The 288,358-nt window shown below is 35.9% G+C and overlaps 1 pseudogene across 1 annotated transcript; it reads left to right on the top strand.

Annotated features, from left to right (window-relative positions):
- The first annotated feature begins 124,180 nt into the window (after positions 1-124,180).
- LOC308617914 (calcium-binding mitochondrial carrier protein SCaMC-2-like) lies at positions 124,181-125,792 on the top strand (annotated as a pseudogene). Its single transcript has one exon. The product of its transcript is annotated as a calcium-binding mitochondrial carrier protein SCaMC-2-like (transcript).
- Positions 125,793-288,358: the final 162,566 nt, after the last annotated feature.

Here is a 288,358-nt window from a genome sequence, read left to right on the forward strand (position 1 = left end):
GTTAGCTGTGATTAATGCAAAATAAAACCCCCGCAAAACAAAAACATAAACAAAAACCACACACACACACACCCTCATTCCTACTCAATAAAAACTAGTTATTTAAGATTTTAACTCCTGTAATGATGCAAAGTTGAGCAGAAAATCAGCTTCTAGTAACATTACATAAAGTGATTTTGATAAGGTGTTTGAATTGAGCAGGACCTTTGTTAATATACTTGAACAAAACAAAGAAAATAGAAACAAAGAAAACAATTAAGAAAAGAAAATAAAGAAAAAAGGAAAGAAATAGGAAAAGCAATATTTGTTTGAGCAGCATTTAATATAAATATAGAATATTTTCTTCAAGAGAACTTGTTCAGATTAGTTAGGTCAAAGTCATATACTGGTAGCTTGAACATTTTGTTAGAAGTGGTAAAACTAATTTTCAGTGAACCAAAAATATGGTCAAGCTCTTAGCATGTATTCATTAGATAAATATTTATAGAATGCATTCTTCATATACAAAGATGGAAAAAAAAGATAGTCATAACTCTCAAATAACTTATGCTTTATTATATAAAAGAAACAACATGCACAATATAATGAGAAATACATTAGTAAAAATCTTTTCAGGTGTATTTTTTAATCAGAGTTTTAAAGGATGAATCTAAGAGGATTAATTAAGGAAAATAGCAGAGATATCTCATCCTAATAAAAAGGAAAAGTACAATTGTAAAGAGAGATAAAATTGTGGTGTGTACATGAGTGAAAATGAGTAGTTGTATACAAATAAAGTAGTTGTATGTGATCTCCTGATGGCATTAACACTAGTCTTCCAGTAGTAGTCTGATTTCTCAATCCTACCTTCCAGTTGAAGGGGAATGTCATTCTCTTCTGTCATGACATCTCCTCTCCCAGATCAATGTATGCATCATGAAATATGGCCATTTGGCTCCATTCTCTAATCTCCCAGAGAGAGGCTCATGTTTCAACGTAATGGGTATAGCAAAGATTACACAGAAAATTTCAGCCAATTTCAAGCAGCCCATGGGGGAAGAAGTTTGCTTATATAATTGATCTTTTGTTCTGTGTCTGGTCCCACTCATCCACATATTCTCAGATCCATATGACCTAAATCAAACAATGCAATGCTCTTAAACTTCATGTCAACAATAACTTATGCTTAGTTTTTCTAATTTACATTTTTAAAAACAGTTTACCCATATTTTACATTTTCCAAGTGAACTATTAAAAAGTATTAGAATGTCATTAGTTTTTTCTTTGAATGTTGTTCTCATAAACTATGATGAACAAGGAAACATCTCATAGCTCCAGAATGTTTATGTTTCTTTGCAAGTTTTTATCCATGCTTCATGGTTTAAGAACTCATGTTATGTCCCCCTTTATAGTACTAGATTTCTGAACACTGTTGCAAAAAGAGAATTTTTCTTCTCTTTGATTTACTATCTTAAACCTGTTTAATGTGCAAGTGAAGTAAATATTTCCTATTAATCAAAAGATTGTTAGAATATTGTGTTAACTTTGGGGTTTACAAATAACCCTAGTTTATAGCATATGGTGTTGAACTTTACAAGAAATTCAAGAAGGCAGCACGTGATTAATTTTTAATTGGTTTGTGTGTTTAATGGAGGATGAGATCATCGCAGATAATTTTAAAGGAATGTAATGAAATGAAGTGACGTGAATTGCAGAAAAGTGAAGTGAATTTAGGAGCTCCTATTAGGTAGTTTGGATAAGCAGTGTCTTTATTTCCTCTTGCCTCTGAAATACAATAGAAGCAACTTACTAGCAAATTTAAGATTGAGAGCCATTCATACACCTATGAGGTATAGCTAGGAGGAATAAAATATTGGAAGAAAGTCTCATGTTTTCATGGCTACATGTTAGTAGTAAGTTTTTCAGAGTTAAAAGGTAATTTCTAAGCAGGACCAGCTTCATTCAGGGAGAAATTTATCTAATCATTGTGATCTGAGATAAGTTCTAGACAGTATGTCCTTTCAAAACCCACAACATGTCATTCCACAAGAGATACATACTTCTGCATCTTAAAGGCTTTTATTTTCAAGAATTTCCTATTATAATGCAAATTGTAGCTAACCGACACTGTAGGTTCACTAAATTCTTTTCATAATTAGTTGGCAGCATGTTTTGAGTAAGACTGATGGAAATGAAGCTCAGAATATTTTTTGAGTTAGGGGAAGAGTGAGAGGGGATCTTTGGCAGAAGAGTTTGATGTCATTAAGGTAACCTGAACAGAGGAAGGTTATCCAGTGATCAAACAGAAAACACCAAAATGTTTTGGTCAAAAAGATCACTTAATATGAAAAACTCAAGAAATGTCCTTAAAACAGTTAGAGGATTTCAGCCTGATGGAGAACCTTTTTAAATCCAAAATCTCATTTCATATTGACAAAGCCAGAATAAAACTTTAGCCTACCTACCCTGACACAGCAGATCAAATAGCAGTCTGTAACCAATCATTTTCATAATAAATGACAGTAGTTGGCATAACTAGTGGGTTAAACCCCTGATTTTTGAAGTCCAACCATCTGTATTTCAATTTTTGATCTTTACTACCAAGCTAGGTGGCCTTAGGCAAATTACTTAATCTCTCCAATTGTCAATGTAAATTTGGGATGTTGCTAGGGAGTCAGAGAGGAAACAAACCCCTAATAAACATAATGACTGCTTTGAAAGTAGTAGAAGGGGTAGCACAGAAAAAGAAGCAACTTAGTTTGCCTAGGGGAGTTAGAGAGGCCTTCTCAGAAAAGGTAAATTGAACTAAAATCTAAATAACCTGTAGGAATTTGCTAAGTGTATACATCTGAGCTGTGAAATTCTGGTAATGAAAACATCATGCAAACGCTAGAAGATGTGAGCGAGCATGGAGCCATCAAGGAATTTAATATGGCTGGAGTTTAAGATGCAAGAGAGACATAATAGAAACAAAGAGGCAATGGAGAACTACAAATTATTCAGAGCAGGGGAGTAACACTAGTAGATTTGCTTATTGGAAAGGTCACTTTGGTGACACTCCGAATTAAGTCAAAATAATATTACATAATTTCAACTAAACATTGAGGAGAACCCGAATTGGGGCAAAAGATAGAAAACAACAGACAAATATAGGAAGTAGAAGCAACAAGACTCAAAAATAATTGGTGGAGGAGAGAAGGAGAAGGAAGTTTTCTGTAATGACTTCTGAGTTTCATCTTGAGCATCTGTTGGGTAGTGTTGCCCATCATTAAAACAAGGACCACAGATTCAATGCAGAAGGTAAAGAGGCAGACCACACCAAGCCATGAGAAAACAGGACTGACACCTGCTTCCCTTTTGAAGACCATGAGCAGTTATAGCAAGCATTTCTGTGAGAAAACACTGAAAGAAAGCAAATCTCCAATAATGAAAAGTTAGTACCTAACAAATAGCAACAATAAAAGTTAGAATTATATGAATACAACTGTACTAAAATGTGGATTTTGAGCCAGAACAAATGTGGATTTTGAGTAGAACAAAGGTATGAACATGGATAATAGGAAGTCATTAACCTGGGAAACAAATGATGATTAGGCAAAGAAGAGAATATGGCTCTTGTAAAGACAGAGATATTCCCCTCAGCCTCATCAGATTAAGTTTCAATTCATTGGAGTAAAGGAATTAAAAACTGAGAGCATCCTAGTTCTCAGTGCTATTTGTAGTATGTTATTTGTAACCAAACTCAGTTCATTTTTCAGTAAAATCTATATAATTATTATCCAGTAACGTAAGCTAAAATATTCTCAAAAAAGTTTGTTTTCATTTTGAAAAACACCCACAAACCTATATTAAACAACCTTTCAGACATACTGAAGATAGTTATGTGGCTGGGAATTCAAAGGACAAGTGTTTCCTAAACTAGAGAAACCAGGCTAGTAACTTCTCCCAACAATTTAAAAAGTCATTCTAAATAAGTATATTTCTTCCTTGGAAAGCTAAGATGGATATGGAAAGTTATGAAGAAGAAATTTTTTGGTCCCAATACCTTACCTAGGACTGGTCCTGGACTATATGTCTAGGGTGTTTTTCTGCAAATTTGTGGATAACTCCCAACAGAAATCCAGTATTAGCCTGTTAGTGACCAGAATCATTTTTTTTAATGAGAAAATAATCAAATGGGAAGCAGAGCTTGACAGGATAAATCATTCAGTTAGTTGTAGGGGCTCTAAGGTTACATGAGTAAATTTCAGGAGCCGGTTCTTAGCAGCTCTATGCCTCAGTGTCTCTAGTTACAACATTGTATGTAACGAATGTCTGACTGTCCTCTGTGAGAAAGTAAAAGGAAATGTACCATATAATCCGATGTAGTGTTGTCCCCTTGCTGACATTAATACAGCAATGCAGATACAACTGGAAAAGACCAGTATAATTTGTCTTTAGCCTGGAAAAGACCAGTATAATTTATCTTTAGGCTGGAAATCTCCTGATGATAAGGCACATTTCTATTAGGTCTGCTTTTTGAACTAGTGCCAAAGGATGTCAAACAAATCCAGTAACAAGCAAGATAGCTATTTTTACTTTTGCGATTTCTCCTTTCACTTTGGGTCCTTGTGGTGGGCACACATTTGCTATACCACACACTTGAAAGTGCTGACTCTTCATTTAACAGTTGACCCTTGAACAACTCAGGGGTTAATCTGTGTTTAATTTATAGTGAGCCCTCCATATCCTCTGACTCTCACAACTCAGGACTGTGTAATACTGTAGTATTTACTATTGAAGAATATCCACTTATAACTGGACCCATGCTGTTCAAATCCATGTTTCTCAAGGGTCAATTGCACTTATTTTATACAACTGAACTAAAATGTCTATGTTGAGCCTCCATTTCGTCTGATACAGAAAATCTAGTTGCTTATAGAAAACTGTCAATTTAATGATTATCAGTTATCTCTCTCAGGTTTAAAACTCAGTCACTTTCTGGAATGTTCAACCTCTCTTCTCCAGAACTGGTCCTAAATACCTTGGCTTATTCAGTGGAGTAATCCTCAAACCATCATCTCTCTGCCAGCCAACTTCTACTTTCCTTTCCAAGGGGCACAAGAACATGCAGATGTTCTTCCATATGGCAATAAAGTACTGGAGATGTCAGAGGTTTTGGGGAGGACTTTCATGTTTAGACAAGCCTTGGGGACTGTCTATAAGGCTTATCATTGTCTTGGATGCCATCTCAGAATAACTATATGTGAATAATGCTGCTATGAACGTGGGTGCATGATGAGACCTTTTCAATTCTTTTGAGTATATACTCAGAAGTTGGATTGCTAGATATGGCAATTCTATTTTTAATTTTTTTCAGGAACCACCGTACTGTTTTCCACAGCAGCTGTGTCATTTTACATTCCCACTGACAGTGCAAAAGAGTTCTAATTTCTCCACAACCTAGCCAACATTTGTTTTCTGTTTTTTATTTTTTGATATTAGCCATCCTAATATATATGAAGTGGTATCTCATTGCAGTTTTGATTCAGAATCCCCTAATGATTAGTAATGTTTAACAATTTTTCATGTGCTTATTGGCCATTTGCATATTTTCTTTGGAGAAATGTCTATTGAAATCCTTTGCCCAGTTTTTGATCAGGTGGTTTGTTTTTCTGTTGTGTTTTAGGAGTTCTGTGTATATTCTCGACATTAATCCCTGGTCGGATATGTGATTTGCAATTTATTTTCCTACTCTGTGGGTTGCCTTTTTACTCTGTTCATAGTGTCTTTTGATGTACAAATTTTAAAAGTTTTCATGAAATCCAATTTGTCTGTTTTGTTGTTGTTGTTGCCTGTGTCTTTAGTGTCATGTACAAGAAACTACTGCCAAATAAAATGTCATGAAGCTTTTCACCTATGGTTTCTTCTAAGAGTTTTATATATTTAGGTCATGCATCAATTTTGAGTTAATTTCTGTATATGGTGAAAAGTCAGGATCAAACTTCATTCTTTTGCATGCAAATATCCAGTTTTCCCAAAACTATCTGTTGAAAAGATTGTCCTTTCCCCACTGTATGGTCTTGGTACTCTAGTCAAAAAAACATCTGACTATATATGAAGGTTTATTTCTGGAATCTATTCTATTCCATTGGTCTATATGTCTGTCTGTGTGCCAAACACACAATTTTGATTACTGTAGTTTTGTATAGTAAGTTTAGAAGTCAAGAAATGTGAATCTTCCAGTTTTGTTCTTATTTTTTCAGAATTATTTTGACTCTTCAAGGTCACTAGAGGTTCCATATGAACTTTAGGATGGAGTTTCCTCTTTCCACAAAGAAAATCTCACTGGGATTTTGACAGTGATTATATTAAATCTGGAGATCATTTTGGGTAGTATTAATATCTTAGCAATATTAAATCTTTCAGTCCACGATCATGGGATTACTTACCATTTATTTATGCTTTCTTTAATTTCTTTGGAAATGTCCTGTAAATTTTTTGGTACAAGTCTTTCACCTCCTTAGTTAAGTTAATTCATAAGTATTCAATTCTTCCAGATGCTAATGTAAATGGAATTGTTTTCTTAATTTCCTTTTCAGATTGTTCATCATGACTGAATATAAATTCAACTGATTTTTGTGTGTTGGTTTTGTATTCTGCAAGTTTAATGAATTCTTTTATTAGTTCTAAGAGACTTTTTCTGCATGCTTAAGGTTTTCCACATATAAGATTAACTCATCTGTGAACACAGGTAATTTTATTTCTTCCTTTCCAACTTGAGTATCTTTAATTTCTTTTACTTGTCTGATTGCTCTGACTAGGACTTCCAGTAATATGTTGACTAGAAGTAGAAAAGGCAGACATCCTTGAGGAAGAGCTTTCAGTATTTTACCATTGAGCATGTTGTATGCTGTGGGTTTTCATATATGGCTTTTATTATTTGAGACAGTTTCCTTCTATTTCTAGTTTGTTGAGTGTTTTTATCCTGTTGTGTGTTGAACTTTATTAAATGCTTTTATTGCATCAATTGAGATGATCATGTGGCTTCTTTCTCTATATTCTGTTGGTGTGGTTTATTATATTGATTGATTTTGATATGTTGAACCATCCTTCCATTCCAGGAATAAATGCTACTCTGTCATGGTGTATAACATTTTAATATGCTGCTAAATTAGATAAGCTAGTATTTTTTAGGACTTTTTTCCATGAATGCTCATTAGGGATACTGGTGTGTAGTTTTTTTGTTTTTTGTTTTGTTTTGTTTTTTTCCTGGTAGTATCTCAGTCTTTAGTATGAGGGTAATATGGGCCTCATAAAATGAGTTAGGGAGTTCATTCCTCCTCAGTTTTTGAAAAAGTTTCAGAAAAATAGTTGTTAGTTTTTCTTTAAATATTTGGTAGAATTTACTGGTGAAGCTATCAGATCCAGCTCTTTTCTTTGATGGAAAGTTTTTGACTACTGATTCAATCTCCTTACTAGTTATAGGTCTATTCAGATTTTCCATTTCTTTATTGTTCTTGGTAGGTTTTGTGTTTCTAGGAATTTCTTCAATTCATCTAGGTTATCCAGTTTTTTTGGTGTACAGTTACTCATAATGCTCTCATAATTTTTTTTATTTCTGTAGAATCAGTAGTAATGTTCCCATTTTTACTTCAATTATAATAATTTAGTCTTCTTTCTTTTTTTCCTAGTTTAACTAGCTAAAGGTTTGTCAACTTTGTTGATCTTTACAAAGAATCAACTTTTTAAATTTTTTCACTCATTTTTTTTCTATTCTTTATTTTATATCTCCCTTCTCTAATTTTTATCATTTCTTTTCTTCTACTGCTTTGGTTTTAGTTTGCTCTTCTTTTTCTAATTCCTTAAGTTGTAAAGTTAGGTTGCTGATTTGAGATCTTCCTTTTTTTCTGTTTTATTGAGCTATAATTCACATATAACATTGTGTAGGTTTAAGGTGTACAACATAATGATTTGATACACATATTAACAACTCCATCACTTTACTATACCATTCATTTTTGTGGTGAGCACATTTAAGATGTATTCTCTTGGCAACTTTCAATTATATAAAACAGTATTGTTAACTATAGTCACTATGTTGTCATTAGATCCCCATAACTTATTCTTCTTAAAACTGGTAAGGATAGGTATAAAAAACAGGTATAAGAAAGACATTTTCTCACTTCTTCAGAACATTCCATTATATTCCTCAATAACCATTATCGAGAAAACTATATAATAAATATTCATTATTTTATTGTCAGGAAAATATTTCTCTTGAAGTATCAATATGCTCTCTATGCTCAGAGGAGATATTACACCCTATATTATCTTATTTGTGCATTAGTTGCAAGAAAGCTTGGGGCAGAAATTATTGCATAATTATTTCATGTTTAAGTCACTTTTTTATCACCCCTTTCTTTTATTCTTTTAATGAAATAAAAATATCTTTATTATCTGACTATCAAGACAGGTTTATACTACACTTTAAGCAAGGTCATTTATTCTTTATCTGTTGTGTAATTAATGCCTTTAATTCTTCCTCTGTATTATCCTTCAATCATTGTCAATTTTAAAAATAACCTCTTGGCTGTGCATTTATCTTGGATACAAATTTCGAGATTTTTTTTCAGCTTCACTGAGGAATAATTGACATATAAAATTGTGAGATATTTAAAGTATACAACATGATGATTTTCTCTGTTTGGCTTATTTCACTTAGCATAATGCCCTCCCAGTTTCTGGTTCATCCATGTTGTCTCAAACGACATACATTCTTTTTTTTTATGAATGTATTTATATATACATATATATATCTCTCTCACATTTTCTTTATCCATTGAACCATTAATAGATATTTAGGTTGTTTCTATATATCACCTCTTTCTTCACATGGCATACATTTTTAGGTTTCACCTTTATTTTAAAACACCTAAATTTTTTTTGAAAGACAACCCAAATGCCTCTTGGAATGTAAAAGTTTATAAAAAGAAAACTGATTTTATAGTAATAGGGTTTCCCTGGTGGCACAGTGGTTGAGAGTCCGCCTGCCAATGCAGGGGACATGGGTTCGTGCCCTGGTCCGGGAAGATCCACATGTCGTGGAGCGGCTAGGCCCGTGAGCCATGGCCGCTGAGCCTGTGTGTCTGGAGCCTGTGCTCTGCAACGGGAGAGACCACAACAGTGAGAAGTCCGCGTACCACAAAACAAACAAACAAACAAATAAAAACTGACCTTATAGTAATAAATAATTGTAATAATGAATAGTAATAAATAAGTAATTGTCAGTATATCAGCATTAGCTTTGCAAATGTAAACTTAAATATCTTGGGTAGGATTTATAGCCTATTACAATCATCCTATTACAATGCATTGAGTATTATTTTTATTTTAAGTTACTCTCAAAATTTAAATTGCAGTAAAAATTTAATTCATTGGTGAGCCTATTTGAGAGCTGATTGTTAGTATACTGCATTAGCAACAGCATCATGCTTGTTCATTTAATCCCTAACTGCTAAGCTTGAATGTATTCCCTTGTTTGTATCCTCCATTAATTCAGAGTTTCTATTACTTACCTATACTTCTCAGGAAGACAGCCTCTTTTTTATTATACAAATGTTGCTTTACTTTATATAATAATGGGTTTCTGAAACTTCAGGTACAGGCAAGTCTTTTAAGATTCAATTATATTTTAAATACATAAATTCCATATTTTAAAAGCATTAATCAGAAGTACCTGTGTGTGTAAACTGAATCATCATTTTACGTTTTCTTAATTTACTGGTTTGTAATGAAGTTCAGGAATTTTCAATTATATCTGTACTTTTAATTTAAGTTAGGTTTTTATTATTTCCAACGTTGTTGCATTTGTTTCAAACCTAAAATATTCATTATCCTGATGGTTTAATTCTAAGAAACCCTAATAGATGGTCTGTGTTCCATGATTATCTCCAGAAGTTCAGAAGTAAACTTGAGAAGTTTGAATTAAGGTTGACCTTAAATAGTAACATCTAGCTGAGCATGTCAGAACAAGCAATTTGGAATTCATTAAGTGGGTGATGTTGGAAGGAAAAATATGGATAAAGAGAATTCGTTATTTATTAAAGAACTAAAATGTAGCTTTAGAGTTTGAAAAGAGATTAGAAAGAGGAATCTGAGATGTTTTGCCATATGTTGGTGTTGGCTGGCATCAATCTCAACAGCTAAGAAAAAAATTAGTGAGAGTTAGGAAGTAGGCTATAAAATCATTCCATGAATATATACCAGAATCATAACATCATAGGATATTAAATTTGGAAGGAATATTGGAGAATATTTAATAGAACACTTCCATATTTCATATTAAAAATGACAGACATAGAAATGTAGTGATCTCCCCAGGGATAAGTATATTTGTAGTAGTTTGAATTTCACCTAACTTCATCCAAGTATCAAATATCTCTTTTTTAAACTCAAAACGGAAAGCTTTGCTCCAACTCCTCCTATTTAACCTCCCACTGTTTCTATACTTCTAGCTATCACAAAGCATCTCAGACAGAATGTCAAAATGATACCAATAAAGATGTCCATGCTCACCATTTCCAAGAAATAAAAACAGTTTCAAGAAAGAAGTTACAATCTTGAGCTTTTATATTCTCTTGGAGTTATTTTTCCTCATATGTTATTTTCAATTATACATTTTTTAAAACATATTTTGCATCCAATCTTCTGAGACAATTTTCCTAGTTTCTTTTTTCTTTATTAGGAGTGTTTTATAATGGTTTAGTTTCTCACAGGCAAGTTTTATAATTATAATTTATTAGTGGGAGAACATATCAACTAGACCTTTGCAACCAAAGTATGTTCCATAGATCAGTAGCATTGACATCATCTGAAACTTGTTAGAAATGTAGATCCTCAGATCCTGTCCCAGACCTCCTGAACCAGAATCTGCATTTTAACAAGATCCCTAAGTGACTCCCATGCACATCAATGTAGTACAATCACTGAACTAGACAAATAATCTATATAGAAACCAACATAAAACTACTCTAAATACCCACAGTAAGACTCTCTTTTATTGCTACTTTTTGGTTAAAAAAATAATAACAACAATAAAATTAATAAGGGATGGTTAAACCTGGGATAGCAGATACAAATGGATTAGGCTCTAAAAAAATTTTTTTATATAGCTACTTCTGTTTTAATTTAGGCAAAACAAAACTCTAGATTTCTCTAAAGCAGAATTATCTATCTTAACAACATCGAGTTTTTATACTTTAATAACCAAATGTTATATAGATTCCCAGAAACAGTGATTATTTAAATTACTGAAAGAATGAAAGATGGTAACTCTAGGATAAGATCATAGATGAGAAGTGGAAAGAAATAATTCAGGAAACTGAAATGTAAGAAAAATACTTTTGAAAATTAATTATTCATAAGATAATAAATACATATGTCATTATCTCATAAATGGAGTATAGTGTAGACCTGTATACTCCCCACTACTGGAGCACGTGCTGCCTCTAGTGGCTTTGTCAACACAACATAGAACATGTTGGTCAAAGGAAATACCCATTCTGCTTTCTACTGTATAGATGTCACCTAATATATATATGTTTTTGATTTGATTGGGTATTTGTAATGGGTCAAAGTGGTAATTCTTCTTTTAGCATGTTTGAGAAGGATAGGGAAATCTGGTGAAAGAGATGTGTTGAGTTGGTCACAGCTTTGTTTATTTTTTAACTGAATTTGCTCTAGAAAACATCAACTTTAGGGAGTTAGCAGGTTATCTGTTCACAGAAACAATAGTCTATTGTAAAAAAAATAGTATATTTTTAAACAATTTCTATATTTGAGTAGTTGCATGGCATATCTTTTCAACTGAGGTAGTCTGTGTGATAAACCAGTGAACAATACTAAGATGATTAATGAAAGTCGTCGTATAATTCCTAGCCAATTGTAAATTAAGACAATGATGTGTCACTGATCTTTGCAGCAGATGCAGGTAAACAAATATCCAGTACTGCAGTAGTGTGGTTGTGACTTGTGGAAAAAATGTTATGAAGAGGAGTTTCATTTCTAGGAAGAAACACATTGTATATATACTTATATCAGCACATGTCACAGTTGAGGAATTACAATTGAAAAGTTTTAATTTAGATGATTGTCTATATTAGATTGCTCTTGTTCCTATATCTAGTCTGTATTGAACTCCAAATAGAATGAAGGCTCTAAACACACAGGTGTAATGGGAGTGGCTGCTACAACAATTATCATTATTTTCCCCTATACAACAAATGTTAGCCATTCAAGAGCAGAGGAGATTATCATTATAATGGCTAGTGGAGACTCAAAGGGCATGAGATAGCATCAATTTCCATGCTGCCTTTTCAAACAAGGCTATAAAAAAAGATAAGGGGAGCTAGCTGTTTTCCTTAACAAAATGAGAAAGCTGAAATATATGTTCCATTAAGAGAAATCATTTGCCTTAATGTGTTATATAATGCCTAGCACATGTTAAAACACTCAACAAGTAAGCGTTGAGATGACAAAAAACAAGTGAATAGGTTTTGCTATTAATAACTTCAAACTTAAAAGAATAACTCTTCATATTTTCTTCTATTTAAATAAAAGTGGTAAATAATTATTTCAAATCTTTGATTAACAGCTGTACCAGTCTGTTAATAAATGCTAGTATTATACTTATTCAGCAAGAAGTTCTCGATCTCCTAGTAAATGCCATCATCATCTTAGGGTCGGAGGGTGTGAAGATTAATAAGTCATATTCTCTGAAAAAAGTTCAGAGTCCAGACTGAGTGCAATAAATGCTATGCCCAGATCCTTCCTTCATGCACAAGGCGTTCATTCCCCCAGCTGCTGGGAGGGTTGATGACTCTCAGCTGGATCCCTCTCTGAGCATTTCCCTTAGCTGAAGAGAACTATTTGATATAATATCATGCCTCTTCCCTAGAGGCAATCCACATCCAATAACTAGTTGCTATGGGCTAATAAAATTCTGGCTCCCGTGCCTCAAGGAGAATAACTGTGAAGCAACATCCCAGGAATTCCAGAGCTTCCTGGTGATTTGGTTGAAGCCTGTTTTGCAACTGATTTGCACTGTGACTCTTCCCTTTTCAAAAACCCATATCTGTCATCCGCAATGGGTATTGTTCCTAGGCTGCCTCTTATACCATTTCTGAATAAAAATCTCCATCTCTGAGTCTGTTTCATGGAAAATACAAACTAAGAGAGTTGATGCCAGGAGGTTGTCAGGACTGAGAAAAGGGATTTTGGAGCCAGCTGTAGGGCAATGAAGATGTCATCACAAGTGAAAATGAAGCAATAATTGCTCTTAGAAACCTAGAGGAGTGCAATTGTTAGAATTTTCACAAGTGGTAACTGGGGTGGGATACTAGTAGAAGGGAATGTATGGGCAAGTACAATAGCTCAGGCTTTTAAGAGGATATACAAAATATTAATTACAAAGTTAATAGGAACCTGGTGGCCCTGTTGAGTGGCCTATGTATATTGAGAAAGATTGAAAAGTTTAGTTTATTGAATCAACAAATGAAGATAAAGTGTGACAATCAGAGTACCTCCTTGGCAGCATAATAAAACTCTTATCTCCTGCAACCATAGGCTAAGAAGCTGAGGACTTAATTACAAGAGTTACTTAGCTCTAGGGAAAGCTGAAGTCCCTGCTCCAGCAAGTATGCTATGTTAAGATCATGGCCCTGGTGTGGAAGGAGTGGAACTCTGAAATTTGGAAATGAGTATATCTATGATGATGCATTCAAAGCACTGGAGCTCTAGAATATCTTGAACTCTCTGAACTTGCATACATGGGAACTCAGATACAAGAAAGCTATGGAGATAAGTAAAATAACACTGTACTCCACGGTCATGATAGATGAGCAATCAAAAAGTATATTGCTCAATGTATAAAATAAAAGTAAACAGTAATAGATGATTAGGATGGTGAGGGTCGCCACTTCCCCAAAAAGCTATACTACCTTGCCAGGTTTCTGATAGCCAATTCTTGGACCTATGATCTACTGATTGAAGGAGAAAAGTATAATTTTTAGGAGTCCAGCACTCCTGGGTATGACAGGACAAAGGAAAGGACAAATTATTGCCACTGTACCTTCTATTACTAAGAAATAAGTATAATGCCTACTATGCCTATTTGCGTCCTGTAGACAATATCTTCCAACTTGGAAATACATTGCTCCAGCACAATTACCAAGTGACACAGAAGGCTGCAAGATTTGAGTGGGAACCAGAGAAAAAAAGGTTCTGTAGCAGGATCAGGGTACAATGCAAGGAGCCCTGCTGCTGCAGATCCTATGGTATAGGAGTACTAGGAAAAATGTTGTACAGAGTTTATGGCAAACTGTAATAGAAAACACAATCTAGGCTCCTAAATCTCTGGATCAAAGTCATGCCATATGGAGCAGATGATCTGCTACGGGGCCTTGATATAAAACACCTGACTGTGAGATGACAATTAACTATGTGTCCTGAACTGCCCGTCAACAGCCAGGTTATATCAGATATATGAAGCCATAATAAGTTCAAAAGCAATCCACTGTATGATGGAAGTGGTACACCAGACGTCCCAAGTAAACTGCAAAAGCAAATGACCTAATCCCCTATACCATCCTTCTCTGTTTAATCTGAGGACTCTTCCTTATCTCACAGATATAGTCATATGTGGGAAGGGAAGATTTTTATGATCTACTGATGGAGAATAAATGTAGTTAAACTTGGTTCATGAGTGGATTGGCTTGGTATGTGAGTATGACCTAAAAGTTTAATATACTGCTGCTAAACCACAGTCTCACCAAGAGTCAGTGTGAAACACATGAATGAAGGAATTCCTCCCAATGGACAGAACTTCAGGCAATATACCTGCTTATCCATTTTTATGTAAATAAAAATGGTTTAGGGAAGATATAGATACATCTCAGCATGATGAACAATAGAAAATGGCTTGGTTGATGATGTAGGAGTGGGGAAGAAAAAAGTTTATGAAATTGAGGACAAGACTTCTAGGGAAGAGGAATGTCAACGGATCGTTGCAAGTAAGAACAAAGTGCAGCAATCATAAAAATTGCATGCTAATGAACACTAGAGAGCATTCACCGGGCAATAAACTACCAGGGAGGCAGAATGATTCATTTCATTGATCATCATATAACCCAGTGTCAGCCAAATAAGACCAAGCTGGCAGTATTGGAGATTATGTGTAGGCCCAAGTGCATATGCTCCCACAAATCAGATCCAGTCTAGCTATTACTACTACCAATTTTCTTACCTGGAAGCAAAAGAGACCAACAATGAGCATATGCTATGGCATTCTTTCTAAAGGATATCAAAAAGCTATTGAGTGTCAAGTTTTTACATTGGATATTTTCTACCTTGGAAGGAGCAACAATTCATCATAACTGGAACTGATCTATATTCTAGGTATGAGACCTTTCCTACTGACAAGATCTTAGCCAGTGTAAATATCTAAAACCTCATGAGTGATTGGGTCTATGGACATGGAATTCCACATAATAGAGCATTAAACTAATAACTCACTTTAGGGCAAGGAAGCTAAATCAAAAGACCCAGGACTATGAAGTCTACTGATTCTATCACATACTATACCACCCAGAAGTTACCCCAAAAAAGGAATGGTCCTTTAAAACTGCAATGAGGCACCAGCTTAGAGATGATACTCTGTAAGAATGGGGCATCATCATCCAGAAAGTAGTATACACTTTAAATCAAATCAATAGTTGTTATGTAGTGCTATTTCCAACAGAGAGAATGTATGGATTCAGGAACCAAGAGATGTGTATAGAAATGGCTCTGCTTATTATTACTTCAAGGGACTATATAAGTTATATGTTCTTCCTGTCCCCACAACTCTGGGTTCTGCCAGTTAAGAAAACCTGATTAGCAAATGGGAAATGCTTACAGCAGAAACCAAGGCAAGAGTTTCACTAAATTTTCCAGTACACCTGCTATTCAATCTGTTTGGACTCCTTATGTCAGGAAGAAGTCAAGGAAAGGAGTCACCATCCTGGCAATGGTAATGGGCTCTGGTCATCAGTAGAAGGTGGAGCTACTGTAACACAGAGGGACAGAAAGAATATGTTTGCAAGTTCTTGGTCCACTGAGAAGCCTTTTGGTATTTGATTTCCTAATTTTGAATGTAAGTGGGTGAGTGAAACAGCCATGGCCAAATAAAAGTATGGTTACCAGGTGTTCAGACCACCTAGGGATAAGGATCCATACCAGTGCTGTACTGGCCAATTCATACTGGCTTTCAAGTATGTACAGTTTTGTACATCTTTCCCAAACTCCATGAAATCATATCAAGCACCTTTTCTAACCACAACTCTATGAGATTAGGAATCAACTACATGAAAAAAAAAAACCTGCAAAAAACACAAACATGTGGAGACTAAACAATATGCTACTAGACAGCCAATGGGTGAGCAAAGGAATCAAAGAAGAAATAAAAAATGCCTTATAACAAATGAAAATGGAAACATAACTTTCCAAAATCTATGGGACATGGGAAAAGAAATTCTAAGTAGAAAGTTCATAGAGTTACAGGCCTACCTTAAGAAACAAGAAAGATTTCAAATAAACAATTTAACTTTACACCTAAAGGAACTAGGTGTAAAGAAAAAAAGAACAAAGTATGCCCAAAATTAGTAGAAGGAAGAAAATAATAAAGATCAGAGCAGAAATAAAGGAAACAGAGACTGAAAAAAATAGATAAATCAAAGAAACAAAGAGCTGCTTCTTGAAAAAATAAAATGACAAACTTATAAAGACACATCAAGGAAAAAAGAGAGGGACCAAATAAATAAAATTAGAATGGAAAGCAAAGTTACAACCAATACCATGAAATGTAAAGGACCATGAGAGATTACTATGAACAATTACACATCAATAAAATAGACAGCCTAGAAGAAATAAATAAATCCCTAAAACATACAATCTCTCAAGATCAAATCAGGAAGAAACATAAAATATGAACAGACCAATTACCAGTAATGAAATTGAATCAGTAATCAAAACACTCCCAACAAAAATCCATGACCAGATTACTTCACAGGGGAATTCTACCAAATATTTTAAAAAGAGTTAACACCTATCCTTCTCAAACTATTCCAAATCATTGAAGAGGAAGGAACGCTTCTGAATTCATTTTGTGAATCTAGCATCAACCTGATGCTAAAACCAGACAAAGACTCCACAAAAAAAGAAAATTACAGGGCAATATCACTGATGAACATAAATGCAAAAACCTCAACAAAATATTAGCAAACTGAATTCAACAATACATTAAAAGGATCATATACTATCAAGTGGGATTTATCCCAGAGAGAAAGGATTGTTCAATATTCACAAATCAGTCAACGTGATACACTATATTAACAAATTAAAGAATAAAAATCATATGATCATCTCAATAGATGAATAAAAAGTTTTTTTTTTTTTTTACAAAATTCAACTTCCATTTGTGATGAAAATTCTCAAGAAAATGGGTATAGAGGGAAGATACCTCAACATAATAATGCCCATCTGTGACAAACCTACAGCCAACACATACTCAGCAGTGAAAAGCTGAAATCATTTCCTCTAAGGTTAGGGACAAGACAAAGATGCCCACTTTCTTCACTGTTTTTCAACATAGTATTGTAAGTCCTAGCCATAAAAATAAGACCAAAAAATAATAATAAATAAAATAAAATAAAAGGAATCTAAATTGGAAAGAAATAAAACTGTCCCTGTTTTGCTATATGGGGTAACATGATACTATATGTAGAAAATCCTAAAAACGCCACCAAAAACTATTACTACCAATAAGTAAATTCAGTAAAGTTATGGGATACAAAAGTAATATACTGAAATCTGTTGCATTTCTTTTTATTTATTTTTATTTATTTATTTATTTATTTATTTTTTGCGTTATGCGGGCCTCTCACCGCTGTGGCCTCTCCCATTGCGGAGCACAGGCTCTGGACGCGCAGGCCCAGCAGCCATGGCTCACAGCCCAGCTGCTCCGCAGCATGTGGGATCCTCCCAGACCGGGGCACGAACCCGCGTCCCCTGCACCGGCAGGCGGACTCCCAACCACTGCGCCACCAGGGAAGCCCTGAAATCTGTTGCATTTCTATATACTAACAACAAAATATCAGAAAGAGAAATTAAGAAAACAATCCCATTTAGAATTGCACCAAAAACAATAAAATACTTAGAAATAAATCTAACCAAGGAGGTAAAGAATTGTACTTAAAAAACTATAAGACATTGATGGCAGGGCAGAGGACTTGAGCAGACAATTTTTCCAAAGAAGACATACAGATAGCCAACAGACAGGAAAAGATGCTCAACATCACAAATCATGAGGATAATGCAAATCAAAACCACAATGAGGTGTTACCTCACTCCTGGCAGAATGACTATTGTCAAAAAAATAACACATAGGGACAAGGAGGAGGAGGAGGGGCAGGAGGGTTTGGTTGAGAGGGATCTGTTTGTCTGTTTGACACAGGCTTGGACTTAACAGGGGAGACAGAGCCCCAGGACTGTTGAAACCTGGATGTCCCCTCCCCTCTTCCCCTCCCTTCAGCCACTTTGTGGCATCCCCCTCCCTTCACCCTTTCCCACTCTGATATCTAGCCATGACTAGCAGAAGCACAGCCAGGCCCAATGGGCAGCCACAGGCCAGCAAAATATGCCAGTTCATATTGGTCCTGCTGGGTGAATCTGCAGTGGGGAAGTCTAGCCTGGTATTATGTTTTGTCTAAAGGCAGTGCCACAATTACCAGGAGAGCAAGTATATTTCTTAAAAAAAATAAATAAATAACAAGTGTTGGAGAGGATGTGGAAAAATGGAAACCCTCGTGCACTCTTTTTGGGAACATAAATTTGTATAGCTGCTATGGAGGTTCCTCACAAAATTAAAGATAGAGATATCATACTCTCCAGAAATTCTAATTCTGGGAATTTATCTGAATAAAACAAAGACACTAATTTCAAAAGATACATCACCCTTATGTTCATTTCAGCATTATTTACAGTAGTCAAGATATGGAAGCAACCTAAATGTCTATGAACAGATGAATGAATAAAGAAGATGTGGTATATATATGTAAAATGGAATATTATTCAGCCATAAAAAAGAATTAAATCTTGTCATTTGCAACAACATGGAAAGACCTAGAGAGTATTATGCTAGGCAAAATAAGTCAGAGAAAAACAAATACCATATGATTTCACTTATATATGGTATCTAAAAAAACAAAACAAATAAACATTTTTAAAAACCAGAAGCAGACCCATAGATATAGAGAACTGGTGGTTGCCAGAGGGAGGGTAATGGTGGGATGAGTGAAATACATAAAGGAGATTAAGCAGTATAAACTTCCAGTTACAAAATAAATAAGTCTGGGGATATAATGTACAGCATTGGAAATATAGTCAATAATATTGTAACAACTTTGGTGACAGATGGTAATGAGACTTATCATGGTAATCATTTTGTAATGTATAAAAATATTGAATCACAATATAGTACACTTGAAATTAATATAAAATTGTAAGTCGATTATACTTCCATTAAAAAAAGAACCAATGGCAGCCTCAAAATCGGTTGCAGCAATGGGGCTGCTTCCCCATACCCCATACTAACTTTTTTCTCTAAGTTTCTACAACAAAGGAGATCACCAGGATTCCGAAGGAGTTATCTGCATAAATTATTAAATGAAGCAAGTGGATCCAAACAGCACAGGCATTGAACTATGGTGGATGCTATAATGTAAGTACTCTCATCATGGCTAATTTAAAGGTACCAATGTAGCTGAACATAAAGTTGGGAAGAGATGGACAAAAATAATTCTCAGCTTGAAAGTCGATTGAGTTTGCAGGTATGCTTTCCAGAGAGCACACTCTGAAAGAGTTTAGTTTGCAGGATATTTATTAGGGCTTGTCTTTATGATCAACATTGGTAGAAGGTAGAAGGAGGAAGTAGGATTGGGTGGGCAGGTGCAGAAGTCAAGCTGTGATGTACACCTGGACAGCCCCAGTCCACTCAAGGGGGAACTCTGGAACTTAAATATCTCATCGGAGTTTTCATGCCTTGGGCCAAAATGGATAGGCCTTTATATTCCACCTTGATCAGTCACTACATGGGGTTCCTTAGAATTCAGTGAAGGCAGTTCTTTGCAGCTGAGCCAAACCATGAAGGCCCTGATGGATGACGACTATCTGGTGACTACGTTCCCAGCAGATAGAAAGCAAGTGCTTTCTTAAAAGGAGTTTGGGCAGAACTTCTCCATGTCTACCACAGTGCACATCTACTTTTCAGGACTGTAGTACTCATTCCTCCAGCAGCTAAAGTGTTAGTAGCTGATGGCTATGAGCTGGAAGTCCCTTTGAGAATTGACCTCAACCAAAGAAAGCATCCCTGCTAAAATTCATGTTCCTTCCCTGAGAAAAGCTCATATCCAAAGATTGGTTGTATACAGGAAAGAGTGAATACAATATTCCAGTCCCCTTGCCTCAACAATATCCATTATGAAGCACTATCCCAGCAGCACACAGCACCCCCCTCCCAGGTTGTCTGAGGCCTTTGTTGTGACTATATCACAGATTAAATCTTCCCTCTTCCCCTGCCCTTTTCCTATAGTCCCCCTTAAATATTGATCTGGAAGATACACTGCAATAAACATCCTCCAAGCAAATCTCTGTCTCATTGTTTTTTTCCCAGGCAACCTGATCTAAGAAGTGATGACAGTCAAACAAACAAGTATAAATCTGTACAACAAAAGATATGACAGAAGTAAGCAACAGCACCACTGTTCAGCACCACTGAAGCATAGTAAGAGCACTCAGCACAGACCTGATAGTTTGTAGAGATGTAAAAAGGAGGGGTTGGGACAGCCTCCTTCATAAGATAACATTATCGGTCTTTCATGTTGCCCAACTAGAATGGAGCCCATAACCCACTCCAATTCTGGTAATACAATCATTAAGTTTTACATGCAGATATATGTAACTAAAACCAAACTATGTTCACTTAAAAGAATAAAGGGTTATTTTCTGTCATCTATCAAAAAATTTTCAGATAGGTAGTCCAAAGTTAGTATGGCAGATCCATATTGTCACCAATGGTCCAGACTTTTCATCTATTTCAGCTCTACCATTCATAGTGTGTGACTGTTTTCCTTAGGCTCACAGCATAATTCCTAAATTTATAGGCATTGTTTTTATTCTTTCATAGAAAGAGTGAGAAAGATTAAGAATGGAGAAAGGCAAAGGGCAAATTGGAATAGGCAGAAGTCAAATAATTTTATCCCCTTGAAAAGGTTTCCCAAACACCTTTCCCAAGAAATTTCTGGTTCTGTCTCATTGACCAGAACAAGTTCCTATGGCACACCTAACTGCTGTCGCCTTGCTCCTTCAGAGGAATTGAAGTTCTGTTAGTGAGGAAACGAGAGGAGTCAGATAATGGGTAAGCAATTCATAGCATCTACAATAGAAGGTTACTCTACAAACAAAACCAAAATAAACAATAAGAATATTTATCATTGTTACTATGGATTATACGTGGCTTAGTAAATTTGAAACTTGCTAATGTTACCTTTTTTTTTAATACATCTTTATTGGAGTACAATTGTTTCAAAAATATCTCCAAGGGCTTCCCTGGTGGCACAGTGGTTGAGAGTCCACCTGCCGATGCAGGGGACATGGGTTCATGCCCCGGTCCAGGAGGATCCCACATGCCCCGGAGCGGCTGGGCCCGTGAGCCATGGCTGCTGAACCTGCACGTCTGGAGCCTGTGCTCCACAACGGGAAAGGCCACAACAGTGAGAGGCCCATGTACCACAAAAAAAAAAAAAAAAAAAAAAAATCTCCAAAATATACAAACAGCTCATGGAGCTCAATATCAAAAAACCAAACAACCCAGTTAAAAAATGGGCAGAAGACCTAAATAGCTTTTCACCAAAGAAGACATAGAGATGGCCAAGAGGCAAATGAAAAGATGCTCAACATCACTAATTATTAGAGAAATGCAAGTCAAAACTACAATGAGGTATCACCTCACACCAGTCAGAATGGCCATCATCAAAAATTCTACAAACAATAAATGCTGGAGAGGGTGTGGAGAAAAGTGAACCATCATACACTGTTGGTGGGAATGTAAATTGATAGATCCACAATGGAGAACAGTATGGAGGTTCATTAAAAAACTAAAAATAGAACTACCATATGACCCACCAATGTTATCTTGTCTATTTATGTAATATAATAACAACCAGTTTCCAAATCATAAAATGTATTGTAGTGTTTAGGGAAACTCACTAAAATAGGGAGGGAGGAGGTTAACTTGTTTAATACAGAATCAATTTTATATGCAAAATAAAAAAGCTTAAGTTGATCACATAGAAGCAATTTTCCTTTCCTGTATCATATTGGTTTAAATTGCAAAAGTAAAGATCAGTAAAGAATCCAACTTATTGGAACTGCTGTTTAAGCAAAACTTTCCATTCAACTCACAAACCCAATTCAATGAATACTTTAGTCACACTGTGACTTACATACACAGAATTTCAAAATGATTTATAAAGTTAAATAATACAATTACACAGTTAAATAACCACAAAGGGAGAAGAAAATTAAGAGAGCTTTAGGCAGACAAGAGACTTTCAAGAATCATGTAAAAAAAAAAAGAAGAGATAGTGTCAGTGATGCAGAGAAATGCAAAAAGTTTCTTCCAGATGCCAAGAGCAATAAAGGAAAAGGCTTTTGATACTGTCTCATGGAAAAGCACCATGGAAAGAAGGGAGAATTAATGTCAGAGAACTGAGGGAATGGGATGAAATGGAGACAAATATTTCTTGAAATACATTCCCTGGCTACAAGCAGATGTAAAATTTTAAAGGATGTCACGTATACAACATTTTTGAGATACAAAAAGCATTTGATAGTATATGTATATGGTTCCAAAATTCCTACCATACACCTAGACACAGTTCTCAAAGCAGGAAATATGAGAACTTATGTATTTCATAGTCAACTAGACCAGCAGTATTGAATTAAATGATCCCTTTCCCTCCCCCCAGTTGTCCTTATACAAAGTGTTTGCTGCATTAGAATAAATCTGTTACATAAACATTCTTTTTCTTTTATGTTAAAAGCAGTCCACACCTCAAAGACCATACGTGCTGCAGGGAGAAATGCAATTTATGTAGTTTGCTGGTTTGATAAGATTTGATATTCAAGGGGACCTTCAAGATGGTGGAGGAGTAAGACATGGAGATCACCCTCCTCCCCACAAATACATCAAAAATACATCTACATGTGGAACAACTCCTACAGAATACCTACAGAATGCTGGCAGAAGACCTAAGACTTCCCCAAAGGCAAGAAAATCCCCACATATCTGGGTAGACAAAAGAAAAAAGAAAAAACAGAGACAAAAGAATAGGGATGGAACCCGCACCTCTGGCAGGGAGCTGTGAAGGAGGAAAAGTTTCCACACCCTAGGAAGCCCCTTCACTGGCAGAGTTGGGGGTGAGAGGGGGTAAATTTCAGAGCCATGGAGGCGAGCGCAGCAACACGGGTGCAGAGGGCAAAGTGGAGAGATTCCCACACAGAGGATCAGTGCTGACCAGCACTCACTAGCCCGAGAGGCTTGTCTGTTCACCCACTGGGGCAGATGGGGAGTGGGAGCTGAGGTTCGGGCTTCGGAGGTCAGGGAGAGAACTGGGGTTGGCGGCATGAACACAGCCTAAAGGGGGCTAGTACACCACAGCTAGCCGGGAGGGAGTCTGGTGCAAGGAGAGGGAATTCCTTCCCTGTCTGCCCACAGAAGGCAGAACACCACCTAAACGAGCTCCAGAGATGGGCACAAGCTGTGGCTGTCAGCTCAGACCACAGAGACAGGTATGAAACACTAACACTACTGCTGCTGCAGCCATCAAGAATCCTGTGTGCAAGCACAGGTCACTTTCCACATCCCACCAGGAGGCTGTGCAGCACACCACTGCCAGGGTCCCCTGATCCAGGGACAAATTCCTCTAGAGAACACACAGCGTGCCTCAGGCTGTTGCAACTTCATGCCGGCCTCTGCAGTCACAGGCTTGCCCTGCATTCCAATTATAACTACCATATCCCTCCCTCTCCCTGGCCTGAGTGAGCCAGAGTCCCCTAATCAGCCACTGTTTTAACCCATCCTGTCTGGGTGGGAACAGAGTGTGAGGGCAACCTACGTGCAGAGGTGGGGCCAAAAGCAAACCTGAACCCCAGGAGCTGTGTGAACAAAGAAGAGAAAGGGAAATCTCTCCCTGCAGCTTCAGAAGCAGTGGATTAAATCCCCACAATCAACTTGACGTACTCTGCATCTGTGGAATACCTGAATAGACAATGTATCAACCAAAAATTGAGGCAGTGGACTTTGGGAGCAACTGTAGACTTGGGGTTTGCTCTCTGAGACTGACTTGTTTCTGATTTTTATCTTTATCTTAGTATAGTTTTTAGCTCTTTTTATCATTGGTGGATTTGTTAATTGGTTTGGTTGTTCTCTTCTTTTTTTTAATTACTTTTTAATTTTTTTATTTTAATATTTTTTAAATTTTATTTTATTTTATTTTATTTTATTAATTATTATTTTTCTTTCTTTTTTTTCTCCCTTTTCTTCTGAACCATGTGGCTGACAGGGTCTTGGTGCTTGGGCCTAGTGTCAAGCCTGAGCCTCTGGAGTGGGAGAGCCGAGTTCAGGATATTGGACCACCAGAGACATCCTGGCCCAACATAAAATCAGTGAGAGCTTTCCCAGAAACCTCCATCTCAACACTAAGACCTAGTTCCACCCAACAGCCAGCAAGCTCCAGTGCTGGATGCCCCAGGCCACACAACTAGCAGGACAGGAACACAACCCTACCTATTAGCAGAGAGGCTGCCTAAAATCATAATAAGTTCACAGACACCCCAAAACACACCACCAGATGCAGCCCTACCCACCAGAAAGATAAAACCCAGCCTCACACACCAGAACACAGATACCAGTCCCCTCCATGAGGAAGCCTACAAAACCCATTGAACCAACTTCACCCACTGGGGGCAGACAACAAAAACAACAGGAACTATGAACCTGCAGCCTATGAAAAGGAGACCACAAACACAGTAAGTTAAGCTAAATGAGAATACAGAGAAATATGCAACAGATGAAGGAGCAAAGTAAAAACATAGCAGACCAAACAAATGAAGAGGATATAGGCAGTGTACCTGAAAAATAATTCAGAGTAATGACAGTAAAGATGATCCAAAATCTTGGAAATACAATGGAAAAAATACAAGAAACAAGCCATGATGAACAACACAATAAATGAAATTAAAAATTCTCTGGAAGGTATCAATAGCAGAATATTTGAGGCAGAAGAATGGATAAGTGACTTGGGAGATAAAATAGTGGAAATAACTACCACAGAGCAGAATAAAGAAAAAAGAATGAAAAGGATAAGGACAGTCTCAGAGACGTCTGGGACAATATTAAAAGCACCAGCATTCGAATTATAGGGATCCCAGAAGAAGAAGAGAAAAAGAAAGGGTCTAAGAAATATTTGAAGAGATTATAGTTGAAAATTTCCCTAACATGGGAAAGGAAATAGTCAGTCAAGTCCAGGAAGAGCAGAGAGTCCCACACAGGATAAATCCAAGGAGAAACATGTCAAGACACATATAAATCAAATTATCAAAAATTAAATGCAAAGAAAAAATATTAAAAGGGGCAAGGGAAAACCAACAAATAACATAAAAGGGAATCCCCATAAGGTTAACACCTGATTTTTGAGCAGAACCTCAGCAAGACAGAAGGGAGTGGAAAGACATATTTAAAGTGATGAAAGGGAAAAACTTAAAACCAAGATTACTCTACCCAGCAAGAACCACATTCACATTTGATGGAGAAATTAAAAACTTTACAGACAAGCAAAAGTTAAAAGAATTCAGCACCACCAAGCCAGCTTTACAACAAATGCTAAAGGAACTGATCTAGGCAGGAAACACCAGAGAAGGAAAAGACCTACAAAAACAAACCCAAAACAATTAAGAAAATGGTAATACAAACATAAATAGAGAGAATTACCTTAAATGTAAATGGATTAAATGCACCAACCAAAAGATATAGACTGGCTGAATGGATACAAAAACAAGACCAGTATATCTGCTGTCTACAAGAGACCCACTTCAGACCTAGGGACACATACAGACTGAAAGAGATGGGATGGGAAAAGATTTTCCATGTAAATGGAAAAACAAAGAAAGCTGCAGTAGCAATTCCCATATCAGACAAAATAGACTTAAAAATAAAGACTACTACAAGAGACAAGGAAGGACTCTACATAAGGATCAAGGGATCAATCCAAGAAGAAGACATAACAATTGTAAATATTTATTCACCCAACATAGGAGTACCTCAATACATAAGGCAAATGCTAGCAGCCATAAAAGGGGAAACTGACAGTAAGACAATAATAGCAGAGGACTTTAACACCTCAGTGACACCAATGGACAGATAATCCAAAATGAAATTAAATAAGGAAACACAAGCTTTATATGACACATTAAACAAGACGGATTTAATTGATATTTATAGGACATTCCATCCACAAACAACAGAATACAGTTTCTTCTCAAGTGCTCATGGAACATTCTCCAGGATAGATCATATCTTTGGTCATAAATCAAGGCTTGGTAAATTTGAGAAAATTGAAATCATATCAAGTATCTTTTCTGATCACAGCACTATGGGACTAGATATCAATTACAGGAAAAAACTGTAAAAAATACAAACACATGGAGGCTAAATAATACACTATTAAATAACCAAGAGACCACTGAAGAAATCCAAGAGGAAACCAAAAAATACCTAGAAGAAAATAAAAATGAAACACGATGACCCAAAACCTACGGGATGCAGCAAAAGCAGTTCTAAGAGGGAAGTTTATAGCAATACAATCCTACCTCAAGAAACAAGAAACATCTCAAATAAAAAGCCTAACCTTACACGTAAGCAATTAAAGAAAGAAGAACAAAAAATCCCCCAAAATTAGCAGAAGGAAAGAAATCATAAAGATCAGATCAGAAATAAATGGAAAAGAAATGATGGAAACAATAGCAAATATCAATAAAACTTAAAACTGGTTCTTTGAGAAAATAAACAAAATTGATAAACCACTAGCCAAAATCATAAGGAAAAAAAGGCAGAAGATGCAAATCAACAGAATTAGAAATGAAAAAGGAGAAGTAACAACTGACACTGCATAAATACAAAGAATCCTGAGAGATTACTACAAGCAACTATATGCCAATAAAATGGACAACATGGAAGAAATGGACAAATTCTTAGAAAAGCACAACCTTCTGAGACTGAACCAGGAAGAAATAGAAAATAAAAACAGATAAATCATAAGCACTGAAATTGAAACTGTGATTAAAAATCTTCCAACAAACAAAAGCCCAGGACCAAATGGTTTCACAGGTGAAATCTATCAAACACTTAGAGAAGAGCTAACACCTACCCTTCTCAAACTCTTCCAAAATATAGCAGAGGGAGGAACACTCCCAAACTCATTTTACGAGACCACCATCACCTTGATACCAAAACCAGACAAAGATGTCACACAAAAAAAGAAAACTACAGGCCAATATCACGGATGAACATAGATGCAAAAATCCTCAACAAAATGCTAGCAAACAGAATCCAACAACACATTAAAAGGATCATACACCATGATCAAGTGGGGCTTCTCCCAGGAATACAAGGATTCTTCAATATATGCAAACCAATCAATGTGATACACCATATTAAAAAAGTGAAGGATAAAAACCATATGATAATCTCAATAGATGCAGAAAAAGCTTTTGACAAAATTCCACACAATTTATGATAAAAACTCTCCAGAAAGTAGGCATAGAGGGAACTTACATCAACATAGTAAAGGCCATATATGACAAACCCACAGTCAACATCATTCGCAATGGTGAAAAATTGAAACCATTTCCTCTAAAATCAGGAAAAAGACAAGGATGCCCACTCTCACTATTATTATTCAATGTAGTTTTGGAAGTTTTCACCACAGCAATCAGAGAAGAAAAAGAAATAAAAGGAATCCAAATCAGAAAAGAAAAAGTAAAGCTGTCACTGTTTGCAGATGACATGATATTATCCACAGAGTATCCTAAAGAGGCTACCAGAAAACTACTAGAGCTAACCAATGAATTTGGTAAAGTAGCAGGATACAAACTTAATGCACAGAAATCTCTTGCATTCCTATACACTAATGATGAAAACTCAGAAAGAGAAATTGAGGAAACACTACCATTCACCATTGCTTTAACAAATAGAATAAAATACTGGGAATAAACCTCTCTAAGGAGACAAAAGACCTGTATGCAGAAAACTGTAAGACACTGATGAAAGAAATTAAAGATGACACAAATAGATGGAGAGATATACCATGTTCTTGGATTGGAAGAATGAACATTGTGAAAATGACTATACTACCCAAAGCAATCTACAGATACAATGCAATCCCTATCAAACTACCAATGGCATTTTTTACAGAACTAGAATAATTTCACAATTTGTATGGAAACACAAAAGACCCCAAATAGCCAAAGCAATCTTGAGAAAGAAAAAAGGAGCTGGAGGAATCAGGTTCCCTGACTTCAGAATATAAGACAAAGCAACAGTAATCAAGACAGTATGGTTCTAGCACAAAAAAAGAAATATAGATCAATAGAACAGGATAGGGAGCTCAGAGAGAAACCCACGCACATACAGTCACCTTATCTTTGATGAAAGAGGCAAGAATATACAATGGAGAGGGCTTCCCTGGTGGCCCAGTGGTTGAGAGTCCACCTGCCGATGCAGGCTATGCGGGTTCGTGCCCTGGTCTGGGAAGATCCCACATCCCGCAGAGTGGCTGGGCCTGCAAGCCATGGTCGCTGAGCCTGTGTGTCTGGAGCCTATGCTCTGCAACGGGAGAGGCCACAACAGTGAGAGACCCGAGACCCACGTACCCCCCAAAAAAAAAAAATACAGTGGAGAAAAGGCAGCGTCTTCAATAAATGGTGCTGGGAAAACTGAACAGCTATATGTAAAAGAATGAAATTAGAACACTTCCTAACACCATACACAAAAATAAACTCAAAATAGATTAAAGACATTAAATGTAAGACCAAACACTATAAAACTCTTAGAGGAAAACATAGGAAGAACACTCTTTGACATAAATCACAGCAAGATCCTTTTTGACCCACCTCCTAGAGAAGTGGAAATAAAAACAAAAATAAACAAATGGGACGTAATGAAATTTAAAAGCTTTTGCACAGCAAAGGAAACCATAAACAAGACGAAAAGGCAACCCTCAGAATGTGAGAAAATATTTGCAAAGGAAGCAACTAACAAAGGATTAATGTCCAAAATTTACAAGCAGCCCATGCAGCTCAATATACAAAAACGAAATAATCCAATCCAGAAATGGGCAGAAGACCTAAACAGACATTTCTCCAAGATATACAGATTGCCACAAACACATGAAAGGATGCTCAACATCACTAATCATTAGAGAAATGCAAATCATAACTACAATAAGGTATCACCTCACACCAGTCAGAATGGCCATCATCAAAAAATCTACAAACAATAAATGCTGGAGAGGGTGTGGAGAAAAGGGAACCCTCTTACACTGTTGGTGGGAATGTAAATTGATACAGCCATTATGGAGAACAGTATGGATGTTCCTGCAAAAACTAAAAATAGAACTACCGTGTGACCCAGCAATCCTACTTCTGGGCATATACCCTAAGAAAACCATAATTCAAAAAGAGTCATGTACCACAATGTTCATTGTAGCCCTATCTACAATAGTCAGGACATGGAAGCAACCTAAGTGTCCTTCGGCAGATGAATGGATAAAGAAGATGTGGCACATATATAGAATGGAATATTACTCAGCCATAAAAAGAAATGAAATTGAGTTATTTGTAGTAAGGTGGATGGACCTAGACTCTGTCATACAGAGTGAAGGAAGTCAGAAAGAGAAAAACAAATACCATATGCTAACACATATATATGGAATCTAAAAACAAAAACAAAAACTGGTTTTGAGGAACCTAGGGGCAGGACAGGAATAAAGACGCAGATGTAGAGAATGGACTTGAGGCCATGCAGAGGGGCAAGGGTAAGGTGGGACGAAGTGAGAGACTGGCATGGACATATATACACTACCAAATGTAAAATAGATAGCTAGTGGGAAACAGCTGTATCGCATGGAGAGATCAGCTCGGTGTTTTTTAACCACCTAGAGGGGTGGGATAGGGAGGGTGGGAGGGAGACACAAGAGGGAGGGGATATGTTATTCAGCATCCCCATCTCTCATACCCATTCTATGAACTGTTAAACCTTCTTTATGTGGAACATTTAACCACAGTCTATTCTCATACTTTATGTCCCAATTGTGCCCTTTTGAATGGGATTCTGAGGTGTAATGAATACCGTACTAGATTTAGAGATAAAAGAAGGGATTTAGTATCTTTGCTTAGCTTTCTAATGTGTATCCATCTCTGTGCCCTTTAACTTTTTTGAGCCTATTGTTCCCATCTATGATAGAGGATAACTGTTCAAGGATCACTGAGATAGAAACAAATGAATTTTATGACAGAGACAGGAAACAGATGAGACATATTTAAACAATGAAATATGGAGTCAGCTAAGGCAAAAAACAGCAGAATGTTATTCCAGTATTGACAAAAGAATTATATAAAATATAGATGAGTGTTTTGTGAATTTTAAATATATATATCTCAACTAATAAACTCAGGAAAGTCTGTTCTAGAGGAAGTAGAATCAATTATTAGGACCATCTTCCTATATGGAAAAGTACTGTAGTCATCTCTTTCACATTAAATAAACCATCCAGAATCCTTAGCAATCCTCTTTCATATGGGTTCTTTCTAGAAATTACATTATCTTATTGTATCCAAGCAATAAGATGTCCTAACACACCATCTTTTTTCTAGCATATAATCTTAAAGTATTGGCCTTTATATTATATTGGCCTTTATCCTATATTGGCCTTTATACTGAATGTCTAATCAGTGTAAAACTGTAGAATACTAATGATAGGCAAAATTACATGTAATAGATACAAAAGTGATGGTATTTGAGTATTCAAAACCCTGTTTAGAGCACTGCGTTTGTGGTGCACTGTGGTTTTCATTAGCAAGCTTCTTTGCCTTTTAGTGCAATGTTTGATGGAGAGAGTTGCAACAAAAAGAGAGGCTGAGTTGAATTGGTTGGCATGTGTACATCAGAATGGGATACAACCCACAATTAGGAGGGAGAAGTGAAAGGAGACAGAAGAACCAGCAGAGACTAGAATAGGGAACACATTGGAAAAGGGAGATTGACAGTTACTTGAGGAGCAGATCCAATGACAAATGAGGTTTAGGGGACTCGTATCAGAAAGGAGAAATTAGGACATTTTGCTATGTGTTATGCAAAACATTTCTCTATTTTTCCTCTTTTGTGTAAGACATACTTTTCAAGCCACTTATTTTTAATGTTTGACTTGCATTTTCATTTATAGATGACACTGCTGAGACAGGTCCTGAGGCAATGAAGGTGAGTGAACCTAGAGTTATCTATATAGAGATATTTAAATTATATTACTACATATATACATGCACACACACAAAGTTTAGCAGTAGTGGAACGTTATGATTTTGGGAAAAAAAAACAGATCTATACTTGAAACAACTTTAGAGGCACCATATATTTTAATTCCACTGAGATCTGCTATGATCTCCAATCAGAGTTCAGCACTGACAGTCTAGGGCAATTATATGAGTGTTTCTAATAAAAATGAAGGGTTAAATGGAACAAATAATACCTTGAGCAAAATAAACCAAATCATAAAAAAGCCCAGCTCCTATGACAATATCATAAAACTTGCATTTAATTTTATTTCTCCTTGTTTTGAAAGAGGGGAGTGTTCATAGGGGAAATTTTTCCCTTTTATGTCTCCCTGGCTACCAATTTGACCCTTCATGTGAACAAATCCTGAGGCCCCGAATGTACCATTTACAATAAATTATAATCCAAAGCTCATAATTTTAGCCACTTTAGGACGATTTCTTTCACTTCAGTTTGTTGTTCTCCTTGGCTTCCACATGATATTTTCCTAAAGTCACCATCCAACAGAGTCCACTTATTAAAAATGTTACAGTGAGAACAAGATAGTGATGGATCTAAAGAGCCAGAGGAGTCAGTCATTGAGAATTGCTTTAGTCGGTACAGTTAAGTGAAAACATATGTTGATAAGCATCATATTTGTCAGTAAAGCATATTCTTGTGGCTTAATTTGTTCTACAAGCCCAACCTCTTCCTCCCACTGTTTCTGTCTAAACACAGTATTACTTTCTCTCTTTAATTATCTTAACAGCAGCCCTGTAAATAAACACAATCACTTAATTGTACTTATTTGTGAGTTATCTGTTTTAGTGTGGTTCTAAATGATTACCTTTTCTAATTATTTTTGCGAAGCTGTTGCTCATAAAAAGAAGATAAAAGCCTGTGGCTACAGCAGCAAAGAGGTGGAGAGTACATTAAGCATAGAATTTCATTGTAAGAGGAATGGAAAGAACTTTAGATACCAGCTAGCCCTACCTAGAAATCATCAACCTCATCAGAGACTGAGGCCCAGTCTAACAAAAGACTGGTAGTAAAAGACTAATGAAAACATTCATTAATTAGAAAACCTCTATTTCTGCCTTGCAAACTAGTTCATCTGTTCCATTTTTCTAGATTCCACATACATGCGTTAATATACTATATTTGTTTTTCTCTTTCTGACTTACTTCACTCTGTATGACAGTCTCTATGTCCATCCACGTCTCTACAAATGACCCAATTTTGTTCCTTTTTATGGCTGAGTAATACTCCATTGTATATATATATATACCAAAAGCCTATGGACACCAAGGGGGAAAGTGGGGGGGCTGATGGTGGTGGGATGAACTGGGAGATTGGGATTGACATATATACACTAATATGTATAAAATAGATAACTAATAAGAACCTGCTGTATAAAAAATAAATAAATAAAATAAAATTAATAATAATAAAAAAAGAAGACCTCTAAGAACTGCAGAGTAAGGGACACTGTGGTCTACTAGCCAGATCTGCCTTCCACAACTAAGGCCCTCATTCCTCCAGCTCCTGGGAGTGTTGGCTGCTGAGGTCACAATTGAGACATCTTTAGGAATTGCCCTTAGAGTAAGGGTACTATCTCACCCAGGATTACACTTCTTCTCAGGAATATCATACATCAAAGGACTGGTCTACTTGGAGGCTTGGCCCCCTTGCCTTAGTTTGAGATATCTCTGAATGCTTATACAAGCTGATACTCTGCTTGAGACTGGCTAACGTCTTGGTGCAATTGTACAAATCAAGTACTCTCTCTACACAGTCTTGTTTCTCTCATTGTTCCCAGGAATTGTTCCCAACAGAATGCTCCAACTAATATTCTGCATACAGATTCCTACCTCAGAGTTTGTTTCCCAGGGAATCCAGTCTATAGCACACAGTTGGGCTAATTTAACAGTTGTCTAATTGCCAACTTCAGAAAATTATAAATATTCTAAAGTGTCTGAATTTTAATAACATTTTAAAGACCATAATATTAAAGAAAATAACAAAGTGAGAAATTTGAAGTCCTAATCAATTATTTCTTAACATTAAACCAAGACATAAGTTTTCTTATTGTTGAAAGTTAGACGAAGACAGGTTTCAGAATACAATCACTTATATTAAAGATTTATTGAGTCTCTACCATATACCATATGCCCCAAATAATGCAAGAAACTAAGAATGTTGAGACAAATATGACACAGCCTGGTCTTTAAGGAACATATATTTAATCAAGTATTTGCAATAAAGTGTGGCAATAAATGAATAGAGGTCTGTACCAGATAAAGAAATGGAACAAAGGAAGAGTGATTATTCTGTTTTGGTGAATCCAAGGAATCCTGATATAAGAGAGGATATTATAGCTGTGACTGCAAAAATTCGTAAAGAGTTCATGAGTTAGAAAAAGAAAGTGACAAGAGTAATACAGGCAACTATATATAATATCATGTACAAAGGCACAGAGGCAGCCAGGAGGACATTCTGTTTGAAGAAATTCAAGTAATTTAAGATGGTTGGCATGGAAGGAAAAAGTGCCAAGACAGAGAATGAAGGTAGGCTGGACTAGAAAGATTCTCTGCCAAACTAAGAAATTCACATACTGTCTAATAATATGAGAATATCTGTGTTTTACAAAGAGCATTCTGGAAATTGCAGAGAGGCTGTATGAAAGGGAGGAAAGACAAGGAACAGGATAACAAGGTAAGATACTCTGGTAATAATACAAATGTGAGATCATGAGAGTAGTGACAGTTGTGATAGAAAAGCATATCCAGAAATAAAAGGAAATACAAATACCAGGAAGCGGTGACCAAATTCCCCTTGATGCAAGCCTCCTCTTTGTTGATATGTATACCCTTTGGCTTCTGGTGGTCTGTAGCTGAGTCTTGCCTCCAGATGTATCCCCCAAAACCATGACATATTAAAATCTATGTATTCCACAGTCACGTCTTTAGGAACATGCTTGTTACTCTAGTAAATTAATTTATTATAGACTTTAATCATTCCATGTTCAATATTTCCCATAGGAGAGATATTGTTTAACTGGAGTCTTAATGGATATGTAACGTCTTAATACTGGGGAATGAACCACTAATGATAAAATTGCAGGCTGTCCTTAAATCTCCCTATGCTTAAGGCCAGTCCCATTTCCTACATATATAATTCTTTCCCATTTGAAAAAAAAATGGAGTATAATGGTGCATGAAAAACCTAACTATAAGAATACTAAAATTTCCCATATGGCAAGTTAAAAAAACTCATTTATTGATTGACATAATTATGCATATTTTACCAGCGCCACACTTAGAAGTACTGAAAAAAAAAAGTCAACCATCACTATGTTACAAACTGTGGATAAAAGGAGACAGCTTAAAATTGGAAGAAAAGAAAGAATTCCAGAACATCCAAATTCATACTTTAAAAGTTTTAAAGAATATTAGGGTGCTTACATTCCAACTTTTGAAATTTATGGATAAATCAACTCATGACATAAAAAATGAAGTAACATGCCCCATGATTAAGTAACTTGCTCACATTAATTCAGGTCACATGTATTCCATATTTCAATTTCGTGTTTTTTTCCCCAATAGTTAATGCATAAAAATCCACCACAATTCTACTACAATCCAGAGGAATGTGAACATATAATGATGACTTGATTGGGATTACAATAGCTAGTTTTAGTCATTTTATTCATTCCACTTTAATAGGGTTTTAAAAAAATTCTCTGGGCTTCCCTGGTGGTGCAGTGGTTGAGAGTCCGCTTGACGATGCAGGGGACACGGGTTCGTGCCCCGGTCCGGGAAGATCCCACATGCCACGGAGCGGCTGGGCCCGTGAGTCATGGCCACTGAGGCTGCGCGTCCGGAGCCTGTGCTCTGCAACGGGAGAGGCCACAACAGTGAGAGCCCGTGTATCGCAAAAAAAAAAACAAAAAAAACCTCCATTAACCCCTTCAGCCCCACTTTTATGAAACCAGAATATGTATTTCATCTTTAATAGACTTCTCCCTAAATTGTGTTTCCTGTCAAAGTTGTTCCCTCTGAGTAGCCTGAGCAGATCTCTCCATCACTAATCTCTTACCACAGAGATGTTTGTTCCTCCGTTCTGGAAATTAGCTCTTCAGAGAGAAGTTACTTTGAGGGCTTGGGCTTTAAATCCTTCTTGGTAGAAGTGGAGTATAAATGGATTTGACTCAATAATACTGAGTTTTTTAGACTGAAAATATATTCCCAACAATTCTGTTTACTTAGAAACACTGAGATCAAATTTTCAAAAGTTCTCGAACTGGAGACTCTCAAGAGACAAGTGGAGGACGCAGATGGAGGCCGGCACGCGAAGAGCGCCATCTTCAGACCTCACATGGAAAAGGGTGGCAGTAAATGAGAGGAGGTAAGCGTGTGTGCTCACACCCATTCTTCAGAGTGTGTGTGCGTGTGTGCATAAAACCTTCAGTTTAGTTTGCAGGCTGTCCTTAAATCTTCCCATGCTTAAGGCCAGTCCCATTTCCTACATATATAACTCTTTCCCATTTAAAAAAACAGGGGATATACATATACCAATTTTGTATATGTATATACATATAGTCATGTTAAAAACTAGTGTTGGTATCATAAACTAAACAGTAACAAATAAATAAACTATCAGAGAGATTTGTGATGAAGATAAGCAGAGGAGAACAGAGAACAATTAGCAAGAAAAGACAATGATGCATTAGCAAGAGATGCCAGGGTCACATCAAAACTTTCTGTTTAATGATTTAAGATTAAAAATATTTGCAAGGGCTTCCCTGGTGGCACAGAGGCTGAGAGTCCGCCTGCCGATGCAGGGGACACGGGTTCGTGCCCTGGTCTGGGAGGATCCCACATGCCGCGGAGTGGCTGGGCCTGTGAGCCATGGCCGCTGAGCCTACGTGTCCGGAGCCTGTGCTCCGCAGCGGGAGAGGCCACAATGGTGAGAGGCCCACATACCGCAAAAAAAAAAAAAAAAAAATTGGCAAGATTTTATTGCAAAACTAAAGTACATTGTAAATTCTATCATAGAGTTTACAGTAGTATTATCTGATTGATGAACAAATTTTGAAATTGTTATTCTTGAGTTTCATATAAAATGCATCCTTGCCTTTACATGACAAGAGTCAGGTTCAAAACCAGACTCACTGAAGAAGAGTTATATATTTTTTATGGATATAAGTGATATATCTATGCTAAGCGAATTACCAAATATCTCAGAGCAAGAGGAAAGTCCCAAGGACTCTATTACAAATTAGCAGTTATAATAAGATTAGCATTAGATAGCACCACTGATATTTTCATATATGATATAATAATTTTATGGTACATAAAACTGTTACAATAATTAAGTCAGTGAAAATATTAACAGAAATTACATTTTTAGTATTAGACATTTACTAAAGCATATTTAATTATTTATAACTATAATTAAATATAAAATAATATTTTTTTACAGAGTGCTAGTGGACATCTATTAACTTAATGAGAGATATTGAGTAAATTTGTAGATAAAAAAGTATGTTGATATTTATGACTTATTTTATTACTACATCACAAAATCTAATAATGAGGTTTGGGTTTGTTGAAAGAGGAGGGAGGGAGGAAGGACATAACATAAATTGCAATGGATCTAAAATGATACAGTGATTTTTAATCAGAAAAAGAGAGTTCAGAGTTGATCACCAGTATTTAGTGTACATCTGTCAATTAGCATTGTCAAGGATATACATGGTTTATTTTGACCTCAAAATGAGAACATTCTCATGGTCTTCTTCACACTCTCAGCTGCTTTAATTCTGAGTCTAATATGCTGGGTAATTTAATTAACATTATACAGAAGTTTTATTAAATTCCTATGAACAATTTTAGTCAAAACTTTAAAATACAATAGGTATCCACTTTTAGTTAGACAATAAGTTTAAGCAATTTTTCTCTAATGTAATGAAGTTAAAAATGCAATACAAGTAGACTATCTGCAATTTTTAAAGAAAAATCTTATTTAAATCTTTTCAGATTATTGGTCATAATGGCTTCAAATTGATCAAATAGCATGTTATTGTTATCAACTAGCAAATAACAAAAATATATGTGTGAAAAATATAGGAAATTTTTAGATGTTAATGATTTTGCCTATATTCTATCACAAGATGGGAATGCAAGAGGAGGATAAAACACACAAATTTTACCATTAAACAGTGATTCAGGCAACAGTTATACAAAATAGAATGGTAGAAATATGTTCTTTTAATGTCCTGCTACAAAACCCAATATCACTTTCCTTAAAACTAAACTCATTTATTTCCTCAAGTGTTCTATTTCCCCGCAACACTAAAAAAAATTGAATGTTAATGGGGAGGTGGGCTGTATGTTCACACCTGTGTGTGTGTATGAGAGAGAGACAGAGAGACAGAGACAAAGACAGAAACATACAAATACACATAGAGAAAGCTAATTATACCTAAACTGCTTATGCAGTTGTTAAAAGCATATACACATCAAATAGACACTAGAGAACACTAAGGAACTCATATCAAAAGCTATTCCAAAAAAGACATAATGGATGTATGCAAATGCCTTCTTTGTAAAGATAGTACATGAGGGAAATAAAAAGGAATCCAAAAGTTCCTTTCAGTTTTACAAAAATTTCTAAACGCGTTTACAAAAATAAGATAGATTTCATCAACAACAACAACAAAAAAAAGGAAGGGAGAGAAACCCAACTTCGATAAAATGGCAAAGGCTGATAAGCTTTGATGTGACAGAATAGGAAATACTAGGGAACATCTAAAAGAGAACTAAAGAAAGGGATCCCATTGCCTCAAACTATTCTAGGTTCTTCCTATTTGGTTCAGAATCTCTGCCTCACAACAATGTTACACATCCAGACATATCTATTAGGAGAAAAGGACATGTGCTCAACTGTGGAACAATTTAAATAATATTTAGAAGCACTCTTTAAATAGTAAAGCAGACAATTAAAAATCGTATGAAAGGTGTTGCAACTGAAGTTTAAAGAAAGTTTCAAATATCCCAAGAAAACAACTAAAAGCAACTAATGAAGTAAAGGAAGTAGATGAGGAAAATGAAGAGGAGGAAAAAGAAAATAATAAAATAAAATAAATAAAATATTTTAATAAAATAAAATCATGTAAAATAATAAAAACACCAATCTCTATGTGCATATCTTAGAATAGGAGAAACACCACAAATCAAGCACTTTAGTTTTGAGATTTCTCTATTGGCCTCATTAAATGTACTTTCAAAATTGGATTATGATTGCATTATAGTTGCTAAAGATGCTTTAGATTGTGTGCTTAGCATACATAAAACAGCCATGCTTCATGAATATTGTGCATATCGTTCTAAACATTTAAAAAAATCAAAAGCTGTTCTGTTTTCCTCATTCTGTGCACTATGCTCTTGGTAAACATGGCATTTTAAATGTTTTGCAATTTTAAAAAAAAGTCTTAGATATCCTAGACAGTAAATTCTCTCATGCAGTTTTTAAAAGCTACAAAATTGTTGGAAACATATTTAGAATTTTGATAAATTTAAAAGGGAAAATTACATACCTTGATGTTTTTAGCTTTTGTAGAGTAACGTTGCCCTTTGAACAAATTAGATGTAATTATGCTGTAGTGTGCATTAATTAATTTTAGAGTCATTATTCTGTACACAGTGAATTAGAATTTTACTTTCATTCTTAGTTTTGGAAAGGGTTTTATCTGGTATGACAATTTCTTTTATTTAGTTAGTTAAGTGCAGTTTTATAACTAAAATGATAGACTTACTTTAACAAATGAAGAGCCGATTCAGCTACTTAAATTCCTATTAAAAATCTGTATTTAAAACAAGACGTACAATGCCAATTTTGTATAATGAAGAATGCTGAAGTGTTTTTGAAGTTAAAAAAGTAGAGTTTTATTAAAAATATCAGTGTGGGTTTTTTTTTTTTTTTTTTTGCCAATATAAGAGCCCGAGAAGCAAGGTATAAAGGAAAACAATCAATGGTTTAAGTTTTAAGATATACTGTAAAAGATAAATGTCTATGAAGATTGTCCGGTTAGAGTAGTGGAATTATAGGCTATTTGTCCATTTTTTTCTTTTCTCTAAGCTTTTCTTTAAAATAATAATAGTGTTTTTGCAAATGTAAAGGAAAAACAAATTTTTTAAAAAAACAGTATGTTTTAACCCTTTACAAGTAGCTCCAAACTTAAGACATAAATGTTAATTTAGACCACAGGTGTAATAACAGCTCAGAAGACTAGGAAATTCAAGTAGCTGGTAAGTGGTCGGTTGAGATTACCTTTGTGATTGATTTTACTCAACAAATATGATTTCTGTTTAGTATTCAAGAAACAGAGTGACTTTCCTTCCTTGTTGTGGCATATGCATGTTCTGCTTTTTTCTCTAAAGTATTATCATAAAACATATGCTTTTTGACACTCAAGCTTAAAACCACTTTCCTTTCTAATTGTGAAAGAAAACTAAAAAGGAGGTCACTCCCACCTGCCACCCACGTTGCAGTGCTGAAAGTATTTCACTATGTACCAAATAAGCCCAGCAGGAAAGAAACGAGATCCTGTCCTCAGTGTGATTCCTTGGACATTTCTGGCAAGTAGAAAGAAATTCAAATACCAGCAGTCTGTTTCTACAAACTTGCTGCATACAAACATTTCTGTTCAGGAACAAAGCTACACCCTCCTGAAGCGGTCTACTTGTGCCAGTTACTTTGTTCAAATGCAATTTATTACTGAGAAAATATTATCCCTGTAATTCTACCCAGTCAGTGAATCCTTAAACGCTCAGTCTTAAAGGTGCAGCTTGTTAAAGTTAAACCATCTGTTTTTCCAGAATATCTTTTGTAATCAGTTCATGGGTCAGAAAAAAATAACTTTTTCTTGTTTGTGTCATTATTTGTTATTCATTGACTCTCAGAAGTAGACACATTGCTCATTGACCCCTTCAGGCATCAATTTAGTCTTTACCCTTAGTTATTGTTTCTTGCTTGTAGAGTGCAAACATCTATTTCACTTGTACTTTCTAAGTAAGTTATAATAATACCCATAGGGGAGCTGCATAGTTTCATATTAATAATAATGTCCTGAGTGAGAAAGAATTTATTTTATGAAGTTAGATTATTTACGTTCTCAGTTGCTACCCACACATTTTTGGGTGTGGGGCATGTTTTATTTATTTATTTATTTATTGGGAAAAAAACTTATTCGTTGAGCTTAAATTGTCCAAAATGTAGAGCTCAGCAGTTTCAGAAGTCATATTTAATACTCATAATTCAAAGATGAAAAACATTTATCTCCCTATGAAACAAAGCAATCTTCTTACTAAAGCATATTTCATCAGCTATAAATGTGTTCATAATCCAGTAATCCTTATCAAAAGCACATTGGCTTCATTGTCAGTTACTATTCTGTTCACCTCTCTCTTCTCTCTCTTCTATGATTAGCACTTTTTTTTTTAAAAAAAGAGCACAGTTTATAGCTGCTGTTCGCGGTTTGCTATGTACTTTTTAACTAAGCAAACAGAGTTCCTGGCACAGCTCCTCAGGCCACTATTCACCTCAGGCCAAGCCCAGGGAATGTTTCCTCAGGGAGGAGGCAGCCGCTCCTTCCCCTGGGAAACATCAAGCTGAGAGTACAAATAAACTAAGGGAACTTCAATCACTTGAGACAACAAATACCAGTGAATCATTTATTTGGTGACTGGGTCTCTTTCACCTCTCACTCTGTGTTCCCTGTAAAATAAGAAAGTCACTGTGGTTTCACAGATCCGAATCGATAGCAACAAAGATAGGCATTGTGACCGAGTGTAACTGGTCCAAAAATAACTGAGAAGAGTCCAGTGAGTTGTCAGATACCACAAGAATGTGGTGGTCCTGTGAGTGAGATCCATGGATTAATAGAGCTTTTGGACTCTAGACACAAAGTACTTCCTTTACTAAGATATTGGTACCTGAAAGCATAACACATGTGGTCCCTGTCTAATAAGAAAGACTGTTTCTGTATGTGTCGAGTGGTCTTTCCATATAAAAGTTAACTTGGACACAGCTTGAACAGAGACAAAGAGAAGTCAGGGATTATGTAAGATGAGAGAAAGTGAAGCAAAGCAAAATAAAACATAACAAAATAAATGTACAAACAAAAATATTAAAGAGAATGGCAAATACACGATTTCCAACAAGAATATGATCCAATATGTCAAATGAATTATTTATAGTACATCACAGAATTCCAAATAGTGAAACATTTGGTATTTTTAAAACAAATATCATTTATTTTTTTGCCATAGCCCACCAGATAAAGTCAAAATATATCCCTTGATAAAATTACATAAGTTCTTCATTATCTGCCCTCACACTATCTTTTCTAATCCCACCACACTATTAACAGTCATATAAAATGATTAGTCAATCTCCAAATAAATCATTCGTTTCAAAATATTGTGCCTTCTGTTTAGAATGCCTTTGCCACTCACCTCCTTGCACATATCTTTTATTTCCCTGCGCAATATACTTCCACATAATATGAACAGTATTTAAATGTTCCTTCCAGGACAAGTTTCTTCTTATGTACTTCTGCAATATATCCTACATAGCTTTATTACAGTCCATGCCACATTGTTAAGTGACTGTTGACATTTCTGTGACAGTGCCTAATCTGTGTAAGGCAGGGATCAGATTTTGTTCGTTTAAGTATTTGTAATATTATACACCATACTGAAAAACAAATTTTTTGACATGTTCTAAGTGATAAAAATGATTGAAGGATATATATGTTTGGATACTTTTTTCTCAGAGTTCAAGTTTGTCAGTAAGAACTATTCTAAGTATGTTATTTTATATTGAAAAGTTCATTGGTTAAGGGAACCCATCTTAAAGCTTTCTTCTGAATAAAACTTACAATTATCCTGCCAAGAGTATTTCTTAATATCAACTCATGTTTCTGACACAATCGTCAAGCCCCAAATTTTTCAAATATACATACTTTTCTATTGGTGATCAAAGCAAAATATAATTCCTTAGGAAACATTACTGTATATATCACTTAACAGTTTTTAATTAGATACTATGGAGACACTGGAGTGCTTTGGAAGGCATTAATAAACCACTTATGAAATAATCTTACATTAGTAAAATTGATGTTGCAGTTAATTCAACAGTGTATATTATTTCATTTTGTCAGGTATAACAAATAGCTATCTTCTTGTTATCAAAAAAAGACAGATTTGAAAATTTATGTCCACACAAAAACCTGCACATACATGTTTATAAGAGCTTTATTCATAATTCCCCAAAACTGGAAGCAATGAAGATGCTCTTCAATAAGTGAATGGATAAAAAAAACTGTGGTAGGTTTATATAATGGCATATAATTCAGCAATAAAAGGCAATGAGATATCAAGTCACAGCTTGATGAATAAATTTTAAAAGCATATTTCTAAGATAAAGAAGCCAGTCTAAAAAGGCTACATACCATATGATTGCATTTATATGAGATCCTGGAAGCAAAATTATAAAAGCAGTAAACAGAGCAGAGGTTTTCAGGAAACCGGGGGAGGAGAATTGAACAGACAATTTTTTTAGTGACCTGTAACTATTCAGAATGGTACTATAATGGTAGATACTCAACACTATGTCTTCTTAAAACCCATAGAACTTTACAGCAAAAATGTAAATCTTAATGTATGCAAAGTTTTCAAAAATCACTTGGGAGGTTGGGAGACTCTGCAGGATGGCATACAGAATGTGACAGAAGAATCAAACTATACTACATATGTAAGAAACAACCGCAATGGACGGGATAGAAAAAAGGTGCTGACCTAGGTAACTATAGAAATGAGTGGAATCTATAAAACTAAGACAAAGGAACTGCATACAAGTACTACACTCTGGTAGAGAAAGTTGTTTTGCATGGGAGTAGAGGTTAATTTTTAAACAAGTGTACATGTGTAGTGTAATTAAACAATTAAGTAGATGAAGAGTCAATGATAGGAACCAGGTTTCTCATTGTGGAAGTAGGAGGTTGCAAATAAGGAAGAGAAGTTAGAATTACCCATGTAGCAATGGAAGAGACTCAGAAGCATCCATATGAACACATGTTTACCATTTAATATGCCTATATACAGGTGGTTACATCCAGAAATATTTATAGATATGTGTATAAACATGTGGTTAGTATACACACATATATGTCATTGCTCTATCAGCCAAGAGGGCCTAGAATTAATGACACCCCAGTGAAAATGAGGACATCTTGTGCTCAGATATTGGTTTCTAATACTATTCTCCAATAAAATAAACTAGTGCTCCTCAGAGAAATGACTGACTCAAAGATTGGGGCAGGAAATATACAAGATGAGCCTGGACCACCTTATATTGCCAGAAAATAAGAAAATACTAAAAAAAAAAGAAAGAAGGAAAGAAAGGAAGGAAGAAAAGAAGAAAAGAAGGAAGAAAGAAGTAAAGAAAGAAAGAAAGAAAGAAAAGAAGAAAAGAAAGGAAAAGAAAATTACAATGTATGTCAAAAGAAGCCAACTGAATGAGCTCCCAATGTCCAAAGCTGGAGCAATTTAAGCAAGAAAAATGAGGTAGTATTAGATTATAATTGAAGTATAAAATAAATATTCATGAGTCCATGCCAATATAAAAAATGATTACATGAATAAATAAATAAATAGGAGAGAATAAATTTCATAAGCAGAAAAATTCCCCCAAAATTTATATACATATTTCACCTCTAAGGAAGTAGAGGAGAACTCCTCATACCCTTAATATGGGCTACACATAGTGACTTAATTCTTAAGAGTATGGAAAAACAAGGGAAAATAACTACATCTAGGTGACTAAAGTTAAAATTAATAGAAATAAGTCATATAGATAGTATATGATGTGATGAGAATGGCTTTTTAATTCTGTGATTTTTCTCCCCAAAACACATAACCACACTGTAACCATAAGGGAAAAAATAAGACAAATCCCAGTTGAGGGACATTTTGCAAAATAATTTATCAATACTCCTCAAACAAGATTATCAAAAACAAGAAAAGTCTGAGAAAATGTCACAGCCAAAAGAAACCTAAGGAAACATGATGATTAAATGTAATATGGTACCCAGGATGTGATCCTGGAACAGAAAAAGGAGAATAGGTTAAAACAAGGGAGTGTGGTATTTAGATTATAATAGTGATCAATATTGAAAAAAAATATTCAGAAGAATCTTGTATTGTTAACCTTGAAATTTCTCATTCTCTTTCTCTGAAGTTCTCTATCTTCTCTCCCTTCCATACTCTCTCTCTCTCTCTCTCTTTCTCTCTCTCTCACACACACACACACACAAAGAGCATACACACACTAGTGACACACATAATACACAGAAACTGACACACTATGCCATCATAACTGTTTGTTTACCTTCAGTAACTCCATACTTACATAACTTCAAGGAAGACACAACCAAGAAGAATAATGTGTTTATCTAACATCTTTTTCCATGATAAATATCACCTCTAAACCACTGCACTTCCAAATGTTTGAATCCTAAATGAAAGACTAAAAATTACCAAAATTTTTTTCCACTTTTTCCATATATTTTATTTTTGATGAGTCTTTTTAAGTGATTGAGATTTTATATGATTTTTAAAAATATGTATAGCAATCAGAAATAAATTTCCTAGTAGTCCCATCCTTTATAGAATAGATTTGAATATTTATTACACTATTCCTTCTAAATCCGTCCCTTTAGTAAATGACTATTTACACATAACTGTATCATCTTAAAGCTTTCTAGAGAAAACACTAAATTATAATATTATTTTTGGTGTCTTCAACCAAAAAGTTTAGGCCACCAACCCAGCTAGTAGATAATAAGCATAGCCTAAGCCTCCAGTTTTTGTAAAAGCTTAATTCTTTGAGACTTGCCTTTGTTACCTAATGTGTTCATTTCAGAAGAGCTCAGTAAAATGGACAGAGTAAGCAGGTAGAGGCCATACATTTGTATTGAAGCTCAGCTAATGTGAAAGTTTCAAAGTTATTGAAAGGCTAGTAAAACCGGTATGTCATCACTAGGGAAGAAACACAATTGAGCTTATATAAAATTAAACTTTGGCTCAAGTTTCCTAAAAACTGGGCTAAAATATTATGGAATTGTAATTTGGTGCTGAGACCCCATTACAGTAGAAAGAAACTCATGATCATTTAATGTATCTAAACTCTATTCAAGTGATGGAGAAAAATTAAATAATTCAATTGATTGCTCAATAGTACATGAGGCATCCTCCACATCTGTAATTAACTAAACATTTTAAAGACCAAATTACTTACACACACATGTGTATGTGTGTGTGCATGTGAGAGAGAGAAAGAAAGAGAGTTCAAGAAAGAGATAGAGACAGACACAGACAGAGAGAGGAAGAGAGAGAGAAACAGAAACAGAGAGCTGGAATATTAACTATCTCAAGAGATTTTTCTTCTTCTCACATTTAAACTGCAGAATTCAGAAATTTTCAAGTAACACCTCTCATGCATTTATTACCCCATTTATTTTTACTATTAACAGAAGGAACTCAGAAGTCTTTCGTATAATTGGAAAATGCAAAGATGTGCCAGGGTAATAGATTAATCTTTGCTGTTTGGTGCCTTTTTAAGTGACAAACTCTAATAGTATTTTTGTAATCATATTTTTGCAAGGATAATGTCACTGTCTTAAAAATCATATGAAGAAGTGTTTATTATCACATTTTTCAAACTGAAAACACTCTTGGTCAAACTGGAAGTTACTTTAAAAATTTGCTTCTGTTTCTTAATATGTTGAGAGCCAATACAACAGTTCTGGTCTTTGGTAGTTGATTAGAGGATGTGATTATTATTCATCATTTTTCATCATTTAATCTATCTAAATTTCAAGAGCAAAGTAAAGTTGCTAATTATTTTATATTTGTCTACTAACACAGATAAACAAAACAGAAGACTACATTGAAAAAGCCATAATGCAAATGAAAAAATTAAATGACATCAAATTATTGGCAATGTAATTATAACTGTATATTATTAAAAATGAAATCGAATGATCTATACTATGGTAAAATTGTTACAAATCTCTAAGGATGCCGATTTTCTCTGTTCTTTATTGATTTTATTTTGGAAAAGTCCAATCTTGTAAAGATTTTATTAATTAAGCATTTATGGAGTAATTCTGATAAGTCAGATATGGCTCCTGTCTCTCAGCATTAATCTCTACTCTGTAAAGCAGAGATTACTAGCCATTTTTTACATTTACATTTAAGCAAACTGGATCTCAGTGATCAGGTAATTCATCCCAATATACTCATATAGAAGTGATGTATCCGGGATTTGCATTCAATTACTCTGGCTCCAGATTCATGTTCTTATCTAAGTTTTTCCAGTTTCTTTAAATTTGTCAATTATACTTCAATAAGATATGTTCTTAACTATTATGTCACACTGCTTCAATTCACCTAGGACCTTATTGATGTTGTAAATAAAATACAATCATTTTATCAAAGCAGATTATTTCTTCATGTTAAAATAAATAACTATAGGGCAAAACACGAAAAATGTATTACTCAGCATAAATAATTAATCTTGAAAATATAAAACGCAGAAGGTATTAAAACCTCAAAACAAGCTCATTCCTATTACACAGAACATGTGAAGTTGTGTTTGAACTGAAAACATGTCAAAATGCTTACTATATCATCTTTCTTTTTCTTATAATTTCAAGCTTAAAAGGTGTCATTTAGTAATAACATGTCATGGCTAATATAAAGTAATTGTGTGTGGCTAACTGAATCCTTGCTGATGCCTGTGGAATTATGATGTCATCTTAAATTTTGCTTTGGGATATATGGTCAATAGTTACACAGTAGGCTCAGTGGGCAATTGTTATTATAAGGAAACCAGTGACCAACTAATTATGTCTACATATCTAAAATAATTATTTCAACAAGTAAATAGATATGTAAAGCAAAAATGACAAAGCCTCACACCTCCATCCTACTTGACAGAGAGATGAAGATAATTTTCCTTTTGTAAATTATTTTGATTTTATCTCAACAAAGATAGTAGAATGGGGGAAATTTTCCAATAGTTTATTTTTCTATTTCCTTTCATTTTGACCTATTCAAAAATTAATTATGGTGATATTAATCAGTACTATTATATAAATATTCAGAACATATGTGCTGCATTTGTAAATACCAAACTGATAAAATCATAATAACCTCATTGAAAGCTGATATTAAAAAATATGCATTTCAACTTTTCATAAATTACCATTTCAAAAATGTATTTTTATCATCAAAATTTCTGAAAATGTGACATCTGTTACCCTGAGTGAAATATCATTATAGAATTCCAAAAATTATTTAATATTGTAGATCATCACTTCCTTTTTCTAACAACCTGATAGACTCTTCATAATATATTTGGTCGTAACACCAGAAGAAAAAGTTAACTGACACCTTATTCCTATTTTCTTTGTAGAATGTGGTTGTAGAAGGAGGTTATTTTAAAAGGTTGGGGAAAAAGGAAATAGGTTTGGGCATATTATACTTGATATTTAGATGAAAAAATCCAGAAAAGATGGGAGAGAGGTAACTGGGAATCACAAGGATAGTAGAGACTGAATGAATAAAAGGTCTTTCTACTCCAGAGTCCAGGTCGAATTTTATGGGGACCGGCACTGCTGTGCCTGCATCTTATAGAGTCAGTGTCCCAAATGAGATTTTTTTTTTTAACCTTTTCCAGCAGAATCAAAATTAATTCTTAAAAAAAATCCAACTGGAGTTGGAGGTGAGGAAAGATGAATAGGTAGAGCACAGTGGATTTTTAGGGCAGTGAAAATACTCTGAATGATACCATAATAATTGATACAAGTCACTATACATATGTCCAAACTGATAGACTGTACAACACCAAAAGTCAACCCTAAGGTAAACTATGGACTCGACAGATTATGATGTTGATGTAGGTTTATCAGTTGTAACAAATGTACCACTCTGGTGGGAGGTGGTGATGATGGGGGATGATATGCATGTGCATGGCAGGGGTTATATGGGAAATCTCTGTACCTTTCCCTCCATTTTGCTATGAACATTAAACTGCTTTTAAAAAATGAAGTCTCAATATTATTAAAGGTAAAAAGAAAAAAGAATCAATCTACTTAGAAGTCTTTCAAATGGAAACAAACCAATGTAAGAGAGTTTTTGTGTCCACTCCAATTTGGACTCCATTGTATAAGATTCAATTAATCTTGGAAAGATCATCAGAGGTAAGTAGGTTCTATTGAAGAGACACCAATAAATTAAGTATTTCTACCTGATTTTCAGTTTTTTCCTATCATGACAATTTTGAAACCTAACATCATTACTCTTGAGACTGAAGGAAAACAACTTCTCACAAATGTTCTTCATACTTCTCCATACTTCACAATTGTCCCTTTACCACATATCTAATTTCCTATAACTTTTGAAATTGAAGAATAAATATTTCCTGGTGGCCAGTAGAAATCAAGGAGGCCCATGCTAAATATTTCAGACAAATGGAGAGTGAAAATTTTTACTCTTTGTTTTATTCTTTGTACTATAATACGGTGATGATATTGGAAAGCAAACAATAGGATTTTTCTTTCAAAAATTCCTTTCTTTACTTCAATTTTTCAAACTCCTCCATATATTCTTTATTTCCTCACAACAAATACCAAAAATAGCAGCCAGGTTGTTCTTAAACAAATGCTCAGTTTAAAAACTGCATACAATTATTTTCCTTTAAACTTCTGACATGGTGAAGGAAGTAGGGCCTCTTTCCAACAAGGCAGTTTACTTTTTTGTCATTCTTAGATGGGAAAGCCTTGGGAACAGGAATAAAAGCAGGCTTCATCTCATTTCTCTTTCCATGGGCACAAGGCCAGAAAGCATGCCTCTAAGTTAAAAAGAGCTGAGAGTGTTATAAAACACGTTTCCACCTTTCTGCCCCTTTGGGTTGAAAACAGGGTAGATTGCCTGATTTTGCAGCTCCCAAAGTTGCTCACAAAAAGATACAAGAAGGCTCATAAAATCCTTGCTATCTAAAATGACATTCTTAGGTATGGGATTGAAAGCGACACTATAGAAAAAGGTAAGATTTAATAGCATAAAGCTCTAAAAACTTCATGGAAATATTCTTTTTGGAAAGGTAAAGGGATAAAATAGGTCTTCACAGATTTTAAGCATACTCCAAAGCAGACGGTAGGAGCTCTGGCTACTCTCTTACACACTGCTGGTTTCCAAAATGAACTTGTTCACCAGACCTAATGAGAGATTCAACAGACTCTATCATTCAATTGAACATAATTCTATTTGTTTGGTTTTATTTCACCAAAAGGTAAATTGACCTCCGCACATGTAAGCAAACTGCAAGGGCATATAATTCACGGGAATTCATTGATACTTTCAGGAGATACATTTCCTTATATAGCAATTTAATATAAAATAAAACCCATTTTTTTGTTAAATTCTGTGCCTTACCAATTTCATAGTCATTTCTGTCTCTGGGAAATTAATGTCTTTATGCTGTAATACAGTAAAAAAAAAAAAAGACACACTAAATTATGCCTGTTCAAATTAGAAAAGCAGGAAATAGAGTTAAGATTTCCAAATCAGAATGACTTTCTTAGTGGACATACTGGTATATATCAAAAGGTAGAGGGGACATAATATAGAGATATGAGTATGATCAAAATTAATTTAAAAATATCTAGATATAAAGGAGAATAAAATATCTTCACATGAGTCAGTGATTCAAAATCTAATGCATTAACACTAAATTTTCTCATCTCATATAAAAATGTTATATACTAAATGTCTTAATGTCACAATCATTAATTCTAGTCCTTATTTTTTGGCCATAAATCACATAATATTGTTCCAACAGCCTATTCTATCATTCTTTCTCAGATGTCTTCTTCTTCTCTCTTATTTTATGGTTATATATCCTTCAAAATTCAGTCATTTCTTAACCTTGCCTCAGGCCTGCCTCTGGCTAAAATTAGCTCAGTCTTGTCTCACCTCAGATCAGGTAAAGGAAGCCTGGTGGGTAAGGTTTATCATTACCACTGAACATGAGGAGAAACTTCATTTAGGCAAAATAGCAGAAAATATTCATGTTCAATTTATCAAATAATATTATTTAACTTCAAAATATTTTTTGGTTTTAATATATTTCTAGATTCTGAAATTATAATTTATTTTCTTTGTTTTAAAATTGTTAGTGTTCACAGTATTAAACAATGGTGTAAGAAAGAGATTTTAAAACTTTGCTTCTGAATTGCCTCTGACCAACTTTCCCAGTTTGTCTGGATTGGAGGATTTTTCAGCAGTGACTTTTAGTAGTGAACCCCAGAAAGTTCCATGCAAACCAGGTGTGTGTGTGTGTGTGTGTGTGTGTGTGTAATGTGAGTATGTGTGTTTGTATGTTCAGTGGGGGAAACTTGCTGGGATATTTTGGGTGGGTTTTGGAGGAATATATCTTGAAGTAGCACAAGGAAAATAAGACATCTCTTAAAAGTGAAAAATATTTGAACCAAAATTAGCTTTCAAAGTCATGCAACCTTGCATTCTATACTATATTTGTGATCGTTTTAATATAAAATCATAGTTTATCTTTAGTGATGAAAATTCTCCCTTTCCATTTCCAAACTTCAAGTAAAAGTGGTATCACATATATAACTTGGCTTCAAACACCCTCTTGTCATACCACCACATACCTTGGCAGATTTAAAGAATTACCATTTATTTCCCAACTCTATTAAAATATAGACTTCTGAACTGTTGAAGTTGATGACATACTTGGATCATTACAAAATCAAAATGGAGTAACCATGGTCCAAAGTGAAGCCAGGTAACCACTGTGGATATGGTTTCAGACACGTTCCTGCATCAGTAAGAACTCGAATTTCCTCTGAACTGTATCAAACTCAAGGGTACCACCAGCCATTTTTCAAAACAATAACTGCTAACAGCTGCTAGCGGCATCCTTGTAGTCCCTAAGTCCCCCCCACCCCCTTGCAACTGTGCAATCATTCCAAACCACAACCAGTTCTTGCTTAACAAGCACCTTTACTTATTGCCGTCTCAAATCCCAGCTCTTGATAAACTATTTTATGTAAACTTGCCATTTTTTTGTCTTTATAAACCTCCCCATTTTGTAGTCTGGCAGAACACAGTTCAAGTTCTTCTTGAATTTGTGTCTCCAGGGCTGCAATCCTAACAAACCCCAAATAAACGCCTCTTTATTTCAATCAGGTCTCTGTTTTGGAAATTTTAGTTTAACAAAATATATAAAACATAACAGAATATATATTAGTCTATTGTGAAATATAACATATATGAAAAGTGCACAAAATATAGATACACAGCTCAAAGGATTATCTTAGTTGTGCTACTGTCATCCTGGCCAAGAAATAAAATCTCATCAGTAACTCATAAATATACCTCATGTTTCCTCCCAAACATTACCCCTTTCCTTCCAAAGTAAACCACTATGCTGATTTTAATGATAACCACCTGTGTGTTTTAGTCATGTCTTTAACCACCAAGTCTATATCCCTGTAAATTTCTAAACACTATTTCTAGTGTTTAGTGTAAATTTCTAGACACTATGTTTCATGTGTCTTGCGTTTTTACAAACCGTGTCAAACATTATTTGTTTTTTATGTGTCTGTCATCTTTTGCTCAATTTTATGTCTGTGATATTTATCATGAGGCTATGTGTAGTTGTTTATTCATTACCACATAGAACAAAAATTTATGTAATCATTTCAAAGATAATAAACTTTTAGATTGTTTCCAATTTGTGGTTAACAGAAAAAATTCTGCAGTGAAAATTCTTGCATGTCTCTTGCTGCCCAAGTTTGCATATTATTGTTGCACTATACTGAATGATAAGTTGCTAGCTTCTAGGTATGTATAATCTTCATTTTTAGTAGATGATACCAACTGTTCCAAAGTGGTTACAAACATTTGCATTCCTTGCAGGGGTGTATGAGAGTTGGCAGTCTTACATTGTTTCCCACTTCTCGTGTTGTCAGTCTTAATATTGGCCCTTATAGAGGGTGCCTAGTAGTACTTTATTGTACCTTTAATTTCCATTTTTCTGATTAGTTATTTTGTCAAATACTTTTTTCATATATTCCATTTGGAAATTATCTTTTGTGAAGTGCTTGTTCAAGTCTCTGGCACATTTCTTTATTAGGTTGTCTGTTTATTTTTCCTGATAGTTTGTAGGAGTTCTTTATATATTCTTTATATGAACCTTTTGTTATTTATACATACATGTTTCCAATATCATCTCCCATACTACAGCATTTTACAAAAAGAATTTTGAATAAATGAACCTTGTCAATCATTTCCCTATGTCACCTGTTGGGGAAATAACCTTATCCTGAAGACATAAAGATATTCTCTAGTACTACGTTATAGAAGTGATTTTAGTCTCCAGTCTACCTGAAATTGATTTTTGCGTATGAAATGATGTAGACTTTCTAAAACATAAACTTTAAAATTTTTCCACAGATCATTTATTGACACGACTACCCTTCCCCCTCTTAATAAAGAAGTGTCTAAAATTTATAGGTCTACATCTAAAATCAGTATTGTCTTGTGTTCCACTGTTTGTCTAATCTGGAGCCAGTGTCACACTGGCTATATAATTGTACCTTTAAAACAGGTCTTGAAATCTGGTTCAGCAAGTTCTACCTCCTGCTTACTTTCCTATAAGAATATCTTGCTTATTTTTAGAATTTTTGTATAAATTTTAGCATTAGCTTGAACAGTTCTACAGACATGTATACAGACTCACATGCACATTCACATGCACAAAGCAATTAGGATTGATTTGAAACTATAGATCAAGTTCACAATAACTGACTTCCTTATAGGACTGATGTCTCAAATCTATAAATATTGTATGTCTCTCCAATTGGTTAGGTTTTTATTTCATTATTCTCTATTATGTTATAGAAACATAATAAAATAATTAATTTTTCCATATAAAGACCTTGAATATCTTTGGTTAGGATAGTTTATAGGTGTGTCATATTTTATGCTGTTAGGTGACATATTTATATTTTATTTTCTGTTTACTTCTGCTCGTAGAAATATACTAGTTGAGTTTTGTATATTGACTTAGTATCCAGCAGCCTTGTAAAATTATTATTAATTCTAATAATGTATCCATATATTCTCCTATATTTTCTATACACACAATCATATTGTTTAAGTTTTCTCAAAATTTTTACCTTTCTAATACTTATAACTTTAATCTAACTGATATATCCTGATATATAATTACTGATATATTTGGGTTTAAACCTACTATATTATAATTTCCTTTCAATTTGTCCTACCTTTATTTATTTCTCTTTCTTTCCTTCCTTGTATTCCTGGGTGATTTCTCTTTCTTGTTAAAGAAATCTTTGCCTAACTCAATATTACAAATATTTTTCTATGTTTTCTACTAGAAGTTTCTTAATTCTTACCTTTAAGATTTCATTTTGTGTTAATATTTATTCTTGAGTCATTCTTAATTTATATCTTTCCAGAAATTTATGTTTAATATGTGTTTTAAAATTTATTAGCATAAAGTTGCTCATAATATTTTCTTATCATTTTAAAGTTTGAAGGGATTATAGTGATATCCCTCTTTCTTTCCTAGTATTAGTAATTTGTGTCTTCTCTGTCTCTTTTTAATCAATTTGGCTAGAGGTTTATGAATTATACTGATTTTAAAGAACCAGAATTTGATTTCATTGATTTTCCCTTATGGTTTTCTTTTTTCTGTTTCATTGTTTCTGCTTTTTTGTTGTTATTTACTTTCATCTGTTAATTTTGGATTTCACTTGCTATTTTGTTTCCAGTTTCTTAAGGCAGAAGATTAAATCATTAATATGAGATTGTTCCTTCTATCAATGGTATTTAAAAGCAAAAAAAAACTATGAACAATAAATGCTGGAGAGAGTGTGGAGAAAAGGGAACCTTCTACACTGTTGGTGTGAATGTAAATTGGTGTAGCCACTATGGAAAATGGTATGGAGTTTCCTTAAAAAACTAAAAATAGAGCTACGATATGATCCAGCAATCCCACTCCTGGGCATATATCAAGAGAAAATCAAAATTTGAAAAGATGCATGCACCTCAATGTTCATTGCAGCACTATTTACAATAGCCAGGACATGAAAGTAACCTAAATGTCCATTAACAGATGAATGGATAAAGAAGATGTGGTACCTATGTACAATGGAGTACTACTCAGCCATATAAAAGAATGAAATAATGCCATTTGCAGCAACATGGATGGACCTAGAGATTGTCATACTGAGTGAAGTAAATCAGACAGAGAAGGACAAATATTGTATGATACCGCTTATATGTGGAATTTTAAAAAATGGTACAAATGAACTAATTTACAAAACATAATAGAGTGACAGATGTAGAAAACAAACATGGTCACCAGGGGGAAAGCAGGGGAGGGATAAATTGGGAGATTCAGATTTATACATACACACTATTATATATAAAATAGATAATTAATAAGGACCTACTGCATAGCACAGGGAACTCTACTTAATACTCTGTAATGACCTATATATATGGGAAGAGAATCTAAAAAAGAGTGGATATATGTATATGTATAACTGATTCACTTTGCTGTACAGCAGAGACTAACACAGTCTTATAAATAAACTGTACTCCAATAAAAATTAATTTAAAAAATAAAAGCATTAACTTCTTTCAAAGCACTGCTTTATCTCTATCCCACAAATTTTGACACCACATTTTCATTATTATTCATATCACAGTATTCTAATTTATATTTTCTCATTCTGATCTTTCTAAATCTAAATTATGATTTCTTTGTTGACTGTATAATTAAAGTATATGGTTAGTTTCCCAATATTTGACATTTTTCTTTTAATCTTCTTATTACTGTTTCAGTTAATTTCCATTGTTGTGGTAAGTAAAAATTTTCTGTATAATTTCAAACTTTAGAAAAGCATTGTGTTACTTCCCTGGTGGTGCAGTTGTTAAGAATCTGCCTGCCCAGAAAATCTAAACAGACATTTCTCTAAAGAAGATATACAGATTGCCAACAAACACATGAAAGGATGCTCAACATCACTAATCATTAGAGGAATGCAAATCAAAATTACAATGAGATATCATCTCACACTGGTCAGAATGACCATCATCAAAAAATCTACAAACAATAAATGCTGGAGAGGGTGTGGAGAAAAGAAAACCTTCTTGCACTGCTAGTGGGAATGTAAATTGATACAGTCACTATGGAGAACAGTATGAAGGTTCTTTAAAAAACTAAAAATAGAACTACCATATGGCCCAGCAATCCCACTACTGGGCATATACCCTGAGAAAACCATAATTCAAAAAGAGTCATGTACCACAATGTTCACTGCAGCTCTATTTACAATAACCAAGACATGGAAGCAACCTAACTGCCCATCGACAGATGAATGGATAAAGAAGATGTGACACATGTGTACAATGGAATATTACTCAGCCATAAAAAGAAACGAAATTGAGTTATTTGTAGTGAGGTGGGTGGACCTAGAGACTGTCATACAGAGTGAAGTAAGTCAGAAAGAGGAAAACAAATACCATATGCTAACACATTAAAAAAAATTCTTCTGAAGAGCCTAGGGGCAGGACAGGAATAAAGATGCAGACATAGAGAATGGACTTGAGGACACGGGGAGGGGGAAGGGTAAGCTTGGATGAAGTGAGAGAGTGGCATGGACATATATACAATACCAAATTTAAAATAGAGAACTAGTGGGAAGCAGCCACATAGCACCGGGAGGTCAGCTTGGTGCTTTGTGTCCACCTAGAGGTGTGTGATAGGGAGTGTGGGAGGGAGGAGATATAGGGATATATGTTTATGTATAGCTGATTCACTTTGTTATACAGCAGAAACTAGCACACCATTGTAAAGCAGTTATATTCCAATAAAGATGTTAAAAAAAAAAAAAAGAATCCACCTGCCAATACAGGGGTCACGGGTTTGATCTCTGGTCTGAGAAGATTCCACCTGCCGCAGAGCAATGAAGCCCATGCACCACAACTACTGAGCCTGCGCTCTAGAGCCCATGAGCCACAAGTACTGAGCCCACATACCACAACTACTGAAGCCTGCATGCCTAGAACCCATGCTCCACATCAAGAGAAGCCACTGCAAGGAGAAGCCCACACACCACAATGAAGAGTAACCCCCACTCTCCGCAACTAGAGAAAGCCTGCGCACAGCAACGAAGACCCAATGCAGCCATAAATTAATTAATTACTTAATTAATTAATTAATTATTTATAAAAGCATTGTAATAAGTTGATACATGTTTGTATCTTGGGTAACATATAATGTGCACCTAAAGAAAATGTGTATTTTCTTGTTATAAAGTGCATTTTTTACATATAAATATCAATTAAATCACTGGGGTTGATAGTACTGTTGAGAACTTCTTAGTATTTCCTGATTTTTTGACTAGTTCTTTCAATTACTAAGAGAGCAACTATGATTGAGGAATTGTTTCTTTCTCCTTTTAATTCTGTTAAAACTTGCTCAATGTATTTTGCAGCTTTGTCATTGAAATTTCACACATTTATTATTGTTATATAATCTTGTTGTATTGAGCTTCTGTCCTTATAAGCTGTTCCTCCAATGACTGCTAATAAATTATACTTAAAGTCTATTTTTTCTGGTATTAATATAGTCTATCCAGCCTTTACAAGATTACTATTTTCCTGATAAATTTTTCTTATTCATTTATTTCCATCCTGTGTTTTTATATTCAAAATATGTCTCCTGGAGAAAAGATATAGTTACATGTTGTTTTTGTTTTTTCCCCATTCAGATAGTCTTTGTCTTTCAACTGGAGTGTTTAGTTCATTAAAATTTTAATATAATAGAGGTCTAGCATTTTACTTTTGTTTTCTACTTATCTTTTTTTATCTTGTTTCTCCTTTCCTAACTTTTTACAAGATTACTGAAATATTTTTCAGAATTCTCTTTTACTTTTAATTTTCCTGCTGCTTTTCTGCCTGTTCTCTTGTGAATTATTTTCATAGTGGTTGTCATGTAAATATTATATATAGAAAACTACACATATGGGGGAAAGCAGGGTGTGTGCTGGGATGAATTGGGAGATTGGGATTGACATATATACACTAATATGTATAAAATGGAAAATTAATAAGAACCGATGGTATAAAAAATAAATTAAATTAAATTTAAAAAATAAGTAAAAAGCAAGACTATACATATATATACATACATATAAAATCTTCAACATAGTCTAATTACTACATGTAAAATTGTAAAATATAAAAATCTTTAAACTTATATACCTATATCTACTCCCTCATTTATGTTATAGATTTTATGTAATACAATTATATGTTATAAATCCCATAAGGAAATGTTATAATTTTATTTTAACAATTTATAAGTTTTATAACAAAGTTAGCATTAAAAAGGAAAAAATGTTCATTTATCATTTCTTCATTCTCTAAAGATGTACATTTTCATCTGCTATCATTTCCCCTCATCTTGAGAGGACTTACTTAGCAGTTCTTACAAGTCTGCTAGTAACAAAATTTTACTTTATTTTATCTGAAAAAAATCATTTAATTTACCTTCATTCTTGAAATAAATTCTAGCCATATATAGAATTCTAGGTTAACAGATCTGTTTAATTCAACACTCTAAAGATAATTTTCCATTCTTGTTTTTTATGGGGGGGGGAGTATAGCCACAATTTGAATCATTGTTCTCCTGCACAGAATACATATTTTGTTTTTTGCTGCTGCTTTCAAGATTTGCTCTTTATCTTTTGGCTTTTTAGAGTTTTACTGTGATGTACCTTAGCATGGAATTTTTTGAATTCATTCTGCTTAAAGTTCATTTAGTTTAGAACCTTATATCTACAAGTATCTGATTTTTACCACATTTGGAAGATTTCAACCATTATTTCTTTAAATATGTTTTCTGTCCCAGTCTCCCTTTTCTCTCTAGTATTTTAATTACATATTCATTTAAACATTTGGTATCACCTAACAGGTTCATGAAGCCCTGTTCATTTTCTCAAAATATTTTTTTCTGTCTGTTCTTCTACTTGAAAACTATGCAGTGATTCTATATTTAAGTTCACTTATTTTTTTTCTCTGTCATGTCCATTTATCTAAGTCCATCCACTGAACTTTTATTTCAGATATTGTGTTTTTTTAGTTCTAAAATTTCCATTTTTGTTCATTTTTGTTGTTTCTATTTCTCTACTGATACATTTATGCATTGGAAGCATGTTTTGTTTTATTTCATTGAAGATAGTTATAAAAATGTCTTTAAAACTTATGTGTCCTAGTTCAAACGTTTGGTTCATTTCAAGGCCAAAAAAAAAATTGATTTCCTTTTCTCTTGAAATTGTGTTTTGTATTCTTGATTATTCCAATGTCAGACAATTTTGAATTTTATCCTGGACATTATCAATGTTAAATTGTGACGATTCAGGATTTTTTATTTTATTCCATTGAGTATCGTTGTTTGTTTTGTTGTTTTAGGAAATAATTTTCTAGGCTGAGCCTGGACTGAAAAAATTTGTTTAGTGTGCAACAGCTCTGGGTTTTGTTCTGATAGTTTTTCTTTAATTGGGCTTCTTTGAGTCTGTTCTGCACATGTATGTTTTAGGTGTCAGTCAGAGATGTGAATAGACAGATTTGGGGAATCTTCTCTCTAGCTCTTTCTCCTCTGGAATCCTATATTCGGTATTCATGGTTTCTTGACTTTACTCTTCTGATTCCCCAGCAGAAATGTGGTAAGGTTTTTCAAGAAATTCCCCCTACTCCCACCTCCACCACCACTCTTGTACATGTTGTGATTGTGATTATCCCCAGTCTAAAAGTTATAGGGAAGAGAACTTACTTGATACCACATGTGTCAATTCCTCCAGGTAAATGTGCACTCTCCATCAGAGTCTGCCTGCGTTTGTTCATGTGCTCGTGTATACAGGGCAACAGATCTGGTCTTATTTCGGATTTCTCTCTGTCTTACAGGTTTTGTTTTGCCTGTAATTTTTAATCTAGTATAATTTCCCTTCATCTTGAAGAACTTCCTTTAGAATTTCTTACTGAGCAGGACTGCTGGCAGCAGATTTTCTTTCTTACTTGCAAAGTTCCCTGTTTCTATTTTTCCAAGCCAGTGTGAAGCCCCAACCAGAGTTCAACTGCTTCTCTTCACCTCTGGTACTTTCAGGTTGCTTTTGTACTATGTCTAGATTGTTAGTTGTTTCCTCCAGAGGAAGGTCTTCTGGAATGACTCAGTCTGTCATTCCTGAAAGCACGACGATCATTTTTCATTATTTGGTCCAACTCTCTAGGTGACCTCAGCAAGAATAACTATATAAGTTATATGGTTTTCCATTTTCATTATCTGAAGACTTTAAAAAACAATGAAAACATTGTAATTATGGCTTTCCTACCACAAAATAATGGTTATTCATTATTTTATTTTTATTTCTACCATAAAATATTTCTTTGGGTGAACTACTCCATCATATTCTCAGACCTCTTTAGGTCAAAACTAAATTTATTTTCCAGAAACTATAGAAATTATATGTCAAAGACTGTTTAATCAAATTTCTCTAATCACCTGACTATATATATTGATTAAGAGATTGGTAAATTACCCAAACTGAGGTTCATACATATCAACCTATATATATATAGCAGTTTATTTTAAGCTGATAGTCACTTAAGTTCAAATACATTATAAAAGCACCACATTTTTACTCCTCCACAAGTTTTATGTTTTTGATGCTATATTTTACATTTAAGAATGTTTTCATATTCCTTAAATACTATATTTAAGTTATATATATATATATATATATATATATATATATATATAGAGAGAGAGAGAGAGAGAGAGAGTCATAGGTGTCTTCACTACTTTTATATTTTAACCTTCATACTAGCTTTTTAAGTTGCTGTTTCACTGTTTTTACTATATATTTGCCTTCACCAGTGAAATTTTTTTTTATTTCATATATTTTCTTATTTCTGGTTACTGCCTTTTCATTTTTGCTTAAAGAGGGCCCTTGAACATTTCTTGTAAGCTGGTTTAGTGGTGATGAACTGCTTTAGCTTTTGCTTCTCTGGGAAACTTTTTATCTCTCCAATTCTGAATGATAACTTTGCTGGGTAGAGTATTCTTCATTGTAAATTTTCCTTTTCAGCAATTTAAATGTATCATGCCACTCCCTACTGAACAACAAAGTTTCTGATGAAAAATCACCTGATAGTATTATGGAGTTTCCTTGTATGTGACTATTCATTTTTCTCTTGCTGAATTTAAAATTATCTTTATCTTTAACTTTTACCATTTCAATTTTGATATGTCTTTGTGTGGTTTTCTTGAGATCATCTTGCTTGGAATCTCTGTGCTTCCTGGACTTCAATACATCAAGTCCCCTATATACAAACCCTTCAAGTTGTGAACTTTCAAAATGCAAACGTGGGTTCGCATGTCTAATCACATAAGTTAGTTCATGTGTCTGGAGTACACTGTCACTTATGTGAATCCTCTACAAGTGGTTGTGCTTTTTTGTACTTTACTGTACAGTACTGTATAGAGTACAGTAGAAAAGTATCTTTATTTCAAGCCCAGGATGTCCAGAAGCAAGCATAAAAGCAGTGGTGATGTAGCTGGTACTACTGTACTTTTCAAGGTACTGTACTGTAAGATTAAAACTGTTTTCTTTATTTTTTGTGCTTCTTTGTTTTTTATGCTTTGTGTGAAAAGTATTATAAACCTATTAAAGTACAGTACTATATAGCCAATTGTGTTAGTTGGGTACATAGGCTAACTTTGTTGGACTTACAAACAAATTTGACTTATGAACACGCTCTCCAAACAGGACTCATTCTTGTGTAGGGGACTTACTGTATTTGTTTTCTTTCCCAGGTTAAGGAAGTTTTCAGCCATTATTTCTTCAAATAAGTTTTCTTCCCTTTTCTATCTCTTGTCTCCTTCTGGGACCCATATAATACAAATGTTAGTATGCTTGATATTGTCCCAGTTGTGCCTTGGACTATTCTTAATTTTCTTTTCTCTCTCTCTCTCTCTTTTTTTTTTTTTTTGCTGTTCTGATTGGGTGATTTCCACTATTCTGTCTTTCAGATCTCTGATCTGTTCTTCTGTACCATCTAATCTGTTGTTGATTCCTTCTAGTGTGTTTTTCATTTTCTCAGTTATCATATTCTTCAGCTCTGATTGGTCCCTTCTTATATTTTCTAACTCTTTGTTGAAGTTCTCATTGTTTTCCTCTATTCTCTTACTGAGTTTGGCAAGTATTATTATGACTATTACTTTGAACTCTTTAGCATCAGATAAATTACTTATTTCCATTTCATTAGGGTTTTTTTCTGGGGTTTTATTTTTTCTTTTGTTTAGAATTTTTCCTCTATCTCCTCATTTGGTTTGACACTTTTGTGTTTGTTTCTACTAATTAGGTAAAACAGCTACCTCTCCTGATATTGAAGGCATGGCTTTGTATAGGAATGTCTCCTGTGTATACTACATATGCCAGGCAGCTTTGGCTGGCCAGGTGGAGCTGGAGTGGGTAGAGGCTGGAGGGCTTGGGGCAGGCTACACCAGGGCCACCTTAGGGAGATGGTTGTGGCTGGTGTGGACCAGGGACCTGGGGTTCACTGGGGCAGGCTTTTCAGGCCAACTAGAACACCTGGATCATGTTACCACTCTTGCTATCAAGATAGAGAAGGAACTCACACACACAAAAATCCACTCTTCAGCACCTCCCACCCCAGAGAGAGTACTAGTAGTTCTTTGTCCATTTGGCAAATGCTCTAGGGTTAGTAAATGGATTTCCTTCACATGTAGTCTAGGTGCCCTTTAAACCATTGTTTTTTTGCTGTGTCCCAGGGTAGGCAAATCTGCACAGGGGGCCTCTGTGGTATTCCTCCCTACTGCACATTACCATGTTGGAGGTAGGGGGATGGGGTGAGTTCAGGGTTTTCATATGCCACCATCTTGAACCCCCTCTCTCTAGTTAATATTTTTTACATGCCATGTTGAGCTTTCTTAAAAGCGCAGTACTTAGAATGTTGTGACATTGTGAATTAAGCATAAAAGTTGGCAGAGTAGCTGGGAAAGTCAGTGTTGCCATAGGAATGTTAACTCAACCACAGAGCAAACAAAGTGCTGTATATTAAAATGCATATTCTTTTAAAAACTGAACCCTAAGTTTAACTTCCTTTTAGAGCTCATCAAGCTGTGGTTTTCATAGAAATTTTCTTATGTCTCCAATCAAAACAAATAAAACATAAAAACAGAGGAAAAAACCCATCAAACTAGGAATAGAAAGGAATGTCCCCAACCTAATAAGTGTCATCTATGGAAAACCAACAACTAACATATTTAATTATAAATAACTGTACACATTCCCCTAACATTGGTTTAAGACAAGGATGTCTGTTCTCACCACTTCTATTCAACATTTCAATGATGGTTTCAGCCAAGGAAATTATGCAAGAAAAAGAAATAAAAGGCAGATTGCAATAGTAGAAATAAAATGATCTCTATTTGCAAATTATACAATCTTGTATATAGAAAATCCCAAGGAATACACACACACACACACACACACACACAATTAGAACTAATAATGAGATCAGCAAGGTTGAAGAATACAGAATCAATACACAAATTTCAATTATATTTCTATATTCTAGGAAGAAATGTTCTGAAAATAAAATTTAAAGACACAATTTCATTTACAATAGCATCAGAAAAATAAAATCCTTAGGAATGAATTTCACAAAAGAAGTACAAAACTATACAAAACTACAGCTACAACAATGGATCAAACTTGAAAACATGCTAAGTGAAAGAATCCTTACACAAAAGGCCACATATAGTATGATTCCATTTATAAGAAATGTTCTGAACAGGAAATTCCATACAGACAAAATATAAATTATTGGTTTCTAACAGCCAGGAACAGGGAAGAGGGGGAGAGTGACTGCTAATGGGTACAGGGCTTCTTTTTGAAACTATGAATTTGTTCTGGAATTAGATAGTGGTATTAGATGCACAATATTGTGAATATGCTAAAAACCACCGAATTACATAATTGAAGAGGGTGAATTTTATGGTATGTAAATCATACTTCAATAAAGCTATTTTTTTTAAAGGACAGAAGGAAAGAAATGACAGGATGAAAGAATCCCATCTTGATCTGGACAGTATATAAATATTAGAGTAATTTTTAAATGTGGATTCTTTCTCTAGATATCTAAACGTAATGTATATCTCCTTTATAGTTGTGACAGAGACTACTGGCTCTTCACCAGATTAATTTCCTTTTACTTTTGGACAAAGAACCAAAATCATCATTATTTGTGATCATATGAGTGAGTCCTGACCAGTTATGGAAAGGAAAGTATTGACATGCAAATTTTCTCAGTCTGGCCCAGATAAACCTCTCATGAAAGATGCTCTATAGTCTTTTTGATTCATCATTTTAATACAAACAAGCAAAAAGAAAGCCATGTGTTAAAGATGGCATAGATACAAGCAAAGAGACTGGCTCAATGAAACAGTTACTAGAAGAGAGCTTCTCAGACAATCATTAACATCTATTTTGGTATTTAAATAAGTAAGAAACAAACTTTTATTATCTTCTGCCTCTAAGATGTTGGGGTTTATCTGTTACTCCAGAGAGTTGTTTTTTTTTAATTACAAAACTATTCTTGCTAGGTAAATTCCAAAATTAGCAAACCAATTACGATAAAACCAAAATGATCAGACGCATCACATGAGGACAATTATTTTGCTTCAGGTAACAGAGTTTGTATTCCAAAAGAATGAAACTGACTCTCTGGATAGTCATAAAAGTATCACTGAGCATTCACTACATGAACACAAATAATTGAACACTTAGATGTGGAGTTTAAAGTTCTTGGAAAAAAACTTTCAAATAAAATTTCTTACTTGCAATAATTGGTAGTAATGTGAACTTTTCTATCACTTTAATTTCCTGAATAGGAGAGATTTTAAAAACTCTAATGTGAAAATTCTTAAAGCCAGGTTTACAATTTGTTTCTTCCTAAATTATGTGTTCCCTCAAAATTTAAAGATTTCGTGTTTAGTTCCATAAGTTCAAACTATAAAAAGCAAAGATAATTTGTTATGTTTCCTCATACAGACATTTTTCAAAATTACCATTCAATATTTTAATTACTTAAAATTACTCCAAAATTATTCCTCAAAAATATTATAAAATGTCTTATTGTAATAGAAAATCATACTTCAATTTGAAAAGGGAAATTTTACTCAATAATTTCTATAGCATGTATTTGATATATTTGAGTACTAAGCTGTTAACCCAAATTGCACATCATATATTATAAAAGTTAAGGTCTATTTACCTAATTCTGATCAGCTCTTTTGGATGGCTGTCATGAAGGAATGGAGTAACAGTTTGTAGTCCCAAGTAAGAATATATTTTAAGAGTGAAAAAAGAAACCTGACATGGCTGTTTCAATGCAGCTTTATTGATATTGAAAATAAAATACCTTTGTAGTATAGTCTGAAGTCAGGGAGCCTGGTTCCTCCAGCTCCATTTTTTTTTCAAGATTGTTACGGCTATTCGGGGTCTTTTGTGTTTCCATACAAATTGTAAACATTTTTGTTCTAACTCTGTGAAGAATGACATTGGCAATTTGACAGGGATTGCATTGAATCTATAGATTGTTTTGGGTAGTATAGTCATTTTCACAATATTGATTCTTCCAATCCAAGATCACGGTATATCTCTCCATCTGCTTGTGTCACCTTTGATTTCTTTCATCAATGTCTTCCAGTTTTCTAAGCACAGGTCTTTTGACTCCTATGGTACTGGCACAAAAACACAAATATAGACCAATAATGGTACAGGATAGAAAGCCCAGAGATAAGCCCATGCACCTATGGTCACCTAATCTATGACAAAGGAGGCAAGGACATACAATGAAGAAAAGTCAGCCTCTTTAATAAGTTGTGCTGGGAAAACTGGACAGCTACATGTAAAAGAATTAAATTAGAACACTCCCTAACACAATACACAAAAATAACTCAAAATGGATTAAAGATCTGAATGTAAGACCAGACACTCTAAAACTCTTAGAGGAGGAAGAACACTCTTTGACATAAATCACAGCAAGATCTTTTTCGATCCATCTCCTAGAGTAATGAAAATAAAAAACAAATGGGACCTAATGAAACTTCAAAGCTTTTGCACAGCAAAGGAAACCATAAACAAGATAAAAAGACAACCCTCAGAATGGGAGAAAATATTTGCAAATGAAGCAACTAACAAAGGATTAATCTCCAAAATATGCAAACAGCTCATGCAGCTCAATATCAAAAAGACAAACAACCTAATCAAAAAATGGGCAGAAGACCTAAAGAGACATTTCTCCAAAGAAGACATACAGGTGGCCAAGAGGCACATGAAAAGATGCTCAACATCACTAATTATTATAGAAATGCAAATCAAAACAACCATGAAGTATCACCTCACACAGGTAAGAATGGGCATCATCAGAAAATCTACAAACAACAAATGCTGGAGAGGGTGTGGAGAAAAGGGAACCCTCTTGCACTGTTGGTGGGAATGTAAATTGATATAGCCACTATGGAGAACAGTATGGATATTCCTTAAAAAAACTAAAAATAGAACTCATATGACCCAGCAATCCTACTACTGAGCATATACCCTAAGAAAACCATAATTCAAAAAGACATGTACCACAATGTTCATTGCAGCACTATTTACAATAGCCAGGACATGGAAGCAACCTAAATGCCCAATGACAGATGAATGGATAAAGAAGATGTGGTACATATATACAATGGAATATTACTCAGCCATAAAAAGGAACAAAATTGGGTCATTTGTAGAGATGTGGATGGACTTAGAGTCTGTCATACAGAGTGAAGTAAGTCAGAAAGAAAAGAACAAATATCATATATTAACACATATATGTGGCATCTAGAAAAATGTTACAGATGAACCTATTTGCAGGGTAGAAATAGAGATGCAGACATAGAAAATGGTTGTGTGGGCACAGAGGGTGCAGTGGGTGTGGGATGAACTGGGAGATCAGGATTGACATATACACACTACCATGTGTAAAACAGATAGCTAGTGGGAACCTGCTGTATAGCACAGGGAGCTCACCTCAGTGCTCTCTGATGACCTAGATAGGTGGGATGAGGGGGGGTGGTGGGAGGTCCAAGAAGGAGGGTATATAGGTACACATATAGCTGATTCACTTCGTTGTACAACAGGAATTATCACAACATAGTAAAGCAACAATTTTTTAAAAGTACATGAAAAACAAAGAAAAAAATTTTCTCTTTGTTTTTAACAGTTAAAATGTGTGTGCATCAAACTTCTCTGATCTGCATCCTACCAGTGGCTTCTCCCTTTAATCCTAAGTCTTGAGTTTGAAACTTAAATATTGATTTAGATTTGCGTTCAGCATTGGACTGAGGTTCATGAATGGGATAAGGTTGTTACTTACTCATATTACTTGGTAATAAAAATGCCAAAAATCTAGTGCTCAAATATATTTATTATCTAGGAAGCTCTACTTTTTAAACCTATCCCAAACAGATTACTTTTCACCACCTCCACTGCACCATTCCTGATCTAGTTTTCATACCTTCTTGCCTGAACTACTGTAAAAGTGTCTTGCTTATCTTACTTCAATCTTAACTCCTATGCTAAGTCAACATACAACATTCTTTTAAAAAGGATATATAGTAATTAATTAATAATAAAATAATTCCAGTTTGTCTACTACTCATATTATCCCTTGACTTCCCATAAACTTATAAAGAAGTGGGAACTCTGATGCCAAGGACTTCAATGATTACGTGATAAGATCACTGGCTTACACCTCTGACTGTATCCCCTATGGCTCCTTTCTGTTTTTACCATATAAAATCCACACTGGCCACCTCATTGTTTCTTTCCTTTTCTTTCTTTTTTTTTTTTTTTTGACCCGCTTTATTGAAGCATACATTACACACCACAAACCTGCCCATTTTAAGTACACATTTTGACAATTTTAGTAAATTTATACTACTGTGCAACTATCAACTCAGCCTAGTCCTAGAACATTTTCTTCATTCCAAAAATGTTATCTTGTGCCCATGCGCAGTCAATTACTATCCCTACCCACAGTTCCAAGAGACTACTGATTTACTTTTTGTATCTATAATTTTTCCCTTTCTGGTAATTGAATATAAATACAAACATGCAATATATTACCTTTTGCATCTGGCTTCTTTCATTTAGCCTAATGTTTTTGAGGCCTACTTATATCGTAGCATATAACAATTCAGTCATTTTTATTGCTGACTGGTATCCATGTATATTTTACATTTTGTGCTTCCATTTACCACTTCATGGACATCTCTAACTTTTGACTCTTATGGATAATGCTGATATGATTATTAATATCCAAGTCTTTGTATGGACATAGTTTTTTCATTTTTCTTTGGTAGATAACTAGGAATGAAATGACTGGGTCATAAGAAATGTGTATGTTTAACTTTCTAGGAAACTGCCAAACTCTTTTCCAAAGCAACTGTACCATTTTACATTCCCACCAGCAACATTGTAAGGATCTTGCTTCTCCACAGTCTAGCAACACTTGGTATTGCCAGTTGGGTATTTTATTGTTTTTATTGTTTTTTTAGCCATTCCAGTGTGTATGTGATATCATTATAGTTTAATTTGCATTTCTCTAATGATTAATTATGTTTAAAATATTTTTATGTGTTCAGTTACCATTGCTACATCTGCTTTGGTGAAGTGTCTCAAATCTTTTGCCCATTTTTTAAAAAATTGGGTTGTCTTCTTATTATTAACTTATGTGTTCTTTGTATATTCTGGATGTATGTCCTTTACCAGATATATAATTTCTGATTATTTTTTCTCCATCTGTAGCTTCTCTTTTCATTTTGTATTTTTCATTTTGATGAAGTCTTAACTCCTTTCTGAGCCAATATTCTCTAATTTCCTCACTCTTCTTTTAGCTATCAATGATCTGTCTCTAGCTCTCATTCCCTCATTTCCTTTGGGTTTCAACTCAAATGTCACTTTCTCAAAAAGTTCTTTGTCTGACATCCCTTCTTGGTGGTTATTAGTGCTGGTGAAAACATACTTAGGTCTGCCCACTTTCTGGCTACCCTGTGATTAGGTGAGCCACGAGTTAGTTCTGGGCAATGAGTTACAAGTGGAAGAGAGATGTGTCACACTGCTTTCTAGATCAAGTCCCTCCAGGACTCTCTTTTCCCTTTAGCACAATGACCAACAACAAGATGGTTCTTGATTCTTTAGTCTGGGTCACTGAATGATTTTAATAAGATCAGGTGCCAACCTACAATGTACATATAGTTTGAGCAGGAAACGTTTTTAAAGCCACTACGCTTTGGAGGTTTATTCGTTAATGTAGCATATTTCTATTGATATGCCTTCCCAAAGAATTTTCCATGGAAATTATTTATCCCTTTACCCAGCTTTTTCTTTATAGAATTTAGTACTGGACATGTGTCTGCCTTGCCCATGAGCATATGTGGTGGGGATATAATTTGGTTCAGTGTTATATCCTTAGCACCTATATGAGAGCCTTTCACATAATAGATACCTATGAAATATATGTTAAATGAATAACTATGACTCTACATCAAGAGAGGTGTGCTAAACTGGACACGTTAAAATATAACACATTGTTTAAAACAGCTTCTGAAAATGTTGCCAGGTTTTATTTTGTTCAAGTTATTTACTAAAAGCAGCAAAGTTTGAATATACTTATAATTGGATTTTCATTGTTAAAAGTTCCTGTCTTTGATAAAACTTGTATGTAAAACACTAAACCAATTGAGAATTATTTAACTCTTCTAAAACTGCTACTCCATGCACTGTATACAATGCTTATTAAGCAGAGAACTTGGGCCAATGTTTTCAAGTGTAAATATATGTTAGTCCTGCAATATCTTTTAATCTTTCCAGCTATGGCAAGATGCCTGATTTTACCTTGCTGTCTCAGCATCTTTTCTTTATTTTGGTTCTTCACAGTCTGCTGATTACCATATGTCCCATGTTAATTTGCAGTAGATTGATCATGTCAACTATTCTTTTTCCTTTCATTATAAATGGGTACCTTGACTGGGCTGGAGAAGGAACATGAAAGCTGCTGTTCCACGGAATTCAGATCTCAGGTGTATGTTTATTCCTTCCCTAGACACCCAGGACACTTCCTCCTGAGGGTCTGTACACTTTTTTTGTGGTACACGGGCCTCTCACTGTTGTGGCCTCTCCTGTTGCGGAGCACAGGCTCAGTGGCCATGGCTCACAGGCCCAGCCACTCCGCGGCATGTGGGTTTCCCGGACCGGGGCACGAACCTGCTTCCCCTGTATCGGCAGGTGGACTCTCAACCACTGTGCCACCAGGGAAGCCTGGACCATACACTTTTTGCCCTCTCTGCCTGGAATGATCTCCTCCTGGATATCTTGGCCCACTTCCTCATTTTCTTCACATCTTGGCTCAAATGTGCCCTTCATATTGCAGGCTCCTGGTCATTCTGTGGAAAACTTAAAATCATCCTAACTCCTAGCATGACCTGTAGTCCTACTTGTTTTATTTATCTCTTTAGTACTTACTGCCATCTGACATGTTATTTTTTATTTGTTTATTCTATCATCACTGTAGAGAGAAAGCTATATGTGTTAACAAATTTCTCTTTTTATAAATTCTTGTATTCTCTATGCCTACATCATTGCTAGGCACATAGTGAACAATGAATAAATATGTTGAGTGGATGAATTGACTTAATCAAATAAGAACTGAGCTGCTTTCTGGAGGGGTAGGCAGAGGAGATGGGGCTTGAAGGCTTTCCACAATGATGTCCAGACATATATACATATGTTTACTAGACTGGAATACCCTGACAGAGGAAAAATTTCAGAGTGTACTGAGAGAGAACTCATTATCAGGAGGGATACAGTGACAAAGCCTGAGAACAAGGCCAAAGACTGAGATTACCCATGAATGGTAGTCCTGCTCCAGCATAAAATCCACCTACTTTTGGACAAAGTGGTAGCACTATTTTGTTATAAAAGATATTGTAAAGAATTGTCAAAAGAGCCCCATCATACTTATATCTGTAACACTTGGAACGCTTATGAAACTTTGCTTTGAGACTTGAAGACTTCTCACTTCATTAGAGCAATTATGAACAAGTTCTGGCCTTCATGCCCATGGATGATAGCTGACAGTGATAGGTGAGTGAATTTACACTCTACCAGAACCAGCCCTCAAAAGATGTAGCAGATTTATACTCCACTACCACTTGGGTTTGGACTCATAAAGACAGCAGTGTTATGGCTAAGAGCTACATCTCTGTGGAACTGAGATTGCAGAACACACACCTGACTAACTGTGAAAGTACCTGAAAAAACTCTATCACGTAACCACTGGCCACACCAAACCTCCCATAGTCTTCTGTGCAAGTTCTCAAGAGTAACAAAGAAGGTAATTCTCCTTTTGACTTCTCAGCAGCGCCAATCACCAATATATGTGATTGAAGCTCAAGAACTTGCTTCTGGTTCCACTGGCACTGGACATGGTTTATTTCAGGTTATACTCATATGTACAAGGTGAGGATGTATTTAGCCATACCATCAAATACTGAAGGCAGTGATGCTCTAGCTGAGCGAGCACCACTGTGGAAATGTTAGGAACTTCTGGCATAACTATTTATACTCAAAAGCAAAGAGCAACAATCAGAAGAGAACTCTGGAGACTTGGGGTTCCTGAAATTACTTGGGATAGGGGAAGAAACTGTATTTTAAAAAGTCAGTATTCCTTCAATCATGTAGAAAGTGACAAAGAACCTTTTATATTTGGGGATCAAAACGTAACCACCAACAAGTGAATACAGACAGTTGAAGCACAATAGAAGTTACAGTAAATGCTCAGGAATCTATTCTTTACATGTTTATAGTTCATATATTAAACTTAGAGTTTTATTAACTGAATTCCTATAACCTGGCTGCTACCAAAGCTAACATTCTACTGCACACATACAGGCAATGTCTTAGATTCTGCCTTAGGGAAGTATCCTCTTCAATTTAATACTGGAAAATATACATTTTACCTATTTTCTTAAAAATGGCTGCAAAATGTTGCCTGCTGTGGCATAAGGGCTGGTGGTTAGGGGGCTTTAAAATACTCTGGAGGTTTTGGTTGGAAAACTAAAGCTTCTAAACAAGTAACATTATTTAGTCTTCTTCAGTGACCATAAATTATTACTGTGATAACTTCTATGTCATACACTATTAAACAATCCTGCTACATGCAAGAGTCCTCAATTTGTCTTCTGGTTAATCATTTAATCTCACTATATTTGTAATGCTGGCATGAAAGAATGGAAACTAATATTATTACTACCTCTTCCCTCAGTATAGATTTATCTCCATCCTGATCATTACATCACCACCATTAGCACTTTTGCCAATAAAAAGCTAAGTACACTCAACCCACATTTGCCCTTATATGGGTACTCCACCCTGAACATAATCTGGAGTGAATTTTAGCCATTTAGCCAGCCCCTATTATTTCTAGGGATACAGAGTTTATTTCCTTGTTTCTTCCTACTCTATTTATATCTGTTTAAACTCAGCCTCTGAAAAATTAGGCCAGGAGTTAACTTGAGGTTATTTGGCACTGGAATAGAACTCAGGTATACAAAAGAGAAGACCTCAAGTTCAAATGACTAGGTAAATCCAAAAGTTATTGCAAAAAATCTAGAATCTAAAATGACAGAAGGAAATTATTATAGTCACCAAAGTTGAGAAAAGAGAATCCAGGATTCACATTCAGGATAGAACCTCTGTAATCAGTGAAATATTTTAATTAAGAGGTGGGAGAAAATGATGAAGACTGAAGGTAATTAAACAAAAGGCTAGGGCCTCATCTAGCCTGTAGCTTTTACTTAAAGGTAAATTTAGACATGGTACACAAGTGAATTGGCCTGATTTAAAAGGCCAGATACAAAGCTAACATTGACACTCACATAGTTAGACATCTTTGTATAGCTATTTGATGCAGAAGAATCAGAAGATGCAGAAGAATGTGAACATACTTGTTTTCATCATTGAAAATGTATGCAAACAATCAGAGTTGATCACCTTGGTCTCATCTCTAAAAGTAAAAAGAATAATAGGCCAGGGATGAGAAGAATCAGGAAACATGTTGGGGGATTGGACTTAATCTCAAAAATGGAGAGGAAATGTCTGTTCATTCACTTTTTCATTTATTCAACAAATATTTTTGAATGTCTATCATTGTCAAATAGAGACATCTATTACATAGTTTATTTGGCATTGCTTTTTATTAAACCTGAAGTTTATAGTTTGATTTTAAACCCAACTTAAATATGCTAGACTTTTTAAAAGGGAGAAAAACAATTGTGAGAAAAGAGACCATACCAAAATGTTTGGTATCTACCTACCTATATTTCCTTGAAAAATGCTTACCAATTTATTATTTGAAATGGAGAAGATGATTAAGATAGTAATATTCTAGAGCCTCATTCCCTTTAATATCTGCTAAGGAAAACTTTATCATTGCCTGATAGGCAATGACCAATATTTCCTCTATATGTGCATGTGTGTGTATATATATATACACCCACATACACACTTAAGTCTTATTCAAGAAGAGTGGCCTGAAGGAAGGGAGCACTAGACATGGATTTGGATTGGGGAAATTGCAGTAGAATGAGCTGAGACTGATTGAAAGAGAAGTAGGGGCAAAAGAAAAGGGAGGAGAGAAACAAAGCTGGCTAGGCTGAGGTCAGAGATAGATTTTGGAGGAGTGGATTAGAGAATGACTCACCTACAGGGAGAGGAACAAATAGATTTTACAAAGTTTTTCTAGAAATGCAAATAAAATGTAAAGATACTTTTTTTTATTGTTATGAATTGCCTCTTCAAAGTGATTTCCTTAAGACATTGGGCTACTTGGTGTGTATAGGGATTATAATGATAAGGAAGATAACCCAAAAGGAAAAAAATGTGACTCTAGAATTTTAAAAAGATTACAGAATATATTTCAATTTTTGCATTCTATATTCTTTTTTTCCCCTTTGAAGTGAATAATCAAGAATTTATGTTTTGTACCTGTCCTACACTACTACACTTTTACAAAGGAAATGTTTCTAAGTGATTAGAGAACATAAGCATTTGCAGGCTCTGTAATACATTTTAATAGGGAGATGTCAATTTAACTATAAAAGCACGAAACCTCTTGTTTTCCTTTTCAATTCATTTTGCTTTTAATCCTTCCAAGAAAAAGAGTTTTAAATGGGGAAGTTTTAAAGTATTTGAGATATTTGAGTGTCCTTAGTTTAAAAATATGTATACATATTTTTTTACTAAGTAAGTTATGTTGTCTTAAAGAGTCAGTAAAGAGACTAAAATAATGATCCTGTTGACTTCATATAATTAAAAATAACCATATTTTAAATCCTGGCATACACTTAGCTCAGTTCCAAGTATCACCTAAAATCCTATTCTCAGCTGTTGTCATTTGGGCTCTGTTTACTCCTACAGAATATTTACCATGTTGATAACAAGAAGAGAATGGGATATAGCAAAAGCAAATAAGTGCCACAGTTCACACGCCATTTAAAAATCTAAATACTGAGGTACAGCCAGCATTAGATGTCACAAAATTCCATCATTCAGTAGTACTTAAATCTGCACTTGAATGTGACATTAGCCCTCCTCTATGGTTAAAATTCCATAGGATGATTATAGGAGGAGGGTGCTTCTCAGCAAGCCAGATTGCTGCTTTCATCCCAATTCAATTGCTGCTTTCATCCAGTCATTTCATGATAATCCATTATAGTGAATTCACAGTAAAGATTCATAAGAGATACATAGCAGCTGCCTTTTCAACCTCAAAAGCTCCACTTTTAGAAATTCTACCTCATTAGAGAGGATAGAATTATGTCTTTATTAAGCATCACAAACTGATTGTATGGTTTGGATTGATGAAATAACCAATTTCTTGCCAAATATTTCTACTCTTAAGCTTTTAACTAAAACATACTCTCAAAGGGGATAAAGGCCTCATCTGTGATTCTGATTTATTTCATGTTAACTCATCTAAATGTTAAATTATGGGACACATTTGTATTTCATGAAATCTTCTGCTGTTTATTTCTTACAATCATGATTATGTACTTTTGCCTGTATAAGCTATTTTTAATTCCATACCGATAGCTACAGAAGATATTTGATGTTATCTTCAGTGCTTAAAAATGTTCTAAATTTAATAGTTCATACTTGGATCTGTTACTACAAAAGAATTTGTTAACTCTGAAGCTTTAGAAACATTATTATGAAGTTATAGAAATTATTATTTTTTGCCTAAAGTGTATCTAGATTAGTGAACAGAATCAATGGAGGTAAAAGATGAGTTCCTACTCTTGAGTCAGTGATCCTCTATTACCAGTATCTTCTTTGAAAGGATTCAAAACTGGCATTTATCACTGGATATACTGTGTCACATAATTCACAAATGTGGCAATATTGTTAAGTCATATACTTTCCCAATAAGTTACTGCATGGTTACAAAGAAAAAAAAACTGGATAGTTATACACCAAAATGTTAATTAGGAATTGTTGCTAGATTACTTGTCTTTGCTTTCTCTATTTTTTCTTGTTTGTTTCTAAACTGAAGACTTACAACATAAATAATAAAAATTTTAAATTCTTCTAGTCATCTCCACATTAGAATAGCCTAAGAGAAACTAAAGATTTTGATATATACTTTAGAAAACAGGAAACAGGTAAATATATATTAAATCTCCTCAGGTTTTCCACTAGTTCATGATATTTTTAACAGCCTGGTAAATGAAAATGTAAACTGCTTTAAATTTACTTGAAAACTGCAAAGTAAAAAACTGGAAAATTATTTTATCAAAAAATGACTCACAATGTAAGGAATACGTCATATTTATAAGTACTTGATATTTGTTAAATTTGGTTTTTATACCATTCAAATTTGCTATGTTATAACTCACACCCTTATGTCTTCTGCATACAGAATTCAGAATTTTGTGCCAGCAGACAAACAAACATTTCAAGATTTACCATCTTTGCATTTTGCTGTATTATTTTTAAGCAAATATAAAACAACAGAAAAGAATGTGTTGTGCTAGTGATAAAAGGTAGGCCTCTTAAACTTAATATAGTTGAGATAATGATTGATCATCAGATATGCCAAATGTGAAAATCATTAGGTGTGAAAAAAACTTCAGACAGTCATAAGATTTAAGCTTGTCAAATGTAGCTTTAAATGTGAATTAAAAAAACAAAGTTAAAGCATAGGTCTGAAAGCCTGGATATATCATCAAAGATCCTAAGAGATAAGGTATAATTAAGGAAATTATAGTATTTCAAGTCATCTCAGTAAAGAATCTTCTTTGTATAACATGTAAATATATTTTCTAACTTATATTTATATTTCCCTTACATTTGCAAATAGGCTTATGGAAATTTTGCTGTATCGTATGAACATGAAGTTATTCCACCACTGTCTTGCAAGTAAGATATTATTTTCTTAATTTCACAAAGGAAGAAACTGAAGAGACTTGTTCAAGATACATAGCAATAGACAGAATGAAGAGTAAAATCCTTGTATTTCTGGTTCCAAAAGCAGGCTTTTTCTATTACAACATTCTTTCTTCCAAAAAACAAACAAAAAGCATTATTCAAGATCCAAATTTCAAGATTCTGGCCAATTTCAAGAAGAATCAATGAAATTAGGAGTGAACATTGAACGTGAAATTGAAAGGAATCTTGGAAATTAAATAATCTATCTTTTTGTGACTGAGGAATTAAAAGACCAAGAGATATGAAGGACAAGGTAACACATTTTAACTGTCAACCTGGTCCCTCAGTAGCAAGTGCTTGGGTGTTCTTTGGGGGATTTCACCAACATGAAGTTGTAATTTGGATGAGGTGTACTTTCAAGTCATCATTTCCTTCTCTTTTACTTGTTTCCATCCTCTGTGTCCAGGAATCTAGTATCTGTTGCCAATTAGGCTCATCAGCATTCTACCATGGGGTCCCTGCTGATCCGCTCAGTCTTGTTAGTGGATCAGCAGAGGTGTATGGCTTCTTGGCATCTTAACCTTTGCCCTGCCAGGGTTCACACAGGATTTATTCATCCCACTGCAGTAATCTGTGAGACTAAGTACATACGCACTTCAAGGTTCTGATGCCATGGTAACCAATGGGTGATAAAGTCATTAAGAACACTTAATAGTAGTTGGAACTTCTGTACATTTTTGTGGCTTCCAGTGGAGAGATACAATTATTGTTTTCCAAACACTACCTACAGCTATTAAGAGTCATCAGGTTGTAGCATTTTAGATGAAGATGGAAAAGAACTTTCTGTTTGCAGTTTTATGAATTTTTGAGCAGTAATATTGTGTATGTGTTCTGATTTCTGTAACATGTGCTCTGCACAACATTTAGACATTCTCATGTAATGATACTCAGGTTTACGTGTTATGGGATAAATATATTACCATTTGTTCTCTGTGTGTTCATATAGCACACAACAAACTGTATACATATTTGGAAATATTTTTAAAAGGTTCAAAAATTTTTTCTTCAATTCAATTCTAGATCATTTAACTAACCTATGGACATTTGAATCTATTGTTTTTGAAATTGACATAAAAGGAAGTAAAACATTGATTATCCAATCAAATGGGGCAAAATTATGATTAACCTTGGCATTTTTAATGTAATGAATTTTTATATTATCTTTTTCCTTATAATTCTTTAACATTCATAGTGAGGCACAACTTTGATCTGGATTATAAAACATGGTATGTGCTCAATATGACCATTTAAATAAATACTCAATATCTACCCATTTGCATAGATGTATATATATGTATATATATGAATAGTCATTTAAACTGTTATTTGGACTGAATACATTTCTGCATATATATATATATATATAGTATAATTCCAGCTTTGTTGAGATATAATTGACAAATAAAACATATATATTTAAGGTAAAAAACTGATCATTTGATATACATATACGTTGTAAAATGATTGCCACTATCAAGCTAATTAGCACATCCATCACCTGACATAATTACCTGTTTGGTTTTTGTTTGTTTGTTTTGTTTTGTTTTGTTTTTTGGTGTGGTGAGAACACAAGATTTACTCTCAACAAATTTCAAATATATAATACAGTATTTTTAACTATAGTCACCATACTATACATTACATTCCCAGAACTTATTAATCTTATAACTGAAATTTTGTCCTCTTTGGCCAACCTCTGATCATTTTCCCCACTCCTCAGCCCCTAGTAATCACCATTTTGTTCTCTGGTTCTAAGTTCAACTTTTTAAGCTTCCACATGTAAGTGACATCAAACAGTATTTTCCTTTCTCTCTCTGGCTTACTTCTTTAGCATAATGCCTTCTGGGTTCATCCATGCTGCAACAAATGGCAAGATTTCTTCTTTTTTATAGCTGAATAGTATTCCACTGTACATATATATACCACAGTCTTTTTACTTATTCATCTATCGACAGGTTGTTTCCATATCTTGGCAATTGTGAACAATGCTATGATGAACAAGAGGGTGAAGATACCTCTCTGAGGTAGTGATTTTATTTCCTTTGGATATATACCCAGAAGTGGGATTCCTGGATCATATGGTAGTTCTATTTTTAATTTTCTAAAGAACTTCCATACTATTTTCCATAGTAGATGTAACAGCTTATGTTCCCACCAAAAGTGTACATAGGTTCCTTTTACCCACATCCTTGCCAACACGTGTTATTTCTTGCCTTTTTGATAATGGTCATCCTAATAGATGCAAGGTGATATCTCACTGTGGTTTTAATATGCATTTCCCTGATGATTAGTGAGACTGAGCATCTTTTCATGTACCTGTTGGCCATTTGTATGTTTTCTTTGGGAAAATGTCTATTCAGGTCCTTTGTCCATTTTTAATCGAGTTTTTTGGTTTGTTTGCTGTTGATTTGTACGAGTTCCTTACATACTTTGGATATTAACCCTTTATCAGATATATGGTTTATAAATATTTTCTCCCATTCAATAGGTTGCCATTTCACTATGTTGATTGTTTCCTTTGCTGTGGGGAAGGCATTTAGTTTGATGTCCCGTGTGTTTATTTTTTGCTTTTATTGTCTGTGCTTTTGGTGTCATATTCAAAAAAATTATTGCCAAGTCCAATGTCAAGTAGCTTTCCCCCAATGTTTTCTTTATAATATCTTAATGAACCAAACAAAAGAGGTTTTGAAGATTAAAAAGCCAAATGTAAAAAAATATATATTTTTAAAAATCCTAACAGTTTTAGAATTATTTTGTTCATGGCTTTCTCATTTGAGAGGGAGAATAGAATATTAGAGATTCCTCCACCACCTTTTAAAACAATATACAAACAGGTCTTGTAAACTGTCTTGTATCTCTTTGGAATTAAGCAGTAATGAATAAGAATATGAATATAACAGTTGGCATGGTTATCAGAATAATTGGATAAATATCCATCTCTAAGAGAACAATCAAAAGATTGAATGCCATTTATTCTGAAAAAAAAATATTTATTATTAAAAACTAAACGTAGCCTTAATAAAACACTGTCAGAGTTGGCGACCTTCAAGATGGTGGAGGAGTAAGACATGGAGATCACCTTCTTTACCACAAATACATCAAAAATACATCTACATGCAGAACAACTCCTACAGAACACATACTGAACGCTGGCAAAACACCTCAGACTTCCAAAAAGGCAAGAAAATCCCCATGTACCTGGGTAGGGAAAAAGGAAAAAGAAAAAAGAGAGATAAAGAAATTGGGATGGGACCTGTGACTCTGGGAGGGAGCTGTGAAAGACGAAAATTTCCACACACTAGGAAGCCCCCTCTCTGGCAGGGATGGAGATGGAGCTTCAGAGCCTTGGAGGATAGTGCAGCAACAGGGGTGCAGAGGGTAAAGCAGAGAGATTCCCACACAGCAGATCGGTGCCGACCAGCACTCACCAGCTTGAGAGGCTTGTCTGCTTATCTGCTGGGGCAGTTGGGGTTTGGGAGCTGAGGCTTGGGCTTCAGAGGTCAGATCCCAGGGAGAGGACCAGGGTTGGCTGCATGAAGACAGCCTGAAGGGGGTCAGTGTGCCATTGCTAACAAGGAGGGAGTCTGGGAAAAAGTCTGGCCCTGCCAGAGAGGCAAGAGACCATTGTTTTGGGGTGCGCGAGGAGAGAGGCTTCCTGCTCCATGTGCCCACAGATGGCAGAGCACTGCCTAAGTGAACTCCAAAGACTGGTGCAAGCCGCAGCTATCACCTCAGACTCCAGAGGCAGGCACGGACCACTACTGCTGCTGCCACTGCCACCAACAGTCCTGTGTGCAAGCACAGGTCACTACCCACACCCTCTGGGGAGACTTGCAGCATGCCACTGCCAAAGCCCTGCGGTCCAGGGCCAACGTCCCAGGAACACATGGTGCGCCTCAGGCTGTTGCAACTTCACGCTGGTCTCTGCCACTGCAGGCACTCCCAGCATCCCAATTGTGACTACCGTACTCCTCCCTGTCCTGAGTCAGTAAGAGAGCCCTAATCAGCTGCTGCTTTAACTCCCTCTTGTCTGGGTAGGGAATAGGTGCCTGAGGGTTTCCTACACACAGAGGTGGGGTCAAAACCAAAGCTGAACCCCAGGAGCTGCATGAACAAAGAAGAGAAAGAGAAATCTCTCCATGCAGACTCAGGAGAAACAGATAAAATCCCTGCAATTGGCTTGGTAAACCCTGCATCTGTGGAATACCTGAATAGACGAGTGTTCCCAAAATTGAGGTGGTGGACTTTGGGAGCAATTGTGGACTTGGGTTTCCTTTCTGTGTTTGATTTGCTTTTGGTTTTATGTTTATCTTAGTTTAGTTTTTAGTGTTTGTTTTCATTTGTGGGTCTGTTTATTGGTTCGGTTGCTCTCTTCCTTGTTTTTTTCCTCTTTTTGTGAATGTGTGTGTATATTTCTTTTTGTGATTCTGTCTGTTTAGTTTTGCATATACCATTTGTCTTGGGGCTCTGTCTGTTCTTTCTTTCCTTTTTTTTTTCTCTTCCTTCTCTTCTGTGCTGTGTGGCTGGCAGGGTCTTGGTGCTCTGGCAGGGTATCAAGCCTGAGCCTCCAATGTGGGAGAGCTGAGTCTAGGATTTTGGACCACCAGAGCTCTCCCGGCCCCACGTAATATCAATCGATAAGACCTCTGCCAGAGATCTTTGTGTCAACACTAAGACAGCTCCACCCAATGACCAGCAAGCTCCATGCCAAACAACTAGCAAGGCAGAAACAGAACCCCACCCATTAGCAGACAAGTGGCATAGAGTCATACTAATTTCACAGACACCCCAAAACATACCACTATATGCAGCTCTACCCACCAGAGGGACAAGATCCAAACCCCCCCTCCAGAACACAGGCACCAGTCCCCACCACCAGGAAGCATACACAAGCCACTAAACCAACCTCACCCACTGGAGGCAGACAACAGAACTAAGAGGAACTAAGAACCTGAAGCCTGTGAAAAGGAGACCCCAAATACAGTAAGTTAAACAAAATGAGAAGACAGAGAAATATGCAGCAGATGAAGGAGCAAGGTAAAAACCCACCAGACCAAACAAATGACGAGGAAATGGGCAGTCTACCTGAAAAAGAATTCAGAGTAATGATAGTAAAGATGATCCAAAATCTTGGAAATAGAATGGAGAAAATACAAGAAATGTTTAACAAGGACCTAGAAGAACTAAAAAGCAAGCAAACAATGAAGAACAACACAATAAATGAAATTAAAAATACTCTAAAAGGAATCAATAGCAGAATAACTGAGGTAGAAGAGGATAATGACATGGAAGATAAAGTAGTGGAAATAAATGCTGCAGAGCAGAATAAAGAAAAAAAAATGAAAAGAATTGAGGACAGTCTCAGAGACCTCTGAGACAACATTAAATGCACCAACATTCGAATTATAGTGGTGGCAGAAGATGAAGAGAAAAAGAAAGGGTCTGAGAAAATATTTGAAGAGATCATAGTAGAAAACTTCCCTAACATGAGAAAGGAAATACTCAGTCAAGTCCAGGAAGCGCAGAGTCCCATACAGGATAAACTCAAGGAGAAACACGCCAAGACATATATTAATCAAACTATCAAAAATTAAATACAAAGAAAAATATTAAAAGTAGCAAGGGAAAAGCAACAAATAACATACAAGGGAATCCCCATAAGGTTAACAGCTGATCTTTCAGCAGAAACTCTGAAAGACAGAAGGGAGTGGCAGGACATATTTAAAGTGATGAAAGGGAAAAACCTACAACCAAGATTACTCTGCCAAGCAAGGATCTCATTCAGATTAGATGGAGAAATTAAAATTAAATTAAATTTAAATTTTTAAAAATTTTATTTTAAAAAATTAAAAATTACCTTTAAGATAAGCAAAAGCTAAGAGAATTCAGCACCATGAAACCAGTTTTACAACAAATGCTAAAAGAACTTCTCTAGGCAGGAAACACAAGAGAATGAAAAGCTCTACAAAAACAAACCCAAAGCAATTAAGAAAATGGTAATAGGAACATACTTATAGATAATTACCTTAAATGTACATGGATTAAATGTTCCAACTAAAAGACATACACTGGCTGAATGGATACAAAAACAAGACCAGTATATCTGCTGTCTACAAGAGACCCACTTCAGACCTAGGGACACATACAGACTGAAAGTGAGGAGATGGAAAAAGATATTCCATGCTAATGGAAATCAAAAGAAAGCTGGAGTAGCAATTCTCATATCAGACAAAATAAACTTTAAAATGAACACTATTACAAGAGACAAAGAAGGACACTACATAATGATCAAGGTATCAATCCAAGAAGAAGATATAACAATTGTAAATATTTATGAACCCAACATAGGAGCACCTCAATACATAAGGCAAATGCTAAAAGCCATAAAAGGGGAAATCGACAGTAAACAATAATATTAGGGGACTTTAACACCCTACTTACACCAATGGACAGATCACCCAAATGCAAATAAGGAAGCACAAGCTTTAAATGACACATCAGACCATATGGACTTAATTTATATTTATAGGACATTCCATCCAAAACAACAGAATACACTTTCATCTCAAGTGCACATGGAACATTCTCCAGGACAGATCATATCTTGGGTGGTAAACCAAGCCTTGGTAAAGTTCATAAAATTGAAATTATATTAAGTATCATTTCTGACCACAATGCTATGAGACTAGATATCAATTACAGAAAAAAAACTGCAAAAAATACAAACACATGGAGGCCAAACAATATGTAACTAAATAACCAAGAGATCACTGAAGAAATCAAAAAATACCTAGAAACAAATGACAATGAAAAAATGATGACCCAAAACCTATGGGATGCAGAAAAAGCAATTCTAAAAGGTAAATTTATAACAATAAAATTCTTCCTCAAGAAACAGAAAAAATCTCAAATAAAGAACCAAAACTTCCACCTAAAGCAATTAGAGAAAGAACAAAAAAAAAACCCAAAGTTAGCAGAAGGAAAGAAATCATAAAGATCAGAAATAAATGAAAAAGAAATGAAAGGAATGATAGCAAAGATCAATAAAACTAAAATCTGATTATTTGAGAAGGTAAACAAAATTGATAAGCCATTAGCCAGACTCATCAGGAAGAAAAGGGAGAAAACTCAAATCAACAGCATTAGAAATGAAAAAGGAGAAGTAACAACTGACACTGCAGAAATACAAAGGATCATGAGAGACTACTACAAGCAACTATATGCCAATAAAATGGACAAACTGGAAGAAACAGACATATTCTTAGAAAAGTAGAATTTTCCAAGACTGAACCAGGAAGAAATACAAAGTATGAACAGACCAATCACAAGCACTGAAATTGAAACTGTGATTAAAAATCTTCTAACAAAGAAAAGCCCAGGGCCAGATGGCTTCACAGGCAAATTCTATCAAACATTTAGAGAAGAGCTAACACCTTTCCTTCTCAAACTGTTCCAAAATATAGCAGAGGGAGGAACACTCCCAAACTCATTCTACGAGACCACCATCACCATGATACCAAAACAAGACAAAGATGTCATAAAAAAAAAAACTACTAGACAATATCACTGATGAACATGGATGCAGAAATCCTCAACAAAATACTAGCAAACAGAATCCAATGGCACATGAAAAGGATCATACACCATGATCAAGTGGGGTTTATCCCAGGAATGCAAGGATTCTTCAATATATGCAAACCAATCAATGTGATACACCATATTAACAAACTGAAGGATAAAAACCATATGATAATCTCAATAGATGCAGAAAAAGTTTCTGACAAAATTCAAAACCCATTTATGATAAAAAAAAAAACCTCCAGAAAATAGGCATAGAGGGAAGTTACCGCAACATAATAAAGGCTATATATGACAAACTCACAGCCGACATCATTCTCAATGGTGAAAAACTGAAAACATTTCCTCTAAGATCAGAAAAAAGACAAGGGTGCCCACTTCACCACTATATTCAACATAATTTTGGAAGTTTTAGCAATGACAATCAGAGAAGAAAAAGAAATAAAAGGAATCCAAATCAGAAAAGCAGTAAAACTGTCAATATTTGCAGATGACATGATACTATACATAGAGAATCCTAAAGATGCCACCAGAAAACTGTTAGATCTAATCAATGAATTTGGTAAAGTAGCAGGATACAAAATTAATGCACAGAAATCTCTTGCATTCCTATACATAACAATGAAAAATCAGAAAGAGAAATTAAGGAAACACTCCCATTTACCATTGCTTTAACAAAAAGAATAAAATACCTGGGAATAAACCTACCTAAGGACACAGAATACCTGTATGCAGAAAACTATAAGACTGATGAAAGAAATCAAAGATGATACAAACAGGTGGAGAGATATACCATGTTGCTGGGTTGGAAGAATCAACATTGTGAAAATGACTATACTACCCAAAGCAACCTACAGATTCAGTGCAATCCTTATCAAACTAGCAATGGCATTTTTCACAGAACTAGAACAAAAAATTTCACAATTTCTATAGAAACACAAAAGACCCCAAACAGCCAAAGCAATCTTGAGAAAGAAAAACAGAGCTGGAGGAATCAGGCTCCCTGACTTCAGACTATACTACAAAGCTACAGTAATCAAGACAGTATGGTACTGGGACAAAAATGGAAATACAGATCAATGGAACAGGATAGAAAGCCCAGAGATAAACCCACGCACATGTGGTCACCTTATCTTTGATAAACGAGGCAAGAATATACAATGGAGAAAAGACAGCCTGTTCAATAAGTGGTACTGGGAAAACTGGACAGCTACATGTAACACCATACACAAAAATAAACTCAAAATAGATTAAAGACCTAAATGTAAGACCAGACACTATAAAACTCTTAGAGGAAAACATAGGAAGAACACTCTGACAGAAATCACAGCAAGATCCTTTTTGACCCACCTCCTAGAAAAATGGAAATAAATACAGAAATAAACAAATGAGACCTAATGAAACTTAAAAGCTTTGCATAGCAAAGGAAACCAAAAATAAGATGAAAAGACAACCCTTAGAATGGGAGAAAATATTTGCAAATGAAGCAGCTGACAAAGGATTAATCTCCACAATATACAAGCTGCTCATGCACCTCAATATTAAGAAAACAAACAACCCAATCCAAAAGTGGGCAGAAGATGCTAATGCACATATATAGAATCTAAAAAAACAGTACTGATGAACTTAGTGGCAGGGCAGGAATAAAGACGCAGACATAGAGAATGGACTTGAGGACACAGTGGGTGAAGGGGAAGCTGGGACCAAGTGAGAGAGTAGCACTGATATATATACACTACCAAATGTAAATTAGATAGCTAATGGGAAACAGCTGCATAGTACAGGGAGAACAGCTAGGTGCTTTGTGACCACCAGAGGGGTGGGATAGAGAGGGTGGGAGGAAGGCTTAAGAGGGAGGGGATATATGTATACATGTAGCTGACACACTTTGTTATACAGCAGAAACTAACATAACATTGTAAAGCAATTATACTCTAATAAAGATGTGAAAAAAGAAAAAAATAACACTAACAGAAAAAAAAGCTTGCTACAACTATGCTAAACCTATATTAACTTTGTTAAATAGTTGCAATTGTCTAAGTCAATAATATAAATAAAATCATCAAAAATATTCTGGTGGACCCATCAATATTTAGTTCTGTGAAAAGTTAATAGCCTATAGGCCCAACATTACAATTTAAATGGTTTAAGGCAGCTTAGTAAGTCCTGAATTTTAATTCTAACATCTGCACTAATTGTCCAAGTGTTTGAGCTAAAATATTCACCTTTGAGAAAAGTTTGATCTTGTTTTGGCGTACATCAATTGCCGGCACCTGTACATATTTAGATGTTCTCTTCACCATGATACAAACCAATAAATATTGTCATCAAGTTCTTAGAATAAATGATCCTTCTAACCAACTTCTCTTTAGGCCAGTGCCAAAGAATTCAACAGTGCAATGACTGACATTCACCACATGCTCTCTCTGATATTTGAGGAAGTTCATCTAAAAGTTATGTTAAACTTCCATTTCTCCAGGCTGGAAATATAGTCCTATATTATTACATCTGGTCCATATTACTTACTCCCCCCTGCCCCAACACATAGTCATGACTTCACAGTTAAGAGTAAAGCTATGTCTTCAGTCTTTCTTTCATTCTATTTCACTAGAAACATCAATTTAAAGAGTTCATATCTTTTGCAATCCCGCTGTCAAAGATATTTGGAAATTAAATTATGTTATATTTATTATAGAAGCAGCCATATGATTGATTTCCCTTGAAACTTAGAAAAAATTTTATCCCTGCAAATGAAATTGTACCTCTTTATTATACAAGAACTATATATAGCTTTTATGTTTCTGTGTGCGTTTTACTTTGTCTACAAGAATTTTGAAAGCAAATTCAATACTCAATGGATATAATGATTCTGGGTTATTGGTACAATGATTTTTCTTCTCTGTCCAGAGTAGTGGTCCCTAATATTTCTGGGCCCACTAATACTTTGAGAACATGATCAAAGTTATGATGCCACTGCCCCGATTAATGAGCAGATACACATAAAATTCAACATAAACACTTAGGGATTTCAAAGATCATAATTATGAACACTAGGTTAAGAACTTGTTTTTTAAAGGGTTTCTGATTTTTTTTAAACTTCACAGTACTAGTTTTTAATCTTGTAAAGTTATTTAGAACTTCTTTAATAAAAAAAAAAGTATCAATTACAAATTAAAATATTTCAACATTAATAAAACCAAGAATATTAATATAAAAAGAAAATCTATTATTATAATTAATAAAATCATGACTATCATATCAAATATATAAATAAATAATATCAATAACTTATTAAGGTCTCATTAAACTCAAATCACATTAATAAATTAAATTTTCATTTATACTATTTTTTCCTTCCTCCTTTTTCAGTTAAGAGTGGTCAATTATAGGGCAAAGAAATAAACAGAGACCCAGCATTTCATATACATCCTAAATATCAACATTATATCGCTTCACACCCGTCATTCGACACAAATCTTATTTCAAGCTGCGGAACTCTGGTTGTGCCACACAATAGACCCAGGATTTCTTGATTATTCACTGTGCACCTTGATTTGGATGGACCCTAAGAATCATCTCCCAGAGCCCAGACTTGGAAAACCAATGCTTGTGGAAAACAGTCTCTTTGAAATAATCATCATGGCTCATAATATGTTTTGCTGTTCTATTCAATACATTGAAATACTCTAAAGTAATAGTTATTTATTACCACCCTCTGATTCTCAGTTGGAAGTATTGTGGCAAACAGTGACTTTTCTTTTAAAGCAGCTCCCTGATTTAAATATTTCATATACAGTCCAATTCACATTTTTAGGAAACACTTGAAAAAATATTACTTGCCATTTTCGATTTAAGGAAAGAAAAAAATTCAATGAGCAAAAACCCAAAAACCAAAAAATTCACCCACTCCACTCATAGCATTTGTTACACAGTATGCGAAGGCATAGTAAGGGAGTGGAAAACAGCTTCTTGAAACATCATTCACATATTACATTTCCCCCTTATTTATTTCTGCATATCCAACACAAAGAACATAAAGCAAACCTTTTGATGACTCTCTCTTTTAGTCCTAATTTTTCGATCACCATGTTTTGTAGAGTTCATATTCTTGAATATTACCTTAAAGGTTGTGAAGTAAATCCAAGGTAGAAACTGCTCATCCAATGGATGTGCTCCTTGTTCTTACTCACCATATTTGTTTCTAAGGCTGCTGCAAAAAATCTTCATAAATGTAAAGGCTTAGAACAACAGAAATTGATTATCTCACAGTTCTGGAGGCCAGAGGCCAAAATCAAGGTGTCAATGGGGTTGGTTCCCTCTGGAGGCTCTGAGGGTGAGTCTGTTCCCTGCCTATATCCTAGTTTCTGGTGGTTGAGGGCAACCCTTGGTGTTTCTTGGCTTGCGGCTGGTTATCTCCAATGTCTGCCTCCATCTTCATGTGACTTCTGTCTGTGTCTCTATGAGCTTTAAATCTGCCTCTCTTTTATTTTATAAGGATCCCAATAACTGGATTTAGGGCCCACTTGAATCCAGGATGATCTCATCTCAAGATCTTTACCTTAATTACATATACAAAGACCTTTATTCCAAGTGTCACATTCTGAGGTTCTGGGTGGACATAAATTTGGGGGCAACATGCCTCTAAACTCTGATTTAACATCACCTGTTCTTTCTCTTCTGGTGCTGTTGCTGCCTCCATCAGACACTGCAGTAATATTCACTTTCAAAATAACCTTTGTTTTTCACCTCAAAATCCTCTAAAATGCTATTTTTCAAAAGACATTTACTTTTGTTCTTTTTACTAAAACAATAAATGTTCATCACAGAAAAATTGAAAAATGTGGAAAACCACAAGGAAGAAAATAAAAATCACTTGTAATCTCAAAGCTAAATATTCTTAATATATTTAAGGAAATGCTTTTACTAGTTTGTGCAAACATCCAAATGGATTTATAACAAGTTTGAAGTCATACTGGGCATCTTTTTCACATAATAAGTCATGTTATACTAAATATCATTCTATTTTATAACAAAAGTATGTAGTTTTCAGTGTCATAATTAGATACTACAAACTTAAACAGGCTATAAGCAATCTGGCAATAGCCCTACTAAAGGAGGCTGACTGCTGAGTCAAGAGGACCCCAGGAGATAGTTTGTTCAGGGCATACAGTCTGAGTGTAGGAGCTGAGGAACATAACAGAAATATAATCAAGAAGTCTATCACCCATGTAAAGGATACACTATGGGGGTCCCTAATAAGGGGACTCTCAGAAGAGTCAACAAAAATACTTCACAAGACACACATTGTACAGGCACCAGCCACACAAAGGGTGCCAAGCACAAAATTCCAATACCACCAATATTGCCTTTTTCTGCTAATAGTTCTATTCCTTCCCAGTCCTGGAGGAGTCAGAAGCAGTCTAGCAAAAGTGGACAAAAGTAGGACAGATAATACCCCTTTCATCACTCTGAATGGGAGAGTAGGGTAAGGCTGGGTGAAATTGGTGAAAGGAGTAAAAGTTTTTACATGTATAAGACTAGATTTTTTACTACATATAAATGAGATAGTTTTGTCTCTGCAATTGATGATGAAGTACAGAGACCTACAAGACGTTTTGCTGCAGGATGGAAATGGAAAACACAAGAGAAGCTATTGAAAACATTGGGAAAGGAGATATTCCTAGTTGTATCCTTCCGACTTTAGCTTGTTCAATGAACAGGTAAAATAACAGTTATGTTTTTATTTCTGCCTCTTCATACTTCTAGATGAGTCATAGGATCAATATGCCAAATTCCAAAGAGTTCTACTGGCACTTTGAAAATATGTTTTCACTTTCAGAGATTTTGTTTCTAAAATTTATAGGTAAAGAATTAAATCATCTGCAATATGATAATAACAATTACCATAAAATAGTTATGCCTCTTACTTCTTCTCCAGTATTATAATCATATTTAGTTTGGATTCTAACTTGTAAAACACTCTCCACTCTTCAGAACAATTTTCATTGCTATAAACATTCCATTACCGAAGTTGTGTTATGTTCTTTCTGACTGTTTGTTTATGTAAGGTTACAGTTAAAAATAAAAAGTTAATTCAGAATATGGAAATGTTGTCCAGACTAGATTTAACCCATTTTCAACTAATACTATTTTGTGCTTACTCTCAGCATTGTACAATCAGATTTTCATGGAGGTGAATAAACTTATTCAATAAACTTCTCTTAAAAGTTTATAATCTAATAAGGGAAGAGAATATATAAACAAATATATGTAATAGAAAGAGAAGAAATTGAGTGCAACAGACATGAAAACAAAGTTCAATGAAAGAGAAAAAAAGAGAAGCAATGAATTTTGATGAGGAAAATCTAGGAACTTCAAGCAGATGAGGTAGCCAGGTTCAGACTCCTAGAGTTGATTTTTGAGACTATCTAGATAGATGACCTACAACTTGACAAACAATATTTTTTATATTCTACCACTGTGCTCAAGAGACATCTGGAAATTATAATTTTTAAGATTTTGAATTTATACATAATCCATAATATATAGCACATTTCCTGCAGGGGTGTTGCTTTTGCATTATCTTTCTTTGGTTAAATTTTATGTCTCATAATGCATCATCAGTTTTGATATTTTAGCATGAGCACAGATAAGTAGATAGAATAAATATTTCCTCCAACATAACTTGGCAAAATAAATAATTTTAACATAGTTTTATTTGGAGAAATGAAGCAGAGTGTACATTATTCCCAAAGGAGTGAAAATAAAACCTCTGTGTACTTCTGTGTTCTCAGAAGGTATTAAGGATATCAAGGCTATCTTTAAGGACATGTATAACTAACTGCTGATGAATACAGTTCAGAAGCTCTAAAGATTTTAGTATACTCAGCAATAATATTCTCAGTCACAAAAACTGGAGAATTTTTATTGGTGAGGAATGTTAAAATGTTAAAAATGTGACCTCAATATGGTGCCATTTTTCACCTTTAAAATTACATTCCGAAGAGTGACAGTTTTCAGAAGTTACCTCTACCCCACTGTCAAAGGTCAAATTTTCTTAGAATAAGTAACATATTCCAGTAGATAAATCTGAGTTTACAAAACACATAAATTAGGAGGTGATCTTTTACACTGTAAATGATTCACTGCAGGGTTCCTTTAAAACCTTACTAGTGATTTTAAGTAATTGTTTATAATTCATTAACTACTTCATAGAAAGACTAAAGGAAATGGAGAGGCTTAATGCTAAAAAATTCTGAAGATCAACCAGAAATAAAAAACCGAAATATTCTTGGAATTGGAAGGGACCTAACGAATAAGGAAAAAACATTTTATTTTTGGAGATAAGATGCTAAGAGACGGTAGAATTGCCCTATGTTATCTAGCTAGTTATCTGAATGAGCAAAGCAAAAACTCAGCCTTTCCAGCCCGCAGTCTAAAAGTCCATCTATTACACCAAAACCAGACAGATATTGTTCATTTTGCAAATATGTTATCACCAAGAGACTTTTTTGTAAGATATCTATTTCAGAGTATAAAATTTATTTCACTTACTTTCAATCATAAATAAAAAATTGTCAATTTTGTCACTTGTTTTATCAGATCAAAATCTATAGAAAGGAAGTTGTCAGAAAGTATTTATAAATGTGAATTGACAGTTTAGCATTAAAACGTCTCTTCCAAAATAAAATAAAATAAAATTAGCTGGGATACTAAGAGTTAGCCCAAAGGATCCAATAGACCATTCTCTAACTGACCCTCTATGTTGCAGGTTGGATTCTCCAGGAAACAAACCTGAGATTGACTTAGTATTTAGGATATTTTAGGGAGTACTCTTGGAATCAACACTAGTGGAAGAAGGAGGAGGAATCAAGATCAGGCTGAGAAGAAATTCAGTTTATAATATGAGCAGGCTAAGAACCTCAACCAAGCACACAAGAAGCTTTGGGATTAAAATAGCCCATCAGAGTTGTCTTGAGTTGGGTCAAAATAGTGGAATTATCTTTGCCCCATCAGTCACTGAATGTGGGCCACCCTGGAAACTTCTACGCCTTGAGCAGAGTTCACCATCACTGAAGGATCCTTTAAGGAGCAATTGGTACAACATACTGTTCATCAGAAGAACTAAGGCAGTGCATCTCCATATCCATCACAGTCTCCAATTCAGAATTTTATGTATAATCTTTGAACATAGTTAAAACTAGATTGAAATATTTTTCTCATTATCAGCAATATGACGTTTTACAATTCATCTAAGCACTCTGAACCTGTTTCATCTTTTTTTTAATTAATTAATTTTATTTTTATTTATTTTTGGCTGTGTTGGGTCTTCATTGCTGTGTGCGGCCTTTCTCTAGTTGCAGCGAGCGGGGGCTACTCTTCGTTGCAGTGTGCAGGCTTCTCATTGAGATGGCTTCTCTTGTTGCAGAGCACAGGCTCTAGCCGTGCGGGCTTCAGTAGTTGTGGCTTGCAGGATCTAGAGCGCAAGCTCAATAGTTATGACACGGGCTTAGTTGCTCCACAGCATGTGAGATCTTCCTGGGCCAGGGCTCAAACCCGTGTCCCCTGCATTAACAGGAGGATTCTTAACCGCTGCGCCACCAGGGAAACCCAGTTTCTTCATCTTTAAGCCAAGGTCAATAGTACTTACTTCATAGAATTACTTAAGTATGAATGTTTGGTTCATAAAAATGGTTAATTAATAATACCTATTAGTGATGTGATCTAATAATTATTCTTTTAGTGGATGAGATTCTGTTTTTCTTGCTTTGTATCTGACAAATAACAATTTCTTCCTAGCACTCATCTCTTGGAAAAAAATGGTAAAGACTCAAGTGACATAGAGTGGCTTTGATCAGCATTATAAAAATGATCCTAAGATCTTCAAATTACAAGACAGACATGTAAGATCTTAATAATATTAATAGGTATTTTATGTATAGATTAGAACTCATAGTATTTAATATGTAAAACTGACAAATGACATTTTCTCATTTAATATCCCCCAATGACTTTATATGGTAGGTATCCTTATTATACCCATTTTACAAATGAGAAAAATCAATTTTTGTTACATTAAATGATTTGCCAATATCAGTTTGAGTCTCAAATCTGATAAAATCTACTTCCTGGGTAAGGCAGCTGGACTCAGAGAATCTCTGAATGGATGTATGTTTTTTAAATGATCAAATTAAACATTCAAAAGCCAATGGCTTTATTTAAAGAAAATACTCTGCTGTTTGTTTTATATCGATTTTGTTTCCTCTTATCTAAATTTAAGGTCTATTTAAGTTGAAAATCACACATAGTCAAAATATTTATAGTAGATAATTAAAATCTCAGATTTTAAAGTGCACCTGTCCTAGGACTGAATTTTATTTCTGCTGAACATACATGTAAATCCATATATTGCATTTATTAATTACACACTTGTGTTGATATTCACATAATTCATTTCCGAATAACCAGTTAAACTCTTCCTAAGGATATTATTATCTTCCATTCAGTATAATTCTATGGACTTTGTCTATTTTATTTACCATTATATCTTATATACTTGGAAAAGTGGTTGGAACATAGTAGATATTCAATAACTTAAGAATCATTTTTCACTTGTTTAAGTGTGTCTCCATACCTCTGCAACTAGACTTTCCATTCTCTAAAGGCTATTGTCATGTGTTATTGCTCTGGCACCTAGGCCAATGTCTTAAATACTCTAATAAATGTTCAGTAATACTTAGTTTTTGATAGAGAACTCTGAAGAGCTATGTTATAGTACATTCTAATACCAAGAATGTCTATTTAAATACAACCTTTCATAAAAGATCATTATTCACTAGAATAGCTGATGGCCCATAAACACACATCTCTGTAGATGCATGATGAGAGCTAGTCAGGAATATTGATCAATAGGTTTAGACAAGACTCCTCATTGAATGATAGAAAATAGAGTATGGAAACACCATTTTGAAACCCTAATTCACATAAGATAGAAGTACAAAAGTAACATAAATGTAAGTCAAGTAAACATTCAACTTTATGTATTTTCAAGTTTGTACTGTTTCAGATTTTCAAATATGCATTGGCTTTGATTTGAGTATACACCAATTGACTCTTTACATTTCTTTCTGGTAGCCTTTAGACAGACAGCTCTCTTGTTCTTGCTCTAATTGCTGCTTTATTTATTTGGAGAGACTGGGGTAGACTAATAAAAATATATATCTTTTATTTTATGAACATGTAAATAATATATTACTCTATAGAATCTGAGTGAAGACAAAAAAACATGGGAAACTACAGCAAACAATAGACGTTCAATATTACTTTTCAATGAAAATGCAGTTTCTCTTCAAACTACACTTCTTTAAATAAAGAACCAAAAAACAGTTAAATAAATAAAGGGGTTAAGCTTCATCACCACCTTTTTTTTTCAATGTTACTCATCTTCTGATATAGAGGTAGACATAGAGGGAAATCATAATGGAATTTTTAAACTAGTATGTTTTTCTTAAATAAAATAAAATTACCAAAGGCTGTAACCCTATTTTAAAATAGCACTATGTATAGATACTCATATTTAGTAATTTGTTGTTTAAAATAAACCAAATAGCATTATTTCATTCTTTTTTATGGCTGAGCAGCAACATGAATGGACCTAGAGACTGTCATACTGAGTGAAGTAATTCAGACAGGGAAGGACATATATTGCATGATACCGCTTATATGTGGAATCTAAAAAAATGGAACAAATGAACTTATTTACAAAACAGAAATAGAGTCACAGATGTAAAAAACAAACTTATGGTTACCAGGGGAGAAGGAGGGAGGGATAAATTGGGAGATTGGGGTTGACATATACACACTACTGTATATAAAATAGATAACTAATAAGGACCCACTGTATAGCACAGAAAACTCTACTCAGTACTACATAATGACCTATATGGAAAAGAATCTAAAAAAGAGTAGATATATGTATACGTATAACTGATTCACTTTGCTGTACAGCAGAAGATAACACAACATTGTAAATCAACTATGCTTCAATAAAAATTTTAAAATAAATAAATAAAATAAACCAAATAATTAAGTAAAATACTAAAATATGGAGACCAAATGGTAAGCAAATAAAAATCAGTAAAGTCCATGTTATTAAAAGTGATGCATGATGAGATACCTTTATTACTTACTAGGTCTCAACATAGCAGAGGTTGGCAAACTTAAACTTGAGTGGTAAGTGAAGAACTTTGTAAAATATACAATTTTAGGTAGTAGCTGAATAAAAGAAGAGATACATTTTGGTGAGTTGTGAGGAAACAGTGTCTGTTAGAGAAGTGAAATTCAAAGAGCCTTTGAAATAGGCATGCGATGAATAAATGAAGGCAATGCAGAGCAAATATTCTTGAGTGTGGTAGAATTTCTATGTAAGAAATAAAAAAGAAATAAGTGAGGAATATCAAGATCATGGTCTTGTTTTGCACTGTAGTCTTGACACTGCAGCAATACCTCAAATCTGTTGTAAGGAATTTGCATCTATATTTTTATATATCATAGAGTGACATTTTGGGAAAATTTATAATTTTTTCCTAAATAAGAGTGGCATAGGAGTAGAAAATAATAGTAGATACCACTTATTGAGTTTTATTTTATGTAACCTTCACCATAATCTTATGATCTCCATTTAACAGATAAGGAACATGAGGGGCATAATAATTAACAAAATCCTCACAGTCTGAGAATGGAAGAGCTAGAATTCTACACCAGGTACAACACCACAATCAGCATCCTGATGACTTTGTATTTCAGGTCAAGTTATGTTCATTGAAAATTCCAGTGGCACCCATGATATTAACTAAGTTCCCCCTTCATGTCCAATATCAATAGTACAAAGTAATGTCACAATTTTATAAAGTCAACATCTCACTATGAAAATGTATAAATAAAATATTTAATAATAAATATATCAGTTATAAGTATCACCTAGCTACTCTCTTCAGCAAACAAAAGGAGGGCAGAATGTCAGATGAATATTTGGGAAGAAATATTTATTAAATCAACTTTGAATCTAGAGATTCGAAGTTAAGTGGGGAATACAGTCCCACAATTACAACTGAGACCATACTCAACAGTTTTTAAAGCCTCCCATTTCCTGAGTTACACAACAGAAACCAATTCTACTTATGTAAAAATGTCATTTTTTCTGAGTCTATTGCAGAGCATAGATAGGAAAAAAGGGCATCGATATATAACCTAGTCTCATCAAAGTTCCTTGATTTGGAGCTGTGTACTTGACTAAAACTAGATTACGACTTCTACTTCAGTCAAGAGAAAATAAAAAAGAACAGGTTCACGCTCCCACTTGAAACATCTAAAATACACAGACAAGATATATGAAAAAATAAAGGACAATCGAGACACTAGGCAACAGGCAGCAAGGACAACAATTCCTTAGAGACAAAACAATGAGGTGAGTCCTATCATTGCATCAGCTTACTGCCTGTTGAGAGATCCCATGAAGGTATAGGAAACTCAGATAGAACCAGGAAGTCTCTCTGAATTGAAGAGAGAGTTGAGAGTCTGGGGAAGCCAAGAAATCATCTGCCTACAGTACCCACCCCCCACTAGGGCTAGGTATTTCACTTTGCTGCCTCATAATCTCCACTATGATTACAAATACCAATCTTTAACCCATTATGTGTTTTTGTGTAAATCCCAGGAGACAATGTTATAACTTCTGGAGGTGGGAAAAGCAATTATTTCCACTTTGTTTCCACTCTACTCCAAACTTTCTGGCCTCCACATAAGAAGAATATATGATTTCTGGGCAGCCAAAATAGCAAGTGTCTCCTAAAAGCACAAAATAAATATAACAAGCACTATTGAGTGCTTCCTATGTGGAAGCACTAAGTGTTTTACATAGATGACCTCATTAAAAACCTTCAACAATATCATGAGATAGGTATTATTATTATATTCAGTTTTACAGAGGATAAACAAAAGATTTAAACAAGTCAGACAAGTGGGGAATTCAGGATCTGAATAGGTATAGATCCTTAAATCTACCTTTGTATAGATCCCAAGTACATTTGCATCCCTAGGAAAACAATTAATAAATGGAAAAACAGTTTTCCTACCAATAATTTTAATTCTTGCAGCACTTGACCCAAAGGCTTAGACACTATATCAACATAAATTGTTGCACAAATATGTATTAAATTCATAATGTATGACAATCTAAGAAAGAATTCAGAAAGAATAATTTATTATTATTTTTAAAAATCTTCCCCTTCAATTAATGTTTAATGAAACCTGCTGGCCTTCCAAACTCAGAACTGATAAAACCTAAGGAACAGGTTTTAAAGCATGAAATCACCTATATTCTCCTTCTCAGGTCAAATGGAATTTCAGCCTGAGGAAAAGACGTAATTCTGAGTAGCTTTGGAATGTGACTGTGAGCACTTAAACCAACTCCTGAGTATCACTAGCATTACAGAGAAAGAAAAACATGCAGCTGGTAGAGATACAATACAAGGGCTACGTGACAAAGTGGCTGTGTGACAGATGAATAGCAAGAGCCACCTAGTCCTAGTGTGACGATCAGAAGGGATATTGTGGTACAGACCAAACTCCTGCAGGTTAATGAAAGGGACAGAAAAACCTGGAGGGGAAAAGGTAGCAAAACTGACAAAAAGGTTGATTGGTAAAAAGTAGAGAAATACTGAGGGGGCACCATATCCCTCTAGGAGGCCACACAAAAAATGACTAGTAGACACTTGATCACAGTCTATAACTTCAAGTTAAAAATATAAATGAAATAAGGGAGTTATCCACAATCTCTGATTATAGTAGGGAAAAGATCAGTGCCCAAGAGCTAAAGAAAAGATACTTTGAACTTACATTTGGGGGAAAAAAGATTTTTTTAATACTTTGAACAATTGGACAATAGGTTTAACTCCTAAAGGAAGTCCATGAATTGATCTTCCTACAGACACCTTATGAAAGGTCAGAGACGACATCAGCCAAATTCAAGAACTAAGTTGCTATCAGAGTGGTAGGAGTGGTTAAGATCATCTTTTTTCAAATAAAGGTTCTATGATTTTTAAAAAAGAATTCCAAATATTTACTTTGCTTGATCAAACATAGTAACTCCTTTGGTACCTTTTTTTTTTTTTTAAGTATAGTTGCTTTACAATGTTGTGTTCGTTTCTGCTGTACAGCAAAGTGAGTCAGCTATACGTATACATATATTCCCTTTTTTTTTGGATTTCCTTCCCATTTAGGTCACCACAGAGCATTGAGTAGAGTTCCCTGTGCTAGGCAGTAGGTTCTCATTAGCTATCTATTTTATACAGAGTAGTGTATATATGTCAATACCAATCTCCCAATTCATCCCACACCCCTTCCCCCCTTGGTGTCCATATGTTTGTTCTCTACGTCTGTGTCTCTATTTCTGCATGGCAAATAAGTTCATCTGTATCATTTTCCTAGATTCCACATATAAGCTATTTTATACAATATTTGTTTTTTTCTTTCTGACTTACTTCACTCTATATAACAGTCTCTAGGTCCATCAACGTCTCTGCAAATGGCACAATTTCATTCCTTTCTGTGGCTGAGTAATATTCCACTGTTTATATGTACCACATCTTCTCTATCCATTCTTCTGTTGATGGACATTTAGTTTGCCTTTTGAAGAGCACTAGGTCACAATGCGTGTTCGGCTTTAAATTAGTGTGAATATGTGATCATGCATTGGGTATTAAATACATATCTAAAGGATTCTACAAAATGGATTGTCTTTAGTGAAGACAGTCTATAGATTCAGTAAGCATGTATTTGGTTGATCATAGCTATTTTGAATACATGCTAATCAGCCACATCAGTGTCATGATATGACTGGACTAATATACTCCCACCTACTCACTATTTATTCTTTTTTGAAATATTTAGTTCATTCTGTACTTTCCTGGACACAAAAAACTCTTCTGAATACTACTTGTCAACACAGTTGCTGGCAATTTTATTTAAATTCTATATGCATGGAAGATTACAAATATTTTACCTAGAAATGGGTGAACTGGAAGTGTCTTTTATTTGTTTTGTCATCCTCAAACTAAATGTACGCATATGAAGCTTGGTTATTTGAAAAAGTCTTCAAATTCATTCTTATTTCTTTGACAGGGGACTTGGCTTTCAGGGAACTTATATAATTCCAATGTGTGCTATTTATCAGAAAGCTGCTAATTTTAATTTGTTTTTTTAAAACTAAATAAAACCAAAACCACCTCCTTCCTTTCTCATAAGCTGTAGCTTTTGAACGTTCTTTCTTGTTTTGTGTACCTAGTAAGTGCCTACTTAACTTTGTTTACCTAGTATAGGCTGTACACAATAATAACTAATAATAATACGTGCTTTTTATGTGAAAAGACATACATTCAAATTAATCTTAAAAATAGTCATGAGTTATATGAAAATGTATATTATTTTCCTGATTTTACAACTGAAGAATTTGAGGCTAAGTGTTTTTAATTTGCCCAAGATCCTATAGTTTTTTGAATAACAGGGTCAGAACTTGAATCCAGGTTTGTCTCATGTCAATGTTCATGTTTTTAAATACCCTCTTATATTGTTTCATTTGCTGTCATAGGTACTTATAATCCCTATAACAAGAAATATATTTGACTAAACATCCATCTCCTTCCATTAAGGCAGTTAACTCCTTGTGAAATCAGGGACTATTTCTTATTAATTGCCATATCACAGGATAATATTTGACACATAGTAAACAATAAACAATCAATAAACAAATGGCCATTAAAGACCTGAAATAGAACATTCCTTTTCCTTCCATTAGATTATGAGTAAAACTTTACTTCCTTGTGACTATGATGTGCCCTGTCCTTTTAGAAAGTCTCTTGGCTCTGTTTTTAACTGTTTTACTCTCTCTTTTTATTTATTTATTTATTTTTTATTAGTTTCTGCTTTATAACAAAGTGAATCAGTCATGCATATACATCTGTTCCCATATCCCTTCCCTCTTGCGTCTCCCTCCCTCCCACCCTCCCTATCCCACCCCTCGAGGCGGTCACAAAGCACCGAGCTGATCTCCCTGTGCTATGCGGCTGCTTCCCACTATCTATCTACCTTACGTTTGGTAGTGTATATATGTTCATGCCTCTCTCTTGCTTTCTCACAGCTTACCCTTCCCCCTCCCCATATCCTCAAGTCCATTCTCAATTAGGTCTGTGTCTTTATTCCTGTTTTACCCCTAGGTTCATGACTTTTTTTTCTTAAATTCCATATTTATGTGTTAGCATACGGTATTTGTCTTTCTCTTTCTGACTTACTTCACTCTGTATGACAGACTCTAGGTTTATCCACCTCATTACAAATAGCTCTATTTCATTTCTTTTTATGGCTGAGTAATATTCCATTGTATATATGTGCCACATCTTCTTTATCCATTCATCCGATGATGGACACTTAGGTTGTTTCCATCTCTGGGCTATTGTGAATAGAGCTGCAATGAACATTTTGGTACATGTCTCTTTTTGAATTATGGTTTTCTCAAGGTATATGCCTAGTAGTGGGATTGCTGGGTCATATGGTGGTTCTATTTGTAGTTTTTTAAGGAACCTCCATACTGTTCTCCATAGTGGCTGTACCAATTCACATTCCCACCAGCAGTGCAAGAGTGTTCCCTTTTCTCCATACCCTCTCCAGCATTTATTGTTTCTAGATTTTTTGATGATGGCCATTCTGACTGGTATGAGATGATATCTCATTGTAGTTTTGATTTGCACTTCTCTAATGATTAATGATGTTGAGCATTCTTTCATGTGTATGCTGGCAGTCTGTATATCTTCTTTGGAGAAATGTCTATTTAGATCTTCTGCCCATTTGTGGATTGGGTTGTTTGTTTTTTTGCTATTGAGCTGCATGAGCTGCTTATAAATTTTGGAGATTAATTCTTTGCCAGTTGCTTCATTTGCAAATATTTTCTCCCATTCTGAGGGTTGTCTTTTGGTCTTGTTTATGGTTTCCTTTGTTGTGCAAAAGCTTTGAAGTTTCATTAGGTCCCATTTGTTTATCTTTGTTTTTATTTCCATTTCTCTAGGAGGTGGGTCCAAAAGTTTTACTCCCTCTTGAACCTTGATCTGATGATCCTTTATGTCTGGCCAGAAGACTGGATAATAGCATAATGGTTCTGGAGGGCTAAAGTTATGCTTTCAAGCCCTAATTCCTTAGGACCTGATGAAACTGGGATGATTTCTAAACTGTACTGAGTAAAAACTTCCTAATATTAAAAATTAAGTTGCAGATGCTACCATTTTGCAGGTGTTAGTGTGACAACTAAATAAGATAGTCTACAAACAGTGCAAACAGTAGGCATTTAATAAATACTAATTATCAACTTGCTATCTATCCTGACATATCCTATTACCATGAAAACCTTAACCAGATTCATGAGAAAGTCTAATATAGCAAACCTCTGGGAATATGTATTAGTACATGGTACTACCATATACCAAGTCTAGTCTGGATCTTCACCAAATTAGATTTTGGTCTATTAACAATAAAGGATGTTAGATCTCTGCTCTCAACTGGTTCCAAGTCTAGTGGAGAAGAGACATATTGTAAATAGATAATTATAAGACTGTGTTCTGTGCTACAATAATGGTGTGAATAGAGTGTTACAGTAGCACAGAGAAAGGAACTATTAACTGTCCAAGGACAAAGTGACCTCAGATAGGCTAATTTAGAGGAACAATTAATAAAACACCCATAATTTTCCAAAGTACAGGTAATAACTCTTGTGAACTCATTAGACAAAGAAAATATTAAAAGCCCAAAATTCCCCATAAGCTAGAATATAACTAACTTTCACTGTAGCACAAAGGCTCAGAAGCACAAGAGCAATTGTCTTCAGTATTAATGTAGTATTAATTTTATAATGTAATTTAGAGGCAAACAGTCCTAAGGTACACAAGCCAAAACTCATGAAAAAGATTATTGAACTTGCAGGATGAAAGGCCAACATTGCTGATGTAAAACACCCAATCCCTCATCAGAGAACAATGACTTTGACTAAACACATTGAGAATGCATTCTATGAGTCTTACTTTCATGAAATGTCTCACATTTTGGCTTGGTGCCACCATTGATTTTCATAGGAAATCTTGTGTAAAGCAAGTGAAAGTAAGTATCTTCAAAGAGGGAAAGGGAAGGGTTTTCTTATGAACAAGAGGCCAAATTTCAAACATCTTAATAGCACAAGCAAGTGGTATGAGAACGTCGCTAGAATTCATAGTGTGTTTACATAGATTTACCTCAACTCTCCCTGGGTTTACCTTTTGTACATTTAAAGAGCATTGCATGAAATCAAATAAGGGTCTAAAAGATATTGAAAAAAATTATATTTTTCTTCCAAATTTTAAGTTATAGAAAGATAATTGGGAAAAAAACAATACATGTCTTAGTATCCTTCATTTCTTATCTCATTTGGAAAATAAGGTCTGTTTTCTCATCTGGAAAATAAGGTCTTTTGTCACCATTTTCATTCTAAAATTTATTTCTATTTATAGAAAATTGAGGCTTTTAATGTCACCAGTCACATTGTATGCTTTTAAAGAACTACAGTGGCAACTTCTACATTATACATTAAGTGAACCATGATGGTAGAACTTCTTTTATAATTCTTGCAGTGGTTTGAGCTTTATCCACAAATTGGGTAATACATTTCTATTGAGTTGACGTAGATAATTTGTTTAAAAATGCAAGGATGAATCTGTATGTTACACTTGCTAGCTAAGTTACTAAGGTGATTCATCAACTGTTATATTATTAATAGCTACTAATTATTGAATGCTTACTATGTGCTAGGTATTGCTCATCCATACACACACACACACACACACACACATATATATATATATATAATTTCATTTCTTCTCACAACAACCTTATTAGGTAGCTATTATAACTGTCTACATTATAAGATGATGAAACTAAGACTTAGAGAATGAATATGACTTACCCAAGGACACAGAACTAATACATGTTCAAGGCAGGATTTGTACCCAAGCCTTTTTGATTCTACACCTCAAATCCCTGCTTTTAGTCATGGCCTCCCAGTGTAGCCCTAATAGAAAACTTTCTTTCTTTATAGCTCTGTATTGTTTGGATGTTGCCCTAATAGCTTATTACATCTATGGACAGAAAAAATAATGGATAGTTCCAGATTTAAGCCCTTGAAGTTTGTGATAATACATGTCTAATAACTCCATGCAGGTAGACATTCAGTCTGGTTTTACCACCATAGAATCCACCAGTAGTAACAAGCACCTGGCACATAGCAAACTCCATAATTGGCACATAATATGCACATTTGCCAAACCATGGGATTTTAATGCATTAGCAAAAACAAAAAAGAAAAGTATGAGAAAAATTACACATTCTCTAGTCATGGTATTCATGTAAATGGACAAACAAGCATGAGTTTCTAAGCATAAACCAAATTCAATAACCCAGCAATAAAATCCAACCAAACTTGTCTCTTGAGGATGAGTGCTTCACTGACTAGTGACCAATACTGGCCTTCTGATCAAGCATATTAATTGCACACTCCATATCTACTGATGACTTAGATGTCTATGTTTCCCTAAATGAGTAGTTTTATTTTTTAAATAAAGACAATGGAATTAAAAAAATAATAATAATAATTCTCATGTAGAATACATGAATAAAAATGGCAGCAATACACCCAAAGTTCTTGGTTCTTAATGCTAATCTCTACCCTCCCTTAAACTCCATACTCTACCATGGTGATGTAGAACCTACTAGAAACCTGAATTTGACTTTAAAAACCACTCTTCCTTAAATATTGAAATAGAGATAAGACCTCTTTCCACACAATGCTCATACAACTCGTGATTGGTTTTTATAAAGAATACAAAATTGTTATCAAAGAAACTTGCTTTGTTCTCAGATGTCCACAAGTTAGTTTATTCCCTCCAACAAAGTCCATACACCCAAATTGTCTGTTTTACATATTAGAGCTAGAAAATGTTCCCCATGAACTTTTATCTGATAGGAATTCTGGCCCTCTGGTACTGTGAGACACCCCTTTCTCCCCAGGATGCTAAGGGAGGAGGTGGTGTTTGTATGATATTCCCAGACCTGCCTGCCCAGGATTGAAGTGGCTTATTAAAAATTCCTTACTGACTTGTATTAACATAAACTAGTAGGTAGAGAACATAATCCAGCACAAAGTACAAAATTTTATTCAAATAATTCTATTAGCATAATTATCCTTTTTGAGGAAATTAAATGTACATTATTATACTTAATATGCCACAAATTGTGGAAGCAAAAATTTCACTTACAAGGTTCTGCAGTTCTCAAATAATTAGCCATATTGCGCCCTGGAAACTAAAATTAAATACATAAATTAAACCAGTAGTAGAGACAAAAGCATTGTAAAAGGGGTCTGGATATAGTACAGTATGTCATACCTGAGGCCCAGCCTTAAAGAGTCACTCTAGGCTTGGTCAGACAAGAACCAAATCAGATTTCCTAAAGATCTGAGCATGTGACTGAAGTGATCACTTGGAAAGTCTACCTCTGATGAAATATTATTTATGAAATATGTCTCTTTTGCCTACTTTCTGAACATTATTCAGTCCTTAATCTCTGGAATAATCAGAGTGTGAATTCAGGAGCCAGGTGTTACATAAATTGAAAGTTATAGTTAATAGCCCCTCCAATTTATACAAATGAAATTTTCTGCTCTTAGTTCTCTGAAGACACATACATGGAGACATAACAAGGACATCCCCTATTCCTCTTACTGGAAGTAGTCTTGGGTTGAATTTATAATATTTATATTGGCTACATTTAATGATAATTGCTCCCCAGTTCACAAGCTGAGGGACTACTTTTTCTACTAGCTAATGTTACTTAGTTGCATGGAAAGATCAGTCTGACACTTAGCTTAAAAGCAAAAAGCATAAAACAAAACTTGAAATCCTTGTAACTTTTTAATCCCCTCCATGTATAGTTATTATTTCCTATAAAATGGGAAAACAAAATACCACTATAAACTAGGTTCTTCCTGTTTGTGTCCCAGGCAGAAAATGAGACTCATCTTAAACATAAATTGTTCTCTCTCCAAAAGATAAAGTTGATGATGGGGTGGTGGTTATCTCAATAGTAATGCTGGTACCACAGCCACATCCAGTATTCCTCATTTATACCTGAAAACCCAACCCATAGGTGCTCTTTTCAACCATATGCTCTTTTAATATAAAATCTACATTCTTGGGCTTCCCTGGTGGCACAGTGGTTGAGAGTCCGCCTGCCAATGCAGGGGACACAGGTTCGTGCCCCGGTCTGGGAAGATCCCACGTGCCACGGAGTGGCTGGACCCGTGAGCCATGGCCGCTGAACCTGTGCGTTCGGAGCCTGTGCTCCACAACGGGAGAGGCTACAACAGTGAGAGGCCCGCGTACCAAAAAAAAAAAAAAAAAATCTACATTCTTAGAGCATAAGAGATTTTAGGCTACTTACCATCAAATAGATCATCTTTTACCATAGATTAATGTAAAACCCACAGGAATAGGCAGAAAGCGTGAAGATCTTTGCATGCTATTTTAATTACCACCAAAGAACATCCTTCACTGAGGAGTCAAACACAACAAAATGGTTTTCCATGGTCAGTTAACATCAATTAGCCTTTGTCATTGGCTAGTGCTAGCACAATGAGCACTAGGTTGTAGGTATGGAAGCTATATATGGGCCCAACATTGTGAACTCACACTCACCAAGTCTGAGCTACATACCATTACTGCTTAATGTTCAATCTGACAGCAACAGAGACCATTGATGAGTCATTGATACACCACTATCCCTCAAAATAACCCAACTAAAGCCAATTCATAGTAAGTTGGCTTTCTCGGACACCTTCAATCCTGGAAGGGTCAGAGATTTCTTTTTACTAGAATCAATATATATTCTGCATATGGATTTGCCTAATCAGCCCACAGAACCACTGTATGAGACCTTTCAGAGTATTTGATCCAACAACATGGGATCCCACACAATATAACATTGCATCAATAATAGAGACACTTTACAGCAAAGGAGGTTTGGAAGTTGGTATATGACCACGGTGTCCACTCCTTCTATCATGTATTGTAACACCCAAAGCTACTGGCCTATTAAGCTAGGGAACAGAATTTAAAGGCACAGCTGGGGTATAAGCTTGAAGATGATATATTGTAAGGATGGGTACTATACTCCAGGATGTAGTATGTACTCTTAAATCAATGATCCTTTTTATGGTGTGGTATCCCCAATAGATAAGGGACAGAGAACAAAGTGTGGAATCAGAAATGGTCCCACCTACCATCACTCTCAGTGACTCTTTGAACTTCCATCCTACAGTTCTAGGTTTTGTGAGTTTAGAGGTCTTGATATCCAGAAGAATGGTTTCACCATGTAAACACAATAATAGTTTCAACAAATTTCAAGCTATGACTATCACCTGAGCACTTTAGGCTCTGTGCTGAGATACCAGCATGCAAGAAAAGAAGTTGCTACATGGCAAGTGTAATTGACCCTGTCCATCAGGAGAAGGAAGGGCTGTGGATACACAATGGGTGATGGGAAGGGTATATTTTATAGCTAAGTGATCCATCTAAGTGTCTTTTTTATTTCTTTGCCCCGCTTAAATGAAATGTGGACAAACACAATAGCCATAATCTGAGAAGAAAACAGTGACCAGGGGCTAAAATCTCTCAAGGACTATGGTCTGAATAATCAAACCATGAATGAGGGAAATCTAGGATGGAGAGTAAATAAATCATGAAATATGAATATCAACTTTAGTCTCATACTACCTGCAGCTGCAGAGGCTTTAATTTATGCCACTAACAATCCTCTTCCCAGGAAAAGAGGCCCACCAGAATTCTGAAGGAGCTGCTCCCAGAAATAATACAAAAGAGATAGTTCCAAATAGTGCAAGGAGTAGACTATAGTATATGTCGTGGTACTGCTCAGATTCCCCAACCTCCTCTGGATTGAAGCATTCATTCTCCTGAAGTGTTGGAAGTGAGTGATTGATGCAGGATTATAAAATCCCAGGCTCCTTTCCCTAATTTGGGACAATTCTAAAGGTCATTCTACTCCAGAAGTACATGTGGGTTCAGGTGAGGCTTTTGTTGTGATTGCATCAAAGTCCAACTTCTTCCTCTGATCAATCCTGCCTCCTTTAGTGTCCCTCAAGAGTTGATCCAGAAAAAAAAAAATTCCTGTGCACAAATATCCATCTCACAGTCTGCTTTCCAGGGAATGGGAAATGACATTGTGGGAAACTAATACCAAAATCTGTATTAGTTTCCTAGGGTTGTTGTAACAATGTGCTGCAAACTGAGTGACTTAAAACAACAGAAATTTAATCTCTTACAGTTCTTCTAGAGGTTATAAGTCCCAAATCAAGATGTCTGTAGGGTCGGTCACTATTGAAAATTCTAAGAGAGAATCTGTCCCATACTTCTCTCCTAACCTCTGGTGGTTGTTGGCAATTCTTGACATCCCTCGGCTTGAACATACATTACTCTAACCTCTGCCTTCATGTTCACATGGAACTCTCTTTTCTGTGTTTTTGTGTTTAAATTTCCCCCTTCTTATAAGGATGCCAGTCTTTGGATTAAGGCATACCTAATCCAGTATAATCTCATTTTAATCCCATTGTATCTATGAAGACCCCATCTCCAAATAAGGTCACATCCTGAAGTTCCAAATAGGCATGAATTGGAGGTGGGAGAGAGCACACTATTCAACCTAGTATACTGCAACAGAATAAAGGAGAAAAATTGTATGATAATCCCAGTCAATGCAGAAAAATTATTTAATAAATTCAACATTCATTAATGAAAAGAAAAAAGGTTCTTAGCTAACTAGAAATAGAAGTGAACTACTTTGATCTGATAAATGACATCTATATAAAACTTATGGCAAACATCATATTCAATAATGACATATTGCATACTTTTTCTCTAAAATAGGGAATGAGGCAAAAATATTAACTTATTATTAGCATTGTTTAATAAGAAGAAGTTTAAATTCCCTTTACTAACCTCACAGTTCTACAGAAAATTATGAGCAATCTACAAAATTCTAGTATAATTAATGAGTGAATATAGTAAATGAAAATTAAAACAAAGGGAGATTCATCCACTAGAATGGAAAAATAAATAAGACTGACAATAGCAAATTATGAAGATAAACAGTGAAAAATTATACAATCACTTTGAAATATTGTTTGGCATTTTCTTATAAATTTAAACATAAACCTACCTTATGACACAGGAATTCCACTATTTACCAAACAGAAACTAAAAATATATCCATAAAAAGACTTATACAAGAATATTTATAGCAGCTCTATTTATAATCTACAGCAGCGGTCCCCAACCTTTTTGGTACCAGGGACCGGTTTCGTGGAGGACAATTTTTCCACAGATCAGGTCTGGGGGGGGGATGGTTTTGGGATGATTCAAGCACATTACATTTATTGTGCACTTTATTTCTATTATTATTATATTGTAACATGTAAAGAAATAATTATACAGCTCACTATAATGCAGAATCAGTGGGAGCCCTGAGCTTGTTTTCCTGCAACTAGATGATCCCATGTGAGGGTGATGGGAGACAGTGACACCCGAGGTGTGTTGCTTGTGTCCAGTTTGCTCCATAATCTCGTTTTGGTTGCTGTCACTGAAGAAAACTCTGCTTCACAAAGATAGGATGTTGGAAACAGAAGCAGGCTTTTCAGTGCTTTTGTGACAATCTCAGGAAACTCTGCCTTGACTTTAATCCAGAACGTATGGAGATTTGAATTTGTCTCAAACATACTTTTAAGGCCACCGTCATTTGTGATCTCAAGCAGTTGATCCTCTTCTAGCATGGATAAAGTCGATTCAACTGGCTTATTCACAAATGGGTTGTGGATCCATTCCTTCCTAGTTCAAGGGTCTTTTGCGGTTGGGAAGTAATGCTCAAACTCTTTTGAAAGCTGAGATAGGTGATCATGCACCAGCCGGGAGAAAGAAGGCCCTGGATCAGTCTCTTTCAAAATTTCTGCTAATGTTTGAAACATGTCAAAAATCCCAATGTTCACTTGTCCCCCCATAATTCCAGTATGGCTTTGAATGCAGCCGCTTTATCGGCTGACTTGAACACAGCTGTCATTCTCCCCTGAAATGACAGATTGAGTTTGTTGAGCAGGTTGAATATGTCACACAAGTAGGCAAGTTTTACTACCCATCTGTGACACTGAAATGTGCTGCCAGTGGTGACTGTTTTTCTAAAAGAAATCTCTGGAGCACTCTCATTAACTCAAGAACCCTAGCCAGAAATCTACCTTTAGAAAGTCATCTCACTTCTGTGTATAAGAGAAGATGTGGGTGCTCTGTGTCCATCCCCTCACAGAGCTGTGTGAATGGACGTGAGTTAAGGGCATGTACTTTAATGTGGTTGATAATTTTAATCACATCCTGCAAAACGTTGTTAAAGTTCAGGTGACATTTTTCGGCTAGCCAGCATTTCTCTATGGACGACACAATGCATAGACTCACATTCAGAAGTGACCTCTTTTTCCCAAGTAGTGAAACCATAAAGTCGTCCAGTCATGGCAGCCACTCCATCCATGCATATACCAACACTAAATGACCAATTCATTTTTCCTGATAAGTAGTCATTCAAAGACTTGAATAGTTCTGCAGCTATGGTATTGGTTGGCAACAAAAGTACACATAGCATATCCTCATGCACATCCTCCTGAAAAATATATCACACAAAACAAGCATTGTTGCCTTGTTGTCAACATCAGTAGACTTGTCAACTTGGATTGTGTACCATGGTGACTCATTAATCCTCTCTAATAATCGTGCCTCAATATCCTCTTCTATTTCATCAATTCATCTAGTTATGGTGCTAGCTGAAAGAGGAACATGTGCCACCTTTTGAACTGTAGCCTCTCCTAAAAGTTCACAACAAATGTCCTCAGAAGAAGGCAGGATCAACTCTTCACCAGTAGACAAGGACTTCTTAGATTTAGCAATGCGATTAGCCACTAAGAATTATGCTCTCAGCGCAGACACATTTGAAGAAGTGGTGGCCTTCGATAATTGCTTCTGTTTTTCATGTTCACATTTTTTTCTTTTGAAAAACTCCAAAGGCATGTCTTTTAATGCAGGGTGCTTGGTCTCCATGTGGCGAAGAAATTTTGAAGGTTTCATGGCTTCATTGGATAGCCGGTTGCCACATATTATACAAAGTGGGCTTGGAGAATGTGAATCACCTGTTGCAATAAACCAGTAATTTAAGTAGCACTCTTGGTATTTTCTTTTAAATGAAGCTTTCTTTTTGTTGGCAGTCTTAGAGTCTTCTGCTGTCTCATCATTGGGTCTTTCCCCCTTTTCAAAGAAGCTCTCCAGTGACGTTTGTTTTTTACTCATTTTGGCTAGAGTTAGCTTGTGGGCTTACCAAAACTGTGACTGAGACAAGTGCGGAGTGCAGGAAAGAGGCGCAAGTGGAAGTGGCAAATAAAATAATGGGCTGGCCACGCACGGACTAAAATAAGTGTCAGATACTGACTTAAAGCCTGTACCAGATGCAGCTGTACAACGGAAGTACATCAACTCACTTGCCGCTATAAAGCCTGCCACCAGATGCAGTTTAATTGTCACTTGCCACTCACTGATAGGGTTTTGATATGAGTCTGCAGGCAGTTAATTTATTACGGTCTCTGTGCAGTCAAACCTCTCTGCTGATGATAATCTGTGTTTGCAGCCGCTCCCCAGCACTAGCATCACCGCTTCAGCTCCACCTCAGATCATCAGGCATTAGATTCTCATAAGGAGCGTGCAACCTAGATCCCTCGCATGCGCAGTTCACAGTAGGGTTCGCGCTCCTATGAGAATCTAATGCCGCCACTGATCTGACAGGAGGGGGAGCTCAGGTGGTAAAGTGAGCGACGGGGAGGGCTGTAAATACAGATGAAGTTTTACTGACTCGTCCGCTGCTCACCCCCTGCTGTGTGGCCCGGTTCCTAACAGGCCACTGACTGGTACCAGTTGATCAGGGGGTGGGGACCCAGATCTACAGTAATCAAGACTGTGTGAAATTAGTGTAAGCATAGACAAATAATTCAATAAATAGTCAATTGATTATCTAAAAGATAAATTCATTCAATGAGGAAAGACTTCTCAACAAATAGTGTTGAAACAACTTGATAAATATATTCGTAATAGCTTGTACCTGAAAACAACTCAAATTCCTACCAAAAGAAGACAGATAAATAGTCATATACATTGGAATCCTACTTATCAATTAAAAAAAAAAGAATGGGGCTTCCCTGGTGGTGCAGCGGTTGAGAGTCCGCCTGCCGATGCAGGGGACATGGGTTTGTGCCACAGTCCGGGAAGATCCCACGTGCCACAGAGTGGCTGTGCCTGTGAGCCATGGCCACTGAGCCTGTGCGTCTAAAGCCTATGCTCCGAAACGGGAGAGGCCACAACAGTGAGAGGCCCGTGTACCGCACACACACACACACAAAGAATGAATTGTTGTTACATCTAAGAGCATGAATGATTCTTTTTTTTTTTTTTTTTTTGCTATACGTGGGCCTCTCACTGTTGTGGCCTCTCCCGTTGAGGAGCATGGGCTCTGGACACGCAGGCTCAGCGGCCATGGCTCACGGGCCCAACCACTCCACGGCATGTGGGATCTTCCCAGACCGGGGCATGAACCAGTGTCCCCTGCATCGGCAGGCGGACTCTCAATCACTGCGCCACCAGGGAAGCCCCATGAATGATTCTTAAAAAATTATTTTGAGTAAAAGAATCCATGAACAAAAGAGAAAATATTTTATGACATTATTTATATGAAATACAAAAATAGACAAAACTAACCTATCATGTTAGAAATGAGAATAGTTGCCTACAAGGGTGTAAGGGTGAGGATTGACAGAAAAGGCACAAAAGTAAAATCCCTGGACTCATGGAAATGATCTATGTCTCAGTTAAGATGTTGGTTACATGGATATATGTCTGTCAAAACTCTGACTGTCCATTTAAGATCTTTGCATTTTACTGTATGTAGATATTCTTTCTTAGTGAAATGAAAAAATAAATAAATAAAATTATTTGAACTCTGGGAAGTAATTATAATAATAGAAAATCTTCAGATTATACCAAAGTTGTCATTAAGTGAAAGAGAGGCATCTCAAATAGAAATAAAAAGTAGATGTGAGGATTTTAACAAATAATCTGAGAATAAATCATTGGAAAATGATTTGAATTTCTTGTTGACTTGACATGAAAACATATTTCAATGAAGGTAACATAATATGCCCTAACAAGGGCATCAGTGACACTGATAGCAGAGTGGTTTATGAATGTCGTGAATTCAGGAAGTATTTAAGATTAGCCATTGCACAAAAGAAACTTTAAGCTCCCTGTTCACACTTGATAAACTCAGAGAGGCTTTCTCAAACTTGACACCAATCCTGAAATACAGCATGACATTATCAGTAATTAATTATGAAGCAGAAAGAAACTTTTCTAAACTATCAATAATAAAGAACGATTTCATATCAGCCTTGCTAGAGTAAAGATTTTATTATATTTCTATTCTCCACAGAAGATGATATTACAAAATATTTATCATATGAAAAAGCAATCAAAGAGTATGCTGCCAGCAATGTAGTAAAAATGATTATAAATGTCTGTCAGAAATTTCATTAATGAATATATTAAGATATTATTCTGGGTTTTGTGATCACTGTGGTATATTTTAGCATTTTATAATTTGTAACTTGTTATGATTTCTCATTCTAAATACTCCCTTTACCTTCCCACCCAAATTTATAGTCATAATTTTGTAATCTTTTTTCTCAAGGAGGACAAGCAAAATGATATGAGATTCAATCTTCATGAAACCTGGATCTGGCCCTCCTTCAATTCCTTTCAAGGGTCATATCTTACAGGTGGTAACAATGTCCCATCTTTACATTCCTAGGATACTGCACCACCCTTGTGTTTTTCCCACCCTCAGCCTCATCCCTATAGGCTACTCTTCTCTACTACCTCCCTATTGCATTAATAGGTTAATTCCATTTGAAACACTTGAACTTAAAGTTCAAATAAGGACTTATGGTTTCATGATCAGCTCTTTTTCTTCCAAACACATAATCCATATTTTATCTTCTTAACAATTTGTCAATCGACTCTAATGTTGTTTATATTATTGTCTCTAAATCTCCGTAAAAAGGACTTTTTTTTGATAGGGAAAGAAATAAGATTATAACACAGAATAGATATCACCAGCTAATCCCTAATTGATTTAATACACTTATGGCTGAATAAATATTGTAATACAAATAACAACAATAAGATTTTATAACATTCAACTCCAAAGAGAGAAGGGGAAATATCCAAAGATCTATTCCAATTTCTTTTCTCCTTTTTCTTCTGGACCTTACAAAATTCACAATGGCCAGCAAATAGTTAAGATTTACAAGATGATATCTTTGCCAGTGGGTGAATAGAAGATTTAATCACTGTTGCCCTGACTTAGCTGGCAAAACAGTTCAAACATGAAGAATTAGATTATTATGCAGTTATTTTAAATTATGTTTACATTAAAAATTATGACAGAAAAATATTCAAAATAAATTTAAAAGATGGTTACAAAATGGGGTGTACCATATAATACTAGTGTTTATTTTTAAAACATTCTGTATATGTATGTAAAAGTCTAGAAGGAAATAGAAGAAAATGTTAACAGTGAAAGACATCTCTGGGTGGTATGACTGCTGAGTTTCTTTCTTTAAGTTCGACCATAGTTACCATGCTTCTATGACTATATGTTTCATTTTATAGTAAAGAAGTTTTAAAAATAAAGTTTCTATAGAAGGCTTAATGACATGGGAATTATTCACAATACAATAGAGAAGAAATAAGCTAAAAATATTTTATATACACTATGATCCCAGGATACAAGATATGTGTATGTATACATAAGTACATGTATATACAAATGCATTTTATTTAAATTTTTTAAAATATATACAAACCAGATCTATGTCATATTTACTGGGAAAAGATCAGAAGGCAGTATAACATATAGTTAATAGGGGTTCTTTCAAGGATTTGAGTATATGAGCGATTTTCACTTTCTCTTTTATACTTTTTATGTTCAAATTTTTCTGCAATTAATATATACTGCTTTTTAAATGAAGGAGCAAGAACAAGACAGAGGGCAAGAAAACGTTCAGAAAACAGTTTCTCTTTTGCTTTATAACAATAACTGCTCCTAGTAATACTGCATAAAGCCAAACATTTCTTACCTCAAATTTGGGATGAATATCCTCACCACATTCAGAGAGTGGAAAAGAACAAACCTCAAGCATAAAGATTTTTCAGCCCAAATATGGGTATAAACACTGGAGAAAAATTAGGGGAGTACGAGGAAGAGAAAAATGCAGCAGAACAAAGCAAATGACCAAACAGATAAGCAAAGATATTTGTAAAGATCTGTAATTAGGTCAGCAAGCTCAGGAGTGATTATAGTTTGACTTTGAGACATTGTTGAGGGTGCCTGCAGGACTCCAATACATACACAATCTGAACAAAGACATTGCAAGAAGCCATTATCAACACAGCCAATAAGATCAAGAAAAATCGAAGCACATACACACACACACACACACACACACACACACACTGGGCCAAGTCATGAATGCAGCCCCTGAAGCATGGATGGGCTGGAACACAGATCTGACAAATGATTACCAACTATTTAAAGGGGCAAAGGGGTGGGAAGGTGAGGGTGGTGTCAGGTATTCCTGGTAAATTAAACTCACACAGAGAACATTTAGTAATAACAATACCCATTCTTAAATAAAGAAGTTAACTCTTTCAGTTATGTTTGACTTCTAATTTCCCCTGCATTGTGCTTTTAGTGAACAAATATCTTCATTCAAATTTGATAAATATCAATACAATGTGGTACGGTTTGCCAAAGAAATACTTACCCTGACAGATTTTAAGAACCTTCATTAACAAACCAGTGTCCAAGAAAAAGTCAATTTTGCCCGATTAAATTTGACAGCAGCTCAACCTATCCTGTGTGTAGAGAAATTGGGGTAGAGGTGGTTTTGTGTATATATATATAAACCACTATCAGTTGAAAATTACAGCATCCTAAAAACAAAACCAAAAAACTGAGGTGAGTCTGATTGTCAATGTCCTCTGAATAGTACTTTTTTTTTTTTTTTTTTGCGGTACACGGGCCTCACTGTTGTGGCCTCTCCCGTTGCGGAGCACAGGCTCCGGACGTGCAGGCTCAGCGGCCATGGCTCAGGGGCCTAGCCGCTCCGCGGCATGTGGGATCTTCCCGGACCGGGGCACGAACCTGTGTCCCCTGCATCGGCAGGTGGACTCTCAACCACTGCGCCACCAGGGAAGCCCTGAATAGTACCTCTTAACATTTACTAATCTCTTTGTAGTTTACATGTTATTGGTATAGAAGTATTCATTTCATCTAACTGGTTTGAATTGAGTAGGTTAGGTATTATGGAATGACCAAAAGTTACAAGAAAAGTTTTCAGCTGCATCTCATCCCTAAGTTAGGATGGCTCTCTAGTACCAGACCCCAGGGACAAATCACACATCCCCTCTCAGGGGAAGCTCCCATCAGCAGTGCTGAAGTACATGTAAGAGTTGAGGTTAGGCACCAGTCCATGGGAAAACTATAAACTGAACCAAAATCACCAGTGAACTTTCAGAGGGTAATAACTTCTGTTCACTTCTACCTTACCTATGTTTAAACCAGTGATTCAGCTCTGAAAAGCCGTTTTTAAAAATCACGATACCTTTTAACCATCCACAAAACAAGAGCCTAATCTCTTTTAAAATCTACTGTTTATACTAATAGATATGATTATTTCAAGTAAGTATGGAAGACCTAATTCCAGGGGGAAAATGATATGTATATGGTTTGAGTGCAAGGGCTTTTTGTTTTTTTTCAAAACAGATTACCTCATGTAGCATAATCTCTGTCTTCAAATTGAGGAGATGGAAGAAATGAGATGAGATTAGAAAGAGATATGTAATCAGTATGGTAGATAATATTTACTACAAGGATATAGTCAAGAGGCAGGCAGGTGTTAAAATGAGCCATTGTCAGGCTTCCCTGGTGGCGCAGTGGTTGAGAGTCCACCTGCCGATGCAGGGCACACGGGTTCGTGCCCCGGTCTGGGAGGATCCCACATGTCGTGGAGCGGCTGGGCCCGTGAGCCATGGCCGCTGAGCCTGCGCGTCCGGAGCCTGTGCTCCTCAATGGGAGAGGCCACAACAGTGAGAGGCTCACGTACCACAAAAAAAAAAAAAAAAAAAAAAGAGCCATTGTCTAGAACAGTAAGTTACTTAAATACCTTTGTGATTTTTAGAAGGAGAAACACCAATTTTATTCTGTTTTCAAAGGTGAGATATCAACTACTTTGGAAACTAAAAATTCTAACTTCAAGTCCTTGGAACTTAAACTTAGAAGTCTGATATAAAAAAGAAGTAACTCTCTTACAAAATATGCATTTGTGTATTTGAATATGCAAATGCTTAGTAATTAATAATTTATTGGAAGTGGTCTAAAAATCATTGCTTTATTCTATATATTGATCTAAAAATCATTGTTCTATCTTATGCATGAATTAAGTCCTGGAAAAAGGATGAAAAAAAGTCTCAATATTTAATATTGTTGTAAAATTTTACAAATTGCCATCCAAGGAGTACAAGCAAATAATGATAATTCTATCATTAATATAGTGGCTAATATTTTTCTAATTTTACTAACACCATACCTAGGTATTTTTCAAGACAGGTATTATTTTCAAGACAGGTATTATTTTCAAGACACGTATTATTTTCTTAATTTTATAAACCATAACCAATAAACCTATAGTAAGAAAGAGTCAGAATTGCATCATGAGGTTTCTTTTTTCCTTTCTCTCTCTCTTTTTTTATTATTGTCAAACCCAGCAAACAGCCTCATACAGGGTGTAAATAATCCACAAATACCATTCCAGGGTTTTTTTAAATTCCCTTTACTTGATTCAAATAAAAGAGATCAAACATGAAAGAAGATCTCTCATAGGCTCCTGTATACCTTCACACTGTTCTTTCAGGTGATCATGAACTATTGCCTTAACACTCCATTCATTTATTATTCGATTCCATCTGCCCATTCACTCATTCATTCAATTCAGTAGGGAAATCGCCATAGTCAGGGCATTTATAGTTCTTGTCCTCACAGAGTTTATAACTTAATGGAGGATATCGAGGAATGAAAAGCTGGTGCAGCACAATAAGCCCTGTGATAAGAGAATTTGAGACTTGAGCAGTATGAAAGGCTTCCCAGAGGAAACAGACTTGAAGAGGAGTGCATTTAGTCTTGGCAGAAAAAAAAGAAAAAGAGTCCTGCCCCTTGTGCCCCACTCTCGAGCATAACTTAACTCAGTCAGTAGTATCCCAAAACTCTACTGTCCTCTACCCATTCATTTGGTGGTCCTAATCAATAGACAATCAATAGACCATTTGATAATCTTATTACTGTAACTGAATGGTCCTCTAGAGAGCGTACAAATTTACACAGAGAAAATGTTTTAACATCAGAATCTCCAAAATGTAAAAATCAGATGAAAATGTGAGTGCTCTGGGGCTTCCAGCCTATTCATATTTGCTTATTCACCCTCATTTTATCAGAAGTAGGATAGAGTTACATAATACTCTTCTTTGTAAAGTTGCTCATCCTGATATAGATATTATACTAATACTATTCTCTAGATAAGGATGTGCACAGGGTGAAGAATAATAAAGGCATAAAGTCAGGATGGATTTTAATTCCTGGTCCTTGAGAATTCCATTAAGCTATATGATTTCCCACAACCATGATTCTACCAATCAATTACACTAATAGTGTAAAGGAAACAACTGAACCACAACATTAAAGTGACAAATAAGTGTTTCTGTTTAAGGGAATGAAATGAACTTTAAAAACAGAAACTATTATATATGAAAGTATGTGTTTCATAGAGATTTTTGTGGTATTTTCTAAACATGAAAGTATTAAATTTATCCTCAAATAATAACATAGGGGGTACTTAATAAATCCATATTAGAAAAAGATGGATAGATGGAAAGATAAGTTATGTATTTATTTATTTAACATCTATTGGATACTATATTCCTAGTACTATTTCAGATATGAGTCAGTCCTCTAAGGTGTCTGCTCTCGAGAAAATGAGCTCTGTGGACCTGGGAGAGGAATGAGGGGGCCAGTATGTCTGGAATATGCTGGGAAAAATAATACAGGATGAGCTTGGAAACATAGGCAGGTACCAAGTAGTGCGTGATCTTATAAAGCCAAGGTACTCATTTTAAGAGCTAAATACTAAAATAATATAATTTATGATTTTAAAAAATCACTCAGCTTATTGTCAGGTTTACAGTGAGAAAGTGTAGAAATGAGACTAGTAAAGCGTCTTGCTGGTAGGAGGTATCGGTAGCTCAGGTTACAGTGGTATCTGAGCAGACAAAAAGAGTATAGATTCCAACTAGGCTTATATGTTTGAAAATGGTACCAGCTGATGGACAACGTGTGAAAGTTAAAGGGAAGATAAATCAAGGGGTTGAGTAACTGATTAGATGATATCATTTACTGAGCTCAAAAAGACAGAGCACAGCATACTTGGGGGAAATCAAGGGTTCCATTTTGGCCATATTAACTTTGAAATGCCTGTTAGACATTTGAGATGAGGCCATTGGATATATAATCTGGAGATGCAAACTGGAGAATATATATATATATATATGTGTGTGTGTGTGTGTGTGTGTGTGTGTGTGTATAGTGAGAGAGAGAGAGAGAGAGAGAGAATAGACAAGATTAGAGAGACATGTAGCATGTAGTTTTGGATGCCTTCCAACATTTAAAGTTTTGGTAGAGAAGGAGTCAGCAGAAAACTGTTAAATAGCCAACAAGGTGGATGAATAGTGAGGTGGGAGAGAAGTCACAGAAACCAAGAATTCCAAGAAGGAAGGAGTCATCAGCTATGCTGAATGCTGCTGAAAAGTCAAGTATGATGGGGACTAGATAAGTGAGCACTGAATTTGACATTAAGGGATCATTTGGTAATTTAATAAGCAAATTCAGTGGTGTACAGACAGTAGCAGGAGTGGCGTGGGAGGATGAGTGAATTTGAAGTGAAGACAGGGAGGTAGTGAGTGTGCACAACTATTGAGAATTTTTGCTGCCAAAGAGAGCAGAGAAATGAAAAGGTAGCTAAAAGCAGGGTGGTGGGATTAAGAGATTTTCCTGTTTTGTATGTGATGTTATATGTACATGTTAAAGTTACCAGTGCATATTTATATGAATCGTACACGAGAGGTGGAAAACGTGAAGATTTCATGATTCAGATGAGAGGATAAATCCAAGTGGGAAGTCCCTGATAAGAACAAGAGTAAAGGGTGCAGGATGCAAAGGGATAAATTGCAGGACTATCTCCTTGATAGAATAGAAGCAGGGACTCCTTGTCCCTTGTAAAAAGTAGAAAAAAGAGAGTATGGTACGCATACAGAGTATGGACACCTCCTCTAACTGTTTTCAAATCCAATGAGTTCTCAGGTGAAGGGTGAGGTGAAGCAGAGATATCTTGAGTGAGCAGGGTTTGATGCATATATTGCAGTGGCCAAGTGCAAAATGAAAATGCAAGGACCTTTGTTGCAAAAGCAGGAAAAAAAGCACTAAAAGTACTCGATATAATCTTTTCCTTTCTTCTGCTGTCTTTCTCTTAGCTTGCCATTATGTATTTTCTTTGTCATATAATGCCACTGTAAGTAAAGAAAAATTAAAATATTAAATTACTAGCACTTAATTTAAGCATTTCTTTTTATATTGTACAATGCCAGTTTTAACTGGAAATATAAAGGCACTAACTCATTTAAAGAATTACTGAAATTATACAATTTGTATTCCAGAGTTAATCCCTGGAGGGTGCCTCAAAATGACTAGAAAAGACAATGAAAACTAGATTCAGGAAGGTTGGAAGGCAGAAAAGATGCCCTGCCAGGCATGGAGTCAGCAGGGGGGAGTGCTCCCTTGGGAACTGGTATACACATGGGGCCAGTTCAAACACTTATTTGTGCCTAGGGGTCCCTGCTTGTGGCTCAGGACATATGTGCTGGGCAACTTTTCCTGCCTGCTGCTAGACTGATGTATTGCAACCTGAAGGGGCGGGGGTGGGGAAGGGGTGGTGGTGATCTGGAAGAGTCGAGCCAGGCACCACCTCTTCCCATAGGCCTGCCGCCCCAACCATGGTGAACAGGCAGTATCCAGGGTCTTTAAACCCCTGTGCATGCATGGATGCATCCTCAGTACTCAGGATGCACTGGATCAACGGTGGGCTAGGGGCTTTCTCCCACCCATACCTAGTCTGAGCCTGCCCACCCCCTGGATGCATGTGTAACTGTCAGCCTAGGGTGAGATGGCTGCCACCGCAACCCATCCAAGGCCTTTGTGTGGGGAGAAGGACAACAGCAAACAAAGGCCTCTCCCAAGTAACACAACCTAGTCGCTGCCCCAGGGAGAGAGTAACATCCTTCCTGGATGGGGAGGCTGGGCAAGGGTATGTGGTGTCAGGGAGAGTAGATGGCATAGAACCCATTCCCAGGAGGCAAGGAGGTGGCAAGAGACAGGATTATGCATAAACCAAGACTCCAAGGGCCTGCCAACTGCTCCATTGTCTCATAGGACTTCATTTACCAAACATAAGATCTAAGATAACATTATTAAGAGTTTCAAGACAATAATGAGAAGCAATCACAGGCCATTAAGCCAGAGTTCTGTGTGTGGTTTCTGAGCATGGGGCTTTGTGTGTTTGCACTGGTTGTGTATCCATGAAGATGATCCTGTTTGGAAGGATTTGAAAGAGATCATTGGCTAGGTGCAGGTATGTTGGCTTTGTAAAGCCAAATCCATTAGCACAGCGTAATTGGGAGACATTTCTCCGTGAATTTTGCATGTTTCTGCATATCTTGCAAGCAGAGGCACTGATTGCCTTTAATTCAAGACCGTTTTTTCAAGGATGTCTGGATAGTGAACAGCCTTGAAAGACAGAGATATTGTATTTATCCAAAGCAAAGTGGAAGCATGTTTTTGCCCATTATGAAAGACCCAGACTACCGAATCTCAGGATTCCCCTCCTGAAAGCAGCTCATGATGTGTGCAGCTGTTATCTAGCCTTCCTCGTGTCTACCTGTGGGACCTGGATCTTAGAGAACTGCCCCTACCCCTACTCCAAAATGCTGACACTATGGCTACCAGTCAGGCCATCATTCACCTCTGACCCAGGAATCGCATATCTTTTAACAGCATCCATTAATATGTGGTAGACTAACTTGTTAGCTTGCAAGTAAGGTAAAAAATCTACTCCTTTTCTTTTTTTAAATTTATTTATTTTAGGCTGCATTGGGTCTCCATTGCTGTGTGCAGTCTCTCTCTAGTTGTGGCGAGTGGGGGCTACTCTTCGTTGTGGTGTGTGAGCTTCTCACTGTGGTGGCTTCTCCTGTTGTGGAGCACAGGCTCTAGGCACATGGGCTTCAGTAGTTGTGGCACACAGGCTCAGTAGTTGTGGCTCTCGGGCTCTAGAGCACAGGCTCAGTAGTTGTGGCACAGGGGCTTAGTTGCTCCATGGCATGTGGGATCTTCCTGGTCCAGGGATCGAACCTGTGTCCCCTGCATTGGCAGGTGGATTCTTAACCACTATGCCACCAGGGAAGCCCCAAAATTCTATTTCTTGATATTTTTCCTTTAGTTATGTCCTTTCTGATAAAGACTTTCCAAGAATAATTGAATTTGCAAAACACACTAAAATCCAGGGCATTGTCATTCCCCTGTTAGCAGATATAGTAAATGGAAGCATCCTGTCTGGAAAAAATAAAGCTTCTGGCTACTAAAACCGTGATTCACAAAGTGTGTTTCATTGGATCATAATCAGTGACACATACATACACATAAAGTCGCCTATATGATATAAATTCAAAGTAATGTTTTACTACAGAAGTTCTAAGATTAATGAAGTGTGCAAATTTTTTCTTCATACGTCAGTAACAATTGAGCATTATTCTCAATAGAAGTGTATGTATTCACATGTAAATTGAATAATTCACTGTTGTGATAATGTTATGTACATTATAGAACACACAAAAATAAAATGAAATAGAAATATTATAAAAATAAATATTAAAAAAATGTTCTCAAGTTTCCTTCCTACCTCCTATTGAATTATCTTGTGCACCCTATGATATTGATGTACTCCATTTGGAGACTGGTGTTTTAATGTGTTTGATATACATTACAAATCTGCAAAAGAAGATGTATTATGTGCAGAGTTTCTCCAACATTTGTAACCATGGAAGTTTCCCCCTACACTCCAGGAATCTTTTAAGATGAGTGTTTCTTAAAAGGTGCCTTAAAAATATTGATCTGTTCTCCAAAGGTTGCAAACTGGTGACCTAGAACACTCTCTTTATTTCAATTGAGTTTGTATGACTTTATTAGCAATGTAGCTAGTCTCCAGCTTACCTGCTCATAGTACTTCTGTTTGCATTAGAAATCTCCTTTACTAATTCATCTATCTAACATGTAAAGTTCTTTTAGTTTTTTACCACCACTTGTACTGGTTTTAAACATCACATGAAGTTCAGTGGGAAGCTTCACGGTCTTTGAGGAGCATAATTTCTTCAGAGTGAACAGATAATTTTGGCCAGGGAGAGTAGGTGATAGCTTGCTTGAGTTGGACCTACACCAAATTGTTGTGCAGGGTAAAAGAACAGTTAATGCCCCTCCCCACTACTGTTTTAGGATATTTTGTGCCCCAAACAGGATATTTATGATTTTAACATTACAGCTTTAGCCTATGGCCGAGCTTGAGGAAGACAGTTGCTGGCTGATACAATATTTAAAGAATAAGAGACATTAGTTTGTCATTTCTCTTTTGTCACCAACCCCATCAGCAAGAGACAAATTTTTCACACAAATTAAAAATGTTAAGTTTACTTCAGAGTTATCTTATTGGATTTCAAATCAGCTTAGAAAAGAAAAGAAAATTTCAATATTTCTCAAATTCTTACAATAAGGGTAAATTAAACATTTCAGAGTATAATCACTGAATCATATTAATCCAGTGAAATTTGCATTGCTTCTGTGATCCAGTGAACGAAAGGCAAGAAGAAAGAAATTACACAAACATCAGGGTTAGTGCCTTCTTTTACTTGAAACGTTTTCAAATGTTAGCAAGAAAAGGGAAACATTTTGCAAGGTTCTGTGCCAACTGGAATTGTACTGACATTCATTGAATTCCCACAGGGAAAGAGTGGATGAGACAGTAATTGATTTCTTCCAAGAGGATCCATCACCCATGCCTCTCACTGTTCTTCTACATCATTAGATGTAGAAGACAAAAGAAAGTTTCCTAATGTGGTTTTAGATTCTCTTGAATCAAAAAAAAAAAAAAGCATTTCCAGATGTTTTAAGTATTAACTTTCAAAATTGTATGATACATCATGTTTTTGTTATTCTCAGCTAACCAATAAAGAGAGTCATTTAGCATGAAATTTAATTAAAAAGTGGAACTAATATTGGACAGAATCAAAAGAGAAGGTCTAATGAATAAGGTATCTAGAATGAAGTTTTTGCCATAGGTACAGCACAGTTATGGAGTGGTCAAAATAGTGTGATTTAATTACCCTACATAGGGGAATGTATTGGAGACAGATGAAAGATAAGACATTTAAATGACTGAGCACCCGGAAGCTGTCCATCCCGCCGGCTTGCCGGCACCTGGAGTCCACGCTACTGGACTGAGGGCACCTGCGTGTCTTCCACGCTCTCCCCGCCGGCCCGTCACCCCTGCCTCGCGCACGATGGTGAGCAGTGTGTTGTGCCGCTGCGTGGCATCCCTGCCGCCGGACGCTGCAGGCACCACCTAGCTGTCCGCCTCATCACCGGCGTCCGTGGACCCTTGCGGCGGCGCCGTCTGCGGGGGCTCGGACCACCGGCTGCGTCTTTGGAGCCTTTTCCAGACTCTCAAGTCAACCGCGAAGGCCGCCTGTGTGTCAACGACCTGGCCGTGGGACTTCGGCTCCTGGGACTGCACTGCACAGAGGGCGAGCTCCGGAAAATTGTACAAGCTGGCAACAAAGACCTCAATGGGCAGCTAGACTTTGAAGAGTTTGCCCATTATTTCCAAGATCACGAGAAGAAACTGAGGCTAGTATTCAAGAGTTTGGACAAGAAGAATGTTGGACGGATCGACGCGCAGGAGATCATGCAGTCCCTGCGGGACCTGGGAGTCAAGATATCTGAACAGCAGGCAGAAAAAATCCTCAAGAGCGTGGACAAGAGTGGTACAATGAACTTCGACTGGAACGAGTGGCGAGACTATCGCGTCCTGCATCCCGTGGAAAACATCCCTGAGATCATTCTGTACTGGAAGCATTCCACGATCTTTGATATGGGTGAGAATCTGACGGTCCCCGATGAGTTCACAGTGGAGGAGAGGCAGACAGGGATGTGGTGGAGACACCTGGTGGCTGGCGGTGAGGCAGGGGCCGTATTGAGAACCTGCACGGCCCCGCTGGACAGACTCAAGGTGCTCATGCAGGTCCACGCCTCCCGCAGGAACAACATGTGCATCATGGGTGGCTTCACCCAGATGATTCGAGCAGGAGGGGGCCAAATCACTCTGGCGCAGCAACGGCATCAATGTCCTCAAAATTGCCCCCGAGTCGGCCATCAAGTTCATGGCCTATGACGCAGATCAAGCGTCTCATTGGGAGTGACCAAGAGACTCTGAAGATTCGCGAGAGGCTTGTGGCAGGGTCCTCGGCAGGGGTCATCGCCCAGAGCAGCATCTACCTGATGGGGGTCTTGAAGACCCGCATGGCCCTGCATAAGACAGGCCAGTACTTGGGCATGCTGGACTGTGCCAGGAGGATCCTAGCCAGAGAGGGCATGGCCGCCTTCTACAAAGGCTATGTTCCCAACATGCTGGGGATCATCCCCTACGCTGGGATAGACCTGGCCGTCTACGACATGCTCAAGAATGCCTGGCTGCAGAGCTATGCAGTGAACAGCGCACACCCCAGCGTGTTTGTGCTCCTGGCCTGTGGCACCGTGTCCAGCGCCTGTGGACAGCTGGCCAGCTACCCACTGGCTCTAGTCAGGACCCAGATGCAGGCCCAAGCCTCCATTGAGGGCTCTCCAGAGGTGACCACGTGCAGCCTCTTCAAACAGATCCTGCGGACCGAGGGGGCCTTTGACCTGTACTGGGGGCTGGCCCCCAACTTCAGGAAGGTGATTCCGGCCGTGAGCATCAACTACATGGTGTACGAGAACCTGAAGATCACCCTAGGCGTGCAGTCGCGGCAACGGGAGGGAGGCCAGCCTGCCCGCGGACTCGTTGATTCTGGGCCTGCAGCCCCGGGGTGTGTAGCCATCTCATTCTGTGAATGTGCCAACACTGAGCTGACTTAAGCCAAGCTGTGAAAACCCTATAGGATGCACCTTCAAGGGTTGGGGGCAGAGCCAGCAGGCCCACAGTGTTTGTCCTGCTGACGCTGGCTGACCCTCGTGTCCATCCCAGGGAAGACCTGTGGGTGTTCCTCAGGGTCCAGGGCTCAGCAGAACACAGGCTCGCAGGTGTGGGGACAGGACGTTTCCTACGGTGCCTGCCAAATAGCTGGGCTGGGAAGCTGGCTTAGTTCTTCCATTGCGACCTCGCAGCCAGACCATTGGCGCAGGGCGCCTTCAGGCCCACCTTGCTTCCTTCCTTGCTGCTGTTTTAAATGGTAGGAGGAGGGCCCGCAGCCCGCTCTCCACGCTGTTCCTCTCCACTCAGTCCATGGGGAAGGGTAATTCTACCCTACCTAAGCCTGACTTCCCAACTGGCAGTGCAGCCACTGGCAGGGAAGAGGGAGGAGTCTGGCTCCTGAGCTGCCCTGCAGACAGCAACCTGGATCCCTGTGTGCATGATGAGGGCAAGGCTGCCTGGCGTCCTGGCGCGTGGCTTCATGGGTCCTGGGACCCAGAGGGCCTCTGCTGCCTGCTGCTGGGGGCCTCTTGGGGCTCTGAGCTGGCCCCAGCCTCTGTCAGGACTGGCACCAGCTCAGAACTGACTCCCTCTCCCTCCCCGCTGGCATGAGGGCAGTGGGCATTGTGTTGAAGCAAGAAGAGCAGTTTCTGCCCTGAGTCTGCACGCCCTGGTGAGAGAAGGAAAAGGTGTTCAAGGCCTTAATTATGTATTGTCGGAAAACACAAGCTGGACAAATGTACAAGTTCTGTTCTTCCAGAGGGAAGACAAAGAGAGCCAATGGCTTGGCTGACTGCATTAAAGTCTGTTTCTGACACCCTGGGGATTCGTGTTCAATCCCAACTGGGGCAAAGTGGGACCAGCCTCACATCCCACTGATGCAACGTATCACACCGCTTGGAGCCTATTTATTTCATATTTATTTGAACAGAGTTATGTCCTAACTATTTTTATAGATTTGTTTAATTAATAGCCTGTCATTTTCAAGGTTTTTTTTTTTTTTTGCGGTACACGGGCCTCTCACTGTTGTGGCCTCTCCCATTGCAGAGCACAGGCTCCGGACGCGCAGGCTCAGCGGCCATGGCTCACGGGCCCAGACGCTCCGTGGCATATGAGATCTTCCCAGACCGGGGCATGAACCCATGTCCCCTGCATCGGCAGGCGGACTCTCAACCACTGCGCCACCAGGGAAGCCCCAAATGTGTACTTTTGAAACAATTATTTCACTTCTAGAAATATACTTTAAGACAATGTTTTGTAAACTATAATTTTATTAATTAGTGGGTGGGGAAAGCAATTTATCAAGTAAAAATCAACATTTCATGTAGAATAGAATAAAATAGAATAGAGTAGAATAGAATAGAATAGAATAGAATAGAATAGAATAGAATAGAATAGAACCAAACAAGAAAATACAAAGTTCATGAGATGTAGAAAGGTTGAGAACTGTGTTGGGAAACGTTTGATGTATACGAGCATATGTTTGCACATGCATGGATTGTGATGATTACTCACAACTTAAGGTTTTACCTTTAAATAATAAACCAGCAGCCAGCCACAAGCATGCTGCTACTTTGCCATAGATTGTGATTATTGGCTGGGTAGACTGTACTACCCTGTGCCCTGTTTGCTTTATGTATTTCAGTGCTATGTTACTTGGTGCTAAGTGAGAACTTAAAACTCTAACAACAAGAAAAAGCTTAATAACTTACCAAAGCATAATTTTTGGAGCCCTTTACAAAGTTGAAGCCACAAGGAAACTTGATAACCTATATTTCAAAAGTAAAAAAGCCCCTTTGAGAAGTAAAGCACATGGCTTCATTTTGAGTAGTACAAGATAAGAAGAGAGGAAGAAGGTAGTCTCCATAAAAGCAAGTAAGAAGGAAACAACTGAAATTTAACAAATTAATAATGACTCACTGTGAGCTAGTTTAACAGTTTAGAATACTTGTCAGCCTCACATGTAAGGGGAATTTTCATCCATTCTCCAGGTCTTTTTCACAGGCCTCCATGGGGTCCTCACAGAAAATTAGTGACAAAGCAGAAGACCTGTGAATGCCATCTGGGTGGTGTGGACATCAAGGGTTGGAGTAGGTTTGAGAGTTGAGTAGCAACACGTAGAGGCACCGTTCGTGCTTCAGGACTCTCATAAGTATGAGATGGTGATCAGCAGCCACTGTAGGACAGACACAGAATCTGCCCTTGTCTTGGAACCTCCTCTCATATGAGATAAGTCTGCTGTTAGGGAAGCTGCAGAAGACCTCCTATTCACCAAGACTTGCCATGACACTTGGCAAGATCAACTACCCCTGGGTTAGGCCTGTACCAACAGGCCAAAGCCATCTGCCAGTGGGAGACAGGCAGGATACCTAAACATGCTCAGGAGCCTGCACTGATACAAGCAGAATTCATTGCAATGGGGGAGGAGAGAAGGGTTCAGGAAACATTTTTAAGGAGGGAGAATTGGTTGTTTGCCTCTAGGGGAGGAGCAGAAATACTGAGGAAGTCTCACCATTACACTTTACTTGAAATGTTATAATAATATTTGAAAGTAGACTCTTATGAATCCAAGACCTATATTATAAAAGTGTAGAGGTTCCTTAAAAAACTAAAAATAGAGTTACCATATGATCCAGCAATCCCACTCCTGGGCATATACCTGGAAAAGATGAAAACTCTAATTCAAAAAGATACATGCACCCCAATGTTCATGGCAGCACTATTTACAATAGCCAAGACATGGAAGCAACCAAAATGTCCATCAACAGATGAATGGATGTAGAAGATGTGGTATATATACACAATGGAATATTATTCATCCATAAAAAAGAATGAAATAATGCCATTTGCAGCAACATGGATGGATCTAGAGATTACCATACTAAATAAGTCAGACAGAGAAAGACAAAATCGTATGATACCACTTATATACAGAATCTAAAAGAAAATGATACAAATGAACTTCTTTACAAAACAGAAATAGACTCAGAAACATAGAAAACAAACTTATGGTTACCAAAGGGGAAAGCTGGGGCGGGGGGATAAATTAAAAGGTTGGGATTAACATATACACATCACTATGTATAAAATAGATGAACAACATGGACATACTGTATAGCTCAGGGAACTATATTCAATATCTTTTAATAACCTATAAGGGAAAAGAAACTGAAAAAGAATATATATAATTGAATCACTTTGCTCTATACCTAAAACATTGTAAATCAACTCTACTTCAATTTAAAAATAAATAATTTTTAAAAAACTATTTTTTAAAAAAAGGTCTATATTGTAAACACTAGAGCATACTTTCTCAACCTTGGCACTATTGACATTTTGAGCCAGATAATTTTTTGAGCCAGATACTACCTTTGCATTACAGTATGTTTAGTAGGATTCCTGACCTCTGCTGTCTAGATGCCAGTAGCATGCGCCAGGTGTGACAGCCAAAAAGGTCTCTAGTATTGTCAAATAGTCACAGATGTAGAGACCCACTGGCCTAGATCAATTAGATAGAAGGATAGATAGATAGATATATAGATGACAGATAGATAGATAGATAGATAGAGTTTAACCATAAGCTAATAAAGAAAATAATATTGAATCATAAAAATAGTCAATTTTTAAAGAGGCAGAAAAGAGAAAAAAGGAACATAGATGGGTCAAAGAGAAAATAAATAACAATATAGTATTATTTAATGATTTAAGCACTCCCAAATAAAAGCTAAGAATTGTATTCCCATTTAATCTCAAAGCAACTCTCCAAAGTTGGCATTCTGGGTATCTCACATGTCAGTGAAGGTGTGGTGATACCTAACCCTCATCCCTGAACTCCTTGTTTTCCCCTCTGTATAGGTCCCCACCTAGAGCAATGACCTCACATTTTTAAATAGATCACTTAACTCTTCACCAAAAATTCAGGGCTTAGTACCATCCATCAAAAAAAAAAAAAAAAAAAAGGTAATTTTTTGTTTTGCTAATAGGTGTTTTATTTATTCCAGGTTCACTTCTTAAGATGAATTTTGACATTACATCATCTGCTTTTCCCATAGGATCCATACAGAGCTTAATGAGGACAGGGAACTTAGTCTGTTTTGTTCAATGATCATGTTCAAGTATTTAGAATAGTGCCTGGGACAGTGCCTGGAACATAGAACTCAAGGAAAAATATTTGTTGAATGAATGATTGAAATTATACAGTAATAGGTATTTAATTTCCCCTTGAATTTTATATGCCACTTCCTTATAAGCACTTCACCTCTCATTTTATAGTTTTTGGTATAATTTTTATCCCCATTACAGATAAAATAAAGATTAACTTATTGACATATATTTTTGAGTAGAAATTATTACCCAAAACATAGTTATCATTGCCTAGAAAGAATGTACTTTTTCAAAAATTCAGAATATAATATTCCAGCCCTCTAAGAAACTAAAACTTATTTATGGGATACAAAAAACTGAATATATCTAGAGAATATCTACAATTTATCAGTCAGTAGAGAACAATCTGCTATAAAAAATGAAAGATGTGATGTGAGTGTTATAGAGAGCGAATCCAGGGAGAATTCCTAGAAAGTTATTTTTTGAATAAAATGTTGAGTAAGGTGTTGGAACATGGGTTATCAGCTCAGAAAACAAAGGGTATTCTCTAAAGATTAAAAAGCTGACACTAAACATAAGACAACTTAAGCAAATTTTGTTAAGAGTGGAGGAAAATATTAGGAATGAAAAACAAAAAGAAAATATGGAGGCATAAGAAAAATTATAGAAATTCAACGCTAAGATGATAATATGAGGGAGTTTGCCAATAAATTCAAATACATGGAATAAAAATTTAGAATTGAATTAACAATATCTTCTAAATTGTTTAGTAAATGTCATTAAGATTCTTCTTAAATATATAGCTTTGGGGCGCAGTAAGTCAATTCATTTATACGTCCTTCTACACCAAACAATGATGAATATATATAAAAAGTGAAATCCTAAAAGAAAAACATGCCTTAAAACTATCATAACTCTCTCTGTAAGCAAGAAATGTAACAAAAGTATGCATTACTGAGTCGAAGTGAACCATGCATAGGCATGCTAGGCTCCAGTTCAGAAAAATGCAGTGGCAGATGGATTCAGCTCCTGCAGGGTCACAGGGGTTAAAGTCCTGAATACAGGACAGGAAATCAGATGTCAGTGTTTAACAGCTCAAGATTTGAAGGAAATCTGCTTGGGTTCAACTCCACCACTAACTAAATAGCTATGACCCTGGGTAAAATGGGGAAGTTAATAACTATCCCATAGGAGTTGCATGAGGATAAATTGAGCTGACACATGTAGGGCACTCAGAAGAGTACCTGGACATCCAGGTACTAGAATCCACCTCTTCTCATTCATTTAAAGATACAGTTCCAGCATTACTCCACTCCCTTAACATTGAGTTTGTGCTTTCTGCTTTCTGCTGGATCATTCCTAACAGCATAAAAGCATGTTGACTTCACTATCCCTCCAATCTGCTCTCCCATTTCTTTCTCCCCTTTGCAACAAAACTCTTTGAAAGTGTTGCCATATTAAGGTCTCGAGTTCATCTCCTCTTATTATCTTTTAAGCCCACTTCGAGCACTTTTTCACCTCCATCGCCACAGTGAAATTGCATGTTAAGGTCACTAATGACTTCCTCATGGCCACAACCTAAAGTAAATTCTCAGTCCCAATCTTATCTGACCAATGCAACATTTCATACAGCTGATGTTTCCTAATCCTGATAATTTTCCACCCCTTGGCTTCCAAGGCTTTAACCTCTTTTGCTTTTTGCTTCATGGGTTACTCCTTTTCTTTATCTGTTTTAGGTTCTCCCTTGTCTCCCAGATTACTTAATGTTGGAGTGATGATGCAGGACTCACTCCTAGGCTGTCTTCTCTTCTGTATCATGCTCACTCCTTTGATGATATCATCTAGTCTGTGGCTTTAAATTCCATCTGTATGCTGAAAACTCCCTAATTTATATATTTTATCCAGATCTCATTCTCAATTCTAATTCTTAAATCCATTTGCTTACTAGACATCTCCACTTTAAAATCTAAAAGACCTTAAACTCAACAGAACAAAAATTGAACTCCTAATCTCCCCAGCTCCACGCCAGAGACTTACTCTATTGTAGACTTTACCATTACAGTTGGTGTCAATTCCAACTTTTCAGCTACTCAAGCAAAAAACAAAACAAACAAACAAACAAAAAAAACGTGGGGGAGGGAGAGAAAGAGAGAGAAGAAAACTTTGGTTCATTCTTTTCTAACAAAGCAATAAAATCCATCAGTAAATTCTGTTAGCTATTCCTTCAAAATACATCTGAAATCTGACTACTTCCAACCATATTCACTGCTACCAACCTAATATGAATCAATTTTTTGGGCTACTCTAAAGCTTCCCTACTACTCCTGCCTTTACACTCTTATAATGTCTTTTCAACACAGCAGCAAGAATGCTTCTTTTAATGCTTATAGCAAATTATCTTATTTCTCACCATGCTTTTTTCCATCTCACTTAGAGCAAAATTAAGTTCTTACAATGGCCTGCAATGCCCTCAAAATCTACCCCACTTCTTCCCTGTAGAGCCTAAAATCCTACTGCATTTCTCCTGCAAGCAAAATGGGCCATCTTACTAATCCTCACGTGTTCTAGGCACACTCCTGCCTAAGAGTGGTTCCCTGAATATGTTTCTCCCGACTCTCCACTGCACTACCTACCTCATCTGCTTCAAGTGTTTGCTCAGATCTCAAATTCTTAATGAGGCCTATCCTACCACTTTATTTAATCTGCCACTTGCAGTGGAATTAAAACTTTATAATTTATTATATATCCCTGTACCCCTGTCACATAGAAATTCATCATAAATTGAGCAAAAAGTGATCCACTGGTAAAATTAGAATGATAAATTAGAAAAACTAAACCTTCAGTACATAGGATGCATTAAAGCAGGGTGATGAGACATAAGTGAACTAGGTGAGAGGTTCTTGGAAAATCACAGTAAAGTACTGAATTAGTGTGGAGATGGTGAAGCAACTGTCGGAGCAGAAATGCAATAGATATTGGGGAAGTAGATATGGCAACTGATTGGATGTTTTCAAAATACAGGTATTAAAATTTTGGATCAATATGGAAAGGAAGTAGCCATTAGCTATTCATTTAACCTTGACATCTAATAATTCATCCTAACTAGTATGATTTTACTAGAAATGTATGCATATATACATGGAATTATTTTGTCAGTGCTCTACAATATTGACTACTTGAAATTCTCAAAATGCTTTCTTCCCTCAATAGAGATATTCTTCTGGTATTCTTCCTAGCTTTGGTTTCCCAGTGTCCTGTGCTAGATTTTCTTTCCCAGGTGACCCAAAAATTAGGGTACCTAAGATTCACTCCTAGACATTCTTATCTGATCACGCTATCCATTTTTCCTTAACAAACTAATTTAATAAGTTAATAACCTATAAATCTGTATCTGAAGCTCATTTCCCTCTACTCTATTCCAGAGCTATATGTACAAACTCTAAACTATTACCCCCACATACATAACTAAAAGGCCCTTCAAACACAACATGATCAGAACTAAACTTATCTTCTCAAAAATAATTTTTAAAAAATCTCACAACTACAAAATCTGATCCCATGTCAGTGTTTTCTACATTAGTAATTAACACCATTATCTGCCATCTTATACAAACAATAAATCTAGGAGTCCTCACAGAATCTCCCTTTTCCCACACTTGCCATCTGATCAATCACCAAGTCCTTTCAATTCCACCTGCCAATTATTTCTCAAAATATTCCACTCCTCTCCTTTCCCATTCCCCCATATTAGTCTGAGTCACCATCATGTCTCCTAATGTCTTCACTTCTCCTAGCCCAATCTTCTTTTTACATTGTATCCAGAAAGATATTTTGAAATTAAAATTGGATCAGTTACTCACATTTTAAAAATCTTTCAATGTCTCCCTATGAATAAAGACCAAAACCATTCTATCCTCATATACATGATTCTGCATTTATAAATCCTGTGTTTCTCCATTATCTTTATATATATATGTTATATATAAGTCCACATTTTTATTAAAATGCAATATATATGTTGTATTTATAGTAACAGTAGCATATATCATATGTTACTTTCTATAAATACGTCTGTTTTTATTTCAGTTTCTTGAAATTACTCCTCTCCCCACCCCTCTCATCTTAAGGGTTTTATCCATGATGTTTTCTCTGCCTGCAAATACTCTACATTTTTGCCTGAGGAGCTGTAAATGGGCTCTCATACTAGGTTCACCCTATTGTTTTAAGTTTCTATTTTATCCTTTACTTCAACTTTTTAAGCACATTACACTTCCAATTTCTAGTTCAATGTTTGTCTTTTCCATTAAACTGTAAGATCAGCCACCATTTGTTCACCTTTATATCCCCAAGGTTCAACCCAGCACTTGGAGAATAGTAGCCTCAATGTTACTTACTTACTTAATTACTTACTGACTAGTTAATTAATAAATTAATACTGTGTTTGGTTTTTAAACATTTAACTTATATACATTTCTGCACATCTGCTAATGTTAATAAGTAATAAAAATACTAGTTTAACATTGCTTTTGATTTTATGTTTGTTTTCATATAGTTTGATTCATTGATGTAAAAGAGAAATAAGTTATGGGTAACTTTATACTCAAGAATTTCCCTGCTGTTTAAGCAAGTCCATGGCATAGAAAGAGCACCTACTTCATTATTTCTTAAGACCATGATAAAGCAGTATTTACACCATTTTGAATCAGGAAAACTGAGTTACAAAGAGGTTGCTTAACCAACAAGATCTCTAGGTTAGACATTGGCAAATAGTAGGCTGTAAGTCAGGATGAATACAAAAGGGTTTGAATAATACATATCAAAACATTGTAGCCTCAAGTATCATTAAACAGGAAGGCTGAGAAGAACATTTTTCAAGGACCACTAATAATCCTATCATATACTTGTGTGGTTTAGAGGATTAGAGCAATTCAGTGATTCACCACACCCACCACTAATCTTTCATTTCCAATGCTATTTATTCTGATGTAGAATATTAATTAAATCAGTTCTATACAGATATAGTCTCTTGAAGTGCTAAAGCAAACATCTGAAGTAGTCTCACTGAGACTGATATTAATATCAGGTTCATCTACAAAATCCCCTGAGTACCTGAAGAATACATACTTTAGGTTATGAAAAATACTGGGTTCTGACACTTCAATTTATTCAAGTATTTTGTTTCATTTCCATAATGTTTTTATGTACTGTTTTTTCATTTTTAAAAATGGGAGTGAGTTGAAATTAATTGCTTGGTTGCATGAACCTTAATAATTACAAAAATCTCATATGGTTTATTTAACACATTCTATTTAAAGAGATGCTTGTAAGAAAAACTGACTGTAATATGATTTTATGTATGAATCCCCCTTTAGTGGAAAAGGAGTTTCCTGAACTTTTGGCCAACTGTAATAAAGCTTTATATTTTTCTATTAACCATACCCTAGATGTTATTGACTTTCAATTTTCTTTCAATGCTCAGTCATAGAGACCACAACGCATTTCAGGACATCCATTTTCTACTAAGTTCTCCACTCCACTTCTGAGACCCTTAAAATTTCTGAGGTTAATAAAGCATGCACATATGGTCCTCAGATCCCTCCTTCTCATCACTTTCATTTTGGACCACAGATGCCCCCCAAACCTGCTACTCAAAAGTGGCTTCCTAAGTAAAGCTCCTGTCACTCACACAATGCAAGCATTGTTAACAAGCTGCTTTTTTCATTCCTCAAAGCATACCCTGGATCAAGCCATAATATTTTTTAAATATTCACTAAAGGGATAAGAAAAGTAAGCTGAGAGAATAGCTTATGTCCCAACCTAGTTCTCAGCAAACTGACACAAGGAAAGCCAACTCAGACTCCACCAAAGTTTAGTGTTACAGTACAGCTCTGCTTCCATCCTGGAACAAAAAGAAATTCTGCTCCAATCCAAGACTTCAACATTTCTTACTCCAGAATTTAACTCTTCTCAGGAGAGGGAGTTTTTCATTATTTTATAGGGAAATTCCAATTTCCACCTATAAAATAGGATGTGGGAATCAAGATAATCATATGTATCTGGCTTTTAAAATATTACATAACATTCCATGTGGGATACTAATAATGCAGCACAAGTTGGACTGTGACAGCCTCAATCTGGCTCACAGCTTTTCTTCTATTATGGGATGAAGACACTATCAGATTTACATATCTTTCCTGGAGTGATCTGTTCTTCCAATAAATGTAAGTAAATGTTTGGATGTAAAAGAACACTACCTCCCAAGGACAAATAATACTTTTCAGTCATGGGATAGCATATATCCAGGTTCAAGGAAAAAAAGTTTATTTCTCTATCTCAGCAGGGATACAGTTTTGCATAAGATAAACCTAACTTCTATCATTAAACAGAACACATTTGGTTGGAAGCAGCTGCATTTTGATTACTTCTCTCCTCAAGGTTACACTATAAGAGGAGTGTAGCTATTTGCTTTATATATGCATGAGTAAAAGAGCAAACCAGAGTAACAAGTTCCCTATTCAATGTAAAGAAATATAAAGTCCAGTTTCTAGCCCCAATCACTGGAACTTCCAGCAAAACCAAAAGTGGCAGTTTTAAACTTTCAGCATTCTAAAATTCAGTCTTCATTATAAAATCTCACACACACACACACACACACACACACACACACACACACACAAAATCCAAAAAAAAACAATAGTCAGTGACTCTATTTGCTTTTCCCCTGAGGAAAGCTGACATACTGTGTATTTCCTCTAACTTCTATTACTTATCTTCCTGGCCACTGCTAATTAAGTTTTCTCCTTTTAAATCTTGTAAATCATTAAGCAATTCGTATTCACCACGTTGGAAAATCATCTCTATTGTTTCCCGGTATTGCTTTTAATCACACATTACTGTCAACCTCCAACTCAATTGTATACTTGAAGGGTACAGCTGTGGAGTGGGGACAGATTTGTGTCTTTCAAACTACTTTGAACTGTTTCTCTGCACTCAATAGGTGGTCAATAAATATTGATCCTAATCTATTAATATATTCAGAATAACACAGTCTCCACTATCTTTTATTAACCCCATTGTGCCATCTACAAGTTATCTTCATTTTAGTACCACTGAATATTAAATACACTATCTCAGTTAATGCTGTGACACATCTCCTAAGTCATAAATGACCCTAAGTTTTAATAACTCCCTCTTTTATTGTCTCAGTGAATTATCCAACAATTTGTCTAAAATTTTTCCTGAGAAAAGCCTGTGTAACTTTATTCCTCTGTATTTCCCTTAGCTTGGGACTCACCTGGAATATTCTAAGGACTGCTAGTAATTCCCTATACCTCCAGTCAATTAACATGACTGTTCATCATTTCTACTAATCCCATCAACAAACTGCTAAACATGAAATTGATTTTGTCACACTTTGGCTTGAAATATTCCAATATTTTCCTATTATAACCTTTGTTTGGCATCAAAGCTCTTCACAATATGGTCCCATTCTTTATCTCCAGTCTTATATCCACCAAATTATATTACACACTGCATCCTGCCACACTGAAATTTCCACTTCCTCTTGGATACAGCATTTATTTTGCACATGTATATGTTTTGGCATAAACAAAAGCATGTCAGCACATTTTATCTCTGTAAAATCTTATTAGTCCTTCAAAACACAGGTTAAATATATTACCTTCACTGTAAATTCATCCATGTCTCTTCCAAGTAGAATTATTAACAGCAAGTTAAATTGTATCTCCATAGCACTTTATTCATATCACTAATATAGTACTCATGATGTTTATTGTTTACTATTTGCTTATATGTTTTTTCTCCTTGTTCTTTAATGAAAATGACATATTTATATCCCACAGACTTAGTTCCATTTCTGGAAACTTATTGGTCTATGGCAAGAAAAAAGCATATAATTCCAAGTTATAAAGATATAAGTTGAAATTTCAACTCTGCTGATGGATTCAAATTTAAGATACAACATTGACCAGCAATAAAGAATAATTTAACCTCCTTGTAAATGCAATTTTCTATAATGTAGAGTTGTAACTCTCTGACAAGGATTCTAAAATAACTATGGTTAATTTTTTTTTAATCTAGTGGGATAAACAAAAGACAACATGCATTCACAGATGGAGAATTTCAACAGAGAGTAGAAACTATATGAAAGAGTCAAGTGCAAATGCTGATTTTTTAAAAAAAGATACCCAGAAAAAGAATTCATTTGGCAAGTTCATAAGTAAATTCAAAACAGTTAATGAAGGAAATAGTGAACTGAGAGACAGATCAATAGAAATTATCCAAACTGAAACACAAAGAGGAAAAAGAAGGGGAAATAAGGACAAAGAGTTTATCTAGGGACTGTGGAAATTTTCATATGGTCTACCATATGTGTAATTTGAGTTTCAGAAGGAGAAGAATGGAGCAGAGGAAATATTTGAAGTGATAATCATAAAGAATTTTCCAAAATAATGAAAGGCATAAATGACATATTGGAGAACCTTACTCAGGGTAATCTCTCTCTCTCTCTCTCTCTCTCTCACACACACACACACACACACACACACACCACACCACACACAGCATGCAAAAGTCTTAAAGGTAAGTAGAGAGGGGAGGAAATGCACATTACATACAGAGGACCAAAGACTTGTAAAACAGCAAACTTCTTGCCAGGAGCTATGTAAGTTACAAGACATTTGAGTGACACCTCCAAAGTACTGCCTACAATAAATTCATTTTAAATATGAAAATATAAATAGATGAAAAATAAGGTGATAAAAAATTAAAATATTGAAAAATATACTGTGCAATCAATAAAAGAAAGCAAAGGGGCTATATTAATGTCAAACAAAATTGACTTAGAACAAGGAAGAGGAAGAACTTTATGTAACGATCATTCACTAAGAAGATATAACAATCTTATATATAAGTGAATGAATCAATCAAATAAGAGAGCTTCAAAATGCATAAAGTAAAACAGAACTGAAATAAGAAAAAGAGAAATCAACAGTCATAATTAGACAGCAATAGCTCTCTTCCACTAATTGATAGAATAAATAAACTGAAAATCAGTAAGGACCTAGAAGACTTAACACCATAAGTAGGAAAATTTACAAAAGAGGTACAATAAATAAATCAACAGTGGGGATAAAATGGAATAACCAAAAACACTCACTAGAAAAGAAAAGAGAAAAAATTACAAAGAATAGGTAGATAAATGGGGAATGAATAAAAAATGTTATACTTAAATACAACTAAATCAATAATTTCACTAATTGTATAAATGCTCAAGGTAAAAAACAAAACAAACAAACAAAAACAGAGTTTATCAGATTAGATTACCCTAATACTGAAACCAAAGATATTATAAAGAAAGAAAACTACAGACCAATATCTTTTATAAGCAGAGACACAAAATCCTTAACAAAACAGCAAATTAAATCTAGCAACATATAAAATATCAAGGCCAGATTGGATTTATCACAGAAGTGCAAGTTTGAATCAACATTAAAATATTAAACTAAACATTCACCATGTCAATAGACTGAGAGAAAAAATTATAGGATGACCTGAAAAAATACAGAAAAAGTATTTGACAAAAGTTAACATCTATGTATGTTTAAAACTCTCAGCAAACTGAAAATAGAAGACTAAATGTTTTTCCCTTAGTTAACTTGGTACAAAGTGAAGCTATTCATTGTCATTATTCCTATTTATCATTGTATTGGAAATCCTAGCCAGTCTAACAGACAAGAAAAGGAAATAAGTAGTATAGAGATTGAAAAGGAAGAAAGAAATAAACAGTGTATGTAAAGATACATGTTTTTCTGTATAGAACATTTCAAAGTCTCTAGAGAAAAAAAAAGCTACTAGAATCAAGAAGTGAAGTCAACTGTATCCTTAAACTAGAAATGAAAAAACTGAAATTAATATCATTATTACTGTCGGAAATAACACTATATGAAATGCTTAGAAATGTCTATCAAATTATTTGAAATATATGTATGCTGAAAAACATTGATGAGATAAATCAAAGAATTGAAATAAATGAAGAGATATACCATGTTCATGGGTATGAAAAGTCAATATTGTTAACAGGACTTTTGTCCCCAGATAGATCTAGAGAGTAAATATAATCCCAGTAGAAATTTCAGAAGTCTGTTTTGTTTGTGTTCTATTTTTTTTCTTTAATAAACAAGATGATTCTAAAATTTATATAGAAAAATAAATGACCTAACATGGAAAAACACTTTGGAAAACTCAGAACTAAATTGAAGGACCCACATCTCCTAATTTAAAGCATACTATATTTTGGGGGGGAGGGAAACATTACTTTTATTTTTTAATTAACTTTTATTGGAGTATAGTTGATTTACAATGTTGTATTATTTTCTGCTGTACAGCAAAGTGAATCAGTTATACATATACATATATCCACTCTTTTTTAGATTCTTTTCCCATATAGGTCATTACAGAGTATTGAGTAGGGTTCCCTGTGCATTACAGTAGGTTTTTATCTATTTATATATAGGAGTGTGCATATGTCAATCTCAATCTCCCAATTTTTCCCTCCCCCAATTTCCCCCTTGGTAACCATAAGTTTGTTTTCTACATCTGTGACTCTATTTCTGTTTTGTAAATAAGTTCATGTGTACCATTTTTTTAGATTCCATGTATAAGCAATATCATGTGATATTTGTCCTTTTCTGCCTGACTTACTTCACTCAGTATAGCAATCTCTAGGTCCATCCATGTCACTGCAAATGGCATGATTTCATTCCTTTTTATGGCTGAGTAATATTCCATTGTCATTGTACATATGTACCACATCTTCTTTATCCATTAATCCATCAATGGACATCTAGGTTGCTTCCATGTTCTGGCTATTGTAAATAGTACTGCAACGAACACTGGGGTGCATGTATCTTTTTGAATTATGGTTTCCTCTGGATGTATGCCAGGAGTGGGATTGCTAGATCATATGGTAGCTCTATTTTTAGTTGTTTAAGGAACCTCCATATTGTTCTCCATAGTGGTTGTAACATTCACATTCCCACCAACAGGAATGGGTTCCCTTTTCCCCACACCCTCTCCAGCATTTATTTTTTGTAGATTTTTTGGTGATGGCCATTCTGATCAGTGTGCGGTGATACTGCAATGTAGTTTTGATTTGTTTCTCTAATAGTGATGTTGAGCATCTTTCCATGTGCCTCTTGACCATCTGTATGTCTTCTTTGGAGAAATGTCAATTTAGATCTTTCACCCATTTTTTTTTATTAAATCAGTTATACATATACATATGTTCCCATATCCCCTCCCTTTTGCGTCTCCCTCCCACCCTCCCTATCCCACCCCTCCAGGCAGTCACAAAGCACCGAGCTGATCTCCCTGTGCTATGCAGCTGCTTCCCACTAGCTATCTACCTTAGGTTTGGTAGTGTATATATGTCCATGCAGCTCTTTCACTTTGTCACAGCTTACCCTTCCCCCTCCCCATATCCTCAAGTCCATTCTTTAGTAGGTCTGTGTCTTTATTCATGTCTTACCCCTATGTTCTTCATGACATTTTTTTTCTTAAATTCCAAATATATGTGTCAGCATACAGTATTTGTCTTTCTCTTTCTGACTTACTTCACTCTGTATGACAGACTCTAGGTCCATCCACATCATTACAAATAGCTCAATTTCGTTTCTTTTTATGGCTGAGTAATATTCCATTGTATACATGTGCCACATCTTCTTTACCCATTCATCTGATGATGGACACTTAGGTTGTTTCCATCTCCGGGCTATTGTAAATAGGGCTGCTATGAACATTTTGGTACATATCTCTTTTTGAATTATGGTTTTCTCAGGGTATATGCCCAGTAGTGGGATTGCTGGGTCATATGGTAGTTCTATTTGTAGTTTTTTAAGGAACCTCCATACCATTCTCCATAGTGGCTGTACCAATTCACATTCCCACCAGCAGTGCAAGAGTGTTCCCTTTTCTCCATACCCTCTCCAGCATTTATTGTTTCTAGATTTTTTGATGACGGCCATTCTGACTGGTGTGAGATGATATCTCATTGTAGTTTTGATTTGCATTTCTCTAATGAGTAAAGATGTTGAGCATCCTTTCATGTGTTTGTTGGCAGTCTGTATATCTTCTGTGGAGAAATGTCTATTTAGGTCTTCTGCCCATTTTTGGATTGGGTTGTTTGTTTTTTTGTTATTGAGCTGCCCGAGCTGCTTATAGATTTTGAAGATTAATCCTTTGTCAGTTGCTTCATTTGCAAATATTTTCTCCCATTATTGTCACCCATTTTTTGAGTGGCTTGTTTATTTTTTTGATATTGAGCTGCACAAGATCTTTGTATATTTTGGAGATTAATCCTCTGTCCATTGCTTTGTTTGCAAATGTTTTCTCCCATTCTGTGTGTTGTCTTTTCATTTTGTTTATGGTTTCCTTTGTTGTGCAAAAGCTTTTAAGTTTAATTAGGTCCCATTTGTTTATCTTTGTTTTTATTTTCATTACTCTAGGATGTGGGTCAAAAAAGATCTTGTTGTGATTTATGTCAGAGCTTTCTGTCTATGTTTCCTTCTAAGGGTTTTATGGTATCTGGTCTTACATTTAGGCCTTTAATCCATTTTGAATTTATTTTTTGTGTATGGTGTTAGTGAATATTCTAATTTCATTCTTTTATATGTGCTGTCTAGTTTTTGCAGCACCACTTATTGAAGAGACTGTCTTTTCTTCATTGTATATTCTTTTCTCTTTTTTCATAGTTTAGATGACCATAGGTGTATGGGTTTATCGCTGGACTTTCTAGTTTGTTCCATTGATCTATATTTCTGGTTTTGTCCCAGTATCATACTGTTTTGATTATTGTAGCTTTGTAGTATAGTCTGAAGTCAGGGAGCCTGATTACTCCAGCTTCGTTTTTCTTTCTCAAGATTGTTTTGGCTATTTCTGGTCTTTTGTGTCTCCATACAAACTGTAAAATATTTTGTTCTAATTCTGTGAAAAATGCTGTTGGTAATTTGATAGGGATTGCATCAAATCTTTAGATTACTTGTGTAGTATAGTCATTTTGACAGTTTGATTCTTTCAATCCAAGAACATGAAAAAATAAATAAATAAAGCATACTACAGAGCTAAAGAAATCAATAAGTGTAGTATTGACAAATGAACAACTATAAAAGTCAATAAAATAGGATAAGGAGTCAAGAAATAGAGGCACATATAAGAGAAAAATTGATTTCCAACAAAGATACAAAGATAATTCAGTGCAGGAAGTTAGTAATTTCAACAATAATGCGTGAAATACTGAACATCCATATGCTAACTAAACTAACCTTTACTTTCTAGCTTGTGAAATATACAAAAATTAACTTGAAATGGATCATTGATCTAAATGTAAAATTTAAAATTAACAAGCTTCTCCAAAAAAAAAACACATAGAAAAAACATTTATGATCTTATGTTAGGCAAAATTTTCTTATGTATGATACCAAAATAAGATCTTTTATGGACTGAATGTTTATGTCCTCCCAAAGTTTATATGTTGAAATCCTATTCCCCAGTGCGATAATATCAGTAAATTGGACTTTTGGAAGGCAGAGCCCCCAAGAATGGAATAATTACCATTATAAAAGAGGTAGACTTCACTTGTTCTGCCATGGGAGGACACAGTGAGAAGATGGCCATCTATGAACCAGGAAGTAGGCTCTCACCAGACACGGAATCTGCCAGCACTTTGATTTTAGACTTCTCATCCTCTAGAACTGTGAGAAATGAACACTGTTTAGGTTTTTAAGTCTATGGAGGCTAGAGATCTAAGATCAAGGTTCCAGCAAATTCAGTTTCTGGTGAGAGTCTATTTCCTGGCTTGCAGATGGCTGCCTGCTACCTATGTCCTTATATGTCCTTTCCTCAGTGCATATTTATTGTTAGGGTTGGGGATTGGAGGGCAGTGGAGAAAAAGAGAAAGAGATTAATCTCTTCTTATAAGAACACTAATCCTATTGGACCAGGGCCCCACCCTTATGACCTCCTTTAACATTAGTCCTTGCTTAAAGGCTTTATCTCCAAATACAACCACACTGAGGGTTAAGGCTTCAACACACAAATTTTAGGGGAAAACAAACATTCAGTTCATAACATCCCACCCTAGGTGCCCCACAAATTCATGTTCTTCTTGAAAATATATTAATTCCATCATAACATCCCTAATGTCTTAACTCATTTCACCATCAACTCTAAAGATTAAAGTCCATAGTCTCATCTAAATCAGATATGGATGAAAAGAGAGGTACAATTCATCCTGAGTCAAAATTACACTCTAGTTGTAAACCTGTAAATTCAGACAAGCTATGTGCTTCCAAACTACAGTGTGGTTAGACAGGCATAAGATAGACATTTAAATTCCAGAAGAAAGAAATCAGAAGAAGAAGGGGTAGTGGTTTCCAAGCAAGTTCAAACCTAGCAAGTCAAATTCCATTGGATCTTAAGGCTTGAGAATAATCCTTTTTGGTTTGATGCTCTGCCCTCCAGGGGCACTGGATTAACAGTGTCATCCCCACCACTCCTGTGGTTCACTAGAGCATCCCCACCCCCATGGCTCTCTATGGTAAACCCACTCATGCAGCCCTCTGTGATAGCTTCCCAGTCAGCTGAAACAGAGGTGGGGCTCCACCTTCTGGAACCAAAGAGGAATCAACCTTACTTCCTGTATCTGTGATGAGAGTGGCAGCCCTAATGACCTATGAATTAACTTTGGGGTCATTATTCACTTGTCTTGAAGGATAAAGTGTATTTGCAGCTGAATAAATACTTCCACTGACCTGTCCTGAAGAATCCAAAAAGTCTGACAGCTGACAGACTTCCTTTATTTTATTTCCTTTTCTTTTTTCCCTTTAGTTCAAACTGACAGTGTCTCTGTTGATATAATCCCATCTCCATTCCTGACTTTGGTTGAGATAGCTGATTAAATCTATGAGTCACGCTCATGATTTCCTAATCAATAGCTATTCAGTCAGATTCTTAGTCTTCTATTCAGAACATCCTATCTCATTTTTTTTGTAATGTGGATAGGCTGAGAATATCCCAAAATTTCAAGTTCTGGTTTGTTTGTTTTTTTAAACAATTCTTTCAAGTTATTTCTCTCTTCTCACATTTCATCACATTTTACAAAAGTATTAAGGAGAAACAAAGCCACTTCTTCAACACATTGCTTAGAAATCTCAGCTAAATATTCAATTTCACTGTATGCAATTTCTATCTTTCCAAAACACTAGAACATAATTCAGCCAAGTTCCTTGCCACTTTTTAACGAAGAATGCCTTTCCTCCAGTTTTCAATAATATGTTTCCATTTCTCGCTGAGACCTCACCAGAATAGCCTTTTAATATTTCTACCCATATTTCTACCAAAATTCTGCTGCTGATGATATAAGTATTCTCTAAGACAATAAAGGTTTTCTCTGTAGCTCACCTGTTTCCTTTTTAATCTCTCAAAGAATCAACTTTAACATCCATATTTCTACCAGCATTCCTTTCAAGGCAATCTTGGCTATTTCTACCACCTTCAAACTTTTCCAGTCTCTACCCATCACCCAGTTCCAAAGCAACTTCCATATTTTTAGATATTTGTCAAAGCAATACTCTTTCAGCAACTTTTTTCACAATCACCAATATCTGGAAAATATCCAAATGTTCTTGTTCTTCAACAGGAGGACAAATGAAAAAATTGTATCCAAGGATGGAATCAAGATAGTAGAGTAGGAAGATCCTGAGCTCACTATTCCCATGGACAAACCCAAAATACAACTACATATAGAAAAAGTCTGTCTGAGAAAAACCCAAAGACTAGCAGAACAGCTTTTCCACAATTAAGAATATAAATTAAAAAATAGGGCATCCCTGGTGGGGCAGTGGTTGAGAGTCCGCCTGCTGATGCAGGGGACATGGGTTTGTGCCCCAGTCCGGAAGGGTCCCGCATGCTGCGGAGCAGCTGGGCCCGTGAGCCATGGCCACTGGACCTGTGCGTCCGGAGCCTGTGCTCCACAGCGGGAGAGGCCACAGCAGTGAGAGGCCCGCGTACTGCAAAAAAAAAAAAAAAAAAGACATAGGGTGACTGCATGGATAAAAATACAAGACCCACCTATAGGTAACCTACAAGAGATTCACTTCAGCTCTAAAGACAGAAAGACTGAAATTGAAAAGATAGAAAAAGATATTCCATGATATTGAAAGGAAAGCTGAGGTACTAATACTCATATCAGACAAAGTATATTTAAAAGTATATTTATATTTAAAGTATATAAATATATTTATTTATATTTATAATTTATTTATATTTAAAGTATATAAAAAACTCTATAAAAATAGACAAAGGGGCTTCCCTCGTGGTGCAGTGGTTGAGAGTCCGCCTGCCAATGCAGGGGACACGGGTTCGTGCCCCGGTCCAGGAGGATCCCACGTGCCATGGAGCAGCTGGGCCCGTGAGCCATGGCTGCTGAGTCTGTGTGTCCAGAGCCTGTGCTCCGCAATGGAAGAGGCCACAACGGTGAGAGGCCCATGTACCACAAAAATAAAGATAAAAATAAAAAAATAGACAAAGAAGGGCATTATAAAATGGCAAAGGGATCCTCCAAGAAAAGGATATAACTCATAATTATTTATACACCCAACATAGGAGCACCTAGATATATAAAGCAAATATTAGCAGACATAAAGGGAGAAACTGACATTAATACAATAATATCAGGGGACTTTAATATGCCACTTACATCAATGGATAGATCACCCAAACAGAAAATCAATAAGGAAACTTTGCCCTCAAATAACACATTACAGCAGATTAAATTAATAGATATGTACAGAACATTCCTTCCAAAAACTACAAACACACATTCTTTTCAAGTGCACAAGGAACATTCTCTAGGATAGAGCACATGCTAGGCCACAAAACAAATATAAATAAACTTAAGATTGAAATCATATCAAGCATTTTTGTGGGACCACAGTGATGTGAAACCAGAAATCTTTTACAGGAAGAAAACTGGAAAAAACACAAATACATGGAAATTAAACAATGGGTCAATGAAGAAATCAAAGAGGAAATCAAAAAATACCTTGAAACAAATGAAATGGAAACATTACTTTCCAAAATCTATGGGACACAGCAAAAGCAGTTCTACACAGGAAGTTCATAGCGACACAGGCCAACTTCAAGAAACAAACAAACAAGAAAAAAACCCTCAAAGAATCTAACTTTACAACTAAAGGAACTAGAAAAATAGAAACAAAGCACAAAGTTAGGAGAAAGAAGGAAATCATAAAGATCAGAGTGGAAATAAATGAAATAGACACTAAAAAAGAAAAATAGAGAAGATCAATGAAACTAAGAGCTGGTTCTTTGAAAAGATAAACAAAATTCATAAACCTTTATCCAGACTCATCAAGAAAAAAATTAAGAGCTCAAAAAAATAGAATCAGATATGAGAGAGAAGTTACAACCTAAACCACAGAAATACAAATAATCATAAGAGACTATTACAAATAATTTTATGCCAACAAATTGGAAAACCCAGATGAAGTGGATAAATTCATAAAAATATACAGTCTTCCAAGAGTGAATTAGGAAGAAACAGAAAACCGGAACAGACCAATTACTAGTAATGAATATGATTCAGTAATCAAAAAACTTCCCTCCCAAAAAAGTCCAGGACTATACAGATTCACAGGGGAATTCTACCAAACATTTAAAGAAGAGGTAATACCTATCCTTCTCAAAATATTCCAAAAAATTAAAGAGGAAGAAATGCTTCCAAACTCATTCTATGAGGCCAGCAATACCCTAATATGAATATCAGACAGACCATGAAACAAGAAAGTTACAAGCCAATAATTTCTAATGAAGAGAGATGCAAAAATTCTCCATAAGTTATTAACAAACTGAATTCAACAATACTTTAAAGGGATCATACACCATGACCAAGTGAGATTTATTCCAGGGATGCAAGAATTGTTCAGTATCTGCAAATCAAGTGATGTGATACACCACATTAACAAAATGGAGGATAAAAATCACCATAAAGTTCCTTGTCTCCTCAAGCCAGGGCAGCAAAGGCAAAAATAAACAAATGGGACTACATCAAACTAAAAAGCCTGTGCACATCAAAGGAAATGATCGACAAAATAAACAGGTAACCTACTAAATGGGAGAATATATTTGCAAATGACACGTCCAATAAGAAGTTAATATCTAAAATATATAAAGAACTCATATAATTCAATGTCAAAAAAAAATCCAGTTAAAAAATGTGAAGACCTGATAGACATTTTTCCAAAGAAGACATACCAATGCCCAACAGGCACATGAACAGATGCTCAACATCATTCATCATTAGAGAAATGTAAATCAAAATCACAGTGAGATATCTCCTTGCACCTGTCAGAATGGTTATTATGAAAAAGACAAAAGATAATGCATGTTGGTGAATCCTTGTGCACTGTTGAAAGATTTACTGGGAATGTAAATTGATAGAGCCACTATGGAAAACAATATGGAGGTTCCTCGAAAAATTAAAAATAGAACTATCATACGATCCAGCAATTCCACTCCTGGGTTATTTACCTAAAGAAAAGACAAATTTGGAAAGATATATGCACTCCAATGTTCACTGCAGCATTATTTATAATAGCCAAGATATGGAAGCAACCTGTCTAATAGATGAATGGATAAAGAACATGTGCTGTATATATGTATTTGTGATATACATGCATACATATATATACGTATATATAGTTGTGATATACACACAGGAATATTACTCAGCCATAAAAAAATCAAATCTTGCCATTTGGGACAAGATGAATAGACCTAGAATATACTGTTCTAAGTAAAATAAGTCAGACTGAAAATATAAATATGGTATGATTTTAATTATACATGGAACTTAAAAAAAACAAAACAAATGAACAAACATAACAAAACAGAAGCAAACTCATAGATACAGAGAACAAATTACTGGTTGTCAGAGGGATTGGGGGTGGGGGGATTGGTGAAATAGGTGAAGAGGATTAAGAGGTATAAACTTCCAGTTTTAAAATCAGTCAGTCACAGAGATGTAAAGTACAGCATAGAAATATAGTCAATAATATTGTAATACTTCCTATGGTGACAGAGGGCAACTAGACTTATAGTGATGATCATTTTGTAATATATATAAATGTGAAATCACTACATTGTACCCCTGAAACTGATGTAATATTGTAAGTCAACTATACTTCAATAAAAATTATATCCATATGATTGAATACTACTCAACAATAAATAAGAACAAACTACTGAAACCTGCAACAACAGAGATGAATCTCAAATTATGCTAAATGACATAAGCTAGTCTCAAATAGCTAGATACAGTATGATTCCTTTTCTATGACATTCTGGGGACAGAAAACAGATTCCTCAATTGTCAGGTGCTTGAAGTAGGGAGATGAGTTTGACTACAAAGAGACAGATAGCAATGTTTTGGGTGAGGAAACTATTCAATATCTTGATTGCAGTGGTGATTATATCACTATAAACATTTTTCAAAATTCTACTGTGTATAAATAATACTAAAGGGGAAAGAAAAGAGGATGAAGATAGGAGGAGAAAAGGGAAGAGGAGGAAGGGGAGGAGGGCTACAGAAATGTGTGAGCCTGGTTCCAAGATTATTTCCAAGTGATCTATGTCCCTGGTATTTTACCCTGTACAGACCACTCCAATGAATTGGGGCTTACCATGTATGAACCAATAAAATATAGTAGAGGATATTACTTAGTTGCAAGATTTTTGAGGCCAAGTCGTAAAAGACCTTGCTTTCTAGGAACAGTCATTCAGAGAGCCCTGAACTGCAATGTAAGAAGTTTAACTATCTTGAAATTACCATGGTGGACAAAATACACAGGGAAATATATACTTTAGAAATTCAAACTAGAAAAGGAGAGAGGGCTGCCTGCTCAGCCACATCGTAGGTATTGTAGTCATCCTGGAAATTGTAGACCAGAGACCATTTGTCCTGCTGAAGCCTGAACAAATTGAAGATTTATGAGAAAAAGAAATGGTTGTTGTTTTAAGACACTAAGTTTTGGCATGATTTTTTATGAAATAATAGATAAATGGAAGAGACAATTTTAAACTAAAATAATAATCATTAAAGGGGTGTAAGCAATCAGGATAAATGCTAATACCTCAGAAGCAAAGAAAATTTTATAGAACAGAATTAGCAAGAAGATAATTCCTCCCATTTGGGGAAATTTTTCCCCCACCTTTCTTTTTCTAAAACTCCTTGAAACACCTGTTAATGAGGATCACGAGATTTAAAAAAAAAAAATTGCTTAAATTTAACCTTAATGGAATCAAGCCTACTTACATTAAAAGGGAGATCAACCAACAGTTTAGATATGGTATTCCTGAATTCTGATATATACATTATGATTCACAATACAAACACTCTTAAACATCATGCCAAATCCAGTCTTGAAGTCTATGAAATATAGTTAAGCATTTGTATTATAAACTGCGGGATAATCTGCAAATTGACGATACATTTGTAATCATCCTATTTTGCCCAACGAAGTTAAACCCATTTCTTTGCTGGGCCCAACTGTCAGGATTTGGTTATGAAAATACGATAGTCATTGAACAATTTTTAAAAATGGCTTTTAAGGAAAATGTAAAAACCTCTTAGAGAAGGTCTGTATATCTTTAGTCTTACTTTTTTTTTTACATGGTGCACATACAAAATTAATTCTATCTGCCAAATAATAGGAATTTTTCTGGATGATAAATAGCAACATACAGAGGAGCACAGATAAAATTTGAGGGACAATAGATGCCAGCATTGAGATTTCTGATAAAAGAGGCCAAGCTGACTTACTGTGGGCACTGTTAGGCCTAACTATTGGGGCCACACCAGAGTGTGAACTTATACAGCCAAATGACATTCCATAGTAGAATGTCAAGTCAAGATGGCCCCAGGTAGAACACTGAATCAGATATTAATATATTGAAAGTAACATCTTGACAATTTAGAAAACAAAATGACTTTAGTTCAAATAAAGACTGATTCTCCTCCACCTTAAATAAAACATCACATTCTTCCCTAATTTTCCAATCCATTTTATCTTACCATCTTTCCCCTTTAGCCATCATTTTGTGTTAGAATGCACTTTCTCAAATTTCTACATCTTCTTCAGCATAAAACCTTTAACAGTGAGTTAGAATAGAGATTCATAATAAATTTACTGCACTGACATTTACTAATCTCCTGGTAATTGCTGTCCCCTTAAGAAGACAAAAGTCTAACTCAGAATGTAAAAGAATAATTACAATAAGTTGCGGTAAATGCAACAGAAGGCTGTACAAGGCACAGATGTAGCATCAATGCATAACTAATTCTTCCAGGCTCCTCAGGCTTGCTGGACATATCAGATGGACATTTATTAGACATTTATATGAGTTTGCCAAGAGGACAAGTGGTGAGCAGAATGTTCCAAGCAGAGGGGAATAGCAGGTGCAAAGCCAGGAGGCTAAAAACTGCATGATGCTTGGTATTTGATAAATCATAAGTATGATTAGGGGAGTAGCAGGAGATAAGAAAGGGACCAGATCAAAAAGAGCCTTGTATTTTGTAGCAAGGCAAGAGGGAGAGACTGAAGTTCTTTAACTGGAAGAAAAATGTGATTAAATAAATATTTTTTAAAGATCACATTAGCAATAAAGTGAAGGATGGCTACAATGGAGGATATTTAAAAATGAAGAGACTATGTAGGTCACAATTTGTCTCATCATAAGATTGAAAAAAAGCCTGAAAGGTGGCAATAAAAGTGGCAAAGGCATAGAGGGGAGAGGCTAGTTTTGAGAATATTTAGAAAGAGTACAGTTTGATAACTAATTAGATGTAGACATTGTGCTCAGCTAGGATTCTGGAATAACTCTTAGATTTTACCTAAGGTAGTGAATAACTAGTGAGTCATCATCCAATACGGGTATAGAGAAGGAACACATTTGGGTGGAAATGTGAGTTGAACTTCTGAAGTTCTGAGGTTAAAATGACCATAGAAAATACAGGTAGAAATGAAGATAGGCAAAGAGTAGTTGGGATTCCCTCTAGCATTTGGGACTCCTACCTAACCAATGACATTTTCAGATTTCATTATCTATTAAGGCATATTTTCTATGAGCAGGTGCATGAAAATATCATAGGTTAAGAGCACAGACTCTGAAGCCAAACTGCCAGGATTCCTATACTTGCTCTGTTACTTTGGGGCGGCATGAACTCCAGCAATCGCTTAAGCTTTCTAGGCCTCAGTTTCTTAAACTGTAAAATGGAGATAATAATGATATTGTTTTCATAGGGATATTATGAGAATTCAATGAGATATTAGCACTGCACTAGTGTACTATGTGCCTGGCACACAGTGAGGACACTGTGGTTGCTAAATAAGATAAATAAGGCAAAGAGAAACCATTCATTTCAATATGATATTATTTTGATCTGGTATAGAGACATACCATGACTAAATTTTATATTGATTGCATACCATAAAGGCAAAAAAGGTTTTTTTGTTTCTGCTTTTTTAAGTATTTTCTTAAGAGTTGATAAAGCATTGAATTATGTGCTTCTGAAAAACAAGGAACAGGGCTTAACATTTATTCATTTGTTTTTCTGTTGATTGCAGTGTGGTTTACAGGAGACACAAATCTCATTAAGGCTGTTCTGATTTGAAATTTAGCATTTAAACAGCTTACTATTTTTCACAGAGGTCTTCAAATATGAAAAATAATTTTTTTCATAATTTAAACTTGGTCTAATTTAACATTGAGGCAGAGGAAAAGAATACCCTTGTTTTAGGCCAATAATATTCTGATGGGAAGAATATAATTTTTAATTCAGTGGAAAGGTACCAGAGTTTTTCCAGAAAAAAAAAAAGAATGTTTCACAGTCTTACTCTATTGTATAACCCAGAAGAATGGTTCATGAACTTTTTTTTCTGTCAAGATGCCTTTTCATCATCTTATTAAAGTTCAGTGATTCCTTTCAGCATCCCTCTGAACTCCCACACTGCTCAGTCTTACCACCTCATTAACTAACTTCTGCACCTTGCCCACTAGTCTGTGGTTTTTGCCTTTTGCTGTTCTGTCTCCCAACGCCTTCAGGAGTTAAACATCTTACTCCTCTACAGACACTGCATAAGCAGGAAAATTATGAGAAAAATTCCCTTTTGGAACAACGTCACTGTACATACTACAGTTATAAAGATGACTCTGAACATAGGTCAGAATTACAAAATTGGAACTGATTTTGTCTGAATTAATGGCACTTTGTGGGAGAAGAATCATGGAACCGGTGAACTTTTCACCTCAACTCATTTCTAGAATATTATCTGAATTTAGCTAGGAGTGATTAGGTTAGAGGAATCATTCTCTTGGTACTGGAGGTAAGGAGAAGCAGAGATCAGCAAATAAGGAGGAAAATTAGTCTTTTGGATACAGTCTCAACTGTTTAGTAATTTCACCTTTACATAAAATTCATTTTCTTAAATAACTTCATGTTTTCTTATGGAATAAGAAACTTGGCACTACAATCTTGACTAATTCTCAATGCAAGATAAAACAATGGACACAATGAACAAAATGTCAGTTCCAAACCTTCCTATTTTAAAATAATACAGCAGTGACATCCTTGCTAGATACTGGCTACAAAGAAAGTCCCAATGTTAAAGAATAGACAGGGTGATTAAAACCTCCATTCTCATATCATAACTTTAAAATAGAATTGTTGCTTATATTAAGAAAGACATTTGTTTCCATTATAAAAATTTAGCAGGCTTTTGGAGAATAATTTTCTTGGCCCAGGTCTCTTTTAAAAAGCTATCCAAAGGAATATGAAATTATGCCATCATTTTATACATTTCCCCATAGCAAGCACAGCATTCAAAATAATTTCATTTGTTCAGACTGTGAGTACTCTAAAGGGACTTAGACCTTTACTGCAGTCACAGCACCTGCAGTATTTATTCTGGGGCTCAGCACACACTTGTGAGCCTTCATCCATCCACATCAGAAAGACTGCTTAAAACCAGGGCAGAGGGATTATCAACCTCATCATGGGATTTGCTGTCATATTTCCACTGCACACACGATTGAGATCCGCCCACACATTTAGGTTCTTATCTTCTAGTCCCAATACATTCGTCACCTTTTCCTTCATAATTGCTTAAGTCCCGAACTCTGTCCTTACACACTGTTGCAGCTTCAGCTCTCCCTCTGTCCTAGACTGCCTGACAAGGACCTCAGCCTTCACACATAACATCATGGATTCTACCTGTGGTTGTTTAGTTTGAAAATTTGGCAAGTACATTTTTTTTAAATTATTTGCCCTCAGAAATATGCTTGATGATAGTAATTTGAAAAGTTCTTTTATATACACTGTTTAATTTGAAAATCATAACCATCCAGTGTGATAGAATGTCAGCCTTTGTCACAGCCCTTGCATTTATCTTTCTCTTCCTGGCTTCCAGGGCTGAATACATTTCTGGTCCCCACTTACAGATCAAGACTTAGTTTACTTCCTGAGCCAACCAGCAGTGGTGGGAAGTAAAAGTCCATTTTAATGGAGGTTGTAATTAAGTTATGTATATTAGACTCTGATTCAGTCAAGATCTCTGGGTTTCCTGGTGTTGCAAGACTCGTTCGTACATTGACGGAGGTTTTAGTCAAAGAAGAACCCAACATACCCTTGTCCTTACAAAGCTGCAGCCAAGAGTTGGCCCTGTTCACAAGTGTGTGCACATCATGGGGTTCCCCTCTATAATTTCTTTCTGTTTACTTGGTGCTCTACTTTATGACCCTGGAATCAGGGTCCTGCCTTACACCCCAGATGTTGATAGATCACTCACCTCCTGTCAGATCACCTCCCAAGAAGCCAGCTTCTTTTCACTGTGTGTCCCCTCATGTGGTCCCCGACTAAATCCCTGAAGAACATAGATTGACTTTTTGAAGCTAACGGATCCCTCCTGAATTCCCAGCTGTAGCTATGACTGAAATTCCTTGCCAACTTTACACCAGCCACCCCCAACAAGTGCACCTAGACTATTGCAATAAAGATGATGTAATAATAATAAACAATTCTTGAAGTTTTTATGTTTGCCAGGCACTATTTTAAGCTGTTTATATGTAGTAATTATTCAATCTTCAAAATAACTCTATGAGATAGAAAATGATATTCTCTTCATTTTATAGATGAGGAAATTGAGGCACAGATGAGCTTAATCAAGTAGTCAGGAAATCGTGAGCTAGATTTTAACCCCAATGTTGTTTTGCTTCTAGAATCCATGCTCCTAACCATGATTCAGTAAACTCTGCATGGGCATGGACTTTGGATGTTGCAACTTGAATCGCCAGGTTTCCTTTGCAGGGGAGGTTACTATCACCTCAGCACCATCCCATGTCCAAGTCCCAGCTTTAGCACTCTCCTGCTTTGGTAGACTATTTTCAAATATGATCATAATAATATCTTCCATATTATATACCTTCTGCAACAAGACTTCACCACTCCTCTTATCCAGTGGTGGTGCTGACTTTTTCTCCCCTTGAATGTGGGCTGGCCTTGTGACTTGATTTGCCTATAAAACATGGTGGAAGGGACCCTGTAGGACTTCCAACATTATCCTTTAGAAGCTTTGTAGCATTTATTCTTGCATTCTTAATATCCTCCCTATTGGAACACTGCTTGAGATCAGAAGGCAGTGAGAATGCCCAATGTAGCTCCATGGAAAGGCCCTATGGAGGAAAACAGTCTCCCTGGCTAACAGCCCAGCTGAGCCCTGCCCCTAGTCAATCCCAGAGCTAGAGGCAACATGAATGATCTACGTCAGATCAGCAATAAACTCACTCAGTCAACCCACACAATCATGAAAAATAAATTGTATTGTTAGAGGACAGTAAGTTTTGGGCTGATTTGTTATGCAGAAATAAATAACTGAAACATATTCCCAGTCCTGGGGTGCCTGAATTCCAACATATCTCATACCTGAATTGCCTGAAATAGCACAGGCATGAATTTTAGAAAAGATGAAACTGAAGCTCAGAGGGTTCTAGGTTATATTTGTGAGATACAAAGCCTAGACTTCAACCCTAGCCTTCTAGATTTTAAGTGCCATAGATTCTTAAACCCACTGACTTCCCTATAACAATATACCATCTTTACCACTCCATCCTTAAAAACAACAGGAAACCACATTCTAGTAACCATGAAACATCTTTAACCAGCTTATGTTTAGGCCTTTGAATTTTACCTGATATGTTTCCCAGACATAGTCCCTCCTGGAGTGCCCAGTGAGATGACTGATACCCCTAATCTTATAATTCTTCTCTAAGAGCTAAAGTGAATGCTTTTTGATGAAAAACAGGAAAATGCTTCTCCCATGGAAACCACTGGTAAAGTAAGAGATTAATACAACATTTTTCACTTTTACAAAAATTCTCCTAAGTCCTCACTTTATTCAAAAGAACAAGTGAAACTATTTAGCACCAATTCATGAAAAGTTAAGACTTACTAATTGATTATTATTGCCTTTGTAGAAATCCTATTTTATCACTTGTTCACAGATATCAGAGTCCTTCAAATGTCTTTGAGAGGTCACAGAAAAATAAAAGTTTAGTCTTTCACATAGAATTTTAAGTCAACTTCTGAGAAGAATTTTGTGTTCTGGCCATTCAAGAGTTGTTGGTTTGGAATAGTCAAAATCCTGTGAGGAATGGGTTCTAATTAATTAAGCATCATAAGATAAATAACACTGGTGAAACTAGAAGACTCACTATGTAACCATGCAAACCTGAAAGGAATAATTATATTTTATTGAGTGCTTTTGGTGGGAGTTTGGATTCTGTGCTACAAGATTACATTCTAAAATATTTTGATTTTCTAAGAAAACAATTTGGAAGAAAGTAATATTAGATTGTCCTCATTATTTTTCTAAATTAACTTTCTTCTTTCTGTCGCAATTAAAAAACTTTATTACAATTGACAGCAGTCACTTGTCCTATATATTCTTTTTTCATGTGATTCTTTTGTAAATGAGATTCATTAATATAAAGCTAAATGTGATATAGGTTTTCTAACTTTGCAGTAAGTTTCATATTTTTTTTAAATAATAAAAATTTAGTGTAGGCCAGGTCACACAATGACATTTTTTATTGAGAAAATGTTGGAATCATGCATATATCATTCTCTCCTCATGTTCCAACAAAAACAAATTTAGGAAAAATAGATGTACCCTATACTCCTAAGTCTTAAGTAAGATTAAGATTATTCTTCTGTCCAGGATATATTCTTGGAAGCAACAGTATAAGGGAAGCGTGAAGAATTCTCTGCTATAAAGAAACACCATATGTGTTATTTCCCTATTTGAACAATAATATATTGCCATGGTCCCTTCTCCCTTATTGACTTATAATATAAAAGCCATCTCAGCAAATGACTTTAAATATTATCAGAAAATTTTTAAATTGCATGCTCAACTACAAACATAGTGATGGAATTGCCATAAATGACTCATACATTTTAAGCCATGTAAATTAAAGCTAATAAAGATAAAAATGTACCTTTCACACAGACATCTCTGATGTAACTATGGATAAATTACTTTATCTATTTGTAGCTCAGTTCTCAAACTTAAGTTTTCTTCTCCAGGGTGCTTGCTTATAAAGTACTGTACACTCATGCATACTTGCTATGTGCAATAATAATGATTCCTCTGTAGATGATAATGAAAGTAACAGGTGTTCTCCATGTATACAGGCTGAAAATAAAAATAAAAATTGTAGGTTCCGGGTAAGATGGCGGAAGAGTAAGACGCGGAGATCACCTTCCTCCCCACGGATACACCAGAAATACAGCTACACGTGGAACAACTCCTACAGAACACCTACTGAACGCTGGCAGAAGACCCCAGACCTCCCAAAAGGCAAGAAACCCCCCACATACCTGGGTAGGGCAAAGCGGAGAGATCCCCACACAGAGGATCGGTGCCGAGCAGGACTCACCAGCCCGAGAGGCTTGTCTGCTTGCCCGCCGGGGCGCGCAGCGCTGGAAGCTGAGGCTCGGGCTTCGGTCAGAGCGCGGGGAGAGGACTGGGGCTGGCGGCGAGAACTCAGCCTGAAGGGGGCTAATGTGCCACAGCTAGCCGGGAGGGAGTCCGGGAAAACTCTGGAGCTGCCGAAGAGGCAAGAGACTTTTTCTTCCCTCTTGGTTTCCTGGTGCGCGAGGAGAGGGGATTAAGAGCGCTGCTTAAAGGGGCTCCACAGACGGGCGCGAGTCGCGACTGAAAGCGCGGAGCCCAGTGACGGGCGTGGGACGCTGGGGCTGCTGCTGCCGCCGCCAAGAAGCCTGTGTGCGAGCGCAGGTCACTGTCCACACCGCCCTTCCGGGAGCCTGTGCAGCCCGCCGCTGCCGGGGTCCCGGGATCCAGGGGCGGCTTCCCTGGGAGAACGCACGGCGCGCCTCGGGCTGGTGCAACGTCACGGCGACCTCTGCCGCTGCAGGCTCGCCGCGCACGCCGTTCCCCTCCCTCCCGCCCGGCCTGAGTGAGCCAGAGTCCCCGAAGAGACTGCTCCTTTAACCCTGTCCTGTCTGAGCGAAGAACAGACGCCCTCCGGCGACCTACACGCAGAGGCGGGGCCAAATCCAAAGCTGAGACCCAGGAGCTGTGAGAACAAAGAAGAGAAAGGGAAACCTCTCCCAGCAGCCTCAGAAGCAGTGGATTAAAGCTCCACAATCAACTTGATGGACCCTGCATCTGTGGAATACATGAATAGACAACACATCATCCCAAATTGAGGAGCCAGGAGTCAGTGCTGTGCCTCTGAGGTGGGAGAGCCAACTTCAGGACACTGGTCCACAAGAGACCTCCCAGCTCTACATAATATCAAACGGCGAAAATCTTCCAGAGATCTCCATCTCAACACCAGCACCCAGCTTCACTCAACGACCAGCAAGCTACAGTGCTGGACACCCTAAGCCAAACAACTAGCAAGACAGGAACACAACGCCACCCATTAGCAGAGAGGTGGCCTAAAATCATAAAAAGTCCGCAGACACCCCAAAACACACCACCAGACGTGGACCTGCCCACCAGAAAGACAAGATCCAGCCTCATCCACCAGAACACAGGCACTAGTCCCCTCCACCAGGAAGCTTAAACAACCCACTAAAACAACCTTAGCCACTGGGGACAGACACCAAAAACAACGGGAACTACGAACCTGCAGCCTGCAAAAAGGAGACCCCAAACACAGTAACATAAGCAAAATGAGAAGACAGAAAAACACACAGCAGGAGAAGGAGCAAGATAAAAACCCACCAGATCTAACAAATGAAGAGGTAATAGGCAGTCTACCTGAAAAAGAATTCAGAATAATGATGGTAAAGATGATCCAAGATTCTATTTCCCAGATCCAAAATCTTGGAAATAGAATAGACAAAATGCAAGAAACAGTTAACAAGGACCTAGAAGAACTAAAGATGAATCAAGCATCGATTAAAAACACAATACATGAAATAAAAAATACTCTAGATGGGATCAATAGCAGAATAACTGAGGCAGAAGAACGGATAAGTGAGGTGGAAGATAAAATAGTGGAAATAACTGCTGCAGAGCAAAATAAAGAAAAAAGAATGAAAAGAACAGAGGACAGTCTCAGAAACCTCTGGGACAACATTAAACGCACCAACATTCGAATTATAGGGGTTCCAGAAGAAGAAGAGAAAAAGAAAGGGACTGAGAAAATATTTGAAGAGATTATAGTTGAAAACTTCCCTAATATGGGAAAGGAAATAGTTAATCATGTCCAGGAGGCACAGAGAGTCCCATACAGAATAAATCCAAGGAGAAATACGCCAAGACACATATTAATCAAACTGTCAAAAATTAAACACAAAGAAATCATATTAAAAGCAGCAAGGCAAAAACAACAAATAACACACAAGGGAATCCCCATCAGGATAACAGCTGATCTCTCAGCAGAAACTCTACAAGCCAGAAGGGAGTGGCAGGACATAATTAAAGTGATGAAGGAGAAAAACCTGCAACCAAGATTACTCTACCCAGCAAGGATCTCATTGAGATTTGATGGAGAAATTAAAACGTTTACAGACAAGAAAAAGCTGAGAGAGTTCAGCACCACCAAACCAGCTTTACAACAAGTGCTAAAGGAACTACTCTAGGCAAGAAACACAACAGAAGGAAAAGACCTACAATAACGAACCCAAAACAATTAAGAAAATAGGAACAGGAACATACATATCAATAATTACCTTAAATGTAAATGGACTAAATGCTCCCACCAAAAGACACAGATTGGCTGAATGGATACAAAAACAAGACCCATATATATGCTGTCTACAAGAGACCCTCTTCAGACCTAGAGACACATACAGACTGAAAGTAAGGGGATGGAAAAAGATATTCCATGGAAATGGAAACCAAAAGAAAGCTGGAGTAGCAATTCTCATATCAGACAAAATAGACTTTAAAATAAAGACTACAAGAAGAGACAAAGAAGGACACTACATAATGATCAAGGGATCGATCCAAGAAGAAGATATAACAATTGTAAATATTTATGCACCAAACAAAGGAGCACCTCAATACATAAGGCAAATACTAACAGCCATAAAAGGGGAAATCGACAGTAACACACTCATAGTAGGGGACTTTAACACCCCACTTTCACCAATGGACAGATCATCCAAAATGAAAATAAATAAGGAAACACAAGCTTTAAATGATACATTAAACAAGATGGACTTAATTGATATTTATAGGACATTCCATCCAAAAACAACAGAATGCACATTTTTCTCAAGTGCTCATGCAACATTCTCCAGGATAGATCATATCTTGGGTCACAAATCAAGCCTTGGTAAATTTAAGAAAATTGAAATTGTATCAAGTATCTTTTCCAACCACAATGCTATGAGACTAGATATCAATTACAGGAAAAGAGCTGTAAAAAATACAAACACATGGAGGCTAAACAATACACTACTTAATAACAAAGTGATCACTGAAGAAATCAAAGAGGAAATTAAAAAATACCTAGAAACAAATGACAATGGAGACACGACAACCCAAAACCTATGGGATGCAGCAAAAGCAGTTCTAAGAGGGAAGTTTATAGCAATACAATCCCACCTTAAGAAACAGGAAACATCACGAATAAACAACCTAACCTTGCACCTAAAGCAATTAGAGAAAGAAGAACAAAAACATCCCAAAGTTAGCAGAAGGAAAGAAATCATAAAAATCAGATCAGAAATAAATGAAAAAGAAATGAAGGAAACGATAGCAAAGATCAATAAAACTAAAAGCTGGTTCTTTGAGAAGATAAACAAAATTGATAAACCATTAGCCAGACTCATCAAGAAAAAAAGGGAGAAGACTCAAATCAATAGAATTAGAAATGAAAAAGGAGAAGTAACAACTGACACTGCAGAAATACAAAAGATCATGAGAGATTACTATAAGCAACTCTATGCCAATAAAATGGACAACCTGGAAGAAATGGACAAATTCTTAGAAATGCACAACCTGCCAAGACTGAATCAGGAAGAAATAGAAAATATGAACAGACCAATCACAAGCACTGAAAATGAAACTGTGATAAAAAATCTTCCAACAAACAAAAGCCCAGGACCAGATGGCTTCACAGGCGAATTCTATCAAGCATTTAGAGAAGAGCTAACACCTATCCTTCTGAAACTCTTCCAAAATATAGCAGAGGGAGGAACACTCCCAAACTCATTCTACAAGGCCACCATCACCTTGATACCAAAACCAGACAAGGATGTCACAAAGAAAGAAAACTACAGGCCAATATCAATGATGAACATAGATGCAAAAATCCTCAACAAAATTCTAGCAAACAGAATCCAACAGCACATTAAAAGGATCATACACCATGATCAAGTGGGGTTTATTCCAGGAATGCAAGGATTCTTCAATATACGCAAATCAATCAACGTGATACACCATATTAACAAATTGAAGGAGAAAAACCATATGATCATTTCAATAGATGCAGAGAAAGCTTTTGACAAAATTCAACACCCATTTATGATAAAAACCCTGCAGAAAGTAGGCATAGAGGGAACTTTCCTCAACATAATAAAGGCCATATATGACAAACCCACAGCCAGCATCGTCCTCAATGGTGAAAAACTGAAACCATTTCCACTAAGATCAGGAACAAGACAAGGTTGCCCATTCTCACCACTCTTATTCAACATAGTTTTGGAAGTTTTAGCCACAGCAATCAGAGAAGAAAAGGAAATAAAAGGAATCCAAATCGGAAAAGAAGAAGTAAAGCTGTCACTGTTTGCAGATGACATGATACTATACATAGAGAATCCTAAAGATGCTACCAGAAAACTACTAGAGCTAATCACTGAATTTGGTAAAGTTGCAGGATACAAAATTAATGCACAGAAATCTCTGGCATTCCTATATACTAATGATGAGAAATCTGAAAGTGAAATCAAGGAAACACTCCCATTTACCATTGCAACAAAAAGAATAAAATATCTAGGAATAAACCTACCTAAGGAGACAAAAGACCTGTATGCAGAAAATGATAAGACACTGATGAAAGAAATTAAAGATGATACAAATAGATGGAGAGATGTACCATGTTCTTGGATTGGAAGAATCAACATTGTGAAAATGACTCTACTACCCAAAGCAATCTACAGATTCAATGCAATCCCTATCAAACTACCACTGGCATTTTTCACAGAACTAGAACAAAAAATTTCACAAGTTGTATGGAAACACAAAAGACCCCGAAGAGCCAAAGCAATCTTGAGAACGAAAAATGGAGCTGGAGGAATCAGGCTCCCTGACTTCAGACTATACTACAAAGCTACAGTAATCAAGACAGTATGGTACTGGCACAAAAACAGAAAGATAGATCAGTGGAACAGGATAGAAAGCCCAGAGTTAAACCCACGGACATATGGTCACCTTATCTTTGATAAAGGAGGCAGGAATGTACAGTGGAGAAAGGACAGTCTCTTCAATAAGTGGTGCTGGGAAAACTGGATAGGGACATGTAAAAGTATGAGATTAGATCACTCCCTAACACCATACACAAAAATAAGCTCAAAATGGATTAAGGACCTAAATGTAAGGCCAGACACTATCAAACTCTTAGAGGAAAACATAGGCAGAAAACCCTATGACATAAATCACAGCAAGATCCTTTTTGCCCCACCTCCTAGAGAAATGGAAATAAAGACAAAAATAAACACATGGGACCTAATGAAACTTAAAAGCTTTTGCACAGCAAAGGAAACCATAAACAAAACGAAAAGACAACCCTCAGAATGGGAGAAAATATTTGCAAATGAAGCAACTGACAAAGGATTAATCTCCAAAATTTATAAGCAGCTCATGCGACTCAATAACAAAAAAACAAACAACCCAATCCAAAAATGGGCAGAAGACCTAAATAGACATTTCTCCACAGAAGATATACAGACTGCCAACAAACACATGAAAGGATGCTCAACATCTTTACTCATTAGAGAAATGGAAATCAAAACTACAATGAGATATCATCTCACACCAGTCAGAATGGCCATCATCAAAAAATCTAGAAACAATAAATGCTGGAGAGGGTGTGGAGAAAAGGGAACACTCTTGCACTGCTGGTGGGAATGTGAATTGGTACAGCCGCTATGGAGAAAGGTATGGAGGTTCCTTAAAAAACTACAAATAGAACTACCATATGACCCAGCAATCCCACTACTGGGCATATACCCTGAGAAAACCATAATTCAAAAAGAGACATGTACTAAAATGTTCATAGCAGCCCTATTTACAATAGCCCGGAGATGGAAACAACCTAAGTGTCCATCATCGGATGAATGGGTAAAGAAGATGTGGCACATATATACAATGGAATATTACTCAGCCATAAAAAGAAATGAAATTGAGCTATTTGTAATGAGGTGGATGGACCTAGAGTCTGTCATACAGTGTGAAGTAAGTCAGAAAGAGAAAGACAAATACTGTATGCTGACACATATATATGGAATTTAAGAAAAAAAAATGTCATGAAGAACATAGGGGTAAGACAGGAATAAAGACAGAGTCCTACTAGAGAATGGACTTGAGGATATGGGGAGGGGGAAGGGTAAGCTGTGACAAAGTGAAAGAGCGGCATGGACATATATACACTACCAAACGTAAGGTAGATAGCTAGTGGGAAGCAGCCGCATAGCACAGGGAGATCAGCTCGGTGCTTTGTGACCGCCTGGAGGGGTGGGATAGAGACGTTGGGAGGGAGACGCAAAAGGGAGGGGATATGGAAATATATGTATATGTATAACTGATTAAATTTGTTATAAAGCAAAAAATTAAAAAAATAAAAAATAAATTAAAAAAATAATAATAAAATAAAAATTGTAATTGTGAAAGCGCTGTGTAAACTGTAGAGAGCTCTGAGAACACTTTAATTATTTAATTTACTTAGGACAAAATAATAGCAGCATCAGTCAGTCAAGCATTTATCAGTAACTTAAATGCAAAGACAGCTGTTGGTCAGTTCTGTACATCTCATCACCCTTTCTGACTGAAGTACCACAGTTAAAAGTAGAGTCTAATTTTAGCAAATCAGGAAGCAGATGACTTTTCTTTCTGCACCTTCAGCTTTTCAGGACTACTTTGCCCTCCAACCTCCACTTTCTGATACCCATGCCATGTCCTGTTCCTACAGGATTGAATTTCTACTGGCTTTCCACCATGGGATTAACCGATATTGCCTAAGGTTTTCTAAGATAACTTGCAATTTAATAGCTGCACTTTTGAAAACTAAAAACTTTTCACACCAAAGGAGTAAATCTGGAACTGCAAGGACAAGGTGTTGGGACTTATATTAGTACAATGATTTCTACCTGCAACTCCGTCAACTCCTAAAACATAGTTCAGACCCCGCTCTGCTTTCTCTTGAGGTCAGCTCTGACAAGTCTTCCGTAATGCCTCTTCCCACTGATCACATTTCTCACAGGAGAAGCAGTTCTCCTTTTTTATTACTAAGAGGAGAAGCAATTAAAAATTTTAGCAAGCTCACATACAACTTTTAAAAATAAATATGGATAAATTATACCAACATGCTAAGTAATGAAAAGCTGAGCAACTCTGTCAAAGTTCTATCACCCTGAAAAAGTATGCACTTAACTTGAAGTTTCTTTCCATCAGTATGGCATTTCTTACCTGTCATGTGGCAATTAATTTCCTATTAAACAAAACCTGTGTGGGCAGAAGGCAAAATGTGATGACTCTGGGTGAAAGTTAATGATTAAGGAGTCAAATAAGGCTTAACTTCAAAAAGGTCTTTGAGGTTCATATCAGATCACATCCAATATGAACAAGAGCAGATGGCACGTCAGCAGCAGACAGGGCACCAGCACTGTGGGATTAGCTTGGCAAGTCTGTAAGTGTTCAGAAATGGGAATTAAAAACTTCCAGGTTGGCAGATAACACTTTAAATGTCATGTAACTTCATCCTGGCTAAACATGACAGATGATGTTTCAATTCCCCTTGGATTTTGCCTTGCATTATCTTTGCAAGAAATGTGGAAACAATCAAGGTATCCTACCTTTCAATATCAGCTTGATCTAGAGCTGGAAGAAATATAAAAATGACTTGGAGCCAAAATATCCATGAAGAGAAATTTGACAGCCCTCTTTGGGCTTACCCTTTGGAAGTTACTCTTTGCATACTCTCTACATGCATCTCTCAGCCGTGAACATAAACCCTGGAATGTGTGCGTAGGAATGAGAAGGAACCTGTGCGGGTCAAATGAAAACCAGACAAAGATCAAAATGAAAACCAGACTATGAGCCTAAGTGACAGAGGAACTCTGTCTTTCTAGTTTCTTTTCATTTTACTTTCATGGTCTCTTTGGAAAGTATCAGTGCATCTGCTGCTGCCAGAAATTTGTTGTGTGATAAAAGATGGAAGTAGCCAAGGAGGAGGAAAGTATCTGGGAATAACTGCCAGACAGTCAAATGCAAATGTTGAGAATCAGGTGGAAACTAGTCACTCAGATTACTTTTTTAAATGTTTTGCAAACTAGGCCCAAAGCTTAATGTGAGAGGAGGAAAAGGAAAGGAAGCAATAAATAAATAAAGATAAATAGAATTAATTAACCAAAAAAGGAAAAATAAAACAGGGATCAATGTGACAACCCCTCAGTCATATGAAAAAGCCCACATAGCTCTGTTACTTTTCAAAACCTGAGCTGTTATTCTACTCCATTGCCCAAGTATAAAACCGCTAGTGTTGTGAGCAGCGACACATTAGATGTAGCCACTTAAAAGAGAGAACTTCACAGCACAGAGGGTCTCTCAGAAGACAGAGATATTCAAAAGGAAAGTATTGTAGCGATTTTCCTTGAAATAAAACGTGGCATCATTATTTGATGTTCTCATTCATGTCTAGGCTGTGCTCAGCATTTCTGTGGCAAAGAAAAAAAAGAAAAAAGACCCATGTTCAGGAAAGAGGGTTGCTTTCAGTAATGGAAGCTCGATATTTAGAGGGCAATCCCACCACTGTTTTGTGCATAGGAAACTAAGTATAAGGCTTGATACACTCCTTTAAAACTGCATTCAAAGGTTTCAACTTTGAGCTTCAGGTGGTGGAAGAATCCCCTGAAACAGAATGCTGAATGCACATGTAACTTTTGGGGAGAAAGAGGGTCCACTGTCTTATATCAGAATACAAAGGGATCTATGATCCCAAAAAATTTAAGAGCTACTAAACCAGAAAATTTATGAAGTTCTCCCTAATTCTATGATTGTGAATTTTAAACTCTTTATGTCAAAAAAAAATAAGTTGACATTTTCTGCAAAGTATGATTAGAAATTATAATAGTACAAAAATGGATGTTACTTTTTTAGTATTTACAATAAGTTGGGCAGTTGGCTTTCTAAACACTATCTCATTTAATATGCAAAACAGGCCAATGAAGTAGACATTTTTATTGTCATTTACAATAGGAAATAGAGACTCAGGAAAGATAGTTGATTTGCCAAAGATCAAACAACTGGGAAGTATAAGAACCTGTCATAAAACCTACCCAAGTCTGACTCCAAAGATGGTGCTTTCATGATTACACTTTACAACATTTCATAAAGACGTGATCATGTAGCCTCTTTCAAGAAACAAACAAAAATGAGAATTTTCCTTGAAGGTCCAGAGCCATACATGGGATGTAGAATAGGGAAAGGGAAAAAACTCATTTTTGCCTGCCAGTGTTTTAATTCATGTATAGTAGGATGAAAATAAGTATCAAATGGTAAAAGAAAGAAAGAAGAAAACACAGAACAGTGTATGTGGATTTGGTGTATGGGCTAGACAGCCAGAGCCAACACAAGATCATCATGTGTTTGGGGAACCAGCTCACAGACAACATCAACAGTGCATTCTCCAAGCTTCCCAGGATCCCATCTTTCCTCTAAAATGCAATGGAGGTACATGCTTATTCTACCTTAGGGACAACACTGCTACTGATCTTTGGGAGACTGCAGAGTCAAAGGGGGTGACCTTTGCAGGACCAGCTTTATTAGTGTGAGACCTGAGACCATGCTCAGAAGGATTCTGCAATTTTAACACTCTGTTGTGCCATCTTGAAAAATTTAATAATTTTTGGAAAAGGGGCTCTACATTTTTACTTTACAATGTGCACTGAAAATTCTGTAGCCAGTCTTGGGTCTTGGTTTGAAGTTCATGTATTAACTTTTTTTTTTGCTTCATTTAAATTGAATTATTGTTTTATTTACATTACATATTCCAGCTTAGTGTTGGGGGTAGTGATAGAGAGTAAGAAGAGGGACCCTTAGCTGTCCATACGGTACCATTCACTGTCCAGCCATCCATACTGCTCACTACAACCCATTTCATCCCTTTAATCCAATGCATGCTAAAGGTGAGAAAATGCCTTAATCTTCTTCAAACTGATACTTCCATTTTTACAGAAAATTGATTCACTTCAGTGATGATGATTCAAGCCATGAAAAAAAAATTCAACTAAGCTGTTTCCCTTCTGGTCCTGAAGACTGCCTGTCACACACAGAAACACAATCTGATGAGAGAGGTTTCATGCTTGATAGGTTATCTTCTGCAGGTGGCCAAGGCCTACTAATTGTATCTGAACATGTCAAAGCTGCTTAATCCTCCTACTTGTGTTTCACAGTCCCTGAAGTGCTGAAATAAAACACTATATGCCCAATTAAACATCTATTTCCTGGATATTTTTAAGTTAGGGGACATTGGAAACTTTATTCTAATTCAGTTTTTCTTAAACTTTCCAATACAACAACCACTTCAGTAAACGAAACAAAGTCTACATTTTCTTGCATACACCACCTAAATAGTCATGGAGCATTTATTCTCACAACACTTGTAATTTAATTTAACTACAGATTAAAATATATTTAACCCATTTTTGCTGGAAAATACACATTAAGGAAATCTAATTTTATTTGTATTTTTGTACATGCCATCTGACAATCATAAGAATCTTAAGAGAAATTCACAGAACCCTCATAGACAACGACTAATTAAACATCTTTCATATATGATATCTGGATGGAAAGAATACATTTTGAATGCCTTGAAAGTTGTGGAGAGTAATAAAACATTAATTACTCTTCTAAGAGTAATGATTTTTATTTCCTTTCCCAGAAAAATGCATTTGTAAGAAAGGTCACCTTAGACACTGAACAGCTTATTTAAAATCATGTAATTATTTTGTATGTTGTAACATAAGCTCTGCATTGAACAATAAAAAGGATGAAGCTGGACACCTTCAAGATGGCAGAGGAGTAAGACGTGGAGATCAACTTCCTCCCCACAAATACATCAGAAATACATCTACATGTGGAACAACAACAGAACACCTATTGAACTCTGACAGAAGACCTCAGACTTCCCAAAAGAGCTCTGTGGCTGACAGGGTCTTGGTGCTCTGGCTGGGTGTCAAGCCTGTGCCTCTGAGGTGGGAGAGCTGAGTTCAGGACTTTGGTCCACCAGAGACCTCCCAGCTCCACATAATATCAAATGGCGAAACCTGTCCCAGAGATCTCTATCTCAATACTAAGACCCAACTCCACTCAACAACCAGCAAGCTACAGTGCTGGACACCCTATGCCAAACAATTAGTGAGACAGGAGCACAACACCACCCATTAGCAGAGAGGCTGGCTAAAATAATAATAAGGCCACAGAAATCCCAAAACACACCACCAGATGCGGTCCTTCACACAAGAAAGATAAGACCCAGCCCCACCCACCAGAACACAGGCACCAGTCCCCTATACAAGGAAGCCTACACAAGCCACTGAACCAACCTTAGCCACTGGGGGCAGACACTAAAAACAACAGGAACTAGAAACATGCATCCTGTGAAAAGGACACCCCAAACACAGTAAGTTAAGCAAAATGAGAAGACAGAGAAACACACAGAAGATGAAGGAGCAAGGTAAAAACTCACTAGACCAAAAAAATGAAGAGGAAACAGGCAGTCAACCTGAAAAAGAATTCAGTAAAGATATCCAAAATCTTGGGAATAGAATGGAGAAAATACAAGAAAGATTTACCAAGGAACTAGAAGAACAAAAGAGCAAAAAAACAATGATGAACAATAAAATAAATGAAATTAAAAATCCTCTAGAAGGAATCAATAGCAGAATAACTGAGGCAGAAGAATGCATAAGTGATCTGGAAGATAAAATTGTGGAAATAACTACTGTAGAGCAGAATAAAGAAAAAAGAATTAAAAGAATTGAGGACAGTCTCAGGGACCTCTGGGAAACATTAAATGCACCAACATTCAAATTATAGGGGTCCAAGAAGAAGAAGAGAAAAAGAAAGGGACTGAGAAAATATTTGAAGAAATTATAATTGAAAACTTCCCTAATATGGTAAACAAAATAGTCAATCAACTACAGGAAGGGCAGAGAGTCCCATATAGGATAAATCTAGGGAGAAACAAGCCAAGACACATATTAATCAAACAATCAAAAATTAAATACAGGGCTTCCCTGGTGGTGCAGTGGTTAACAGGTTGCCTGCCGATGCAGGGGACACAGGTTCATGCCCTGGTCCAAGAAGATCCCACATGCCGTGGAGCGGCTAGGCCCGTGAGCCATGGCCGCTGAGCCTGTGCATCCGGAGCTGTGCTCCACAACCCGAGAGGTCACAACAGTGAGAGGCCTGCATACCGCAAGAAAAAAAAATATTAAATATTAAAAAAAATATTAAAAGCAGCAAGGGAAAAACAACAAATAACATACAAGGGAATCACCATAAGTTTAACAGCTGATCATTCAACAGAAACTCTGCAAGCCAAAATGGAGTAGCAAGACATATTTAAAGTGATGAAAGGGAAAAACCTACAACCAAGATTACTCTAACCAGCAAGGATCTCATTCAGATTCGATGGAGAAATTAAAACCTTCACAGACAAGGAGAAGCTAAGAGAATTCAGCGACACCAAACCAGCTTGAAAACAAATGCTAAAGGAACTTCTCTAGGCATGAAACACAAGAGAAGTTAAAGACCTACAAAAACAAACCCAAAATATTTAAGAAAATGGTAATATGAACATATATATAAATAATTACCTTAAATGTAAATGGATTAAATGTTCCAACCAAAAGACATAGACTGGATGAATGGATACAAAAACAAGACCCATATATATGCTGTCTACAAGAGACCCACTTCAGACCTAGGGACACATACAGACTGAAAGTGAGGGGATGGAAAAAGATATTTCATGCAAATGCAAATTAAAAGAAAGATGGAGTAGCAATTATCTTATCAGACAGAATAAACTTTAAAATAAAGACTATTACAACAGATAAAGAAGGACACCACATAATGATCAAGGGTTCAATCCAAGAAGAAGACATAACAATTGTAAATATTTATGCACCCAACATAGGAGCACCTCAGTATATAAGGCAAATGCTAACAGCCATAAAAGGGGAAATTGACAGTAACACAACAATAGTAGGGGACTTTAACACCCCACTTTCACGAATGGACAGATCATCAAAATGAAAATAAATAAGGAAACATAAGCATTAAATAATACATTAAACAACATGGACTTAATTGATATTTATAGGACATTCCATCAAAAAACAACAGAATACTCTTTCTTCTCAAGTATTCATGGAACATTCTCCAGGATAGATCATATCTTGGGTCACAAATCAAGCCCTGGAAAATTTAAGAAAGCTGAAATCGTACGAAGTATCTTTTCTGACAACAATGCTATGAGACTTGATATAAATTAAAGGAAAAATATCTGTAAAACACAAACACATGGAGGCTAAACAATATACTATTTAATAACCAAGAGATCAGTGAAGAAATCAAAGAGGAATTCAAAAAATACCTAGAAACAAATGACAATGAAAACACGATGACCCAAAACCTATGGGATGCAGCAAAAGCAGTTCTAAAAGGGAAATTTATAGCAATACAGTCCTATCTCAAGAAACAAGAAACATCTCAAATAAACAACCTAAACTTACACTGAAAGCCATTGGAGAAAGAAGAACAAAAAACCTTCAAAATTAGTAGAATGAAAGAAATCATAAATATCAGATCTGAAATAAATGAAAAAGAAATGAAGGAAACGATAGCAAAGATCAATAAAACTAAAAGCTGGTTCTTTGAGAAGATAAACAAAATTGATAAACCATTAGCCAGACTCATCAAGAAAAAAAGGGAGAAAACTCAAGTCAACAGAATTAGAAATGACAAAGAAGAAGTGACAACTGACACTGCAGAAATACAAAGGATCATAAGAGATTACTACAAGCAAATACATGCCAATAAAATTGACAAACTGGAAGAAATGGACAAATTCTTAGAAAGGCACAACCTTCAAAGACTGAACCAGGAAGAAATAGAAAATATAAACAGACCAATCACAAGCACTGAAATTGAGACTGTAATTAAAAATCTTCCAACAAACAAAAGCCCAGGACCAGATGGCTTCACAGGTGAATTCTATCAAACAATTAGAGAAGAGCTAACACCTATCCTTCTCAAACTCATCCAAAATATAGCAGAGGGAGGAACACTCCCAAACTCATTCTATGAGGCCACCATCACCCTAATACCAAAACCTAAGATGTCACAAAGAAAGAAAACTACAGGTCAATATCACTGATGAACATAGATGCAAAAATCCTCAACAAAATACTAGCAAAGAGAATCCAACAGCACATTAAAAGGATCATACACCATGATCAACTGGGGTTTATCCCAGGAATGCAAGGATTCTTCAATATACATATGTATAATATGTATATTGATATAATATATCAATCAATGTGATAAACCATATTAACAAATTGAAGGAGAAAAACCATATGATCATTTCAATAGATGCAGAAAAAGCTTTCAACAAAATTCAACACCAATTTATGATAAAAACCCTCCACATAGTAGGCATAGAGGGAAGTTTCCTCAACATAATAAAGGCCATATATGACAAACCCACAACCAACATCGTTCTCAATGGTGAAAAACTGAAACCATTTCATCTGAGATCAGGAACAAGACAAGGTTGTCCATTCTCACCACTACTATTCAACATAGTTTTGGAAGTTTTAGCCACAGCAATCAGAGAAGAAAAAGAAATAAAAAGAATCCAATTTGGAAAAGAAAAAGTAAAGCTGTCACTCTTTGCAGATGACATGATACTATCCATAGAGAATCCTAAAGAGGTTACCAGAAAACTACTAGAGCTAATCAATGAATTTGGTAAAGTAGCAGGATACAAAATTAATGCACAGAAATCTCTTGCATTCCTATACACTAATGATGAAAATCTGAAAGAGAAATTAAGGAAACACTCCCATTTACCATTGCAACAAAAAGCATAAAATACCTAGGAATAAACCTACCTAAGGAGACAAAAGACCTGCATGCAGAAAACTATAAGACACTGTGAAAGAAATTAAAGATGATACAAACAGATGGAGAGATATACCATGTTCTTGGATTGGAAGAATCAACATTGTGAAAATGACTATACTACCCAAAGCAGTCTACATATTAAATGCAATCCCTATCAAACTACCACTGGCATTTTTCACAGAACTAGAACAAAAATTTCACAGTTTGTATGGAAACACAAAAGACCCCGAATAACCAAAGCAATCTTGAGAAAGAAAAACAGAGCTGGAAGAATCAGGCTCCAGGACTTCAGACTGCACTACAAAGTTATAGTAATCAAGACAGTATGGTACTGGCACAAAAACAGAAATATACATCAGTGGGATAGGATAGAAAGCCCAGAGATAAACCCATGCACATATGGTCACCTTATTTTTGATAAAGGAGGCAAGAAAATACATTGGAGAAAAGACAGTGTCTTCAATAAGTGGTGCTGAGAAAACTGGACAGCTACATGTAAAAGAATGAAATTAGATCACTCTCTAACACCATACAGAAAAATAAACTCAAAATGGTTTAAAGACCTAAATGTAAGGCCATACACTATAAAACTCTTAGAGGAAAACATAGGCAGAACACTCTATGACATAAATCACAGCAAGATCCTTTTGGACCCACCTCCTAGAGAAATGGAAATAAAAACAAAAACTAACAAATGGGACCTAATGAAATTTGAAAGCTTTTGCACAGCAAAGAAACCATCAACAAGACAAAAAGACAACCCTCAGAATAGGAGAAAATATTTGCAAATGAAGCAACTGACAAAGGATTAATATCCAAAATTCACAAGCAGCTCATGGAGCTCAATATCAAAAAAAACCAAACAACCCAAACCAAAAATGGGCAGAAGACCTAAATAGACATTTCTCCAAAGAAGATATACAGATAGCCAACAAACACATGAAACAATGTTCAACATCACTAATCATTAGAGAAATGCAAATCAAAATTACAGTGAGGTATCACCTCACACTGATCAGAATGGGCATCATCAGATAACCTACAAATGCTGGAGAAGGTGTGGAGAAAAGGGAACCCTCTTGCACTGTTGGTAGGAATGTAAATTGATACAGCGACTATGGATAACAGTATGGAGGTTCCTTAAAACTAAAAATAGAACTACCATATGACCCACCAATCCCACTACTGGGCATATACCCTGAGAAAACCATAATTCAAAAAAGTCATGTATTACAATGTTCACTGCAGCTCTATTTACAATAGCCCGGACATGCAATCTAAATGTCCATCGACAGATGAATGGATAAAGAAGATGTGGCACATATATAAATGGAATATTACTCAGCCATAAAAAGAAACGAAATTGACTTATTTGTAGTCAGGTGGATGGACATAGAGACTGTCATACAGAGTGAAGTAAGTCAGAAAGAGAAAATTAAATACCGTAAGCTAACACATATATATGGAATCTACAAAAAAAAAAATGCTCCTGATGAACCTAGGGGCAGGTTGGGAATAAAGACATGGACGTAGAGAATGGACTTGAGGACATGGGGAGGGGGCAGGGTAAGCTGGGACGAAGTGAGTGAGTGGCATGGGCTTATATATACTACCCAAAGTAAAATAGATAGCTAGTGGGAAGCAGCCACATAGAACAGGGAGATCATCTCGGTGCTTTGTGTCCACTCAGAGGGGTGTTATAGGGAGGTTGGTAGGGAGACACAAAAGGGAGGAGATATGGGGGTATATGTATATGTGTAGCTGATTCACTTTGTTATAAAGCAGAAACTAACACACCATTGTAAAGCAATTATACTCCAATAAAGATGTTTTTAAAAAAAGCAAAAAAGGATGAAGTTTCCTATTGTTTGAGAGTTGTGGTAAGGTCTCCTTGTGATGAAGATTCTGTCCCACAGGTTATGTACCATACCCATAACACTATCACAAGGAACACAACTTCTATATCTCAGAAGTCCAGGAATGACTTACCTGAATCCTCAACACAGATTCTCACAAGGCTGCAATCCAGTGAGACTGAGCTGCATTCTCATCTGAGGGCTCAACTAGGAAAAGATATGTTTCAAAGCTTGCTCAGTCTCTCCTTGCTTGCTTTTATCTGTGTACAAACACTGAATCTATTATTGTCTACTAGGAGAGGTAACACATTAAGGAATATGTTGAATTAGTTTAAGCTTTTCAATAGGTAGGTAAGTGCAAAGCCCAGGAGTAGGGAGTGGCATAGGGATGAAACAAAGTTTATTGTTAGTTTGATATACTAGACTATTTTTCTAAGGGGAATGGACACAAGGAAAATGTTTAAGAGGGTCCCAGAGTATAAGGAGAATGGCATAATGCCCCTAAATACTGACGAGAGATATATAGATATATTATCAAGGTATGTGCTAAGGGAGGAGGTCAGGAGCAGAAAGGGGAAGTACTTTGCCATTATTCCCTCTTCATAGTTTTTAAAAATTTTTTTAGTGAGTCACTCCAGACTGAGATATTAACATAAATTCATCATAAGGAACACATGTGACATCTGTCAAGATAGGTGCGGTATATTTGCTGGTTGCTCTGGGTTGAGTCTAGGAGACGAGACAGGGTCAGAAGATCTGTTATTGCCTCAGAAGAACCTTTCTTTACTAGACATGTCATGCTAATGGTTCCTATATAAGCAGAACATGTATGGACCAAGATCTTCATGTCTATAATCTCTTTTAGTCCTCAAAGAGCTGTGTGGATATTACCATCTGTGGCAGACACACTCAAAAGTGACACCCAATGAGTCATGCACTTGCATAATCCCCTTCCACTAAGTACAGCTGAAATCTATGACTGGCTTCTCACCAATAAACTGCAGCAAAAGTGATGGCTGTCACTCTCTTGATTAGGTTACGTTAGATGTCACTTCTATAATTATGTTATATATGATTCTGTTTCAGTAGAATAGACCTAGAGTATTCCTTGCTTACTTGATGAAGGAAACAGCCATGTTGAGGAGGTCCCTGTGGTAAGAACTCATGGGCAGCCCCTAGGAACTACAGGACCTGAGGACAGTTAACAGCCAATAGTCAATAGAAATCCATAGTCTTCATTCAAACAACCTGAAGAAAATCAATTCTGCTACCAACCCCAGTGAGCTTAGAATCATATCTGTCCCCAGTCAGCCTCCAGATGAGAATGCAGCCCAGCCAGCACCTTAATTTCAGACTTGTATGACCCTGAGCAAGGGACTCTGCTAAGTTGGGCCCAGACTCCTGATTTACAGAAATTGTGAGATGATAAATGGGTGCTTTTGTAAGTCACTAAGTTGTGATATTTTTTATGCATTAATAAAAAGATAATACAACATACTATTTTGTAATGGGACTTAAATATCAGATAAGTTATGAATCCTCATCCATCTAGAAACAGGGATCAAATCTATATCTGTCCAGTATCCAAGTCTGTGCTTCAATTCTTATCTACACAAACATCGGCAGTAAACACTTGCACTTTTCCCTGAAACCCCAATTTCAGTTTCCTACATCTATCTTACTTTTTCTCCAGCTTCTCAAATTTCAGTTGTACTTTACAAGACATTACCCTCCACCTCTACTCTCCATAACTGTCTGTTGAGCCCAAGCCTGGGATTAAGCTTTGGGTGCTTTTGGTTTGGCTAAAATCTGAAACTGTTACAGATGGTTTTTTATGGCTTACCCTTTGTTCTTAGAACAATCACAGAATATAAATTTGAAAGATTATTAACACAAATTTTGTTCTAAGATGCAAAATGTACCATAACTATTTATAAAGTTTTTGTCCTGTTCAAAGCTAGAGTTTCTTTCAAGTTTTAGACAGAATTAATGCCTTTTACTGTTATATTTTTCCACTTTTAAGGAAAGAACTGACTTTTTTTAACTTTTTATTTTATATTAGTTAATTAACGATGTTGTGTTAGTTTCAGGTGTACAGTAAAGTGATTTAGTTATACATATACATGTGTCTATTCTTTTTCAAATTCTTTTCCCATTTAGGTTGTTACATAATATTGAGCAGAGTTCCTTGTGCTATACAGTAGGTCCTTGTTGGTTATCCATTTTAAATATAGCAGTGTGTGCATGTCAATCACTAACTCCCAATCTATCCCTTCCCCCCACCCTTCTCCCCCTGGTAACCATAAGTTCAAGGAACTGAATATTTGACAAAATATATTGTACATTGTTATTGACTAAATGTTTGGTTCTCCCCATAAGTCATATGTTGAAGCCCCAACATCCAGTGTAGCTGTATTTGTAGATGGTGCCTCTAAGTAATTAAGGTCGAATGAGATCATGAATAGGGCTCTGATTTAATAGGATTAGTGTCCATATAAGAAGAGACACAAGGGAACTCACTCAATCTCTCCTTGCATGTGCAAGAAGGAAAGGCCGTGTGAGGACATAATGAGAAGGTGGCTGTCTGCAAGCCATAAAGAGAGTCTTCACAAGAAACCAAACCCTACTGCTATCTTGCTCTTGGACTTTCTAGCCTCTAGAACTGTGAGAAAATAAATTTTCGTGTTTAAGACACCCAGTTTGTGGTATTTTGTTATGGCAGCCTGAGAAGACTAATACATATACCTTTCATGAAAAAAAAAAAACTTCAGAATTAGGGTACAAGAAATTATTTCTGCTTCAACATTAAGGCAGATATAAAGTTTATCATGTCAAACTAACTGAAAATCTTCTGTAAAATAAAGTTCCCATAGCACTACCCCATTTATTCTAATTTAATAAACCTTGGGTGAGATTCAGGTATCTATATGTTAAGAAATATGAAGACCAAAGTATACTGGGTGATTCATTGCTGAGATGCTTGAATCATACATTAAGAAGTATTACTCTAAGTATTCTGAGAACACTAAGAATATCTAAGTATATATCTCTAATGGACTGTGATAATGAAATAGGGAAATGCTCCATGTAATTCAAATGCATACTTATTTTTCAGGATGAAAAAAGATATTTATTTAGAGCTAATAACTTTCTGAATATATGTATATATAGGCATCTATGTTCAAATTTAATAACTGAAATTCGTTCTCATACAATAAAACAAAAATGTTGTTTAAATTAATTTTTCTATTCCATTTGCCATATTTATTTTTATTCCCACATAAAATACACATGAGAATATTATTTTTCATGATTATTTTACAAAGTTAATATACATTTAGCATTACAGAAAAGAATCCCAGATCTAGGAAACTGAATAAGAAACAGATGTTGGGAAATTAGTGAGATATAAAATGCAGCCTACCTTCATTTCTATTATAAAGAGACCCACATCAGGACCCCTGTAGTGGCTATATGCTCTTAACAGAAGTTTCATTTGGATTTTTTCCAGTAATGAAACTCAAGTCAAGAAGTTTGCAAGCTGCTGATACTCTTACAAAGACTATAGATTCTTTTATGCAAGTGTTATTTTGAAAATACCTGCCCCATTCGAAAGATTGCTTCAGGGTACGAAATCAATAGAAAATTTTCAAGCCCTGCTGCCCCTATCACACCCCTTCTGGTGCCCAGCATGATACTCTGTAAGCAAATACATGAGCTATTTGCTAAAGAAGTGCTCCTTTTAAAAATTTATTATTTACTAAATCTGGGGGTTTCTCAGAACATTACCTACACAGGCCTTTCAAATCTTCAGCCTGTAGATTCTTATCTGAGATGACAACTATGGGTATATTAAGAAAGACCTACTTTACTAAGACTCCACTGAGTTGATCCTTGTTCTGAAAGAGGTAGCTACCTGATCAAATGAAACCACAGGTCATAATTTTTATGCATTAATTTCCAACTGGGGTTAAGAACCATACTATCCTGGGGTCTTGATTTTCTAAAAGAAATTTCTAGTTTAAGGCATTTAATGATATAATCAGTCAGGAACCCAAGCAAGGTGAAAGAATACAGCAGACATACCAAACATTAAAGACTTATTTCCCCACATTCCGAAAAAAATTTGTTTTTAAAAATAGTTTTTAAAAATGCAGGCCTAGACAAAATAAAGTTGAGGATTAAAACAGTTAACATTCTCTTACTATTCTGTATATTTCTTTACAACGTCAGGAACTAGTTTTTTCCTTTACCTTTTGTTTTTGATGTATTTTTCCTCCTCTCTTTTAATTGTGATTGGTACTTTTCTTAGATTGCAGACTTTTATGATTTAAATGTAGTTCTGGCTTTCTTTCTTTCTTTTCTTTTTTAAATCAGTTTGAACTCCCCTTTTTTCCACTGGTCAAATCTCCTATACACAACCACCCCTACACATTTTACTACTGTTCTACTATGCTACATCAATACTCCAATGTCAATTCGATAGATCAGTTAACAAAAGTCACCTACTCACCTTCTGTAAAAATAATGTCCTCTCAAATTTGCATGCTGCTTATTTTAAATATAATTTTTATTAACTTACTTGTGAATTTAGGAAATTTCTCCCCGCAATAAGAATGACAATAAAACGATAAAGAAGAACAAACAAACTGGGCCCTAACTGTGAGAAACTGATTTAGATGTTCTCTCTATAGTCCATAATGTGTGGTTAATGCTTCTAAATAACTATATATCATCCCTCCAGAGCTATAGCTCCACATCATTTTTCTCAAAAACTTGTTTGATGAAACAATATTTTCACAATATGCTAATTGGTATTAAGGAAAGAAATAAATGTGAGAAATATTGTTACAGTGAAACAAAATTTATCAGATTTATATATTTTAAAATTTATCTTGGAATAGGTAAGACATATAGAAATATGCAGTGCTTCAATGTCAGTGCTTCAAAATTATGTGTCATGCCTATACAAGGACTATGCTATTATTCTGTTCCTTTGCACATTTTAGGTATATGTGCTAACTGAGTAAGCACAACTGATATACTTTTTGTAAGGCATTGTAGATCACTGAATACACTAATATATTTTCTAATTTCCAGTGGGAGGAAGAGAATGCAGCCAAATATATTTGACAACAAACTCCCCCCCATTCTCCCATGTGTTGCCCTTACCCCCTTCCCCCTAGAAAGCTTTCTTAGAAAAAAAACTCTTTTGTACACAGCTAAGAAAATCTACTCTAGACTGAACATTCAGAGTGTGATATGCCAAAGAAAACACCATAAGCACAAGGCAGTACAGTGGAACTTCGGAGTCAAACAGAATTGGTTTTGAATTCATTTCTCAATTATACAACTTACTTGCTGAATTACCTGAGGATGTTTTTTAAAGCTCTCAAAGAGATTTAACTTCCAAATCTATGAAATGGAGGAGACAATGATATGCATCTCGTTGAGTTGACACAACTTTCATAAGGTAACTTGTGTAAAAAAAGTCCTTGCACATAATCATGGCATTCATAGAACACCTACTAAATGCTGTAGTCAGCTTAGAGCATATTAGTAAGTATAACAGTAAGTCAGAAAATTAGATTACAGGTTACTGGTTGTGAAATTTTGCTGGATTTCAGCAAATGCTCACTTCTTTATAGTAAATTTGTGATCATTTTTAATCAAGGTGTTTTTTTTTTCTGAGTTTCATGCTCCTTTAAAACAGAGGTCACATTTCATTTATCTTTTCATGTACTTGAAAACTAGTAGCTAATCAATTCTGGTAAAATTAATTGAAAAATGTTATGTCACCATGTCAAAATGTCATCAAATTTTCAGAAAAGAACAATTGTCACAAACGATCACTAACTGTAAGTCCCTGAAAGTGTCACCATTTACAAATCAACAAGCATGGTTTTCACATGATCGATGATGTTTGTGTATTCAGTGTCTACAAACCATATCTAAGTGAACTACCGACAGGAGGGTAAAATGATGCCCAGGAAGACAGTGAAAAATAGAATTTAAGTGCTTATAGAGAGAAATTTGAATATTACAGTCTATTTTTCAACTCTGAGGGCTAGGCATTCTCAGAGGCTTCAGATTAAGGTTCAAAGATTTCAGTACACTGGGACCTAAGATTACAGGGTGATAACATGAATTCCATACAAAGAGATAGAGCTGGCAACAGAACTTGTAATTTGTGCAGTCGTTCAAGGGTCCTGCATTTGGTTCAATGTTCTGTTCTTACTGTCTTGAAATTCATAATTTTAACCTTAAACTTGTGCTGTAAGTCAAGTCCAATGGGACCATGGAGCATGCATGTGAGCAGAGGAGATACACTAAGTGTAAACTCACGCTCAGGTCAGAGAGTCTGGTGGGCAGCATGCACACCAAGCAGGTGACCTGGCCACATGGTGCTCATGTCTGGGCCAGTCCATGGCACCACAGAGCTCCAAGGGAGCCGCTTGGACTGGGTCCTGGATCCAGACTGGTGGCAACAATAGCAGCAATGGTGGCTGAAGCAGCAACAGTGGCAGCAGTGATGGAACACCAGCTTTTCCATGCATTCCCACAGCCCATCCCTGCCACATCTGCACAAATCACAAATATTAACTTTCTAGCCTAGGTCCTGAGACAAGAACTGCCAATGCTCATGCTGTAAACTTTGTCAGTAAATTGTAACAATTTACAACTGTACACATGAACATTGCAATAAAGCATATCAGAAAACTATTAGAATTCTTCAAAGGGTTTAGACTCAGGCTGTGAAAACTGCTATAACATTGCAAAGCAAATATCCATAGGCATAGAAATTGTATTTAAAGATTGTCACATTTGATGAAAAAGAACACTATTTTCATGTGAAGCTTCAAATGAGCCAATTATTTACAAGGAAGACAATTTTAAATTAATTTTTCTTATAATTGAAGACAGTAATAGAAAGCATAAACAGGCATTTTGAATTGTAAACAAAGCATGAAGTTGCTTTTGTTTTTTTGGGTAACTTCCACAGGTTACAGGAAATGTCAAAGATACATTAAACAGCCATTTTACAAATTGTAACTAAAATTAAAATTAGACTTACATGAAATCGATTCTCATGAAGAGTTAAATATTTTTAGGAAAATTATTTTTCAGGAATCATCAGCTCTAGATATAGTAAAGTTTTTATTTTAAAATAATTATTGGAAAGTTATTCCAGCTCTAGTAACAGTTGTATCAGCAAAAAGATTCTTCTCAAAAATAAAAATTATCAAAAATTACTTGATGATTATTTACAACTGATATTACTTTCATTTATATAGATTAAAAATGAAGTCGCTAAAAGTACAAATTTAATGACCTAATAAAGTTTAGAAAAGCAGGTCAGAAAAATTAAGCTATAACATTAATAAAATATTATCAATATTTATCACATATAATAAAGTCTCATTATATATATCTCATTATCATAAGCTGTAAGAAAACTTATTTTTTCTGTAATTTTTAAGGTTGTTATTACTTATGTATCTCTACTACATTTTACCTATTACATTTTATAAGCAATAAAAATTTTTTTAAAACAAAAAAGGTTTATATTTTAGCATTTTACTGAACTTTTCCTTTCCTGCTTTTTGAATAAGGGCCTCTGAATTTCCTTTTGTATGGGGCCTATAAATTGTGTATTCAACCCTGTATACAGATATTTTAATTCATTTCCACCTATTCTTGCTATCTCATTTATTTCACTAACTTCTAAATTCTCCTCACCAAAAATTGTGGAGTTTTTAACCTGGCATGGTTACCCCTAAGATAAAATAATGATAGATATTATAAACTAACTTCAAGCAAGGCACATGATATTTTCAAAACCTTAATTTCTTCACCTATAAAGTTGGTGGGTGAATTATACATTGTAACCTTTGTGTTCCACAAAATACAGGTACCTTGAAAGGTAAAATATATTTTGTATCTTTTTAAATACCCTCAGTATATTGTTTTGGAAAGTTGTTATGCACATCAGCACATGTAAACCTCTGTGGAGTCCTGCAGAAACTTTAACCCAGGATCTGCACAAGTATCTGTCCATGGGCTCTTTTTCATATAACACTGTCAACTCTCTATGGGCTGGTGTTTCCCGAACATTCTCTGAGAAACATGTATAAACACTAAGGTTCCTTCAGTTTTAAATTTAGCTTTAAAAAAAAGTCAAAGTGCTTCAGAATGTAGGCTAATTTTTATATTGTTCAGGTAGGATGGGAGTTTGTTTTTGGTAATTTCTAATAAATCAAACTTGAAAGACATTTATGCATATATGAATTTCCAACCACTAAACTATACCGAAAATAATTTTTTTTCCTGTCATGAACACTTAAACTTTTAGGGAAGAAACACAAGAAAGAAAACCTTACCAGTCACTCAGTTATTTTTCTTTATAGGATATATACTAAAAACATAACCTTTTAACCAAAGGTTACAATACATAAATTGTCCATCTACTATAAATAATGAGCATGTAAATATGTATAAGAATAACTGTATCTTTTTAAACATTTATAAACATCTTGAGAACTTACATAATTTTTAAAATATGATCAATGAATCATATTTACAGTTCTCTCTGATTATGCACAAGGGTTATTCTTTCATAAATAGTTTTTCTAAAATAATCAATCCTCCAGTACTGATGTGGAAAAGGTAGGGTTAATGTAGCTTAGGAGTGCTAAGGGTGAAGTCGTGTTTTAGCTTGGCTAGATCACTTTGCTGCCAAGTTATGTGGGGAAATTTATTTTAAGGTATTTTATTTATATATAATGTGAAGCTTAAAATAGTCCCTATCTCTTAAAATTGCTTTGAAAATTAAGCCGAAACATAAAAACACAAATGAGATCAAAATAAAAAGAATAAAAGCAGGAAGAAATTGAGATAAAACAAGGGATAGATAAAAACCTAATGTAGTCTAAAAACCTATCAGATTAAAAATCTTTTAACTATGGACAAAGAGGTAAAAGAAAATATAATATCCATGAAACATTTATGGAATGCTATGTTTTTTTAAATATATGTAATGTATATATTTTATTCTTCTATTGTATATACAAATACAATACATACATGTACAATGAAAATAAAATATCTTGTAAGAATTTCAAATGAAAGCAGAAATAAAAAGAAAATGAATAAAAGAGTTTTAAGATAAACCTGACACCACCACTGAAAAAGTAAAGAAGAAAAAGAAAAGAGGAAAAAAGAAAATAGAAAGGATAATTAAAATCAAGAACAATCTGGGGGGCTTCCCTGGTGGCGCAGTGGTTGAGAGTCCGCCTGCCGATGCAGGGGACACGGGTTCGTGCCCCGGTCTGGGAAGATCCCACATGCCGCAGAGCAGCTGGGCCCGTGAGCCATGGCTGTTGAGCCTGTGCGTCCGGAGCCTGTGCTCCGCAACGGGAGAGGCCACAACAGTGAGAGGCCCATGTAACGCAAAAAAAAAAAAAAAAAAAAAAAAAAAAGAACAATCTGGGAGGTGCAACATATAAATAATTTGATTTTCAGAAGAAGCAAGTAGTGACAATGGAGTAAAGAAGTAAAGAAAGACATAATTCAAGAAAATTCCCCAAAATTCTCAAGAAGGACATAATCTTTTAGATTTAAAGTGCATGTTAGAACAATAAATGAAAAGAGACTCACTGTTTCAGAAATGGTGGTTGAGTGAAGAACAAAAAACTTTGAAGTAGAAAAGCATATAATCTATACAGGATACGGAATAAATTGCAGCAATATAGCATGAGGGAAGAAAGAAGCATTTTTGTCTATCCAAGTTTTCAAAAAATGTACTTCTACTGCCTGCAGCTACTAGATTCACCCATCTGGAAGTTATAAGATGATTCAAGGAACAAAAAAGTGAAACAAACAAACAAAGTCATCTTGAAAACAGAGGACCCAAAGAAAGAAGGAGGGGAATAGAATTCCCAGGATGGTGGTGAAATGAAGTCCTCAGAAAATATCTGTGCATCTATCCAAGAGAATAGAAAGTCCACATCTAGGCAGACAGAGGCTTCAGGAGGAATCTCTTTAATAGAATATATATGGAACTGATAGAATCCTCATGATGTTGGACTATTAAGTTGTGTTTCAGGTTTTTTTCTGGGGAATTTGGGATAAATTAGTAATAGGCATAAAAGAACAACAAGAAACGATGAAAAAAGAGGGGATTACTATCCCCCTAGAAATGATGCACAATAACATAATGTAATTATGGAAAATTCCATGGATAAGAAAGGAACAATATTCTTATAGTTATAAATGTAAACCCTGAATGTTAATTTAACAAAAATTGTGATATGTTTTGGGAGTATGTGGTAAGGGGACAGCAGGAAGTGGTCAGGAGGGTGATACAAGCAAAGTAAAATCTCAGGGTCAATTTAAAGTCAAAAGATAATATCAAAGTTTGAAAAAGCAAGATATATATGTATGTGTGTGTGTGTATATATATATATACACATACATACATACTACAGAACAAAAATGATTTAAAATGGTACCCTCTGAAAAGTAGAATTTGAGAGTAGGGAGAGATAGGGTAAAGGAGTCCTGTTTATCTTTATAGGACTAGTAGGACTATCTGACTTTGTTTAAACTGTGGACATATATTATCTGGATAAAATTAAATTAGAAAAAAAACCCAGCAATGTCATGCAAAACCTTTAGTACAGCTGTGCCCAACGGAGGTTACTTTTTTTCCTTAATCTATTTTGAACATCCCTCTGTAAGAAAATCTTAAACCTAGGGGATTTTTTTCATGCCATTCATAATATGAGACACATTTCTTTTAATCCATCAGTATTTAATCAAGGAATACAGATCATTTAACTAACACAAAAGAGCATTTTATACACTGCAGAGTCAATAAAATGAATATTATAATATCTTCTCTTTTACATTACCTATATGAATGTTTTTTAAATTCATTGTGTATATAAATTACCAGGGGATCTTGTTAAAATGCAGATTCTGATTCTGAAGTTCTGAGGTAGAGCCTAAGTTCCTATACTATAAACAAATGCTCGGATGATATTGATTCTAATGGTCCCAGGACTATACTTAAACTACCAATACCACTCTACACCATTTTGCCTCTCCACACTGAAAATAAAAGTTGAATGTGTTTATTCCATTTCCAAAGGACTTAATAATCAAATTTTAGAAATTTTAGGTTAAACATTAACTTCAGGATTTCTCAGGATTTTCAAAGATGCTAATGGAGATTATGAGTCTCCAAGTTAGGGATAGAGGAGAAGACAGTTTCTATATTTTTTTGGCCACTGTTAAAGAAAAAAATTATTCATGACACTTGTTAAAGAATACTAAGGCAGACTTATTCACTGGTACTACTACAGCAGGATTTTACAGTTGGGGAGAGAGATTGAGCTCAATTCCAAATAATAAGAAGTAGGGATTTAGAGCCAAGGAGCAGGGTAAAGGGTCAGTGGATGGAAAACTTACTAAGAGGTAGGGTAATTTTCTGCTAAACAACCTAATAGGATTCTTGCTGAAGTCAGGCCAGGGCTACTATACACCGAAGGTGGAGGATTTTCCCTAAACTGGCTCATCATGATTCTCCAAAAATCTAGAAAAACTGTGTCAGCGACAGAGCCCAAGGTTGAGGCCTAGTCAGAAAGAGGACTCAGAGGAATCTGACTAGAATTAGGTCAAGGAAAGAGTCTTTGTCATAACATATTCCAGTTTTTGTAAAAAATTTCTTAGTTTTTTGGCCGCACCGTGCAGCTTGCGGGATCTTAGTTCCTCGACCAGGGATTGAACATGGGCACTCGGCAGTAAAAGCATGGAGTACTAACCACTGGACCACCAGGGAATTCCCAAAACTCATTTTTTTTAAAAAAATTATGTATTAGCTTTTGATATTACTTATATTCCCAAGAAACTTAAAGAGTGTTAAATATCTTTATTTTACTTGAAGAATATACAGAATAAAAGTAAAAATCTTTTAGATACAATATATTAGATAAAGAAACAAAAGCATAAAAAATTAACTCTTTCTATAATTTAAGCCTTCAATTAACAAATACTAATGAATACTTCCTGTTTTTCAAGTGAGTTATACCTAAATATTACAGAAAAGAAATTAAACCCAGTCTTAGTAACAAGAATCGTAAACTGTTTTGGAAAAACCTTGGAAACTTGGCAGACCATGATTTTCAGTTTCAGTTTTCACTATAGCAGGAAATATGAAAAGATTTCCTCCCTTCCACAAGCTCTGCCTTTCAGGAAACTATTGTCTCAGGTGGACTGCTTACAAGCTCTTTGACCCTAAATTGAGCCACTTGTTCCTGTACATACTTATGCATCTGAATCACTTGGAAGAGATTTAATAAAGTATAAATTGCTGGGCTCCAATTTACTTCAGAATCACAAGCTACTACTTATTTTTAGCATACATACTGGTTACCACTGAAGTAGCCAGAATGGGAGTACTCCTTGGGCCAGCATTTAATTAGCAGTAACTAAATTTACTGAATAGCTAGAGGTATAGTGTCACAGTGCCTGAAACTCACCCTGAAATGGTTTAAAAGTGTGGGTATGTGGAGAGAGAGTGTGTGAGAGAGACATAGAACACTAGATAGAAAAATTTAACAATTGGTGACTCTATGTGAAGGATATATATACTTTCCACACAACTATTTTTGAAGTTTTAAAATCCTTTAAAACAAAATGTTGAGAAAAATTCACAACTTCCCTCTCCACCACCACCAGCATCACCAGCAGTCCCCACTGCTCTCCATCCCCTTTATCCTACTCTATTTCTTTCTTCCACAGCATTTATCATCTTCTAATAAACTATTTTACTAAGTAATTTACTTATTCATGATTTTTTGGCCTGTTGTCTGTCTTATCCCACTAAGAGATAGACTCCATGAGGGCAAAGATTTTCTTCTCTTTTGTTTACTGATATTTTCCCAAAGTCTTGATCAGAGCCTGGCACATGGTAGCCACTGAGCACAAATTTTCTCATCTCCAATATTAAAAAATATATCTTATTGCAAAGATATAATATGCCTATCAGTATTTACTTTCAAGATTTTTATGTATTGTCATAACTCCTTTACAAGTTATTTAATATTTTAATCAATTTTAGATTAACTCATTTTTGTTTGCTTGGCCTCATTATAAGCAAAAATATACGTGAAATGATTTTTATGTTCTAGCTATGCTTCTAATAAATATTAAAACTTAAAATATTAAAATAGTAACTACCAGAATAGTTTCTAAAATTACCTCACATTTTACCAGTGGTGTTGGAAATGCAGAGCTTTGTGAGAGCACTGAACACAGTGACTAGTTCATGATAAACTCTCAATAAACATTTAAATCTAATTGAAATCCTTCTTAATAAATACATTTTCATCACAAATAAATATGTAACAGGACAATCACCAGAAAAATTAAAAATGTGCAAAACTCAATGTGAAAAATGGAGCAAAGAAAACTTGCTCAGTCAAAGAGAGAGAAGGAAAAAAGGAGAAATAATAGAAAATAGAAAATCATTAAAATACAGTAAGCATAAATCAAATGTATTCATCATAATAAAAATGAGTGAAATATATTTTATATTAAAAGACTCTCAAATTAAGTGTTTTGTTTTACTTCCTTTTAAAAAAATCATCAGTATACTGTTTATAGGGGAAAAACATGACACAGAATGGTTTAAAATAAAGAGGTGGTACAAAAGATTTAACAGACCAATGCCAGCCAGTAGAAATTAAGTGCAACACAGCTAATATCAGATGAAGTGGAACAAAAACAGAAAATCTTAAATAGGATAAGAGGTCAAGCAAAATTAAAAATAAAAACTGTCATGGCCCAATATTCATCAAACAATATAACTTACAGTAATATATGCAAGACTGGTAAAACAAATTAAAAATTGACACACACCGTGAGATTTTAATACACATCTCTGAAAATCCAGAGCTCAATGAAACAAACAGAATAAAAATAACTAATACTATAGACAATTTGGGTAACACCATTAAATGTATTTGCACACAGGTAACTTTTACAGTCCTATGGAACAACCAAAATCTCAATAAATTCCACATGGCAGAAAATAATTATGTCACTTTTAGTTAACACAATGCAATAACATTAGAATTCTATTTACAACTAACATTTAGTCAAAAAAATCAACTTTCAAATCAGAAATTTATAACATTTCTAGATAACTCTGGAAAAAAGTAATTAGTGGAAATGACAGATTACATATAAGTGAAGATTAGTGAGTTTTACATAAAAATCCTACAGGATATAGACAAAGAGCTATTTGGAAAAATAATAAAGCTATATATAAACTATAGGCACATCCATATACCAAGAGGGGGCAATTTGAATGTAAATTAATAATGCCTTTAAAATTCATTAATCCAGAAAGAAAAAGGTATTTTTAAAAAATGGTTTTGCATCCTTGGCTCTTCTGAAAGGTTTAGCCGTAGATATCTTCTCCAAACCTCCTTCTAACCCACCTTTCAGTCTTTCTCCTTTCAAATCCCAAGCCTTCTAGAATATTATTATCCACCTCTCATGAATAAGGTGGTTCCTGTGTCCCAGATGAGTGATCACTGAGAGGCCACCAGTAATGAGTGAAGCTTTTAATAACCAAATCAACAAGGTGAATAAGCCAACTCTTTCCCCTTGCCACATCAGTACGTGCTCAGTTAACTAATGGTGAAAGTAGCCCTGTGGCAGAAAAGAAGCCTATGCAAAAACTTAAAACAGAGAATCTCCCTCCATAAAGATGACTTGGCTATCACCTCTCCAGAGAACCAAATAGTTCAGCATTCACAACCAACCTCAAGGTTCTATCTCAGTACCAATTATTAGGCTTTTGGGAGCAGATAGAGTTGATCCGACAGGGTGGCATATTGAATACCTTGAATCTAGGAGAAAGAACGAACTAAACTCATTGAAGTACACAATATTCCAAAATGTCATGGCTGAGGATTTATTCCAGGAATTCAAGAGTGTTTTATTATTAATCTATTAAAAATTCATTACATACATAGGTCAAAGGACCCACATACTTCATTTTCCCAATATATGCCCCAAATTTATCAAACAAATTCATCAGATATTTCCACTAAATGTAATAGGTGAAAATGTAATCAGAGAAGACTATCTAAAATAAAATATAATTTCCCAAAAAATTCTGTCAAGATTTAAAAAATGGCACAAGAGTCCACAATATCTCCACTCACTTAAAGTATTTCTGTAAATGCTAACCTATGTAATTAAAAATAGTAAAATAAAATAGGATGAGTAAATACTATGTGGGTTATTTAAACAAAAAGAAAATATGTATGGAAAACAGGAAAATTAACTGAAAAAATTAGAACAATTCGAGAGGTTAGAATGGAAGCAAGTGAAAAACTTAACATAGAAAAATGTCACAGCTGAACAGATAAATTCAAGAGTAAAGAATAATCTTCAAGTTATAAGAATAAATATTTCTATAATGGTATCAATCTGTTTGAAATGTACAAAGACATGACAAGGGAATCCTTCATAAACATATACAAACACATAAACATAGAGATTCCTGGACAGGAATCAAAGGAGCTTCAGCATAAGCTCCAAGAAAGAGCACTGATTATACTTAACTGTAGAACTTCAACAAAAAGATGAATAAGGGCAATCGAATAGGACATACACTGACTATATTTTCTTAAACATATAAAAATGTCATTACTAACAAGAACTGGAAGAAGAAAGGGAAGAAAAAGTGACAAATAAACTAAACTTTCTGACTTCCTGCTAAGTCATAGCCGAGAAAGTAAGGAAAGTTTTTGAAGTTGATAAATTAACTGGCGAGGGCTTCCCTGGTGGCGCAGTGGTTAAGAGTCCGCCTGCTGATGCAGGGGACACGGGTTCGTGCCCTGGTCCGGGAAGATCCCACATGCCGTGGAGTGGCTGGGCCCGTGAGCCATGGCTTCTGAGCCTGCACGTCTGGAGCCTGTGCTCCGCAACAGGAGAGGCCACAACAGTGAGAGGCCCGCGTACCACACACACACAAAAAATTAACTGGCGAGAGTTTAAAAGGAATCACTTTTACTAGAACTGTTTCAAAATTCACTGCAAAATGCATCTCCCATATCCATAAATGAGTTTTGTAAACAGGGTAGTACATTCCTGATATTGACCATTCTGGGTACTAGAGTTGTCAATGTGATTCACAGACTCTTATTGCTGTTACTGGCAATACCAGAGAGAAAATGTATCTGCAGACTTTATGGAGACAACCGAAAATTCATTATGGATGCACTTTTAATAATTGTAATCAAACTCTAAGTCATATTTTTTTTGTTATTATTATCATTAATTTCTAATTCCTCCTCCTTAGAATTAGTGAAAATCCACTAGAAGATTTGGAGAACTCCCCATGTCTAAGACAGCCTGACTTTCTTAGTCATCTGTGATCTGCTGTTTCACTTGAAAATGCCCCATGAAATTCTTCCTGGAATTATTTAAATCTTGTATCAAGACTCTTATTACCAACCACAGAAAATTCTTGATCCTATTCTTGTCAGTAGCATAAAGTTTGTTGCCTTGGAAGGCTCCTTAATAAATGCCGGCCACCTCTTACCAATGACCTTGAGGATGACCTCTCTGTGGGTCAAGCTGAAGCCCTGCTAAATCCTTGCAACTGAGTGCATGCTGTTTTCTGGCCCCTGCCTCTTTTCAAAGATCTGTCCTCACCAGCCTGAAGCAATGTGAGGGTGTGTGTGCCTACACTGATCAGTTTTTTGATGGGAAGAATAACAAGTTCTCCCACTGGGCAGGAATATAGGCATTGGGAAACAGAGTGATGAACATTTATCCCTCTCCTTAACTTACCCTGCAGTGTAAGAGATTAAGAACTTGCTTTTTAACTATTTTATGTCCTCTTCTGTGTGAGCTTGAGGATAACTTGTGACATTCACCCAATGTTATATAATTTTAATATAGCTAGGTAACATTACTTCCTTGAGAAAAGAAAGGGTGTTCTCTTTAATGCTTCCTATTATAGCATCACAAACCATTCATTGCTTTTAATAGAAGAAGTATATATCAGAGGAAGGAAAGGAAATTAATTCACACCATCACAGACATTATTAAATCAGTGATTTTCCAATTATAAAGTGTGTAAGAATCACCTAGGGATCTTGTTAAAATTCAAATTATAATTCAGTGTGTCTGGAGTAGGGTCTAAGAGTCTGCATTTCTAACAATTTCACCAGTGATGCTAACGCTTTCTATCTTTGGCCCATACATTGATTTACAAGGATTAAGCAGACTTTCAAAAAACTTTCTGCTGACCCACCACCAGTCCCTCCCATCAGGAAACTTGCACAAGCCTCTTAGATATCCTCATCCACCAGAGGGAAGGCAGCAGAAGCAAGAAGAACTACAATCCTGAAGGCTGCAGAACAAAAATCACATTGACAGAAAGATAGACAAGATGAAAAGGCAGAGGGCTATGTACCAGATGTAAGAACAAGATAAAACCCCAGAAAAACAACTAAATGAAGTGGAGATAGGCAACCTTTCAGAAAAAGAATTCAGAATAATCATAGTGAAGATGATCCAGGACCTCAGAAAAAGAATGGAGGCAAAGATCGAGATGATGCAAGAAATGTTTAACAAAGAACTAGAAGAATTAAAGAACAAACAAACAGAGATGAACAAAACAATAACTGAAATGAAAAATATGCTAGAAGGAATCAATAGCAGAATAACTGAGGCAGCAAAACGGATAAGTGACCTGGAAGACAGAATGCTGGAATTCATTGCTATGGAAGAGAATAAAGAAAAAAATGAAAAGAAATGAAGACAGCCTAAGAGACCTCTGGGACAAGAGCAAATGCAATAAAATTCGTGTTATAGGGGTCCCAGAAGGAGAAAAGAGAGAGAAAGGACCCGAGAAAATATTTGAAGAGATTATAGTCGAAAACGTCCCTAACATGGGAAAGGAAATAGCCACCCAATTCCAGGAAGTGCAGAGTCCCATACAGGATAAACCCAAGGAGAAACACGGTGAAACACATACTAATCAAATTGGCAAAAATTAAAGACAAAGAAAAATTATTGAAAGCAGCAAGGGTAAAATGACAAATAACATACAAGGGAACTCCCATAAGGTTAACAGCTGATTTCTCAGCAGAAACTCTACAAGCCAGAAGGGAGTGGCATGATATACTTATGTGATGAAAGGGAAGAAACTACAACCAAGATTACTCTACCAGGGAAGGATCTCATTTAGATTCGATGGAGAATTCAAAAGCTTTACAGACAAGCAAAAGCTAAGAGAATTCAGCAGCACCAAACCAGCTTTAAAACAAATGCTAAAGGAACTTCTCTAAGTAGGAAACACAAGAGAAGTAAAGGACCTACAAAAACAAATCCAAAACAATTAAGAAAATGGTCATAGGAACATACATATCGATAATTACCTTAAACGTGAATGGATTAAATGAATGCTCCAGCAAAAAGACACAGGCTTGCTGAATGGATACAAAAACAAGACTCATATATATGCTATCTACAAGAGACCCACTTCAGACCTAGGAACACATACAGACTGAGAGTGACGGAATGGAAGAAGATATTCCATGCAAATGGAAATCAAAAGAAAGCTGGAGTAGCAATACTCATAGAAGATAAAATAGACTTTAAAATAAAGAATGTTACAAGAGACAAGGAAGGACACTACATAATGATCAAGGGATCAATCCAAGAACAAGATATAACAATTAAAAATACATATGCGCCCAACATAGGAGAACCTCAATACATAAGGCAATGGCTAACAGCTATAAACGAGGAAATCAACAGTAACAAAATAATACTGGGGGACTTTAACAACTCACTTAAACCAATGGACAGATCATCCATACAGCAAATTAATAAGGAAACAGAAGCTTTAAATGACACAATAGACCAGATAGATTTAACTGCTATTTATGGGACATTCCATCCCAAAACAGCAGATTACACTTCCTTCTCAACTGCACACAGAACATTCTCCAGGAGAGATCACATCTTGGGTCACAAATCAAGCCTCAGTAAATTTAAGAAAACTGAAATCATATCAAGCACCTTTTCTGACCACAACGCTATGAGATTAGAAATGAATTACAGGGAAAAAAACGTAAAAAACACAAACACATGGAGGCTAAACAATATGTTATTAAATAACCAAGAGATCACTGAAGAAATCAAAGAGGAAATCAAAAATTACCTAGAAACAAATGACAATGAAAACATGATGATCCAAAACCTGTGGGATGCAGCAAAAGCAGTTCTAGGAGGGAGTTTATAGCTATACAAGCCTACCTCAAGAAGCAAGAAAAATCTCAAATAAATAATCTAACTTTATACCTAAAGGAAATAGAGAAATAAGAACAAACAAAACACAAAGTTAGCAGAAGGAAAGAAATCATAAAGATCAAGAGCAGAAATAAATGAAATAGAAACAAAGAAAACAATAGCAAAGATCAATAAAACTAAAAGCTGCTTCTTTGAGAAGATAAACAAAATTGATAAACCATTAGCCAAATTCATCAAGAAAAAGAGGGAGAGGATGCAAATCAATAAAATTAGAAATGAAACAGGAGAAGTTACAACAGATACCACAGAAATACAAATCATTCTAAGAGACTATTACAAGCAACTCTATGCCAATAAACTGGACAACCTGGAAGAAATGGAAAAACTCTTAGAAAGGCACAACCTTCTAAGACTGAATCAGGAAGAAATAGAAAATATGAACAGACAAATCAAAAGTAATGAAATTAAAACTGTAATTAAAAATCTTCCAACAAACAAAAATCCAGAACCAGATGGGTTCACAGGTGAATTCTATCAAACATTTAGAGAGCTAACACCCATCCTTCTCAAACTCTTCCAGAAAATGGCAGAGGAAGGAACACTCCCAAACTCATTCTATGAGGCCACCATCACCCTGATACCAAAACCAGACAAAGATACTACAAAAAAAGAAAATTACAGACCAATATCACTCATGACTATAGATGCAAAAATCCTCAACAAAATACTAGCAAACAGAATCCAACAACACATTAAAAGGATCATACACCATGATCAAGTGGGATTTATCCCAGGGATGCAAGGATTCTTCAGTATATGCAAATAAATCAATGTGATACACCATATTAACAAATTGAAGAAGAAAAACCACATGATCACCTCAAAAGATGCAGAAAAATCTTATGACAAAATTCAACACCCATTTATGATAAAAACTCTCCAGAAAGTAGGCATAGAGGGAACGTACCTCAACATAATAAAGGCCATGTATGACAAACCCACAGCAAACATCATTCTCAATGGTGAAAAACTGAAAGCATTTCCTCTAAGATCAGGAACAAGACAAGGACGTCCACTCTTACTGCTATTATTCACACAGTTTTGGAAGTCCTAGCCAGGGCACTCAGAGAAGAAAAAGAAATAAAAGGAATACAAATTGGAAAGGAAGAAGCAAAACAGTCACTCTTTGCAGATGACATGATATTATACATAGAAAATCCTAAAGATGACACCAGAAAACTACTGGAGCCAATCAATGAATTTGGTAAAGTTTCAGGATATAAAATTAATGCACAGAAATCTCTTGCATTCTTATATACTAATGTGAAAAATCTGAAAGAGAAATTAAGGAAACAGTCTCATTTACTATTGCAACAAAAAGAATAAAATACCTAGGAATAAACCTACCTAGGGAGACAAAAGACCTGTATGCAGAAAACTATAAGACACTGATGAAAGAAATTAAAGATGATACCAACAGATGGAGAGATATACCATGTTCTTGGATTGGAAAAATCAACATTGTGAAAATGACTATGCTACCCAAAGCAATCTACAGATTCAATGCAATCCCTATCAAATCACCAATGGCATTTTTTACAGAACTAGAACAAAGCATCTTAAAATTTGTATGGAAACACAAAAGACTCCAAATAGCCAAAGCAGTCTTGAGGTAAAAAAGCGGAACTGGAGGAATCAGACTCCCTGATTTCAGACTATACTACAAAGCTACAGTAATCAAGACAATATGGTACTGGCACAAAAAAAGAAATATAGATCAATGGAACAGGATAGACAGCCCAGAGATAAACCCATGCATCTATGGTCAACTCATCTGTGACAAAGGAGGCAAGGCTATACAATGGAGAAAAGACAGTCTCTTCAATATGTGGTGCTGGGAAAACTGGACAGCTACATGTAAAAGAGTAAAATTAGAACACTCCCTAAAACCATACAGAAAAATAAAGTCAAAATGGATTAGAGACTTAAATGTAAGACCAGACAGTATAAAACTCTTAGAGGAAAACATAGGAAGAACACTCTTTTACATAAATCACAGCAAGATCTTTTTTGATCCACCTCCTAGAGTAATGGAAATAAAAACAAAAATAAACAAATGAGACCTAATGAAACTTCAATGCTTTTGCACAGCAAAGGAATCCATAAACAAGACGAAAAGACAGCCCTCAGAATGGGAGAAAATATTTGCAAACGAATCAATGGACAAAGGGTTAATCTCCAAAATATATAAACAGCTCATGCAGCTCAATATAAAAAAAACCCAACAACCCCATCCAAAAATGGGCAGAAGATCTAAATAGACATTTCTCCAAAGAAGACATACAGATGGCCAAGAAGCACATGAAAAGCTGTTCAACATCACTACTTATTAGAGAAATGCAAATCAAAACTACAATGAAGTATCACCTCACACCAGTTAGAATGGGCCTCATCAGAAAATCTAGAAACAACAAATGCTGGAGAGGGTGTGGAGAAAAGGGAACACTCCTGCACTGTTGGTAGGAATGTAACTTGATACAGCCACTATGGAGAACAGTATGGTGGTTCCTTAAAATCTAAAAATTGAATTACCATATGATCCAGCAATCCCACTACTGGGCATATACCCAGAGAAAACCATAATTCAAAAAGTCACATGCACCCCAATGTTCATTGCAGCACTATTTACAATAGCCAGGTCATGGAAGCAACCTAAATGCCCATTGACAGATGGATGGATAAAGATGTGGCACATATATACAATAGAATATTACTCAGCCATAAAGAGAAACAAAATTGAGTTATTTGTAGTGAGGTGGATGGACTCAGAATCTGTCATACCAAGTGAAGTAAGTTAGAAAGAAAAAAACAAATACCATATGCTAACACATATATATATATGGAATCTAAAAAACAAACAAACAAAATATGGTCATGAAAGACCTAAGGGCAAGACGGGAATAAAGACACAGATGTACTAGAGAATGCACTTGAGGATACGAGGAGGGGGAAGGGTAAGCTGGGACAAAGTGAGAGAGTGGCATGGACATATATACACTACCAAATGTAAAATCGATTGCTAGTGGGAAGCAGCCGCATTGCACAGGGAGATCATCTTGGTGCTTTGTGACCACCTAGAGGGGTGGGAGGGAGGGAGGAACAAGAGGGAAGAGATATGGGGATATATGTAAATGCATAACTGATTCACTTTGTTATAAAGCAGTAAATAACACACCATTGTAAAGGAATTATACTCTAATAAAGATGTTTAAAAAATTAAAATAAAAAGATATTACCATAAAAAAATGATGTGGTACATATATACAATGGAATATTACTCAGCCATAAAAAGGAACGAAATTGGGTCATTTGTTGAGACATGGATGAATCTAGAGACTGTCATACAGAGTGAAGTAAGTCAGAAAGAGAAAAACTAATATTGTATATTAACGCATACATGTGGAACCTAGAAAAATGGTACAGATGATCCAGTTTGCATGGCAGAAATTGAGACACAGATGTAGAGGACAAACCAAGGGGGGAAAGCAGTGGGGTGTGTGTGTGTGTGTGTGTGATGAATTGGGCAACTGGGATTTACATGTATACACTGATGTGTATATAAAAAAAAACCTTTGTGCTTTATTACTAACTGTGACTGGTGAATTATGCATGTGTACACATGCACACATTCATACATACAAATACTGAAAAAGGCATTTTGAAAATGAGCCTCTCTATAAACAGGAACATGGTATTTCTTATGGATTACCTTTTTCTGATACCTAAAAAAAGAGTATTTCCTTTCATTTAATAAAGGACAAAAAATCCTCATAAAACATTATCAAATTGGAAGTTGACCATTTTCTCCTAACTCCTTACAGATTTTCTCAGTTTATGGCAATATCTAAAAAATCAAAACAATCTGCTACAATAGATATGAGGTAATGTCCAGTTTCAAGTGAAAAAAACTGCAACAAGAAGGATATGCACATTATACCATTCACAGGAATATATGCAGGCCTCAAAAATAAAAAGAAGACTGATATACAGAAAAGAGACATTTTAATGAAGCCTGGAAAAATTTGTCCAAGTAAATGACATGCTTCAGGGATCACATGCTGATTTAATGGAAATACTTTTAACTAGTTCCATGATACTTAAAATAGATTTGTATCTTCTTTATAACATAGATATAAGATATTACCATCCTAACTATATTTTTAAAAAACTGGAAGAGGATTTAAAATTTAAAGAGTTCTTTTGCAAATCTTTATTGTGAAAAAAAGATAGTTTAGACTATAGTAATATAATGATAATTTACCATTTGTTGAGTACCTACTAAGTGCCATACACTATGCAAAGCACTTTATTTATTTTTTATTGAAGTAGAGTTAATTTACAATGTTGCATTAGTTTCTGGTGTACAGCAAAGTGACTCAGTTTTATATATATATATATTTTTTCTTTTTCATATTCCTTTCCATTATAGTTTATTTCAAGATATTGAATATAGTTCCTAGTGTTATACAGTAGGACTTTTTATCTATTTTATTATTTCCTTTTTCCTTTTTATTTTTTGGCCACACCATGTGGCTTGTGGGATCTTAGTTCCCCAGCCAGGAATTGAACCTGGGCCCTCTTCAGTGAAAGTACAGGGTCCTAACCACTGGACCACCAGGGAATTCCTTATCTATTTTATGTATAGTAATTTGTATCTGCTAATCCCAAACTCCTAATTTATCTGTCCCCCTACCATCTTTCCTCTTTGATAACCATAAATTTGTTTTCTATGTCTGTGAGTCTGCTTCTGTTTTATAAATGAGTTCATTTGTATCATATTTTAGATTCCACACACAAGTGATATCAGATGATGTTTGTCTGACTTACTTCACTTAGTATGGTAATTTCTAGGTTCATCCATATTGCTGCAAATGGTATTATTTCATTCTTTTTTATGGCTGAGCAATATTCCATTGTGTATCTATACCACATCTTCTTTATCCATTCATCTGTTGATGGATATTTAGATTTCTTCCATGTCTTGGCTATTGTTAAATAATGCTGCTATGAATATTAGGATGTATGTATCTTTTTGAATTATAGTTTTCTCCAGATATATGCCCAGGAGTGGGATTGCAGGATCATATAGCTCTATTTTTAGTTTTTTAAGAACCTCCATATTGTTCTCCATAGTGGCTGTACCAATTTACATTACCACAAGAGCATAGGAGAGTTCCCTTTTCTCCACACCCTCTCCAGCATTATTTGTAGACTTTTTGATGATGGCCATTCTGACCAGTGTAAGGTAATATCTCATTGTAGTTTGGATTTGCATTTCTCTAATAATTAGTGATGTTGAGCATCTTTTCATGTGCTTCTTGGCCATCTGTATGTGTTCTTTGGAGAAATGTCTATTTAGGTCTTGTGCCCATTTTTTGATTGGGTTGTTTGTTTTTTTGTTATTGAGTAGTATGAGCAGGTTGTGTATTTTGGAAATTAATTCCTCGGTCTCATCATTTGCAAATATTTTCTCCCAGTCTGTAGGTTCTCTTTTCATTCTGTTTATAGTTTCCTTTGCTGTGCAAAAGCTTATAAGTATGATTAGGTCCCATTTGTTTATTTTTTATTTTATTTCTATTGTCTTGGGAGACTGACCTAAGAAAACATTGGTAAGATTTATGTCAGAGAATGTTTTTTCTATGTTCTCTTCTAGGAGTTTTATGGTGTCATGTCTTATATTTAAGTCTTTAAGCCATTTTGAGTTTATTTTTGTGTATGGTGTGAGGAAGTCTTCTAACTTCATTGATTTATATGTGGCTGTCCAACTTTCCCAACACCACTTGCTGAAGAGACTATCTTTTCTCCATTGTATATTCTTGCTTCCTCTGTTGAAGATTAGTTGGTATAGGTGTGTCGGTTTATTTCTGGGCTCTCTATTCTGTTCCACTGGTCCATATGTCTGTTGTTTTGCCAATACCATGCTATTTTTATTTATTTATTTATTTTTTGTGGTATGCGGGCCTCTCACTGTTGTGGCCTCTCCCGTTGTGGAGCACAAGCTCCGGATGTGCAGGCCTAGTGGCCATGGCTCATGGGCCCAGCCACTCCGTGGCATATGGAATCTTCCCAGACCGGGGCATGAACCTGTGTCCCCTGCATCGGCAGGCGGACTCTCAACCACTGCGCCACCAGGGAAGTCCTACCATGCTATTTTGATGGCTGTAGCTTTTAAGTCTGAAATCTGGGAGGGCTATGTCTCCAGTATGCAAAGCACTTTAAATAAATTATTTAATACTTAAAACCTCCCTTTGAGACAAGTATTAGTAGTAGTAGTCCCATCAGTAGTCCTCATCCCTCAGATGAGAATACTGAGTCTCAGAGAAATTATACGTTTTCCAAGGTTATACAGCTAGTAAGTGGTGAAGCCAGGATTCTAACCTGGGTCAGTATGATTCTAAATGATGAACTCTTTAAATATGTTGTACCATTTCCAAAAGTCATTCTATATTAATGATTCTCAAAGTTTGTTCCCCATAATGAAAAACATCAGCATTACCTGGGAACTTGTTAAAATGCAAACTCTTGGGCCCGTCTCTGACTTTTTGGAACAGAAAATCTAGGAAGTCTCCAGCAATCTGTGTTTTAACATCCTCCAGGTCATTTTGATGCATATTATAAAATGACAACCAGTGGTATTAAGGGGTTTTGCACCCAATTTCACTATGAGGGCAGTGGGAGAGAGAGAGTTTCCCCATGCCACCAAACAATTCTCCTACAATCCAACTTAATTCTGACACTATTTAACTGGAGATAGCATCAGATTCCACAGGCTAAGGGCTCAGTCCCACAAGACTGCCCCCTCCCCTTCAGATGTCAATCGCAAGTCCAGCTTTGTTACCTGTGCTTCTGACTGACTGGCTATAAATCTGAAGTTCTCAGGACTCTTTTCTTGGGTTCAATTAGTTTGCTAAACCAGTTCATAGAACTCAGGAAACCCGTTTACCAACTAGATTACTAATTTATTACAAAGGATACTAAAGGATATAAATCAACAGATAGATGAAGAGATACAGAGAGCAAGGTATGGGGAAAGGATGTGGAGATTCCATGCCCTCTAGGAGCCACTCTCCCCCAATCTCCATGTGTTCACTTACTTACTTGGAAGCTCTCCGCACCCATCTTTTGGGTTTTTATGGAGGCTTCATTATATAGGCATGGTTGATCAAATCATTGGCAATTGGATATTGAACTCAGTCTCCAGCCCCTTTTCCCTTTGGCGGGGGAGAAGAGGTTGGGGAAGGTGGTGGTGAAAGTTCCAACCCTCCAATCACAGGATTAGTTCCCCTGGCAAATAGCTCCCTTTCATATTTTTTAGGTGAGCATTCCAAAAGTCACCTCATTAATGTAACAAAAGACACATTTGTTGCTCTCCTCACTTAGGAAATGCCAAGTGTTTTAGGAGCTCTCTGCCAGAAATTGGGATGAAAACCAAATATATATTTATTATAAATCACAATACAATAGCACATATTAACATTAAGATCAGATTTAGTAATTTGATTTTCCTTAAGTGTGGCATGATTAGAGATATATATTTGGACAAAGCAGAAAAATGCCTAAATGGAATGATATTAAAAATTCTGGGGAGCTGTGCCTACACAAAAGAATTTCTTCTGGATCAAGGTTAAACTTCTTTTAAAAAGAAAAATTTATTTTATACAATTAAAATTAACGCACAAATTTTACATTCTTACATTGCCTAGAACCCGCATTCCATGCTGCTACTTATAATTGATATTTTTTGTACTTTTTGTTTCTTACTTTTTAAGAATTGAAGTCTCCTAAAGTTTCATTTAGTTAGATACACTTATTGTAACATTAACTGTCAATGAAAGTGTGTCTTCTGTCAAGAACCATGAAGGGTCTGAGAATATACCCTACTTTTAGACTAACAAATTAGTCTGCAACTCTGTGAGAGGAGTCACAAGACAAAGGACCTTACTACTCACAGCAATAACAATAGCCAGAGAATTAGCTTTTTCTTTTGCAGGTTCCTCAAACCCCAGTTCCCACAGGGTGATGCAGAGAGCCAGGTGATACCTGCACACACAGTGAATTGCATTACCTGAGGGGAGCACTGAGCTTAGAGAAAATGTGAACCTTTCATTATGGGCAGTAAACATGCTTGCTCTTCACTCCAGAAGGAGCCACTATTTCTACCTTTCAAAGGTGTAAGCCAATCTGCTTTATTTTTTTCTCTCTGGAGGGAGACATTTCTCTACCTTCCAAAATTATTTGTTATACAAGCATCCTTGAAAAGAGAGCCTGGGTAAAATGCTTTCAGTGCTTCTGCTTACAAGACAAGCAGAAACACCAGAGACCCATAGAGAATTATCTCCACACACCTTCATTTCATAAATGTTTGGCAGGAGTGTCCCTCTCCATGAAAATGCCAACAGGACATAGCTAATAGTTGCACAACAATAAAATATTAGATTTGTTTGTAATGCAATTGCTTATTAAACTTTTAGAAGATGACAGATGCTACGTACTTTAAAGTCTTTTGTAACTTGAAAGAAAACATATCTTGATTAGGAAATTTTCTAGATTGTACGAAATAAGTTCTGCTTCGTATAATTTAAAGATATCATGTATACATACATGTCATTTAATATTAAATTAAGGTTGAGATTTTTAAAATCCACCACTAAAATCCCAGAATCCAGCTCTTCTCACAGTGTGATGGTGCTTAGCAGCAAGGCCTACAAGCACATTGCTTCTAGAGAGGACCCAAAGTATCAAATTGGAGTGTCCCAACAAGAGGCATTAAGAAAAATAGCAATTATTTGCAGTGCAAGATATTAATGTCTGATACAGTTAAGAGCAACACTTATTTCCCACCTTGGAATCAATTCTCTGACTTAAATGTTCACAACTTCTGCCTGAATCAGGGAAAAAGAAAGGGTAAAAGCTGGCTTCGGAAGTAAACCGGGTGGATTAGTATGGCACCATTTATATTTCTTCCTTTGTAAACACTGTCTCTTTAATTCAGGCCTATAACCTATGAATAACTACCCTGGATGTGTTTTAGATTTTGATATCAGGTGATAACTACTGCTTCTGCCTCTCATCTCCTGTTCTAATTTAATTAACATGCTATCTCAGTTGCTTTCTAAAGAGACATTTATTTACTCATAAGATTAATTGTAATATCCTATCACTCTTCAAATACCTCTCAGAATAAAGAGCAAATAAATTGAAATGGTAGAAGGACAGTGAGAAAGGGAGGTGGGAGAGAAGGAATCAGAAAATCAAGAGAAAATAATTTAAAACAATTTAAAATACATAACTATTTCTTCAACGATTATGATGAACATTGAGAGACATATTAAAAGAAAAGAATTTTTTTTCAAGTTAAAAACATTTGTTTCGGATTTTGACAACACTTTATTGTAGAAACAATAGTTTAAACAACAAAATTTATCTACTGCACAATAGTGCTTAAAGCTTACTAACAGAAACTTCAAATAACCTTGTGACTTCTTAGTCTTCCTGAGCACAAGTTCTTATTTTCCTTAATATTACATTAGTACACCAAGCTTTCCTTTCTCCAGGTCCATGTCAAAACTCATCCTTCAGAATTACCTCTCTGATAAATTCTTTTGCTTTTCTTCATCACTTTCTAATGTTGTCTTTGCTATATAGGTCCATGTATGTGTGCAGAGTAAAACATAAATTATTCTATAGATTCTTAAGTACCCTTAATCTATAGAACAGGATTACTGTATCAGTGTATAAGGACAAAACTCTTCGGGTTATTTCCTATTGTAAAGCCCAAGAAAGTGAGAGGTGTGTATTCACACACCACATGCAGATAGTACTCAATACATATTGCTACTTATTTCACCAGCGTGACAGTAATCTTAAGTAAAAATCAAGGTAAGATTGTTGCTCAAGGAACCACATGAAGGAGATTCAGTAAATACTAGGAATGTATTTGAATCATGTATTGTGTAACAAACCACCACAGAATGTGGCTTAAGACAATAACCATTTTATTGGGTTATAATTCTGTTGGGCTAGGTGCTCACCTGGGCAGTTCTTCTGCTGGTCTATTCTACAGTCACTCAAATGGATGAAGTTATCTGGTGGCACAACGAGGGCTGGAAGACATAAGATAGCCTCAGTCACATTTCTGATGGTTGCTGCTAGCTGGTTGGTCTTGAACACGTCTACTGTGATGGCTTATCTCTACTCCACGTGGCCTTTCATCTTATACTAGGCTAGACATCACATGATGGTAGAAACCTTCCAATAGAGAAAGGGTGGAAACTGCAAGGTCTATTTGGAACCAGACTCAGACATTGCACAATGTCACTTTTGCCATATTCAAAGCAAGTCATAGATGAGCCCAGATTCCAGAGGTGGGGAAAGAGATTCACCTTTCAATAGGAAAAGTGCTTAAGTCACATTGCAAGGAGGCATGCACAGAAAGGTAAGGAGAATTGTTGCAGAAATCATTACAGGTAATCTACCACAGGACTGATTAAAAGTTTATCCTAATATTTATAACATGCTTAAAAATTAGAAACAGACTAATCACACACACACAGAGAGACACACAATGTGCTTCCAAATTTAGGGAACTATTAGAGTCTCCATTTCTTTTTTTATTTCATGCTCTGAGAGAAAGCACAGGCCAATATTATATAGACATTTTGAGTCCATCTTTAACCTCTGACATACATACTTGGTGACATGACACAGATATGCCTAGGATGGATCACCAAATATTTTCAAAGATCAAGTTTTAAATGGAGAATCCAGAATTTTGACTAAATACACATAAGTACACATCTTTGGATTGATGCATGGTCCTCTCTGATGTGAAAAGGTTTTTACTTTTTGAAAATCTATATCTAAGACAGTTCAATAAATTTGTTCTCTCACCACCAACACAACCCTGCCCTCAGAGTTCCCTGTCCCTATTTCTTTTTTTCTTTTTTTTTTTTTTTTTTTGTGGTACACGGGCCGCACATTGTTGTGGCCTCTCCCGTTGCAGAGCACAGGCTCCTGACACACAGGCTCAGCAGCCATGGCTCACGGGCCTAGCCACTCCGTGGCATGTGGGATCCTCCCAGGCCAGGGCACGAACCTGTGTCCCCTGAATTGGCAGGCGGGCTTTCAACCACTGTGCCACCAAGGAAGCCCTATTTCTTAAAGTAAATCCCTAATGACAATGCTTTGATCATAAAATATGATTATACACATTTGTGGAATGAAGTCTTGATCACTGTCCTAACCTACCTATACCACTCAGAGGAACTTACCCCATTTACCCAGTCAACCGTTGATGAGTAAAGCCATCAGACAAGACAATTCACCTATTTTTAGTGGACGTACAACACAGACTTCTTCATAAAAACAACAGAAATTAGAAACTCAAGATTTCAGTTCAGGAAGCATCCTGTCAAGGTATCTATTACTATACTTTTACTATTTTTTTTGTTTGTTTGTGATGACCTCTTAAGAGTCTGAAGTTAAAATGCATATTCTTAAGAACGTTCACTCTGGACAATGCTAGAAATAGTTAAAGCAGAAAATCTAAAACATTTTATTATGAGAGCTCTTCCTTTATTTCTCTATTACTGTAGTAATTTTAAATTGAACACTGCTTTTTTATTTTCACAATCTGGCATCTCTTTTTTCCTAAATCCAGGAATAATCATCTTTTTATAAAATGTCTACTAAAATGAGAAGAATCCAAGTTCCAAATTCTGTATTCATTTCCTAAATATTCCTTCTCAATATAGGAAATTCAGAACTTAGAGCTCACCTGGTCTCAGAACAAGATTAAATTTGAAAGTCAAATTTTTACTGATGACCTTAAAAGGAGGCACATATGAAGGCAAATAGGCCTTGACACCTCCAACCAAATGTAATAACTCCAGTCAAGTGGTAATATTATTAATTAAATATTAGCCTGTTCTTTAATGCCATGCAGGACACAAGAGAAATCAGTCCTTGACTCAGGGCATATGCTTCAAATTATGCAAGTGAATCCATTTGAGTACAAATTTGAGTAAAAATTTCTCCCCTATTATGTTGTATTGCGATATTTTCCTCTGTTCATATGTTTGGTAAAATAAACATTTTTTTCCAGGATCTACAGGTTGAAAACATAATATGAAGAAACTAAGAGGTTTTTGTTATTTAAATTTTTTTTTTTTTTTTTTTTTTTGCGTTATGCGGGCCTCTCCCATTGAGAAGCACAAGCCATGGCTCACGGGCCCAGCCGCTCCGTGGCATGTGGGATCCTCCCGGACCGGGGCACGAACCCACGTCCCCTGCATCAGCAGGTGGACTCTCAACCACTGCGCCACCAGGGAAGCCCATTATTAAAAAAATTTTACAGGGATTTTCCACAACTAAAAATATTGACTTGGAAAAATAAAGTCAGAGGTTTTACATCCATTAATAAAATAAAAGATTGACAAAATTTGAAGGCTTTACTGAAATTCTAGAGTCAATGTAAAAGAATAAGAAAATAAGATGTGGAATTATCATGGATTCTAAATGGAAGAATTCACTTTGTTTCGTGGAATTCTCCTACTTTCTCTTTTTTGTCAAGACTTCAACCCAACTTCCTTTTAGAAGAGGAATCTAGGCAGGTTTCCACATTTTTTGTTCTGCCAGTGAAGTGTTACCCCTGCTACATACTCAAGAATGAGATGGGGCTTCCCTCGTGGTGCAGTGGTTGAGAGTTCGCCTGCTGATGCAGGGGACACGGGTTCGTGCCCCAGTCTGGGAAGATCCCACAGGCCGCGGAGAGGCTAGGCCCATGAGCCATGGCCGCTGAGCCTGCGGTCCGGAGCCTGTGCTCCGCAAAAGGAGAGGCCACAACAGTGAGAGGCCCGCGTACCGCAAAAAAAAAAAAAAAAGAATGAGATGGAGCCAGCAGGTGCCTTAGAGAACAAGAACTTTTTAAAGTCCTTTGTGGTAAATGTTCTGGTAACAGAGGAAAAGCAGTCATATGACAGGAAGTATGAAGACTAGAAAGTAAACTCTTCTGTCCTTTCATGATCTAAACTAATTCACTAAATTAGCCCTAGATATTTTCTAATACCAAGAGGGAAATACCGTCCAAAGGTTGAGGTAGAGGTTGAAGTGACAGAGTTATCTGAAGTAGTATGTGCTACTTGTTAATGTCTCATCATATAGAAAAGTCTCCCACATTTTGCACATAATTTGATTTTAAACCACTGGAATACTAATGTTTTTTTATTTCAATTTTGAATGGTTTCTCCCGTAGACCCCTGTGAAGAGTAATCTATATGCTAACACTAATGTTTGTTTTGGATCTATATTATCTGGTAAGGTAACCAAGGAGAAGATCCATTCAGGCAATAATTTATAAAAAATGCTGGGCCACACAAGGGGGACTAGAAAAGTCTGGAGAGTCCATCAGTTTCTGTGCCTCTCCCTAACAATGATAAACCCTTTTTCTCTTGCAGTAAAATAAATATGGCAAAATAATCAGTTTCTTATAATTGACTCATTATGGTATTATTGACAGGCAATTTACCAAGCAGCAGTTATATCAATAGGTATGTTGAAGCTATATACTATTTTGGGGGTCTTTTAATCATCAAATGCCTACTACTCATTTTTATCTTCGATTTTTTTTTCAGTTTGAATATGATATGCTTAGGTGTAGTTTTTTTGTTGTTTTTTTTTCTTATTTTTTGAGGTGGGGGTTGCATTTCTGCTTCTTGGTGTTCTCTGTGCTTCTTGGATCTGTGGTTTGGTATCTGATGTTTATCTGGGAAAATTCTCAGTCATTATTGTTTCAAATATTTTTTCTTTTCCTTCATTTCTTACTTCTTCTGATATTCCCATTACACATATATTACACTTTTTGTAGTTGTCCCACAGTTCTTGGATATTCTCTTCTATTTTCCTCAGTCTGTTTTCTGTTTCCTTTTTAGTTTTGGAGGTTTCTAATGCGATATCTTCAAGCACAGAGATTCTTCCCTCAGCTGTGTCCAGTTTACTAATAATAAGCCCATCAAAGGCATTCTTCATTTCTGTTAAAGTGTTCTTGACCTCTACCATTTCATTTTGGTTCTTTTTTCAGAATTTTCATCTCTCTGCTTACATTGCTCACCTACATGCTGTGTACTTCATCTATTAGATCCCTTAGCATATTAATCATAGTTGCTTTAAATTGCTGATCTGATAATGTTCACATCTGTCATATAAGCATCTGGTTCCAATACTTGCTTTGTCTCTTAAAACTGTCTTTTTTGCCTTTTGGTATGCCTTGTAATATGTTCTTTATAGCTGGATGTGATGCACTAGATAAAAGGAACTGTGGTGGTGAGGTGTGGGGGAGGGGAAGCACTCTACCCACCTATGATTAGGTCTCAGTTCTGTAGTGAGTATATGCCTCTGGACTGTGGACTTCACAGTGCTTTTTAGTTTTTTTTTTTTTTTTAATTCTCCCCCCTTGGTGGGACAGGATTACTCAACTGGACTGGAGTTGAGTTGTTCCTTTTCCCAGGTCAGTTGGGGCCTGATAAAATCCCAGTGAGTTAGGCTTTGGTTAAATAGTTTCTCCTGAGGGCAGACCTTGTTAAGAGGAACAAAACGCTCAGGCATGGTTCCTTTTCCCCTCCCCTTGCCAGAAGCATGAGGGTATATATATATATGTATATATATATATATATATATATATATATATATATATACTCGCTTTGAGAACCCGGGTCCTGATAGAACTCCTGGAGATAAGAGTCATGAAAATGGCAGGGGCCATGGGATTTGACTGGGTCTCCTGAACTTTTTTTTTTTTTTTTGTATTTTGGTGGCATGCCGGATGGTTCCCCAACCAGGGATTGAACCCAGGCCTCTTCAGTGAAATTGCTAAATCTTAACCACTAGGCCACCAGAAACTCCCCCACTGAACTTTTTTTTTTTTCGCGGTATGCGGGCCTCTCACTGTTGTGGCCTCTCCCGTTGCAGAGCACAGGCTCCGGATGCACAGGCTCAGCGGCCATGGCTCACGGGCCCAGCCGCTCTGCGGCATGTAGGATCTTCCCGGACCGGAGCACGAACCCGTGTCCCCTGCATCGGCAGGCGGACTCTCAGCCACTGCGCCACCAGGGAAGCCCCCCACTGAACTTTTTAATTCTCAGAGTTGTCCACACCGAGCCTCCAGCAATTCATCAATTACAGTTCAGGTTTTCCTCTCCCTGTACTGGTTCCCACTGTTTCTACTTGTGGGTTTCTGCTCCAGTAAGTACTGACTTACTATATTTGCCTGCCAGTCTCTCCAATTTTGAAGGCAGTGATTTGTCCTGTGACCTCATTTCCCTTACAGATCTAAGAAGAGTTGTTGATTTTCCAATTTGTTCAGCTTTTAACTTGTTAGGACAGAGTGGCAACTTCCAGGCTTCTTACATAGCAGACTAGCCTACTACTCTCTATTAAGCAATTCATATACTTTATCTCATAAAACCCTCACAACAATCTGTTAAGAAGTATCATTAGTCCCATATCAAAGATAAGGAGTCAAAGCTTTCAACAGTTAATTATCTTGACCAAATATCCCAGGTGGTTCCTGACAGAGCTATCATCAAACCCAGGAATGTCTAATACCCAAGCTGCTACACTATATCTCTGCACCCTGTTCTATCCTGCATTATCTTCTGATTTCTTTCTGAAAGTAGTCCATGACTCAAGCCTTATAGTCAGAAAACCTTAATATAATGTACAGCAATAAACAACTTTAGGACTCATTTAAGTTACTTAAGCCCCAGTTTTCTTATATATAAAATGAGAAAAATAATCATCATGGAGAGACATTATAAAGATTAGAGGGAACATGCAGAGATAGAGGTAGCAGTATATCCATTAGATGGATTCATATATTTATTTATCTATATATTTATATTCATATGTATGTGTATTAGGCACTTAACACATATGTTAGCCAGTATACCTTAAACACTGCCTACTTACCCTAAATCCATATTGTTTCAAACCAGATCAGTCACCTCTGTCCTTCAAGCTTTTCATCAATGCAAAGTAGTTCTGCTATCATCCACCTCAGTAAGTCCCTATCTTGCTGAGTTCCATAGCTTTAAGTGAAAAAAGTATCTTCTAGACTGAATGCTAAACTAGAAGACCATTCTTTATTTAATAAAAATAAAGTTCCTGATTGTCTTTAAAAACTCAAAAAAGTATCTCACTGCCCAACCCATAGCTGCAGAGAATCATTTTATTATTAATAATAATACTATGCTTAGGTAACTGCTGCCACTTACTGTTGACAAATAGAATACTCCACACTGAGCAAATATTATCTTGCATAATTTATCCAGGTTGCTTCTTGACTGATGGAGATGTTGCTCTATAATCATTTCATGCTCACTTATGCTTGAGTTGTAGTAGAAAATTAAAGATGAGGAATAAAAGTAAAGAGTGAACATTTTAACTCTCATTAAAGAATCTTGGATCTGAAGTTTTAAGCAAGGGACTTCTGCATCTACCCACTGGTAAATGAGATTCTCCATAGGGCCCTCCTTTTCCAAAATACCAGATCCCAACTACATTAGAATAAGTACATGTGGATTTTGGTTCCTGAAAAGACACCTAATTGGGAAACATGAAACTGTTCTCGGACAACCACACATGAGAGTTGTTTACAACTGGCCTTCACGATTGCATCCTGCAATTGGCATTGGGCTTATTTGTTTTCTTTTTGGCTCACTGATATTCGAAAAAGGGACTTGGGTTTTATTTTCCTTACCACCTTGCCACCAGGTCTGGGATTACACTTCACAAGTCTGAAGTGACAAACTTGATTATGTGTCATCATGATGTGTCTCTTGCCCTTTTGGAGGCTGCCTATTTCAAAAATTGTCAGAGCTTTTATTAAAGGCATTTGCCAAATTGTAATCTTCTTTTCCACAGCACTGTGTGATTGTTGGACTTAGCATCCCTAATATAGCTTTGTTAATTCAAGCTGAACTGTGCTGTTCATACTTGATTACCAAAAAATAACCTGTAAATCCTTAAACAGGAAGAGAATTAAAGTCACATTTTTGAGTGAAAGGATAGCCCCTGGCTTAAACAGAAATAAATCTCCTGAAAGGGTGATACATTAAATAATTAGCTCTTCCTAACTAGTTTGAATTTGTGAATCAGATTCAACAGAGCCAATGATGGGGGAAAGGAGGGAAAAGGAAGAAAAAGTTACAGAACATGCCAAGGAAAGATAAAAATAAGGAGTTAAAATGTTGGACCTCTGAATACAGTGGACTGGCAATGTCAAAATAAAGGGACGCGCTAATACAACATCCACAAGAATAATTCTAAATATTTCAAAATTTTGCCTAAGGTTAACCCTGAAAGACCAGAACGTATCTCAAAAAGGCTGTCAACAGTATAGGAGAATTTCTACCTAATGGAAGAAAGTAAAAGGAGGCATGCTGAGCTGCATTTGAGGTATATTTTCTTCCTCTAGTGTTTGTGAAAGTATCAAACACATGCTAAATTTTTTCTAACTTCTTTCTAAATATGTCTCTACCTCCTGTTTAGGAGTCTTAAAGATTTCAGTCTTTAATTCATTCACGAGCTATCTTGCTCTTAAGTTAGTACCTTCAGAAAACTAGAAAAAAAATGGAAAAAGAAAGTGTTCATCCACACCTTAAAGGTGAAGAGGCTGAAATAATTGAAACAATTAAGTTCAACTTTTGACAATGTTATAGTATTTGTGGCTGTACATCTTGTTGCTTTCAAATCCAAATACTGGAAGAGTATAGAAGGGAGGTATATTTTAAGATCAGAGGATTGTTAGGGGATCCTTTGGCTCCTCTGTGTTTATACTAACCTCAAATTAAATATCTGTACATTCTGCCACATTAATTTAAATCTAAACTCAACTTACTTTGTTAAAAGGAATAGACAACTTGTTCTCAAGGTAAACCAGTGATGAAGAAAACAGAAAAAAATCATAGACCTACTGATTCTCTAGACTATTCCTTACTGATTTGGAGACAAACTTCAAATTATAAAAAGTTATTTTGAGCCATGTTAGAAATCATAATCACTCTCACATTTGGTAATCTGAAGCAGTTTTAATTTTTTAAACCAATGACATTGCTGGAAATTACCTGACCCATAAATTTTAAAATGTGTTCATTTATTCAAAAATTATCTATTTGTGACTACAATGTACCTGAACTCTTTTAAGTTCTGGGTGTACAGCAATAAAGAAGAAAGTCTACATGTAAGGAATTTTCTAGTGGGGTGAGGCGTGTGTGTGTGCATGTGTATAGGAGTTATAGAACATGTACTATAAATAAACAAGTAGGAAAAACACTAATTTGTGAAAAGTACTGAGAGAATGATTGAATCAGCAGTTAAGATTTGACAGACAGGAAACTTGGGTGATATTTAAACCAAGATCTAAATGACAAATGGAGCCAATGAAGCAAAGAATAAGAGGAAGAGTTGGCACATGGGTTTTTGGGTGGGAATGAGGAAGGAATATCCAGTTTAGCTTGATGGTAGTGGATGAGAGAAAGAGTTGTACAAGAAATATCATGAGTTGGCCAGAGGGTAAGTCATATAGGATTTTCTAGCCAAGATAAGAAATTTGGATTCATCCTCATTGTGATGGAAGTCATGAAGGGTTTTAAGGGTTAATATGACTTTAAATTATATATATTTTTAATATTTATTTATTTATTTCATTGTACTAGGTCTTAGTTGCAGCAGGTGGGCTCCTTAGTTGTGGCATGCAAACTGTTAGTTGCAGCATGCATGTGGGACCTAGTTCCCTGACCAAGGATCGAACCCGGGCCCCCTGCATTGGGAGCATGGAATCCTAACCACTGTGCCACCCATTTAAAACATCCCATTGGTTTCTGTATGAATTGTTAGTTTAAGGATAAGGAAAAATGCATTGTTGCTTCTTCAAAGTGGTCATTCTCTTTTGTTCATTTTCAAAATATGAGTGCCAATTTGGGGACAAACACTGTACTCCTTGCTAGAGATACAATGTGAGCTAATATGGGTCCTTATTCTCATGGGTCTTACTGACTGAGAAGGGACATAATTATTAATTAAATAATCACACTAAGGATATATAAATACCATCTGCAAAAGTGCTCTGTTTAAAGGGAATAGGGTTATATCTGAGCATGTAACAAAGGATACAAATCTGACTGGGAAGTCATAGAAACCTTTCCATGAGCTGTGATCAAAAGAGTGAGTAGAAGTAAATTGATTTTTACCTTAAGTAAAATGAAGATTTTAAGCAGGATGATGTGATTCAGTGTGAGTTTTAAAGTGATCATTCACTCTGACTTCTGTTGAAGGATAGATTGGAGGGAGAACAAAATGAATGTAGAGGGACGTGTTAAGGAGGATCTCCTAAGAGATAATCATAGCTAAGAACAGAGTGAAGGTAACAATGAAGAGAAAAACAGATTCCACAGACACTGAGATGACAAAGACAACTGGTTTTAGTGACAGATTAGATAGGAGGAGTGAGGGATACAGAAGGGAATGGCCTGAGCTAGTGAATAAATGATGATGCCATTTACTGTGAGAAGGAATAGTGAAAGAGGACAAGGTTTGAAGAGAAAGACCATGAATCTGGTCATGTACATCATAAATTTATGATATCTTCAAATTATCCAAGTGATATGTCAAGTCAGTAGTTGGATATACTGATATACCAGAGAAGAGTTCTGGGCTACAGAAATATATCTGGGCATCGCCACGATAACTAGAACTGTGGATTTTTTGAAATTTCCTGGTGAGAGACTATTAAAAAGGACTATTTCTGACCTTTAAGAAACTCCAGAATTTGATGACCCAGTAGAAAAGGAACTGCTTGCAAAGGAAATCTGAAAGGCACGGCCACAGATGTAACACTTGAAGAAACTCCAATAATGTCAAATGATTATGAAGAGCTATGAAGAGTCTGGGAGTTTTCTCTATGTGCAAGCTAATAAGCTAGTCTGTTTCTGCTTTATGAGTGCTGGCAGAAGACATTTATTATTCACAGCAAAAATAGTAGCATGATGCCTCTGCTGGTTCCCCATGTGTCCTAAGTCCCATGGAGTGATGTGAAGTACCCACAATGGATACCTGCACATGTAGTGGGTTTCATTATAGAAGAGGAACACTGAGCAGGGAAGATTAACCATTTTTATATAAGGTGGAAGCAAGCATGCTCTTTATCTGGAAAAAAAGTGTTACCTTATTCCTCAGGGTTGCTTGCTGGAAACACAATCCTGAGAAATGGCCCAAGTAAAGAATAGTCAGAAACTTAGTTGCTTAGCACAACCAGGAAGAACATACAGGCATGTCTAGGGTCTGTTGGAGATTGCATCTTCCAACAATGGTCCTGAGAAGACAAACAACTAGAGGGCAGAAAAAAATTATCAAATGGATTTAGCAAAATGGAGATCATCTTCAACCTTATTAGGAGCTATTTCATCAGTATGGTATATTGTAAAAACATATTGTGGGGTGAATGTGGGGTATGGAAATGAAGATCACAAACAGAATAGTTTTTTTTTTTAAAGAGGTTCAAATATAAGAAGAGAAAAAGAAAAATTGTAGCTAGAGGTGGTATATTAAAATGTGGAAAGACGTTTTTTGGTTTTTTTTAATAGGTCTGGTCTTGACTATGTTTAAATACTGACAGAAATAAACAAATGAAATGTTCTACAAATATGAGAATATAAGATACCATTAAGTTTACATTAATCCTGTTTAGGACATTGTTATGGGTTTAATTGTGTCCTCCCCTAAAATATATTGAAATCCTAGCCATCAGTATTTCTGAATGTGACCTTATTTGGACATAAGGTTTTTGTAGATGATCAAGTTAAGATGAGATCATTAGGGTGGGCCTGATCCAATATGACTGCATCTTTTTGAAAAGGGGAACTTTGGGCAACATTCATAAAGGGAAGCTGGTGTGAACACATAGGGAGAATATCATCTTCAAGCCAAAGAACCTCTGAGGTTACCAGAAGTTAGGAGAGAGGCATGGAACAAATTCTCCTCACAGCCCGCAGAAGGAACTAATTCCACCTATAGCTTGATTTCAGAATTCTAGCCTCCAGAACTATGAAAATAAATATCTGTTGGTTAAGCTACCCAGTTTTTGGTACTTTATTACAGCATCCCTAGGAAACTAATACAAGCATCATTTTCAGAAAGACTGAATTATGATGATAAGAAATGAAAAGCAAAAATTAAAACCTTATGAACATTTTATTTCACTGACTTTAAGCATAAAAATGGTCAGAGCATATGTCTTTTTTCAGGAGCATATCATGTTAAGAGCACTACTAAAATGTTCATTCTTGGAGAAATCTCAAAAACAGGAAGCAAAAGAAGAGGGAACAAAAACTCTTGTGAAAATTTTCCCTTAGCAAAATGAGAATTAAATGAAAATTCAATGTAAGTTAGCTTATTTAATGGATATTCAATTATCAAATTCTTTGTATTTAATATAATTTTTTTAAAGACAATAGGGAATACAATTTCTTTTAAGTATGCATTAAAAATAACTGTGATCATTGAGGAAGTGGTTTTCTGAAATGGTCTAAGCCCATCTATAGGAACAGGAAGCTTAAGCAATGACTCCTCCAGACTTAAAAATAAAATCACTTAACCACTATGGTTTTATGTTTCTTTGTCTGTACATAAAGAATTATATTAGATCACCCCCCAGAAGGATTATGGGAATTACTTCAAAAACATATGTTTTTAGTATAAGTGCCTTTTCTTGCACAGATTAAACACAGAACTAAGGCTGAAACCATTCCTGATTATCTACTAGTAACCTTTGTTCTTGTATGCAATTCACTTGTTTGTTAGCTATGTTTTTTTCTTATTCCAGTTTCCCTTAGAATGCTTTTCTGGGGTTTGCTTTGGACTCCATCTGGGGCTTTCTTTAATTCTTTCAGAGAGAATGCTCATCCATTCTTATGGGTCCAGCTACTCCTAGTTAAAGGAAGCACACATCTGCACCTACAGCTGGACAAGGGCTCTCCAGTGGGCCAACTATGGTCGACCTTCTACAAGTTTAATATAGATCAGTTTCTATAGTTCCCAGCTCTAAAAAGTTTTTTTTCCTATTTTATAATTATTATTATTTCTTTGAAGAAGGTAAAATATCTCATACTTCCTCTAGCTCAACAGTCTTTGAGATATTTCCATTGCCTCCAGATGTCACATGGGTTTCTCTTTACAGCAGAACTGAAATGTAAATTAATGACTCTGACCACATGATCAGAGAAATACTCCAACAAAATCAAATGTAAAGATAACGTTCATGGACAACCCAGAGGGACACATATCCATTTGAGCAAGTGGAGAAGAAAAATTGGTCCAAGTTGTTGAAGTCATTTCAGATTATTGCCAGCTCCTCAGCATGTACACTTCTGTGATGAAAACAAAACCAAATACACATAGGAAATTTACAATTAGCTATCTTGTTTCCCTAGCTCTTTAAAAAAACATTCCAGGGTGGGCAAGGAAAGCTACACCCTCATTATGCAGGTCAGTGTTTATCAAATCAAAAATGGTTCAATCATCTGAAAAAAAATCTTCACACAAAAAGCAAATAGCAGGCATACCAGCCTATCCTTGCACACAGGCTATGTGCACAGCATAACTTCAAAACAGCCTCTGGTCATAATAGTGCTGGAAATATGTTGTGGTGTTTTCAAGACAAATAAAACATGAAAAGTCCGTTTATTTATAAAAATAAACCCATCTTAACTTTTCATTTATACAAGTATGCTTTTGTACAATGGCTTGCTCTTCAAATAAATATAGCTTACTTTTAAGAACTCTGTAATATCAAGGTCTAAGTTCCGAAGAGTTAGTTTTATCTTTATTATTATTATCATTATTATTATTATTATTATTATTATTATTTAAAAGCTATTTGGTTTATTAGGCACTAGAGATGTAATTACACACATATACACACTTCAGTATAATTTTAAAGGCCATATTAAATTGTTTTAATTACATGCATTTGGGTGTAACTAAGATCCTAGAAATTAATCTAATATTTTTCTCCATATAGCAGTAGGTAGGCTTTGCGGGCAGAGAGAGAGGAGAGTGATATACTATATAAAAATAATTTAAATATTTTGGGAACAAGTCCTCTCAATTCAGTACCCTAGAGTTCACATTCAACGTTCTTTCTTAAATTTAATTCTCTGTATTTTAAATTCAGACAATAAAGTACTATGTCCATTATCAGTTATTTTCCAGTAGCTCAGCACATTCTCAAGAGAAAAACATACTATTAAAATTATACAGGATATTTGTTATATTTATTAAAAGAAATAGTTAATTTTTAAATGCATGGGTTTTATTATTTAATTGTAGTTACTTGTACTTGAACATACAATTCTAAGTATATTGAAAGAATATAATACAATTCTGTCTTAAATATTTTGAAATATAACTAAGGAATATCCCAGGGCTTCTTTGGTATAATTAAGAATAATATATCATCCTGGCTATTACTTTTTTTTACTGAATTGTGATCTCACATTGTTCTTATTGACAAATAGATTGAAAATAAGGAATGGGGGCCATTAAAATCAATATGTATTTTCTTAAGCTTCCCATATGAAAAGGAATCAGAGATGACTGCCCTCATATAGCATCATGAATACATTTCCTTTGGAGTGATGCAACAATTAGTTGAAAATGTAAAACCATTTAAGAGGATAAAGGGGCTGTGACAGATTTGAATGTTATCCAAATAACAGGGAAATTAAAACTGTGGAAAAGGAAGAAAAACTCTAAGGAAGACATCATAGAAGAAAATCATTGGGTCAATGTGCAAAGCTTGGGAAATGTCACCTGAGTCATGCATATGTCAGAATATGTATGAAATTTTTGATATTTCACATAAATTTCCAGGGACCAGGCTTCCATGAGAAGTCACAGTATAATGAGCCTATGAGGAAGATTAAGGAAAATTGTCACTTTTACCTTTTTAAAAAAGTGCAGATGTATCATTGATTCTATTATAGATTTTTACATATAAATGCTACTTTGGGTTTTTTGGACAATGTCTAGTAACCATACAAGAACTGAAATTACTAAGATTATAGTATTGCTCTTCTTAACATGCCAGAAGTGTGGATTCCAGCTCTACAGTTCTCCTTCAATATAATTATATTCATAGACATCACATACATTTCAGCCACACTGCTAGGACTCAAAATACCCTTAAAATATCTTCCAAGCCTATAACATAATCGTCCGAATACTTTGAGTAGTGATAAACTTCCTTTTGAAGGTATGCTTTATCTTTTGAGACAATGATGTAAACACAGTTTGTAGTTTAAAACTATATACACAAAATAATTTAAAAATATTAATTAGTAGTTCCTCACCATTTCTTCTTCATTTCCTCTCTCATCTTTGCCTTTCCCCATTCAAATACCTAACCAGATGTTCAAAGCTGACTACACTAGAGTGCTTTTAAACAATAGTTTTGCCTGCAATACACCTCTGGGGGTGGGGTTCACACACTGGTATTTTTCAAAATTTCCCAGAGATGATGCTTTTGTGCAGTCTATGTTGAAAAAAACTGATTTGGGTGATTTTATACTTATTATCTCAAGAAGGTGATATGGCAGAACTGAAAAAAAAATCTTGAGTCTCTTTCTAATCTTTGCATTTCCGTAGTCTACATCCTTAAGGAAAAGTTTGAAGGTTTAAAAAAGGCAACTCCTGCCCTTGCACTGGGAAATGATAAGAGAGATGAAAGGGTTCCTGGAAGAGAAGGTTAAGAAAAAAGAGGACAAGGCACAGCCAAAGGACGATGTAAGGAGTATTGACCCAGCATTAGGGGACTGTACAGTCACTTAAGGCAGACTAGATAAAGGGTTGCAGCTCCACATAAGTGAACCCCTTAATCACTCACACCAGGGCTTACATTAGCTGTTTTGTCCTATCACATCCATTGGCAACTTCCCTTCTGTAGCACCTCACACTTTTCCTGGATAAAGCCTGTCTAGACCTTGAGAGTTTGGGTCTGCCCTTTCTCTTTCAAACTAAACCTGCAACTTCTACTTGTAAACCCTAGAGAATGAATGTGATAGTCTTTTCCTACAGAATGACTTATGTCAAATTTTCAGAAGGAGAAGACTGGAAAAAAAAGAAAATTTCAATTTGAGAACATATTGGCTTTTTCTGTTGATTTCCTCTGTCGTTAAAATGTATGGGCAATGAAATGTTTTCCAATTATTTAGTGCTTATATTACAATAGGTTTACCTCATTTTATAGATGAGAAATATAGAGAGAATAATCAGGAATCATCCTTAGTCACAAAATAAAACAAGCCCTGAACCTATTCTTTAGCCTATGAAATCTCTCTCATTTGGGAACTGAATTTTATGCCATCTGGCTCCAAAACCAGAGTTTGCAATGTCAGGCAGTACTTGGAGGAAACAGCTGCATACAGATCACTCTGAAACCCTCATAAAAATATATGGTACTATCATTTTTTTCTTTTAAAACATGTTTTATGGGATCCCCCATAGTATCTTTTGCTATTCTTGCTGTAAAAATAATGTTTATGGTGATTGAATATACTTTCAGTAAATAGCTTCCGTGGCTATCAAATGACTGTTTTTCTTCTGCATTTAATCACCTAGGAGGAATAAAATGACGGCAAACAGATTTCACTGTCTTAAACAATATTTGTTAAAGAAAGACTTTTGCCCTGGAGCATCTTACTCAGAAAGTAATTTCCTGGTCACTGCTTTGAAGCCATTGCCTTATTATTTAGGATTTTCTTTCTTCAGCATGAATCAGCTCTTTTTTTTTTTTTTTTTTTTTGTCCTTGTCTGGCCACTATCTACATAGCCCTAAAATGACATCACGGGCTTTAAACATCACAGTGAATGAATAACATTCCCAATTTGTCTGAGGCTCACCAGACTCAGATATTCCTGTGCTAATGATGCTGTATCTCATTTTCTATTCTTAAGAGTCCAGTGACCTTTGAGTAAACTGTAGATTCACATGGATCTATGTGGATCAACTTAATTATGTGGCTTTCAAAATAAGATCCATCCTGAGCAGTCTTAGAAATGTGTCACCCAGAATTAAAATGTGATCTTCCTCTGAAATTAATTTATTAAGTGAATTAACACTAAAAGTTAAATAATCCATTTTTCAGTAGTTTTAATATATAAGATTTCATGTAGATTTCAGATCTTCTCACAAGGTCTGGTAATAATATTAATGATGACAGTAATAAAACTACAACAAGTATTTTGTGATTTTATACAAAGTAGATTAAATATCATCATTGAATGGCAAAAACTGAGTTATACCAAAATATTTCCAAGGGGAAACCAAACATTAGCTAAATAAAATATAAAATAAATTATAGTTTTCTGAGAACCCAGCCTCGTAAAGAATGCTGCTAATATGCAATGGTATTTAAATGAAAAAAAGAATATCACTAGTAAATCCAATACTTACAATGCTAATATTATGATTATTTTGGATATTACCATTATTCTTCTGTACCAACTGCTCTGTAAATACATTCTCAGGATGAGTTAAAGTTCTGCCTTTAAAAAAAGCAAGAAAATTATTTTTATAGTAATTTTTGTGTAACACCTGGTTGAGGAGAAACTTCATCATGATTTTAGAGACTGGATGATTCTGATCTTGGCTTCTCCTATCTGCTACCCAGCTACAAAATTACGTCCTTATCTTTGACTGATTTCTTTCCCACCAAAAAATACGGGTTCACTTTTACTCTTTATAAGTTTGCTCAAATTAATAGTAAAATTCTACCAATTGCTTCAACTTGAGAACATTTATTACTTTTTTTAACATTTTTATTGGAGTATAATTGTTTACAATGGTGTGTTAGTTTCTGCTGTATAACGAAGTGAATCAGCTATATGTATACATATATCTCCATATCCCCTCCCTCTTTCATCTCCCCCCCCACCCTCCCTATCCCACCCCTCTAGGTGGTTACAAAGCACCAAGTTGATCTCCCTGTGCTATGCAGCTGCTTCCCACTAGCTTTGAGAACATTTATTACTTTTAAGAACACTTGTAACAATGCAGTAATATGTAAGGCAGAGTTGGATCCATGGCTATTATGACCTCTGAAGAATGCAAAGATTTTACCCAACATCTCACATTTTTGCCATTGCTGCACCATTTCAGTCTGAACATTTTGCCTTCAGGATATAGCAAAGAGCTGGTTCTCTATAGTGGTGACCCTAGCAGCTCTTGCCAGTCATATGGCTTCTGCACAACAACTAGGCTGTACTAAATAGGGTCTCCTGTCACATATTCACTGGGGTGGTATATTTGCTCCTCTAATCTGCAGCAAGCAAAGAAAGGTATCAAGGTCACCTCTGCAAGGGAGTAAGGAAAGTCAAGGATTTGCTAATTAAAATATTGATTGGGTCACAAACAGACCTGGAAAGTGAGGAGTTAGAATTAACAGGAAACAGAGTTTAAGGGAAAATAGATCCTTGTTCTTTATATTTTCTGATAAAAATAAAGAAGGTGGTCTGAGAACCAGGTCGATTTCCAAGTTCCAAAAGCATAATCTTTAATGACACAAAGGACACGGTATTTGTGTCTTTGTCGTTTTCTTTCTTTTTTTTTAACATTTATATCATAGCATTTTACAATAAGTGGCCAGCATATATGGGCACGTGTGTATGTGTATGTATGTCTGCATTTAAAATAGATAGGCTTGATAAACCCACGCACCTATGGCCACCTAATTTATGACAAAGGTGGCAAAAATATACAATGGAGAAAAGAAAGTATCTTCAATAAGCAGTGCTGGGAAAACTAGACAGCTAAATACAATGGAATATTACTCAGCCATAAAAAGGAATGAAATTAGATGATTTGTAAAGATGTGGAGGGACATAGAGAGTGTCATACAGAGTGAAGTAAATCAGAAAGAGAAAAGCAAATATCGTATAATAACACATATATGTGGAATCTAGAAAAATGGTATCGATGACCTTATTTGCAAGGCAGAAATAGAGAGATAGATGTAGAGAACAAATGTATGGATACCAAGGGGGAAAGGGGTGGGGTGGGAGGAATTGGAAGACTGGGATTGACACATATATATTATTCATACTATGTATAAAATAGACAACTGATGGGAACATACTGTATAGCACAGGAAACTCTACTAAAGCACTGTGGTAACCTATATGGGAGGGAACTCCAAAAGGGAGGGGATATCTGTATGTGTATGGCTGATTCATTTTGTTGTGCAGTGGAGGCTAACACAACATTGTAAAGCACCCATACTCCAATAAAAATTAATTAAAATAAATAAATAAATAAAATAGATATGTTTGACAGATTATTATACTGACCAAGTATTACCACTTTAAAAATTTATTTATTAGTCAAGTTACTGACAAATATTTTGATACAAAATAAAACTAAGACTTTAGGATCCTGCTGTGTTTATACAACACAGTCAACATTATCTTATTTAGTTCCAAAATAATCATTTGTGAGGGCAAAACAATGCCAATTATCAATCTGTTCCCAAGTCAATGTTTCAGTGTCCAAAGTATACTTTGGGGGAGAGTGAGTACTTTCATAAGAATGTGTTTTCAAGCTGTACTTAATGATGACTGTGTTATGGTTTTTTACACTTCAAGATTAAACAATATCTACTAAAAATAGAGGTGTGAATAAAGCTAGCCGTTGAAAGAACACACAGCTCATGTCGAAAGCAGTCAGCGTTGATACACTGACACTTAACATCACCAATATGGAAATGACAAGTATGCTATGAAACACACAAATGAGCTATGTTTTCCATTTCCACCCCAACATCTAACTTTTCATATAGAATTCTATCCTCTAAGGTTATCAAATAATGATATATAACCAGTAAAGAATTCATACTAAGATTAATGCTTGTAAAGCTCAGAATATTTTTCTGTAGTTTAAAAACAGAAAATTTAAACTACTAAAAATAAACTCCAGTTTTGTAATACTTCTGCATATGTTAAAAGTTAAGGACAACTGGCCCCTAATAAGCATGCATTTTTCTTTAATATTTTATGTTTGCCAAGATCACAGACAATGGTGTATCCAAATTATCATCAGCCAGTGTTGCTAGAGGGCCCACTGGCTGTGTGTTTAGATGGTTTTGAGGTAAATACAGAATGGACTTTAATAAATTTTCTACAGGAAAGGGCATTTTAAATTAAGGATTAGGTAATGAAGTATCTTAGAGCTCACTTTAATTGTCTCAGAGATGTTATTAAAAGTTATGTATATTTGTAAAGCACTTTCTAGCTTTCTATTGTTGTATTTTATCCTCATAAAATTCTGTAAGGTAGGCAAGGCAGAAAGTGTTATCCCTAATGTACAGGTGAGCAGATTGAGGTTAGAGAGGTCTGATGATTTGCTTCAGGTCTCCAGATTTTTCAGTGTTGTACTCAGCATTTGAATCCAGGTCATAATAACATAACAGCATCAACTTGCAAAAATCATAACAGGATAACAGTTATTATCCTTGCCCTGCCTATCATCCCAAGACTACTGGGGATTGCAAATATACATTCTATTAGGTACAATCATTAATAGACTGACCCAAATTTCCTGCCCCAAGAAAATATCTCAGTGTATAAAAAAGAGCCTATCATAAGTCAGAAATTCTACCAGGTGCCCTCAAAACACTGATGGTTTAATAAACAATTATAATACAAAAAAGTACATGGGAACCATAAAAAGACAAGGAGAATTATTGAAATAATTTTGCTGTGAGCTTGCATGACTTATTCGCCCCCTTCCCAAACTTATATTTCTACTTTCAAAAACCCACTGGACACTTGAACACCTCACAAAGAGAAACTGCTATGCAGAAAAAAACGTGTCTGGAACATCCAGAACAAGCTTCATCAGCCAAAGGAAAAAGGTCGTGATGGAAACAGCCTCTTCTTCCTGGCAAAACTAGAAGTGTCCAATTGCTGGTGTTCTCCAAGATGTAAAAGAAAGAATGAGAACAAAGAATAAGAAAGGGTGTGAAGGAGAAGAAAATTATAAAAACTTATAACTAAGTGTACTCTAGCATCCCCCAGTACTGGCCTCATAATCAAGGCAAAATAGTTACTATTTTATCTGGGTCAAATCACCTATTTCTGCCTCCATGTCTTTCTCTATCACCATTATCTCTGATTAAATGTCTTCATGGTCATCTTTAGGGATGAAAATGTGCAGCAGATATGCCACCGATCCTTCACCCCACACCTACAGCAGACAGAATGGAACTCATTCCTCTTTCTGCATTCTTACCTAGGCTGATAAAATAGCACAAGAAGTGCTGGAAATTTTCCATCTTTATATACACCATCTTGAGAATAATAGGAAAAATTTGGTCGTTTTTTCCAATCCCCTTGTTTACTCCTTCCCATAACAGAGGAATAACTTAGTGAGATTGAGGTACAGGGCACTACTCATGCATGGTCAAGCATACTGACTCTTGCTCTCCCTCCGGAATTCACCTGCCTATAAAGAGAGTATGCTCCTTTCCTATTCTTGCCCTCTCTGCCCACATGAAAGTAGAACATGTTCTTTGTCCACATTTGCTCTCTTTTTATTTCTTTTTTTAATTAATTTATTTTTTTAATTGTATATTTGATTTACAATGTCATGTTAGTTTCAGGTGTATAGCACAGTGATTCAGTTATATGTATATAAAAATATATATATATATATATATATATATATATATATCTTTTTCAGATTCTTTTTATTTATAGGTTATTATTAAATATTGAATATATTTCCCCATGCTATACAGTAGTTCCCTGTTGGTTATCTATTTTATATATAGTAGTGTGTATATGTTGTTTATTTATCCCACATCAACTGGTTGTGAAGTATCCTAAGGTTTTCCAAGCAACTGGTTAGAAAAGGATCTGTTCTTTTCACTCACATATCTCCATAGGCAAATCCCAAGGCTTAATTTTTAAGAGGTAAGTCATAGGAAGTCAAATTTTGGCCTTGGATAAGAGATATACTCTGCAAACCAATTTTCTGATCAATAAAGGTGATATTTTGATACATTGAATTGGTCTCATAATCTTTAACATTGATCTGGGAAGCCATTACCTATTAATTGCAATTCTCACTTAAATAGAAATCTATTTGTCAATTTTGCTCTGGATCATACTTTTACTTTGAAAACCAGCTTATTTCTAAATTTTTAATGAAACTTCCCCCCGATTACTTCAACTTATTTTAACCTCTCACTACTAAATTCCAGTGTCCTTCACTGACTTTACCACTTATTTAGTACTTAGCACATCCTACCTCATTATGTGAGCTATATTTTCAAATATATCTTCTCATTCGCTAAATGAATCATAAGCCCAACCAAGGGAAGCCCTGCTTCTCATGCTCTTTATACCTCTGGAGTCTGACATTCAATGTTCAATTAATACTCCCTGACATTAATGATGAGATTCTAAGGAAATTACCATGACAGACAATGGTAATAAATGATTTGTATATTAAATTGCCCTTGATTTATTTTATACATATCAGCCTGAACTTCCAACCTTCTAGACAGATTAAGTAAAGCAACATAAGGAAAATTTTAGAGAAGTCTCCATTGTAAGGATGGTTAGAAGTTGATTCTGTCTAAAATAGAAGAGGCAAATATAACTTGCTTAAATATTCAGAGGCCACATATTGGTTCCTTTGAAATTAATGAATTAGAATTTGACTTTCATTCTGGAATCTCTGGAAAATGCTAAGGAATATGTTTTCCTGGGTGTATGGAGATTAAAATGGATAAAATATTGTCAAACATAGCTATATAGTTCTAAAATCTCTAGATAATATTTTTCCATGTTTGGGAAAATTATAAAGAAATAAAAGTAAAATTTGGTACGAGCTACACTAAGTATATCTGAATGAACCCTTTTCTCTCAGTGATCTTCTCAAACAAAATGTCTTTTCAACTCTGGTGGTCACTGACTTTGCCACCCCAATTCACCAATTCTCCCACCAATTCATTATATATGTATAACCTTGAGCAAGTCACTCTACTTCAAGTTCATTCCTGTTCTCTAGCTGTAACATGAAAATATTAATGCTTCCCATTTTCTGGATTTCATGGAAATGATATGGAGCTCAGGTGACTTTCAGAAATACTTTGTGTTCTTCAAAAGAAAAATGTTTAAATAGTCACAAATCTTTGCTTTCAACTAAAAGATTTAGAGAATAACACTACCAACGAGATACTAATATGTGAGCTAATTGATCAGTGGATTTATCATGTTTTAGAAATTTTAAATTTTAATAAATGTAAGTTTATCATTGTTATAACTTATTCCTCAGTGGTTGTCTTTGTAAATAGACCTGTTGAATTCATTTGAACACCTTTATAAGTTTTCTGTGGAAGAGAGAATTTATTCTGTAATTTGCATTAGAACAGGATAGAAATTTGTGTAATAAAAGCAAAGTGGAGAGCATTTTTACATGTTGACAGAACATGCTTCTGCATCTAGAATCTAGATAATATTTAATATGTCAAGTTAGCAGCAAACATAAGTAAAGATAGTTATCTACCATGTGTCACCCTTGGTATATTTAACTTGTGTATTTACCATCCTCCTAGTAACATAAATTCTTCTTGTGCAAACATTCAATAAATACTGCCCAAGGTTAACTCTAAAGCTCACAAGCCAGCAGAATAAACTCACAGTATCTTAATCCTAAAATAAGCTAAATTTTAATGTGATATCAGAAGGAAACAATAACAACAGCAACAACAATAAAAACACTCTAAAGCACTGCTGAAAAATTTCAGAAACTTTTCCCTAGGTCCATATACCTAATTGCTTTGGGGACATGAGCATATGTACCCATAGAAACATATAAGCAGAATGGAGAAAAACTCTACCATTTAAAATTACATTAGAAAGGTCAGAGTAGAGAACCTAGAATCAAATCAAGGAAATTTTATAGAGAGATATAAATAATTTTTTCACTTATTGATTTATGAACTGCTTTCATTTGAGACTAGCATTCACTTCCCTCTGAGGTATTACCTTGTGCCCCTTTGTCTTCTTTTCACTAGCTATTAAATTAATCCCTCACCATTAATCTTCCTATCTAGACTTCATCCTTCTGAACACGAACAAAAGGATGCTAATTTCATTCAAAATGTCGATAGTTAAAATGTTTTCAACCTGTCCCCGTCCTTCTTTCTTTTCTTCCCCCACTTTCAAAGCAATTACCATTTATAGCTTTAATTTACTTCCATGGAGGACCAGCTATGTGTCAAATACTCAGAGAACTTCACACATACTTGCATACTCCAATCACACATGCAATTATATATGAACACAATCACATACATGTGCAACCACATATATACACATACATGTACACATAACTATATGCACACCATCACATACACAATTACATACAGTCCACAATCACATATGCAAGGACTTATACATAATCACATACACAATTATGCACATCACAATTACACCATCATACAATAACATTCATATACAACTACACACATGTATACAATTTAATCCTCTTAAAATATGAGTTTGGGTTCTGTTATTATCATCCTCATTTTTCAGATGAGGAAGTGAGATACAAAGAGTTGTGCAACATTACACAGCTTGCAAGTGATGCCTGTGTTTGAAACATAAGCAATTTGACTCAGAGTCCACATTATTAATCAAAATTCTTTATGGTTTTGTACCAACAAAATGTCTGTAGCTGTTAATTCTAATAACTGATTTCCCTGTCACTACTTTGTGTTTAGTCTGTAATTATTCATTTTCTAACCACATTGCTAGTCCCAAATCATGACCTCTCAGATGGCTGTACCAGTTTTTATAAAACACATTTCCCTGCATTGGTAAATATTTAATAAAGTATATTTTGACCATTATTATAAATTTAGGTAAGTGAATCATCATCTCTGAATGTTAAATATTTTCAAAATAATATTTTACTAAATTTGAAATATTTAATGATACCTATGTGTACCCATGTATTGTTTCTTCCATAATATTCCAACTTTATCTATTTTTTTTACTCGTGTGTAGTATTCTCCGCCCTTTTTTGGTTCTCTCTTTTCTATATTCTCTCCCATTCATTTTATTTAAGCACAGGAACATGGGAAACAAATAACACTGTCTCACCAGGACCATGTCCACCCTGAATCTTTGGACTCTGTGTCTGGACAGTATTAGAAAAGCACTATTAGAAAAACCAACCAAAGCAGTCACTGGAATATATGATCCATTTATTAGATTAAAGTTTTAATTTACTAAATTGATTCTAGTAATTTTGGCTTCTTTTATTTATTTTTAAAACACTTGAAGATTTTTAATTGTTTCATCTATTGACACAGATTTTCTTTTGAACAATAAATACCCCCTCCAAAAAATCTAGGGATATAATACATTTATCAAGTCGTTTTGCAAAAAGAAAACAAAGACAAAAAGAAAATACAAAACTTTTTTAGAACATTTTACCTCTTTAACAATATGGTAAAAGTGGTTGTTAAAATGATCATGTTTATCAATTAATTTCCTTGTCTAAATTTTACTTACTTATAAATTTACCAATTATTAGAACATTACATAGGCAATGCTTTAAAATTTTGTTTTCTAGCAATAACAATCTTAATTATATCAATAAAAAAGCTCTCTCCCTTTCCATTTGGGAAGTAAAATGTGTATTTCATGAGAGCAAGAAGCTGTCAGACAACCAATTTGTAAACCTAGAGAACTATGAAAAAAGGATAAATTCATGCTCAGTTTAAACTATCCCTCAGAAATTTATAATCCTGTAAAAATAGACAATAAGCTCAAGTAATATTATTCAGTTCCCTCTCCAGCCCTCCTCCTTGTCAAGCCTCATTTTTTAGACCAAGAAATCAATGTGCAGAATACTGTATACCACTTATTAATTTAAAAAAATAGTGCATCTATCCCAAATTTCCATGTCTTTACAGACTAAATTTCTTCCATGTTTCTTACAAAGCAAATTTTGCCTTAAAATAATTCTCAAGACTCCCTTTCTCAAAAAAAAGGGTCCCTATATATCTTATTGCAAAAAAAAAAATACATATATACACATATGTATAATCAATATTATATTCAAATGACAAAATCTGTATGGAAGTCCATATACTCATAGAAATATCAGCAATGATCTCAATACAAATTTTAATACAAATTACTAATTCATGACATTAAATTACCAACAATAGGGGCTTCCCTGGTGGCGCAGTGGTTGAGAGTCCGCCTGCCAATGCAGGGGACACGGATTCGTGCCCCGGTCTGGGAAGATCCCACATGCCGCGGAGCGGCTGGGCCCATGAGCCATGGCCGCTGAGCCTGTGCGTCCAGAGCCTGTGCTCCGCAACGGGAGAGGCCACAGCAGTGGGAGGCCCGTGTACCGCAAAAAAAAAAAAAAAAATTACCAACAATAAATGCACCTTACCAAGGACACACTATAATTTTAACTGCTGCATTTATTGATAGACATTTCCTTTTAAAGAATAAATGCATAAAACTCCAGGATTTTAATATATTTTTCAAATTATTTTACAAAAAAGTAAATAGAAAAAAAATCAAAAATCTTCAGAGAAATTTACCTCTTTAGCTAAGTAGCAGTGTGTTTCATGTAAAAATGTCAGCAATGAGTTGTTTAATGAAAATAAAGAAGATCTTGTTTAGGATCTTCTTGTGTCATGGAAAACACTCAGGTTTCTAAGCTTGATGGAAATTCTGATCTATTCATGTGCAAATGATATTCTCTACCACCTACTCTTATCTGGTATTCTGGGTGTTTTCTCCCAGTCATTCCACCTGACAACTGGTTAGGAAATATTTTCTTCACAAGCATATGTCTAGTTTAGGAAATGTCATTTCCTCTGTAGTTGAGGTCATGAACTTTCATGAAGGAAAAACCATTCTCAGGTCACTTAAGTGTGAGTGCATAAATATTAACACTACTGAGCATCAAAACAGTGGTTAATTCAGTGATATAATAACTAAACTGGTATTTTGATACTGTTTTTAAAATATTGAATATTGCCTGAAGTTTATGTTTATTGCCCAGATGGGTTTAGCAGAGAATTAAAGAGGTATACATTAATTATTTCTTTCCAAGACTTATTTTAAAAATTTAAACATATAATTTTTGTTAATCAAATTAATACTATTCTAATTGGTTAAAAACATTGAAATTACTGAAAAGGAAATGTAATAGAATAAAGTCATCCATGTTCCCCCACTAAGAAGGTTTGTACTACCCTGTAAGCAGATTTCCTTTGTAATATGCACATGACATGATAAACCTTCTAAAGTAGAAACAACAATGCAAAAGCTAGGAGACTGAGTAAAAGAGCAAAACAACAACAACAAAAATCTATGCAACGACAGCAAGTTTCCATATATATATTATATATATATAAAATTTGGGTACTTGGAACACAACATCAACAAAATACCTCATTTAATCATTAATTTCAACTGTCAACTGTCTTCTTCATCAAATTTTTGAAGAACTTTCTGAGGAAAAAGTGGTAAGAAATAGAGAAACTTTTGTAAGTCAAGCAAAGGGAAATTAAAGAAAATGACTTTGATGAAGCCAGAATAGTCCACAAACTAAGTAATCAACCTCTAAATGTTAAAAAAGAGACACTATTTATCTTCTAGTAATGAATATGACTTAAGTTTAAAGAACTCCTTGATATTTAAATCTTACATCCAGTTTTCTCTCAATGGCAATAATTTCTAAAATGTTCATTGCACAGTAGCTAATGGTAAAATCTAGAATAAAATTTCATTATACTGAAATTTCTAAGTGCTACAATATTCAAGTTACATGAATATATTTCAAATATAGTTCACTGTTGACCTTTCAAGAAGAGGCTCTTACTTTACATTCATTTCTCAATCCCTTCAACTCTTTTAAACTAGAAAGACATTCAGTTATTGGTTGCACTACAGCTGCATGGCCCTGCGGTAAGCAATGGGACAGGAGAGCCATGAGTAGGTAAAATATACATCACGGGCCTGGTCCAAAGTGACTGGCACTTTGTACGTGCTCAGTAAATTTAGTTCTCTTCCTTTCATTCATAAAATAGATTTGCTCTCTGTTGACAAGGCCTGTCTTTCTTGTCTGCTGCTTTTTTCTCTCCACCTAGCCCAATGCTTGGCACAAAGTAAGAAATCAAACTACATAAGTAAACAAATCAATGAAATTAGAGGGTCATCTATGGATTTAGCTTTACAAAGCTTCATTATGTAGTCTTTTTCATGGATCTTCAAGATCATGATAATTAGCATTTTGTCACTTAACAAATTGGTAGTTATTTTGAACAGAAAAGTATTTTTAATTTATTGCCATGATACAAATTGACTGTCTAGGTATTCCCAGAATACCACCACACATATCTCAGGGTGCAGATGTTACCCTGAGTTGGAAGATATCTGGTAGGCTATTAATAGAGTTAATGAAAGATTATTACTTGCTAACCTTTAAATAATGCCAAAATAATCCCAATTTTTAAAATCTATCTTTGTTACTTAATAAGAAATGATTATCTAAGGGACATATATTTACCAACCCAAAATGAATATAGGACCTTCAATGATAAAATACAACTTTTATGATATTTTGAAGGCCACGCTTCACTCTGACTGTTGTCTACATGGAGACATTGACAGGGTATCTCCAAAATTCATGATGGGAACCTAAAGTTTACTGTTCTAAATCTGAAGAATTACAGCAATTTATTCACAGTCGTCTTTAACACCACTGCATTCACCTAATAATTTCACAACAGATAAAAAACAGCCTGTTAACACCATATTTCAATGAGTTTTTACTGAAAAACTCCCCTTCCTGCCACAAGCATCAGTAGATTCTATACGATGATTTGACTCTAAGCCAAACCAGTGTTATCAAGGAATGGAGGTAATGCATACTTTGGGAAAATCCAACTGCTATAACAGAGTGATTGTCTAAATCTCAGTAACAGTCATGTCCTATCCTTCAAAAATTTCAGTGACTTCCTTCATCTAACAAATAAGGTGAAGCTTATAGTATATGTTAGGATAGAGTTCAGGAGCATATATTCAGAGACCAAACTACCATGGATTAACCAAACAGACATTTTATTTTTCTAATATACCATGAAGTCTAGAAGTAAGTAAAGGAAATGTAGAATGTCTCCAAAATGACAGAACAGATTAAAGGTTCTTTCCATTTACTCACGTGAAACTTTTGTCCTCACAATTCTTGTGCCATGATTGCAAGATTGCTACTGTGCCTTCATCACTGCATCCTTAATCCATGTAGGAAAGAGTGGAAGGGAGCCTTCCTGCTTCCCAGCAATCTTTCCTAGTTCATTCATTTCCCCACTGTCCAACAAGACCTAGTTCATACTTTCTCCTCTACTTAAGCCTCTATATCTCCATAGCACATCTTCATGTTCAGCTCATGACCTTCCTGTATATTTCCCTGAGAAACTTGAAACAAGCAATAGAAAATTTCCATAAGCTTCCATCACCACATCTTCTTATCTACCAGCTTCAAGACTAGATATTTTTCCAAAACTTTCTCTTGTGTACAGGATCTCCGTTTATTTCATCCACCAGAGAATATTGCTCTCTGTCACTTATTATTTCCAGTAAGCAAATAAACATGCTTATTTCTCATTTCTCCATCTTAGTTTCAAAAAAATCTCAGGTTTACAGCCCCCTTGACTTTTATAGCACAGTTCCTTGAAGAAATGACTTATGCATCACAACTGTTTCCAATACTTCTCTTCCAATTTTCTCTTGCCCTCAATTAAACCAGATCTTAACTTCCACCACTCTACTCAAATGTCTTGCTAAGCTCACCAACAATCTCCACATTGCCAAATTCAATGGCCATTTTCCATTCTCTTCTAGCTTATACTGTAGCATGCATTTGAAATAGTTAATCTCTCTATCCACTCTGAGACTTTCTTGACATACAGAACACCCCACTCTCTTGGTTTTCTTCCTACTTCACTGGCTGCTCCTTCTACATCTCCTTTGCTAATGCCCCTCCCCACTCAAACTCTTTGCAAGGGAAAGCCCCAGGACTCAGCTCTTCCCTTCACCTCTCTCTATACATTCAGTCCTTTGATGACCTTTTGTAGACTTCAGTGCTTTAACACTGCCTTTATGCTGACAGGATCCAAATAAGAATCTCGCAACAAGATTTCTCCCCTGCCTAAATCCAAGTGTCACTTTGACAGCTCTATGCAAATGTTAATAGGCCTTTCAAATTTTTATAAGTCCCAAACCAAATCCCTGATGTCTACACCTTAGAAAAATAAATAACAAAAACAAACAACAATAACAACAGCAACAAAAAATCTGTTTCTCCCATATCTTTCCCATCTGGGTTTCTCAATTAATAGTCATAACATCCTACCATTAGTTTAGGATAAACTCGTAATCTTCTTCAACTCCTAGGTTATTCTCACACTCATATGCTCTCAGCAAACTCCCTATCTTCAAAATACAAAGTACGCAGACTCTGACCACTTCTCTTCATCTTCCCTACTACCATCCTGGTCTGAGCCAATAATATGTCTCATTGATGATTCTAATAACCTCGTAACTTTCCTCTCTGCCTTTAACCTTGATCTCTTACAGTCTACTATCAACACAAGAGCAAGACAGATCCTGTTAAAAGCCAAGTCAGAGACTGGCATTTCTCTGCTCAAAATTTCCAACGGCTTCCAATCTCATACAGAGTGAAATGCCTACAGAATTCTAGAGTATCTACCCTCTGAATTCTTCTCTGACCATCTTTCCTACTGTTCTTTATTTTCCTTGAACCCACTAGGCACATTGCTGACTCAGGGAATCAGTACTTCCTGTTCCTTCTGTCTTGAATTTTCTCTCCCCAGAAATCAACAAGGAGTGCTTCCTTACCTCTAAATTTTTGCTTCAATAATGGGGCTCTCTATGACCATCTTATTTGAAAATAAAACATTTTATTTGTTTTTTTCCCCATAGTATTTGTGTAGCATACTATATTTTACATTTTGGAGGAGGTTGTGTTGAATGTCCTCCCTTTCCCCCATTAGAATTAAGCTCATCCAGATTACAGATTGTCTGTTTTATTTGTTTGTTTTTTTTAATTACTGTATTTCCCGTGCCTAGAACAGTGCCTGGCTTAGAGCAGACACCAATAAATAACTGTTCAAATAAGTAAAACACATGAAAAATTGTGTAATCTAACCTTGCCCAGAAGCCTTGGAAATGTACAGTTTCTTGGGTATGTCATTGCTGTGAAAAAATTAGGGTTCCATTTGTAAGGAAAACAGGTTGCAATGAATATTGTGTACGTAGCCAACAGTTTTTCACACAAAGTCTTCTAAGATAAGGCCCAAGCCAATATTTTTTAGTCTCCTCTACTCGCACTTACACAACAGGACTATTTAGATGCATCAGGCAACTAGCCCTTCTTCAAGCACAAGTGATTTTATTTTTCTGAACTTTTGCTCAAGTTCTTTTCTTTCCTGAAATTCACTCTCTATATGTCGATTTAGAGAAATCTTTGAACTTGCATGACATTCTCTACTTCCGCTTCTGAAGTACTCATATTCAAATCTGAAGACACAGTTCAAGTTCACTTGTCCTCATCTGGAAAGCCTGTCCATTCTCTATTTGGGCGTTGATGAAACTCCCTTTTGCACACTTCTATTACCACATCCACCGTGCTATATCTGTTATTTCTGACCTCTTAACTGACAAATTAGTAAGTTCCATAAATACAGGAACTTCTCTCTTATTAATTTCTTAATTTTTATTATACTAAAAGTTGTTCTATATGTGCCCTCATTTTTTTCCCAAATAAGTGAATGAATGTGAATTTTGAAAGAGTAAATTTTTAAAAAAAAAATATTTCACTTAGGGTAATTCTATCTCTAACACAGAGTTTGAATATAGATTTTTCTTTTCAGGGTGATTTAAGGCTTTAAAGTCAGAGACAATTTTTTTTTGCACCTTTGCACCATGTCAAAATTTTCACTTTTCCCTTCTTAGGTCTTCTGCATGTTTCCCTTGTTCTTTCCCTTTGGTTTTCATTATCACACTCATCTCCACTTCTGCACTGCTTAAATCTTCAACTCATAGGCAAGAACTTGAAAAGAATCTGATTCACTAGACTAAGCTAGACTGGACTATGTAGAGTTTTAAAAAGAACCCTGAGTTAATAGGGGATGAAACTCATTGTCCCAATACCATTCAACTAGTACAGTGCCTGGTACATAGTAATAGCTAGTAAGTATTTGTTGCATGAATGACACAATGAATGATTAAATGAAATTAATATAAAACAAGAAACATAGCTAAGTACCTTGGGAAATACAGGATATGGTAACAGTGGCATTTCAAGACAACAGTCATTGAATGGTGTTAGGGCAACTGAGGAAGAATGTTAAAAAGAAATATTGAAGCTAATCTCATAATTTATTTCAAATTTCATTTAACCCATACATGGAGCTAAAAATTAAGGTAAACAACAAAATCTTGAAATTAGGAGGAAAAAAATAGGTGGATTTATATTGTTTTGATACATTCTAAAAGAGGAGAAAGAATAAACAAAAAATTAAGTATTTTTATTAGACGGTGGTAAGTACTGCAAAGAAAAATGAAAGAAGGAAGGGAAATTGGAATTCCTGGATTATCCTTGGAAGAATAATACAAAAAATGTTTAACAGTGGCTATCTATCTATATGGTATGGGTGGTTTCTCTTTTATACCTTTATACAGTACCAATTTTTATAATGCATTATTCATACAAGAAATTGTTTCATTTCCTTTTTCATAAGGAAAAATACAGATATAGAATATAAAATCAAATAAAATTTAAAAATTTCAGTGTCACAATTTTCTAGGATTGATGTTATCCTAAAACAAGATAATTTGCTGAGAATGGGAGGAGTTTCACTGACCTGAAGAAAGTTGAGGAAAGAAATCAAGGCAACAGATTAGTGTGAAAGAGTGGCAGAAAAAGCAGATCTTCCCAAACCATCAATTTTGTCATGTTATTTTCTAACTGAAATTACTAGCTTCAGTATTTTTAGTTTCTATTCATTACAATAGTTCCACACTATGATGGTGCTAAGTAGCAGCTTTTAATCTTACAAATATTTCAGCTTCATTTTGCTATCTCTTACCTGAACCTAGAAACAAGCATCACCTTTGAAGCTGAACATCCAACGTAGTGATTTGCTTATAAATGTTTAGTAACTGGTTCTGTGTCGGTGCTTACTGGAAGAGGGAGAGCCCTAATTTGTACCACTTTCCTATTTCTACAGTGTAAATACTCTCATCATAGTTGATTTCCCAAAGGTGGGAAGAGATAAGCCTAATAGGCTCCCAGCAACCATTTCAAACCAGTTCTAACGAACATTAAGCCAAGTCTTCCGTCATCCATCCACTTCACACGTTTAACTTCCTCTTCTGCTATTCCACGTAGGAACTCTCTGTTCAAGCTAAATCAGAACATCTATAACATGCTGACTTTGTTCCCTGTGTCCATGCTGCTTCCCTCACTGGGATCACAGGACAACCAGCTCTCTATCTAGATACTCTCCACAGTTCCATATGTTACCGATAGTTATACGCTGTATTCAGATTCACGTGATAAAGTTTTCTTTGCTCCCCTATTTCTCAGTGATGTTTCCTTCTTCAGAACTCCTCCAATTCATATTTCTTAAGCACTTTTGAGTTAGGCACTAAGATCAGAGTCCACATATAGCACACCAAACATCTACAGACCATGCCCTTATAAAGCATACTTTTGAGACATTAACCAAGTACTCACTCACAGCAATGGATATGAGAAACTGACACATTGAGTGCTAAGAGAACACTCCATAACAGATGACTTGATTTCTTCAGAGGGATCTTATGTTCTGCCACTGTGTGATATGTATCTTATTTCTGAAAGTGTATTGTGTTCCTCATGTTCAAGGTATATGTCTATTACATCTGGCCAGAGCAGTAATTTGGGCTGAAGCAGAGAAGACAGGGTAGAACTGCCCATGGATCTGACAGCCAGGAAGCAGTTAATCAAGATTGAAGAACACTGACAGCAGCTCACCTAAGATCAGATTAAGAAGGCTCTCCACCTCTGGTATAACCAGCTTTCCAAATTCAAAAGTCTAAGGTAGGGCTTCCCTAGTGGTGCAGTGGTTAAGAATTTGCCTGCCAATGCAGGAGACATGGGTTCGCCCTGGTCCAGGAAGATTCCAGAGCAACTAAACCCGTGCACCACAACTACTGAGCCCACATGCCATAACTACTGAAGCCCGCATATCTAGAGCTGGTGCTCTGCAACAAGAGAAGCCACCACAGTGAGAAGCCCGAGCACTACAATGAAGAGTAGCCCGTGCTCGCCGCGAGTAGAGAAAAGCCCGTGCACAGCAACGAAGACCCAATGCAGCCAAAAATAAATAAATTAATTTTTTTAAAGTCTAAAGTGATGACTTTCATTTCTTTTCACAAAATCAGCATCCTCGAAAAACTGGATATTAACAAACTTACATCATTCCATTAATGATAATAAATCAAAAGGATTAGGGGTAATAGTAGGGTTTTAAACAATCAATAGGTGACTTCATATTTGTAGGCATCCTCCTCACAGAGATCTATTCATTGGCCAAGGTAAGCCTTCCAACCTCCCCAGCACTCACAGTCTCACTTTTAATATCTTGTATGGCTTTGTTTAGAAGAACATAAAGGTTGCAGTATTTGGAAAAAAAAATGGATCTAATTATCCATTGTAGGTAGAAAAATCCTGATAGCTTACAAAAGAGAGAAAAAGAAATCAGTTTGAAACTATTAAGCTTCCCTTCTTCCTCCATTTGCACAGAAACACATGATATTAAAGTTTAGCTGATAGGTAATATTTTCCACCTATGTTGGATAGAAATATGAATATTATAGATGAAATAACAACACAAATAACTAAGACTTATTCTTAAAGACCAATCATATTAGATTAAACATAATCTAAGAATTATGTTCTTTATGGATATCCTGTTAAATGGATGTTGGGAGAATGTGAGATGTCAAGGAACATAAACAGCTCAATATAAGACATTCAGGTAATTCTGACAAACTCACCACTTTACCCTTGATTACTTCAAAACAACTACTTTGAGAACCACTGGTATACAGCCATAAATGTTCAAACCAAGCCTTGGACACATTTGCCAGTATCATTCTTCTTCCATGTTAGTATCAGAAAAACTGTTCAAGCTACGACAACTATAAAAATAATTGTATCCAGCACTAAATTAGCTTTATTTTATAATTCCTCTTCCCTGAAAGAAAAGTTATTTCCACTACAAAAAAAATGTACTTCCAGTATAAAGTATATAAAATTTTAATATCTTTGTAATGAAACAAATTCTTCTAGCTTCTTTAATTTCCTTAATCTCAAAGAACTAAATAAACCTGAAGACCATCATTATTTTAATACCAAATCAAACTGTTATTTATAAAAACAAATGCTGAACATAAGTAGCACTCTCAGATGACCATACTCTTTTAACACATGATAAATCTTTTAGAGTGCCCCCTTTCTTCACTTTTATTTCTACACAGAACAAATTATTAGATTCCTCATACCAACATTTCAGCAGCAACCATATTTTCCTTAATGACCTAATGCTTGGCTATGAAAACTTTAAACTTCTGACTTCTTTCAACATTTTCAGTGATAAACTAAAGTTAGAATAAGAAGTCCAAGTGGGCTTAACACAAAGTCTCTTGTCCCCTTGAGGAAATATCAAAAACTGTACATCCAACACAGCATAAATTCTGTTGTCAAGTCTGAGGTGGTTTGACTTTCATGAGTTTATCTTATTTATTTATTTTTCTTTTAGTTTAGACCAGTGGTTCTCAAATTTTAGCATACATCAAAATTATGTGTAGAGCTTATTAAGACACAGACGGCTGGGCCTCAACCCGAGTTTCTGATTGGGTACACCTGGATGTAGGACCCAGGCATTGGCCTTCTAATAAATTTCCAGGTGACGGTGTTTCAGGACAAGGACCACAGTTTGAAAGCCACTGACTTAGATAGTCACAGAATTCTACTTTAGGGTAACCTTTGCCTTCAGCTAGCTGCAGTTGATCAAATGATTCTTAGGAAGAGTTCATAGCAATAATCAAAATTCCAATTTGAGAAGAAACTTTCATCTATTTTTTAGTCTTCTTTCAACAGTACTGCTGGGAGGATATTAAAATGATTCAGCCCAGTCATAAACACAAACACATCAAGGAACTTAATACTTCAATAAACGAGGAATCAGTATGTGCACAACATATTGGTTAAAGGTTAACAGCCAGAGGACAGTTATTACCACCTTTCTGCAATAAAGAAATACAAGTACTAATAGCTTAAGGGACCTACCCAAGTCATTTAAAAATTTTCAGGTGGTGTTTAGAAGAGGACCTGATCAGCATTCCTAACTATTTGTTTGCTATAATCACAGGGTAATGCTGCCTGCTCTTGGATGACAACAAAATCTTCCTATTTCTTCATGTTGATACTTAAAAGACACTGTTTTAGAAAAATTCTATTTTTAAATTACAATGCAAAAGAGAAATTTACTTAACAGAAAATAAAAATATTTATAAATGTTGGTAATGCATATTATTATAAAAAGATAATAAATGAAATTGTTGAGATAAAGCACTTGCTTGCGTGGGACCTACAAATACACGAGGACTTAAAATAAGCAAAAGAATGAGAACAAATTCATCTTTACAGGGTGTTAGCCAAGGAACTGCCCAAGACTACAAAGGCCTCACACCTCACTCCCAACCATGTCTCCAAGAAGCTTTTATGAAAGTCAGACCACCTCTCTGGACATAAGAATCCTCATCTGTAAAAAGAAGAATATTGGACTAGATGAGCGCTAAATTCATTCAGGCTCTAAAGGTTATAGTTCACATAACAGGTTAGCAAAAACTTATTTCTTTTGCTTTTTATTTTTCTCTTTTAATTGAAGATTGCAATTAGTCTCAGATGAAAAGCAAATTTTTAAAAATGTTTTACTCTGACCACATACCTTAAAAACAGAGATTCACTGCTGCAGTGAAATGATTGGTGCCAAATTGAATCTTGCATAAAACCAAAAAACATGTACGTCTGTTAAAGTTATTGCAAACTATACAAATAAGAATAAATGTATAATAATTTTTAAAACCCTGCATGAGTTGTTTATTGCTGTTTGTTAACATTAATGGGCAAGTTTATTTTTTTGCCTAGTAAACCATCAAACGCTATTTTAAAATATGGCCTTGCTTTTCCTCTCTCTCTCTCTCCCACACACATGTGCTTTGTTTTCCTCCATTACATCAACTTCAAAATAATTATGCAAAAAGATTTAAACCGAAATTACAGTCAAGGTCTGATTGCAACTCCAGAAAAAAAACTCCAATTGCTAAATTTAGACATCTGAGTAAACTTCAATAAAAGATGCTCACCAGGAGTCAAATAGCTCAAGTATTTATTAAGGATGTAATATCATCATTATATAAATATAGAGCATTGTCTCAAAACAATAATTTCAAATATGTTTCATGAAAACCATTAATTTGTTCCATCATCTAAACAGACACGTGAACATTTCATTTAACTTTTACTTTCAAAGTAGCTTATCTATTGTTCACTCTAAGGCCAGAAATAATCACTAATCTTCTCACATAAAAAGACTTTTCAAATCTAAAAATTAGTCTCAGACCTCTTTATTATGAGATATTAAAATATGCAAAATAGATGACTTCAAAATAGTCACCAGCCTCCATTGATTTGTACCATGTCGATGCCTGTTGGCCAACACGATTACACTACTGGAAATAATAAACCCAGCTAGAGAATTCAGCCTACCATTATTACTAGGGAAAAAATAAAACCATTTTACCCATAGTACTTTTTTTTTAATTAAATTTATTTATTTTCGGCTGTGTTGGGTCTTCGTTGCTGCACATGGGCTTTCTCTAGTTGCGGCAAGTGGTGCTCAGGCTTCTCATTGCAGTGGCTTCTCTTGTTGTGGAGCACCAGCTCTAGGCATGTGGGCTTCAGTAGTTGTGGCATGCGGACTCAGTAGCTGTGGGTCACAGGCTCTAGAGTGCAGGCTCAGTCGTTGTGGCGCATGGGCTTAGTGGCTCCGTGGCATGTAGGATCTTCCCAGACCAGGGCTCGAACCCATGTCCCCTGCATTGGCAGGCAGATTCTTAACCGCTGTGCCACCAGGGAAGTCCCTACCCATAGTACTTTTAAATCATGTTTTTTTTTTAAAGAAGTAGTGAGAAAAAAAATACAATCATAAAAGAAATGGCCTCTGGAGGGACCAGTAGAAGCAAAGGGCCAAATCCTTAGTCTCATATTCATGTAGAATTTGTATGCCATGACTTTTAGAGGTCAACAGAAGGTCTGAACAAGCAAGGAATAAGTATGTGTGAGGGGAATTGAGTTTAAGAACTGAGAATCATCAAGATGGACACAGAAATATGAGGCAGAAGAGAAAGGGAAAGCAGAAAAGGTGATATCTTCCAAAATATTCGTGATGTCCTAGATATTAAATTTATATCACCAATTTAAGTATTAATGTAAATAAAAATATGATACTGGACACAAAGTGGATGATTATAATTATGATTTCATAGGAAGCTATTACTTGAAATAAGAGATATTAAAACTGCTATTTGATAAAGATATTGCTTGTTCACTTTTCTTAGCTCTTCAGTTTATTTTAAAATAATGAAATGGAATTACAAGAGCCACTTACTGATCTCCTTCAGTTTGCCTATTCACTAATGAATTTTACATAAGAATAAAACCCTTTTACCAGACAAATCTTCTATCTAAAATATATCAATTATTAGAAATTCTATTTTTTTAAAAGGTACGAGTTATTCCAAGTTTTCTGAAATGTTCTGATACTCAATCCCCACCCCCACATCCAGTGATTAGAGGCAACATATCTACATGAAATACAGGATAGCACAACCACTTATGAAGATGATGAAATTATAATGCCCCATCTCTATGCCCAGGAGTTTCAAAATATATGTTTGATTAAAATGCAATAGAAATTTGTTTGAAATAAACTTAATGGATTTAAATATGTCCTAATCTCTCTTGCAAATGGGGGAGAGTGGTGAATTAACATTAAAAAAATAAATGGTCTAGATTATCACAAACTGTTATCAAAGAAATATGCCCATGAAGATATGCCAAAGATAGGCATCTATTAAACTTCTAATGGTTATCAGAATTCATAAACCAATTCAGCCAAGATTTATTAAAATCCCATATGCTAAATAATCAAGGTATTTCACAATCTTACCCCACTAGACTATGGCCTTACTTTCTGTCACCCATCATTCTAGGAAGTGGAATAGAATGTTTCTGACAAATTAAAATCTAAAACAAGTTTGGGATTCTTGTATAAAAATAATATTCCCATAAGTGAAAAAATAAAACCATAAATGTGTGTTTTGGAAATTGACCTTTTACAGGTAACTATACAAAGCTTATTCTAGAAGATAGCAGGTTTAGTAACTATGTCAGAGTTAAATTAACTTTAAAGTTTAAACATGTTCACATGATCCTGTTTCCTATGAAAATTTAGACACAAGTACAAAGAGTGTACAGAGAAAACCAGCTTCTGATTTCAACCCATTCCGCTTGGTGATAATAACCACAATGATAAGGGCTTAGGTTTAGCCAAAGTTATAATTCTGATTTCAAATTTTCTACTTGCCTGAACATCCCTGGAGAGGAAGAACTATGTCTGTCTAAATCATCACTCCATCTGTAGATACAAGCACAGTGCTCAATAAATATTTTCTAAGTTAATTCACTTATTTCCATTCAATTCACACTCACGGAACATTGACTCTGTGATAGAAAATGGTGATACAAAAACAGACAAAACATGGATCTCCACATTCTTAAAGTTGTTTTGACCTCAGTTTCCATAACTCAATAAAAGAATAATGTACTGAATCATTTTTGTTTTTTTAATTTAATTTATTTTTTATACAGCAGGTTCTTATTAGTTATCTATTTTATACATATTAGTGTATATATGTCAATCCCAATCTCTCAATTCATCCCACCACCCCACCTCACCCCCAGTTTCTCCCCTTGGTGTCCATACGTTTGTTCTCTGCATCTGTGTCTCTGTTTCTGCCTTACAAACCAGTTCATCTGTACCATTTTTCTAGATTCCACATATATGCGTTAATATACAATATTTGTTTTTCTCTTTCTGACTTACTTCACTCTGTATGACAGTCTAGGTCCAGCCATGTCTCTACAAATGACCCAACTTCGTTCCTTTCTTTGGCTGAGTAATATGCCATTGTATATATGTAGCACATCTTCTTTATCCACTCGTCTGTCGATGGGCATTTAGGTTGCTTCCATGATATTGCATCATTTCTAATGTTCTTTCCCACCCTCAAATTCTATGATTCTACTACCTGAAGTATTCATTATTTATCTTTAGAATTATGCCAAGCCACATTATTATCAATTTTAATTTATCCCTGTTAATGGTAAGGAGCAGTGGTAGTACAGGGTAGTGGTCTAAAAGCATGGAAATTGAGATCAGACAGTCTTGAGTTTAATCAGGAGAAACCACACAATAATTTGAAAAGGGAAAATTTAATATAGTAAATTATTAGCTATAATGAGGGATTGGAATAAGGAGGTATTGGCTAGTAAACAGTAAAGAGAACTCTAAAAATTATAGGAATAGCAGATATAAGAAGCAGTCACTACCCTTAGAACTGAGAGAGAACACCCTAAAGAATGCTTGCCCCTGCCAAGACTAAGAAATAGACATTGAAGGAGAGGGCACAGCCATGACTGGCTGAATGGCAGAGATTCTGCTGTGGTGTCTAGCTGGCAGAACTTGCTGGAAGTATGTGCTCTAATGTTCTTGTGAAAGCTGTTCACAGGGAGTTGCCTGTCACTGCAAAACCACCCACGTGGAAGCTGCTGATCACTAGATGCTGCTGGGATGCACTGCAGAAGCTGGGACTAATGAAGCAGTTGCCCACTTCAGGGCCTGCAGAAGCCAAGCAATGAAGAAGGCATCCATGTTATTGGAGCCTGCTGATCAAGCACTCCAAAACCAGAAAACAAAGCCCTTCCTCTGCATTATTTCTCCATCCCTCTGTACTGACAAAGCTTAACATTGTGCCAGTTGTCAAAGGGCCAAGATCCCTTTTCACAGAGCAGGCAAAAGGTGTTAATTTGGAGCCCATAGGCAATAAATAGATAAGGAGTACAGTCCACTCCTTTGTCTCTCAACTTCCACAGAGTCCCTGCTGCTCACATTTTAACTCCCACACAGCAAAACAACTGTATATCACTACATAACAATGTATAGTATGTTTCTTAAAAGAGATTTTATTCCTTCCCCGAAATGAGAAACAGTCCAAAAAGTCACTGTATCCATCACTGGCTATATTAATTGCTCCTCAAATTCAGTAAGAGGCCCACTGAATATTCTGTCACCTAAAGACTAAATTATAAATTTAACTACCAATAGCATGTATGTGACACAAAGAGAAGGCAAGATATGAAGAAAATTGTTGCATACAAATAAGTGCACACATACACACACACACACACACACGTATATATGGTATATCTCTGGAAGGTAGCATATGTCCAAAATGGGATAGAGTGAATTTTTTTTTCATCATACACTTCTGTAGTAGTGCAATTTGTTACTACAAGTGTGCATGATTTTGTCCTAGTCCTATGTCTGCAAATTTCTAGATTTATTACCCAGAGCACTTAACCTACCTAGAGTTCTTTTCTTATCTACAAAATAAGGGAATTAGAATAGATTCTCTAAATTTTCTTCCAACTCTAGCATATATGATTCTATTTTTACAACTTAAGAGCCCTGTCCAAGTATACTCCACATATGCTGAATAGATGTATCTTTAAGTTACATAAAAAACACAATATTTGGACTAGAAAAATATCAGCTCAGATGCCACCATTTACTAGATACGTAACTTTGAGTGAGTTACTTAACTTTTAGATCTAAATTTCCTCATTTGTAAAATAGAAAATAAAATAAGACCTCATGTGCGTCAACATACAATAGTTCAACTAATTGTAGTTATGCTCTTTAATCAAATAAAATTTTACCTTGATTCTAAGATATATCATCACTATGTTATGATCCATGAAGAAGGAAGGAATGGAGGTAGGAAGGAAGGAAGGAGAGTCTATAATTAAATCATGGTATGCCATTACTGTAGAGGCTTTCCAATAATAGAGATGTAAAAATGTGGGTGGGGGAGATGGTGAAGTACTTTTTAAATCTGTGAAATAAGACATTACTGTTATTGTTATTCACTGAACATATACCACTCTGGTTGAAAAGGCAACTCAGCAATCATTTTTCATCTCCAATTCCAGTAATTAAAAAATATTAAATCAATATTACACGATGTGGAAAGTAAAAAGCAAGTACTATGTGCCCTTTATGAAAGGGCAGAATGAATGCATTTTATAATGGATTGATTATCGACTGTCTGCTATGTGACAGTATGTTAGATGCTTGAGATAAAACAGTGAGGTAAAAGAGAATCCCTGTTCATAGTGGAGCAGACAGCCTAGAAGGGAAGAAAAGCACTGATAGAATTTAGTGAAGATACAGAGTAAAGGAAGTATTTGATAAAACAAAATGGAGAAAGATACTATGCTATTTTTTTCTTAAAATAGAATATTAAACCCTAAAAAATGTGAACACTTTTCAGTACCTAGTCTCGAAATTTTTATATGTATAGAATGAAAACATAGTATCTTAGGTTGAAGCAATATGAAGCAAATGATTCAGTGACCAGGGCAAGGTGCCACGAGGATTAGAATAAGAGGCTATAAAGAAAAGAAGTAGGAAGTTAAAATATCCATTTCCCAAGCCTTATTGTCTTCAAGAATCTAGGGTTTTGATTCCTGACATACACAAACAAAAATGTAGGAAAGAAAATAGACGTGTTTGTCCAAAAACAAAAGGGGGTGGAAGGTGAAGCCATAAAACAAGTTTCCAATCTGGAAACAAAAATGACATGCTTTAATGTTTTACTGTCATCTCAGTCAAGAACAAGCAGGTATTCTCTAACTAGCTGACAGTGCTTATGGTAATACTGGACTAGCAACAGAGCGAGAAGGCATTTAGTAATCTTTTATTTACTTAAATGCATATCCTGAATATATTTGTTTTTTCTTCTACCTGTGTGACTCGTTTTTATTTTAAAGCTATCATAGGATAGATTGGCATTTTACTTAGTGTTTTTCATAACAAAGCAAGTCATTGAAAAATTTAAATGACAATATATATATATATATATATATATATATATATATATATATATATATATATATATATATATATATATTGAGGTTTCTGGGGATTTGTTTTCTGTAGTTTTCTAGTATTTCTTTCAGTTCACACTTTAGGGAAACAGTTTATGTGCCAGAGAAGTAGATATCTATCCCTTTAGAAAGTTCTACAGTTTAACCCATCACTATGGCTGCAAGATGTATTTCTATCAAACCAGACTAACTTCATTCTATTTACCACAGTGTATTCTGTTTGTAATCTTTGTTTGTATTCTGTTTGCACCACAGAGAAAGGAAAGTTGAAATGACAAATACATTAAAGAGACTTCTATAGGTAATTTTGTGAACTCTTTTTCCCTCCAGAGAACTTCACAAGAAGAGGGATGTCAGCATAAAATTGTATAAACATCTACAGGAAGGAATTCTTCATTACAAGTAATCCATTTGGTATTTCTACATTTGGCAAATGCCTTTACTTGTGCTCCATGGACATTAGAAACAGAATATGCAATATACTCTGTCTACTGGTCTCATTTAGATTAACTTCTTAAGGAAGCACTCTGTTAGGTATGAAGTTCTGGATTTCACTGGTGACTTTGTACCAACATACATCATTTAACAATAATTTTCCTGTAGCTTATTTTGAAAGAAAAAAAAGAGTCAGGTTTTATATGCTATATGATAGAATTAAATAAATACAAACCTCCAGTAATTTTATATCAGAGGATAATTTCACTACCCTGTTATTTTTCTTCTGTTTTTCTTTCTGTGTATCTCTATGCCTGATAAATCCTTACTCCTTAATCTTTCCACATTCTTGTTTTCCTTCTATCTTCAATGTTTAATACATGCTAAACACTTACAATTTGCTTTTAGGTAGAAAGGAAAATATGGGGATAGAATGCCTTATGTGCTTATGTGTATAACTAATAAAACACTAGTTACATAAATATTATTTAACACAAATTTGTAATTTTAAAATAAATTATATTAGAAAGGAAATAAAATTTCTAAGGTAGAAAAAAGAGATATTTTTGAACATAGATATTGTGTTAGAGTAGCTTCAGGAGCACAGATTCAATAAATGTACTCAGCCAAGTTACAGAATACAGAACTAGACTTTGGAATGTAAGCAACAAAATGTATAACCTTTTGATTATATTGATCTTGCCCATGGAAAGTGAGTTAAAGGTGAGGTATATAAGATAAAACAATATTAGCACATTTTTAATACTGAGTACAGTAAGAGAGGGAAAGCAGAAAAATATACAATCCTAGAATAAACCAGTTCTAGTAAGTGCCAATCTATGAAGAGCAGATATATGAAAAAGCCCAGGGAGAGTTAATAAAATGCAGAATTTCCATTCCACTATAGGCTTTATTATCCAACTATCCATGGAAGGATTATTTAGCACCTGATTTTTGCTTCTGAAAGAAATGTACCTAGAATCTTCTGGTTAAGCATTGTGAACGTAATACATGCATTTATTTCTATTCCATCTAAAACACCCAAAATATGGGGAGACAGCGGCACCTGCCTCCTTAGCGCAGTAGGCAGCGCATCAGTCTCACAAAAGAGGATAGACTCGCAGCGCCAAAGAAAAATAGAACAACATAGCGATGTTAACTAAATTTTAGAAACCAGAAGCCAAAAAGGCAGTTATTACTGATTTAGGAGACCTGAATGGAAGATGCTTCCGTGTGAGGAGAAGGAGGGATTAACAACAAGACTCTAGCAGCTTCACACTGCAGGAGCCTGAGGAACTGGAGGGCTCAGTTACTTCAGTGAAGACGCAAGGCAGAGCAGAAAGCTGGATAAGTAGCTGAGTCTTTAAAAGGAGCTGCTATATCCTCTTCTCTCATCCCTAACAGTTCAGTAATTATCTCTCTCCTACGTGTGCTAAAGATGAAGGGTTTATCCTCTGGAAAGTTGAATAATAGAGCATCTCATCTAAGAATATAAGGCACAGGTGAGGGGAACAGGTAAGTAAGGTACTAAAAATGAAATTTAAGTGATAACTAGATTACTAAACATTGAGTTCACCAGCCTCTTCCCCCTCCTGCTGCCTAGACTACTAACACCCAGGTTTAAATCTCCAGGCAGGAAATGAAAGGAAAATAACAGATCAAAAGAAAAAAATCCCACCAATCTGACAATAAGGGATCCCCTGAAGCACAATGAAAAAACTGAGTTCTCCCATGGGTAAAACTCACCAATAAAGCAGCCTCACCTGAGAAAACAGAGCTCCTTACTCTTAATATAAATGGGAGGTCAAGGACCAGCAACCAATTATGGAAAGTCCCTAATACAAATAAAGATGAAAACATACAGGAAAAAAAGCAGCCAAGGCAATTTAAGAGGCAAAATTTAAAATTTTTAAATATTTTATTGTCCTTAAACACATAAGTGAATTATTATACCTATGAATCCAAATCAGAATGCTACCAAAAAAAGACTATTTCAGACCAATGGCAATTTTTGCAGATCTAGAACAAAAAAATCTTAAAATCTGTATGGAAACACACAAAAAACACCGAATAGCCAAACAATCTTGAGAAAGAAGAATGGAGCTGGAGTAATTAGACTTCCTGACTTCAGACTACACTATAAAGCTACAGTAATCAAAACAGTATGGTACTGGCACAAAGACAGACCTATAGATCAATGGAACAGTATAGAAAGCCCAGAAATAAACCTACACTCCTATGGTCAGTTAATCTACAACAAAGGAGGCAAGAATATACAATGGAGAAAAGACAGCCTCTTCAATAAGTGGTGCTGGGAAAACTGGACAGCTACATGTAAAAGAATGAAATTAGAACATTTTCTAACACCATACACAAAAATAAACTCAAAATGGATTAAAGACCTAAATGTAAGACCAGATACTATAAAACTCCAGAGGAAAACATAGACAGAACACTTTTTGACATAAATTGAAGCAATTTTTTTGGATATGTCTCCTAAAGCAAAGGAAATACAAGCAAAAATAAACAAATGGGACCTTATTAAACTTAAATGCTTTTGCACAGCAAAGTAAGCCATCAACAAAATGAAAAAAACTACTGAATGGGAGAATATATTTGCAAATGATACAACCAATAAGGGATTAATATCTAACATATATAAACAGCTCATACAACTCAACATCAAAAAAAAAATCAGATTAAAAATGGGCAGAAGAACTAAAAAGACATTTTTCCAAAGAGGACATGTAGATGGCCAACAGGCACGTGAAAAGATGCTCAACATCGTTAACCATCAGGGAAATGCAAATCAAAACCACAATGAGATATCACCTCCCACCTATCAGAATGGCTATCATCAAAAGGAACACAAATAACAAATGTTGACAAGGATGTGGAGAAAAGGGAACCCTCATACACTGTTGGTGGGAATATAAATTGGTGCAGCCACTGTGGAAAACAGTATGGAGGTTTCACAAAAAACTAAAAATAGAACTACCATATGACCCAGGAATTTCACTCCTGGGTATTTATCCAAAACAAACAAACAAAAACAAAAACACTAATTTGAAAAGATACATGCACCCCAATGTTGATAGCAGCATTAGTTACAATTGTCAAGGTATGAAAACAACCTAAGTGTCCATCAACAGATGAATGGATAAAGAAGGTGTTTTATATATATATATATAAAATATATATATATATGTGTGTGTGTATATATATATATATATATATAATATGTATATATATATATATATATATACACACACAATAGAATACTATTGAGCCATAAAAAAGAATGAAAATTTGCCATTTGCAACAACACAGATTGACTTGGAGGGTGTTATGCTAAGTGAAATAAGTCAGACAGAGAAAGACAAATACTATATAATATCACTTATATGTGGAACCTAAAAAATACAATAAACTAGTGAATTTAACAAAAAAGAAGCAGATTCATAGATTTAGAGAACAAACTAGTGGTTACCAGTGGGGAGAGGGAAGTGGGGAGGAGCAAGATAGCAGTAGTGGAGTAAGAGATACAAACTATTAGGTGTAAAATAAGTTACAAGGATATATTGTATGACATGGGGAATATAGCCAATATTTTATAATAACTATAATGGAGCACAATCTTTAAAGACTGTGAATCACTATATTGTACACCTGTAACATATACTATTGTATAGCAACTATACTTCAATAAAAAATAATAAAATTAAAATATATGTATATAATAGCAAAAATGTAAAAATAAGAGAAAGATTGGAAAATAAAGTTGAGAATATCTCCCAGAAAATTAAAAAAGCAAATACAAATAGGGCAGAAAATATAAGAAACAAAGAAACAAGATTGATTCAGGAAGCCCAACATTTATATAATAGAAATTCCAAATAAGGCAGAGAAAATGGGAGGGGAAAAAATTATCAAAGAAATAAAACAAGAAAAATTCCCCAAATTCAACTGATAGACATGGATCTCCACAGTGAAAAAAGTGTACAGTATACAACAGAAATATATAAACAAAAAAAGCAAAATAAACTCACATCAAAATCCGTCAATCCATCACTGCAAATGTCACCCAAAGAATGAAGGAGGATCCTGAAAATTTACAGAGAGAAAGAGATTAAATTAACATGCTAAGGACTGTGTGAAAAAGTACCATCAGCCTTCTCAACAGCAATGCTGAAACCATAAAACAAGGTAAACATGCTTTTAAAATTATGAAGCATGATTTGCTACATAAAAATTTAAGTCCAAACTATATATCGACTGTGAGAATAGAAAAACATTTTCTAATATACATGCTCTCAAACAATTACTCCCTCCACATAGTCACCTGAAACTGCTGGAGAATGTTCTCCAGCAAAACAAGGGAGTAAATAAGAAAGGAAGGCGTGATATGTCTTTGAGCTCTCTATCAATCAGAGTTCCTAGTTTCAAACAACTGAAGAGAATTCTAGGTGATTACATAGATGCAGAGCATATCTGGAAGATATGGGTCATTTGTAGAATCATTGGAAGGGCTAGAAAAACAAGCCATGCCACTGCACTGTCCCCAAAGAAATGTGACTTTTTACATCTCTCGAGGAGTGGTAGGGATGGGGGTGGGTCAGGGGCTGGTAGGAACCATCATGGGTCCCCACAAGCACTGAAAGGTTCAGTGCAAGAAACCCAAGATCCAGGACATCTACTGAAGGCTGTTGGTCAAACTGTACAGATTTCCGGCCAGAGCATCAACACCACCTTCAACCAAGTTGTGCTGAAGAGATCGTCCAAGAGTCATACCAACTGGCCCGCCCTCTCTCCCTTTCCCTGATGATCCGTAAAGTGAAGCATCCTGGCCTGGAAGACAAAACAGCTGTGGTTGTAGGGACTAGAGCCGATGACAATGTGCATGTCCAGGAAGTGCCCAGTGTGTGCTGCACATGAGCATCTGCATGTAGAACCATGTCCTCAAGGCCGGGGGGCAAGATGGTCACCTTCAACCAGCAGACCCTGGACTCCCCCAAGGGCTGTAACACCGTCCTGCTCTCCAGTCTTCGCAAGGGCAGAGAGGTGTGTGGGCGTTTCTGCCTGGGGAACAGCACAGCCACACTAAACCCTTCGTGGGACCAGAGGTTCGAGCATGCCAAAAGCCAATGGGCCAGACACAGCTACAAAAACTAACCCCAGATCCTGCCTTGTTATTAAAGATTTTGGATGTAATAATTAAGAAAGTAAAATGAAATGAAGTGAAATGAAATGATTTAAAAAAGGGATCATTGAGGGCTTTCTATTTTGTACACAAAACCACTGGGCATCATGCCTGTGGACACCTCGGAGATCTCAACGTAGATACACATGGCTCCAGCCACTTGGTGGACAGTGAGATGAGAAAAACAGTGGTTTGGGTGAATCATGTGATTACAGAGCTAGGGTTCCAGATGGTCATGATTGGCCTCCGTAACAGCTCTAAGGAAGTAGTGAGAACAGGAATGGGAGAGGGCAGTTAACTACCAGAGGCCCCTCCAAGTATTGGCTGAGGGCCTTAAGCTGCCTCTGCCTATATGAAGAACTCCACCTTACAAACAGTGTTACTTCTGTGACCACCAGAGGGGAGCACTCCCTGTCCCTTCCTTTATCCATCATGAGCCAAGTTAAAGTCAGCCATGGACATATTTGACTAAGACATCCTAGCTCACGTTTGTGTCCTGGATGAAAGGGTATCAGGGAAAATGAGAATCTAGCATTTTCAGCTACTATACCGTAAGTCACTCTTTACTTCCCTACAGTGTCCATAAACGTGAGGATTTTCCCAATCACAAAAAGGTTTCAGATGCTGGGCATATAAAACAAACAACAAATGTTTGTTTTTGTTTTTGTATTTTTTTTTCTTTTTTTATAATATCCATGAAATAGTGGCTCCAGAACTAGAAAGAGGTGAAGGGCATTTCCTAGAGGACAACATGGAGTGTGAGGATGGTGGTTATTCATTGAGCCTAGAGAACAACCAGACAGACGGAAGCTGAACACTTAAGAATTAAAGTTCTGGGAGGGATTTCCTACAATTAAATTAAAAGTATTCCAGGGCTTCCCTGGTGGTGCAGTGGTTGAGAGTCTGCCTGCTGATGAAGGGGACACGGGTTCATGCCCTGGTCTGGGAAGATCCCACATGCCGCGGAGCGGCTGGGCTTGTGAGCCATGGCCGCTGAGCCTGTGCATCCGGAGCCTGTGCTCCGCAATGGGAGAGGCCACGATGGTGAGAGGCCTGCGTACCGCAAAAAAAAAAAAAAAAAAAAAATATATATATATATATATATATATATATATATATATTCCAAGAAATAGAATAGATTATTTGACAACTTTGACTTAGTGGAAAAATGGGACTGAGAAGTGTTAAAGAGCATGGAAAATTTAGCCGGAGATTATAAGAAAACTAACAGCAATAATAATAAAGGGCAATTAACTCCACAAATGAAAACAAGTTGTGCAAGAAAAGAATTTTAATAATAGAGCTCAATTTGGCTCTGAATTAAACAATATACCCAAAGCCATAATAACTAAAATCTCTGAACCAAGATTCCATTTAAATGCTAAAAACTGGGTTTGTTAGATGGGAAGAGGAGATATACATACCCATGAGAGGAACATCAGGGTGTGAGAGGAGTTTAACAGAGCTAAATCTTCAGTTTCCATAGTAGAACTCAATACACAATATCTGAAATTTAGGAAGATATTCAAAATGAGTTATTTTGAACCTAGCTAAATACCAAAGAAAATGACTAAAAATACTTAAAGGTGGTATCCACTGGGGAATGGAGAACTGTTGTTGGAAGGGATGGACAGGAGACTGCAGTTTATATCTTATTGCATTTTGATTTTTAAACCATTTCCAAGAATTACTTTGAGATAAAGGCACACTTAATCTGTAAATTTAAAATCTGTAACTAGGAAGAATTAAGTACTTACTGATGGTGGCATTAAAGTTGCATTATTTGAAAAAGTGTATGTCAAAATATAGCAAAAACTATAAAGATTTTTCTATGTTATGACTCAGTAATTCCAATGATGACAATTTATCATGAAGAAACAATTCAATAAAGCAAAATGCTATTTATTGTAGCACTATAGATTTGTGTATCAAAAAAATTAAAACTGTAATGGATTGATGACAAGCAAGTATGTTAAAATCCACAAGTTCAAAACTATATTTAAAAATATATTAATAACTTTAGATGATGACAGATAACTAATTCATTATTTAGAAAGTAGTAAATAAAGGGAAACAACCAAGCAGTTCACATGTCTCTCCCACATAAAACAAATGCACAAGTTAACAAAATACTTGACTGATAACCTCAAAAGAGAGACAACCAGATATTATTTGCCTGCTGATGAAAGATACACCACCACATATAAAGTGTTTTTGCCAAAAGTAACAAGCCTGAATCAGATCAAGCCATACAAATAATCTGTTTTTTAACAGATAAACTGCAGGAACAAAAATTAGTAGGAAGGGTAATCTATAGGTTAAAAGATACTAAGGAGATACATCAAAATAAATACAAAGTTTTGACCTTATTTGTATACTGATCTAAACAAACCCATTGTAAACAAGCTATTATATAACTGGGAAAATTTGCACATGGACTTGATATCTGATAATATTAATGGGTTACTTCTAATTTTTTTAGATATGATAATATTATAGCTATGTTTAAAAGGGAATCCTTACCTTTTAGCAATATATACTGATATATTTACAGCATATTCTTGGAATATATTTATAATATTCTTGGAATATTTTCTATGTAAAAATAATTGAAATGAAATGTAGGATTTGTCTTTCATTTATAATATTAAAAATTAATTGTATGATCCAAGGAGAATTTCAGATATTTTATCAAATATCATCCAATTAACAGTTCAGACTAAGTGAAATTTTATCTCTCTCATTCCTTCCTCTCTTATTCACTTTTCTCTCTCTCTTTTTTATACTTATTCTCTATGTTCATATTTTATCTTCTATTCTTTTTTCATATTATTTACCTTATTGCTTCCCATTTCTTTCTCAAATAAATTTACTTATAAAGGAACTTTATTGTGGAAGTGCATTATGGATGTCCAAGTTGAGTATCAAACTTCAGAAAATTGGACCTGTTAGCAAATTTCAACTGTAACAGTAAGTCTGCAGTATAGTTTTTTCCATAGTTATCTACTGGTATATGTATAAAGACTTAGTCACAACAGTAACACCAGAGTTCTCACATGGTCCAACTGTTAAAAACTCAGCATAATAAATTTAGCTGTTTTCACATAAACCACTGATGCACGAAAATAATTTCCTGCTAATCAGTAATAATGGCTATATACCCAGTGAGTCACCGTTACACTTTAAGAAGACTGTGCTAATGCGTGAATAATTATTGACCTGATTAAGTGTCCAATCTTGCTCTTCGAAAAAAAAAAAGTGCACATCATTTAACAATTCAGCTGTATATTGTCTGTGAGATAAAAGCAAGAGGTAATTTGGATAACTAATGCACCAGCTAAATTCTGTTAGGCAGTTCCCAAAGTAGATGATTTTCATCCCCCTTAAACATTCAGGAACCTACATTTTTCTCTGCTTTGTGTCCTTAATGTGCTGCCAACTATTTTCTAAATTTTTTTCCCTAGAGGCAAGGGGAAAAAAGAATTAGAGAAAATGAAGTAAATGATAGGGTTTTATCTGTCTCTCAGCTAAGAGGGCTTGGAGTTCAGAGAAAAAGCTATTACTAGTTAGTGCCACAAAACATTCCTCTGCAAGGCCACTTTTCAATGCTCTTAGAAAGGTAAGCCTTTTTGAGAAAAGAGAAATGCACAGGATTCTAGATATTTAGCAAAGACCAAGTTGGAGTGTGATAAAGGGCTAGGACCTATTAGCTGCCGTGTTATAGTTGTCTCTGATCAAATTGTTACTTCTGTTTGTTTCCCTAAGATTATCTCCCATTAAGTACAAAGAGAGAGCAGTTTTGCTCTCCAGAAATGTCTTGACATTGTAAATCAGATCAGAGGTGTAAAGAGGGAAAGAGGATTGCAATCTGGAAAGGATACAATGCTTCGTCATTTGTGAATGAGTGTGTGAGATCTGAATGCTATGTTATTAACCACTGAATAAATATATTGTGTTAGAAAAACTGTGGAAAATTAAAATTAGAAATAGTTTGGATTCTGCAGCAAATCTGTTGGGAAAGCATCATAACAGGTTTCACTAGTGTATACTACTATTTAAATTTTTCAGTTCTACTGGGAGGAGAGAAATTCATCTAGCAAAGCAGTGTCCTTTCCTTCAAAGGACCCATTTGTTTATTACCCATTATGAAACTGTCTGTTTATCACCCAAACTACACTGGAGCTAAATAACATAGGAAGTATTCCCACAACTAACATTTAACCAAAACAACTTTAGTGATCCTGATGAGCAATACAGGGACCTTCCAAGAATAACTGAAACATAACTGCAACTCTGAGAAGGGCAGAATATTTTCACTGAATGCCACATTTGGACATAATCAAAGATGGAAAATAATAGAAAAGCTAAAGCTATCTTTTGGGGAGGGAATGTTGGTTGTGTAGCAGTTATGCCCATTTCAAACCATTCACTTTCATTTTAAGGGGAAGTGTGAAGCTACCTCAGAGGCACTTTGAATCAACAGAGTAATACCGAGTTTTGGTTTCATAAGGCAACTATTTCTAAAAGTTGTTTGCGCATCAATATTAACTCCAGGCTTTAATGATGTAACCTTTCAACTTCTTCCTTACGGAATGGTATTCTCTCACTTCATGCCATGAGAATACTGAGTTCCCCTTTATATGATATTAATGAGACACTGAGAAGATTCTGCTCACTTCAGACTGTAAATAATACTTTATATTATAACACCAAATAGGGCCTCCCTGGTGGCGCAGTGGTTGAGAGTCCGCCTGCCGATGCAGGGGATACGGGTTCGTGCCCCGGTCTGGGAGGATCCCATATGCCGCGGAGCGGCTGGGCCCGTGAGCCATGGCCTCTGGGCCTGCGCGTCCGGAGCCTGTGCTCCGCAACGGGAGAGGCCACAACAGTGAGAGGCCCGCGTACCACAAAAAAAAAAAAAAGGAGTACACTATGATCATTATGCTCTGTTTAGACAGGCAATCATTATATAATACACTTTAGAATAACTTCCACCCCAAATGTTTAAAATATAAAGCTGCAATGAATAAGAATAATTTGGGTTATCAAGAAAAGTTACTGGCCTGAAATTATTTGTATTCCATTATATTGTATAAATTACTGCTGTATCAGCATAGTAATGCTTATCATAATGTTCATTCCAATATAGGTTTTTCCATCTCTAAAGAGGCTCAATATGGTATTTGTTCTTCTGAAATAGATTCATCCATATTTGACTGGTTTGGATCAGGCAAAAGGGATTCTGAATGGTGCACACATAATGTTAGATGAAGATACTATAATGTTTCTGTTCCCAGAGGTGAAGTTCATGTTTCTCCAGGATTGATTCAATACTGCAGAATGGGAGTTACTCATGAGCTGTGAGGATTTCACCAGTCTTCCCCTGTCGCCCCTTCTCTGAACCCCTCTCTTCAAGGTTGCATGTCAAGAGAATTGAAGTACGTATCCTGCTCTCCTGCCCAGTTGAGTCTCTGGATTCAGACAGTTCATAAAATGCATATTTTTTTATCTCATCTCTGAAATAAAACTATATCTCCCTTAATGGTATTGCATTAATGTTTTCATTGCTCCCCTTCAGCTGGAATCACTAACTTGATGAAGTTTGTCCTCATGGGGCTACACAGAAAGAGGAGGTTACTTCCTACCTCTCCTTCTGAAGAGCAGAGTAACTATGAGACTCCAGTACAGTTACACATTCTCAGGGGATAGCAACATTTAGTGCATGGCCTAGAGCAGGAACGTATGTTAATTTTAAAAAAAGAAAAAACCTTCCATTATACTTTTATTTAGAATGGGGTATTTGTTTGTAATGATAGGTCAAGATCTTTAAAAAATTAATACCATTTGTTCCACCTACTTTGAAAAAAGTTTTATGAAATTTAAAATTAGAGAAATAGTGAAATTAAAAATATGTTTTAAAAAAACTGACCAGAAAAACTGACCTGGGTAAATGAGAAATGGAGAAATAAAAATATTATGCCATAAAACCTAAGCTCAGTACAAGTCCTGTGGCAGTTTGAAACTTCCTATTTACCAAGAGAAAGGATGGAAAATATAATTCTCATCATCAAAATTTGGTATGCTTATCTGACAAGAGACTACATTTCCCTATACAGGAGAACTGAAAGGAACCAGTAGTTGAATAATTCATTCTCTGGATAAACACAGGGTTTTTCTGAGAATCCAGGACAGGGGCAGAGAGAAGCACAGGAGTGTGGGTTTCTCAAATATACACACTAACTAAGACAGAGACTTTTTTTTTTTTTTTTTTTTTTTTTTTTGTGGTACGTGGGCCTCTCACTGTTGTGGCCTCTCCCGTTGTGGAGCACAGGCTCCGGACGCGCAGGCTCAGCGGCCATGGCTCACGGGCCCAGCCGCTCCGCGGCATGTGGGATCTTCCCGGACCTTGGCACGAACCCGTGTCTCCTGCATCGGCAGGCGGACTGTCAACCACTGCGCCACCAGGGAAGCCCCAGACAGAGACATCTTACGGTCTTTGCTGTAATCCAAATGACCACGTTTCTTTAATATGAGCTATTGCCAAATATCTCTTTAGCTTCTGCTGTTGTCTCCTGGGCTGTGTGTAATATATTTCTCCATGGAAAGCAAATTTAGCACAATGAGAGATTCAAATTAATGAGAATAATTTCACTGATCTAATATCTAAAATTTTCCCTTCTTCTATTACACACTGTTGTCCTTTGGTCATTCTTATTGACACTTTGATTTTATAAGAAGTAAAAAAATGTTAGTTTTTATAACTTCATTGAAACTCTCCTCAAAGATTTAGTGGGCAAGAAGAAACACAGGCCTAATTGAGCTTTACTATACACTGTATAGATTTCTGTTTTCCATTGTCTCCATGGTCTCTTACAAGCCAATTCAATTCAGCAAATATTTATTGAACACCAACACATGATGGGTTCAGACAGTGCTAGGAAGGAGTTACAGGGGTTGAAAAAGATATATATGGAATAGTTTCTTCCCTAGAGAACTTTTAAATCCTTATTAGAGGAGGAACACATAAAGACTTTCTTTTTTTAAGTGGGAAACTTTTAACAGTAAATGATTAAGAGCACAAGCAAAAAATACAAAAGATAAGATTAGAAGAGAATAATTCAGAGAAGACGAAGGACTTGGACCGGACCTTGAAATAAAATTGGTGAATTCAGGCCAGGGAAGTAACGTCAGCCAAGACATGGAGAAAAGAATAAATATCAGACTTTTATTGGAGATTGAGAACTGTATGCTGGGAGAACTGGAGAGCTGACAGAAGAAGATAAACATGGATAGTTAGGAGGGCAAAGAAGGAAGTATATACATTTCCCTAGATTAGTAAGAGTACATAATTTATATATTAAATGTCATCACGTAAAGTCTTACACTGTAAACTAAGTCATTGTTTTGTTTCCACGTCTATGAGAGTCTGCAGAAATTGCAGAGGTAAATTTTATTTCCTCTCTACACTAACTGGCAGAGTGAGTCAGAAACACTGGCAAGCTCTGAGGGCAAGACATGTTTTACTTTTGCTTGAAAACATTAGCAGCTATTAAGATAATTCTCTTCATTTCATCTGTTATACAATAGACAGGAAACACATGGGAGAAAAACACATATACCAGGATCCATTAGTCCTTTCACAGCTGAGGAGAAATGAAACCTTGCTTTGTCAAAGTAACTGGGTTATTATATGAGACTAACTTCACTCCAGACCCCTTTTCTCTCTGTGGAGAATATGTAAGCAGTCAGCGTTTTGTATCCCCACCTCACTACAGCCCTTTTAAGGATATTTATTTTATACCTCAATAGATAAAACATATATTTTGCAGCTTAAACTTATTATTGTAAGTTCATTATTCATTCAATTATTATATGAGTGCCCACTGTATGTCAGGTATTCTTATAAAGTGCAAGAAACACAATGATAAACATGGAGACTAAGGTCCCAGCCGTTGTGGTACATATACACTTCAGTAAAGGAAGACAGCAACAAGAAGGAAAAAGTGGACATGATGAGTTCACTCTGTGGTCAGTGCTATAATGGAAATAAACAGGGTCATATGACAGAGGATGATGGGGAAAGAATAAGATCTTCCCTTGAATAGGCCAGTCATAGAGATGATTCCTGAAAAGGTACCCTTGAGTTTACCTGGAAGAATGTAAGGAAGAACTAGATAGAAAAGTCAGAGGAAGAGCATTCTAGGCAAACAGAACTGTAAATGCAAAAGTCCTAAAGTCTCTGCAAAGAACCTGGTGTGTTTAGGGAATAGAAAGGATATGACGTATACTAGCTTGGCTGCAGGAAAAGGGAGAATGTGGGGAATGAGCTTGGAAGTTGGGAAGGAACCCCATTGAAGGGTTTGGTTAGGTGGGGAATTGGGGAGAAAAGAGTGGATCAGGCAAGTGGTTGAGAACTATAAGGGGAAAAAGGAAAATGGTCCTTTCACAAGGTTAAAAAAACTTCTAAAATCTTTTCAGACACCATTCTCTTTAGTTTACCAGTTTCTTAAGTTGGGAATTTTATTTTTAATTAGCTATTTTAAGCTGTAAAAAGTCAAAGACAAAGTGAATTGAAGTTTTATTTTCCCTTTGTCTTGGACTTTTTCCAAGAATGTGTATACAAAGGAATCTAGATAGAAAACTTCCAAACTGTCAACTAAATTAAGACAAGTGTTTATTAATCACTCACTGTCTGCTTTACTACTACAGGCACCGTAAAATTACAAAAAAAGGCAGAAGGCATGGTTCCTACCCTCAGGGAACTTATAACCTATTTGAGAAGACCTGTATAAATGCAAAAACTAGCGAGTAATGCTATCACAAATCTCTAAATCAGCAGAAGGAATGGGAGCACAAGTTGTATGTTTAATTTTTTTTTTAAGTTGTGGAGTGATATAGGAACAACTGTGGGGTGGATTCCTCCAAGAATGTTGTGTGAAGTAGCTGAGGCAAAGCCCAGTTATAAAAGAAGGGAGCTAGATTTCTAAACAAGGGGTAACATTCACAAGGTTGGGGTTGGGTATTGGGTTTTTTAGGCAAGAACAGACACTGCAGCTGAGTGTTTACCTGGAGCTGAGGAAAAAGATTAAGAATAATTAGACAAGGAAAGATGATATAATAGCAGGTCTATACAACCAGACTAAAAAATTTGTATCCAATAGTTGGCAGAAAACTACTAGACTTTTAATCAGTCAGTATAAAAGTAGGATTTTTTTTGGATAACACACAACAAAACAGCAAACACATGTAATTCTTCTCATATGAGAAATACTTTAAAGAAGTTTCCTTAAAATCCTTATAGAAACTCTCTGAGATAGATCATTAACTTCAGGTGACAGGTTAAGAAACTGGGGCACATAGGGTTACTTAATTTGATCATTGTCACCATATAATCTCTCACAAAAACAGATTAATAAAACCCACAGGATGTCTCTTGCTGCCCAAACTTTTAACATCATCAAATATTAGATGTGCCTATTCTATGAGCAAATGTGATACAACGAAAAGGGACTAGAGATGAACACCAGACAGAAGGGTTTGATACGTGTGAGTCAGAAGCCTACATCTCAGTGCCAACAGTGAGACTGGGGAGGAATAAGTCTAGAAGTTCTTATAAAGGATGATTATCCAGGCTTTGGAAAATATGCATGTAATGAGTGAAAGAAGGAATAACATCAAAATAGTTGACTTAGGAAATGGGGAGGATAATAGTGTAGTTGGCACAAGTGTAGAACTTGGAGAGAAGGGTTAATTAGTGGTGAAAAATGATAGTTGTCTGGACACAGAGTTTAAGAAGATGTAAGAACTTTGCCAGGAAGGTATTCATAGGCAGCTGTAAAGCAGATAGAGAATCAATTTAGAGCTTCATGCCAAGTAGACTTTAAGTCAGACTAATTTTTCTATCCCTTGTCTTTGCTTTAAATTTGACTGAAAAAAATGAGATCCAGAAGAGATTCTGGTTTAACTTCAGATGAATAACTCTAGCAGCTGTGTCTAAGACAAGTCATTCTCGGAGGTGATGGGGTCAAGCTCCACAGCTAGCTTGACATTTTGTTCAAACTGAGCTGTCCATCTGCTCTTCTGGACTGACAGTGTTGCTGCTCACACACAAAAAAAGATATCTTGGTCACCTATGACTAGATTTGGGAAGCAGACCTGCAAGAAATGATGGATGGCTTTACTTTAGCCGAGTGTGGAGTAGGAGTAGGGGAGGGCAAAGGTGGGAGAGCAAAGAAAGTTTACCGGAGACTGAGAAAAAGGCCAGATTTCCCTTAATTAATCTTCCGGTCCTTTACTACTTCACCTTCTTGTCTTGTGTCTTAACCCCACTGAGACCCTCCATCTCACGCTGATTTTAATTCTGATATACCACCGTAATGATGCATAAGGTAACCACATACTAAATTCTGCTATTCTTCTCTCTCAGAAGACCCATGGCAGTAGTTGCCAATTGGTACTAATATGGCCTACCCCCAAATCACAGGAATGGTCATTCATTTTTCAAGGTAACTAATTTGCTTATAATCCTCTTCTCACCATCTTTATTCTGCTTCTCACAGGGAGAAAAAAAATGGGGTATTACAGAAACTTAGTTGGACACTAGCCCTGAAAATAAATCATTTTAAACCTCCTTGATCTGGCAAGATTTCCATAGAAAAGATATTACAATATGAAGTCGGAGGAAAGTATCCTTCCCTCTCAAGCCACAGAGGCCATATTTTCCACAGTTCATGAAGAAAACCAAGTAAAATAAATCTTGAACACCCATTCTACTTTCATTTAGCAATCATCAATTTACAAACAATCATCTGAATAAAGATTCACGGTACAAACCTAGAAAGATTTCATTTTATTGATGTAGCCTGCAGTAATGCAGATAGTTTGGGGCCTACATTGAATTTGTTAACTGATTTTTTTCAAGATATGCATTATATGAGAGAAAAAGTGAATCTTTTCCTACCTGGGATGTATGTAACAATTTACTTGTTTGCCTAGTAATAATATATCACTTTGTATAATGCAAATGAAATCCATAAAACTGTGGACTTGTAGGTTGTTTTTTAAGCCCTATTGCAAGAAGGAAAATAACTTGCATTAACTACTATCTGCAATTCTCAAATCACTTCATTTTTAAATTTATTTGTGTTTATTTGTTTGCTTATTTGTTTTCAGTCATCCAATAGAAGAATGTTTGATAACCTGTGGTTTCACAAAGCCTTATTTGATTTTCTATTGGCTCCATAGATAACCAGCCATCAAGATAAAGTGTACAAAAACATCAAGCTATTATTTTATACCTGAAAAGACTACTAACTATTCAGTTCTGTGAAACATATTCAAAAGACAAGTGTTTCCTTTTGTACTGACTTGCAATACATTTGGCATTTCCTTTCTGAAAGAGCTTTCAGGTTTTTCAAAATGGTTGTAATTTGAAGTCACAAACGGTTTATTTATGTCTTTAGAAAATGTTTACAAAGACCCAGTCATGTGACTGTGCTATTCATAAAGGCAGAACATAGTATTTCTAAAATATAATATTCTCAGGTATCAGTCTTTGACAAATTCATGCACTTAGCACCTGGTTTAAGCTAAATAATACTATAAAAACAATACCAGAGTCCTTTCCACTTTAAGTAGGCTGAAAGAAACTTGGTCTTCAGGATGCCTGATAGCTGTACAGTCACCCAGTCAGTATTAAGGATGCTGAGCCACTTTATTATCGTGTCCTTCTATATTATTTTCTAAGTCCATGTGAAAATAACACATTCAGGTCAGCTGAGTCTCTAAGTCTCGTACAGAAAATTTACTTTCCTGCAATAGTGTGCATGTGCGTATGTGGAGAGTGTATTAATAATACCCTTTGAGCAATTTCCAGTCACTTTTTGTTGTTGTTTTGCTGTCAAATGATGCTAACAGATCCACTCAGATATATTAACTTTCTTAACTAGATTGCTTCACTTGTTGGGAACAGCATAAAAAAAGCTTACAGCAATAAACCTCCCATCAAATATATAAATGATTATTATTTTATCATTTTGTTCTCATATTAACGAGCATTAAACAATGGTCAGGTTTATTTTTTCTTTCTTTTCACAAAAATATTCATTATCCTGCCTTCTAGTATACACTGGTGCATAAAAGGGTAAAAAGTCTTGTGGTTTTATCCCAGGTCATATATGGATATAAAAATTGGCTGGTGATTTGTGGTATTGTTTTAAGGATAATATTGAGAAGACTTGAATAAAGTTAGATGTGTTGATAAAATGTTTTTTTTTCTTTTTTAATCTTTTAAAATTCAGGGGAAACTGGCCCTGTCCCCAACTCCAGGGATAAATCTTGATTGGACTAAGCCAATCATGAAATCCCCATTCCCCTTTCAATAGCTAGTTTAAGTAAGGGCATTTGACACAATTCTGGCCAATAAAATATGAAGGAAAGTCTGCTGGGGACTTCTGAGGTAAGTTTCTTTACTGATATAAATGAGGACATATATGTTGACATTGTAATATCTGTATCTAAGGCCTGGAATCACAGCAGTCATCACGTAATCATAAAAGAGACCAGGTGAGGAAAAGCCAAATACAGTCCCCAGCCCTTCCCAAAGGGTCCTCCTACTTTTTATTCAGTAAACATAACTGGATAAAGAAGAATACACAATTTCCTATGGAAGATTGTTGGATTTTCAAAGATCCAAAGCTCCATCATGACCTATCTGTTACGGTGAGGGTATATAGGGTTATATAATAAAAGGAGCCTTGACCCAAGACTATTTTACACAGACTTATAATTGCTTTCCAATTTCTGACTGGGAAGTGAGAATGGGCATGCCATTAGTTGATGAAACTTACAGTGGAATCCAGGATAACTGAGTGCTCCCAAATTGTACAAAGTCAGAAATTGGCATAAGCCAAAAAGAAATACATCCTAAAACAGAAATAGTACATCTAGGACTGCGCTTAAGAAGGTCTAAAGAGCTTAAGTTAGTTGCACAAATAAGTGGTCCAGATCTCCATGTCTCCTACTAATTTTACCTCTGTGTCTCTTCCTTAGCTCATACCTATCGCTTCATAGAGAGTCCCCTATGATCACCTATCAGAGGAAGAAAAAACACAAGCTTCGTTCATGGACTGAGTCTTCTTGATGTACAAGTCCAAGCTGAATGATGACTGCTACTGTACTGTAGCCCCAGTGAGGAGTAACCCTAAAAGACAAATCAAGGCACAGAGCTTCCATCTGTGTACCTGATCAGCTACTTTTTGTAAAAATAAAACTGTCCCGTGGTAAGGATTTGCACAGATTCATGGGCAGTGCCTCATTACTTGACTGGTTGGCCTGGGATCTGAAGGAGAAAGATGGGAATACTGGATATAAATGGATTAGGGGAAATGGCATCTGGAGGGATTACACACCAAATACCATTCCTAAGTGGCTGGTCAGAAAGAGTGATGAAGTGGACTCTTAGAGTTGTAGGTGATATGTTAGCTTAGAAATAACACCCTGCAAGGATAGAGAAATATCCTTCAGGATGCATAACCCAATGGTCACTGTATGGTACAGTACCCCATTAGATAGAATGCATGGATTCATGAACCAAGATGGGGAATTAGGAGTGACATCACTCATCTTACACATATTTAGCCTCAACAACCAATTTGGAATTGATGCTTTCCATCTCAAATTTGGGTTCTTTAAAGCTAGAAGCCCTAGTTTCTAGAGGAATGATCTTCCACCAGAGCATACAGTAGGAATCCAGCTTTAAAAAAGCCATGTCTGGGCTTCCCTGGTGGCGCAGTGGTTGAGAGTCCGCCTGCCAATGCAGGGGACACGCGTTCGTGCCCCGGTCTGGGAAGATCCCACATGCCGTGGAGCGGCTGGGCCCGTGAGCCATGGACGCTGAGCCTGCGCATCAGAGCCTGTGCTCCACGACGGAAGAGGCCACAACAGCGAGAGGCCCGCTTACCGCAAAAAAAAAAAAAAAAAAAAAAAGCCATGTCTGCTACCAGGCTTAGGACACTTATTCTAGTAGATGAGTAGTCAAAGAAAGGATTTATCATTCCAGAAGCAAGTGACTCTGGTCATAACTAGGAGATAATATTGCTGCTATATAATGAGGTCTGGGAGGAATATGTTGGCATTAGGGTGTCTACACTAAGTCGAACAGCTTTGTGAGCTGGGAATAGAAAGTAACTACCTGAGCTTGGGCAAGTGGGAGCAGAATTGCTTCCCCAGAATGGACCACACTGGTATGGGCAATGAAGATCACAGTGGCAATCAAAATATATAGAAAACTGGAAGTCTTTTCCCAAGTTTTTTGGACTAGGTAAATCTCTCAGAGCTCATGAATAATCCTGGAAAAGGAATAGTAGCCACCAACAGACATGACTGAGATTTTATTTCCTATAAAAACTGAAAAAATGGGGAATCTAGTCAGATTATTTTTAATTTAGAAAAACATCAAGATATAAGATATTTATTCTTTCTACATATTATCATGTTACAAAACATATTCCTACCAGGTATTTGTCTAAATATGATATATAGTGTTATTTTCCCTGGTACTAATGGTATTAGACTACTAGATCTACAAAACAAGAGTCTCACTTGCTAAAATGCATGTAAAATATTAAAATACTTCTACTTCTTTAGATTTCTTTAAGTGATTTGTATTCATACACATTATACACATTTAATATAAAGTGATATGTTAAATCATTTTTCAATCAGGTATTCAAAATTCAATGATTTAGAATTTTGTTAGTATTTTCCTTTAATAATTTCTAACATGTTGAAAGTAATTTTGGTTTTTGTGTTTTCACATTTTTAACTATAGTAGATGCTTAGAAAGAGGTGGACCTGTGTTTGAAAGCTAGCTTGCTTATGATTTTTCTAGCTATGTGACCTTGGGCAAGTTACTTAAACTCTTTAACCCTCAGTTTTCTTTCTTTTTCTTTTCTTTTTTTTTTTTTTTGGCTGCTCCATGCATCATGCAGGATCTTAGCTCCATGTCCCCTGCAGTGGAAGCATGGAGTCCCAACCACTGGACCGCCAGTGAAGTTCTAACCCTCAGTTTTCTTTACTAATACTAATTCCTATCTTATAGGGATTATAAATATTAGATGAAACAGTTTATGCAAAACACCTAGCAGGTGGTAGCACTAGGTTGATATTATTCTGTTAAAAGAGAAAAGAATTACCAAACACTATCAGTTGAATACAAAAGTCTTTGACTAACTGTTCCCAGAATTACATCATATAGAACGCATACATATTTTATAGTGTTTCTCTGTTCTTTGTCAAGCACAAGCATCTATTGTGAGGCTGCCCAGGTTCCACCCTCATAGGTATAGCATGCAGTCATTCATTGCTGCCTTAGAAAGAATGCAGGTTCCATCTGCTCCCCCTTGAGTTCCTAGCTGTAGAAAATATCTCTGGGGTCTGTGTGAGAAGTGCCTGCTCTTCCTGCTTGTTTCCCATTACCCTCCTCCACCCACATACCCCTGTATCAGTTAGGAATAGGCTAAGTTGTGGATAACAGAAACCCAAAATGACAGTGGTTAAGTAAAAGTACAATCTCTCTCATGCAAAAGTCAGAAGTGGGCTGTCCAGGAGTGATAAAGGTGCATCTGCTACACCGAATCTTTCTATCATGTTGTCCCATCGTCCATAGCCACCATCACCATTGCCGTAGTCTGAGATGGCTGCACGGGCTTCAGCCTTCAGGGCCACATTCCAAGTGTCGGGAAGACAGAAGAGACAAGATAAATGAGGCAATACACAGACCTACTTTGAAGGAAAGAGGACCAAATCTGGGGTATGACACTCTAGCTTAGACAAAATTTCTTTGCATGTCCACACTTGGTTTGCAAATAAGGCTAGGAAATAGTTATTTTGGGGGGCAGAAATATCTAGAACTAAAAGTGGAACTCTTGCTGTGGAAGAAGGAAAAAAGAGATATTGGGGAGGATTAATAGTATCTGATATGATGCAAGACCTAGTCTGAAAAGTATCTAAGTATTCCTCAAGGCTTTGACTTAATGGAAGATAAAAATCAGAAAGGGATGTAGACGATTTCTACCTCCTGCCCTTCTTCCTATCTCCTCTGAGGCACTAAACAGGAACAAAGCCTCCTCCACTAATAGATATAGAAGAAAATTCAGGAAGAAATGAAGCTTAAGTTAGCATCTGAAGAATTATGGAATTATATATGTCAAGTAGCTGACTTAATAAGTACTCAATAATAAGTATTCATTATAAATTATTATACTGATTAGTCTAGGGTATTATACAAAGGGACAGAATATTTTTTGGAATCCATATAATGATATCACATTACCCTCCTCAGATTCTCCTTGGTATACTGTTACTATTATTCTATATATAACTTTAAAGGGGAGAAAATAAATGGATGAATATATAACTGAACTTAAAATTCATAAAATTCCCTTTTAGAGGCATATCTACACATCACCTATGGAACATTAGAACATAACATTATTTTTTGTTCATTGTATTTAGATACCAATACAATCCACACATGTATTAATGACAACATGATGCAGTAAAAAGAATCCTAGATTAGTAATAATAAATTAGTGACTAAAAGAAAATAGTCATATTGCTTTGAGTTATCAGTTTTCTGACCTTGGGCAAGTAATTTTTTTAAATTCCCTCTATTTTATAGTAAAAGTAATATATGATAAGAAAATTTACAGAAATGTATATGGGTTTTTTTTTGTTTTTTGTTTTTGTTTTTTTTGCGGTACGCAGGCCTCTCACTGTTGTGGCCTCTCCCGTTGCAGAGCACAGGCTCCAGACGCGCAGGCTCAGCGGCCATGGCTCATGGGCCCAGCCTCTCTGTGGCATGTGGGATCTTCCCAGACTGGGGCACGAACCCGTGTCCCCTGCATCGGCAGGCGGACTCTCAAACACTGCGCCACCAGGGAAGCCTGAAATGTATATGTTTTTTAAACTTAATAATCTTTCCTCACCTATGCCATTCTCACTGTTCAGAGGCAAATGATATTAATATCTTCATGCATATCTGTCCATGCTTTTCTTCATAGTTATACAAATATGTACTAATATATAAACAACATTGGCATAAATTGTTATTTCTACTTAAAATAAAAGAAAGAATTGATTGTATTTGCTTTTCTCACAAATACACTTTAGTCAACCTTCCAGAAATATATACAGTAGATTCTCATTATTCACGGTAGTTACATTCTATAAAGTCGCTCTGAATGTTGCTTTAGCTAATACTGAATCATTGTCCTAGGTGAAATACAAGTTAGGTTACTGAAAGCCTCTAATCTCAAAATTTTCATCAACAATCAATATATAACCTTGCTTTATGTGTGTTTCTGTTTAAAGACCACTTATTTAATATGCATATATTAGTGACTCATTAGCACTGAACTCACAGACTACAGCACTGTAACTCATGCCTGAAAGAAGCCTATCTAACACAGGTACTTTCTTCATAAGGTACATTTCAAACTTCTTGCACCTGAGAACACTACCAGCACTTCTGCACTACACTTGGGGGCCATTTAAAGATCAAAACCAATATACAGCACAAATACACGACTGTCAAAAACACAGCTCTAAATAGACCACAAAATGACACTTGTTTACAGTATGAGCTTAAACAATAAGGCAGAACTATCCTCTTATTCAGTCTCCACTAGAAACATGGGCTTTGGGCAATTCAAATTTTTTACTGCTCTTCACATGCATGTGTCCACAAATGACTATGAAAGTGCCATGAGTTTGATTTGAGTGTTATAAATGCATTTTAACAAGGAGGAGAATTCACAAATACTGAGTTGATTATATATAGTCGATCCTCATTATTCACGGATTTTACATTTTATATACACACAGGCGGAGCTAGCTAACTCACATTTTAACAAGAGTTCAATATTCCATAGTATGAATACACCACATTCAAGTGTAGTTGAATACATATTTGCACTATGTCGATACTCCCTTTTAAACATTCAGGTTATTCCAATTATTTTACCACTATAATCAATACTGCAATAAATATTCATGTACATTTATCCTCAAAATATTCATATTTATAGATTCATGGAAAGTGGCATTGCTTGATAAAAGATTTGATGTATTATTTTATTTGAATAGATAGTTCTTTAAAAAGAACTTTCCAAAAAGGCTGTAGCAATTGAGTCTCCAACTGAAAATATATAAAAGCATCAATTCAGAGAAAAGTTACTAACTCTAATTTTTCATGTTTCATCTGTAAAAATAAAAGGACATCAATTTTGTGGAATTGTAATAAATATAGAAAATAATATATGTAAAAATATCATATATGTTTAAGACCTACCTGTTTACTCACTTGAAATTGCACCATGAGTATTCCATTAAAATGATTAACCAGTACTTGACCATTTTTTAATCGGCCATCAGATTATTTACATTTATTAGTATATCCTTCTGGATTTTTCTATAAGAGGAGATTAGTAACTTTTCCTTTATATGTTTTAAATTTTATTTTATAAAAGAATAAAGTTTCCCTAGAAACACCTCTAATAGTAAAGTAATGATCAAACACATATTTGAACATACCACAATATATTTATATTCCTCTATTATTAGACATTTTTTCCCAAAGATTATTTTCAATTAAACTATTGCTGTACAATTTTTATACAATAACCTGAATTCATTTAAAGAGTACCATTCAGTGAATTTTGAAAGTTATATACACTTATAAAACCATTACCACAATCAAAATACAGAACATTTCCTGGGGGCTATTTTGAATAAGGCTGCTGCAGACATTGATATAAAAGTCTTGGTGTGGTCATATCATATGCTTTCACTGTGGAACTGCAGGATGGTATGATATGCATATGTTTAACTTTATAAGGAAACTATAAAATAGTTTTCCAAAGTGCTTGTGCCATTTCCCATTCTCACAAGAAGTATATGAGAGTTCCAGTTTGTCTATATCTTCACCAACCTTACTATTGTTAGGGTTTTTAATTACAGCTCTGTTAATGTGTACATAATAGTATTTCATTATGGTTTTAATTTGTATTTTCCAAATGACTAAAGATGATAAGCATATTTTCATGTGCTTTTTGGCCATTTCTATATCTTCTTTTGTGAAATGTTCACTTAAATATCTTGGCTACTTTTTATTAGGTTGCTTTCTTAGGTTTGAGCTTTGAGAATTCTTTACATATTCTTTACACAAGTTCTTTGTCAGATAAATATAACAGGAATATTTTCTCTCCTTCTGTGGCTAGTCTTTTCACTTTCATTATTATGTCTTTTGAAAGCCAATTTTCTTTTATTTTTTATAAAAAATAATTTTCAATTCAAAATTTCAATTTTCTTCAATTTACCAAGGCTTGATTTGTGACCCAAGATATGATCTATCCTGGAAAATATTCCATGAGCACTTGAGAAGAAAGTGTGTTCTGTTGTTTTTGGATGCAATGTCCTATAAATATCAAGTCCATCCTGTTTAATGTGTCATTTAAACCTTGTGTTTCCTTGTTTATTATCACTTTGGATGATCTGTCCCTTGATGAAAGTGGGGTGTCCAGGCCCCTACTATGATTGTGTTACTGTCGATTTCCCCCCTTTTATGACTGTTAGCATTTGTCTTATGTATTGAGATACTCTTATATTGGGAGCATGAATATTTACAAGTGTTATATCTTCTTCTTGGATTGATCCCTTGATCATTATGTAGTGTCCTTCTTGTCTCTTATAATGGTCTTAACTTTAAAGTCTATTTTGTCTGATATCAGTATTGCTACTCCAGCTTTCTTTTGATTTCCATTTGCATGGAGTATCTTTTTCCATCCCCTCACTTTCAGTCTGTATGTGTCCCTAGGTCTGAAGTGGGTCTCTTGTAGACAGCATATATACAGGTCTTGTTTTTGTATCCATTCAGCCAGTCTGTGTCCTTTGGTTGGAGCATTTAGTCCATTTACATTTAAGGTAATTATCAATATGTATGTTCCTATTACCATTTTCTTAATTGTTTTGAGTTTGTTTTTGTAGGTCTTTTCCTTCTTTTGTGTTTCCCACCTAGAGAAGTTCCTTTAGCATTTGTTGTAAAGCTGGTTTGGTGGTGCTGAATTCTTTTGGCTTTTACTTGTCTGTAAAGGTTTTAATTTCTCCATCGAATCTGAATGAGATCCATGCTGGGTAAAGTAATCTTGGTTGAAGATTTTTCCCTTTCATCTCTTTAAATATGTCCTGCCAGTCCCTTCTGGCTTGCAGAGGTTCTGCTCAAAAATCAGCTGTTAAACTTATGGGGATTCCCTGGTATGTTATTTGTTGCTTTTCCCTTGCTGCTTTTAATATTTTTTCTTCGTATTTAATTTTTGATAGTTTGATTAATATGTGTCTTGGAGTGTTTCTCCTTGGATTTATCCTATATGGGGCTCTCTGTGCTTTCTGGACTTGAATGGCTATTTCCTTTCCCATGTTAGGGAAATTTTCAACTATAATCTCTTCAAATATTTTCTCAGACCCTTACTTTTTCTCTTCTTCTTCTGGGTCCCTTTACTTAGAATATTTGTGTGTTTACTGTTGTCCCACAGGTCTCTGATACTGTCCTTTTTTTTTTTGCGGTACACGGGCCTCTCAGTGTTGTGGCCTCTCCCATTGTGGAGCACAGCTCCGGACACACAGGCCCAGCGGCCATGGCTCACGGGACCAGCTGCTCCGCGGCATGTGGGATCCTCCTGGACCGGAGCATGAACCCGTGTCCCCTGAATTGGCAGGTGGACTCTCAACCACTGCGCCACCAGGGAAGCCCCTGTCCTCAATTCTTTTCATTCTTTTTTCTTTATTCTGCTCTGTGGCAGTTATTTCCACTATTTTATCTTCCAGGTCACTTATCCGTTCTTCTGCCTCAGTTATTCTGCTACTAATTCCTTCTAGACTATTTTTAATTCCATTTATTGTGTTGTTCATCATTGTTTGTTTGCTCTTTAGTTCCTCTAGGTCCTTGTTAAAACATTTCTTGTATTTTCTCCATTCTGTTTCCTAGATTTTGGATCATCTTTGCTATCATTACTCTGAATTCTTTTTCAGGTAGACTGTCTATTTCCTCTTCATTTGTTTGGTCTGGTGGGTTTTTACCTTGCTTTTTCACCTGCTGCATATTTCTCTGTCTTCTCATTTTGTTTAGTTTACTGTGTTTGGGGTCTCCTTTTCTCAGGCTGCAGGTTCATAGTTCCCACTGTTTTTGGTGTTTGCCCCCAGTGGGTGAGGTTGGTTCAGTGGCTTATGTAGGCTTCTTGGTGGAGGGGACTGGTGCCTGTGTCCTAGTGGGTGGGGCTGGATCTTGTCCTTCTGTTGGGGAGGGCCATGTCCAGTGGTGTGTTTTGGGGTGTCTGTGAACTTAGTATGATTTTAGGCAGCCTCTCTTGTAATGGTGTGGTTTTTTTCCTGTCTTGCTAGTTGTTTGGCATGGGGCATCCAGCACTGGAGCTTGCTGGCCGTTGGGTGGAGCTGGATCTTGGTGCTGAGTTGGAAATCTTCTGGGAGAGCTCTTCTGATTGATATTACTTGGGGCCAGGAGGTCTCTGGTGGTCCAATGTCCTTGACTTGGCTCACCCATCTCAGAAGCTCAGGCTTGACACTCAGACAGAGCACCAAGACCTTGAAAGCACATGCTCAGAGAAGAAAAAAGAGAAAAACGAAAAACAGAAAAAAACCCGAACAGATAGAATCCCAAACCAAATGGTAAAAGCAAAACTAAACAGAAAAAAATCACAGAAAGAAACATACACATACACTTATAAAAAGAAAATAAACAACAACAAAATGGTCAGAACCCTAGGACAAATGGTAAAAGCAAACCTAAACAGACAAAACCACACAAAGAAGCATACACATACACACTCACAAAAAGAGAAAAAGGAAAAAAAAATTTTAATTAAAAAATAAATGGGATTTCCTGGTGGCGCAGTGGTTGACAGTCCGCCTGCCGATGCAGGGGACATGGGTTCGTGCCCCGGTCCAGGAAGATCCCACATGCTGCGGAGCGGCTGGGCCCGTGAACCATGGCTGCTGAGCCTGCGCATCCGGAGCCTGTGCTCCGCAGTGGGAGAGGCCACAACAGTGAGAGGCCCGCGTACCGCCAAAAAAAATAAATAAATTAAAAAATAAATAAATAATTTAATTTTTTTTTTTAATTTTAAAAAAGGAAGAGAGCAACCAAACCAATACAAATCCACCAATAATAACAAGCACTAAAAACTAAACTAAGAAAAACATAAAAACCAGAAACAAATCAGATGTAGAAAGCAAACCCCAAGTGTACAGTTGCTCCCAAAGTCCACCACCTCAATTTTGGGAACATTTGTTGTCTATTCAGGTATTCCACAGATGTAGGGTTCATCAAGTTGATTGTGGGGATTTAATCCACTTTCCTGAGGCTGCTGGGAGAAATTTCCCTTTCTCTTCTTTGTTCACACAGCTCCCGGCGTTCACCATTGGTTTTGACCCTTCCTCTGCATGTAGGCCACCCTCAGGCATCTGTTCCCTGCCCAGACAGGAGGGAGTTAAAGCAGCAGCTGATTACTGCTCTCTTGCTCACTCAGGCCGGGGAGAGGGAGGGGTACAGTAGTCATAACTGGAATGCAGGGTAAGCCTGTGGAGGCAGAGGCCAGCATGACACTGCAACAGTGTGAGGTGCACCGCGTGTTCTCCCAGGGAAGTTGTCCCTGGATCATGGGACCATGGCAGTGGGGGGCTGCAGAGGCTCCAGGGGGTGGGGTGGGGGGCTAGTGACCTGTGCTTGCACACAGGATTCTTGGTGGCAGCAGCGGCAGTGTTAGTAGTTCATGCCCGTCTCTGGGGTCTGAGCTGATAGCCGTGGTTCACGCCTGTCTCAGGAGCTTGTTTAGGCAGTTGCTCTGCCTTCTGTGGGTACACAGAGCAGGAATCCCCTCTCCTCATGCACCCCAAAACAATGGTCTCTTGCCTCTTCGGCAGATCCACACTTTTTCCCTGACTCCCTCCCAGCTAGCTGTGGTACACTAGCCCCCTTCAGGCTGTGTTCACGCAGGCAACCCCAGTCCTCTCCCTGGGATCTGACCTCCAAAGCCAGAGCCTTAGCTCCCAGCCCCCGCCCACCCCGGTGGGTGAGCAGCAAGCCTTTCGGGCTGGTGGGTGCTGGTCGGCACCAATCCTCTGTGCGGGAATCTCTCTGCTTTGCCCTCTGCACCGCTGTGGCTGTGCTCTCCTCCATGGCTCCGAAGTTCCCCCCTGCCCACCCCCCCATCTCTGCCAATGAAGGGGCTTCCTAGTGTGTGGAAACCTTTCCTCCTTCACAGCTCCCTCCCACTGGTGCAGGTCCCGTCCCTATTCTTTTGTCTCTGCTTTTTATTTTTTCTTTTGCCCTACCCAGGTACGTGTGGAGTTTCTTGCCTTTTGGGAGGTCTGAGGTCTTCTGCCAGCATTCAATAGGTGTTCTGTAGAAGTTGTTCCACATGTAGATGTATTTTTGATGTATTTGTGGGGAGGAAGGTGATCTCCACATCTTATTCCTCTGCTATCTTGAAGGCCTCCTCTGTATGAGCTCTTTATTTGGGGTATTATCCCTTTATCAGATTTATGTTTTGCAAATATTTTCTTTCATTCCAAAAATGCCAGGATATTGGGTGTAAGTTACACCTCTTTCCTTCCTCTTTAAGGAGAAGATGCTGGGTTATATGCTTTTCCATACCCTGCAGAGCTGTGCTGGCTGCTCAGAGCCACCCAGGCCTTTTCCCTACGGCAATACACTAAAATGCCATTATACTGGGAGCTAGCTTCACTTCTCTCTCTGCCTCCTGAAAGAGACATCTCAGGATTGTGCATCTTCTCTTAACCCCACAGAATAATGCTGGTTGCTGAAAGTTAATCACTCTCTTTCCCTAGGGGAGTGCATTAAAATTGTAGGGAGCTGGGTGTGAGCTCCATCTTTCTTCCTTCTTCCTGAAGGAGAAGTCTCAGGATGGCACTCCTATTCTAAGTCCTGCAAAGCTGTGCTGTCTGCTGAGATCCACCCACTCCTCTTCTCTAGGGGAGTGGACTGGAATGCTGGAGGCTGGGAGCAAGTTCCACTCTCTGTCTCCTTCCTAATGGAGAAGTCTCAAGATTGCACACCTTCTCTCAATCCTGCAGCACCATGTTGGCTGCTGAGAACCACTCACCATTTTTCACTAAGGCACTGGGCTGGAATGCCAGCAGGCTGGGTGTCAATTCCACTTTTCTCCTAGTCTCATGAAAGAGAAATCTCATAATTGTGCACCTTCTCTCAATCCCGCAGGGCCTTGCAGGCTACCAGGGAGCCGCCCACCCCTGTTCTTTGTTCTCAGCTGCCTTCAGGCATTCTAACTGCTGGTTGCCTCAGCAGCAGTCTGTATGAGAGGTCATACAGAAGTAGATTTCTTGGGCAGCATCCCAAAAGGCAGGGGATATCAAATGCACGCCTAACTCACTCTTCTCCCCAAGGGAGAAATCACAGGCCAAGTGGATCTCTCTTGGCACTGAACTCTGCATACTCGGGGGAGGGACTGACATAGGTAAAGTGAAACTGCTCTCCTTACCTGTTTCAAAGTGGTTTTTCTGGTTTTTTGTGCAGTCTAGGGTGTTGCAAATTCTTAACTGGTCTCTGGAGTTCTCAGAAAAGTATTTTAGCTCAAATAGCATTGTTCTATGTGTGTTTATGAGGGGGGACAGTGCCTGGGACATCTTATTCTGCCATCTTACTGATGTCACTCTTCAATATCTTTTAATATACAGGCACACCATGGAGATATTGCAGGTTTGGTTCCAGACCATCACAATAAAGCAAATACCACAATAAAAGTGAGTCATATGAATATTTTGGTTTCCCAGTACAGGTAAAAGTTATTTTTGTACTATACTGCAGTCTATTAAGTGTGCAATAGCATTATGTCTAAAAAAAAAACAATGTACATACTTTAATTAAAAAATACCTTATTGGGGCTTCCCTGGTGGCGCAGTGGTTGAGGGTCCGCCTGCCGATGCAGGGGACACAGATTCGTGCCCCAGTCCGGGAAGATCCCACATGCCGTGGAGCAGCTGGGCCCGTGAGCCATGGCCGCTGAGCCTGCGCGTCCAGAGTCTGTGCTCCGCAACGGGAGAGGCCACAACAGTGAGAGGCCCGCATACTGCAAAAACAAAACAAAAAAAAACCTTATTGCTAAAAAATGCTAGCCATCATCTGAGCCTTCAGTGAGTCCTAATCTTTTTGCTAGTGGAAGGTCTTGCCTCAGTGCTGATGGCTGCTGACTGATCAGTGTGGTGTTTGCTGAAGGTTAGGGTAGCTGTGGTAACTTCTTAAAATAAGACAACAATGAAGTTCACCAAATCAATTCACTTCCATTCACAAAAAATCTCTCTGTACCATGAAATGTTTTTTGATAGCATTTTACCTGAGAGCATTTAGAACATTAGAGCATCTAGCATTTTAGAACTTCTTTCAAAATTGGAGTCAATCCTCTCAAACCCTGCTGCTGCTTTATTTACTAAGTTTAAGTAATATTCTAAATCCTTTAGTGTCATTTCAACAATCTTCACAGCATCTTCACCAGGAGTAGATTCCATCTCAAGAAACCACTTTCTATACTCATGCACAAAAAGCAACTCCTCATTCATTAAAGTTTATCATGAGATTGCAGCATTTCCACCACAACTGTAGTGATTTCCTCTACTGAAGTTTTGAAACCCTCAAAGTCATCCATGAGGGTAGGAATCAACTTCTTCCAAACTCCTGATATTTTGACCTTTTCCATGAATTACAAATGTTCTTAATGACATCTAGAATGGTGAATCCTTTCCAGAAGATATTCAATTTACTTTACCTAGATCCATCAGAGGAATCACTACCTGTGGCAGCTACAGGCTTAAAAAATATATTTCTTATATAATAAGACTTGAAAGTTGACATCCACGGGCAGCAGAATGGATGTGTTAATAGGAATGAAAGCAACATGAATCTCCCTGCACATCTCCGTCAGAGCTCTTGGGCGACCAGATGCATTGTCAATGAGCAGTAATATTTTGAAATGAATCTTTTTTGCTGAGTAGTAGTTCTCAACAATGGGCTCAAAATATTCAGTAAACCACGTTGTAAGCAGATATGCCATCATCCAGGCTTTGTTTTTCCATTTATAAAGCAGAGGAAGAGTTGATTTTGGATAATTCTTTTTTTTGTAATTAATTTTTTAAATTTAATTTTACTTATATTTTTATACAGCAGGTTCTTATTAAGTCATCAATTTTATACACATAAGTGTATACATGTCAATCCCAATCTCCAAATCAGCACACCACCACCCACACCCACACCGCTTTCCCCGGTTGGTGTCCATACGTTTGTTCTCTACATCTCTGTCTCTATTTCTGCCCTGCAAACCAGTTCATCTGTACCATTTTCTAGGTTCCACATATAAGTGTTAATACACGACACTTGTTGCTCTCTTTCTGACTTATTTCACTCTGTATGACAGTCTCTAGATGCATCCACATCTCTACAAATAACCCAATTTCATTCCTTTTTATGCTGAGTAATATTCCATTGTATACATGTACCACATCTTATTTATCCATTCGTCTGTTGATGGGCATTTAGGTTGATTCCATGACTTGGCTATTGTAAAGAGTGCTGCAATGAACATTGGGGCTCATGTGTCTTTTTGAATTATGGTTTTCTCAGGGTATATGCCCAGTAGTGAGATTGTTGGGTTATATGGTAATTCAATTTTTAGTATTTTAAGGAACCTCCATACTGTTCTCCATAGTGACTGTATCAATTTACATTCCTACCAACAGTGCGAGAGGGTTCCCTTTTCTCCACACCCTCTCCAGCATTTGTTGTTTGTAGATTTTCTGATGATGCCCATTCTAACTGGTGTGAGGTGATACCTCATTGTAGTTTTGATTTGCATTTCTCTAATAATTAGTGATGTTGAGCAGCTTTTCATATGCTTCTTCACCCTTGGTATGTCTTCTTTGGAGAAGTGTCTATTTAGGTCTTCTGCCCATTTTTCGATTGGGTTGTTTGCTTTTTTAATATTGAGCTGCATGAGCTGTTTATATATTTTGGAGATGAATCCTTTGTCTAACGATTCATTTGCAAATATTTTCTCCCATTCTCAGGGTGGTCTTTTCGTCTTGTCTATGGTTTCCTTTGCTGTGCAAAAGCTTTGAAGTTTCATTAGGACCCATTTGTTTATTTTTGTTTTTATTTCCATTACTCTAGGAGGGGGATCAAAAAAGATCTTGCTGTGATTTATGTCAAAGAGTGTTCTTCCTATGTTTTCCTCTAAGAATTTTATGGTGTCTGGTCTTACATTTAGGTCTCTAATCCATTTTGAGTTTATTTCTGTGTATGGTATTAAGGGATGTTCTAATTTAATTTTTTACATGTAGCTGTCCCCTTTTCTCAGCACCACTTATTGAAGAGACTGTCTTTTCTCCATTGTATATCCTTGCCTCCTTTGTCATAGATTAGTTGACATAGGTGCGTGGGTTTATCTCTGGGCTTTCTATCCTGTTCCATTGACCTATATTCTGCTTTTGTGCCAGTACCATATTGACTTCATTACTGTAGCTTTGTAGTATAGTCTGAAGTCAGGGAGTCTGACTCCACCAGCTCTGTTTTCTTCCCTCAAGACTGCTTTGGCTATTTGGGGTCTTTTGTATCTCCATACAAATTTTAAGATTTTTTGTTCTAGTTCTGTAAAAAAAAAAAAAAATGCCACTGGTAATTTGATAGGGATTGCATTGAATAGTAGATTGCCTTGGGTAGTACAGTCATTCACAATATTGATTCTTCTAATCCAAGAACATGGTATATCTCTCCATCTGTTGGTATCATCTTTAATTTCTTTCATCAGTGTCATAGTTGTCTGCATACAGGTCTTTTGTCTCCCTAGGTAGGTTTATTCCTAGGTATTTTATTATTGTTGCTACAATAGTAAATGGGACTGTTTCCTTAGTTTCTCTTTCAGATTGTTCATCATTAGTTTATAGGAATGCAAGAGAAATCTGTGCATTAATTATGTATCCTGCAAACTCATTGATTAGCTCTAGTAGTCTTCTGGTGCCATTTTAGGATTATCTATGTATAGTATCATGTCATCTGCAAACAGTGACAGTTTAACTTCTTCTTTTCCAATTTGGATTCCTTTTATTTCTTTTTCTTCTCTGATTGCTATGGTTAGGACTTCTGAAGCTATGTTGAATAATAGTGGTGAGAGTGGTCATCCTTGTCTCATTCCTGATCTTAGAGGAAATGTTTTCAGTTTTTCACAATTGAGAATGATGTTTCATGTGAGTTTGTTGTATATGGGCTTTATTATGTTGAGGTAGGTTACCTCTATGCCCACACTCTGGAGAGTTTTTATCATAAGTGAGTGTTGAATTTTGTCAAAAGCTTTTCCTGCATCTATTGAGATGATCATATGGTTTTTATTCTTCAGTTTGTTAATATAGTGTATCACATTGATTGATTTGCATATATTGAAGAATCCTGCATCTCTGGGATAAATCCCACTTGATCATGGTGTATGATCCTTTTAATGTGTTGTTGGAGTCTGTTTCCTAGTATTTTGTTGAGGATTTTTGCATTTATATTCATCAGTGATATTGGTCTGTAATTTTCTTTTTTTGTAATAACTTTGTCTGGTTTTGGTATCAGGGTGATGGTAGCCTCACAGAATGAGTTTGGGAGTGTTCCTTCCTCTGCAAGTTTTTGGAAGAGCTTGAGAAGGAGGCATGTTAGCCCTTCTCTATATGTTTGACAGAATTCACCTTTGAAGCCATCTGATCCTGGACTTGTGTTTGTTGGAAGATTTTTAATCACAGTTTCAATTTCATTATTTATGATTGGTCTGTTCATATTTTCTATTTCTTCCTTGTTCAGTCTTGGAAGTTTATACCTTTCTAATAATTTGTCCATTTCTTCCAGGTTTTCCATTTTATTGGCATAGAGTAGCTTGTAGTAGTCTGGTAGGATGCTTTGTATTTCTGTGGTTTCTATCGTAACTTCTCCTTTTTCATTTGTAATTTTATTGATTTGAGTCCTCTCCCTCTTTTTCTGGATGAGTATGGCTAATGGCTTATCAATTTTGTTTATCTTCTCAAAGAACCAGCTTTTGGTTTTATTGATCTTTATTATTGTTTTCTTTGTTTCTATTTCATTTATTTCTGCTCTGATCTTGATGATTTCTTTCCTTCTGCTAACTTTGGGTTTTGTTTGTTCTTCTTTCTCTAGTTCCTTTAGATGTAAGGTTAGATTGTTCATTGGATATTTTTCTTGCTTCTTGAGGTAGGCTTGTATAGCTATAAATTTTCCTCTTAGAACTACTTTTGCTGCATCCCATAGGTTTGGGATCATCATGTTTTCATTGTCATTTGTCTCTAGGTATTTTTTGATTTCCTCTTTGATTTCTTCAGTGATCTCTTGGTTATTTAGTAAAGTATTGTTTAGCCTCCAAGTGTTTGTGTTTTTTACGTTTTTTTCCCTGTAACTGATTTCTAATCTCATAGCATTGTGGTCAGAAAAGATGCTTGATATGATTTCAATTTTCTTAAATTTACTGAGGCTTGATTTGTGACCCAAGATGTGGTCTATCCTGGAGAATGTTCCATGCATACTTGAGGAAAAAGTGTAATCTGCTGTTTTTGGATGGAATGTCCCATAAATAGCAGTTAAATCTATCTGGTCTATTGTGTCATTTAAAGCATGTGTTTCCTTATTAATTTTGTGTTTGGATGATCTGCCCATTGGTGTAAGTGAGGTGTTAAAGTCCCCCACTATTATTTTGTCACTGTCAATTTCCTCTTTTCTAGCTGTTAGCAGTTGCCTTATGCATTGAGGTGCTCCTACGTTGGGTGCATATATATTTATAATTGTTATATCTTCTTCTTTGATTGATCCCTTGATCATTATGGAGTGTCCTTCCTTGTCTCTTGTAACATTATTTATTTTAAAGTCTATTTTATCTGATATGAGTATTGCTACTCCAGCTTTCTTTTGAATTCCATTTTCATGGAATATCTGTTTCCATCCCCTCACTTTCAGTCTGTATGTGTCCCTAGGTCTGAAGTGGGTCTCTTGTGGGCAGCGTATATATGGGTCTTGTTTTTGTATCCATTCAGCAAGCCTGTGTCTTTTGGTTGGAGCACTTATTCCATTCATGTTTAAGGTAATTATCAATATGTATGTTCCTATTACCATTTTCTTAATTGTTTTGGGTTTGTTTTTGTAGGTCCTTTTCTTCTCTTGTGTTTCCCACTTAGAGAAGTTCCTATAGCATTTGCTGTATAGCTGGTTTGGTGGTGCTGAATTCTCTTAGCTTTTGCATATCTGTAAAGCTTTTGATTTCTCCATTGAATCTGAATGAGATCCTTGCTGGGTAATCTTGGTTGTAGGTTCTTCCCTTTCATCACTTTTAAGTATATCATGCCACTCCGTTCTGGCTTGTTAGTTTCTGCTGAGAAATCAGCTGTTAACCTTATGGGCATTCCCTTGTATATTATTTGTCATTTTTCCCTTGCTGCTTTCAATTATTTTTCTTTGTCTTTAATTTTAGCCTATTTGATTACTAGGTGTCTCAGCGTGTTTCTCTTTTGGTTTATCCTGTATGGGACTCTCTGCACTTCCTGGACTTGGGTGGCTATTTCCTTTCCTATGTTACGGAAGTTTTCAACTATAATATCTTCAAATATTTTCTCGGGTCCTTTCTCTCTCTCTTCTCCTTCTGGGACCCCTATATTGCAAATGTTGTTGTGTTTAATGGTGTCCCAGAAGTCTCTTAGGCTGTCTTCATTTCTTTTCATTCATTTTTCTTTTCTGTGTTCTGCAGCAGTGAATTCCACCATTCTGTCTTCCAGGTCACTTATCCGTTCTGCTTCCTCAGTTATTCTGCTATTGATTCCTTCTAGTGTAGTTTTCATTTCAGTTATTGTATTGTTCATCTCTGTTTGTTCTTTATTTCTTCTAGATCTTTTTAAAACATTTCTTGCATCATCTCGATCTTTGCCTCTGTTCTTTTTCTGAGGTCCTGGATCATCTTCACTATCATTATTCTGAATTCTTTTTCTGGAAGATTGCCTATCTCCACTTCATTTAATTGTTTTTCTAGGGTTTTATCTTGTTCCTTCATCTGGTACATAGCCCTCTGCCTTTTCACCTTGTCTATCTTTCTGTGAATGTTGTTTTTGTTCCACAGGCTGCAGGATTGTAGTTCTTCTTGCTTCTGCTGTCTGCCCTCTGTTGGATGAGGCTATCTAAGAGGGTTGTGCAAGTTTCCTGATGGGCAGGACTGGTTGTGGGTAGAGCTGGCTGTTGCTCTGGTGGTCAGAGCTCAGTAGAACTTTAATCAGCTTGTCCAGTGATAGGTGGTGCTGGGTTCCCTCCCTTTTGGCTGTTTGGCCTGAGGCGACCCAACACTGGAGCCTACCTGGGCTCTTTGATGGGGCTAATGGCGTACCCTGAGAGGGCTCACATCAAGGAGTACTTCCCTGAACTTCTGCTGCCAGTGTCCTTGTCCTCATGGTGAAGCACAGTCACCCCCCACCTCTGCAGGAGAACCTCCAACACTAGCAGGTAGGTCTGGTTCAGTCTCCTATGGGGTCACTGCTCCTTCCCCTGGGTCCCAATGCACACACTACTTTGTGTGTGCTCTCCAAGAGTGGAGTCTCTTTTTCCCCCAGTCCTGTCGAAGTCCTGCAATCAAATCCCAGTAGCCTTCAAAGTCTCATTCTCGATGAATTTCTCCTCCCATTGCCAGACCCCCAGGCTGGGAAGCCTGATGTGGGGCTCAGAACCTTCACTCGCATAGGTGGACTTCTGTGGTATAACTTTTCTCCAGTTTTTGAGTCCCACACCCAACAGTTATGGGATTTGATTTTATTGTAATTGTGTCCCTCCTACCGTCTCATTGTGGTTTCTCCTTTGTCTTTGGATGTGGGATATCTTTTTTGATGATTTCCAGTGTCTTCCTGTCAATGATTGTTCAGCAGTTAGTTGTGATTCTGGTGTTCTTGAAAGGTGTTAGAGCACATCCTTCTACTCTGCTGTCTTGAACCAATCTCCCCTGATTGTGCATAATTCTTAAAGGCCGTAAGATTTCCAGAATGGTGCACAGCCCATATCAAGAGAGTCAGGCTGTCATTTTAAGCTTTGAAGTCAGGCTTTGATTTCTCCTCTCTAGCTATGAAAGTTCTAGATGGAATCTTCTTCCCATATAAGGCTATTTCATCCACACTGAAAAGCTGTTGTTTAATGTAGCCACCTTCATTAAGTAGGTTAACTAGATCTTCTGGATATCTTGCTGCACTTTCTACATCAGCACATGCTGTTTCACAGTGTACTTTGTTGTATGAAGATGGCTTGTTTCCTTAAACCTCATGAACCAACCTCTGCTAGCTTCAAACTTTCCTTCTGCAGCTTCCTCAGCTCTTTCAGCCTTCATAGACTTGAAGAGAGTTAGAGTCTTGTTCTGGATTAGGCTTTGTCTTAAGGGAATGTTGTGGCTGCTTTGATCTATTCAGAACAATATAACTTTCTCCATATCTTCAATAAGGTTGTTTTGCTTTCTTATCATTCATGTGTTCACAGGCGTAGCACTAGTAATTTTCTTCAAGAACTTTTCCTTTGCATTCACAACTTGACTAACTGTTTGGCACAAAAGCCCTGGTTTTCAGCCTATCACAGCTTTTGACATGCCTTTCTCACTAAGCTTGATCATTTCTGTTTTGATTTAAAGTGAGAAGCTTGCAACTCTTCCTTTCACTTGAACTCTTAGAGGCCATTGTAGCAGGATTATTAATTGGCCTAATTTCAATATTTCTGTGTCTCAGGGAACAGGGAAGCTCAATATTAAAATTGTTGTGTCTTCCCAATAGGGAAGCCAAGAGAGGGAGAGAGATGGGAATGACTGGTCAGTACAGCAGTCTGAACAAACAAAATATTTTATTGTTTGCCATCTTCTTTACACATGGTTCATGGTGCTTCAAAATAATTACAATAGGAACAACAAAGGTCACTGATCACAGATCACCATAACAAATACAATGATGAGAATGTTTGACATATTTTGAGAATTATCAAAATGTGCCACAGAGACACGAAGTTAGCAAATGCTGTTGGAAAAATGGCTCTGATAGGCTTGCTTAACATAGAGTTGTTGCAAACCTTCAATTTGTAAACAAAAACAAAAAAAAAAAACCAATATCTGCAAAGCACAAGAAAATGAGGTATGCCTGTATTAAAAATTGATGCACACAAAAAGCATATGTTTGGAAGAACACTTACAAACATAAATATACAAATTAAACAAACTAGAACAACTGCCTAGGGGAAGAGATATAAAAGAAAATGTAAAATAATACATGGTAATGACCCTACAAACACCAATTTCTTATCCAACCTTAAGGTAGTTGGGTATTGAAGAAAATGAGCAGCCTATAAGAGGCTAGTAGTGATTTCCTCAGAGGACATAAAGATTTAACAAGGAAAAATATTTGTAGATATAGGTAAACCTGTTTGTATACAGGGAAAATTTCACAGGGCACTGTGAGAAAGTTTGGGAGGATACAGAGAGAAAGTTAAGAGAAAGGCTTCTCTAGGCATTTGAGAAATACATGTAGGAATCAGCTAGATGCCTGCAAGAATTCATATTTTGGGTGATGACCAAGGATAAAAAGAAGTTAAGCATGATGAATTTGGCCTTAACAGTACCCTGCAGATAGGAAGCAATCCACATTTATAGAATTCATCTCTAGGCTGGAATAAAAGGACAGTTGGCTCTAATGTAGGGTCAGATTTTTTCCCTTCGTCTATGGGGAGGAGTGCAGCAAGGATCATCTAGGGAGCAAGGTTTAACAGTATATTATGGGAGATGGTTGTAGCATTCTACACTTCAGAAGGTAGAATAATGCAATGGTAGGATGTAATCCTCATGTTGGCATGCCTTATCAAGTTGGAGCCCAAAGAGAACAGCATGATCAACACATCAATCCAAAATACAAGCCCCATGGGAAAAGGCACCACATCTACTATGCTCATCAACCTGTCCACAGAACCTAAGACATCAATTAATACAATAATTATTTACTGAATGAATGAATTAGATAATAGTGAAAAACTAGAAACAGAAAGCTAAAACAAGGAGATTAGTCAAATACAGTATGGTATATCTCTACAATGGGATTTGAAATAAATGAAAATTATAATTTGAAAGTATACTATTAATATGGAAAATATGTATAGCATATATTTAAATACTAAGAGATTACAAATATTGTATAATCTTATTTTGGTAAATAAATAAGTATGAATAGAAAAAATGTTGAGAAGAATGTACCTTAAAATATCAACTATAGCTATTTCTGGATGTTATAAGTGATGTTTGCACCAATATTAGTTTCTGAATATTTCAAAAGTTAACATGAATTATGATAAAATTTTTAAAGTACAAAATGTACATGGATTTTGAGAATTGATACATACAATTTGAATGAATTACTTTTTAAAAAATCGTCTATACTAAGGATTTATATTTAGCTTTAATTATACCAGTTAAGTAGGTATAAAATGGTTTAATAGTCTTCTAATTTGCATTCCTTTACCATATGTTTATATGGTTAGCAGCTGCAAGCTCCTTGAGGGCAGTGATAATATTTTTATAAGTATCCTGAGAAGCTAGGAGCTCAAAAAATATCTGTTGACCTAAGTAACTATTTTTAAATATCCTCTAATTATTTGCTCTGTTGTTGAAAATTTTCTTAAAATGCTAAATGAAGATTTTATATAGGACTTATTTAAAATGTTTTCACGTTCTCTGAAACTGCTTCTGCATTTGTTCTTTTAATTTAGTTGCAATCTTTCCTTTGTACAGAAGCTAAAAATTATAGTGTAATCTGTGGCTCTTTTCCATTTTGATATTTCCTATCACCTCTGTTTACAAAGTGACCACTCCAAAGTTCTAGTCACTAGTCATTTTTTCTTATTTTCTGTAACATCAATTTTTACATTTAAATTTCTAATATATTTGAAGTTTATTCATTTTATTTCCACAAAAAGTAAACCTTGTTTCTATTTTTATCATTTTACTCTGGACTTTAATACATGTGAGTTAATAACACTCAATTCTCTTTTTTCAGAAAAATCTTTGCTATTCTGACCTATTAATTCTCTCAGATGCATTCTTAGAAATTTTTTTTATCAACTTATAAGAATATCTTGTTGATGCTTTAACTGAGACTATATCAAAGCTGTAAGGGAAGTTGGGAACATGTGACATTTTGGAATATTATTGTCTTCATATTCAGAAATACAGTTTGCTTCTTCCTTTATTTCAGTATTTTCCCAATAAACGTTGGTAGTTTATGCATCCTTTTTGGCTCTTGAAGTTATTCCTATTTAATGTTTGCTTTATTGTGAATTGTATTCCTTTTCTTTTATTGTTCCCACATATTTCTACTTATCATTTCCTTTTTTCCTATTTTCTTTTGGCATGATGTTTATTCTTTTCCTAAGCACTTTAGGTAGAGAGTTAGTTCATTGTATTTCCCTTTTCCTCCATACAAAAAGAGGTATTTTAAGTGATAAATTTTCTCCTAAGTGCTGTTTTGGCAACATTCCATACTTTTTTATATATTGTATGTATATTTTCATTGCATTTTTTTGCTATTACGTTCTGGATTCCTTCCCTGACCTAGGCACTTTTAAAAACCACTTTTTTTGAAGTTTATATGCATTTGGCACATTTTAATTCCCTTCTCATTATTTGTTTCTATTTTTCATGTATTGTAGCCTAAAATGTAATCTGTAGGAGATTGGCTTTTTAAAATTTCTTGCATACATTTTTTTTTTTGTTCCAGCAAGTGATCCTTTTGAAAACAATCCTAGTACACTTGAAAAGGA

The sequence above is a fragment of the Mesoplodon bidens genome, assembly GCF_964165515.1.
Source record: "Mesoplodon bidens genome assembly, chromosome: 5".
In the NCBI taxonomy this organism is placed as follows: Eukaryota; Metazoa; Chordata; class Mammalia; order Artiodactyla; family Ziphiidae; genus Mesoplodon; species Mesoplodon bidens.